Raw genomic sequence first — 230,505 nt, forward strand, 5'->3', positions numbered from 1 at the left:
TGTTACCTACCTCAATTCAACTCTTTAAAGTCAGGAACATAAAAACATTAAAATCAGATTAAGATAATTCTCCCCTCTATTCTATGTTCTTAAAATTAATTATATCATCTTCATAGTTTAATACAGAAGCTAAAGTAAGAGTCTAGTTAATTCATCTAAGAAGTTATCTTTAAACTATATATTTACAAATAAGATAAAGATACTAAATGTGTCCAGAATATAATTCTATCCTGATATTCATAAGCACAAGGCACTCACTGGTGAAAAAGATTGCTATCATTATTCTTATTCACATATAATCACAGATAATTACCAAAATCCCTTGGCAATTTTGGAGGAATTCTTGAAAGGTGACTTTCTATATCATTTTAATATTAATGAAATATTGTAAATGGTTTTTACATCTTGATTTTTTAGCTCTTTCCCACCTCTAAAGCCTAATATTAAATCAAAGTAATCTTAAAAAAAAAATAGAGCCCAAGGAATAGACTCCACGTAGTCAACAAATCTAGTTTTTAATTCTTGCTGTTTGTTGCCTCTGAAATATATTTAAACGTCAATTTAAAATACCGTTAATGTGAGTTAAAGGAATAACACCAATTGAAATACCTCACATACATATAAAATTACTAGATGATTCAAAATGGCACATTAAAAATGTATAGCCTTTCATTGTGAAAAATGCCTAATTTTATAACAGCACCAGAGTCTGTATTCCTTTTATGAGAATTTTGTTACCATTTTTCATACACCATGATCATTAAGGATCCTTGGTAGTAGATAGACTTAAGGTAAGAAGATAATTAAATGACACACTTTCCCAGGTTCCTACTAGCTTTAAATTCTGTGATAGGAAAGAAATACTAGATATAAGCTGCCCCCAATCATTCTTATTCCATCCTAATTCTGTATGATTTCATTATCATGAGCTGCCTAAATTTTTTTACTTAACTCCTTTCTCCAGTCACCTATACTTAAAGGTGTATGTTTTCTTTTAGGGTCTCACTGTTCTACACTGAATGGACCCATTGCCACAATGAAGAAAATGCCGTCACACTCTTAAATGAACATATACTCTAGTCAGTACTGGCTCTGGCTACTGTAGTTCTGAATTCTAAGTAGCTAAGAAAACCATTTATAGCTTAGCAGTTCTATGAAACAATGTAATGAAGAACATGATAACCACATTTTCCTGGTATAAAACGTGTCGATGTTGAAAGATAGCATCTGTAACCACAACTTCACTGCAGTTTTGTCTTCTCTGTTATAACATGCTGTGTCCCTTCACCCTTCCATCCAGACCTATCTGTGTGGCTGCTGAAAGATCCATGGCTTCTCCTGTTTCTTCTTCTTTTGTTTCAGCTGCTTCACTGACTTTCTCACTCTCCATCTCTGTTTCAACTGTTTCTCCTGTCTCACCTGGAAAATTAACCAAAGGGGATATTAAGAGACTTATTTAGCATTAACAACCAAGTGCCTCATACCTGGTTTCCAACAGGGGCAGCTCTTGCTCTTTAAGTCTAAATAGTAGGTTTCTCTAGGGATGTCAAGAAAGGCAATCACCCTGGGTCTCTGAGATCCTCAGAGGGCCGATGTCACCATTTCTGAGTCTTGGCACTCTCTTATATAAAATCAGGATGCAGAATTACCCAGGAAGTGATGGCAGAACATATTACAAATAGAAAGTTCAAAATATGGTTTAGGGGTGTCCAGAAACCTGTCTTGTTTGGTCATTCTGGTGTTTAAAGAAAACAATCATCAAACTTTTACAGAGCTGAAACATTTAAAAGTCCAGGTATTGCAAATACAAACATTTCCCTAAGAAATCAGTTTGGCACATGAAAAGATGCTCAACATCACTCATTATCAGAGAAATGCAAATCAAAACCACAATGAGGTACCACTTCACACCAGTCAGAATGGCTGCGATCCAAAAATCTGCAAGCAATAAATGCTGGAGAGGGTGTGGAGAAAAGGGAACCCTCCTACACTGTTGGTGGGAATGCAAACTAGTACAGCCACTATGGAGAACAGTGTGGAGATTCCTTAAAAAATTGCAAATAGAACTACCTTATGACCCAGCAATCCCACTGCTGGGCATACACACCGAGGAAACCAGAATTGAAAGAGACACATGTACCCCAATGTTCATCGCAGCACTGTTTATAATAGCCAGGACATGGAAACAACCTAGATGTCCATCAGCAGAGGAATATATAAGAAAGCTGTGGTACATATACACAATGGAGTATTACTCAGCCGTTAAAAAGAATTCATTTGAATCAGTTCTGATGAGATGGATGAAACTGGAGCCGATTATACAGAGTGAAGTAAGCCAGAAAGAAAAACACCAATACAGTATATTAACACATATATATGGAATTTAGAAAGATGGCAATGACGACCCTGTATGCAAGACAGGAAAAAAGACACAGCTGTGTATAATGGACTTTTGGACTCAGAGGGAGAGGGAGAGGGTGGGATGATTTTGGAGAATGGCATTCTATCATGTATACTATCATGTAAGAATTGAATCGCCAGTCCATGTCTGACGCAGGATACAGCTTACTTGGGTTGGTGCATGGGGATGACCCACTGAGATGTTATGGGGAGGGAGGGGAGGGGGGTTCATGTTTGGGAACACATGTAAGAATTAAAGATTTTAAAATTTAAAAAAAATTAAAAAATTAATAAAAAACAACAACAACAACAAAAAGAAATCAGTTTGGGCAACACTGGCCCCTATGTTTTGAATGGAGCCAAGAAGCAGCTGCCTCTTTTGATAGGATTGTGCTCCTGTTCACCAAGGTCCCTGGGGCTCCCCACAACATTACATGTGCCCCTCAATTCACCCACTGCCATCATCCTAGGCCCCAAAGACTTGAGTGTGCCAAGCCTGTACAACAAATATAAGCTTTTACTTGCTTCTGCATTCTGATTTCCAGAGCACTTTTATACACCTTCATTAAAGCACTTACCTCAACAGATCGTGGTATTTTGTTTAAATTCTGCCTTTTCCCCACTAGACTGTGAGACCCTTGAGGACAGGGACTATCCCTTACTCCTGCACTGGGCACCAAGCAAATGATCAGACACTCAAAAACTGCTGCATTAATGAGTGAAAAAATTAAGAAATAGACTGATGAATGTTTCACTTAATCCTACTGTAAGATGAAGTTAAAATTTAACAAAATGTAAATCCTGCCCCAGAAGAATTTTTTAATTTTAACTCCAATAAAGAACAGTATAGATTCCATTTTCTTTATACAGGTAATGTACATGTTTAAAAAATACCATTTGCTAAGACATAGTACATTTCTCTAGTCTTCACATAGAGAAGGAGGACAAGGGGAGATTGACAGTAATTTCTAAAGATAAGATTGCAAAGATGAAAATGACACTCTAAGAGGCATTATTCGTGTGTTCTTTCATTAAAAAGTCAGTTCCTGGGCTTCCCTAGTGGTTCAGTGGTTAGGAGTCCCCCTTGCAATACAGGGAACACTGGTTTGATCCCCAATCTGGGAAGATATCACATGCCATGGAGCAACTACGCCCACGGGCCATAGCACTGAACCCAACTCACCTAGAGTCTGTGCTCCGCAACAAGGGAAGCCACTACAGTGAGAGAAGCCTGCGTGCTGCAAGTATAGAGAGTAGCCTCCACTTGACCGCAACTAGAGAAAGCCCACACACAACAAAGACCCAGCGCAACCAAAAATAAATAAATAAATAAAATTATATATTTTTAAAAAGTCAGTTCCTCCACTGACCATCTTTACTTTGGATCCTCATACTATACATGGGGCCTGATGAAGAGTGAACTTGGAAAATTTCAGAAATTTTAACATTCCTTCAGTATCCCATTTCATTTAACAATGAAACTAGGTTAAAAATCTAGATACTTTTCTAAAGACTATGCTTTAGAAAACTTTTGCTGGAAAGCCAAGTGCCTGTTGTTCAAGTCTGGAAGCTTTTTTAGTTTGGGTCATGGGAACTTCAACCACTGAGAGACTCCGGGGTAGGGGAGCTGTGTGTCAGCCTCCCCCACGCCCCAGAGATGATCTCTTACGGAGCACATCTAAACAACCTGATCTGACAGCATGACTTTTACCTTCAATGTGTTGGTCCTCTTCGTTAGTGTGAATTTTCCTGGCCATTTCCACCAGATGTTCCATGCTTTCAACTGTTCTTTCAGGTTGGAGCTTCTGCATGTTCCCAGGACCTTCCGCAGTTTTATGGAGTGAATCAGCCTTTACAGCTGTCTCCACACACCGACTTGAGCCCAACACTTCCGGTCCGCCATGCTCTCTGGGAATCGCCTCTCGAAGCTGGGGCCGCTCATCTTTCCCCAGCGTTTCCTGAGGTTGCTTCTCTTCCTCGGCTCCCACAGACTGACTTCCGTCTGACACTTCCGGTCCGCCATGCTCTCTGGGAATCGTCTCTCGAAGCTGGGGCTGCTCATCTTTCCCCAGCGTCTCCTGAAGTTGCTTTTTTCTCTCGGCTCCCACAGACTGACTTCCGTCCGACACTTCCAGAGATGCATTCTCTTTGGGAACTGTTTCTACAAGTTGGGACTGCTCATCTTCTCCAGCTGTTTCTTGAAGGTGCTGCGTCTCAGCTGTTTCCACAGGCTGACTGACTTCCAACATCTCCGGAGATTCTGTCTCCTTGGGAACTGTCTCTGGGAGTTGGGACCGTTCACCCTTTCCTCCAGCTTCTTGAGATCCTGGCTCTCTGGCTGTTTCCAGAGGAACTCTCTCAGCTGTTCCTAGAGGCGTCATCTCTCCGGCAGCTTGTGGATCCTCAGTACCTTCCACTGCTCCAGGAGAGTCCCTCTCTCCCGCTGTTATCAAAGGGTGATTCTCGGCTTCCGCTCCTAAAGGTTCAGTCTCAGCACTTCCTTTCAAAGGCGGAGCCTCTGTCACCGCTTCCGCATCCTCCTCCTTTCCTTCTGCTCCTGGAGCACCATCTTTGCCACCTGGCTGAGGTGGCTCAGACCCCTTCAGTCCCTGCAGAGGCTGAGTTTCCTCTGTGGCTCCTGGTGGGTCTGCAGTCTCCTTTGCCAGGGGCTGTTCAGGGAGGGACTGAACACCATTAGCTGTGGACGCGGCTGAGATCTTGAGCTTGTCTAATGGAGGAAGGCTTTCCTTTTGTACTTTGCCACACAAAGTAGATTCTCTTCCCAGTGCACGTGGTTTTGGCTGGGCAAAGCAGGACTCACTTTCTTCTGTGGCTGAAAAATAGATATTTGAAGTTACTTTTTATTATTCATTTGAAAATAAAAATACAAATTATTATTCAGTTTCTATCCTGAGAACGGAGAAGGCAATGGCACACCACTCCAGTACTCCTGCCTGGACAATCCCATGGATGGAGGAGCTTGGTAGGCTGCAGTCCATGGGGTCGCGAAGAGTCAGGCATGACTGAACGACTTCACTTTCACTTTTCACTTTCACGCATTGGAGAAGGAAATGGTAACCCACTCCAATGTTCTTGCCTGGAGAATCCCAGGGACGGGGAGCCTGGTGGGCTGCTGTCTATTGGGTTGCACAAAGTCGGACACGACTGAAGCAACTTGGCGGCAGCAGCATCCTGAGAAAGTGTATTGCTATGAAGAAGCAGGTTTAACAGTTCAAGAAAGTCTCGGGTAGAATCGAATACAGAGAGGCTATACTATGCCCTTAACACACCACAAGTCAAGTCTCTCTATTGTTTTCAGCTCAAATACCTCATCTTAAACATGAAATCCTTCAAAATCACATTCTTTTTCCCTGTTTGTTCCTTGTGCACCTGCTTGTGGCTCCTGTCCCATATTCTAATTTAGTATATTTTGTTTCCTCACACTCTTTCCTCTGTCCTGCCCTTTCTCTTCCTTAGGCTAAGATTTCACAGCCTAAGTAGCGGCCCTTGGGCTGCTAGAGAGGTCTTATCTTCCGCTTAAAGTAGAAGGACCATCCAAGACAGAATATTAAAAAGCAGAGACGTTACTTTGCCAACAAAGGTCTGTCTAGTCAAAGCTATGGTTTTTCTAGCAGTCATATATGGATGTGAGAGTTGGACTATAAAGAAGGCTGAGAGCTAAAGAATTGATGATTTTGAACCATGGTGTTGGAGAAGATTCTTAAGAGTCCCTTGGACTGCAAGGAGATCCAACCAGTCAATCCTAAAGGAAATCATACCTGAATACTCATTGGAAGGACTAATGCTGAAGCTAAAACTCCCAATACTTTGGCCACCTGATGTGAAGAACCGACTTATTGGAAAAGACCCTGATGCTGGGAAGGATTGAAGGCGGGAGGAGAAAGGAACGACAGAGGATGAGATGATTGGATGGCGTCACCGACGCAATGGACATGAGTTTGAGTAGGCTCCAGGAGTTGGTGATGGACAGGGAAGCCTGGTGTGCTGCAGTCCAGGGGTCACAAAGAGTCAGACACGACTGAGCAACTGAACTGAACTGAACTGAACTGAAAGCAGAATGGCCCTCAATGAATGGAAAAGGCCCCATGCCAGAGAAGCTCTACTATATAAAGACTGAGATGTCTGGGAGAGAAAGTAGCAGGCACGGTTCATTTGGGGGGAGGGGCAATCGGGAGAGAGCTCAAGAGAGAGCTGGGTAGAATGCATTTTTTTCCCCCCCTGCATTTCTGGCTCTTCCTCCAGTTGTGTAACCTTGGGAACTTGGTTCCCAGTAATCATGTCTGTAAAATGGCAGTGAATCTGTTTCTCCCACCTGTGTCATAGTTGCATGAGGCATCATATGACATTAAACAATGAAGGCAGAAACAGTCTAAGAAAGCAGCATGGCAACATGCTTACACCCTTTGACCCAGTGATCCTGCTTCTGGAAATTCATCCTAAAAACAAAAATATCAGTACTATGCTTTGGGGAAAGTGTATCAGCCCAGTATTCTTTCAAAATACTGGGGAAACAATTTAAAAGTCTAATAATTTAGGAGAAAGACCAATAATCCATTAGGTAGAATATTATTGTACCATGAAAAAAGGTGATTATGCTGACCATATGCTAAAATAAGATAATGATTATATAATAAGCTAAAAATCAGCACTTCTAGCTGGATTATCAGATAAAATAATGCATAGAAAATGTGTACTACCACAAGGCCTGTTTTGCAATTAAATGTTCAATAAGTTAGCTATCAATTTTATATCTAGTACAATTACAACAGTGTTGATCATTGGAAGGGATAAACAAGAAAAATAGAAAGGGAGATATTTGAAGAAAATAAGCCAGCATGTTAAAATGGGCCTCTAGATGATATATTTCCTCTTCTTTTTTCCCCCCAAAATATTTTTTCTTCTTTTCTTTCCTAGGTTACCCCTGACCTAAGTTATACAGGTACATAGTTTAAAGAGTTATCTGCTTATCTAATGTAAGTTAAGATATACAGCTAAGACTCAGGTCTCCTCTCCCATTTCCCCTTCTCTAGGGTTAAATATTTTCATTCTTTTAGCTGTTTTTGGAGGGATTTTCCCCCCTATATTTCTAAGAGAATTGCTACTTCTTTGCTTTTTAGTTTGGCTATTTCAATTAATTCCCACTATGAAAAAGATTTTTTCCCCTCGCCTCCATTCAGAAATTGCACATTAGTATTGATATAAAATAGTAATCATGTTGTAATTTAGATTATATCGATATTCAGTTATATGTACATATAATAAATATGTCTGCAATGAAGAATTGAGCTAGGTAGTCAGCTATTCAATTTTTTGTTTTTCCCTGAGTTAGTAACTGTCATGGTTCTTTACTTCCTTAGTTTATGTATTCTCATGAGTTCAACTCACTGCCAATTGTTTCTCTCTTTAATACATTTACTCACCTCAAACAGTCTCCCAGCCTATCGCTGAGAATGTTGTGGATTCCCCCCATGGAGAGGGATTAGACATGAAGCTGGAAAAGCACAGTCTAGGGAGGATTTTGTGAGACATGGGGCACAGACTGTGGGCCTGGGGGTCCATGGGACAAAGCTGGGAGGAGGGCTATCCTTCACTCCCCCTACTCTGGCCTCATCATGCATGGAGCCTTCAAATTAACAGCAGAGAAGGCAATTTAACAAAAGTGATTTCTCAGGTCTATAAAGAAATTCATCATGACGAGACAATTCATTTAGATGCCACACAAAGGATGTTTTAGTGATGGTTGCCTTAGGGAACTGACAAGGAAATGTACTATTATACTAATCACAAATGTCTTCCAAATTTTATTTTCTGGGAAAACAGTTATTACAGTGATCAGCACTGTCAGTTAAATGAGACAAATGACTTTCAGCCAGCAGTGCCAGCTGTGGGTGCACTCTAATGTCATCATTTTTCTAGAACAGAAAGCTGTGGGGAAAATAATGTGTTGACACACCCAAATCATAGCCACTCAACTTCATGTTTTGAAACATATATTGTGCTATCAGGATTGTTGTTGTTCAGTCGCTAAGTCATGTGATTCTTTGTGACACCATGGACTGCAGCACACGAGGCTTCCCTGTCCCTCACTATCTCCCAGAGTTTACCCAAATTCATGTCCACTGAGCAGCACCAGACAGCCAACTCACTGGAAAAGACCCCGGTGTGGGGAAAGATTGAAGGCAAAAGGAGAAGAGGGAGGCAGAGGATGGGATGGTTGGAGGGCATCACTGATTCAATGGATATGAACTTGGGCTATCAGGATAAGTCAAGGTTTTTTTTCTCAAAAAACAAAATGCTTTGTGAAAATTTATTTATCCACATATGGTGTCTTAAGTGTCCAAGGGATCTATCAATTTCTTCCATAATTAGAACATTTATGCCCATGGTCACAGTATGACTTTTCATTCTTATGTACTTTTCCTAATCTTACTGGCAGACCTGAAGTAGGAAAATGTCCTTGACATATAATATTCTTATGTAGCAACCTGAAAATAGTCAACCGAGCTGAAAAATATTACAAAAGAAGTCACTGTCTCTAATACTTTGGGGGCTTGCCCCCAAAAGCTAAAACATTTTCAAAGTGATCACCGAAAACTAGAGAAAATGCTGAATGTGTAGTGACTCACTCATTTGGTGATTCCTGTTGATTAACTTGCACCCTGAATTTTGAAATAAATGTATTTTGGAGGTAATGATCTCTCACTAATCACTCAATAGTTTTTTTTCCTACGTGATAGAAGAGAATAAGCTCCTCTAAAGGGAGGACAGATACCTTATGACCCTGAAAATGACACCTCTTAATGTCTGAATCCTGGTTCTTCCACTTACTAGCTTTGCTCAGCCTCTTTGCGCCTCAGTTTCATCACCTGTAGAGTGGGAAGAGGGGCAGCTGAACTGTTGTGCGGATTACACGAGTTAACACCTGGAAAGCCGCTAGCAGAGTGACTGGTGCCCCCTGAGCATCAGTCAAGTCAGCCATCGTGAGCGTTACACTTCACGTGACAGCCCCAGCACAGAAGAGGTCCTGGCGGACACAAAGAAAGGGAAGGTCATTACATTCATCCTAATCCTACTGCCTTTCTCTGAGCCTATTCAGAAAGGACAGAAGATCAGAGTAGATAAGTGAAAGGGGTTGGAAAACAAATGCTTGTTTCAAACCAACTCTCAGAGAACGCCACAAAAAAGACAATGTTGACCACCGCACTCCCTTTCTTATCCTTAGGAAGGTTTTTATCCCCAGCTGCTGATGACAGACACTTTTGGATCTAATCATCCTCCTTCCTCTTCAGCTGGAGCCGGGGGTTCCAGACTGTTCTGCTGTTGAGTGTGATCCTGACCCATCATTTACTTAACCATGCAATTCAAACTCTCCGGACCTCAGTTTCCTTATGTGATCTTTGCCTTTCAGGACTGTCAGGATAATTGATAATTCTGAGGGGTTATATGTGTCATTACCCAATGTGGTATGAGACATGAGAAGGTACTCAGTAAACAAGGGATGAAGCAAATGGCTCTGCAGGTTTCTCACTGCATGGGGGTGTCCTGCTGAAGGGGCAAGGGAGGCCTGAACCCCAGCCATGTGCACTGGCAAGGGTGCAGACCTCAGGGGTGGGAAGGGCAGCTTTTTCTAATTTCATAAAGGTCCTCTGTGGGCTACTGATGGCACTGTCAATCAATTAAAGATAATTCTGCAACAGAAAGAATGAACTGCAACATTAAAGAGCTCGGATAAACAATCCCCTAAACACTATAAAGCTGTCACTGTTGACCTATAAAATTCTGTTGTTACCATGATAAGTTTTAAATCAGATTGTTGACAGATAATGGAGTAGTATTTGCGTCAGCCATGATTTGACTGGAGTTGACTGGTATCAATAAAAGCCAATGTTAGCTTTTATATAAATGTGTCTGTGCTTAGTCGCTCAGTTGTGTCTGACTCTTTGAGACCCCATGGACTATACAGTCCATGGAATTCTCCAGGCCAGAATACTGGAGTGGGTAGCCTTTCCCTTCTCCAGGGGATCTTCCTTACCCAGGGGTCAAACCCAGGTCTCCTGCATTGCAGGCAGATTCTTTACCAGCTGAACCGCAAGGAAGCCCAAGAATACTGGAGTGTGTAGCCTATCCCTTCTCCACCAGATCTTCCCGACCCAGGAATTGAACCGGGGTCTCCTGCATTGCAGGTGGATTCTTTACCAACTGAGCTATATAAATAAATATGCTTCATTCTGTTTGCTGGCTTTGATTTCATTTATTGAAGTGCCTACTATATGCCAGCTCTGGGCTAAGCACAAGGGTTACAGCAGTTAACAAGGAAGACCTGGTCCTTGTCATCCTAGACTTCCTTGTCTGCAGGGAAATTCAAATAATATCCATTCCCTTATTAAACACAACTTGGTACCTAGGCACAATCTCTTATATAAGGATCTCCATGCTCCATCCACACGGTTTTGTGACTGAGCTACTTCACTTTGACTTTTCACTTTCATGCATTGGAGAAGGAAATGGCAACCCACTCCAGTAATCTTGCCTGGAGAATCCCAGGGACGGGAGCCTGGCTGGTTTCTGTCTATGGGGTCGCACAGAGTCGGACACGACTGAAGCGACTTAGCAGCAGCAGCAGCAATATACCTCCTGTAGGTAGAAGGTTCTACATCTTTTGTTCACAAACAGGAGACATTCTATGCCTAATCTGTATTATTATGTAATAAATATTGTGGACAGATGCATTGTTTCCACATCCAAAGTTGTTTAAGGATATGTCTGTTTTCTGAACCCTACATTTTATCAAATCATACACTGCTCTGGGCGTAATTCTTTGGTGCTCATTATCTCTCTTGATTCTGTTGTAAGTTGATCCATGCACAAATTTGTTGTGACAGCTGAACTAACAGAACCCTTGTTGCAAGCACCGTTGTGATAGGCACACAAAGAAATTAAATACTAGGCAACATTACAGAAGGGATTAGAACCAGAGCTAACATACCTGAAATTCACATTATGGTGGAAGCTTTTCTACTCCGTTCATTACTCTAATCAAAAATGAAGTTTCTACCCAGCAAAGAGAAAAACTTGAGGTCAATATTTCCTATTCCATGGCTAGAACATATCAACCATCCCAAAGATCTCACTGGATGTTCTGCTGAGTTTTCTAGAGAATTAGTGAACAGCAGGATCCTCATATTTTCCCTTGCTGTCACCATTTCTAGGTTATGGTAGCTTCTGAGTTTTGGGAACCAGGGACGCAGCATGAATCCACTCTAAAGGAAGAGTCCAACTCAACTTCTTTCTTTGCTTTCTCCTCAATTCCATTCCATCATTTCTCCATCCATCCGACAAATTCTTCTGGAGCTAACAGTGGGGCTATACTCCATGTTTCTGCCCTTTTCCCTCAGCAAAGTATGTAAAGATACTGACCCTGTGTGCCATGGCACAAATGCTAATCCCCAAGGGTGTGTTCTATCAGTCAATAGATATTTAAAAAGGCATTCATTTTGGGACTTCCCTGGTGGTCCGGTGGCTAAGACTCAGAGCTCCCACTGCAGGGGGCCTAGGTTCCATCCCTGGTCAGGGAACTAGATCCCACATGCCACAACTAAGAGTTTACATGCAGAAACTAAAGATCCCACACGCGGTAACTAAAGATCCTGCATGCGGCAATGAAGATTGAAGATCCCGTGGGCCACAACTAAGATCCAGCACAGACAATACATAGATAAATTAAAATTTTTTAAAAACGCACTCATTTTGAAGAGTTACATCCCATGTAACTGGAGTATGAAACCATTAGCAAAAAAAACCCTACAGAGGGCAAATAAAAGTCAGACAAACCACTCTTCATTTTTCAGTAGCACTACCTGAACTGACGTATCTAAAACTAGTTTTGACATCACGAGGTAAATGCGTTAAAGTCTGAAGGTAAATCTAATTTTGAAATTTAAGTACAGAGAAACAAGAACATGCAGTTGGAAAGATATTACTGGAATATTTGATAAGTACACATGGAGATGGGGCGAGGGGCTTCCACCTAGGGGAGAGGCTGACATTTAAGAGCTGCAGAGCCAGTCCTCAAGCCATGACGAATAGTCTCCTCCTTCAGGTACGACTTTCCAGTTTCATTGTCTTTGGTTTCCTCTAGACTCCTATAAGATGAACTCATTTCAAAAAAGGTGTTGCATTAAACATCACATTAAAAAAATATCAGCAGTAGTTGCACTTAAAAAGGCAAGTTTCATTGATCGACAGTCATTACTGGCACATGGCGATCCAATGTTTGGGCAGAAATGCAGTCTAAAAAATCAAAGACGTCTCAATGAACAAGGAAGAAGAGAGACAAAATGAAGATTATTTCTCTGATATTCACACACCATGACCCCTCAGCAAGCTAAGTGGGTCACACCCATGATGCTTCACTAGGAACCAGAGTGGCTAACATTTACTGAGGCACGGTGCCTGGAGCTTTACAGGGATCCTCTCATTCAACCTTCCCAACAACTCCACAAAGTAAGTCATTATTATCTCCATTATACAGCAGAGGAAATATGACACTGAGAGACTCAGAACCTTTATCTAGGAAAAGCACCCAGTTAGAGGCGGCAGAGTCTCAGATGTGAGCCCAAGGAAGTGGGACTCTACCTTGAAGATTTACGTGCTTTCAGGCAAACCGCGGCCCCAGAACCTGTACCATCAGTGTTTCATGGGAGGTTCTGGGGTTTTGTTTCAGTGCTGATTCACAGGCCCGACCCCAGATCCACTGGCATTGCTGCCCAGCTTCAGACATCAGGCCTGGTCTCTGTCCTCACGCTAGCGTGTCATGGGCAGCACAGAAGATGAGGTGAGCAAGCTGATTCAACAGTGAAGCAAGGGTCAGAGCTGGTCTAAGAGAGCTCCACACCGGGGAGTAAGACTTCTCTCACGCTTCCTCACACCACAGAACTGGGCGGGTTTGCTAAGCCTCCATCTCAGCTAGGTCAGGACCAAGAGGTCTTCTAATTTCCCGTCTGAAATGAAGGTTTACACTTGCTGTGCCTTGCCCTCTAAGGGCAGTGACCAAGGGGCTCCACTGATGCTCACAGTGGTGGCCGTACCCCCAGCTCAGCCACTGAGTCCATGTCTGACTCCATCAGGGTGTCAACCTGTGATGTACAAAGGCATCAGCAGCCAAGAGCAGGGGTCTGCACTCGAGAAGGAAGTATTCAGTTAGTGAGTCCGTGGCTGGGATGGAAACTTAAATTTTGCAACAGAGCAGTCAATTACCTCAGACATCTGGACCTCAAGTCTTGGTGGTTAGCACACCCTGAGAGTGTCCAGTTCTAGAAAGAGCAGTGGGCAGACCAAGCAGGACTGGGAGCCCAGGCCTTTCAGCTGACTACTGTTACTCGTCTCTTGGGTTAGGGATCTCAGGCTAGGGATCCATATGCAATTCAGATGACTTTGCTGCCACAGTCAGTACTGATCATATTAAGGGAACTGAGGGGCTTTGTTTCCCGGAATGAAAAGTCACTTGTAACAAAGCAGAAGTCTTCCTCTTCCCAGCCTAGGCACTTTGAGGCCAGCACTGGGCTTCTGGCCCAGACACTTGAAACCTAAATTGAATGAGCTTCTCTTTTTAAGCAGAGCATTGAAAAGGCTTGGACCCAGGAAGAAGCAGGTTGAAACAAGAATCATAGAAACAATTAAACTGGAAGATTTCAATAAGACTAGAGTATAAAACAAACATCTACTCTCCACCTCTTCAAGGCTCAGAGTCCCCAAAAAGAGTATCAGAGAAATTTAGGAGCCAGTGGTTAGTCATGTTGAGAACACATACCCCTGATACGATGTGATGAGAAGGGTCCTATACCTCTGCTCTTTCCCTCCCCCAAACCCATAATCCCAGTTTATCACAAGAAAAACATCAGACAAGTATCAACTGAGGGACAGTCTACAAAGTAGCTGACCAGACCTCCTCAAAATTGTCAAGGTCATCAAAACGCCTGAGACAATGTCACAGTCAAGAGGAGTGTGAGAAGACATGACCGTGACAACCGAAAGCAACGCAGGTGATGGAACCCAGAAGAGAAATAGGACATGCGAGAAGGACTAAGGAAATCTAAAAGCATGCGTGCGTGCTCGTTCACTCAGTCATGTCCGACTCTCTGTGACACACTGACTGTAGCCCGCCAGGCTCCGGTGTCCATGGGATTTCCCAGGCAAGAATACTGGAGTGGGTAGCCATTCCCTTCTCCAGGGATCTTCTCGACCCAAGGACTGAACTCGGGTCTCCTGCATTGCAGGTGGATTCTTTACTGTCTGAACCTCCTGGAAAGCCCAAATAAAGTGTAGACTTTGGTTAATAATAATGTATCAAGCTTGGTTCATTGTTTGTGACAAAGCCACCCTACTAATATAAGATGGGAATAATAGGGTGACGTAGATGTGGGACTTTCTATACTATCTCCATAATTTTCCTGTAAATCTAAAACTATTCTAAAATCATCTATTTTTTAAAAATTGTAGTAGCAAAACACAAAAGCAAGTAAAATAAGTTCTAGGAGCCTTAGAAAAACTGTTTCATGAAACTTTAGCCATCTGGATAACCATTTTTATGATTTTTGAATATTTTGGTACCATTAATGCTATTACTAACAGTATTTGTGACACTTTCCTTTAACAAATTTACCAGAAAGGAAAAAAAATTCAGGAACTCAAAACATTTAGAGATCTAGAACTTGATCTTGAGGGGGAAAAAAAAATCAAATTGTTGTCTAGGAAAAGCAATAAAGAAAAATTGAGATTTACTAAAATTGATATCAATGAGAGATCATCTTTATTAAGGACTTATTAGATGATATTCCAAGCCAGGGGCCAGAATTTTTTTTCTATAAAGGGACAGAGAGCAAATATTTTCCACTTTGCCAGGTATGGGGTCATTATTTGCATGTGTGTATGCTAAGTCACTTCAGTTGTGTCCAACTCTTTGAGACCCTATGGACTGTAGCCCAGCAGGCTCCTCTGTCCATGGGTTTCTCCAGGCAAGAATATTGGAGTGGGTTGCCATGCCCTCTTTCAGGGGATATTCCCCTAGCAGGGATCAAACCCAAGTCTCCGGCAGCTCCTGCATTGCAGGCAGATTCTTTACCACTGAGCCACAAGGGTCATTATTGCAACTACTCAACTCTATCACCTGTCATCACAGTGAGAAAGCAGTCTTAGATGATATGTAAATGAATGGGCACGTCTGTGTTCCAAAAAAACTTTATTTACCAAAAAAAAGGTCGTGGGGGAACTTCCCTCTTGGTCCAGTGGCTAAGACTCTGCACTCCCAATGTAGGAGGCCTAGGTTTGGTCCCTGTTTTGGGGACTAGATCCCACATGCTGCAACTAAGACCTGGTGCAGCTTAATAAATTTTTAAACATTGGTATTAAAATAAGAACAGATAGTGGGTGAGTTTGGCCAACAGGCCACTTTGCCAACCCCCTGCTACAGGCAATACTTAGACTACATTCCAGGTACATTATACATATTAACTCATTTATTCCTCAGAACAAATGAGGAAATAGGAGCTAATTGTTAATCTCATTTTACAGATGACATCACTGAGGCATAAAGAGGTTGAGTGGCCCAGTGTCATACAACTAATAAATGACCCTCTGATACTCTGAACCAGATTTGAACCCAGTCTCACTTCAGACCCACATTTTAAATTGGAACTCTATACTCTTAGCATGCCGAAATTTTCCCTCTCACGTGTGCCCTCCACTCTAAACCTCTTTCACACACACACACACACACACACACACACACACACACACACTCTAAGTTGCTCAGTCGCATTCGACTCTGCGACCCCATGGGTATAGTCCGTGGAATTCTCTAGGCCAGAATACTGGAGTGGGTAGCCTTTCCCATCTTCAGGGGATCTTCCCAACCTGGGGATCAAACCCAGGTCTCCCACATTGCCAGTGGATTCTTTGCCAGCTGAGCCACAAGGGAAGCCCAAGAATCCTGGAGTGGGTGGCCTATCCCTTCTCCAGGGTATCTTCCCCACCTAGGAATCAAACGGGCTATCAGGGAAGCCCCTAAAGGTGATCACAGCCTCTCATAAGTATCTAGTCTGTAGGGACTACTCCAGAGCAAACAAAGGAAAAGGAAATTAGCCAAAAGAAATTATGTGGTTCCTATCAGTTTTAGGGAAATGAAAAAGGTGAGAATAAGTAGGGGGGAAAACGTTCCTTATCATTACCAATGACAGTGAGAAGGAAGCGAGGAGAGCAACTGGGGAGGACATTGCAACAGAGGTCCTCACCGGGACAGTGAAGGCAGGAGCTCTCTCTCGGGAAGGAAAACTATGAGCGAAATTGACAGAGCAGTTGAATGCCTAGCCCAGGGCTTCCCATCTCTTTGATGTCACGGCACACACGGAATATGGTATTTGTGCCACACACAGAGCAGTAGACGAAGCTACCCTGAGAGGGTTCGGGCCATCTGGACCCTGCCCTGCGGCCCGAGAGGCCGGGAGGAAGGCTGGCACACTGGATCCCACGCTCACAGGCTGGGAAGCACACACACAACACAGGGGACAAAGATGTATTTCAATCACCAAAGAGAGACCAGAGAAGCATTAGCCAGGCAAGGCTGAGAAGGCAAATGAAGCAAGGTGGTCTGCGAAGATTGGAACTCTCTCATCCTGCAGGGCCCTTTAGGACTACATTTGAAAGAAAAGCTGCTTGTTGGGGAGAGCAGAAAGGGCTTTTTCACTGAGTATGAAGACAAATACATTACAGGCTTGTAAAAGTATGTCCTTGAAATGAGTATCCTGGTGAAGGGAGCAGAAAATTAATTGATAGACAAAAATAAATAAATACTTGATTTGATGGTACATCCTTATGCCTGTAAGGGAAGGAAGCAGATAGCCTCTCTTTCAGTGGACAGGAGGCAGTTCTATCACTGATATCCCAGGGGCCTGGCATGGGGGGACCTGGAACAGCCACAACGGAGCTGGCCGAGGCAGAGAGCTCTGGTCATAGAAGAGGCTTGTTGAGCAGTCTCTTGACCGGGAGTCACCTTAGCCTATGAAGTCAAGTTTATTTTGTACTTATCTGTCTTAGATGATGATAACTGGTGCTATCCTGATGTCCACTCTGAATTATACTGGCATGGCCTTAGAGTAAATAGTATGTAAATGAAATTTGACTTCTGGTGACCTGGAAAGTAGATAGATAGGGCAGACGTGTCATGATGCTTCTTGCATCTTTTTATATCTTGACTTTCCTACTTAATGCTCATTTGGACATGTCTCTTATCTAAATAGTCATGTATGGATGTGTTAGTTGGACCATAAAGAAAGCTGCTGAAGAATTGATGATTTTGAACTGTGGTGCTGGAGAAGACTCTTGAGAGTCCCTTGGACTGCAAGGAGATCCAACCAGTCCATCCTAAAGGAGATCAGTCCTGAATATTCATTGGAAGGACCTATGCTGAAGCTGAAACTCCAATACTTTGGCCACCTGATGTGAAGAACTAACTCATTTGAAAAGACCCTGATGCTGGGAAAGATTGAAGGTGGGAGGAGAAAGCGGACAACAGAGGATGAGATGGTTGGATGGCATCACTGACTCAATGGACATGAGTTTGGGTAAACTCCGGGAGTTGATAATGGACAGGGAGGCCTGGCGTGCTGCAGTCCATGGGGTCACAAAGTGTTGGACACAACTGAGCGACTGAACTGAATTTATCTAAACAGACATAATACAATCTGATGGTCTCATGGCAAGTAAAATCATACAGATTTGAAAGTCAAGAAGTATTTGGTATGAATAAAGAGCATGTTATCAGGCCTCAGGCAGGGTCTTTTGTCTTATTTGAAAAACCAGGCTGGAGGAGGGGCTTCAAGGACGGTCGAGTGGGACATCTAAGAAAAAAGGGTCATCCCTCTCGGGTTGTCAGCATGCACTCAGCACCTCACCAGAGCCCGGCCCGGTTACCCCGAGGACCCCAGAACCCCGTGGGCCCTTCCATGGGGAAAAAAATGGTGTCAGCTGAACCTGACCCCATGGCACTGACTGCCCTTTTCTCTATCTCCCATGAACCCCCTTGTTTCTGAACATGCTAGCATTGCCTGGCTTATTTCACCCACTTTCATGAAGTGTAATGCCCATGGCATTTTAGCTATTTAAAATGATGTGAGGTTTTTTGATTTGGGTTTTTGGGGGGCTTCCCTCCCAATCTTCATCCTTAAAGGACACAGCTCTGACACCCCAGAATATACACAAAAGAATCAAGTTTAGGGCCAGAGGGCAATTCCCAAGGAAGGGTTTAAGGAATGTGAACAACAGTAACAGCTCCGGGGAAGTAAGGAAGCTACTGAAGTCTCATGGTACTTTCCTGACATTAATACTCAATTGGAGAGTTACATTCAGATATTTAGCTTTAAAAAAACAAAATCATTACCTGGGCTATCTACATTTATATACACTGGCCAAGTTCAATGTTTTATTTATCAGTTTTGGTGAGCCTTTCAAGTACTAAGTTTTTATTTTAAACTTGTTATAAAACATTAACACAAAAGTGAAAGTGTACAGGTGAGCTGGGACATGTGGCAACCTTGCAGAAGCATGATTTCAGAGAACACAAGAAAGCTTTGTTTTGCTGTGTTGGTCTTTTTCTGCATGACCTAGGAGTCTCTTCACAACCCGACCCTGTCTTCTCAAGTCCAGCTGGACCAATGTTACCTTCCAGTCTTTGCTATTCTGCGGGGCCTGATGCCTACCATCCCTCTGCTTTTCTCAGGAGCACTCTCATCTCCCTGAATCCCCATCTCTGTCAGTCCATCCATTTACCCAGCCACCCCCTTGATGTGGATTGCATGTCTTCTATGTTGACAGCTACACGATGAGTTCTAACAGAACCGGGCCTGGACCCAGATGGGACTGGAGTTTGTGAAAAGAACAAGATCCATCATTCTCTAGCTCTGAGACCTTGGGCAAGTTACTTTTCCCCTCTAGGCTGCAATTATCTAGCTGAATTCAGTGAAACTAAGGTTCTTATGAGGATTACATGAGAATACAGGCTCAAGTATCTGGAACCAAGTGGGTGCTCCTACCTCGTCTCCTGATTTCTGCTCCATGGCATGTTTTGATGCAACTGTACTAAACATCAAAAGACTTCAATTTTAGAAAAAGATGTGTTGGTGATGAGAGTGTCATTTGGTATAACCCTTATGAAGGCATTGAGGTCGTTAGTCTCAAAATTATAAATGTGCATGCCCTTTGACCTAGTAATGCCACTTTTTGGGAAATGGCCTTACAGTTACGCTGGTGCACTTTCAAAATGATGTATGTGTAAAGGAATTCACTGCAGCCTCATTTGCTGGAAACAAATCAAATGTCCCTCACTGGGGGTTTGGTTAAATAAATTACACAGTGGATTCTTAACCAAGGGTAAAAAAAAAGAGAAAGAAGTTCTCTGTATTACAGAGAGATTATAGAAAGAGCTCCATATTTTTAGGTGAAAGAAATTAAGTGAAGAATAATAGTGGGTATAAACACCACATTTTATGAATAAAGATGGGAGAGGGAAATAATATTTGAAATCCATAAAGAAACTTTGGATGAATATATTTTTTAAAAAAAATCTAATAAAAATTTTTATCCATAGATGTGATTTTACTGAGCAGATGGTGAGGCTGGGGTGGGAGGTGGACTTTTCACTGTGTGCGTTTTTCAAATGTTTTCAGTTTTATGACTATTCCATTACAATTAGCTGTATGTAATCAGGCCCACCCAAAGACTTACCAAGCATGCTATGTCAAGCTCTAGAGGCAACACAAAGACATACAACTCAGTCCAGAGACTCTGCACTTGAACCAAAGAAATCCCATTTATATAATACTCTATGCAAGAAAAGCCTCTAACACTTACTTTAACATTAATGATTTTCATTCTTCAATTACAAAGGAGAAGTATTCAGGACTGAAATATCACTGTGTGAAAATACTGGTTGATAACTAAAGGTATTTCTGCTACACAAAGGTCAATTCACATAACAGTGAAATTCAAGCCTCATCCTATTTATTATCTAGGCAGTGGACTCCAAGCAGCTAGTGAGAGTTCAGATAAGAACAAACACACAATTACAGCTGTCAGTGGAAATGTACACATGAACCTAGCAATGAATTCGTCAATAATTACCATCTATTTACTCTGTCCACATTGCTGTTTTGGAGAAGGAAATGGCAACCCACTCCAGTGTTCTTGCTTGGAGAATCCCAGGGATGGAGGAGCCTGGTGGGCTGCCATCTATGGGGTCGCACAGAGTTGGACACAACTGAAGTGACTTAGCAGCAGCAGAAGCAGCATTGGTGTTTAAGCTATAAAACCTCTGGAAGAAGTCTGCAAGAAATGGGTGGCATTTTTATCAGGAAAGAGTGGGGACAGTAATTACACTGAGAAGCAGAGGGCTAGCAGCATGGGGAGGAAGGTTCAATGCCAAAGGCCTGGAAACTTTTGAGTTCCATTAACGCCTGTAAAGTCATCAAAATCTGTGTTCAGATTCATAAGCTCCCGGGGCACTGAAGAGAACAAAAATTGTTCTAATATGTAGAACATGCTTCCATGAACATGAGAAATTCCAAACTCAATCTGTCTAGTTGTCCTTTTGGAAAGAAAGTCCTCTTTCCTCACCCATTTCAGGGCATTCAGTAAAAATCTATGTGTGATGACTACCACGTAAGTAGTAGTAGTGTTCTGCACTTTGAGTAGCAGTGGGTAATTATTTACATCAGAGCCAGTCTCCACACTGCCCCTCCAACCCTCTCCCCTCTCCCCCAACCATCTCTTTTCCTAGTGAGTCATCTTTGAGGGTGATGAAAAGCAGCTCAGGGGGATTTGTTATCTCATGCATCACAGCAAACATCTCCATGTGATCAACAGAATGGGTTATTCCTATTCAGCCTAACAGCTACCTAACCAGCAGTAACTATCTGATTCATTGGAGCCCAGAAAATAAGTGCCTCCATATTTTAGTGTTACAGAATTATCGAGCTGTAAGTGATCTCAGAGGTAATCTAGTCCAACCCATTATTTTATTATTCTTCTGCTTCCAGGTTAATACTATTTATATATAATAGTTCTTAAACCAGTTACAGAAAATTGTTAAGCAGAACTATCCAAACACAGATACAGTCTGCAGCTGATTTGATATATTTAAGCTTTAACTCCGGAGAAGGCAATGGCATCCCACTCCAGTACTCTTGCCTGGAAAATCCCATGGATGGAGGAGCCTGGTGGGCTGCAGTCCATGAGGTCTCAAAGAGTTGGACACAACTGAGCGACTTCACTTTCACTTTTCACTTTCATGCATTGGAGAAGGAAATGGCAACCCACTCCAGTGTTCTTGCCTGGAGAATTCCAGGGACGGGGGAGCCTGGTGGGCTGCCGTCTATGGGGTCACACTGAGTCGGACGCGACTGAAGCAACTTAGCAGCAGCAGCAGCAGCTTTAACTCATGGTAGCTTCCCTGGTGGCTCAGACAATAAAGAATGTGCTGCAACGTAGGAGACCCAGGTTCAGTCCCTGGGTTAGGAAGATTGCCTTGAGAAGGGAATGGCTACCCACTCCAGTATTCTTGCCTGGCAAATTTCATGGACAGAGGAGCCTGGTGGGCTACAGTCCATGGGGTCGCAAAGAGTTGGACATGACTGAGAATCTAACACACCCACACAGCTTTAACTCATGATATTGTGAATTTTAAAAGAATCTCTTATGATATGAAGATTGTCTGTATCCTTATGGGAGGCCACTGGAGACTTCTCTATATCAATGTTGAAAATACCTCTAAAGCTACATGTCCTCCAAATATTCCTAGTTTAAACTTGAAAGCAAATATAACTTCATATTTCACTGATTCTTATTTAGGGATAAATAAATATTTTACTCATGCTAGTAGGCTAGGTGAATATTATATTTATTACATATTTCATTTAGGGATTATAATAAACTCTTAGAATGTTAAATTTACATAGTAGATACTTGATTATACTTTCGTGTGTTTCTTTTGTTGTTTGCACAGTGAATGACCATACACCTAATGGGGATCCAGGATAATGTAAGACAAAAAGAGGTTTAAATCAAGTTGTCACAAACAGATTTAAGGAGGAAAAGAACAGATAAGAAGTCAAATTATGGAATCAGAGTACTTGAGTTCAAAGCTCAGCTCTGACTCTCAAGGAGCCCCAGAAGCTGGGCAAATTACTCTTCTCTGTAAAATGGGAACAATCATAAAACTTAGCTAAAGCATTGTTATAAAGATTAAACATAATCATTCAACAATCATGTGCCAAGCATTGTTAAGCACTGGGGGTACAGTGAGTAAATGCACGTGCCAGACATTTAATAAATGTACTATTTTAATCTAAAAGCACATACACACAGGCTTTGGGTTGTATACAGAATTTAAAGAAGTTTAGAGCTACAGAAACAGGAATGAATTATTTATGGGGCCTCCAAGTCCATGGGGTTGAAAAGTTGATGAACATACAATAGTATCCAATTACAAGGGAATACTGTCTGAGGATCAGATGCAAAATACACCTGTTGATTGATTCAATATGTGCATCAAGCAATTTATTAATTAATTTTCTATGCACAAAAGCTGGTTGTCAGTTGTTTTAACATTTCTTTCAGAACAACATCCGTGAAAACTTCGAACTGCAATGAAAGCATGAATAAAAAAAATGAAACAGTGTGACTCATGTGGATAGTTATTTATATTGGTGATAAAATGTTTATTAAAATAAGGCTATTCATTATTTTCTAAGAGGATTAAAAAGCCCTTCCAGCCACTGAACATTTTGCTCCTCCCCAAGAGTAACATTCCCTACAAGTTTTTATCAGTTAAACAAATCTACAATGATGATTTAGTGCTCTGCTTTTTAAATTCCTAGGATATCTGGGGGCGTGGCTGGGGGATAAGAGAAACCAAAGTATATCTTCCTGAAGCATCAATTTTTCATACTGAAACCACCAAGGACTGATCATGGAATGGAATGCAAAAAACAGAATCCATCTGATTTCATAAAACATCAAAGAAATTATTCCCTGCTCTGGCCTCCAGAGAGCAGGTTTTGAGGACAGAAGTGTTCATCATTTTTAGGAGAAAGGTTAGCAAGCCCTGTACATTAGAAATGAATTTTTTCTATCTCTTCACATTGTTGTCAGTTCACCAAGGGTTTGGAATCACTTTTATACAGGGCTTTAAATATTTGGCCTATTTCCACATTTCTATTGCTTTCTGTTGTCTATGAAATTAAAAATAAATTATCACACACCACAAAAATGACTGTAACAATGCCTATTTCTGACTAGACACAGTGTCTGAGCTTTGAAAGAGCATTCTTGAAAAGCCTGAGCGCTCCCTACTACAAAATCAGAAAGACATGTTATTGGACTAACACAAGGTGCTAAAAGAAAACTTGTGAAAAGGAATTAACCGTTGTGTAGAATTTCTCATAAAGTTAGCTTTGAAGACGACTGTAAATTAACCTGAAGGAATGTGCTTAACCTTCAGAGCTTTGTTCAAAGCAACAGCCACTCAAAATCTAAGACGTGAAGCTGCTATAAAACCCAGACATTCTCTGGTTCATTCATCTTTCATTCTTTTCACAGCACTTATCACTGTCAGAAACTATGGCAATCACCTGTTCAACTTGTTTGATGTCCGTCTTCCTCCCCACTCCCATCCCAGACCCCAGGAGTAGGGTCTTTGCATCTTCAGCACCTAGCCAAGCACCTGGCTATTGTATAGAGACAGTCAGAAGCGTGTGGTATATTTTTACGTAAGTTTCAGTGAGGACCACTTTTCATCACACTCGTATTCATCGAGAAATACTTAATCCAAGGATGGTGGCCAGTGCATCTGACCTCTTTAAAAATTCAGGAACCTGTGCGCTGAGTAAATGCCCACCTGCACAGTAATCTGAAATCCTGTACACTGAAGGACACGAAATTCTGCATCTGTTTAACAGAGCGCGGTGGCTGACCGCGTTAGGGACTTAAGACCAACTCCCCGCGCTGCCACGGGCAGCAGGGTCTCCCCACGCCGTGGCTCCCTCCCGCGTGGGGCACCGTGGGCGGCGAAGCGCACGCATCCTGGGCCACGGCAGCACCGCTCCGGGTATCACTCGCATCCTTAGAGAGAGAGCCGCCCCCTGCCCGGCGGGGTGGGCACGAGTCACACCCGTCGGACCCCGGGGGAGCAAACCCACCCAAGCTCTAGGGCGCGGGCGGGTTGGCGCTGGGGCCGGGTCCCCTGCTCACCGTTGCGAAGCCTGTTGCCGTCGCCGGCCTTGTTGAGGGCGCTGCTGGAGCAGCCCATCGCGGGCAGGAGGGCGCCCGGAGGGCGAGCGCGGCGACCGCGCGGGCTGGGGAGTCTGAGCCGGGATCCCGCGCGAAACGCTCACGCGGCACAAATTCCTTCAACTCCGAGCGGCTGGCTCCTGCGCTGCAGAGCGCAAGCGCGCCGCGGAGCGCTGGGTGGGGGCGCGCACCTGGAGAGGGAGGCGAGCCGCTCGTGGGCAGAAGGTGCCAGGGAGGGGACAGCGGGGACGCAGAAGAGGACAGAGACAAGAAAGGAGCCAGGTAGGGCGAAGGTGGAGAAGGTGGTAAAGGCGGAGAGGAAAGTTGCCTCAGAAGCAGGGATAAAGATGCGGAGTTTTGGGAGAGGGAGCGAAGGGCTTGGGAGGGCTCACGTCTGTCATCCCTAAATAGCTGGGGAAGGGAGGAGGCGATGGTGGCCAGTGGCTATTGATTGGTGACTGGATTTGTGATGACAGGCTTCTTACATAACTTCAGGACTGTTACCACGGGGAAGTTTAACGTTGAGAAGATACTACTTAATCCACTCATTCAACTGTGGTCAAGTGTCCAACCCAGGACTTCGTTGTTCAGTCGCTCAGTCCTGTCGGACTCTTTGCGACCCCATGGACTGCGAACTAAAGCAAACTAGTTTTTCAGTCTTTGTCTTTCGTGACCTTGATTTTTTTTTCCCAGAAAATAAGCCATTTATTTTGTAGGTGTCTCACTTCCAGCTTGTCTGATGTTTCCTCATGATTGTTTTCAGTTTATGCAGTTTGGCTGGAATACTGTTGTCTGTGGATTCGTATCAACAGGCCCATAATATCAATTTGCCCTATTGGTGATGTTAACTTTGATCAGTTAGTTAAGGTAGTGTCTGCCAGGTTTCTCCACTGAAATGTTACTATTTTACACTTAGTACCACCTGACCTGCCTCTTTAGAAACCTGTATGCAGATCAGGAAGCAACAGTTAAAACTGGGCATGGAACAACAGACTGGTTCCAAACAGGAAAAGAAGTACATCAAGGCTGTATATTGTCACCCTGCTTATTTAACTTATATGCAGAGTACATCATGAGAAACCCTGGGCTGAAGGAAGCACAAGCTGGAATCAAGATTGCTGGGAGAAATATCAATAACCTCAGATATGCAGATGACACCACCCTTATGGCAGAAAGTGAAGAAGAACTAAAGAGCCTCTTGATGAAAGTGAAAGAGGAGAGCGAAAAAGTTGGCTTAAAGCTCAACATTCAGAAAACAAAGATCATGGCATCTGGTCCCATCACGTCATGGCAAATAGATGGGGAAACAGTGGAAACAGTGGCTGACTTTATTTTTTTGGGCTCCAAAATCACTGCAGATGGTGATCGCAGCCATGAAATTAAAAGACGCTTACTCCTTGGAAGGAAAGTTATGACCAACCTAGATAGCATATTCAAAAGCAGAGACATTACTTTGCCAACAAAGGTCTGTCTAGTCAAGGCCATGGTTTTTCCCGTGGTTGTGTATGGATGTGAGGTTTGGACTAGAAAGAAAGCTGAGCGCCAAAGAATTGATGCTTTTGTACTGTGGTGTTGGAGAAGACTCTTGAGAGTCCCTTGGACTGCAGGGAGATCCAACCAGTCCATCCTAGAGATCAGTCCTAGGTGTTCATTGGAAGGACTGATGTTGAAGCTGAAACTCCAATACTTTTGCCATCTGATGTGAAAAGCCGACTCATTTGAAAAGGCCCTGATGCTGGGAAAGATTGAGGGCAGGAGGAGAAGGGGACGACAGAGGATGAGATGGTTGGATGGTATCACCGACTCAATGGACATGGGTTTGGGTGGACTCCGGGAGTTGATGATGGACAGGGAGGCCTGGCGTGCTGCAGTTCATGGGGTCACAAAGAGTCAGACACAACTGAGCGACTGAACTGAACTGAACTGAATATATGGGAAGAGAGTTTAACACTAAGTATCCTTTATCTCATCAAACTTTTATCTGCTACTTTTAGCATGCATTAATAGTCTTGCTTGGATCAATTACAACTATGATTATTAAATGGTGATTTTTGTAATTTCCTAATTTCTCATTATGCTACTCTAAGGAAGCACTTTCCCTTTCCCTCCACTTATTATTCATTTATTTATAGCAATAAATAAATAAATATTTATTTTTACATTATTCAGTGAGCTATGTTACCATCTGTGTTAATTTGCTACGGCTGCCTTAACAAAGTACCAGATTGTGTGCCTTAAACAACAGAAATCTGTTTCCTCCCAGTTCTGAGGCTGGAAGTCTGAAATAAAGGCATCAGCAGGGTTGGTTTCTTCTGAAGGCCTGTGTCCTTGGCTTGTCGATGGCAGTACCTTCACATGGTCTTCCTGCCATTTGTTTCTGTGTCCCAGTAACCTTATAAAGACACCAGTCATATTGAATTGACATCATTTTACCTTACTTATCTCTTTAAAGACAGTAGCTCCAAATATTGCCACATTACAAGGTATAGGAGGGTAGGGCTTAAACATATGAACTGGGAGGAGGCCATGATTCGGCCCATAACATCATCTTTACTTATCTGATGCACTAATTGCCTGAAATGTGTCGTGTTTCCCTATATGGGTCATAGGATACATAGCCATGGTCTTTAGCATATGTTTAGAGGTGTCTTCCTCCTCCCTCCCTTCATTCCCATCCTCCCTTCTCCTGGTCCCTCTCTCTTTTCTCTTTCTCCATCTTCATCTCTGTCGCCCTTCTGCAGTGCAAGTCTCATTGACACCTTGACCACCTAACAATCAGCTCACAAATCCCTTCAAGGGAAGAAGAGACTGGGTATCTATGAAGAAATACATTTGACAATATTACAAATGTAGATTGTGATTCTTCTCCTTCCTTCTGTCCCATGGGCACAGTAACCCCAGACAGAGGAAGGAGAAGAATCACAATCTATATTTGTAATGTTGTCAAATGTATTTCTTCATAGATACCCAGTCTCTTCTTCCCTTGAAGGGATTTGTGAGCTGATTGTTAAGAAGATAATTACAGGATTGGTACCAGGAAGTTTAGCAGAGAGGAATGTGGAATAGGCCTAGATTTAGGAAATATTTGTGTGCTATATAATGTTATCAGGCCCTGTACTAGATTGGGCTGCCATAACAAAACACCATAAACTGGGTGGTTTAAAAAAATACTTATTTCTCACATGTCTGGAACCTAGGAAGTCTAAGACCAAGATCCTGGCCTGTTCGATTTCTTTCCACCTTGTGCATTGCAGCCTTCTCACTGTGTGTTCATAAGAGGGGTTAGGGGATAGATCTTCCTCTTCTCATTAAGTTAGATCAGATTAGGGTCCCAACCTTATGACCCCATTTAACCTTAATTAACTCCTGAAAACCCTAACTCCAGATTGAGTCACAGTGTGGGTTAGGTTGAAATAAGACTTTGGCATAGGGGTACAAGTCAGGTCATAGCTGACTTCAGATGATTCTTCCCACTTCAGATGATTCTTTTTTTTTTTTAAGTCACATTTAATTTTATTTAGATAGTGAAAAATTTCAAAACTCCACTGTCACAAAAAGAGGTGCAAGAGACTTCCCTGCTGGTCCAGTAGTTAAGACTCCAAACTTACACTGCAGAGGGTATGAGTTCAGTCCCTGGTCAGGGAACTAACATCTCATATGCCCTGCAGCCAAAGAAATTAAAAAAAGAGAGAGAGAGAGATGCAATAACTCACAGATTAAACATAAATACATAACTTGAGTATTAATGCTTTCATGCTAAACCAGGGTTTCAGTTCAGTTCAGTTGCTCAGTTGTATTCGACTCTACCACCCCATGGACCGCAGCACGCCAGGCCTCCCTGTCCATCACCAACTCCCAGAGTTTACCTAAACTCATGTCCATTGAGTCGGCGATGCCATCCAACCATCTCATCCTCTGTCGTCCCCTTCTCCTCCTGCCTTCAATCTTTCCCAGCATCAGGGGATTTTCAAATGACTCAACTCTTCGCATTAGGTGGCCAAAGTATTGGAGTAACCAGGGCTTACTGAGCCTATTAAGTATCTTTTTAGGAGTAGACTTGGGTATCCTACTTTTCCTCAGAGATAATTTGTTAGTCAAACCATTTCCTTCAGAGGAAGCATTTTATAATCAAGTGAACAATAATCTGAGCCACCAAGTGCCTTGTGTATGTTAGGAAGTCTTTCTCATGGGCCATCCTCATGCCTGCTCAGTGGGCTCAGGGATAAAATGACAGGGATAGAAACCATGTCTGGGCTCAGACCACTTACCATGGTTTACCTGACTGAGTGCCTAATTCAGCAGCAGCAAGAGTGACCAGCTGTAAGCCTCTGAAATGCTATGCTTCCTGTTTAAGATCTTCTTCATGGAAGAGTGACTCGACCTCTTTGGGGACAGTGGAGAATCATTATTGTAATAGATACTGGATTAGGTTTGCATTTTCTGCTCATCATGCCTCTAACAGCATCATCAATTTAGGGACATCACACATCCATCAAGACACTATTTAGTATCATATCTTTTCAAAAACTCACTTTACCACGAGACAAGTAAGGTAATAGGTTAATTTCTATGTGATTTACTGGTCTTTCATTATATTTCATCACCCAGAAGAAGGTAAACCTGTAGAATGATGGGATGGCCCTCGGTTATAGTCAAAATAAAGGACTTTTGAAGGGGTGCTTTCCTGTGGTTTGCTCTGAATTAATGACTAATCAATAGTGTGGCTTCCTCATAACCAGTATTCCTAGATGGGGTCTTGTTCATTTGGTAGACTACAAAACACATTTCTGCTTAACTGAGCTAACTTGTTTTTATTGCTTACAAATAAGTATCTAGTCTGAGATACAATGCCTGCTACCTTCCCTCTCACAGACCACACTCATTCTTATTCCTTTAGTCTTTTCTTGATAATACTGAATCATAACTGATACTGTGATTTTAAAGGTGTTATATCTTGGAGGTATAGTTCATGAATCTTCTTACCTTCAAGGACTCCTTTTACCATTTTTCTTAGACATACTCATGTTTTGATGTTGTCACAAAATTGCATTTGTTCTCTTTTACTCCATTAAGTAATCAGTGACATTTTCTGATCAGCCTGACGTGGTGTTACAGAATTAAGTTAAGTTCTAGTTAAAAGCAAAACAACAAAAAAAATGTCTTAGTCTATACATTACAGGTTTATTAAGGATAACAGTACATGGCAGACTTTTCTTTTTTAAATCTAAGAAAAAAATTATTTTTTTTTTTTGGCTGAGCAATTCAGCACTTGGGATCTTAGTCCCCTAACCAGGGATCTTAGTTCTCCAGCAATGGAATCATGGAATTTTAACCACTGGACAACCCACCCCCCTCCAAGGAGGTCCCAAATGGCAGACTTTTCAAATTATTAAAAATAAAATGTAAAGTGTCATACTTTTGTGAACATTTAGACAGGAATTCCATTTCTACTAAAATTTCAACAACTGATTCTAAGAAATACAAGTGAAGTGAAGTCACTCAGTCGTGTCCGACTCTTTGCAACCCCTGGACTGTAGCCCACCAGGCTCCTCCATCCACGGGATTCTCCAGGCAAGAATACTGGAGTGGGTTGCCATTTCCTTCTCCAAGTAAGCCTTTATAGACACCAATCTACTTTCCAAAAGTGTCACTCTTCCACAGTAAAATAATGAATAAAGTGCTCTGACTTCTTTGTATCCAAGAGTACAAAAAGCATATGCTTTTTAAGAAATGGACAAGTGATTCTTAAGAAAATAGGAGAAAGTGTTTCTCTGGCCTATTTTTAATCCAGTGCAGTCTGGAGTATTCCCAGTCTGAATGGGAATGGGTATAGAAGAAATTATTTTGGATTCTTCATGATTGTGGAAGCAGAAATGGTAGAGAGGAATATGTAAGGATTCATTCCTTCTTGTCCCCTGTAGGTTCAGAATTCATGTATCAGTGTATATGTGTTTAGTTAGTTGAAAGGCCGTCAACATTCACAGAGTTTACGGGGTCTTTTCACTTGAATTCACTGTCCCTTCCTCTCCCTGCTATATTTCTAAGCATTTTTAACACCTACGGTGACTGAAGAATATGAAGGTTGAGTTAGACAAGTAGAATTCCAAGTAACCAACCAGCTCCTTCCTAATCTGGACAATGAATAAGTAATAGTTGATGGTAATGAACATGATAGGTTTAACTGCTTCACAATAAGGGGATGGGCCAGTGTACTGAACCAGTGAATATCAAATGAACTTGTTAGTATTTGCTCTAACAGGGAATGCAGGCTGTCACTTTTCATTCTCACACCAAGTGAAAACCAGAAGCACAATAACACAGGTGCCTGGAGAATTGTCAGAAACTTGGAGCAGCGATTTTGGTGAAGGAGAACTAGAGAGCCTGTCCTGTCACGTTGACCTGTTGGTATTCCTTCTAAATCACTCTGAAATGCTTCAGACTAGCATCCAGGAACAATAAAATAAAGTCTGGATGGCAAAGTCCTTTATTTTTTTGAATTTATTTTTATTTATTGATTTTTGGCTGTACCAGGTCTTCGTTGCTTTTTCTCATGGGTTTTCTCTAGTTGCTATGTGAGGGCTCCTCACTGCAGTGACTTCTCTTAGGGAGTTATGGAGCACAGGCTGTAGGCATGCTGGCTTCAGTAGTTGTGAACACATGGGCTTAGTTGCTCCGAAGCATGTGGAATCTTCCCAGTCCAGGGATCGAATCCATGTCCCCTACGTTGGCAAGTAGATTTCCGTCCACTGTCCCTACCACCAGGGAAGTCCACAAAGTCCTTTCTTGAAACATACACATTCCTCGACTTTTGGGTATGAAGATTTTCAAACTCACAAATGGTTGAATAGTTTGATGAATACCTGTATACCTCAAACCCATTTCCTGCAGTGCAAGGCAGATCTTAACCACTGGACCACCTGGGAAGCCCTCATTCCTTTTTATTAGTCAGCCATATTTCAGTTGAACACATGGTTTCTTTGGCAATGCAGTGGAGCTGTTAAACTTCTGACCAGTGAGCTTCAGTGACCACTCTCAAAACTCTTTGCGATGCATGCATTGCACGCATTAGAGAAGTGAAAATCAAAACTACAATGAGATATCACCTCACACCAGTCAGAATAGCCAGCATCAAAAAGTCTACAAACAATAAATGTTGGAGAGGGTGTGGCGAAAAGGGCGTGGAGAAAAGGGTGCCCTGTTGGTGGGAATGTAAATTGATACAGCCACTGTGGAAGGCGGTTCGGAGATTTCTTAAAAACTAGGAATAAAACCACCATATGACCCAGCAATCCCACTCTTAGGCATATACTCTGAGGAAACCAAAATTGAAAAAGACACATGCATCCCAATGTTCACAGCAGCACTATTTACAATAGCTAGAACATGGAAGCAACCTGAATGTCCATTGACAGATGAATAGATAAAGAAGTTGTGGTACATATACACAATGGAATATTATTCAGCCATAAAAGCCATAAAAGGAAAGCCTTTGAGTCAGTTCTAATGAGGTGGATGAAACTAGAACCTATTATACAGAGTGGTAATTCAGATAAAGATAAATATTGTATTCTAATGCATATATACAGAATCTAGAAAAATGGTACTGAAGAATTTATTTACAGAGCAGCAATGGAGAAACAGAACTAGAAACTAGACTTACGGACATGGGGAGAGGGGAGGAGGGGATGAGGTGTATGAAAAGAATAACATAGAAACTTGCACTGCTGCTGCTGCTAAGTTGCTTCAGTCGTGCCGACTCTGTGACCCCCATAGACGGCAGCCCACCAGGCTCCCCCATCCCTGGGATTCTCCAGGCAAGAACACTGGAGTGGGTTGCCATTTCCTTTTCCAATGCATGAAAGTGAAAAGTGAAAGTGAAGTCACTCAGTCATGTCCGACTCTTTGAAACCCCATGGACTGCAGCCTACCAGGCTCCTCTGTCCAGGGGATTTTCCAGGCAAGAGTACTGGAGTGGGATGCCATTGTCTTCTCTGAGAAACTTGCATTACCATATGTAAAATAGATAGCCAACGGGAATTTGCTGTAGGGCTCAGCCTCAATCAGGGTCTCTGTATCAACCTACAGGGGCGGGATGGGGCAGGAGATGGGAGGGAGGTTCAAAAAGGAGGGGATATATGTATACCTATGGCTGATTCATGTTGAGGTTTGACAGAAAACAACAAAATTCTGTAAAGCAATTATCCTTCAATTTAAAAAAATAAATAAAACACATGCATGTGTGCTAAGTTGTTTCAGTTGTGTCTGACTCTTTGCGATGCTATGGACTGTAGCCCACCAGGTCCTGTGGATTACCATGCTTCTCCAGGGGATCTTCCCAATCCAGGGATGGAACCCGCGTCTCATACATCTACCTGCATTGGCAGGCGGGTTCTTTACCACTAGTGCCACCTGGGAAGCCCATCTCTATAGTAATCTGAAATTATAACCCTGAATATTTAAATGTCATTATTGCAAAATGAGATGTGATGTAAGTGTAAAAGATACACTGTATTTTTACTTCTTGGTATGAAGATTTTCAAACTCACAAAAAGTTGAATAGTATAATGAATACTCATTTATCTTCCACTTTAAATTCAACAATTATTAACTCTTTGCTGCATTTGGGCTTTCATGTGGCTCAGTTGGTAAAGAATCTGCCTGCAATGCAGGAGACCTGGGTTCGATCCCCGGGTTGGGAAGATCCCCTGGAGAAGGGAAAGGCTACCCACTCCAGTATTCTGGCCTGGAGAATTCCACAGACTGTACAGTCCATGGGGTCGCAGAGTCAGACACGACTGAGTGATTTTCACTTGCTGCATTTACTCCATCTATTTATCTACATTTATTTTAGGATTTTATTTACATTTATTCAGCAATTTGAAAGTTGCAGGGACTTCCCTGGTGGTCCAGCGGTTAAGACTCTGGGCTTCCACTGCAGGGGGCACCATAAAATACTTCAACATTTATCTCTTTAGAAAAGGGATGACTTAAAGTAGCTATTTTAAATAAAAGTAATCTTCCAACACAGGGGTCAACAAACTATGGCGTGCAGGCCAAATCCTGACTTTGTAAAGGATTTATTGGAACACAGCCATGCTCATCCATTTACATACTGTGTCTAACTGCTCTTGTGCTGCATCAGCAGAGTTGAGTAGTTGCCACGGAGACCATACAGCCCGGGTCTAAAATCTTTATTATTATTTGGCTCTTTACAGAGAAAGCTTGCCGACTCCAGCACTAATAAATACAAGTGTGGAAATAGTTTTGAAATCTTCACAAGCCGAAGGATTTGGCTGTCATTCTTGCATGGCAAGTGTTTCTTCCACAAGTGTTTGGGTTTCGCAATGCAGTGAATGACTTTGGGTGTGTGTGAGTGGTTGTGGTGGGGAGGTTGGGGAGACAAGAGTGGGACTGAGGAAGAAAGCTAACATCCACTGTACATGGCCCTGTGCTGGGCGATTCATACACCGTTACGTTTACTGTGATCCTCACACCACCACGAGGTAGAGATTATCATTCTAGCTTTTTGATAAAGAAACTGAAGCTTAGAAGTTAGACAGTTTGACCCAAGTCTTGCAGGTATTAAACAGAAGCAGCAAGAACCTAAACCTATCTCCAAAGAGATATAACAAGATCAGTTAGGATTCTGTAGGTAAAATTCTCAAACATTTTGTGGTCATGATTCATATATAACAGTGTATGAATTAATGAGTGCTTTAGACATCCCTGGCTTCCAGTACAAAACCATGGTAAGATCCCTGTGAGAAAGCAACTAAGATCTTCCTTTAAAATATAGTAAGGACATTACACACCAAAAAAGTATTGTTAGGACATATATTAAGGACCAGAAACTTGGTATGATCAAATGAAAAGCATCAGAAAAGTCACCTCAAGTGTTTTAATCATCTACTTTCTAAAATGGGGGTAATATTTATGCTGATTACTGTGAGGAAAAGTAGATATTAAAAAACATTCAAAGTACAGAGCTCGTTATAAAAGTGTAAGGCACCATTAGTGTCTTTATCTAAGCATGCACTCCTCAAAACCAACTGGGCTATTTCATTCTTACTTCTCAAATTTCAGTATTTCTAAGAACCATGGAGGGATTTCCTTGGTGGCCCAGTGGTTAAGAATCCACCTTGCAGTGCAGGGGATGCGTGTTTGATCCCTGGTAGGGAAACTAAGATCCCACATGCCACAGGGCAACTAACCCCGAGCCACAGCTAGAGTCCAGGCACCCCAATGAAAGATACCACGTGCCACAACTAAGACCCAATGCAGCCAAATAAATACATAAAACAGAAACAATCAAAGAGGTTGCTTATTAAGCTCAGATTTCTAGGCCCCACATCCAAGGATTTCTTCACACACCTGGGAATCAAAGTGATTCTGAATCTGGTCATCTGGAAGCCATACTTTGAAAATTACTGCTTTAAGAAATAAGTGAAGTTTCATAAGATTTATTTAAATCAACCACTATTTTATTAAAAATGAGCTCTTTACATAACAATGAATGCTTAAATAATTCAAACAATGCTGAGACATATAAAGTACAATTAAATGTTCTTTTTTCACCACCTACTCTGCTCATCTCTCATCCAAAGATATGTTTCAATGATTAACTTTCCAGACCTGAATTTTCCTTTTTTTGGCTATTCAGCATGTGGACTTAGTCCTCTGACTAGGGATGAAACCTGTGTCCCTGCAGTGGAAGCGTAGAGTCCTAACTACTGGACCACCAGGCAATTCCCAAGATTTGGATTTTCTTTCTTTTTTTTTTTTTTAAGATTATTTTATTTATTTTGTTGTCCTAGACTGTGTCTTCCTTTCACTGTTCAGGCTCTCTAGTTGTGGTGCCTGGGCTTAGTTGCCCTGTGGCAGGTGGGATCCCAGTTTTCCCAACCAGGGATCCAACCAGTGTCCCCTGCACTGCAGGGTGGATTCTTAACCACTGGACTACCAGGGAAGTCCCATGACTTTTCTGCACATGCAAACACATATATTTGTTAAGAATAATGAACATCTGATGTTTCCATTTTTGTTTTGCTATTTAAACTAATGCTGAAACAAATAGCCCTATTCTCATATGTCTTTGGGCACGAGTGACTGCCTGTTTAGGACAGACTCCTAAAAGTTGACACATGATGACAGCTTACTTATTTGTCTGATTTTTACCTTTTTTTTTTTTTTTTTTGCTTGCATGTGTGGTGGTGAGACTTCCTGTGCCTAATATTCTGAGTGATTCGTCACTGGATTTTTTTTTTTTAATCAATATCCAACGTTCACAACAAAAATATTTTTAGTTAGACCTGTTCTATTGCTGTCTCCGAAAATTCGGCTTACACGCTACAGAAGAGGTGAGTTCAAGGGAGCCAGCGGCAGAGGATAGTCCCAGGAGCTCAGGCGCACCTGGGTCCTCCCCGCGTCTCCTAAGAGCAGGGGCTTCGGGCAGAGGTGCGCTCTGTGGCACTGAGGCCGAGGTCCAGACGCCGCCTGTTCCCAGTGCCCCTTCCCCTTCACTCTCAGTCGGCTTCTCTAACTCCCGTCCTGCTGCACTTCCCTGAGTTCCGCAGCGCTCCGCTTCAGAGCAGCCAGGGGAGACTTCAGACCACTCGGCTGCAAAACCTGGTGGCTCCAGCGGCTAAAAAAAAAAAAATCTGCCTGTAATGCAGATTTGGGTTCGACTTCTGAGTCAGAAGAGCCCCTGCAGAAGGAAATGGCAACCCACGCCAGTATTCTTGCTTGGAGAATCTCCACGGAGAGGAGCCTGACGGGCTACAGTCGCAAAAAGCCGAACACGAGTGAGCAGCCAGAGTAACCAGCACGGGCCCGCCTCTTCGTGTCCCGCCTCTTCCGCTGGACATTTGCTTCCGCTTCCGGTCTCGGCGTGACGGCGCCCCGCCCCGCCGTGAAGAGCTTGGCATTGTGGGAATTCTCTCCTTTCTCACTCCCCGGCCATCTTGGCGGCTGCTCTTGGTGAGTGGGCTCCTCCGGGCCGAGGTTTTGGCAGCGCGCGGTGCCCAGGGAGTTGCCGGTTTGGAACTTCAGATCGTAAACTTCCTGTCCTGTCCTCTGTGTTCTAGGTTGGGGGCGTCCCGCATCTAAGGCAGGAAGATGGTGGCCGCAAAGAAGACGGTGAGTGAAGCAGGCCAGGGCCGGAAGCCTATTTCACGTGGAGAGATGAGTCTTGGCCGGGGCGGGCAGTTTTGAGCTCTCTGGGCGGACAGCGTTCCCGCTGGCCTTGGAGGCTTCCAGAAAGAATCCGAGAGACCTTCTCAGTGCTTTGGAACCCTCTACTTCGGAGATTTATTAAGGGGCTCTGGTTCCAGGAAACTGGATCCACTGTGGTTTTTTTTGGCCGAGGCTTGCGAGATCTTAGTGCCCTTTCTAGGGATGGAACCCGTGCTCCCTGCTTGGAAGCGGGGGAGACAACCATTGGACTACCAGGGAAGTCCCTGGATCCAGTTTTGAGTGGTTACAAACAAGGCCTTCAAGTTGGTATTAAATGTTTGCTTTGTAGAAAAAGTCACTGGAGTCGATCAACTCTAGGCTTCAGCTGGTTATGAAAAGTGGAAAGTACGTGCTGGGGTACAAACAGACTCTGAAGATGATCAGACAAGGCAAAGCGAAACTGGTCATCCTCGCCAACAACTGCCCAGCCTTGAGGTAATTGAAAGAACCTGGGGGTGTGTGTCTTCCACTGTAAGTTCGTCCTGAGTGGAATATCCAGGAGAGTGAGCTTGCATCTGGGTAGCATGAACTGGATGTCAGGTAGAATTTGTATTACAGGGACACATTTGCAGGATAGATTAAGGGTTTCTGTTGTGTTTGGCTCTTGATTTTTCTCCCCTTCATAGTCTTTCCTATGTGGTTCTCGTTAGGAGAAATGTGTGACAGAAATCAAAGAAGGGCAAAGTTTGAGGGTAGTGCAGAAACGTAAGTGGCTTTTCCTTATGTCCTGCCTTTTTTTGCTTGTTCTTTCTACTTTGAGGTGTTTTAAAGGGACTTCATTTTCTCAATTACTTGTAGTGTAGAGAAGCTAAGATAGAAGAGTTCAGGCTGGCTTGTGGATCTACACGCTCCCAGTTCACCTAGTTTTTGCCTGATTCACTGTTTTGAAACTGATCTTATGAGGTGTACATAAGTTCAAGTTGGACCATGCAGAGTATCAACCATATTTTCAGCCCTGTGCTTGTTGATTTTCTGTGGTAATGCATAACCTCTGAGCATTTCATACAGGGTGTCTGTACCAAATGGGCAAAGACTGGAGAGCTCTCTTGCATCTCATCCCAAAACTTTGGTCTTACTTCAAACAGTTCACACTTACCTATTAGAGCAGTGCCTTTCAGCATGAATGTACATACAGTCTCAAGTAATTTGGTTTAAATGCAAGTTCAGATTTAATGGATCTGGATTGGGGCCTGATGCATTTTTAACAAGCTTCTTGATGGCTCTCTACCTACTTGGTGGTCACAAAAAATGTTAATTGGGCAAGTGCAAGGCTATGGCATGCCTGTTATTTTATTGCATTTAGCTTTTCTTCACTTCATAGTTGCTCTTTGTTTTTAATACAAATTGAAGGTTTGTGGCAACCTTGCATTGTATAAGTCTGTAGGTGCCGACTTTTTCTTTGTTGTTATAATTTGTGATGTTTGATGTTACTGCTACAATTCCCTGAAGGTTCAGGTGATGGTTGGGGTTTTTTTTTGTTTGTTTGCAATAAAATATTTTAATTTATGTATGTACATTGGGGTTCTTTTTTAGACATAATGCTGTTGAACACTTAGAGGCTACATATAGGTTAAACAACTTTCATATGCACTTGGAAATTAACAAATTCCTGTGGCTAGCTTTATTGCAATATTTGATTTATTGCAATCGTCTGGAAGGAGTCTGCAGTATCTGAGGTGTACCTGTTCTATTACTCTCCATCTAGGACTCAGAGCACCAGAGGGTGATAGAAATGGCTTAGACATTGTCGTGGGAATTCTATAAAGTGTCTGGCAGGTAGTAAATGCTTAGCAAACGATGATTTTATTCTGTACCCTCTTTTTCCATGAGCACAGATATATACTGTAGAGGATCCAAAGGATGGTTGGTGTTGGATAATGAATATATTTTTAAGAAGAATAAATGGCTTACTGTTTGAAGGTCTTACAACATTGGAACTAATGAGAGAAGTAACATTTAATCTGTGTCAGTTGGTATGGTATTTATTTGCCTTTTTTTTTTTTTAATTCCCAAAGGAAATCTGAAATAGAGTATTACGCCATGTTGGCCAAAACTGGTGTCCATCACTACAGTGGCAATAATATTGAATTGGGCACAGCATGTGGAAAATACTACAGAGTATGCACACTGGCTATCATTGATCCAGGTATGCTTTTTCAGTCATAAAATAAGTCTTTTTCCTTTATGATGTAATACAAGGATTTCTTCCTATACAAATGTCTTTGGTTCCTACGTTCAGTTACTGAGAATTTGCATATAGCAAGGGACATCCTGCAGGCTTATGTCATGGAGAGTTAGTAGTGAATGTCAATACATAATTATCTTTGTTATAAATGAAATTCTTTTTACTTTGAGATCATGAGTTTAATTTCATACTGCACCTAAGAAATTACATCTTAGGGCCTTGGTAAAAGGTGAAATGATAAAGGGGGAGAATAATCAGGTGAAACAGTAGAAGAAAGCAGTCAGTCCTTACTGGCTGCCTGAGAATAGATGGATAAAATTAGATTGAGGGGGAAAAAAGGGCCTACAAATACACATCGTGTTTTGAACTTAAGAATTTCTAATTCATGAAGCTACTGCGAATATTCTCGCTGTTCTGATTTTTTTAATAATCAGGGCAGGCTAAACATTCGCTATATTAAGACCATGCATGTGTCCCCAGACCTAGTTCTTTGCCTGGGTCTGGTTTTATAAATGCTGGTGATATACCAAGTCTGATTTACATGACACATCTTGTGTGGGAAATGTCTATGACTCTAGGTATCTGATCAACCTTGAGAAATGGTAGCACAGCTAGTGTGATAACTTTTGAAGATAACCATTGCTAGTTTGATGATTACCAGTTGCCACTAAATAAGTTGTAAAAATTACTGTGTTTTATTTTTTAGGTGATTCTGATATTATTAGAAGCATGCCAGAACAGACTGGTGAAAAGTAAATCATGTACAATTTTTCTTTAATAAAACTGGCCAGAGCTTGTTTTAAAAACACTGTATTCGTTGCAGTTATTTATTTACTTTTATTTCTTCTTGTCCCAGTATACTTGGCTGAAGCTAGATTAGTGAGAATGGGGCATCAAGATACAGTGGTAAAACTTGTGGGTTAAGAGCCCAGTATCCCAGTTTTCACTTTCCCTGTTTTTATAAAGGGAGTGCACTGAATTCCTTTCCAGTACTTGATTTTTAAAACTTAGTTTTCATAATTTCAGTCCCAGGATATTGCTGTCATTTTTTAAAATGTTTATTTGGCTGCGTTGGGTCTTAGTGGCGGTTAGGCACACAGACTTAATTGCAGCATGTCGAATCTTAGTTCCACGACCAGGGATCAAACCTGTGTCCCTTGCGTTGCCAGGCAAATTCCTCACCACTGGATCACTAGAGAAGTCTCTGGTATCGTCATTTTGTTGAGTATGTCAGAGGCAACAAGGGTCAATACCCAGAATCTAACCAGCACTGCAGTTTTACAGTCCACCTTAAATCCACTGAATCTGAGTAGCAAAGAGGATTAAGTGAAATATGTTCCTTCCACCTCCAGATTTTCACAGGGTGAGAAGTTCTATTGAACTTTAATGAAGCAAGGTCTGTCTGAAGGGTTTGTAGTAGTACGGTTCAGTTCAGTCACTCAGTCGTATCCGACTGTTTGCGACCCCACGGACTACAGCACGCCAGGCTTCCCTGTCCGTCACCAACTCCCGGAGCTTACTCAAACTCATGTCCACCTTATCCTCTTGTCGTCCCCTTCTCCTACCTTCAATCTTTCCCAGCATCAGGGTCTTTTCCAGTGAGTCAGTTCTTCACATCAGGTATTGGAGTTTCAGCATCAGTCCTTCCAATGAATATTTAGGCCTGACTTCCTTTAGGATTGACTGGCTTGATCTTGCAGTCCAAGGGACTCTCAAGAGTCTTCTCTAGCACCACAGTTCAAAAGCATCAGTTCCTCACCCCTCAGCTTTCTAAATGGTCCAATTTTCATAACCATACATGACTATTGGAAAAACACCTTTGACTAGACGGACCTTTGTTGGCAAAGTAATGTCCCTGCTTTTTTGTATACTTCTTAAGGTTGTTCATAGCTTTTCTTCCAAGGATCAACTGTCTTAATTTTCATGACTGCAGTCACCACCTGCAATAATTTTAGAGTTGAATAAGTCTGTCACTGGGAAGCCTTTGTAGGAAAAATATACTTGGGACAACTTCAGAATATTCTCAGATCTAAAGTGTTTCACAGTTTCGCAAAGTGTGTTTTATATATTTTCAGTCCTAAAAGATGTACTGTGAAGTAGGTTTGACGTTCAGATTGGGGGGATACCACATACTACATCTCCCAAGTATGTCCTGTGTAACCCTTTTCTCACATCTAATACCCTTTGAAACACTGAAAGGAATTAGGGGAAAATGGTGACTTAGATTTATAGAGTTGAATATTGCTGATGGGGTATACTCAGGACGTGTTGGGTTCTAAGTTTGCAGAAGTGTTAGAAATGTTTTTTTGACTTTAGAGTCAGTCAACGTGTGAAGGCAGTTTTTGATGATAAAGGAATTGAGACACAGGAGATGTGAATGCCTTCAATACACTATCCAAAAAGTCGAGTATTTGCTGAACTTAAAGTCAGCATATTGGTATCTTAGTTTTGTCTCTTTGTGACCCCATGTACTGTAGCCCACCGGGCTTTGCTGTCCATGGAATTCTCCAGGTGAGAATACTGCAGTGGGTAGCTAGCTGTTCTTTTCCAGGGGATCTTCCTGACCCAGGGATCAAACTCAGGTCTCCCACATTGCAAGCGTCTGAGCCAACCAGGGAAGCCCCGATTGACTATAGGTAGGTAGGTTTATTTGGGGACTCTGTATTCTGTTCCATTGTGGTATCAGTTGTTACTTCTTTTTCATTTCTTCCTTTGTTTTTATTATTTTTGACTTTGGTTACACTGGATCTTTATCGCCGGGCACTGGCTTTGTCTAGTTGCAGGAGAGCAAGGGCTACTCCAGTTGCGGTTTGGGGCCTCACTGCCGCAACTTTGTTGGGGAGCACAGGCTCTCGGTCCATTGGCTTCAGCAGTTGTTACACACAGGCATAGTTGCTCTGGCTTATGCTGTCTCCCCTGTCCAAGGATCCAACTCATATCCCCTGCATTGACAGGTGGATTCTTACCCACTGTACCAGCAGGGAAGGCCTCGTTCTCTTGTTGGGTTTTCTGTTTTTTGGTGAGCATGACTAGAGATTTGTCCATGTTTACCCTTCCAAGGGCTTCCCAGGTGGCGCAGTGGTAAAGAAGCTGCCTGCAGTGCGGGAGACCTGGGTTTGATCCCTGGGTTGGGAGGATCTGCTGGAGGAGTGAATGGCAACCCACTCCAGTACTCTTGCCTGGGAAATCCCATGGACAGGGGAGACTGGCAGGCTGCAGTCCATGGGCCCACAGAGTTGGGTGCGACTGAGCACCCTTTCAATAAACCAGCTCTTGGCTTTATTGATTTTTTCAATTTTTTAAAAATCTTATTTGTCTCCTCTCTGATCTTCATTATTTTTTTCCTTCTGCTGTCTTTAGATTTTGTTCTTTTTCAGATTCTTTTAGGTGATAGGTAAGATTGAGATTTTTCTCTTTTTCGAGGAAGGCCTGTATCACTATGTACTTCCCTCTAACAACTGCCTTTGCTGTATTCCATAAATTTTGTATGGGTGTGTTTTCATTGTCATTTGTCTCAAGGTATTTTTTAGTTTCTTTGATTTCATCTTTGACTCATTGGTTTTCTGACAGCATGTTGTTTTAGTCTCCGTGTAACCATTTTTTTCCCTCATTTCTTTTTCTGCAGTTGATTTCTAGTTTCATGTCATTGTGGTCAGAAAAAATACTTGAAGGGCTCTTTGCTTCCTGTACCTGGATATCTGTTTCTTTCCTTAGGTTTGGGAGGTTGTTGGCCATAATTTCTTAGAATACATTTTTTTTTAAAACCTCCTTTTCGCTTTCTTTTCCTTCTGGAATTCCTATGTATGTGTAGATTGGCACATTTTTATATTATCCTGCCGGTCTGATTGGTAGGACTGACGTTGAAGCTGAAACTCCAATACTTGAACCACCTGATGCAAAGAGCTGACTCATTGGAAAAGACCCTGATGCTGGGAAAGATTGAGGGCAGGAGGAGAAGGGGACGACAGAGGATGAGATGGTTGGATGGCATCACTGACTCAATGGACATGGGTTTGGGTGGACTCCTGGAGTTGGTGATGGACAGGGAGGCTTGGCGTGCTGCAGTTCATGGGGTCCCTAACAGTCGGACCCGACTGAGTGACTGAACTGAACTGAACCAGTCTCATAATGCTTTCATTTTTTTTCCCCTCCTATCTGGCTTTTTGTCTGATGTTCTAATTGGGTGATTTCTATGCAATCTACCAGGTCACTTATTTGTTCTGCAGTATTCAATCTGCTCTTCATTGCCTTTTAGTTTAGCTTTCATCTTGGCAAATGAGTTTTCTGATTTTTCTTGGCTCCTCTTTATAGTTTGTAGTTCTTTTTTTTTTTTTACAGTAATCTGCATTTCTATTCATAGACTTTCCTAATTCCTTCAGTATTTTCATTATCTCCTTTTTGAAACTTGGTGTCTGTCAGACTGAAGAGATCTGTTTCATTGTTCTTTCAGGGGAGTACTCTTGATTTTTTAATTGCGAGTGGTCCTGGTTCATTTTACTTGTATTTCTCTTACTCTGAGTTTAGGAGAAACAGTTATTTACTGTGATCTTGGAGGGATGTGTGGGACTGTTCCTGTGTAGTCTGCATGGATTTAATATTTTTGATGTGAGGCCTGTGTTTAGTATGAATGCCTGCTGCCTCTCCTTGGTGTGTCTTGGCCTTAATATTCCTTTGGTGAGGAGTCTGACTGATGTGATGACCAGTCTGTAGTGGATGTCGAGTGGGGCCTCCTCTTTGCTCTGTGGTTGCCACAGCCCTGTTGGGGACAGAGTCTGTTCCCTGGTTATTGGAGTAGAGGCCCCCAGATCCATTTCTGAGTCATCTGTCTTAGCTGTGGTGTGAGGTAGGCAGAATTGGAGCGCTTCCACCAGGAGAAGAGCCACTGAGTATTCCTCTACCAGAGCTGTCCGCCGGGAGAGTGCTCTGCACTGTCACCAGTGTGCGGGCTCACGAGGCCACCCGCACAGATCCACTCTAGTCAGGTCCCAGGAGCGCAGAGTCATGCACCTGGACCGTCGGGGAGCGACGGAGGCAGCCCAGACCTTGTCCCAGCCTAGCCCCCCAGGGACGCACTCAGGAAGCCCACAGCTGCCAAGAGTAGCTCCATCTCAGCCACGGAAGCACCTGTTTTCCACCTGGATGTCGCACAGTGCTGAGTTTACAAAGCAGGCAGTGCATGTGTAGAGTCAGACACAACTGGGTGACTGAGCCACATCCTGCAGCTTAGTTTACAAGGCTGGCAGTGCGGGTGTCCGTCTGCGTCTGGCACAGCCACAGGGAGAGACCTGAGCTCTGCTTCCTATGTTGAGCAACCCTCTGGCACCTGATTCCGGAGCCTGCCGGGAAGGCGGCTGGTGCAGGGAGGAAAGAGGCTGCTCCGGCAGGCCCTCACCCCCCACCTAACAATGGCACTTGGCTTCTCCGAGCCGCTAAGCCCCAGCCCTCTCCCCAGCTCTGTGCTCTAAACCCAGGTTTCAGCACCTGGCCCCAGCTGGGCCCGCAGACGTGCGTCTCGGGCTGGGCAGCGCAGGCAGGCGCACAGACTGCAGCTCTGTCTCTTTCTCTGTCACACACTGGTTGTGACACACCTCTGAAGCTCCCTCTCTGTCCTGGCGACTCTTACAGCTCCCTCCTTGGGGCGCAGGTTCCCTCCTGCTTTTTCTTTCTCTTTCGTCCCACCCGGGGTTGTGTGGAGGTCTTTTCCTCTCAGGTGTCTGAGGTCTTCTGCTAGTGTTCAGTAGGTCTTCTGTGAGAACTGTTGCGTATGTCAGTGTGTTTTTGATGTATTTGTGGGAAGAGATGATTTCCACATCCTTATACTCCACCGTCTTGATTAGTGCCCTGAGTTACTACTATTAGATGAGGGATGGTCACACAAATAGTGAAAGTGGAAAGCAAAACCTTTGTACCTGAGACATACAGAGAGCAGACGAGAAATGGAGAACTGTTTTTTTTTCTCTTTTTGGTCGCACTAGGTTTTCATTGCTGTGCGCGGGCTTTCTCCAATTGCAGTGAATGTTGGCTAGTCTTCTTGCCGCATTGCAGTGGCTTCTCCTGGGGAACACAGGCTCTAGCGCACGGGCTTCACTTGCTCCACGGCATGCGGAATCTTCCCGGTTCAGGGATCGAACCGGTGTCCCGTGCACTGGCAGGCGGATTCTTACCCACTGTACCACCAGGGAAGTCCGGAACTAGTTTAAATTTTAGACAATTCTCAAGTTAAATATCTTGGGTTAGTATGTGAATTTAACGGATTAGTTGGAGGTTTTGTCTCCCACGAAGGCACCTTCCTTCCCAAGTTGGAGAAAGTTGAAAACGGTACAGTGAAATGTCCTAAACAGCTAAAGCGTACGTGGGGGAGGGCAGGGGCAGCGGCCGCGTGTGTTGGTGTGCACGCCGTCCAGAGTCGCTAGGGGGAGCCAGGACTCAACGCAAAGCAGGCTGGAGACAGCTGGAAGCAAGGGCTAAACTGGGATCACGTCTCAAAACGCAGCGCCAACCCAGATCCACACTTGGGGTGAAAACCCGTTTTCAGGATCGCATGATCGCATGGAGGACTAAAATATACATATAGACTGAAGGTTTAATACCTCGAGTCACAACTTTTATACTTGGAAAGAATTAGATGGTTCCAGATAAGATTGAGGCCTAGGAGATGGTCTTTCTACTCTGCTACACCGCCCTTTGGGAGGACTTTTTTTTTTTTTTAATTTATTTATTATTATGGTGGTTTTTTGGCTGCGCTGGGTCTTCGGTGCTGGGGATGGGCTTTCTGTAATCGCAGTGCTCGGGCTTCTCTGCAGCGGCTTCTCTTGCGGAGCACGGGCTCTCGGCGCTTGGGGTTCAGCAGTTGCCGCATGTGGTCCCCGTCATTGGAGCTCTGTGGCTCTAGACCACGGGAAAGCCAGTAGCTGTGGCACGTGGGCTTAGTTGTTCTGAGACATGTGGGATCTTCCCGGACCAGGGGTTGAACCCATGTCCCCTGCACTGGCAGGCAGATTCTTCACCACTGGATCACCAGGAAAGTCCCATTGGCTTTTAAAATTTATCTTTGTTTTCAAGTTTTACCATGTACATGTAGATTGAGTACATTCTTTTAAACGTCGCATAGTATTTCTGAGTTAGGGACTGTACCACAATTTATCTGTTCCCCCTCTGGTGATGATTAGGTTATTTGTAATTTGTTACTTTTACAAACTCTAGTAACAGTCTCATACAGGCCTCCTTGTATGTTTGTGTTAAAATCATCTAGTTACATACCTGTAAGTGCAGTTGCTAGAGTACAGGGTGGGGCTGCATTTTTAGTTTTACTAGGTAGGGACGGATTATTCCTCAGAGACTGCCCGTTTGTGTTCTCACTAGCGGTGTGTGGGAGCCCCATGTTTCCTCAGCCTTACCAACACTGTCGTCAAGACACAGTAACTTTTGCCAAGCTGATTGCTTTGACCTGCATTTTCCTGATTATCAGTGAGCTTCAACGTTTTTCATACCTATCTTAGCCATTTCTCATGTATACATATCTTGCATTTAAGATTAAGAATTTTACACAGAATACTGTTCTCTGAAGTGAATTTTAATATTGTATAAAAAATCCAACTTCTTATACAAGTACATATGTTCTATGATTTTATGCATACATCCATATACATATATCAAGGTAAAGTCTGATAAAAAAAAATAGCTTTCCCATGGCCAGTGTTTTACGGGAGTTAAGTCTGTAAAACCGTGCAGATTTTATTTTGTTGTCAAATGACACTGTAACACTAAGGCAGAACAAGACCAAAGCAAATGGTGTCCACGGTATGTTACAGGGTATCTTGCATAGCTTATTTGTTCTCACTTGATAAAACTCATTTTAGGATTCTGACAGGTGTTTTTTTTTTTTTTCAGTGAATTCATACAAGTTAGTATGAATTGCCTTTGTTCTATAGCAAACCAGCTTTCTCAACTCCTGTTATGTTTTACTTTACAACCTTACAGAATCAATGATAGCCTGAGCTTTGAGGGCTCTGAACTGTTTTCACTGTAATCCTTGATACAATGACGTACAAATACGTAGAGCATTTTGAATCTTCATCTGTATCGCAGGCGATTTTCCAGGGCTTCCATTCTCTGTGTCATTTCTTCTAGTAAATCTCAAATTAAGGAAGAGGAATCTGAATGGCGTATTTACATTCAAATACAACTTGATTTATCTACAAACTAATTTGTGTCCTGCAAAATACAGGGCTTTTGTTTTTTCCATTTCTGTAATTCTGACATAAGTTTATAGTAACCCATTAGTACATACGATTAAGACTATAGATCTATGTTGCGTTAAATACCTTTTTTTAAAAAATATTAAGTCCAGATAGCTCAGTTCACATTTTTCTTTTTAAAAATTTGAATTCTACTCACTCCCCTGTTGCTTATAAATTAATTTACCATAGCACACCTCTGGGAGTTGAACTGATAATGCTGGGAATGAGGAGAGGAGAAAAAAAGGATTCGGTCTTGGAAAGTAAGATATGACATCAGAAGAGAAGAAAGTGGGGAGTTTTCACCTATGAGGCCGGATGAGACCATAGGGTAGCAGCCTTGAGGACGTCTGACACATACAACTTCCTTAGTACCTTGTGCAGTAAACCCTAGGAGGCGGGCCGGGAGAAGGCAGAGCAAAGGCACATTAGGGTGTCCCTGGTGGCGCAGCGGTAAAGAATCCTCCTGCCCATGCAGGAGACAGGAGTTTGATCCTTGAGTTGGGAAGATGCCCTGGAGAAGGAAATGGCAAGCCACTCCAGTATTCTTGCCTGGGAAATCCCATGGATGGAGGAGCCTAGCAGGCTACAGTCCATGGGTCGCAAGGAGTTGGACACAACTGAGCAACTAAACAGTAAGAGCAGCATTAGAATAAACATTTGCCTTCCTTCCTGAAGCTGCTTAGTACCCTCCACCTGCCCCCTGCATGGCAGCATGAGAGCCTGGATTCATCGTCTAGATTAACCATGGGCAGATTATTTTGCTTTCCTTTAGGAAGCATATTTCCAGTTTTCAGGAAGAAAATGGCTATAAGCTGATTTTTATAAACCCACTGGCACAGAAATAGTTCAGAATTAAACCATTTCCCTTTAGTTGATAGGTGTTGAGCTAGATATCGGGCAGTTTTAGTAAGCTTACTACAGTTTTAAGTTCAGAACAGTTGGCAGAGTGTTCAGTGCATAAAAGCACTGAATCTCATTTCTCCACCATCCCAAAGCATTTCTTTTATTTGTAATTCTATTTTAATGGATCATTGGATCCTGCTGTTCCCTCGGTAGAATGTTTCATCTTTGAGTGCTGATATAAAATCTGTCTGCTGCCAAATGGAAAAATCCCAACCCCAGTCCTCTAGAAACTACACACTGACCAAATGTGGCTGCAGGGTGGCTTGGGGTGAAAGGAGAGGTTTGGAGTTTAGGTAGAATTTGAAACCTCTTCATTCTACAGCATTCTTTGCCTACCGGTACTGTATCTCTGATGCACTTCAGATCTGTATCTGTATCTTTGCCTACAGGTACTGTATCTTTGATGCACTTCAGTTTTATCTTTCATTTCCTCCCAGCAAAGAGGGAATTAAGGAAACATGTTTTTTCTTTACTTTATTGCATACTGACTGGCTAACTGGCCTTACTGCTCAACCTCCTAGAACCAACCACAGATAGCTTGACCCGTGTCAGCAGTTTGGCTTGCCCTCGGTTCTCAAGCACCTGTCAGACTGCTTAAGAAATAGCTTTTCCTGGAGTTCACTATTCTTGACTTTATAGAAGTGACTTCATTTGAAATATACCCATATATAGAAGTGTTTGAGGTTGTGATAGTATTCTTTGCATTCCATACAGCGGCATAACATTAGAAAAGGATATAGCGCTGCGTTAATTTTCTTACTTCTTCATTTGCAAGGTTCTGGAACATTAAAAGGTTTTCACATTTGCATTGATCCTGTTTTTCTTCCAAAGGACTTCCTAAGAAAGCAGATGGAAAGTGTTCACCTCTATAACCCACCAGACTTCCCAGACACACTGTGATAGGACTGAATCAGCACATGGAGGAAACCATAATGAAAGCAATGTTCAACTTCTTCCATGTGGCAAGATCCAGTAGATATCAGAGCTGTATATGCGTCCACTGCTGCAGTGCCCTTTATTGTGGACTGCGGGAAGGATGCTGCAGTTTCTTCTTGTTTATTTTTTTAGTTCTCCTTTTTCTTAAGTTCTTCTCTTCCCCACCCCACCTACCGCCTACTTGCTCCTTTCTTGTCCTCCCTTAAGCTGAGTTTGTTGGCAAGTTGATAGCAAGCTACCTTATAGTAATATTTTACTTGGAATTACCTGAGGATTTTGTTGAATGGAAAACTTTTTGTGTAGACCGTGCAAGATTATCTTCTTCAAACAGATATCTGTGTTGCACTGCAAAATTAGAACAGGAAAGTAGGTCTCGGATATTTATGGTGACTGGCTCAGATTCTGTAAAGAGAAAGAAAACTGAAGTCAAACCTGTTTAACATGGTTGTGGTTATAAAACAGCCATCAGCTGTCAGAGTAGGGTACTTGTTATTCCTAGAATGAGGTACATAGCTTTACTTTAGGACATACGATGGCAGAAAGACCATCAGCAGAGAGGCTTTTAGCAACTATGGCTAAAAAAGGGTAGAGTAAATGTTTCCTATGTGATGGAGGGGGAAAAGCCATAGTTAATGTGATTCAAATCTTTCTTACTTACACTTCATTTGTCTGAGGGGAAACCATGGTGGAAGCAGCCACCGAAGATTCTAAAAATGTTGCTTTTAAAAAACATACCTGTTGGCTGGTGGACCCTGTTTGGCAGTCCCCCTGCTGGGGAGTCCTGTCTTCCATCAAAGTCTTCCAGAGCTGAGAGGTAAAAGGCAACCAGAAGAGTGATAGTTGTCCACATGGGTGCATATGTTCTTAGGAAACTGGTCCCAGACCTACTGTTTACCTGCCTGCCCCTACCCAGGATGTTCTGGTCTGATTCGGTAGCACCACCAATTCAGAAAAGCAGTCGGTTACCCCAATAACCCAAGACCTTGCAGAGGCATTCTCTCCTGTAAGAGAAGCCTGGACCCTTTAAATGCATCTTCTTACTTAAGAATGTCCCCCTAAATATTATGTCTAGAAAGTAGGGTGGGAAAAAAGTTTGTCCAGTTATTAAGGTGCATTGGCAGCAGCTCCACTTAAATAAAAGAGCTTAGAGGCTAAACATCAAGTTGCATTAGAAATCCGAGAGGCCTTCCCTTCCTGGCCCCCTTCATCCCAGTGCTCTTTGCTAGGGAGGAATAAGACACATCACTTTGACCGGGATTTTACTGGCCACTGAACCTGGGACGGGAATAAAAGGGAAAATGGGCAGAACTGCTTTTCCGGTCTCCCTGCATTATACACAGAGTCAGACAAACCTGGGAGAGCTGCTCTCTATAAGCACATCGGCACCATAGTGAACCGGAGGAAAGCACAAAGGGCTCCTATACATAAGAACATCTAAGTTCCAAAGGGCAGCCTAATGTTCTGTAAACTGAAGCAGTCCATGCAAGAGGCATTCTTTACATTTTTATCAGTGGGCTTGGAAGGACTACCATCCCTTCTACTCTAATTACAGGTGTATCCCGAAATTGTGCATCAGCTTTCCTGATTTACATAACTGTTGGTTGTAGTTACATGATCATCTCCATAGGGTTTTTGTGAGGATTAAGTATGCCATGTGTTAAAACACTGACTACACTGTTCAACACAGAGCAAATGCTCAAGCAATTTATTAGCATTATTATTAACTATTAACAATAGCTAATAAGTATAGTATCTTCAGAGTCCCTTGGACAGCAAGGAGATCAAACCAGTCAACCCCAAAGGAAATAATCCTGAATATTCATTGGAAGGACTGATGCTGAAGCTGAAGCTCCAATACTTTGGCCACCTGCTGCAAAGAGTCGATTCATTGGAAAAGACTCTAATGCTGGGAAAGATGAAGGCGGGAGGAGAAGGGGATGACAGAGCGTGAGATGGTTGGATGGCATCACCAGCTCAATGGACATGAGTTTGAGCAAACTCCAGGAGATGGTGAAGGACAAGGAAGCCTGGCGTGCTGCCGTCCATGGGGCCGCAAAGAGTCGGACACGACTGAGTGACTAATACTTTCATTTTCAATGTGGGCTATTACTGTCTTCTCTCTCCCCTATTCTACGTTTTGTGCTTACTGTATCCAGACAGCACTGGGCCCTGCCCACAAGGGAGGCACTTTTCTGAGCACTTTGAAGGAACGGATTGAGAATTTCTCATTCAAGGGTTCGTGCTGCTGTTTGCTAAGGTCTCTCCTAGACGTAACCTGCAGTACCTTCACAGATGCCTTTCTGCAGTTTATCGCTTATCTCTCCCATTGTGCTGAAGTCTTCCGCATAGAAGAGATGCTTTTCTGTGGGCTCAGAGGCGATCTCTTGTAGCTCTTCCTCAATGGCTTTCCCTACCCCCACAGCATACATAGTTATACCTAAGGTACAAAGCAAATGAAGAACAGGGTAGTTACACGGACAGAAAACAAACGTAGGGTTACCAAAGGGGAAGGGCTAACCTAGACGCTTGGGTATATAACAGATATACACTACTATACATCTTGTATAATGGGGAAGAATCTGAAGATACTGAACATAGTTCCTTGTGCTATACGGTAGGACCTTATTGTCTACTTTCTATATACATATATATATAATATGTATGTATTATCTGAATCACTTTGCTGTACACCTGAAACTAATACGTGTTGTAAGCCAACTTAAAAAAAAACACACAGTAGTGAGAGTTGTGTTCCCAGCATCTGGAAGTTGTATGTTCTGCCCTCAGAGCCGGCTGGATATTAATAACTGGTGTGATGTGAGGCATCCATGTCAGCCTCCCTTGCTTTTTCCACCATTTTTATTTTGGCCTTGTGAGCAAAAGACAGTGATCCCAGAGAGGAGGAGGGGGCACTGAGGAGAGGTTGGGGAACCTGACCACCGACCTGCTCAGCTCCGGACAAGGTCATTCGCAAATCTTCAACTTTCCCCTGAATTAGTCTTGTGGATAAAGTCAAAAAGAACACTATCTCATGGCTTACTAAATAAGACTCTCCTCTGGGAGAATTCTTAAGAAACAGGTCAGTTTATGACCTTGTAACCTAGTTTCTACTTGTCAAAGGTACAGATAGTAACCTTAAGTGACCTGCAGCCAAATGAACCTATTCTGCCCACCCCGCTTGGGAGGATAAAGCCTTGTAAGAAGGTGCTAAGCTGAAAAGGAGAATCTACAGACCACTGGAAATCTTCTAAGTAAAAAAAAAAAAAAAAGAACAAACACAAGTATCAACTTTAGATTTCAACAGGCATGTGAGATTGTTCCAAAAGCTTTTATAAACAAAATTAATCATTAGATTCTCTTCTCCAATATCCTCTTCATTTGAAAATTAAACATTAATAAGAACTTAAGTTCTGCTTGATTTTCAACATTTCTCAGCAGATATCATATTCTGGCTAATTCATTAAACTAGATTTTTTAAAAAAAAATAGACAATAAAATGGCCCTTTAAGTCAAAGGGCAAGAATTGTGCCTCATTCTAAAGTCTATGTAAGGTCAACAGCCAAGTTCAGCATATTTGTTTGAGAGCCCAGTGACTTTACACACAGTCTCCTAAAAAGGATAACTACTATTTTAAGATTGTGTTCATTATACATAGGAGTAATTAAATTAATCAGAGGAAGTCACTTTAGATAAGTCTTGTTGATTTAAGAACCAGGCATATATCTGTTTCTCCCACCACCCGCCTTTGGAGGATTTGTGGAAATTTGAGTGGGGGAGAGAGTAAGGTAGGTTGGCTTCCATAAGATAGATTAAAGGACTAACCACTGTCTTTGGAGACAAGGTGTTGCCCCAGTACATTCTAAGAATGCAGGCTAGAGGGGTTGGTGGGTTTGACATGAGCTCAGCTAAGCTAGTCCAGAAGCAAGGAAACCAGGTGTGAGCAGCCAGTTTTACAATCTACCCGGCTGATTCAGGCAGGACACTTTTGGGGGCTCCTGTGCTTTGGGGGCTCAGAAAAAAAGAATAAAGAGTGAAATAAGCAGTATCAGTACAATGGCCCCCTTCACAAAGACGGTGACTGAAGGTTGATGTGAACCAGCCTTGCTGTGAGCAGGAACGGAGCTCACCAGCGGCACTTTAGCACTTTGACCCTTTGTTCCTTCACTCAGCAAGGATTAATCACACAAGTATTATGTTCCAGGCCTGACCGAGGCACTGACTCCATAAAGTTGGTGCACACACTTTCCCCCTCATAGGAACTGCTGAAGCAATGTGCTCTCAACAAGTTCTTAAAGAAAGCAGCGTTCAAGCAAACTGCTTCACGACCCTCAGGTCTTCCCGCCTTCCCAAGGAATCCAGACACTTTCCCTCAGGCTGTCTACCCACCATCCTAGCTTCAGGGTTTCCTTTTGCCAAGAGCCATATTCCTCTGCCACATTTGACATCTATAGTCACACCTCAAAAGCAACATAGTCAAACATCTAAAGCAACCTCAAGTCCCCCCTGCATTATACGTGGAGTCAGACAAACCTCAAAGAGGTTAAGCTTTACTGAGCAACAGAGTTTAGAGTCATGATCTCATCTGACATTTTGATTTTCTCAAAAGCTCACTTTTGCCTCCTGCAAACACAAGACTACTCACTGTCTTAAGGCTACTGCACTCCCAGTATGTTCACTGGTAGTGTTGCTTAAAAAAAAGGTATATTACTCCAATAAAAATTTTAAAAATTAAAAAAATGTTGGTAAGAGCTCCTCCTACTAGGAATCTATTTTTAACCAGTTCTTCAGGTGATTCTAAAACAACCAGACCAGTGTCTGGGAAGCATTGTTTATTTTTCTGGTTAAACAGCACATGTAGGGTTGATTCTCTGCTCTGGAGGTCACAGCCTGGCTGGTAAATCGTCACAGGAGATGATTACTCAGGTGTGACCTGTGTGCAGACCCCCTTACAGTCCACAAGACTTTGGCATCCCTGTGGGGTCCCTTTAAGGCCACTAGGTGGCAGTTTAGTAAAGGTGTGTAACTGCAGTGACAGGAAGCCATTCTGTCCCCTCAAGGAATCTCACTCCCATGCTCCCCCACCCCAATGTGACCACCAAGCGAGTTTAAGAAACCTGAACCCTGAGTGGGGCAAAACACACCCCCATCCCATATTACCACTGGTCTGGGCTTTACTGGCCCACTCGGAGACGTCGTCCTGAGCCCGTCCGTCCGTGAAGACGATGGCCACTCTGGGCACCCGTGCAGAGAGAGGCCGGGCCCCTTCTACTTGGGTAAAACTTCTCTCAAACATATGCTTCAGGGCCAGCCCGGTCATAGAGCCCTTGCCCATGTATTTCATGTGGGCCACGGCTTTTTTCATGTCTTTGGCCGAGCTGAAGTTTCTCAGGGTAAACTCTGTGCGGACCAGCGTGGAATACTGGAGCAGCCCTACTCGAGCAGCTTTGGGAGAAATCGCCAAGGAATCTATAATTCCAGTGACAAACTGCTTCACAATCTCAAAATTATCTTCTCCAAGGCTCTTGGACCCATCGATCACAAAAACCAAGTCAACTGGGCCTTCAGTGCATCCTACAGGAATAAAAGGAAAGTTGTAATGGTTAAATGATTAAAAAAAAATTATGCACAAGAAGAGAAGGAAATTACACTTCCACTGGAGGCATAACTATTTTGGAGAGCTACTTTTATTCTTTAGATAGTAACATGAGATAGACACAAAGTGTTGGAAAAGTCACAAACAACCATAATGTTCACAACTGCCTTTATGTGTGGCAATTTTAAACAATTGTCAAATTGTTAAAAATAGCATTTTGCACAAGCAAAAACACATGGCAGATACACAAATTGGAAACCAGACCCACACTGTACCCCGGATCACCAGCAGTCAGGACTGTGTGTAGAGTACCTTCAGGGCCTGATAGCACCCCCAAAAGATTCCAAAAACTTTACTCCAGGAGAGTGACATCACCCCAGTGCTGGCATCTGACACGCAACAGACTTGGAGATTCTTCCAGTTCAGCTCAGTCACCTCGATCTTCTAGGGAGCTTTCCTCGTAGCCCAGCTTGTGTTCGTCACTCTCTGTGTAGCCCTCACACTACTAACCTGGTCAACAAAAATCGTTTATTGAGCTCCTGCTTTGTGTAAGGCAGTCAGTGCGGCAGGATCGCAAGTGACCAAGGCAGAGTCCCACACCGTGTTGTCCATAGTGCAGCGTGCAGCGTGCCACACTGCACAACAGCCGGCTAGCTGAGTGTCAGCTTCTTCCTCTAGTGCACCAGTTCCTGCTCAGCAGGAGCCATTTCTCATTAATTTCTGCACTTCCAGTACCTGGCACACAATAGTTGTTCAAAAAACGCTTGTTGACAAAATACACGAAGGAGGTGGTATCCATTCGGCAGTACAACCACTAGGCACCCTCTTCACCATTTTTTTTTTTTTTTGGCTCTGTTGCACAGCCTGTGGGATCCTACCTACCCGACCAGTGACCAAACCCAGGCCCTTGGCAGTGACAGCTGGAGTCCCAACCCCTGGACCGCCAGGGCCCCATCACTGACCTTTTGAAGTTTTAAAATGAATTGTCAGTGTGAATTCCTTACCTACATGGACGTTTTCCAGGCACTTCAGATGGCTGACAATAAAAGCTTTATGCAAATATGTTAGCAAGCTGGGTATAGAGAGATTTTTTTGCTATTTAGGGCTGCGTAAGAAAAATTTACAGATCCCAGATGGATGATCTCATATCAAGCAGTCCACAGTATGCAATATAACATTCTCTTTTACATATCAAGGCAGCTGTCTAATACTTGAAAGTGAAGCACAGCAAAATTAGGAAGTAGAGACACACACATGCAAAAATATTTCTATTCTTGGCTCGACTAACATGCTAAAATAATTGTGTATGTGTGTTGGAAGAATTGGGTTCCCATCTTTCCCCTTTTAAGCGCTTGTCCTCATTACTCAACCTATTGACTTCTTGTTAGTGAAAGAGGATATGGCCAATTCAGAACTTCATTTACATTCATAGGCTGAATCTCAGGCAGCGTGCACCTGGCTCTCTAGCAGATTTCATAAATAGTGGAATAATTTTTCAGCAGCGAAGCTATTTTCTCTTTTCCCTCATATATTATTTTCTTAGAGAATAAAACGAACACCTGCAGCCTCCCTGCAGGGAACAGAGCAGACGACTTCAGCAGGAGACAAGAATCCTAGATGGAGCGGAATAGCACCAGGCTGGGAGGTGCCGTTTTCTCACTTTAATGACAGCCCGGCTTGCTGGCTACCTATCTGCAGGAAGGTCACTCAGCTTTCCTTGAATGTTTTCTTTGGGTAGTTGAGTCAGTGAGACTGGAGCAGAGCTGTGATTTGCTTTCTGAGCTTAATTTTCACAGAGATTCAGAAGTTCGGGTTTGGACAAGCCCTTTAAAGGTCACTGGTCCAGCCCCCTTTAAAGGTCACTGGTCCAGCCCCGCTGTTGCTCATATCTTTACTGCAACTCTATAGCCATTCACTCAGCCTGGGCCTGAACAGCTCTTCTGATAAGGAACTCACCGCCTTACCACGGAAGCCCCGTCTGCTCACAGCTCTGCGGTGAGGATGACAGTAGCTATCATTTCTCAGGCACCGAGATGGTGCCAGCACTGGGCTAAACACCTGTAAACACACAATGCCATGTATTTCTCACGACGATTCTGTAAGGTGTTATCCTAATATCATAGGAAGAAATTGAGACTCAAGAGCAGTTAAATAATTTCCCCAAGGTCACACAAATGTAGGAATAGTGGGTTCAAATTCATGAAAATCCGTAAGATCAAAGCTCATGATCTTAACTAATTAATCACACAGTTTCTCTGAGACAAAGTGTCTTTGTCCCTGTACTGAGCTGTAGCTTTTCTCCAATGTCCTTTCTTTCCCCAGGGTTTGGGGGATGCCCTATAAATAATGGATGAGGTGACTGTCACTTTGGTATTTGAAAGGTACCTCAAGTCTTTTTTTTTTCTGCATAGATCCCCAGTTTCTTCCTTTATTTTTCACTTGACATCATACTGAACTTCTTCACCATGATGCTTTCTAGATTTTGTCTCTATCCTTTATCTTTCTTTTTTTTTTCTAAAAAATATTACATGCACATGGAACAAAGTTCAAACACTACGAAGGTTATCTATATCTAAATCTATCTACGTCCTCCTCTATATCGATACCTATCTTGAGAGAGAGAGTATGTTAGAAGAAGCCTTTTGCAAAATACATCAATGGTAGCACTATAAAAAACCACTCGATACCATGCTTTTTTCATTTAAAATATCTTGAGGATATATTTAGAGCTGCTTCATTCCCTTTTTTCATATTTATTTATTTATTCTTGGCTGTACTGGGTCTTTGTTGCGGCTAGTTGGAGCTATTCTTTGCTGCAGTGCTTCGGGTGTCTCAGTGGCTTCTCTTATTGCTGAGCACAGCCTCTAGGTGCTTGGGCTTCAGTAGTTGCAGCAAGTGGGCTCAGCAGTTGCGATGCAGGGCTTGGTTGCCCCGCAGCATGTAGAGTCCTCCTGGACCAGGGATCAAACCCATGAACCCTGCATTGGCAGGTGGATTCTTACCCGTCGGACCACCAGGGAAGTTTTGCTTCGTTCCTTTTACCAGCCGTATAGTATTCTAATGTATAGATGCACCATGATTTATTTAATCAGCATCTTATGAATAGGCACTTATTTCCCATTTTTGCTCTACAAATAACACTGCACAAAATATTCCCTCATATGTGGACACATGTACTTCTCTGTGGCATAAACTCCTAGAACTGCAACTGCATTCCTTTATTTATTTTCTTGTGAGTTTGTTTTTATTTTTATTGGGCTCTAGGGAATGGCTGGGAAATAACTCTGCAAGTTATGCCCCACTAGGGAAATGTCCATTCTGTTTTTCCTGGAATAGTTTTCAGAGCGTTTTCTTTCTCTTGGAGCCACTGCTCTTGCTGGTAGCAGCGTCTTCAGGTCCACTGCAGAGTGGCTTCCCCTTGGAAAAGAATTCTTCCTCTTTTTCTCGGGGACCCTCTTGTTTCCTGACTCTTTCGGGTCACTAACTGGTTCCTCTTTGGGGAAAGATTTCTTCCTCTTGGAAAGACTTCCACTGCTGGCTGTCTCTTCATGATCACTACTAACCAGCTCCTTCTTGGAAAAAGGTTTCTTTTTCTTGGGTTTGCAGAAGGAGGCAGACGGGTCTTCCATCCCATCCTCCTGAGGAGCCTGCTGGGGCTTTGGATTCTCTTTGGGTCTTTCACTTGTCTCCTCACACTCCTCACACTGCTTTTTTCTGGCGATGCCAGGGCAATGGCAGCCAGTCTTTTCCTTCTTCAAGCGTTTCTTCTCCTGTTTCTCCAGCTTTCTAGGAATCTCATCAGCTGCTTCCTCTGCCTGAACCACTGTCTCCTCCACGACATCCAGATTCTTTTGTGGAATCTCTCCCGTCTCAGAGAAGGACAGCCACTCCCCAACTTGTTCTCGAAACTCCTCCCCAAATACACTGGGGCCAGGGGTTACCTCAGAGAAGCAACCAGTTCCTGAGGCAGTCCCGCATTTGTTTGCCAGGTATCAGGAGCTGCAGCCTTTGTTTTTTGGCAGCTGCTTGGCCAATGAAGCTAGAGTGGAAAATGAGGCCATACTTTGGGGTGTTACTCCCTGTCTTCAGAGCTCTGGAAACGTGGTCCCTTTGCTGGGCCAGGGAATCACTCAGACACCAGGACTGGGCAGGAAAAATATTTGCCAAACTGCCCTCCTAAAAGTTGTACCAATTCAGACACCTAGTGATAAATTTACAATTGCCTATTACAACATATGTTTGCCAATGTAAGGAATCATTAAACTTACTGAACTCCGATAACCAAAAGGTAGAAAATGTATTGTAGCTTTAATCTCTCATTATACATTTTCCTTTTTCTTTTATGTCATGTTTAGAAAATTCTCTACTCTGAGATTATAAAATAACTCTCTCAAGGCTTTTTCTGCCACTTTAGAGATACTATTTTTTAAGTTTAAAAGCACAAGTCTTACCTCCCTCATTCCTGATATTCTTATTCAGCTAGGATCACTCTAGCCTCTTAGCTGATAGTGAACTTCCTGTCAACTGAAACCAAAAGTGTTTTCACAGGTGCAGTTAAGCTCTCTTCCCCATTCAGTCTCTATGCATACACATTTATATCTATGGTAGAAGCAGAGGTGAGGGATTTACCTCCTGCACATACTCCAAAAAGCAATTGCTCCCAAACCAAATTAAAGCAAAAAAACCCCAGTTCAGATCACTTACTTTTGCACCGTCTTCCATCCTCAGCTAGAATAAATCCCTTTGAGCATTTGCAGATGTAGGAATTGCCACGGTTAACACAAATGTGTTCACAGCCATGGTGGGTCGATTTGCAAACATCCTTCCCTGAGGGTAACATAGGAAGTGAAGCAACCCCATCAGTGTAGAAATGAGCTGGATTGAACAGTCATGTCAGGACAGATCATGCAAATAAACCATTAAAAGCTCCATTCAAACCTCCTCTATAACATCCCCCCTTTCAGTCTAATACTCAGGAGAGGGCATGGTAAAGGAAATCTCCTCTTCGAAAGCTCGAGTTTCCATGAAACTGAATGGTAAGCTGGGTGATCAGGTGTCCTGGATTTAATAATTTTTAAAATTGTTCAATGTACTTTGAGGTTTGATTTTCCCACTCTACTGATTTTTCCCCATAGACATCCCAGTTTCAATTGTCTAAAGTACAGTTCTCATGTGTGAGGCACTTCAGACTCTTCAAAGTAGTGACAGCTCTTTAATCCTCACAGCATCCTGTGGAGAGAGGAGGGCAGGGATAGTCACGCCCAATGGATACATGAAGAAACGAAGTTTGACAGTGCGGCCCAAGGTCACACAGCCACTCGGCGACACGTCTGAAGTCAGGAAGCGTCCTGAATGGTCCTCCTCCACAGTATGAAAGCCTTCTGTTCTCTGCTTCCTTCCTGTCATTAGCTCCCTGAGAAGCTTCCTACAAAACTGCAATCAGTCACTACAGATCCCTCTGGAAGGATGTGATTTAGCAATCAAATTTCAGAGGAAGAAGTTGAGCCTTGGGTACAAGTTGTACAAGCTCAACCTACTGAGCAAAAAGCATGTTGAGTGTAGAAATGATGCACACGTGCGTTCCATTCTTACAAAAGCAGAAGCATGAACGAACGGCTCAGGAAGACATAATGGGCAGAACTGCAGCCGTGGTCCCCGCAGAAGGACACCGCCGTGTGAAGGCAAACATAGCCTCGCGTAGGGTGCCCCGCAGAGCCAGGCCCTGGACCCACGGGCATCCCAGGAATCGGTCTTGCAAACAGAACTTCCTGCTAAAGGCAGAAAAGCTCCTCCTCCTGGAGGAATAATGAGGAGTGAGTTCTCCTTTATCCCCGTGGAAGCCCCAAGTTATCTCAGGAATCTGTGATGTTCAGTTCAGTTCAGTTCAGTTGCTCAGTCGTGTCCGACTCTGTGACCCCATGAACCACAGCACGCAAGGCCTCCCTGTCCATCACCAACTCCCGGAGTCCACCCAAACCCGTGTCCATTGAGTCAATGATGCCATCCAACCATCTCATCCTCTGTCGTCCCCTTCTCCTCCTGCCCTCAATCTTTCCCAGCATCAGGGTCTTTTCAAATGAGTCAGCTCTTTGCACCAGGTGGCCAAAGAATTGGAGTTTCAGCTTCAACATCAGTCCTTCCAATGAACACCCAGCACTGATCTTTAGGATGGACTGGTTGGATCTCCTTGCAGTCCAAGGGACTCTCAAGAGTCTTCTCCAACACCACAGTTCAAAAGCATCAATTCCCTCAAATCAACCTGTTCCGCAGATGAGGTGTTTTTTTTTTTCCTTTTTTAAAACTAATGAAGGGCCATCCTGCCCACTGGAGCAGAGTATCACAAAAAAAAGTATACCATGTCAAGACCCCCCGAAAATAGGGGTTAACACCTCAGAATCTCACAGAGGGTGGAAATCCTGACCCCGTGCTCATCTCCTGCCCACTTCACTGAGCTCATGTGTCCCCGTCTCTCCCTCTCGGGGCTGTGATGGTTCATTTTATGAGCCACTTTGGCTAGGTTATGGCACCTGGTTGTTGCATAAAACACTGGTCTAAATGTTGCTGTGAAGGTACTTCTTTAGATGAGATAATATTTAAATCACGAGCCTTTAAGTAAAGCAGAATATCCTCCATAATATGGGCGGGCCCTATTTTGAAGACCTTTAGAGAGAAAAAGACTGAATTTCCCCCAGAGAAGAGGAAATTCTGCTTCCAGACTGCCTTCAGATTGGAGCTGCAGTATCAGCTCTTCCCTGGGCCACCAACCCACCCGGCAGATTCCTTATCTATCTATTGATCTATCATCTATCCACAAACACACATATACACACACACACACTTTTTATTGGTTCTCTGGAGAACCCTGAGCAATATACCTTCTAAGAAAACTCTCGTAATCTGTTCTGAGTGACCCACAGAAGTAAATGTTAATGGATAATCCAGATCCCCGCCCTCTCCCCCCAAAAAACACCCTTCATTCCTTCTCTCACCCTCTGCCCTTACTTACAAGGTTTTCCAAGAAGAAAAAGCGCTACAACTATGCTTTGACCCTCACCGCGATTGCTGACCCAGATTCTAATCCCTTCCAATGACTAGCCAGGCACTCTGCTAGGCTCTGCGCATCCACACAACTCCTGTGGAAAGGGGCTACAACTGAGAGAAGTGAAAGCAGCGAAGAGCCTGACAACTCAGGACCCTGGGTGAGAAATTCCTGAAGCACTGAGGGTCCAGTGTACTGATCACGAGCACAGAGTTTCAGAGCATCCAAGGCAGGAACTTACAATAGTGACACTGATTATAACAGAAAACTTCCAACGTTAAAAGAAGCTCCCTGACTGTCCTGAGCTGAAGCGACTTACTTCGGCAGCGTTTCCCGTCCTCGGCCAGCCGGAATCCCTCCATGCACTTGCAGACGTACGACTCCCCAGTGCTCACACAAGCGTGCTCACAGCCATGGTCCACTGCTTGGCAGACATCTTTCCCTGAGGACAGCAAGGTTAAAAATTTCACTAACGTCAGTTTCCCCTGAGGCTTTACCTGGGAGGATGCATCCTTCTCAGCCCCTGGACTCCAGGCCCATCTGAGCTCAGCAGGTCTACCTCGGGTTCACTCTCCGAGCTTCCTCACTGTCACAGCCACCGCCATCCACCAGCACCTACTTCAGTGTCTTGTAAAAACGCAGTCCATCACGGGCCTTCCGCAGGCGCTGGTATGATTACTTAGGACATTAAACCTCAACTTGGACTGGTGATGCTGAAATCTAGTTTTGAGTTTTTCCCTGACAACGTGACTTTGGAGAATCACTTAACCTCTTGCAGGCTTCCCTTTCCTTTATGAAAAATGAGAGTAATACTTCCAGGTACCCATCTTTTCTTTAAATGCATCAATATGAGTTTCTCTTAGTAAAGAGAGCTTTGAGAAGCTTGAGAAGATGACTGACAAGGGCAGGAATCATTTGCTCAGGGTTACCCACTCCCCTTTGACTTGATGGAGACGTGTCTTTGCCCTGTGGAAGAGGCCTTGCTTTCCGAGATGTAAGAATGGGCTCATCAAAAGGGGGTCTCTAAGAGGGATCTGTGCCACCAGAAACAATAGCAACAATATTGTTAAAGATAAAGGAGCAGAGACTCAGAGAAGTTACGCTGCTTGCCTAGCTAATAAATGGCAGCGCTGGAAGCTGAGAGCCTGGGCTTCGGGCTGGCCATCCTTCCAGTAGAGCACACTGTTTCTTGTCACGGGGCGTGTCACCTTCAGCTGTGGCTCTGGCTTTGACTTTTGTCACTTGTCCATTTGTTTGTTTTCTTTTTAATAGGCTCTCTCTTTTTTTTTAGGACAGTTCTAGATCTACGGAAAATTGAGAAGACAGTACACAGATTCCCAAAAAACCGCATGCCCAGATTCCCCTAGTATCAACATCTTACATTAGTGTGATATGCTTGTTATGATGAATGGACCAATACTGATACAGTAATATCAAACAAAGCCCATAGTTAATTTACATTTCCTTAGTTTTCAACCTGATGTCAGGTTTTTTTCTGATCTAGGATCCCACATTACACTTACTGGTCTTGTGGCAATGGTTTTAGAGAGTAACTGATTTATACAGAGATCAGGCTGGTGGATTTCAGGCAGAGATCAGACATAATAATGGGAACCCACTCCAATAGGAACTTACTTCTGCAGGTCTTCCCATCTTCACGGAGTATATACCCTTCAAAGCATCGGCACACGAAAGAGTCTCCACTGCTTACACATGAATGCTCACAACCATGCTTGCCCAAAGCACAAGCGTCCAGTTCTGAGAAGCCAGGTGGAAACAGAGAAACAAAAGAAGGAAATGATTCATACATCAGTGACTTCTTTCATCTCTTAAGATATTTCAGACACCTTAAATGAAAGCAGTACTTTATCCTAGAGGGTACATTTCAAAATAGAAAGCATGTCTATGAGCAAAATGTCCTAATATATAAAAAGCACATAAAATAAAATAATACTGTCATCTCTGCAGGAAAAATGATCAAAAGACACGGAAAGACAAGTTATAAAAGGAGAGATAGAAATGGCCTATAAATATTAGAAAATAAGTTCCACATCATTGATTATCATGTAACCATAACGTCAGATTATCAGATAACCATCATTATCTGCGTATCTGCTTATGTGTGCATGTATGCGTCCTACTTCGGTCATCCCTCCCTCCATCCATTCAGTCATTCATTTGTTCACTGATCTGTGGAATATTTTGTGAGTTCCGTCTCTCTGAGTCAGGCACTCTTCCAGTCTCTGGGGACGTAACAATGAGTAACACCAAGTTTCTGCTTTTGTGAAGCTTACATGTAGTGGCAGGGGCGGAAGGAAAGAGGGGCAAGACAGACAGACAAATGTATATGTCAGGAAAAGGTGCTCCAGAGAAAAGCAGGATGGAGAGGGCCTGCTGATTTGGAGGGTGCGGAGGGCTTATTCTTTTCCATGCCATGTCAGAGAAGGTGACACTGAGCAGAGCCCTGGAGAAAGAGACGAGTGAATGCACGGTGCTTTAAAAGAATGACACCCGAGGAAGTACAGCATCTGCAAACAGTGGCAGGAGCTGGTTTCAGGAAAGGCAAGGAGATCAGGGGACCAGGCAGGCGATGAGCCAGGACAGACCTCGTGGGAGTCACACGCGGTGGTTGCATCTAAGTCAGAAGGGGTCACACGCGGTGGTTGCATCTAAGTCAGAAGGGGTCACTGGAGGGTTCTGAGCAGTGGAGTGACATGAACTGACTTTTTCCTTAAAGGACCACCGTGCACAGAACGGGCCATGGGTAAGGCTGGAGCAGGGAGAGTGGGAAGAGAGCCACTGCTCTGGTGGCCCAGACAGGCGGGTGAGAGGGTCAGACTGCGGCTGGACTTTGAAGGCAGAGCCTGCAAGCTTTGCTGATGGGTTAGTATAAAGAGTCCATCTTCGCATGGATATGACAGAAGAGTCATGGGTGACCCTGAGGTCCTAGGGCTGAGCAACTGAAGAATGGCATCACCATAGACGGGGCTGGGGCAGCTTCTGTGACAGCAGGCTGTAAAATCCAGGCTGATATGTTAAAGCCTGATACTGAGGACAGATGGAAAGGGACTTTTTCTAAGAACCAAACATAATTCTGAGAGTCAATGCCATCATTTCAGATGGACCAGAATTTCTACGGTGGCTTTGAAGTGAGGTTTTAAAATGAATGCTCCAAAGCGCATAATCACTTTTATAGCCAGGCACAGACCATACACTTTTTTCTAAGGCATTTTTGCAGTATTTTTATTGGAGGGGAGTCTTGAGAACTACCCTATGGGTTAATTAAAGCAGCTGTTGTTTTTCTCATTTACCAGCCAGGGAAACTATGCTTTGGGAAGATTAATGGCTTGCCAACATCAGTTGCTAATAAGTGACAGCACCAGATTAAAAATGTAATCTTCTGATAATAAATACCATGTTTTCCTCAGCTACACTGCGTTGCTATACTCTAAAGTAAGCTTCCAAACATGAAGGGAATTTTGTCTTCATTTGGGCAGAAGGGCCGCCAAAATCTGAACAGTGGGAAAGCGTTGTATCAACTGAAATTATAACTGCAGACGAGAGTCAAAGCAGAGCTGGCCCTTGCTCTTTGCTCGGAACATGACTTACTTCTCCGGGCACAATCTAGACTCATTATTGATGCAGAACATTTCTCGATGGCTTGGGGTAATCCCTCACGTAGTGTTGAGTGGAAATACAATTGAGTGATCCATAATACAGACAGCTGGCTGGCTGTGGAGGTGAGCGTTTTTTTTCTCTTCACCATGAATTTATATTAAGAATACTCCATTTTCCAATGCAATAAAATAGCTATAACTCTTTCAGGCCAGCCTTGTCAAGCCATAACGCAGATAGGCCCCCCTGAGCACGCCCCTTCTTTCTGGAGCATCCCCCATGCCCTGTCCTGTCTCTGTAGCCTCATCTCAGGCTGCAGCTTTGAAGAGTGATTGAGTCTTCCCACAAGGATCCTGAAAGGTCATTGGCCCCCCCAGGCTCTTGCAGGACAAGTCTGTACTTGGCAGAGGGGCACTGCTTTCCTCTCTCGGGAGCCTGCTGAGCCTGAAAGCACTGTTCTCAGGGGGCATCCTCACCATCGGCTGCAGACGATCCTGGGAGTTCCCAGCCCAGCCTCTGAGCTCTCCTGGGCTTTTGTACTAATAGCTGCTTGGAAATTTTGCTGTGTGCATGCTTTAAAAGCATGTAAGAATTTGAGTTTTTAAACTTTTCCCTTCTTACCCGCTCAGGGCATCTGATCAAGAGACTAGAGCATTGGTTCTCCATCTCAGAGGAACACCAGTCACCTGCAGAGATTATTTGAAAGGCAAAACGGGCCCATGATTCAAAATTCAAACATACTAAGGGGAGACGTCCCCTTTGGAGGGGGTATCTGGCGGTATCTGCCTAAAGTACAAAAGGTACCTTTGACCTGGCAGCTTCACTTCTGGGATCCTCTCCTGCAGATACCCTGGCACCATATGAAGAGATATACTTTCAAGTCATTCACAGCAGCATCGCTTGTAATAATGAAAAGTGGGAAACAATCCAGATGTCCACGACTACTCAGGAGACAAGCTGAACAAATATTCTACACAATGAGATGCTGTGCTTAGTCACTCAGTCGTGTTTGACTCTTTGTGACCCCATGGACTGCAGCCTGCCAGCTTCCTCTGTCCATGGGGATTCTCCAGGCAAGAATATTGGAGTGGGTTGCCATGCCCCTCCTCCAGGGGATCTTCCCAACCCAGGGATCAAACCCAGGTCTCCTGCAGTGCAGGCAGATTCTTTACCAATTGAGCCACCAGGAAAGCCCAAGAATACTGGAGTGGGTAGCCTATCCCTTCTCCAAGGGACCTTCTTGACCCAGGAACTGAGCCAGGGTCTCCTGCATTGCAGGCAGATTCTTTACCAGCTGAGCCACCAGGGAAACCCAAGAATACTGGAGTGGGTAGCCTATCCCTTCTCCAAGGGATCTTCTTGACCCAGGAACTGAACCAGGATCTCCTGCATTGCAAGCAGATTCTTTACCAGCTGAGCTACCAGGGAAATCCCAATGAGACGCTAAGCAGCTGTAAATAAAATAAGGAAGTTGTTTATGTAATGGTTTGAAGAAATCTCCAATAAATATCATTGACTGAAGAAAAAAAGGCATAGAATGTGGTACATAGTGCACCATTTTGTGTGTGCCTAAGGAAATGGGAAAAATATAAACAGATATTTGTATTGGCTTTTATTCATATAAAGAAAAGTGAAAGTGAAAATCGCTCAGTTGTGTCCGACCCTTTGTGATCCCATGGACTATACAGTCCATGAAATTCTCCAGCCCAGAATACTGGAGTGAGTAGCCGTTCCTTTCTCCAAGAGATCCTTCCAAACCAGGGGTCGAACCCAGGTCTCCGGCATTGCAGGTGGATTCTTTACCAGCTGAGCCACCAGGGAAGCCCCAAAGAAACAGGAACAGAATGGAAATAAAATGGAATGTTAGCTATCCATTGTGGAGAAGGCAATGGCACCCCACTCCAGTACTCTTGCCTGGCAAGTCCCATGGACAGAGAAGCCTGGTGGGCTGCACTTCATGGGGTTGCTAGGAGTCGGACATAACTGAGCGACTTCACTTTCACTTTTCACTTTCATGCATTGGAGAAGGAAATAGCAACCCACTCCAGTGTTCTTGCCTGGAGAATCCCAGGGATGGGGGAGCCTGGTGGGCTGCCATCTCTGGGGTCGCACAGAGTCGGACACGACTGAAGCGACTTAGCAGCAGCAGCAGCAGCTATCCGTTGCTGTGAATCAAGGTATGCCAACACTTAGCAGCTTAAGGCAACATGTGTGATGTCACACAGTTTCTGAGGGCCTGGAAGCCAGCCGTGGCTCAGCTGGGAGGTTCTGGCTCAGAGTGTCTTGTGAGGCTGCAGTCAAGCTGGTCCCCTGGGGGCTGCATTGATCCCAAGGCTCCACTGGAGCTGGAGGATCTGCTTCTGAGCTCAGTGGTGTGTGCACTGGCCTCAGTTCCTCCCTGGCGGTTGACCGAAGGCTTCAGTCCCTCAACATGTGGGCCTCTCCACAGGGCTGCTCCCAACACAGCTTCCCTTAGAGTGAAGCCAACACGACTTCAAGAAGCCAGAGAGAGCTCCCAGAAAGCAGCCACAGTGTCTGATAACTTCACTGGAGACGTGACACAGCACCGCTATTTCCATATGCTGTCAGTCATGCAGGCGGACAGTGAAGGAGGGAAGGAACACACGTGTGTGAATCCAGGAGGGGCTGCCCTGGATGGAGGCTGCCCACCGCCTGTTACCTGGGAACCAGAGGGAGGCAAGGGGATGGAAGGGTGGGCAAGAGTGGGAGCCAAACTCCTTAATGCACGTCTTTTCGTATTGTTTTGATTTTTAAACTATGTATACCTTTTACCATTCTACAAATAAAATCAGATTTAAACAGACAAAAAAATCTTATACAAGTACCCTTCTCTCTCACCTTTGACACCCTACGTCATTATTTTTTAAAGGCAGCACTGTGATTCATTTAACCAGTTACTTATTGGAAGCGCACCGAGGTGGTTCCTAGGCTTTGCAGTTACAATTGTTACTGCAGGGGATACTCGTGTGCCTGTAGTTTTGCATACAATGGGAAAGCAAGTCCGAAAGATAAACACCTAGAAGTAGGATTGCCTCACTACAGGGTAGGAACATTTACCCCCGGATAAATATTCTTCAAATTGTCCTGCAAGGAGGTTGCATCAATCAACGTAAGATAATCTCTATTTCGGGAGGTCCAGGGTGCTGCCTGGACTTTCGGACGTTTTATAAAGCCCCACGGATGACACCAACAAACTGCCAGTAGTAAGATGCCAGCGTGGGACCCAGAACGTAGGTTCAGAGACCTTCCCAAGTGTCCAGAGGGGTGATGCCACTCCTCCATCATCATGAACCACCTGCCATCATCCTTCTCCTGGGCTGTTACTCTACCTACCAACTAGGTCTTCACAGACCTCCTTCACCCCCTCCAGCCCACTCTCCTGGACTCAGCCAGAGTGCTCTTCTAAAGCGTGCTTGCAGACATCCCTCCCTCCGTCTGCCTGACACCCTTTAGTGCCTCCTGAGAGTCTGGCCAGGACTCACTGGTGAGGTTCGCAGGACCTGCCTGCTGCCTCATCTCAGCCACACTCCCCCCACCTCTGAGTACTTTCAGTATCTCAGGACCAAGCCAGAAAGTGAAAGTAGCTCAGTCGTGTCCGACTCTTTGCAACCTCCATGGACTATACAGTCCATGGAATTCTCCAGGTCAGAATACTGGAGTGGGAAGCTTTTCCCTTCCTCCAGGGGATCTTCCCAACCCAGGGACCAAACCCTCAGGTCTCCGGCATCACAGGCAGATTCTTTACCAGCTGAGACACTAGCAAAGCCCAAGAATACTGGAGTGGGCAGCCTATCCCTTCTCCAGTGGATCTTCCTGACCCAGGAATCCAACCGGGGTCTCCTGCACTGCAGAGGGATTCTTTACTAGCTGAGCCACCAGGGAAGCCCGCCAAGCCCGAAGCCCTGCCCCTACAGCATCGCCCAGCCGGTGATCTGCTGCCTCCACCCCCTCTAGGTGTCTTCTGGGACCTCCCTGCACAGAGCCGCACAGCCCCAGGCCCCTGGTCCCTCTGGTAGTGTCACAGCTAGCAGCAGTAGCATTAGTCACTCAGTCATGTCTGACTCTTTGCGACCCCGTGGACTGTAGCCCACCAGGCTCCTCTACCCATGGGATTCTCCAGACAAGAATACTTGAGTGGGTTGCCATTCCCTTCTCCAGGGGATCTTCCTGACCCAGGGAACCAAACCTAGGTCTCCTGCACTGCAGGCAGATTCTTTACCATCTGAGCTATAGGAAAGCCCAGCATCACAGCTATCACCAAACACTTACTGGTTGCTCTGGACCTATGCCCGCCTCCTCACTGGACGACGCTTACACGGACTCTGACCTCCAGGGGGACCACGGGCTGCACCTGCCCTCCTCTGCTGTGTCTCTCAGCTCCTACCTTAATGCCTGGCCTCCACAGCAGGTCCTCAGCAAACGCCTGCTGAGTTAAAGAAAACATTTCCTCAGCTTTCTACTCTGAAAACCAAGGGTCATGAGAGTTTTAAATGAGAACCCACGCCGTGTGGATGGTGGCGGTCAGCAGGGCTCCCCTTTCTCTCCCTCCTTCCAGCCTTGCAGAGTGCGATTCGCATTTGTTCAGCAAAACGTCCAGTTTCTGCACATCAGGGACATTCCTGTCACTCATAATTAAAGAACCACACATGGTAAATTAGAGAAGGCCAACGTTGTACTCTAGCTAACTCCCCGACCACAGGCTTTCAGCTGCCCTTCAGTTACCAAGTCTGGAAACCAGCTTGGAGTCAGCATCTCTCTGGAGCTAAGGGTACTCCCTGCTGGGAAAGCATGTCAGTGGTTCCCTAACAGGCAAAGAGAGCCAACATCCCTGACTCACGATTATGGGGGGCCTTCAGCCTGGGGAGAATGGTGGGCACTCCGACAAGAGTTCATGCATTCAGTGTGTGTTTATGGAGCCCTTACCCTGCCAGCCTCTACCCTCATTCTCAGGCTGGAAAGGACCTTGAGGATGAACTGATCCAACACCTTCCTTTAAAGTCACAGAAACTGAAGGACACAGAGCGGGCGTGACTTTCCCAAGGCCCCTTGCCCTGCAGAGATGATTAGTCTCAGCCGTGCTGGGGGCAGAGGTGTGATTAGATCACAGGTCTGTCACCTCCGTGGTCCAGGGGTCATCCTCACCCAGCAGACTCAGCAGAGGCTGCTCAGATAGGCTGATAGATTCTCAAAAGGCAAACTAAAACAGTTTTCTCAAGGGAAGTTGAACCTCCAAATAGCATAATGTAACTCTAAATGCTGCAGTGGTCTGTCTCAGTGGCTCCTCCAGGCTCACATCTCTCCAGTCTCCCTCTCAACTCAGCACTCGGTACTTACTACTCAGTACTCAATACTTAGTCCTCAGTACTTAGTACTCAGTACCCTCAGCTTCTTTCAGTTCACTCTCTGGACCCTGGCTGACATATTCTATTTCCTGTGCCTAGGAAGACCACCCCCTCCGTTTTAGCCCTTTGGGGCTGCTCTAACAAAACACTTCAGACTGAGTAGCTAGCTTATAAACAACAGAAATGTGTTGTTCACAGTTCTGGAGGCTGGAAGTCTGAGGTCAGGATGCAAGCAAGGGTGGGTGAGAGCCCTTTTCTAGGTCACAGACTTCTTGTATCCTCACATGGCAGAAGGGACTGGAGAGCTCTGTGGGCAGGGATCTCCTTCACACGGGCTCCATCCTCATGACCTAATCACTTCCTAACGGCCTTGCCTCCTAATACCATCACCTTCCATGGTTAGACTTTCAACATATGAATTTGAGGGTGGGGGCACAAATATTCAGTCCATAACCCCCTCCATCTCTGCATAGCTCCCTCCATCAGTCTCTAAAGGTCAGATCAAACACCTCTTTCTCAGGAAGACTTCCTCTGGACCAGGTGAGGGTCCCCCTGCCAGATGTCCCGTGACACCTCTCCTTCCCCCATTATGACTCTCATCACACAGAATGGAAGATCCATCCTTAATATCCTTCTTCCTTGAGAAATTTTAAACTCTCTCAGGGCAGAAACTGAACCTGCATCAACCCCACGGTGGCCCAGGGTCAGCACAAGATGACCAGTACAACACAGGTCCACAGGAAGTGCTCGTGGAAACTGAGCATCAGTGAACCAGAAGTACCTAGACTCGAATCCAGAGACGAGAGTGAGGACAGACAGAACCTCCACTTCATGTGACGTGGATGTAAGGACTGAGCAGAGATCTCAGGATGCAGGAATGAAACATCTTCCCTTTAGAGAAGGATCCTCTTTTTAAAAAAAAAAAAAACATGTCAGACGGCAGGTCTACATATTAATTAAAACCTTATCATGAAGGGGGTCTGCATGACTTGTGATCAAGCCGAGCAGATGCTTCAGGACGTAGCACAGGTTTTAGGGCCTGAGTCTCACAGCCCCACACACTGATACAGTCTGTTCCTCACATCTGGATTCCACATCTGGTGACTCACGCACGGGCTGTGGTGCAGCAATCATGGGGTAATGTGTTCCGAGGACTCGCACCTCTGTGGTGATGACAGACAGCAATTCTGTGTCTGGGGCTCCACGTAGGAGGTTAATAAAACCAACCCCAACCCCAGAGGGAGAAAGCCACAGTGGCCGCCTGCCAAGAGGGTGACCAAGGCTGAGAGACAGAATTACACCATTTGCTGGCATTTAAAAAAATAATAAATCTAGCAGCAGCCATTCATTTGCTAACTCTGTGTAGGTTTTTTTTTTTTTCTCAGACAAACCAGAAGCAGCTCAACTGAGACATATTTTTAGAGGTCACCCCGGGTAAGAGATTCTGAAGTCAGGGGACACCAGTCTTAGCCCCGACTCTGTTGTCGACCCCCAGGGTCAGCCTGGGCAGCATCAGTTTTCTCCCCATGCCACAAAAGAAAGAAAAGATCTCCAAGTTTCCTTCTGTTCCTTTCAACCTCTAATGTAAATACATGAGGATAAAGTGGTCTTTTCTCTCCAGTCTCTGTGATGGACTGAATTGTGTTCTCCTCAAAATCCGAGTTGAAGCCCAAACCCTCAATGTGCTGGTATTTGGAGGTGGGGCCTTTGGGAGGTGACTAGGGTTAGATGAGGTTATGAGCATGGGACCCCCACGATGGGATTAGTGCCCTTCTAAAAACAGACAACAAGAGAGCGTATTCTCTATGTGTGTGTCTGTGTATGATGGGAGGGCACAGCAGGAAGGCAGACATCTGCAAGCTCAGAGGAGGGTTCTCACCAGAGCTGACCACACTGGCATCTTGATCTTGGACGTCCAGCCTCCAGAACTACAGATAATTGCATTTTGGCTGTTAAGTCACCAAGCATGCAGTTTTTGATACTGCCTAAATACAGTAACACACTGCTCTTGTCTTGCTCAGGGTTGCTTCGGTCCTTCAAAGTCAGGAGGCATCAGGTAGGAAAAAGCCTTTGCACACCCGCCTCTGGTGGCCAGTGTAGGAGTATCCCCAGCTGAAATGCCCAGTGCTCTATGCTTGTCACTCAGATCTGTATCAGCACCAGCCACTTGCTAGAGGAAGGTAGCGCCTGGGCTCTTGAGTCTGACTCCTCCCAGCTAGTCACCACATGGAGGGCAGGCCAGGCCTACCAGGAGTGGGTTTCCAGGCTACCTTAGCCCTCTCCTAGTGTGGGGCCGTCTAACAGTGGGAAGTAAGATTTCAACAAGAGTACCTTCAGGTTTATGGCAATTTACAAGTTTCCCAAGCACTTCAGTGAACGTCTTTCCCTGTGCCACAAAGTGACCCTGAGAAGGAGGCATAAATGATCATTTCCAGTTTATAGGTGAACAGTCAGATGCAGGCAAGAGACCTAAGAAATGTGGGTTTGGTCCCTGGGTCAGGAAGATCCCCTGGAGGAGGGCATGGCAATCCACTCCAGTATTCTTGCCTGGAAAATCCCATAGACAGAGGAGCCTGGCAGGTTATGACCCAGAGGGTCACAGAGTCAGACACGACTTTAGAAACTTAGCATGCATGCAGTCAGATCCAGAGAGGTCAGTTCCCTCCCAAGATTTAAGCTCAATCTTCGGGCTCTTAGTTCAGTGTTCTTTCTGCTCTGCCATGCTGATTCTAGATCTGTGCACAGATGGCCACAGGGAAGGGTCCTGATGGGGTCTCACTGCAGCAGGTGGAGCAGAGCTGCTCCCAGCAGGCCAGGAGGGCAGGAAGTTCCCCATGGAGGTGATGCTGGCCCTGGGCTGGGTTTCTGCCAGCAGAGGTGGGATATGGAAGTTGTCCTAAGTGGAGACAGGCTGGGCTGGAGGTTCAGGCCCTGCTCAGAGAAGAGGGGAGCTGCCTCCTTTGAAGAACCAGAGGGAACAGGGAAGAAGACCCGGGTGGGGCTCAGGAGGTGGAGGAAGGTGCTCTCTGCCACCTGCCAAGTCAAGGTCCACTGAAGGGTCTGGAACAGAAGATGGACCCTGTGCCAGGTGCCACAGGATGAAAACACAGGTGGTCTCTGCCCATTCACTCAACATTCGTTGAACTTTATGGAGTATTTCCTGTGGGTAAGGCCTGGAACTCAGTCTCTGAGTAAGGGTCTCTAACCTCCAGAAGCTCGCAGGCCTGTGGGCTGTGTGCTCCACGCACATCTAGACTAGCGAGTCTTTCCTGATGCTGAGATGGGCTTGCAGTAGGTTTATTTCAGAAATTTCCAGGAGGTAGAGATGGGAGGAGTCTTCTCAGCTGCAGCTTGCAGGAGAGACCCCCTGATTTCCCTCCCCACTTCAACCCCGTTAAGGGTTGTGGAACAACCCTCCAAGGGGTGATCGCAGCTTTGGGGTCAGGGGACCAAGAGGAAGGGAGGGTGGGGTCACTCCAGAGGCCAGAGAGCCCAAGGTGCCCGCAGGGCTGTGAGAATAACAGGGTCCATTCCTTCCAGGGCCCTGGGAAACTGCGCCTGCTCACCATGCTTCCAAGAACCTTCCAGAAAGTGAGCGGAGTATTCTTCAGGCCACCTGCTATCAAGGCGGTAAGTGGAGGCTGCCTTTATGAAGGGCCAAGGATACCCGTATCTGCTGAGCAGGCCTGGCTGAACTCCAACGGGCTCCCCACCCACAGCCCAGCATGATTTCCAAAAAGATGCAGTCATGGTGTCAGGCTCTTTGTGATTTGGGACAGAGCTGGGAAACACACATTCCCAACCCCAGTTTACTGTGGCCACACTGAAAACACAGCCCATTATTACAGAACAGGGCAGCTAGACAGAATCAACCCGGGGCAGACACAGGCTTCAAATAGGGGACAAGCTCAACAGATATGTGTCAGAACGCGGGTCAAATGCATCTCTTACAAATACCACCATTGTCTGTGTGTGTGCTCAGTCATGTCTGACTCTGCAACTCCATGGACTACAGCCCTCCAGGCTCCTCTGTCCATGGGATTTCCCAGGCAAGAATGTTAGAGTGGGTTACCATTTCCTTTTCCAACTGAGCTATCAAGGGGCCCTGACTTCTCTGGTGGCTCAGACGGTAAAGTGTCTGCCTACAATGCAGGAGACCCAGGTTTGATCCCCAGGCTGGGAAGATCCCCTGGAGAAGGAAATGGCAACACACTCCAGTACCCTTGCCTAGAAAATCCCATGGACGGAGGAGCCTGGTAGGCTACAGTCCATGGGTTTGCAAAGAGTTGGATATGACTGAGTGACTCACTTTCTTTCACCATTTCCTACTCCAACCATTGCCTGCTGCTGTTGCTGCTGCTAAGTCGCTTCAGTCGTGTCTGACTCTGTATGACCCCAGAGACGGCAGCCCACCAGGCTCCCCTGTCCCTGGGATTCTCCAGGCAAGAACACTGGAGTGGGTTGCCATTTCCTTCTCCAATGCATGAAAGTGAAAAGTGAAAGTGAAGTCGCTCAGTCGTGTCCGACTCTTAGCGACCCCATGGACTGCAGCTTACCAGGCACCTCCGTCCATTGGATTTTCCAGGCAAGAGCACTGGAGTTGGTTGCCACTGCCTTCTCCAACCATTGCCCAAGGATAGGATAATTCTAACTCATCTGACCATCTCATGTAGACACACCATATATAATAAACAAATACATATCAAAATTCACTTCTAATGGTATTGTTGCACATTTACTCAAATGGATGATATCACTGTATCATTAGTTACAAGCCCTATAAATGAGAAAACGGATATTTGAAAGTGTCAGTGGCCATAACAGATGTGGCTGGAACGAGGGAGTGGGACACGCAATTGTAAGGAAGAGGGGCAGCATTTGTTTGGAAGGATCATGAAAATTTCTTAGATATCCTGCAATTATCTTATAGTCAGGTCTTGGTTATCACAGCAATGGGGAGGTCCAAACAAATGCATGGATAATCTAAGATGATGAGAATTAAAATAAGTCAGCTAAAAAGCAGGCTTCTGGCTTTGGCATGCAGTCAAATGTACATGCAATTCCACACACCCACTCTCTTTCTGCACCCTGATGTCCAGCTCCTCCCTGTGCTGGCCGTGCTGGCCAGGACAGCCGGGCAGGCAGCCACAAGCAAGCCATAAAACTCAAGACTCCATCCCAAATGGGGGAAACCTTTTCTCACAGCCGGCGGAGTTAGAGAGGCACACCCAGCTATGCAATCAGGGCACCTGCCCAAGTGAACAGATGACATAAAAAAGTGGACATGTTAGGTTGTGACCACAGTTCTATCAGTGGTCAGGGAACCTGGTCCTATAACTGGAAAGACTAGCAGGACCCGCAAGGTACATGGCAATCCTGTTCCTCCAGTTTTGACCCCTTCTCTCAAAATGACTATTTTGAAGTCTTTATCTTTGTCCACTTGGAAACAGGACTGCAGGGCAGAAAACATAGCATCCTTCAGTGAAGAGGAGGCCATCAGGGAGCTTTTTTTTTTTAGGTAATGGAGACAGGAATTGGGACCAGCGGCCGGGAAATATGTCCCCAGGGAACATCACTGCCAACCTCACTGCCCCCCCATCTGCTGCCAAATTATCCGGATTGGGGGAGGGGACGGGGTTCTCAGGAGCCTCCCCTTCTCGCAGAACTGACTTTGGAGTCACAAGAGTCCAGAGTCTGAACCCATCCCGTAACAGCTGGTCACTTTAGGCTTTTCACTTGGTCTGAAGGTAAGGATTCTGCTGAGGTTGAGACCCAGAGAAAGCACGCGCTCAGCGGGCAGCGCAGCCGAAAGTCCGCAGTCAGGAAGGCATCTACTTCACTATAACTCATACCTGCTCCGAAATGACCACGGGCCGGGAAGGAAGAGGCAGAAGCCGTCTTGGGGCAGGAAAGCGGCAGCCACCGGGGCTGACATCGCTGGGAGGGGGCTTTCGCACACGTTCAGCCATGAACCCGCGGTGGGGGGGGGGCAGACCCACCCGTGGTCACTGTCCTCGGCGCCCCCTGCCCACGATCGCCCGTGCCGGGTCCCCCTCGTCCGACGTCACAACACTCACTGGCACAGGTCTTGCCGTCACTGCGGAGCATGTGTCCCTCGGGACACTCGCAGACGAAGGATCTGTCCGTGTTGACGCAGGAGTACTCGCAACCGTGGTGGCTGAGCAAGCAGTAATCCACTCCTGCAAAATCCCACAGCCAGGGAATCAGATCACGGACCTGCGTGCCCCCCTAACCCTCCTCCTCCTGCCCCGGGAAGGCGCGCGGTCCCCAGGGGACAGCCCCACCATCTCCCCCGGAGCAACGAGCAGAGGACAGAGGGGGGCCCGCCGTCCCCTACGGCCGTCACGTTCTCCACGCTGGTGGCAAAGCTCTTCCCTGTAAGAGAAGCACGAAGGGCACTCACGCGAGCAGGTCTTGAGGTCGTCGTTGATGAGGAAGCCTTCCGAACACTGGCACACGAACGAGTCCTCCGTGTTGAGACACAGCTGCTCACAGCCGTGGTCCTGCTCGGCGCAGTGATCCACCCCTGCGGGCGACCACACAGGGAAAACCCCTGAAGTAAGCCAGGAGGGCATCAGAGAACAAAACCACCTCCCCAGGGAGCGGCTGCCCGGCAGTTTCACTCCGTTGATGCCCCAAAGAGAGAGGTGTATGGTTTCCTTCCACCCTGTGCCACCGGCCTGGTTTTATTTCGTATTTCTTTGAGGAGTAAGGTGCATGGGACTCCAGCCAAGGCGGTAAGGACAGCAGCCCTCTGCACCTGGGCCAGGTCTGGGCATCACCTGCAATCCCCGGGGGCACCGCTGGGAGAAGGTGCCTTCCCCATGGCACAGAGAGGAGAACCAGGTTTGGGAAGGTGGAGCCGCGGACCCCACCGGCTCCCTGAGGCTAACAGCCGTGTCTCAGGATTGGGGAGGGCTCCACGCCACACTATTTGGGCTTAAATCCCACCTCCCCGTACCAGCTTCCCAGCTGTGAGATGCTTGCTGGGCGGTCATTTGGCCTCTCTGCCAGCATCTCATGACTTGAGAAATGGGGTTGAGGCTCGCTTTTTTCTAGGAACATGGTGGGAAGAGTGGATTCACCTAAAACCCTCAGAACAGTGGCTGGCATGCATAATCACTTTGTGAATGCCTGTCATTACAAAGTATACGGCTGGGGGAGAAAGAACTGTATAGTTCCTTTGTATCTGAAAGAGAAAAAGTGCTGTTATCCCCCATAACCAGGACATCCAGATTCAGAAAACAACCCAACGCCAAGGCCTTGCGTGTGTGGCCAGTCCTGGCACCCGAGCCCTGCACAGCTGGCCCAGCTAGGATAACAGACACACAGCTGCGGTGAACTGGTTCCCACCAGACAGCCCTGCAGGCTGCCTCCCAGATTTCCTTGATGGAGAAAACGCGCACCCGGAGACTGGAGAGACACTGGAGGCCTTGTGCAGGGCCATGGGGTGGACCTCTTTGACTCCCACAGGGCCTGGGACTATGCCTTCTGGAACATTCCACCTGTGGCTGTGCCTACTGTAAACATTCACAAAATCTCAAGAGCCAGAGACTTCTATTCACATCTCAGTTCACCATTTACCCGTCATGTGATCCTGGGAAACGTAACTTAATCTCCTTGCGCTTGTTTCCCCGACTTTAAATGGGGGTAAGAATATTGATGCCTCACTGGGATCTGGTGCAGATAAAGTGAGTGAGCACTTGGGAAGTGATCCCGGCCACGCCTACACGGAGCAAGCACCTCATAAGGGCTTCCTATCGTGATGGTTTGTGGGCTCCCTGAGCCCCCATGGAGAATAGGATTTACAGGCTATCTCTGGGGACCCCTAGGAAGAAATAGCTTAGTTTATACTTTTTTGAAGCCAACTAGATGGTCCTTCTTACTAGATTCCAGAAAGAAAAGATGGCTCAATCTCTTCTGCTCCAAGGCGTGCAGGGAGGGGGAGGCAGGTCACGGGCCCTGGGGCTCTACGTGGGCTCGTCCAGGTCACGCCTAGCCTGCCCTGGGATGCCTGTCAGAGCTGTCAGCTGGCAGGCCCCACGCTCCTGGAAGAGAAGGCAGGCAGGCTGTACACAGATCCATCTTCACCGGGGCGTCTCCTCGTCAAGCGGAAGGACCCTTGTTCACCACTGGCTTTTCACAAGGACTCAGAGACTTCCAGAGGCAAGTGCAGAGCAGTGCCAACTCTCTGGTTCAAAAATGCTTTGACTTCCGAGATTGATGCTTCTAAAGCCCAGTCGAGGACTCTTGTTTCCTCTGAAGACCGAAAGGGGCACGAGGTTTCCCGAGGACTGCTCTGCACCAAATACTTCATCTGTGAAACTTCCCCTCCTGGCGGTGGAGGGTCCAAATACTGAGCAGCTGTACTGTTCTCACTCACAATCTATCTCTGTCCCCAAAGCTGGAGCAGATGTGCAGCTCGCTGGGTGGAAAGCTACACAAAGGGCCCCTTCTGTGCCAGCCGTGTCACCAAGCCCCTCGCTGGCACCCCCCAGGGTCAGGGCGTCCCCCGCTGTGTCACGCGCCCCACCCCTGCTGGCTTGGACCAGTGGAGACTGTGCCTCGTAAAAAAGAGATGGAACCATCCAGCTGGCACATCCTGCAAGTTTCCACGTTGACATCACCAGACCGAGTTGTGTTTCGCCTCTTACACAAGAAAATGAAGACAATGCTTCATAAAAAGTCCCATGTTTCTCAGCTTGCCCTCAGATGAGGTCTGCAGTGGCCCAAGGGCCTTCTGAGGTCTGTCTCTTTTCTGGTTCCTGTTCCAGGCTCTGTGGCAACAAAGAGCTCTTATTTTTAATTGTATGTTTTCCTTGTGTCAAGCATTGTGCTAAGAGGTTGAAATAGTCCTCATAATTCCCCTTAACAACTCCAGAAAATCAATGCTGTTATCATCTTCCCTTTTTTTAAATGGATGGGAAAGTCAAAGCTTGGAGAACTTTAATACCTTACCTGGGGTCACATGTCTAGTAATGAGGCAGAGTCTGGATGAAATCAGGCTGGTCTGACTTAATCAAGGCTCTCAAGAGCAAATGGTAATATTAGCTAATATTTGTGTGTGTGTTAGTTGCTCAGTCATGTCCAACTCTTTGGGACCCCATGGACTGTAGCCTGCCAGGCTCCTCTGTCCATGGAATTCTCCAGGCAAGAATACGGGAGTGGGTAATCATTCCCTTCTCCAGGGGATCTTCCTGATTCAGAGCTCAAACCCAGGACTCCTGCATTGCAGGCAGATTCCTTACCATCTGTGCCACCAGGGAAGCCTAGTTAACATTTACTGGGCTTTTATTATGTGTCTAGCAGCTTTTTTCTAAGTGTTTTCTACATGCTGATTCTTTCACTCTTCACAATCCAGTCTCTGAGGTAAGCAGCATGAGTAGTCCCATTTTACAGACGATGAAACTGAGGCCAGGAAAGTTAAGGCTGCTAGACCATCAGGCTCATAGGAAACCCGGGAGCTTCAGAAGTGACTGACTGCTAGTGAGCCCCGGGGCCTGTGTGTGAACCTGGCCCTCCCATGAGCCCCTGACCCGGGTACACTCACGGCTGCAGGTCTTGCCGTTGGGGTCCAGGGTGTAGCCCCGGCGGCAGCGGCAGTAGTAGCCCTCCTCCGTGTTGATGCATTCGTGCTCACAGCCCGGCTTGTTCAGTGCGCAGTAGTTGATCCCTGAAGGGAGAAAGGGCAAACATTCCTTCAGGCTTGGGGCTTCTCCCAGGGCTGAGGTTGGCCTCTCCCAGTAAATATTCAGTAAGGAAGGTGCTCCACAGGACACAGATGGCAGCTCCAGTTCTGTACGAGCTTGTTTGGGAGAACCTGGCACCTGGGGTATGTCCCTCTGCACTCTCCAGCAGGGGTCTCCTCCTCAATAGATGGCCAAAACGCTGGTGAAATGGTTAGGGGAAGCACACTGATTGAAACTGCCCACCCTGACCAGGCACCATAGTAACCATTTGCATGAGTTGTTTTATGACAGGAGATCCTTATAAGGAATACAGAACTAATAAGCCACCACCAACCGGAAGAGTTCGGGAAAGGTCGAAAGGAGACACCACGTGTTCATCCACTTCCCAGAGTCCCTCTTGCTAGCACCCATCTTGGCTGAGCGATGTGTGCGCCACCAGGAAAGACTAAATTAGAATGATTGGCCAAAGACCACCTGGAAACTAATCCCATTACCATAAAACCCGAGACTGCGAGCCACGCAGCGGAGCAGTTCTCCTGGGTTCCCTTACCCTACTGCTCTCCACCCGGGTGCCCTTTCCCAGTAAAATCTCTTGCTTTGTCAGCACATGTGTCTCCTCGGATAATTCATTTCCAAGTGTTAGACAAGAGCCCAGTTTCAGGCCTTGGAAGGGGTCCCCCTTCCTGCAACAAAATGGGTTGAGCACCACGGTTCCCAGCCCATCTCCTCCCAAGAATGATGGAAACGCTGGGAAAATTCAATCTCTTCTGCCAGTTAACCTGATTACTAGGGCTCAAAGCATGTATGGAGCTGCTGCCGGCAGTGACATCTGACAACGACATGGGACGGCACAAGGCAGAATAAACAGCAGCTGATCTTGCAAGATACCCAGCGATTTTGGACAGGCAGGAAAAAGCAGTTACATTAAGAAGGGTCCAAAGCCCCACTGGGTTCTGGGTGACAGCATGACACCATCCATAATCAAGAAACTGGAGAAGACGCATCTCTGATGCTGGCACAGGTTGTTACAGCTCTGCCCTATTCACCCCCATCCAAGCTGCATTTCTGCCGGCAGACATCGGCAGCATCACCACCAGCAGTCAATTAGCAGTTTCATTTTCTGGTAGAAAATGCTGAAACCACAAGCTGGATCATCCCCACCCCCTCCCCCACAGAGAAGGTAATGGAAGAGACGAATAACTATAAAGGGAAATAAAAAGAGCTTGTGGAAGGCCTCTGTGAGACTGGTCACCAACCTCAGGGGCTGAGCTGGAGCCATTTAGCTGCATTGTTCTTTTTCCCGGGGATGTGGCAGACACTGTTGGTTGCCTTGCCAACAAGCATTACCCTGTCTTCCTGAAACCAGAACCCTGACCCCCCAAGGCATGAGTCATGAGTAGGATAAGCCAGCCTGGCAAGCATGTTCTCCTTTGCCAGGAATTGGTCTAGAGGTGGGAAGATGCCTAGTTCTCGCCAACAAGACAGAAGAATTTATTGCAGCCCCTAGGAAATATGTCTCTTCCTGAGAAGACAAAGATGTATGAAAAGAAATGAAATGAAACCCATACTCAAAGGACCTCAGAGCATCCCGTAAAGGGTCCATGCTGTGCCCTCCCACATGACTGGTGGGTGGAACTTTCCATGCGCAGAGAAGAAGTGGCTGCAGACTGCATACAGAGAGGACTCCCACGACCCGCAGGGGCTGGCCTGAGAGAAGAGACGCCGCCACGAGCCGCAGGCCCTGGGCACACTCTCTGTGCTTCACCTCTTCTGCACGAGGAGAGGCAGACTGTTGTTCACTGTGTGCAGCTATCAGTTCACCAACAGCCTCACTTGTGTGAAACGGACGCGAACGTCAGAAAACAAGGAGTGAGATTCTGTGAAGAAAAACAGACCTAGCAATAAAACACCGGCCACGGGCAAAGGGACAAAGAGCCAAGTAAAGAGGCACAGAACACAAAGGGCCCCACAGACTGGGCCACGAAGTGCAGGACCTGCAGGAATGTCTCCATCACACCATCAGAGAAAAGTAAAGTTATCTTCAGTAAGGGCTGTTCTAAAAAGCCAGCATTCAGCCACTATGGAAAACAGTATGGAGGTTCCTCAAAAAAAAAAAATTAAACCTAGAATTACACGTGATCCAGCAATTCCACTTCTGGGTTTATTCCCAAGAGAACAGAAAGCAGGGCCTTGAACATATCTATGTTCGCAGCATCTTTATTCACAATGACCCAAAGGTGGAAGCAACCCACGTGTCTACTGAATGGATCAGCAAAATGTGGCAAATACAGAACGTGGGATATTATTCAGCCTCAAAAAAGAAGGAAATTCTGACGTGGAATGAGCCTTATGGTAAGTGAAACGAGCCAGTCACAGAAGGACAAATCTTGTAAGATTCCACTTATATGCGGTACCTAGAGTAGGCAGTCATAGAGATGGAAAATAGAATGGTGATTGCTGGGACTCAGGGAGAGAGGAGTGGGAAGTTACTGTTTAATCGGTGCAGAGTTTCAGTCTGGGGAGATTAAGTTCTGGAGCTGGATGGTGAGGATGGTTGTGTAACAACAAAAATGTACTTAATGCCACTGAAGTGAAGTGATGCGAAGTGAAAGTCGCTCAGTCGTGTCCGACTCTTTGCAACCTCATGGACTATACAGTCCATGGCATTCTCCACGCCAGAATACTGGAGTGGATAGCTGATCCCTTCTCCAGGGGATCTTCCCAACCCAGGGATCCAACCCAGGTCTCCGGCATTGCAGGCAGATTCTTTACCAGTTGAGCCACAAGGGAAGCCCAAGAATACTGGAGTGGGTAGCCTATCCCTTCTCCAGAGGATCTTCCCGACCCAGGAATTGAACTGGGTTCTCCTACATTGCAGGCGGATTCTTCACCAACTGAGCTATCAGGGAAGCCCAAACTGTGCACTTAAAAATGGCTACAGTGGTAAATTTTGTTCTGTAGGCAGTCACTTGAGTCGTGTCCAACTCTTTGTGACCCTGTGGACTGTAGCCTGCCTGGCTCCTCCATCCATGGGATTCTCCAAGCAAGAATACTGGAGTTGAGTTGCCATGCCCTCCTCCAGGGGATCTTCCCAACCTAGGGATCAAACCCACATCTCTTGCATTGCAGCCACATTCTTTATCACTGAGTGACCCAGGAAGCCCCTTATTCTGTATATTTTATGGCAACTTTTAAAGGGCCAACACTGTCTTTAAGAAAGATTTACATACTCTAATTAAATTCAAAAACATGAAGATTCTTGGGGCTTCCCTGGTGAATCAGTGGTAAAGAGTCCTTCCCCCTGCCAAGGCAGGGGACATGGGTTCAATTCTTGGTCCGCAAGGATCCCACGTGCCATGGAGCAACTAAGCCCGTGGGCCACAACTACTGAGCCTGTGCTCTAGAGCCTGGGAGCCGCAACTACTGAGCCCACCACGTCCCACAGCCACTGAAGCCCACAAGCTCTAGAGCCTGTGCTCTGCAACAAGAGAGGCCACCTCAATGGGAAGCTCGAGCACCACCGCTAGAGAGTAGCCCCGGCTGGCCACAACCGGAGAAAGCCCCCCATAACAAAAAAAGACACAGCACAGTCAAAAATAGACAAATAAATAATTTTAAAACATGGCGATTCTTAAAAAGGTTAGCACTCAGCTATCTGGCAAACCGCAGTTCCCAAATGCCTCTTCTCCGATGGCTCCTTGCCACAGAGGTTGACCTGTAGAGAGCTCTGTCTTCTTTATGTGCTTGAATCACAGTTCTTCACATGTATGTAAGTTACTCATTCATTCGCTCAGTATTCACTGGGTACCCACTATGCCCCCTACCTCTGGTGCAGTCTGCTCATTAACTGTGATGAGCTACACGTAGGCCAGGCTTGGATGTGGGTTTATCTGGCAAAGCCCGGAGTGTCCAGTAACCCTGCGAGATGAGACGGCTGGGCTGTCAGCAGCTAAACGGCACGTATGAGCACCAGCTCAAAAAGGAGCTGGAGACCTCATTGAGAAGGTAAGACATAAAAACACGAGAGATCAGAGATAGGTCACTGCAGGCTGTCATGCCAACTGAGTGGCACAGAGAGTAAGTTTTAGAAAGATGGGACAGGCTACAAAATGTGAAAGCAGAAAGTCATGCTCCTTCAGTTTAGGAAATGGAGGTTCGGAGAAGCAAAAGCAGTCTGTCCAAGGTCACATGGCCAGGATGGGTGACACTGCCAAGACTTGCCCCCCTTACTCAGCTCAACCTGTGCACCCTGTACCCTGCTGCTTAGAGTGTGATGCCTTCAGTAGGGGCAGGGGGCCAGGCTCAGTGCCAGCATGAGCAATCCTGGGGTCCCACCCACCTCTGACTCCACCCTGGGGTCCCCACCTTGACAGTCCATCCTGGGCTCTATGTTCTGCATCCTTGCCTCAATAATTTATGCTTTAAGTCGATGACAGCACTTTCCAGAAAAAGAAATTATGCCTGGATGAGGAGAAAGAACAAATCCAGGCCAAGAGTGTTTTCTTCAGTAGGAAATCCTTCAGTAGGATTGTGCCTTGAATTCCCACCCCCCACCCCCCGGTTTAATTGGATGACATCAAATTCCTTTGAAAAATAGATTTCTTATTAGATTTGCAAACAGCCCACATCCATCAACTGCCCACTAAATGTAAATGGCTGTACTCTGAGCTCGAGATGGTTAACGCTCTGAAGATCCTCAGGCTCCTAACAACCAAGCCCTGATTTTAAACCCCATTTCTCTGCTTCCTGATCCCACGGAATGCTCCAGAGAGCCACTGCGCGCTCACTTTCCGTTAGCAGCTGTCTGCCATAATCGCCAGCGTGCACACATCAGGGCAGGAGTGGCTCTCAGAGGGATCTCTGCAGTGGAGGGCTGGGTTTGCAGCAAAGACAATGGAAAAAGTAACGACGAGGCAGGATGTTGGGAGAAGGGCTGATGAGGACATTGGGTTTTAAGAAACAAATTCCATTTTTCTTGGATGAAAAACTAGGGCACCTGGCTGAAGAGGAAATGGAGCTATCCCTGAATATATATACATGAGTGTTAAGGACTCTGGGCTGGAGACAGGCCTGTCTCCAGGCTAATTTGTAGTGGTCACACTGCTTCCAAATGGTCACTTCCTCTCCACTTATCCTTCTGTTCTTGGCCTCTCTCCTCCCTTGATAACGATGCAAGCACTGCCTTGGACCCTTCTTTTATTCCAAGTGCCTCTCCAGGCAGGATGTGGAGGGCGGGACAGAGGGCAAGGGAATCTCAGATGACTGTAAGTGATGTGGAACTTCAAGCCAGTTCCCCTCCACCAATGGCCACGTGCCCAGCTCACTTCCTCCTCCCTCCACTAGCAACACACAGTGAAGCCTGCAACTCCAGCGACTGACTTGGAGCAGATCTAATTTTCCCCCATGGAAGAGGTCTAGGTCCACAGCTGAGTCCCACTGGTGAGTGATTTTTCCCTGGGGGTAGCCAGCCGCTGACACACTCGCCCCGAGAAAAAGGTGTACATAGCACAGGCAGGAGCGGCCGGGCTGGCCTCTCCCACGGACTGCAGGCATGTGTGGTCTGATGGAAAATAGTCTATCTAATTGTTTTCACATTCTGAACCTCCCAGTTAAAATTCCCATCTGATGCCTGAACGTCGCCAGAGTTTGCATCCAGGCAAGGTGGTGGGAATTTTCTTTTGTAAGAGAGGCTCAGTTGCAAAATATGGGCTCTGCCACCTTTAACCACCCAAAGTCTCATATGTAGTAGAATGAGCACATGAGTCCACATGTGCTGTGGGCAGGCTGTGGCTTATGGATTCAGCTCAGTAGCCCACGGTGCTTTTCAAAAAACGATGTGTGGTCAGCCTTTAAAAAATCCAGTCCTGTGGTGCAGAACACTGCTGCACCCACCACTAGGAAGCAGGGGATGAGGGATATGTGCCTCAGTGGGAGTTCCAGAGAGTTCTGTGAATCAACAGTCGGGAGAATGGGGCCAGTTCAGTGTGCATATGTGTGGCCTAACTTTGGGAATGCTTTTTGATAAAAAATCGCAACTTATGTGCCTTACAAAGGCCACCTTTCTAACAAGATTAATTCGGGTGACAGTTGCTATTTCTCCAGGATGATAAACCTCAGAGATCCATGTACTCTTTCATTCATTCACTAAATATTGTGTCACACCAGCATGTGCTGAATACTTGAGGTGTTGAGGATTCATAAGTGAGAAAAAGAAAAGAATCCCTGTCCTTGTAGACCTTCCATTCCAGGGGGTCTCTCAGGGACAGGTCACTTAAAGAGATCCCACTGGAGGTTCATGCTCTAGACTCCCCATAAAGCCCTCTGAGGTGCCAGAGGACACCATCTGAGCCACTCAGCACATCCTTAATATCACCTTGCTGACACCAGGCACCTCTCCAATGCTGCGAGGTTGCCCCAGAGTCTCCTATTTTTTTTCTTCCTTTATATCAAGGAAAGATGCAATGCCCCCCTTCTTAGCGACCCTCAAGTGTCTCATCTTGAGACTTCCCTGGTGGTCCAGAGGCTAAGACTCTGAGCTCCCAATGCAGGGAGCCTGGGTTCCATCCTGGGTAAGGGTACTAGATGCGATATGCCACAACTCAAGATCCCGCATGCTGCAACAAAGATCAAAAATCCGGCGTGCTGCAACTAAGACCCTGCACACTCAAATAAATAAAAGTAAACATTAAATTTAAAAAGTGTTTCGTCAGGTAGGACCGGAAGAAACCAGCTCCTTTTCCCTCCAACTCCGGACCCAGCCTTTTCTTTCTTAAAGTCCCAAATACGTGTTGTGAGGGTAAGGAGGTGGGGACATGCGTCCTCATTTCAGATAGGCGAGAGATTCAGCTGGTGCCTCGACTTCACTAAAGGAAACCAGTGGGCAAACCCAGTCTATGCACTGGCTAAAAATCACCCCATCACAGGATCAGGCAAGACAAAAGGTAAAATAAGGGGCAGAATGATGTCAGCGAGCACAAATGCTGAGACCAAGCACATGTGCTGGAGATCTGCGAGAAAACGGAAAGCCAACGGGGCCATCTGTGGAACAAGTCCCTCTTCCACACGCAGTGCAACTTACTTCTGCAGGTCTTCTGATCGGGATTCAGGGTAAAGCCTTTCAGGCAGCGGCAGGCATAGGAATCATCTGTGTTAACACACTCGTGCTGGCATCCATGGTTAGGTGAGGCACAGTAGTCTATCTCTGCAAAGAAAGAAAAATCGTAATGATGAACCAAACTAGAAATCTAGCATAGGAAAACCAAAGGACTCGCAATCTTAACTTTCCCTAAACAGATACATTCCTATGACCTCAAACACTCAAAACACTCAGGCCATCGAGGGATCTCTCAAAGAAGCTATTTCTGTGTTTAGGGATACGGCCTCCCAGGAAGAGGACTTTCTTGACATATTACAAGATGTTTATGCCTTGTGAAGAGGCTTTCCTTGTCCTGGTTCATGTCAGAGCCACCAAAACGTAAGCGTTGTTTGTTGTGTCGCAGGCTGGGAAGAGGGAGCCTGGCTGAATGTTTTACAGAAGGCATGCAACTGAAACAATGACTTCAAACCACTTAACTGAGTGAAACACTTAGCCAAGCAGTATACGAAATCAAATCCTGGAAAAAAGAAGGCCTGACAGTGAAAGGCATCCTTTGAGGCAAAACCCTCCCTGTTACATTATTGGCCTCATCTGCACTTAAATCATATCAAGATTTCACATCTGTAGGTATACAGTGTGGTTGTTTTAGTCACTAAGTCATGTCCGACTCTTTGGTAACCTCATGGACTATAGCCCACGAGGTCCTCTGTCCATGGGATTATCCAGGCAAGAATACTGGAGTGGGTTGCCGTTTTCTCCTCCAGGGGATCTTTCTGACCTAGGGATCAAACCCAGGCAAGGAGATTCTTTACCACTGAGCCACCAGCAAAGCCCAAGTACACATTCATTTAAATCAAAATAGAAAAAAGGTCACATGGAATTTTGTAGATATGGAATGGGACTCTTCTACTGATGGGTCTGAAACTTGAATGCATTGTCTAAAATTGCTTGAAATAAGTGGCCACTAATGGGGTCTTAAGAGAAGTCTTTTTGTTTCAATGAGGCTTTTCATTGTTTCAAGGAACATATGAGCTACATATATTATTTTCATAATGAAGCATTTGGTATAAATGAGTTTTCCCAGCCCATACCAAAGGAAACAGAATGAGTGAGAGAAAAGTGCACAGTATTCTCAAAAAGAAAAATATTGAGAGGATGCCAACTCTTCCCAATTTAAAGTCATGGAAAATTTTAAACATTAAAAAAAAAAAGAACAGTATAATAAATCCACATGTATATCACTTGACTTCAAGAGAATCAGTCTACAGCAAACCTTGTTTCCTGTATACTCCCATATCCCATGCGAAGATGCCATATAACTTGAAGCTAAACTCCAGATGTTATATCATTTTGTCCATAAATATTTCATAATGTATCCTTAAAAGACTGGAACTCTTTAAACATATAACTGTAATACACAATCATCTATAAAGTATTTTTTTTTAAACTTTCTTATTTGGAAATGATTTTAAATTTATAAAAGTTTCAAACATAAAAATACAAGCAGACAGGGAAAAGAAGCACCTATAGACTCTCTATCCAGACTCATCTATTGTTCATATTTACCCCATTTGCTTTATTATTTGTTCATCTCTGAATTATCTGAGAGTAAGCTATACACTTGTTGTTTAATAGTTCAGTTGTGCCCAACTCTTTGCGACCCTGTGGACTGTAGCCCGCCAGGGTCCTCTGTCCATGGAATTTTCCAGACAAGAATACTGGAGTGGGTTGCTGTTTCCTTCTCCAAAGCTATACATATTGCCACCTTTTTTCCTTAAACACAGAGTACTTCCTAAGAGTAGGTATCAGTTCAGTTCAGTCACTCAGTCGTGTCCGACTCTGTGACCCCATGAACTGCAGCACGCCAGGCCTCCCTGTCCATCACCAACTCCCGGAGTCCACCCAAACCCATGTCCATTGAGTCGGTGATGCCATCCAACCATCTCATCCTCTGTCGTCCCCTTCTCCTCCTGCCCTCAATCTTTCCCAGCATCAGGGTCTTTTCCAATGAGTCAGCTCTTCGCATCAGGTGGCCAAAGCACTGGAGTTTCAGCTTCAACATCAGTCTTTCCAATGAACACCCAGCACTGATCTCCTTTAGGATGGACTGGTTGGATCTCCTTGCAGTCCAAGGGACTCTCAAGAGTCTTCTCCAACACCACAGTTTAAAAGCGTCAATTCTTCGGCGCTCAGCTTTCTTCACAGTCCAACTCTCACATCCATACATGACTACTGGAAAAACCATAGCCTTAACTAGATGGACCTTTGTTGGCAAAGTAATGTCTCTGCTTTTGAATATGCTATCTAGGTTGGTCATAACTTTCCTTCCAAGGAGTAAGCGTCTTTTCATTTTATGGCTGCAATCACCATCTGCAGTGATTTTGGAGCCCAGAAAAATAAAGTCTGACACTGTTTCCACTGTTTCCCCATCTATTCAGTGATATAACCACAGTGTAGCCATAACTTCATAAATTTACATTTATACAAGACTTTTATTTAATCTAATAATATTCTTTGTAGTATTTTTTTACCCTCTAGTATAGAGTATAGTAAAGGGTTGGAGATTATATTTAATTTCATGTATGCTTAGCCTCCTTTAATCTGGAAACCATGTTGTCTGTTGTGGCCATTTAAATTAAAATGGAATGGAAACAGCCTAAATGCCCATTGACAGATGAATGGATAAAGAAGGGGTGGCGTATACAGGTATATAAATAATGGAATATTATTCATCCATAAAAAAGAATGAAATAATGCCATTTGCAGCAACATGGATGAACCTAGAGATTATTGTATTAAATGAAGTAAGTCAGCAAGAGAAAGACAAATACCATAGGACAGTATTTATATGTGGAATCTAAAACACAACAGAAATGATCAGATCTATGAAACAGAGACACACTCACAGGCATGGCAAACAGACCTGTGGGTGCCAGGGGAGAGGGGAGGTGTGGAGGGAAGGATTGGGAGTTTGGGATTAGCAGATGCAAACTAGTATGTGTAGGATGGATAAACAACAGGTGCAGAGCACAGGGGACTATATTCAATATCCTGTGATAAACCATAGTGGAAAAGAATATGAAGGGCATATACACATATAGCTGAATCACTTGCTATACAGCAGAAATTAAACATAATATTGTAAATCAACTATACTTCAATAAATTTTTTTAAAAAATTTTAAACATTTGATTTTACATTTGGGTTTATTTTCCATTATACTGAAAATATAGGTACAACGGGACATTAACATTACATATACTTATCATTTCATACATTTATATGTGTATATGTATAATTTCAAAGTAAGAATAACAATTCTATTAATGCTAGGACTGCTGGAAACAGTTAAAGCTCTTTTGTTTTTTGGATGTCTGCCACTTGGAATGTAACGTCAATATATTCCATGCCCCTCACTTAAAATAATTCTCTTGGTGATTATGCCAACAACTTGATTTACAGTTAGGCTCATTTGCTTCAATTTGTGTTTTGTAGGCAATTCTCCAACACCAATTTAGAGCCCTGTAATTTAATTCAGTTCTGACACTAACTACCTATAGTTAACATCCAGTCTCACAAGGTAAAGGGTAAGGTCCCCAACAAGACTGCCCTTACTTCAGACAACCAGTTTTCAGGGGTTGCCCAGCCTATCTTCACTTCTGCACAGCCACCTACAATCCTGGGGGTACCCACAACTAGTTCCTCTCAGTAGAACTCAGGAAAGTGCTCTACTTACAGTTACCATAATCAAGATGGTTTTAACTCTTCCTTTCCAATCTAGATTTCATTTCTTCCTTTCTCTTTTACTTCCTTATTACAATGGTTAGAACCTTAGTTGCTCAGTTGTACCTAACTCTTTGTGACCCCATGGACTATACAGTCCATGGAATTCTCCAGGCCAGAATACTGGCAAGGGTAGCCTTTCCCTTCTCCAGGGGATCTTCCCAACCCAGGAATCCAACCCAGGTCTCTGGCACTGCAGGCAGATTCTTTACCAGCTGAGCCACAAAGGAAGCCCTCAGAACCTTACAGGCTGTGCTAAATAGAAGTGGTGAGAGTGGGTTTCCTGTTTTACTCCTCATCTAATAAGGAAATCAATCTTTCACCAGTCAGCATGATGTTAGCGGATAATTTTTTCGCTGATGCACTTTATCAGACTGAGGCAGTTCTTTCCAATCCTAGTTTGCTGCGAGTCTTTCTGTTTCTTTTAATCACAAATGAGTGTCAGATCTTGTCTAGTGCTCTTTCTGTATATACTGAATTGGATCATACAGTTTCTGCTTTTTGTATGTTGATATTTTAAATTTCATTAATCAAGCTTTGAATGTTAAATCATCCTTGAATTCCTGGGATAAATACTTCCTCAGGAAGTATTATCCTCTTCATACATTGTGGAATTTGCTAAAAACAAAGATCGTTTGCATGTATTTCATGAAGGATATTTGTGTCATTTTCTTTTCTTATAATGTCCCTTTCTGGGTTTGGTATCATGCAGGCCTTAGAGAATAAGTTGAAGAATGACCCTTTCTCTCCCATTTTCTGGAAGAATTTGTATAAAACTGGCATTAGCTCTTCCTCAAATGGGTATAAATTGGTAGAACTTACCAGTTAAGTCAGCTAGCCCTGGAATTTTCTTTGTAGGAAGGTTTATAAGTTCAATTTCTTTTACTAGAGAGAGGCCTATTCAGATGACCTATTTCTTCCTGAGTTCACTTTAGAAGTTTGTGAATCCAACAACATGTAAAAAAGATTATACACCATGACCGAGTTGGATTCATCTCAGAGTCACAAGGATGGCTCAGCACACACAAACCAATCAATACGATACACCACATCAACAAAAGAAAAGCAAAAAATCACATGATCATCTCCGCAGATGCAGAAAAAGCATTTGATGAAATTCAACATTCATTCACGATTAAAAACTCTTACCAAAGTGATTACAGAGGCTATTTATGACAAACCTGCAGCTGACATAATACTCAATGGTGAGAAGCTGAAAACCTTCCCACTAATATCTGGAACTAGACAAGGATGCCCATTTTCACCACTTCTATTGAACATAATACTGGAAGTCCTAGCCACAGCTACCAGAAAAGAAAAAGAAATGAAAAGTATCCAAATTGGAAGGGAAGAGGCAAAATTGTCCTTATATGCAGATAACATAATACTATATATTTAAAAACCTAAAAACTCCACACAAAAACTAACGGAACTGGTAAATTCAGCAAGGTAGGAGGATACAAGATTAACATACAGAAACTGGTTTTATTTCTTTACAGTAACAATGAAATGACAGAAAGGGAAAGGAAAAAGGCAATTCCTTTTAAAAAGTTGTCTTCTGGCCTCCACAGCTTTTGATGATAAGTCACCAATCATTAAAATTGCTTTTATCACACACACAGAAAAAAACCAAAAGCCTCCAGAAAGGAAGGCAGACATCTTTATTTTAGCCTGGTGAGACTATGTTCTACTTCTGACCTATAGAACTATAAGATAATAAATTTGTGCTATTCTAAGATGCAAAAAAAAAAAAAAAAAGGAATTACATCAAAAAAAGATAAAATACTTAGAATAAACCTGACCAAGGAGGTGGAAGATTCATATGCTGAGAACTATAAAACACTGTTACAGGAAACTGAAGATGACTTAAAGAAATGAAAAAATATCCCATTTCTATTGGATCAGAAGAATTAATATTGTTAAGATAGCCATACTACTAAAAGCAATTTACAGATTTAATATGATCCCCACCAAATTACTCATGATATTTTTCACAGAACTAGAACAAATAAACCTAAAATTTATATGGAAGCATAAAGATTCCTAAGCAATCCTGAGGAAAAAGAACAAAGCAGAAGACATAAGACTTCAGAAAACAACTATAAAGCTACTGTAATCAAAACAGCATGGGGAACTCTCCTGGCGGTCAAGTGGTTAAGACCCTGCGCTCCCAATGCATGGGGCTTGGGTTCAATCCCTGGTCAGGGAACTAGATCCCACATGCCTCAACTAAAGATCACATGCTGCAACTAAAGATCCTGCATGCTACAATTAAAGATCCCATACACCGTAACAAAGATTGAAGATCCCATGTGTTACAACTAAGACCCAGCATAGCCAAATAAATAAATTAATTAAAATAAAATATTTCCAAAAATCAGCATGGTATTAGCACAAAAACAGACATATGGGTCAATGGAACAGAATAGATGGCTCAGAAATAAACACGCATGCCTACGGACAAAAGAGGTAAGAATTATACAATGGGAAAAAGACAGTCTCTTCAGCAAGTAGTGTTGGGAACATTGGACAGTCACACATTCATCAGTGAAGTTAGAACATATCCTTACATGATACACAATAGTAACCTCAAAAATAGCTTCAAGACTTAAATACAAGACAAGACACCATAAAAGTTCTAGAAGACAACATAGGCAAAACATTCTCTGACATAAATCATATCAATGTCAGTCTCCCAAGGCAACAGAAATGAAAGCAAATATGAACAAATGGGATCTAATCAAACTTATAAACTTTTGTACAGCAAAGGAACCATAAACAAAATTAGAAGAAAACCTATGGACTGGGAGAAAAAAATATTTGCAAATGATGCGACCAACAAGGGCTTAATTTCCAAAATATACAAACAGCTCACACAACTCAATAACAAAAAACAAACAACCCAATAAAAAAATTGGCAGAAGAACCAAATAGACATCAGGGGCTTCCTGGGTGGTGCTAGTGGTAAAGAACTCGCCTGCCAATGTAGGAGACATAAGAGATGTAGGTTTGATCCCTAGGTCAGAAAGATTCTCTGGAAGAGGGACGGCCACCAACTCCGGTATTCTTGCCTGGAGAATCCCATGGACAAGAGTCGGACACTACTGAAGCAACTTAGCATGGATACATGCAGATAGACATTTCTCCAAAGAAGACATACAGATGATCAACATCATTAATTGTTAGACAAGTGGAAATCAAAGCTACAATGCAGTACCAGCTCACACTGGCCAGAATGGCCACGGTTAAAAAGCCTACAAATAGCAGATGCTGGAGAGGGTGTGGAGAAAAGGAAATCCTCTTACACTGTTGGTGAGAATGTAAACTGATGTGGCCACTATGGAAAACAATATGAAGGTTCCTCAAAAAAACTAAAATTAAAGTTGCCATAGGATCCAGCAATCCCACTCCTGGACACACATCCAAATGAAATTATATTTCAAAGAGATACATGCACTCCAAAGTTCATAGCCAAGACATGGAAACAATCTACATGTCCATCAACAGATGAATGAATAAAGATACAGTATATATATATATACACACACAGTGGAATATTACTTGGCCATAAAAAAGAGTGAAATAATGCCATTTGCAGTTACATAGATGGATCTACAGACTATCATACTAAGAAGAGCCAGAAAGAGAAAGACAAAAACCATGTATCACTTTATACGTGGAATTTTAAGTATGACAAGCGGAACCTATCTGTGAAAAAAAAGACTCACAGACACAGAGAACAGACTTGTTGCCAAGGGGGAGGGAGAGCAGGGGAGGATGCCTTGGAAGTTTGGGGTTAGCAGATGCAAACTATTGTCTATAGACAGGACACACAACAGGCCCTACTGTATGGCACAGGGAACTATATTCAGTATCCTATAATAAACCACAATGGAAAAGAAAAAATGAGCAGTTTGGGTCTTTCAAGGAATTTGTCTATTTAGTGTAAGTTGCTGAAGTTACTGGCATAAATTTGTTCACTAATTTCTCTTATTATCCTTTCAGTGTTTATAGGATCTATAGTGATGTCCACTCTCTCATTCCCGATGCTGGAAATCTGTGTCTTCTCTCTGTCCTGCCCCCTGACCAGTCTGGCTACAGATTAATCAATTTTACTAAATCTGAAAAAACCACTTTTTGATTTTACTAGTTTTCTCTGTTGGTTACCCATCATCTATTTCTTTAATTTCAGCTCAGGTATTTATTTCCTTTCTTTTGCACATCAATTAATTTATGTGAAAAAGTGTTAACCTCACTATTCATTAACTCATTCACTTATTCATTTAATAAATATTCTCTGAACATCTACCATAGGTCAGGCACTGGAATCAGCAGTGGGCAAAAAGGTACAGTCCTTTTCCTCATAGAGCTAATAGGAGTCACTTATAATTTCTTATGATGGAACAGATTATTCATTAATCAAATGACACCAATGAATAAACATTTATAAATTGAACATACATAGTTTTATGAAGCAATGATAACTAAAGACTTAATAAATAAAGTGATGAGAACTAGTAAGTCAGCAAAAAAATTTTACAGGCAATTTTATGGTATAGCATAAAAATTGGTACAAGGGTTTTGGAAAATAATTTTGTAATATACATCAAAAGCCTTAAAAGTGTTAATAGCCTTTGACTCAATACATTTCCTTTCATGCTTTGTTCCTAAGAAAATGAACAGAAATGCAAAGATTTATAGTCAAGAACATTTATCACAATACAATTTGAATAGTTAAAAAAGTGCTGTATAAACTGTGAAACATACATATGATATTATACAGACATTAAAATGGTTTTGATAAAGTTTAAATGACACAGGAAAATGCTCGTGATTTTATGTTACACTGTGCTTAGTTGCTCAGTCGTGTCTGACTCTTCGCGACCCCATGGACTGTAGCCCACCAGGCTCTTCTGTCCACGGGGATTCTTCAGGCAAGAATACTCGAGTGGGTTGCCACACCCTTCTCTAGGGGATCTTCCCAACCCAGGGATCGAACCCAGGTCTCTTGCATTGTGGGCAGATTCTTTACCATCTAAGCCACCAGGGAAGCCCTTTATGTTATACTATATGATCTCAACTCTATAAAAATATGTACATATGCATTAAAAAGAAAGACCAGGAGAAATGTAGCAAATCAATATTAAACCATGGTTATTGGTGGGTGACAAGAGTACAGATCATTTCATTTCATGCACTTTCATTTCTATACTATTCAGTTTTCTACAATGAGTCTATATTACTTTTGCAATTAGAAAAAGGTTAAAAATAAATATATACATACATAATCATGAAGTAGTTGCTATGGATAATGGCAGAAGTAAAATAGAATAAAGAACAATATGAGAGGTGCTCAGTGTTTGGAGAAGAAAATAATCAGAGAACCTGGTGGGAACAATATGTGTTGCTTTTGATGTCTATATCAGACAGACAAGACACAGGCAAGCAAAGCCAGTTTGTTTGGGAAGTGACTATGAGCTTCCAGGTAGTGCAGGAATTTGGGGAGATGGGAAGCAAATGGATAACTGTGAAGAGGGCAAGCTATATGCTCCATGGACCACACCATCTGCCTCACCATCTCTCACTCTGTTCGAGTCACGTGGACTTCCTTGCTGTTCCTGAACACTGCCTGGCATCAGTTTCGGCCTCAGGACCCTTGCAGCGGTGCTGTGTTTCCTCTGCTTCAAAAGGCTCCTCCTTCTCTCAGCTCCTTCAAGTCTTTGATCAAATGGGACTTTCTTGTTGCGATCTGTAATCCTCTGTCACTCTGCCCCAATAGAATGTATGCTGCATAAGAACAGGAGGTCCTTGGTCTGTTATATTCACTGCATTCCCAGTGTCTACAAAACTATCTGGGATATAGTAGGTGAACAATAGGTATTTGTTGAATAAATAAATGGTTATTGGTATTACTCTTAATGAAGTGCTTTCTGAAAGTTTAGATGTGTAAACATTGCCCACTGAGAACTAACAAGGAGTCACTAAGAGTAGAAGACAGCTCATGGACCCTCCTTGGTGCTTCTTCCTGCCAGGCCGTTTAAGCACATCCCCCCAGGAGGATCTCAGTTGAGACATTCAGCCAGTTACAAACTCAACCAATGATTCTTCCAGCACACATTTCTCCATCTGGTCTACAGGGCACAGGGATCTCTTTAGGAAACCCACAGACTGTCTATTAGAGTCTAGATAGTGGCTCCCACGTTTTCTATGCCTGGCTAGTCTACCAAATGAAATAAAATTATTCTGCTACGACTCATTCTTAGTGACCAAGAAAATGTGAGATGCTTAATTTCATCTGTTGGTCTCTAAGTACAAGAAAGTGGTGATCAGCTCAATGTAAGGACTCACTTTCTAAGAGGCAGAGCTGTACAAAGTGGAACGCACTACAAGGGGTGTAGTGAGTGTCCTGTCACTAGGGGTATTCAAGTGGAGGCTGGATGATGACATGGTGAGGATATTGTAGGATGGGTGGTTGGGCTAGAAGTAGGTTGAACCTGAAGGCCTCTTCCGATTGGGTTATTTTTTTAAAAATCATTTATTTTCTTTTCCATTATAGTTTAACACAGGATATTAAATAGAGTTCCCTGTGCTATACACAAGAACTTTGCTGTGTATCCGTTCTATATATAATAGTTTGCATCTGCTAGTCACAGACTCACAACACACCCCTCCACAGCCCTCCCTCCCCCTTGGCAATCATAACTCTGTTCTCTGTATCTGTGAGCCTGTTTCTGCAGATAAGGTCATCTGTGTCATGTTTCAGATTCCACATATAACTGCTCTCATGTGGTATGTATCTTTCCATTTCTGACTTACTGCCCTAGGTCCACCCATCTTGCTGCGAGTGGCATTCTTTCATTCTCTCTTATGGCTGAGAAATACTCCATCGTACACATGCACCTCATCTTCTTTATCCTTTCATCTGTCGATGGACAGTTAGGTTGTGTCAACATCCTGGCTATTGTGAATACATGAACATAGGAGTGCATGTATCTTTAAAAATTATAGTTATGTTTGGATATATGCCCAGGAGTGGGATTGCTAGATCATACGGCAACTCTATTTCTACCAAGAGTCTTTGATTCATGCACAGAGGTCTCACGTTGTAGACGGTAGGAAGTGGCACGTTGCAGACTCTAAGTGGCACGTTTCAGACTCTAAGTGGCACGTTGCAGACGGCAGGAAGATACTGGGGCTCAGCAGGTTAATGAAAAGCTGTCCAGGAAACTCAAAGACTGATCTCTTCTATTTCATTGACCGTATGATGTGCCTGTGTGCTCATTTGTGTCCGCTTCTTTGTGATCCTGTGGACTCTAGTCTGCCAGACTCCCAGGAAGATTCCACGTGGCATGGAGCAGCTAAGCCCGTGGGCCACAACTATTGAGCCTCTGCTCTAGAGCCTGGGAGACACAGCTACTGAAGCCTGCAAGCCTAGAGCCTCTGCTCTGCAACGAGAGAGGCCACTGCAATGAGAAGCCCTCGTATCGCAACTGGAGAGGAACTCCTGCTCTCTGCAACTAGAGAAAGGTCCACACAGCAACGAAGACCCAGCACAGGGTCTTCTATGCAAATATTTATGTATTTTAAAACACATAAGGAGTTTTTTTTAAGTGATTGCCAGGGGCAGGGGATGGGGAAAGTGGAGGAGGGGAAAATTACTGTTTAATGGAAACAGAGTTTCAGTTTAGGGAGATGAAAAGTTCTGGAGCTGAATGGTGGTAATTGTTGTAGGAATGCATTTGATGCCACTGAACTGCACACTTAAAAATGGTTACAATGATAAATCTCATATTATGTATATTTTATCACAATAAAAAAAAGTCTTGCAAATATTTTGCAAATTGATGGCACCTGCATATTTATAGCCTTCTCCCATCTAGAAAATATTCAGATAGATTTGTATGGGATGCTTTAGGGTAAGGAAGGTGGTGCTTTTTTGAACGCTACTTACATATTTTAATTATATGATTTGTTCAGGAACATAAAGCTCTATTATGTACATTCTGGCTTCATCATAAATTAATCATGCTTGGTATATTATTAGATTGACTAGTCTACTTTTTTTAGACAGTAATTGCACACTTACTAATTGGGTTAGCTTTCAAATATATTTCTGATTAAAAATAGAGACTCAAAATTAAAGAACTAGGTTTTTCTTTTATTTCACTTTTTGCAAGTTAATGAGGAGTGGAAAGCGATTGTTTTAAATCTCTCAACATCACAGCAGCGGCCAGGCTCTGGCTTGGCTGGATGGCAACGCGACACCTCATGAATCACTAACAGGACCCCTGCCTTGATGTCTGAGCTCCCACCTCCATCCTGTGTCTGTCCTCTTAACCATTCCTGTTTCTCGGCTTGTGTTCCTGTTTTTCTCACAGATCTGGAACATTCCCAGGTGTCTCGGTTCTTACAATTGAACTGCCTGTCGCCCACGCTCACAGCCCCCCGTGTCCTCTGGGGGCCTCTGCTCCCATGCCAGTCCCCTCCCCAGGTCGGGCTCCCTGCCCCGCCCCAAGCACAGCAAGAAAGGGACCCTTCTAGGGGCCATTCTACCACAGGCTGACTGCCTAGCTACTCTTCTCGGCCCACACACGTGGGTGGTCCCCTTCTGGGTCTTGACTCCAACAAGGCCGAGAGACAGCTGACCTGCCGGCCTCTGCGCCTAGCCGGTGAGACCTCCCAGCCGGACAGTCCCTGCCACCCTCCCCGCTGCACCTAACTTTCAGCCGAACGCCTCTCCCAGGCTCCCTGCACTGTGCTGTCTACTTCTGGGGCCTCCTTGTTTCTGCTCCCCTGGGGCCTGTCATTCTCCACATCCTGGGAGATTCTGGGCTACAGAACATGCTGATGGTGAGGCTCTGGGACCAGGGGCTGGGGTGAGGTCAGGCGAGCCTGGCCCAGGAAGGCGTTCTGTAGGGGCAGGAAGGAGCCTGGATGGCATCCGTGCCTTTCTCTGGGCCTCATCCCAGGGTGGCAGCAGTGTCCCCACCTCTTCTAATCCAGCTGGCCTCCTCCTTCCCTTAACTCCTGCTGAGAGTCTTGTGTGCATCACCCTGGGAGCTTTCAGTCATGTAACACCTTGCCGGTGACTGAGCTGCTTGTGTTCCCAACCAACCTCCAGTGGAAGTCTTGAATTTTGAATTTTTTATGCCCTATTAAACTCAGCCCAGGCATGTGGTATATGCTCGGTTCAGTTCAGTCACTCAGTCGTATCTGACTCATTGCGACCCCATGGGCTGCAGCACGCCAGGCCTCCCTGTCCATCACCAACTCCCAGAGCTTGCTCAAACTCATGTCCATCGAGTCGGTGATGCCATCCAACCATCTCATCCTCTGTCATCCCCTTCTCCTTCTGCCTTCAATCTTTCCCAGCATCAGGGTCTTTTCCAATGAGACGATTCTTCGAATCAGGGGGCCAAAGTATTGGAGTTTCAGCGTCAGCATCAGTCCTTCCAATGAATATTCAAGTATATGCTCAGTAAGTCCCGATTTAAAGTCTTTGAAGTCAGTATCATGCCTTAAAAGAATTGCTTGGCACCAGGCCACGAGCTAAATGGTTTAGATGAATTCTCTCATTTAGTTTTCAAGACAACACTGCGAAATAGGTGGTAACTGAGGCATCAACGACTTGCCCAAGATCACCCAGCAAAAACAGATGATTTGGGGTTGGAAGTGCCCTTGGTGCCAATGGCCTCCACTTTGATGGACAGAACTGACTCATCAGCCCAGCAACCACAACTCCCTGAATGCTACCGTGGCTTAGGCTGCTAGCTCATAGCTTCACAAAGGATGGGAGACTAGGGACAGCCCAGTCCATTCACACAGTCATTGATTCTTTCAATAAGCAACTGTAAGCCAGTCAGGTGCCAGGCGTGGCACTGAATCTGTCTGGCTGATATTTTTGCACATCTTACCTCCTCCCAGCCACCTCCACCTCACTCCTCTTCACCTGGTGAAGGATGGCTCTGCCTTCAAGACTCAGCCAAGATATCTTCTCTAGGAAGGACCTGGCCTTCTTCATTGCTACCAGCATGTGGTTTGGGCTCCAGAAATTCATGCTTTGACTTCCTCTGTCCCTTATAGTTCCATCCTCCACCCCTGATGCCAGCTCTGATGTTTGTTTGAGATGTAGGGATTGAAGGGCCACCAGTCTTCTCAAGGGGCTCAGTGGTAAAGAATCAACCTGCTAATGCAGGAGACTCAGGTTCGATTCCTGGGTCAGGAAGAGCCCCTAAAGAAGAAAATGGCAACCCACTCCAGAGGAGTGGAGCCTGGCAGGCTACAGTCCATGGGGCTGCAAAATAGTCGGACATGATTGTGAGACTGAGCGCGTGACAGGCACGGGGGCTGAGCAAGGTGATGGTCCAGGAGTTTGGGAGGATGCTTTTTCAAACTGTGCAGGCACATCCTGCTTTACATAATACATGTTTTTAGAATGGTGGTCAGTACATGACCTTTTCATGAATTGAAATTTTGTTTTCCAATTGATGTATGCTTCAGAGGTGACATTCTAAATTGCTGTTAAACTTCACTTTTAAAAAATACTGGGTCCTAGTACATTAAAAACAAACTTCTCTCAAGTGAACTTTTTTATAGCATGATGATTATCTATATACAATCCCTTGAATGTTCTGACATAGCTTCACATTCAAAAACATTCTTTTGGAATCCTTTGGCAAAATGAGTGACGACCCTCCGTTTATAAATTGGTCCCATATGGGGAGGTCAAATTAATTGTGATGTGGATGCATATGCTTGCATGCTCAGTTGCTTCAGCTCTCTCCAATGCTGCGATACCATGGATTGTAGCCCACCAGGCTCCTCTGTCCATGGGATTTTCCAGGCAAGAGTACTGGAGTGGGGTGCCATTGCCTTCTCCAGTGGATGTGTATTGTTGGAATCAAATAGAACTAAAGAGCTTAAACAAAGACTGAGCAGCTTCACTGCAAAATGCCCTCCACCTACCCCTCCCCCACCCAGGGGCAACCACAATCAACTCCTTCTGGCTCGGAGATTTTCCTCTACTTGTGTGAAGTCCGAGCTAAAGCCCACAAGCCACAGAGCCTCAGTGAAAGAATTTCTTAAGGCCTGTTAATACTGGTGGGTACAGCCAGGCTGAGCCAGCATGAAGTAATAACGATCTGATCGCCAGCATCCTCTGCAAATGCCGGAGGGGCGCTCCCACATGTGGCCTCTGATAACAGATACATACCATTGTCAGATGCTGGGAAGGGTGACATTGAGCTCGAGTGGGCTGTGGTCTTAGGACAAGTGAAGAAAGGCTTGACAGAGGAGGAACAGGGGCAGAAGGCGTAAGGTCCCCCAACTCCAGCACATAATCCTATGCTACTCTTTGCCTGGAAGATTTCCACGGCTGGGCTGCCTAGCAACAGCAATCAAAATGTGCATGTAACTTACTTGCGCACGTTTTCTTATCTGGGTTAAGAGCAAATCCTTTCGGGCACCGGCAAAGGTAGGAGCCGTCGGCATTTACACACTCGTGTTCACATCCGTGGTTTTCTGAGGCGCAGTAGTCCACAGCTGTAAAGATGAAAACACAGAGTTTAGGCAGAAACACAAACAGAGGTAAAGGGCATGGTAGATTGGAAGCATACCTGCAACAAATATAAGCAAGGATTAATACCGTTGCCCCCAAAAGAGGATGGATAAATAAACATGAAACTAAAACATCCCCCTTGAGAGAAAAATCAGGAGTCAGGATCAGACAATTCACACCAGAAAGTACTAAAGAACATAAGAACAATTGAAAGCACCAAGTCCTAACCACTGGACTGCCAGGGAATTCCCTGCTGCTGCTGCTAAGTCACTTCGGTCGTGTCCGACTCTGTGCGACCCCGTAGATGCCAGCCCACCAGGCTCCCTCGTCCCTGGGATTCTCCAGGCAAGAACACTGGAGTGGGGCACCATTGCCTTCTCCTAGGGAATTCCCTAACAATTGCATTTAAAAGGTAAAGAAATGCAAAGCAAAATAATCACAAGGCAAACTTAGTAAACTGCAAAAGTAAAGACAAGATAAAATCCAGTGGTGGCGAGGCAGCAGGGAAACAGAGTCAGACTTATTTAAAGTGGGTGGCATCATAAACCGATAAAAACTCTTCTGGAAGGACATTTGACAATATTCACTCTGGAACTGTGACCCCAAAACATAATTGAAAAAAAGGGGTAAATTGATAATATGAAATAAGCTATTTATAGCAGTATCATTCACAAGTGACCAAAAAATTCTGAAAAATAAGACGAACACTTAATAAGGATAAACGGTTTAGTAGTTTATGAGAAAATACACCAGCCTCTTTACTCATTAATCCTGCAAATATTCACTTTATTCGTAACAAAACAGACGAAAACTCCAGTCCTTGAGAAGCTTACATTTGGGTGCTGGTGGTAGATAAAAAAGAAAATAAGTAAGTAAAGAACACAGCCTCTGAGAAGGTAGAGAGTGTTTTGGAGAAAAGTAAAATGGTGAAAAGGAAAAGAGGCTGTCTGGGGGTAAGAGAAAGGGTGTGATGTAACAGCAGTGGTGAGGAAAGGCTCACCAGGAAGGCGGCAGTTGGTAGAGCCAGGAGGATGACTGGGAGGGAGCACTAACTGGGAGGGAGCACCCCGGGCAAAGGGAACGACAGCAGGGGCAAAGCCCCAGAGATGGCAATCTGCCTGTGAGCTGGAGAATGAGCGAGGAGGCCAGCGTCTCTGGAGCAGAGAGACTGCAGGTCAGGAGGGCCCGTAGGGCCGTTGCCAGGACTTTGGCTTTTACTCTAAGTGAGCAGGGGGTAAACCCCCCAGGGGGAGGGTTCTGAGCAAAGAAATTGAGAAGCGCCGATAGCATCAGGTGGGACTAGAACACCAGCTAGGGGGCTTCCCTGGTGGTCCAGTGGTTAAGAATTTGCCTTCCAGTGCAGGAGATGCGGGTTCATCTCTGGGGGGACGACTAACATCCCACATGTGTGTGAGTGCTAAGTCACTTCAGTCGTGTCTGACTCTCTGTGACCCCACGGACTGTAGTCCGCCAGGTCCCTCTGTCCATAGGATTCTGGACCAGATTCAGGCAAGAATACTGGAGTGGGTTGCCATGCCCTCCTCCAGGGGAATCTTCCCAACCCAGGGATCGAACCCACATCTCTTACGTCTCCTGCATTGGCAGGCGGGATCTTTACCACTGGCGCCACCTGGGAAGCCTAAGATCCCACATGCCAGAGGGTGACTAAGCCCGCACACGAAACAAAGACCTAGCACAGCCAGAAGAAAAAACAGAAAGAAAACCAGTTAAGGAGGTTACTATAATAACCCCAGTGAGGAAAGGGTTGGAGAGACTTAAGCTGGCACAGCGTGGGAAGGAGGTGGGAGGAGAGAAAGGCGTGGTGCTCTGGGTGCTTCTCATGGACTTGCGTGTCTCCACCCTCTGCACACAGTTATGGTGAAGTCCTGAGCCGGGGTACCTGTGAATGTGATCTTATTTGGAAACTGGCGTCTCTGCAAATACAATCAAGTTAAGATGAGGTCATCCGTCTGGGGCCTAATCCAGGGTGAGTGAGTGAAAGTCACTCAGTCGTGTCCGACTCTTTGCGACCCCATGGACTATACAGTCCATGGAATTCTCCAGGCCAGAATACTGGAGTGGGTCTCCTTGTCTTTCTCCAAATTCAGGGTGACTGGCGTCCTTATAGGAAGAGAAGAATGCAGCATGAAGACAGACGAGAGCAAGCAGCTGCAGCTCAGGAGTGCTGAGGACCAACAGCCACCATCAGAAGCAAGGAAGGAGTCTCCCGCATGGGTTTCCGAGGCTCGTGGCCCTGCCAGCAGCCTGTCAGACTTCTGCCTCCCAGAGCTAGGCGACAATGCAGTTCCCTGGTTAGCAGTCACCTGTGTGGTTCTCTGTTCTGGCAACCCTAGGGGACAGTGCACCAGGTTGAAAGGGGGCCAGTCAGATTCCTTTCATATTAGAGGTGAAGGGAGAAAGAAAGGGATTCAGGCTGGCTCGGGGATGGGGAAGGTGCAAGTGGGGTGGGTTTTGTAGGGAATACTCAGGAGTTCCATTTGAGGCAGTAGGTAGTTATTAGCAGCATAACATAAACGTAAATAGGAAAACAAAATTTGGTGAAAAAAGTAGATTTGAAAGTTGTATATTTACAGTGATTAGATCCACTTTCAATAGAGCTCTAAGGCAAAACCTGAAAATTAAAAATAAAAATGCTTTGCTTCCTGTGTTAAGGTGGTAGGATTATGGATTTTTTTTTTCCTCCTTAAAAATGCTTCCCTTTAAATAATGACTTAGGCTATCTGAATACCAAAAAATTTGTAAATAATAACAAGGAAATTGAATCTGCAAATTAATGCGCATGTACAGTTTTAAAAAGCAAAACCAGGCATTGAGAAAATAATGACATACAAACACAGTAATCAAAAGGCACAAAGGGAAAAGCTAAAGATTTTTAAAGGTTGATAACGTGTGTTGCGTTTATTCTTTTGCTCCTAGGCTTCATTAAGTTACTGTTAAGGTGTTGTTTTTTCTAATGTCCCTCCCTAAAGAGTTCTAATAAGGCCTGTTACTTGTGGCTTTAACACACAAGCCGTTTTGGTGGGAACAGTGCGTTCACAGTCTCAGGATCTGAAAGTCATGGACGTCAGCCAGCTGCTGGAGTTGAGTCACAACATAAATCCTGAGCTAGCACCAGATCTTTCTAAAAGTTAATGTATCAGCTTTCAAGAACTAATATATCATTAAATGAATAGCTGGGGACACTCAGGGCACAGAGGTGAAGGACACCAAGCCCTGGCACGTGCTCCAGGCTGCAAGTCACAGGATGGGCCTTGCTGTAGCCCACACTAGCCTGTATTAACAGGAGACAGTCCCCACCTCCAACCTCCTCACCCTGAGCCTGAACTGCTGTCTTGAAAATCTCCTAACCCTGGATATGGTTGTCTGCTATTGGCTGGGCCCACTTTGGGTCACCCACTTGTCAGTAATTGAGTGATAGTAATGAGTATAATTGGAGAAGGCAACGGCAACCCACTCCAGTACTCTTGCCTGGAAAATCCCATGGACAGGGGAGCCTGGTGGGCTGCTGTCTATGGGGTCGCACAGAGTCGGACATGACTGAAGCGACTTAGCAGCAGCAGCAGCAGCAGCAGCAGCGGTAATGAGTGTAATTGCACTCATCTCTCATGCTAGTCAGGTCATGCTTAAAATGCTAGGCTTCAGCATTATGTGAACCAAGAACTTCTAGATGTCCAAGCTGGGTTTAGAAAAGGAAGAGGAACCAAAGATAAAATTGCCAACATTCACTAGATTATAGAGAAAGCAAAGGAATTTCAGAAAAACATCTATCTTTGTTTCATTGACTACACTAAAGCCTTTGACTATGAGGGTCATGACAAACTGTGAAGAGCTCTTAGCAAGATGGGAAAACCAGACCATCTTACCTGTCTCCTGAGGAACCTGTATGCAGGTCAAGAAGCAACAGTTAGAACCCTGTATGGAACAACTGACTGGTTCAGGATTGAGAAAGGAGTGCCACCCGGCTGTCTGCTGTTACCCTGTTTGTTTAACCTATATGCTGAGCACATCATGAGAAATGCCGGGCTGGATGAGTTACAAGCTGGAATCAAGACAGGAAGGAGAAACATCAACAACCTCAGATATGCGATGATACCACTCTAATGACAGCAAGTGAAGAGGAACTAAAGAGCCTCTTAATGAGGATGAAGGAGGAGAGTGAAAGAGCCAGCGTAAGACTAAAGATTTTTTAAACTAAGGTCATGGCATCTGGCCCCAGTACTTCAAGGCAAACAGAAGGGGAAAAGGTGGAAGTAGTGACAGATATCCTCTTCTTAGACTCTAAAGTCACTGCAGATGGTGACTGCAGCCATGAGATCAGAAGTCGATTACTTCTTGGCAGGAAAGTGATGACAAACCTAGACAGTGTGTTGAAAAGCAGAGACATTACTCTGCTGACAAAGGTCAGTACAGTCAAAGCTATGGTCTTCCCAGTGGTCACATACAGTTGCAAGAGCTAGACCGTAAAGAAGGCAGGATGCCAAAGAACTGATGTCTTTGAACTGTGGTGCTGGAGAAGACTCCTGAGAATCTCTTGGACAGCAGGGAGATCAACCAGCCAATCTTAAGGGAAATCAACCCTGAATATTCACTAGAAGGACTGAGACTGAAGCTGAAGCTCCAGTATTTTGGTCATCTGGTGTGAACAGACGACTCATTGGAAAAGTCCCTGATGCTGGGAAAGATTGAGGGCAGGAGGAGAAGAGGGCATCAGAGGATGAGATGGCTGGACGGCATCACCGATGCAAGGAACATGAACTTGGCAAACTCCAGGAGATGGGGAGGCCCGGCGTGCTGCAGTCCATGGGGTCGCAAAGAGTCGGACACGACTGGGCGACTGAACAACACCAACTCCCCACCTCCAGCCTCCTCACCCTGAGCCCCAGCTGCTGTCTTGAAAATCTCCCAACCCTGGATATGGCTGTCTGCTGTCAGCTAGCTGGGCCGACTTGTTAGTGTTGCTGCCGTGAAAAGGAAAAAAAAGAGGAATAAGGTTTTTTTCTTTCCCTTTCCTGAGAATAAAGAAGATAAAGAGAACAGTGAGCCAGCCTGAACATTCCTAGTTGTTTTTTTTTTAACTTTAACTGCTCCAAACTCTGCATGTCTCTAAGTTTGCTTTTCTGCCCCCTAATTCTGCAGGAATTACACACTTCACACCTATTTTCCTTTGATTCTAAGCAAATACATCCTGGATCTGGTGCTTACCCTTACAACACCCTTTGCCTTGTAGTTATACATCAGAAAGAAGGCTGCAGAGCCCCCGAACCACCAGACTCAACCACAGGGCTACTGACGCCAGTCTTTGCAACAATAGGAGAGGAAGAAATCGAGATCCTATCACCTTACTTCCTCACCACTGACTCCTGACTGCGAGCCCTCATCTTATATAAGGCCCTAGACTCTTCATGGAGGGGGGACACAGTTCTTGAGGCATCAGCCGACTGTGTCTCCTTCTCCGCTAGCTTAAAGCCACCTTTCTATTTCCTCCAAATTCTGTCTCTGTAATTGTTATTTGGCTTCAGTGGGCAGAGAAAGCCAAGATTTCGCCAGCAACAGTGTCCCTTCCACAGAAATAGCTGCTGATCTATCTGACGTCCATGTTCCAGGCCACTGACAGTACCACAGTGATGAGTGGGCAGGTCACTGTACCTAAAAGCCTAAAACTGAGATACTACCCCTCTCTGGAATTTCTGAGCCCAATCATCTCTGTTCTTCAGAGAGACACCTGGGTGTGCTGGTCCCGTATTAGACTGGGGAGAGACCAGAAGCTTTGCTTGGGCCTAAAGTCTAAGCCACATACTCCAATCTCACCTTTTTCATCTCCCAGAATGTTCTAGAACAGGGTATCCAATGTTGAATCAGGTGTTAATAAAGTTGCACAGAAGAAGCTCTTTTAATTGACCAACACTTAACCAACTTCTGATCAATCATTGCTTTTCATTACCTCTGAAAAATATGGGACCTGACGCCCAGAACGTGCTAAATGCTCGAAGCTGTTGGAATAGCTATGTTTTCGAATATCTGTGCACATCTCTCATTGGCTGGGCTGCATGCTTATAAAGCAGCCTCGGAGGAACACATGCCCCAGAGCACCTGTGTTCTTTTTCCTACTGACTCGCTGCACGCTTATTCAGTTCTCCAAATGTGGTGGTGACCTAGCTCCAACAATCCTCCCTTGAGAACTTGTCGTTTTTCAGTCGCTCAGTCGTGTCTGACTCTTTGTGACTCCATGGACTGCAGCACACCAGGCATCCCTGTCCTTCACTATCTCCCAGAGCTCGCTCAAACTCATGTTCATTGAGTCAGTGATGTCATCCAACCATCTCATCCTCTGTTGTCCCCTTCTCCTCCTGCCCTCAGTCTTTCCCAGCATCAGGGTCTTTTCCAATGAGTTGGCTCTTTATATCAGGTGGCCAAATATTGGAGCTTCAGCTTCAGCATCAGTCCAAAGAACAATCAGGGTTGATTTCCTTTGTGATTGACTGGTTGGATCTCCTTGCAGTCCAAGGGACTCTTAAGAGTTTTCAGCACCACAGTGCGAAAGCGTCAGTTCTTCAGCACTCAGCCTTCTTTATGGTCCAACTCTCACATCCATATATATCTATCAGAAAAACCATAGCTTTGACTATATGGACTTTGGGCGGCAAAGTGATACTTCTGCTTTTTATTATGCAATCTAGATTTGTCATAGCTTTTCTTTCAAGGAGCAAGCATCTTTTAATTTCATGGCTGCAGTCACCATCCATAGTGATTTTGGAGCCCAAGAAAATAAAATCTGTCACTGTTTCTACTTTTTGCCCATCCATTTGCTGTGAAGTGATGGGATTTCATGGCACACGGGATTAAGTGCCATGATCTTAGTTTTTTGAAAGTTGAATTTTAAGCTAGCTTTTCCACTTTCCTCTTTCACCTTCATCAAGACACTCTTTAGTTCCTCTTAACTTTCTGCCTCTAAAGTGGGTATCATCTGCATATCTGAGGTTGTTGATATTTCTCCCAGCAATCTTGATTCCAGCTTGTGAGTCATCCAGCCCAGTATTTTGCATGATGTACCCCAGAATCCCAGGGACAGGGGAGCCTGGTGGGCTGCCGTCTATGGGGTCACACAGAGTTGGACACGACTGAAGTGACTTAGCAGCAGTAGCAGCAGCAGCACTCTGCATTTAAGTTAAATAAGCAAGTGACAATAGACAGCCTTGATGTAGTCCTTTCCCAATTTTGAATCAGTCTGTTTTTCCATGTCCAGTTCCAACTGTTGATTCTTGTCCTGCATATAGGTTTTTCAGGAGACAGATAAGATGGTCTGGCCATCTCTTTAAGAATATTCCACAGTTTGCTGTGTTCCACAGAAAGACTTTAGCGTAGTCAATGAAGCAGAAGAAATATTTGGAATTCCCTTGCTTTTTCTATGACCCAATGGATGTTGGCAATTTGATCTCTGGTTCCTCTGCCTTTTCTAAATCCAACTTGTACATCTGGAATTTCTCAGTTCATGTACTGCTGAAGCCCAGCTTGAAGGATTTTGAGCATAATCTAGCTAACGTGTGAAATGAGTGCAATTGTATGGTAATTTGAACATTCTTTGGCATTGCCTTTCTTTGGGATTGGAATGAAAACTGACCTTTTCCAGTCCTGTGGCCACTGCTGAGAACTTGTTAGGAATGCAAATTCTCAGGCCCGACTCCAGACATACTAAATCAGAAACTCTGTGTATGGGGCCCAGGAATATATGCTTTAGTAAGTTCTCTAGGTGACACTGATGCATGTGAAAATTTTAAAATCATTGTTAAAATGAGTCAAAGTTATTTTTATTTCCAAACCTCTATGTGCTATTTGTACACCTTTTTGTAATTAATTGAAATACTATAAAAACTAATTAAATATATAAGCAAGCACTAGAACAGATAGATTTTTTTTTAAATAAAAACCAAGTGGAAAGCTTTTGGCACTTAAATGCAACCTGCTAACTAAAATTGCTCTAGAACCAGGCATAGATGAAACATGTAAAAGACTAGGGAAATTTTCATAAAAATTTTACAGATTCTGCCCTTAGATTGCTTTATAGAAGTCTTCAAATTCTTGCTCCAACTTAAAGAAATCAAAGTTGAAAACCACAGACAACATATTATGGGTATGTTTATCCAAGAAAGATGTTTTTAAATCATATTTTCTAAATGAACTTAAAATTAGTAATTTTTGGAGGTGTAATCAAAAGAAGTTTTATTAAAAGCATATGTATGTGTTCTGAAGAAAATGTAAACACTTCAGGTAGGTTTGGATATGCACTTTTCATGATTCTGCTCTTTAGCTGATCTCACATGACAAGAAGGTTTCTTCTGGACTCCAATTTTCCTGCTGGTTTTGTTTTTTGTGTGCACAGCCCTCTGGGGGAACCGAAGGGGAGAGGAGAGACTGGCAAGGCAGGACTCAAGCATTCCTGGGTCCAAGATCCTGGCCCGCAAAACCTAAAGGTGTCAAAATCCCACTTTGACTTGAGGGCCACCTACTGCTCTCTGCCAGGTCTCTGAGGACAGCAGATGAGGCGATTGCAAGACGTGGAGGAGCCCACGTGAACCAAAAGCTTCCTAAGGTTGAGAGAGTTCCAGTCCATTCAACTCTGTCATCCTTCGCTGCACGTTTTAGGTTCTTTGCACAACTTCCTTAGTTGCAAAACTGTACTTATAAAAAGACGCCAAGTTTAGAGGGAGGATGTATGGAGGTGATCGGTGTGTGTAACTCAAGAGATCCTCTGTTGTTCCAAGTCCTCTCCTACTTCAACAAAATCCTTCCTTGGTCTTTCTGCCTGAGACAAGCAAAAGAGTAAGTTTCTTGCTGCAGTCCTTTGCCCACCCTGGATCACAGAGTGCTAAGATCTCAGGGTTGGAAGCCAGTCTTGCTGTGTTCAATCTCTGCCTAACACGTTAGAAAGCACTCAGCGGTTTCCAAGGATAAACCATATTTGGTGCAAGGTTCAAGAAAATTAGAGATATCAAGAGAACATTTCATGCAAAGATGGGCTTGATAAAGGACAGAAATGGTATGGACCTAACAGAAGCAGAAGATATTAAGAACAGGTGGCAAGAATACACAGAAGAACTATACAAAAAAGATCTTCACAACCAAGATAATCACGATGCTGTGATCACTCACCTAGAGTCAGACATCCTGGAATGTGAAGTCAAGTGGGCCTTAGAAAACATCACTACGAACAGAGGTGATGGAATTCCACTAGAGCTATTTCAAATCCTGAAAGATGATGCTGTCAAAGTGCTGCACTCAATATGCCAGCAAATTTGGAAAACTCAGCAGTGGCCACAGGACTGGAAAAGGTCAGTTTTCATTCCAATCCCAAAGAAAGGCAATGCCAAAGAATGCTCAATTGCACTCATCTCACATGCTAGTAAAGGAATGCTCAAAATTCTCCAAGCCAGGCTTCAGCAATACGTGAACTGTGAACTTCCAGATGTTTAAGCTGGTTTTAGAAAAGGCAGAGGAACCAGAGATCAAATTGCCAACATCTGCTGGATCATGGAAAAAGCAAGAGAGTTCCAGAAAAACATCTATTTCTGCTTTATTGACTATGCCAAAGCCTTTGACTGTGTGGATCGCAATAAACTGTGGAAGATTCTGAGAGAGATGGGAATACCAGACCACCTGACCTGCCTCTTGAGAAACCTGTATGCAGGTCAGGAAGCAACAGTTAGAACTGAACATGGAACAGACTGGTTCCAAATAGGAAAAGGACTACGTCAAGGCTGTATATTGTCACCCTGCTTATTTAACTTATATGCAGAGTACATCATGAGAAACGCTGGGCTGGAGGAAGCACAAGCTGGAATCAAGATTGCCGGGAGAAATATCAATAACCTCAAATATGCAGATGACACCACCCTTATGGCAGAAAGTGAAGAGGAACTAAAAAGCCTCTTGATGAAAGTGAAAGAGGAGAGTGAAACAGTTGGCTTAAAGCTCAACATTCAGAAAATGAAGATCATGGCATCTGGTCCCATCACTTCATGGGAAATAGATGGGGAAACAGTGGAAACAGTGTCAGACTTTATTTTTTTGGCTCCAAAATCACTGCAGATGGTGACTGCAGCCATGAAATTAAAAAAGACGCTTACTCCTTGGAAGGAAAGTTATGACCAACCTAGATAGCATTATGAAAAGCAGAGACATTACTTTGCCAACAAAGGTCCGTCTAGTCAAGGCCATGGTTTTTCCTGTGGTCATGTATGGATGTGAGAGTTGGACTGTGAAGAAAGCTGAGTGCCAAAGAATTGATGCTTTTGAACCGTGGTGTTGGAGAAAACTCTTGAGAGTCCCTTGGACTGCAAGGAGATCCAACCAGTCCATTCTGAAGGAGATCAGCCCTGGGTGTTCTTTGGAAGGAATGATGCTAAAGCTGAAACTCCAGTACTTTGGCCACCTCATGAGTAGAGTTGACTCATTGGAAAAGACTCTGATGCTGGGAGGGATTGGGGGCAGGAGGAGAAGGGGACGACAGAGGATGAGATGGCTGGTTGGCATCACAGACTTGATGGATGTGAGTCTGAGTGGACTCCAGGAGTTGGTGATGGACAGGGAGGCCTGGCGTGCTGCAATTCATGGGGTCACAAAGAGTCAGACACGATTGAGCAACTGAACTGAACTGAACTGAATAAAGCCTAAGATTGACAGTCTCTGGTTTGTAATCTAGTTGAATTCCAAGGTCTCCTCAGCAGGGATTAGTCTGCAAAGAGGATGGCCTTACTAGAAACAGGATATTTTAAAGAGTAGCATTTGGGTTTGTTAGCTTGTTGATGACAGAGTAAGAAAAACCAAGTATGTCATTTAGAGAAATTGTAGAACCAATTTACTTGCTGAGTATATATAAGATACACGCACAGTCAGCTTCACAAACCTCTTTCCCAGGGCATGACTGGATTCCTATATGTAGGAGTTTAAAACTCAGAGAAAATTTCCTATTGATTTTGATAACAATAGGGAAATGTTCCAGGCTGAATGTCCCATCCTAAATTCATTTGCTGAAGTTCTAAATCCCCAGTTGGTCAGTCGGTGACTGCATTTGGAGAAAGGACCTTTAAAGAGGTAATTAAGTTAAAATGCGGCCATTAAGGTGGGTGCTAATCCAATCTGACTGGTGTCCTCAGGAGAAATGGAAATTTAGACACACACACAGAGGCACCAAGGATGCCTGGGCATTGAGCAAAGACCACATGCAGAAGCGGCAAGCCAAGGAGAGAGACCTCAAAACAAGTCAAGCCTGCTGACACGAGGACTTTGCACTTCTAACCCCAGAACTGGGAAAATAAACTTCTGTTGCCACTCACTCTGTGGTAGTTTGTTAAGGCAGCCCTCGCAAACTAAGGCATGGAGAAATCTTTGCATTCATGGGAGATCAAGCTTTAAGCATGAGGAGTAAGCTGATGAAGTAAAAATTTGACTTTCAGTACAAAGATTGATCCTCCCATCCCTAATCACCAACTTAAATATCAGCCATCAGGTGGCGCTAGTGGTAAAGAACCTGCCTGCCAGTGCAGGAGGCGTAAGAGACGCAGGTTCCATCCCTGGGTTGGGAAGATGCCCTCCGGGAGGAGGGCATGGTAACCCACTCCAGGATTCTTGTCTGGAGAATCCCATGGATAGAGAAGCCTGGTGAGCTACAGTCCATAGGGTTGCGTAGAGTTAGACACGACTGAAGCAACTTAGCATTCCCTTCTCATTGAAGGTGACTGGTATAGAAGAATATAGAAGGAAAGTTTTGAAGGCAGCAGTAGCAGCAGGCTAAATACCAAGTGCTAAGTGCCACCAGCATTCGGGGTATGGATCTCAATGTTTTTTCATACGTACCCCATGTTTGATGCATTATTATATGCAAGCATTCATGAGAAGATAAAAATTCATAAAAGATGCAAATTCAACTAATGTGTATCAGTTGCCCATGTATAGTACAGTTCCAAGTGCTTGCCATATACATAAAATTTTTAATTGGAGTGCAGCTGACTGAAAATGTGTTAGTTTCAGGTGTACAGCAAAGTGAATCAGTTATACTCATATCCACTCTTTTTTAGATTCTTTTCCTATATAGGTCTCTACAGAGTCAGTGAGGCTTTCCATGTATTAACTCATCTCACCCTCACAACAACCCCTGGAGGTAAGTATTGTTATCCTCAATTTACAGATGAAGTCTGTGAAACAGACAGGTGAAGAGACCTATAAAATATGCGTGACCACAGTACCTATGTCAAAGGATGGCCTTAGTTATATATAAAATGTTTCACACAGGTCCTGGAATTTAGTAACATTAAAGGAGTATAAATTATTTTTTATCACATTGCCTGCCTAATAAAATAAGGAATTTGGGAGTAAAGAGATATCTTAATACCATTCAGTTGTTCCATGACCATTTACTGAACAGTTACTGTGTGTCAGGCATTGTGCTAAACTCTGGATGTAATGACCAGCAAAGAACACCATAAGGTAGTAAGTCATCTTTGAGGAAAAGCAGGAAGGAGAGGCCAAGCTTTCAGTGGTGATTATCTCCATGGAGTGAAATTAAGGAGGAATGTCTTTCAGGTTTTGATTTCATATAAATCTGAGCTTTATATGTGGGCTTCCCACATAGCTCAGTTGGTAAAGAATCCGCCTGCAATGCAGGAGACCCTGGTTCAATTCCTGGGTCAGGAAGATCCCCTAGAGAAGGGATAGGCTACCCACTCCAGTATTCTTGGGATTCCCTTGTGGCTCAGCTAGTAAACAATCTGCCTGCAATGCAGGAGACCTGGGTTCAATGTAAACAATCTGCCTGAAAGGCAGGAGACCTGGGTTCAATGTAAACAATCTGCCTGAAAGGCAGGAGACCTGGGTTCAATTCTTGGGTCGGGAAGATGCCCTGGGGAAGGGAAAGGCTACCCACTCCAGTATTCTGGCCTGGAGAATTCCATGGACTGGACAGTCCATGGGGTCAGCAGAGTTGGACACGACTGAGCGACTTTCACTTTCACATCTGTATGTACTCTGATTTTTTTAAATAAACAAAAATTGATTTGTAATTTAGAAATCAATCAAGGAGAAAAGCTTTTTTTAGAAAAATGAATGCTTGAGATTGTGATTAGTCAATCTTAGTTAATGATTCAAGAAAAACATTTTACAAGTCATCTTTCTGTGAAAGATGAAAATTAAAGGAATTGGCTTCTGCACCTTCTTCACCCCAAGGGTTTACAATCTGCTTGGGCAGGTAAGATGCAAACAGGACCCAGGTTACCCCAAAAGACAAGGCAGTAAGTAAACATCAGGAGAGCAAGTACAGCAAAAAACTCACTCTCAAAGACAGAGCTTAATTAAGGCAATTTGCTAACCAAAATTACTCTAGAACCAGGCATGGATGAAAAATGTAAAGGACCAGGAAATTTTTCTTAAAAATGTACAGACTCTGCCCTTAAACTGCTTTACAGAAGCCTAAGGGTGTTTGAAAAATGTACAGTTTTGGATGGAAATTAATACAGCTTTAGTGGAAGCTGCTGGGTTACAAATACCAAGACTCCACCAAAGCAAAATGAGGACTTTCTGTAGTGAGTAATCCACCCTTGATCACCTGAATGTTGAAACAAATTCAGTTCTATCCAGAGTTAAATGAGCAGTTAGAAAAAATGGAACTCTAGCCCTTGAAGTTACGGTTCCACTAACTCAGAAAGTGTGGAAATGTTGGCTCAAAGGTCCTGCTCCTGGCTCAGAACTGACTTCTCATGCAGCCACCGTCATAATTCTGGGATGAGTCAAAGTACTCCCGTGGGGTCCACTCACAGTAGCTGGCCATGGTGAATTTCTAGCAAATCTCCTCCAGTGAGGTCAGATTTGCTATCCCCACTTTCTCACCCCCTCGCCACTCCCCCCTTGAAATCTGCCCTTTACCTCACCCCTCTTGATCATTAGCAATGGCCTCCTGGTCATTTTTGGGTCCCTAACGCCTAGCAGAGTGCCTGGCAGAGAGTCTGGAAATGTTGGCTGAGATGAATTACCAGTGACTCAACTCGGTGGCTTTTTCTCTACGTTCTGTTCCATTTGGCCTCGCTGGGGCGTGACCCTGATATTGACCTGGCCTAGAAATTCTCTTTCGCATCCTAGTGCATGACTTCTGGTTCTCCCGCCCATCTCTCCTCAACTCCTCCGTCCCCACCTTAGGCGGTTTCTTCGCAGATATCCTCCCTGCCTCCATGTCCCCCGCCTGCTCCCTGCATGTTGTGACTGAGCCCAAGGCTCAGGCTTCACTGTCTCCTAACTCCATACTTCATGGCATCCAGCAAACAATGATGGTGATCACATGTGTTGTAATAACAATAACAGCAACAGTTGCCCAAGTGAATTAGGAACTGTACTCAATATCTAATTTAATCCCACCAACTCTGTGATGTAGGTATTACTACTCTGTGTTACAGATGAGAAAAACCAAGGCTCGGAAATAAAAGACAGATGACTAGCAAGTAGCAGAACTAGGATTTGAGCCCAAGTCTTACTGTGTTGAAGGTCCAGACACTTTCAAAACAAACACAGACGTGAACGCTGGAAATGGAAATTCAGAAGGAACCAGCTGCGCTGCCTCCTGCCTGCTCCACTCGTCCGACCCTCCCCTCCTGGCGTTGGTGCGGCCTCTGTTCCCTCTCCTCGTGTCCCTGCAGGTGTCCCATCTCAGCTTGAAACCCACCGGATCCTTATTATCTTCTCTAAGAAATCTGTTCCCAGGACTCACCTGGTGGTTCAGGGGTTAGAAATCTGCCTTCCAATACTGGGGTTCAGGTTTGATCCCCGGATGGAGAACTAAGATCTCATATTTCGCGGGGCAACTGCTGAGTCTGTGTGACACAACTAGAGGGTCCATCAATAAAGAGCCCGCATGCAGCAACTCAGACCTGACACAGCCCGAAATGAAAACATTAAAAAACAAAATCTGTTTCCATCACTCTCACCATCACTCTCAGAATCATGGCAGCTCAAACCCGGAATTCGATCGTGACTTTTCCTCTTCCTCTTTATTCATCATGCCTTCTTTCATTCCTGCACCTCCTTTCATTTCTCAACCCCTTCCTTTTCTCTGCATTTCTACAGTCGCTACTCAAACCTGGCCCTGGTCACCCTCCACCAGAGGACTATCATAGTCTCCTAATCGGTCTTTCCAGCCCTCTTTCTTCTTCCTGGAATCCATCCTGCCCTGCACCATGAGACTGAGTTTTCTAAAATGAGGTGTTGCCTTTATCCGTCCCAGTCAGAAACCCTTTAGTGTCTTTTTATCAGAGATGAAGTTCAGACTCTTCAGCCTGGTGTTCAAAGCCTTGAATATTCTGGTTCCAGCTGATGTCTTCAACTCCATCTCCTGCTTTGCACCTGCAGGAATTCTTAGCTTCAGCAGAGCTAGCCTTTTCAGCTATTTGAGTCAGGCTGGCCTTAACTAGGGTGACCTTATAATCTCTCATTCAGAATGGAATCCCTTTCAAAGTGAGAGAGAGAGTGCTATCGAGAACTGAGCCAACCGCCATAAACTGGGATCCCTCTGGATGAACTGGGATTAATGTCCTGCGGTCGTATCGTTCTCTGCCCATCCACGTCCAGACCACCTAGAGCAGGGGCTAAAGGAAGGCTCCCAGGGTCCCTGCAGCCTCTGCTTCTCCTCTGAATTCCCTGCTGTAATGATACCTGGCCGTGCCATCTTTAACAAGTCCCTTCATACTGGTGTCTTCAGGTTATAGCCTTCAACCTGGCGTTCTCGCGGTGACAGTCTCTCTCTTATCTACTAGATCTCTGTCTGCCGCCCTCCCACACCCCCACCGCGCCCCGACTCACAGGTGGTCTCAGTCCTCAAGCCTCGAGAGCACGGCCTCCTCTACACGACCGCTGCCCTTCATGTCTCCCGTCGCCTTGGACGTCTATCCAATCGCTACCCGTCCTTCCCCACGCTGGCCACGAGGATTCCCTCCTCTCTGACCTCCTGGAGCCTCTGTTATTAATATCTCCATCATTTGCTCTGTACTGAGCACAGCCTCACAGAACAGCAATTGATACTTTGGCATTGTTTTCAGTCTCCCTAACCAAAGTAACTGGCAACAGAGGTCCACGGCCACTCAGTCTTTGCACAATCAGCTTCCAACAGGTCAAATATTTGGTTGACGAGGAAGAGGATAACATCTGATGGATGAGGCTGGAGTCACGTATAGTCTCTCCCGTTCTCCCCTTCTTCGGTTTGACCCCGGCTCCAAGGAGGGCGGACATTCTTACATGCTGACGGCGGCAGCGAGAGCAAAGCACGTTCTAACAAACACGGCCCATGACAGCTTCCAGGCAACCACAGCTTCCCCTCTCATGCTTGACGCTCTTCAGTAAATGTCAAACTCCAGAAGTCTCAGCAAAAGCCTTAGAGACTCAAAGGCTCTCCACTACAGGGCACCCTTAGACAATTATTTGGCAACATCCAGAGAACTGGGCTTCTCACTGCCTTCCAGTTTCTCAAGGGCCACGGCAGGTCCCCTGCCCCAGCCCTGGCTCCAGCTGCCCCTGACCCTTGTCACGCCCACAAGCTCTGGGCCTGCCCTGCTCCTTCCCTCACCCTAAGTTCCCAGACGCCCTGGCCTTGTTTCCTGAAGCTCATCTCCTGGCCTCACTTCCAATGGTGGAATTTCCTTCTGACCCAACAGCACCCAAAGTTTCTACCCATTTAACAACCGGTAAGGGTTGCGAAGGGGCTTCCCCGGTGGGTCAGAGGTTAAAGCATCTGCCTGGAATGCGGGAAACCCGTGTTCGATCCCTGGGTCGGGAAGATCCCCTGGAGAAGAAAGTGGCAACCCGGTCCAGTACTCTTGCCTGGAGAATCCCATGGAGGGAGGAGCCTGGTAGGCTACTAGTCCATGGGGTTGCAAAGAGTTGGACACGACTGAGTGACTTCACTTCAAGGGTCGCAAAGAGTTGACTCATTGGAAAAGACTTGATGCTGGGAGGGATTGGGGGCAGGAGGAGAAGGGGACGACCAAGGATGAGATGGCTGGATGGCATCACTGACTCGATGGATGCGAGTCTGAGTGAACTCTGGGGGTTGGTGCTGGACAGGGAGGCCTGGCGTGCTACGATTCATGGGCTCGCAAAGAGTGACTGAACTGAAGTGAAGGGAAAAATCGGGCTTCCCTGATGGCTCAGTGGGTAAAGAATCCGCCTGCCATGCAGGAGACCTGGGCTCAATCCCTGGGTCAGGAAGATCCCCTGGAGGACAAAATGGCACCCCACCCCACTATTCTTGCCTGGAGAATCCCTTGGACAGAAGAGTGTGGTGGGCTACAGTCCATGGGGTTGCCAAGAGTCAGACATTACTAAGTGACGAGGCACACAAGGCAAAAGTATGTGAAACAAGATAGAGCATATGACCTCATTCTGTTAAGCATTAAAAACATGTCTAGAAGTAGATATTTCTGTGGGTCTAGGCACCCCACTCTGGTACTCTTGCCTGGAAAATCCCATGGACGGAGGAGCCTGGTGGGCTACAGTCCATGGGGTCGCAAAGAGTCGGACACGACTGAGTGACTTCACTTTCACTTTTCACTTTCATGCATTGGAGAAGGAAATGGCAACCCACTCCAGTGTTCTTGCCTGGAGAATCCCAGGGATGGGGGAACCTGGTGGGCTGCTGTCTGTGGGTTCGCACAGAGTTGGACACGACTGAAGCGACTTAGCAGCAGCAGCAGCAGAAAATACAAGCTATAATAGTGATTTTTCTCGTCTAACTTCCTCAATGAAATTAGGTACTTGCATAATAAAAATTAATGTAGTGAAAAAAAAAGGGCTGGTGTTTCCAGATTGACTTCTTGTTTTGCCAGTGTTAATGGATGTGGTACCCTGCTACCTATCATGGTCACCACAGACAGAATAAGGGGGAGAAAACAACTCTAAGGCTTAGGAGACCAGTTCCACTGTGGACTTCTGATGCGGCTGGTTTTTCGTCTCCATCAGTGTGTAAAAGCAAGCGAACAAACCCGTTTTATTCTCATCATCACCTGCAAAGACTAGGCCACCACCTTTACTTTTTTTTTGTTTTGTTGCTTTTTCCTTCCACATTCCCAGCTAAGAATCACAGTGTGCTGGAAAGTGTAAGTTCCATGTGCAAAAACAAATCATCATTTACTGTTTGCGGGAAGCAAGACAGAACAGGTCCTCTGAAACCAACGGAACAGGGAACAAGAAATGGAGGATTTAGACTTGGAAAAGGAAGGCTCCAGTTCTGATGCCAATCAAGTCCTTTTCTTTCCTTTCCCTATGGATTGTCTGCCTCATAAGTACCCTGCTCAGCTTATTGAACACCTACTATGCCAGGCACTGTTTGCTGGTAGAAAGACTAATGAGTCTGTGCGAGTTTAAAGGGCTTTGCAGACAAGCTGGAAGGTGCCACATGCATATTAGGAATTCACTCGTCTGCCCTACAGGTGCCGAGGAAAACGATTACCTGTCACTGAAGAAATGAGATGCCACCCCCGCCTTCTCACGGCTCCTGAAATGTGGAGTCGCCTGAGTGGGAAGCCACTCAGCTGACTGCAAGCGGTGCCTGTGGTTCCAAGCATTGCCCTTGAGACTTCTTAGCTGCGGCCAGTGTTGGAGGCTGCTGTTTGTTGTCTGGTCTTCCCTGTAGCTCAAATGGTAAAGAATCTGCCTGCAATGCAGGAGACCCGAGTTCGATCCCTGGGTCAGGAAGATCCTCTGGAGAAAGGCATGGCAACCTACAAGAGTGTTCTTGCCTGGAGAGTCCCATGGACAGAGGAGCCTGGTGGGCTACAGTCCGTGGGATCTCAAAGAGTCAGACATGACTGAGCGACTAACACTACCACTACCCACAGCTGGCCTCTCACAGCTGGCGGTCCCTGGGACCGTCTCTGAACTGCAGATCCATGCTTAGAAGGAAGGCTGCCCACCTCTTTGGGGTGCCACTCAGCAATGTCACCCATCACCACCTGACCTCGCATATAACACCTGAGCCCTACTGAAGGCAGACCAGCCCAGACACCCGCTCCAAACTGAACGCAAATCCGCCCAGTCCTTGCCAAGGGAAGCAGTAATGGATTGATCTATTAACCTAGATTATCATAAATATGCCTTTTGCTGAGGACCCAGACTGGGAAAATGCTAAGCTCAGCCACAAACGAAGTCTTTAAAATTCAAATGGTGACTAACAACTAGGACAGAGAACTGGGAGCACTTGGTTGAAACTCAAAGGAGAGCAACTGGCTGCGTGGCCTCCCCTCTCTCTTCCCTCCTGGTGTTTCCCCATCAGGCAAGGCTGGACGGGACACTCACGCTCACACCGTTTTCCATCCCCGGCCAGGGCGTAGCCACTGTAGCACTGGCAGACGAAGGAGCCCAGCAGGTTCACGCAGAGCTGCTCACAGCCGTGGTCGTCCGCTGCACACAGATCCTGGACTGGGGCAAAGCGGCATCATTAGAACTTGGCTCAGAAGGAGGTGACTCTTGGCACAGGGCCGTCAATGAGCAACTCTACAGAGCTTGGCAAAATAACTCTTGACTGAAAGCGATATAAGAAATTTTGGAACATTTTGGAAATTTTGGAAAAAAAAAAAAAAAAAAGAAAAGAAAATTCAACTGTAATCTCCCCACCTGCAGTCCTACCATCCAGAGACCACCTCTGTTAATAGCTGGGTGAGTTTCTATGTATGTAAGGGCCTCCCAGGTAGTGCAGTGGTAAAGACTCCATCTGCCAAGGCAGCAGACGCAAAAGACAGGGGTTCGATCCCTGGCTTGGGAAAATCCCCTGGAGCAGGAAATGGAGTAGGAACCACTCCAGTATTCTTGCCTGGAAAATCCCACGTCTAGAGGAGCCTGGTGGGCCATAGTCCATGGGGTCACAGAGAGACAGATGTGAGTGAGCACACACAGCCACTTATGTATATGTAAAAGCACACTTTTCAAAGTTGGAATTTTTCTTCTCTATTAAATGCATTAGAAAATTTTAAATTAACATCAATATGTATTTTTCTAATGTCAAGGAGAATTATGGATGGTTCTTGAGGATTGAAGTTATCATGAGCAGGCCTTTGTGCTTGTCCGAATCAAGTACCATTCGTATTCTCTGAGAACCTAAAGGCTTTGTAATCAGTCTCGCCAATGTACCCACCTATGTACACAGTCTCAACAAGATCATTTGGTGCTGTCTTTGACATTTTGCAGAAGCTGGGAGAGAGCGCGGTGAAAAGACCTGCTACTCCACCAAAACCACAGCAGGTCTGGAAGAGTCCCTTATTTTCAAGTCTGGTCTCTTTGGACATACTTTCCCTCATTCCATTTCTCTATCAGAAGGATGTTTGAAAATCCTCTTTGTGTTCCATTTACGCATCCCAGTAATAAGGAAAATGGGAAGCCAGAAGAATTTGGGTAGAGATAACAAAGATAGGGAGAAATCAATATATGGTCTGAAGTGAAGTGAAGAGAAAGTTATGCCATCACATCCGACTCTTTGTGACCCCGTAGGATTGTAGCCCAGCAGGCTCCTCTATGGTGATTAACAATGCTATTCCAGTCAAATATTTATTATGTGTCCACAAGGTGCTGAGCTCTGGCTCTTTATTCAAATGCAATGTAAGAATACATTCACAGTAGTGCATTTACTGCCACAGAATTAAGAATATATCAGAGGATAAAAAGTTTAAAGGCATTTTTAATCCTTCATCGACTCAGTCTCCCCTTTGAAGAAATTGGCTGACGTTATGACATTATTTCTCAGCAAGGATAATGACTTGGTTTCATAACTAGCTCTTTCAGTGACTTTACCATTAAACTTGGAGAAAATCAGAGAGCATTAAAGGGATTGAATACATTAAAAATCTTTTCTTCCTCTGGTTAAAAGTTATCACTATGACAGCTATGGTAAAAACTTAATTCACTAGAAAGTTTGATTAATCCCTGAATCCAGTGACTACACTTTAATGTAACCTCCTAGGTCTTTGAGTTTTATAGTTTATTATACTTTTTGATAAATGTAAAATATCAAATGATAAAAAGATAAAAGCTGACATATTTAGCACCTCTATCAAATGCATTAATTTTTAAAAAAATAGAAGCTACATCATAAGATTAAAAAATATTTAGGTCTAAAATTCCACAAAGAAGGATTCTGGTTTTAAAATGCCTAAAGAATTATTTTCACTCCTAAATCAATGAAGTAGATGAAAAAATTATAGATGCAAATTCCTTTCTTTACCTATCTTATTTCTATCTTATATTTCCAATTGGGAACTCCAATTGATATTTCCCATGGATCCAGATATAGGGAAAATAACAATAATTAGAAGAAACTTCAGCTCATGCAAAAATCTTAGTGAATAATTGAAGAATGACAAAATTTACAGTTAGTTACAAGCCTAAGCCAGAGATACAAGAAAAATCGGAACCATCAAATACTTTTCATTTATTGAATCAACAAAGCACCTACTCTGTCCCAGGCACTGGGGATGTAGTGTGAACCAACAAAGGGGTTCCTGCCATCATGCAGCTTGTATTCTAAGAGTTAGGAAGGTGAAGTTCTAAGAAGAGCATTTCTGATAAAACCCAGAAGTGGAATTTATCCAAAGAAAACAAAAACAGTAATTCAAAAAGATATATGCACCCCTATGTTCATTGCAACATTATTTACAATAGCCAAGATATGGCAGCAACCTAAGTGCCCATCAACAGATGAATGGATAAAGACGTGCTACATATAGTCAATGAAATGTTACTCAGCCATAGGAAAGAATGAAATTTTGCCATTTATTACAACATGGATGAACCCTGAGGGTATTAGGCCAAGTGAAATAAATCAGACAAAGACAAATACTGCATGATCTCATTCATATGTGGAACCTATAAAACAAATGAAGTAACATAACAAAACAGAAACAGATTCATGGATACAGAGAACAAACTGGTGGTTGCCAGAAGGTACAGGTTGGGGATATGGATCAGTGAAGGGGATTAAGAGGTACACATTTCCAGCTGTAAAATAAATAAGCCACTGGGATATAATGTACACATAGGAAATATAATAGGCAATATTGTAACAACTTAATATGGTGACAAATCGCAACTGAATTTATTGTGGTGATTATTTCATAATATATGCAGTGGAAATGTAAAATACTGAGTCACTATATTGCATACCTGAAACTAAACTAGTATATATATGTGTGTGTGTGTGTGTGTGTGTATGTATGTGTGTGTGTGTGTATATATGTGTGTGTGTGTGTGTGTATATATATATATGTATAGGCTTCCCTTGTGGCTCAGCAATAAAGAATCTGCTTGCAATGCAGGAGACTGCCTGGATTGCAGGAGACACCGGTTCCATCCCTGGGTCAGGAAGATCCCTTGGAGAGGGAATTGGAAACCTATTCCAGTATTCTTGCCTGGGAAATCCCACGGCCAGAGGAGCCTGGCGGACTACAATCCATGGGGTCACAAGAGTCAGACGCAACTTAGTGACTAAACCACCACCTCCACCATATATGTGTGTGAGTCTTTCTGACGGAAAGAACAGTGGATGCAAAAGGCATTCATGTGGAAAAAACTAGCCCTGTTTGAGGATTAGGAGAGCCAGAGTAGCTATCAGATGCACCCTAAATAACTAAAATGCAAAACAGAGCATGCTAGGAACCCGCAAGAGAGGCGCTGCTGATACAATGGGAGTTCAGAACGGGGATGGGTTACGGCCAGCCCAAGCTGGATCAGTCAGAAGAGGCTGGCAGGCCAGCAAGAGACGCAGAGGCAAGCAAGAGACACGGAGGCAAGCAAGAGACACGGAGGCAAGCAAGAGACGCGGAGAAAAGGAAGAGACACGGAGAAAAGGAAGAGACGCGGACGCCAGCAAGAGACGCGGAGGCCAGCAAGAGACGCGGAGAAAAGGAAGAGACACGGAGAAAAGGAAGAGGATCCACCTGGAGCTGAGGGGACAGTAAACGTGCAGAAGTGGAGGAAAAAGCAGGACGGATAGGGGAGCTGACCCCCGTTCCGGGAATTCCAAGGGAACCAGCAGGAGGGGGCGTCGGAAGGACAACTGACACCGGACGGCAGAGGGCCTGGGAGCAGGCTGCCTGGTCTCAACCCTGCTCATCGGGGGACCTCTCAGAAAGGGAGACGGGCCGTTTCCCTGACTTGTGCTGTGAGAGTAACTTTGGCGACATCACAGTCTATTTTAGCTCTGGGAGATGGAAAGGATTTAGTGTACGGATAAATGAAAGCCACCTCTTTGGGAACAAAGTGGTAGCTCTCTGACTTCCATGCCAAAGTAGCTTTGGTTTGCGCCTGTGCGGAAGGGAAAATCAACTTCTTGACACGAGGACCTTCCACTGTCCGTCAGAGCTGTTGGCCACACCCACCGGCTGTCAGCGCATGTCTGTGCACCTCTGACTTTTCCCTCCTGGCGTGTGTGCGTGCGTGCGTGCTCAGTCATGCAGTTGTGTCCGACTCTTTGTGACCCCATGGACTGAATCCCGCCAGGTTCCTCTGTCCCTGGAATTTTCCAGGCAAGAATGTTGGAGTGGGATGCTACTTCCTACCCCAGGGGATCTTCCCGACCCGGGGTGGGAACCCATGGCTTCTGCATCGGCAGGTGGATTCTTCATCACTGAACCACCTGGGAAGCCCTTCCTGGCATGTATCACCATGTTAATGCCATAGGCATTTATATACTGACGTATATACCGTGTCTCCCTTGCCAGGCTCCCTAACTAGGAGGGGATCGTCCCTGCACAGACTCCTGATGGCTGAACAGTGACACCCCAGGACACTGGAACAGCCAGTCCCCAAGCCTCAAGCCCATCTCTGAAGGTGGGGTGGGAACTCCTCCACCTGGGTCCCCCTGCTCAGCTCCCACAGTTGCTTTGCCTCCTCTCTTTGTCCAGCAGGAACCCTGCCTAACAGTGGTTACCAAGGAGCGGTGAGAGTTTCATTTTTTTCTGTTATTTATAATTACCTGCTTTTGAATTTTCTAACAAGAGTTTATACCAAGAGCTCTTGTAATAATGAAAAAAAAATCAATGTTACAAAAGAACCTCTTTGAAAGAAGCATTTTAAAAGCAGTGAACCCTGCCAGTGCAGAAGATGAAAGCGACCCGGGTTTGATCCCTGGGTCGGGAAGATCCCCTGGAGAAGGAAATGGCAACCCACTCCAGTATTCTTGCCTGGGAAATCCCATGGACAGAGGAGCCTGATGGGCTATGGTTCACGGGGTCACAAAGAGTCAGACAAGACTGAAGCAACTTAGCGCACATAGTACCCTGAACTACATCTATCCCTCTCGGCCCAGTTCCCATCTCCATTTGAAATAGATTGAAAAATGTAGATTGTATGAAAGCAGTGAACCAAGATCTTGAAGCAATAATTATCTGTCTTTGAATTTTCTAACAAGAGTTTATACCAAGAATTTTTATAATAATGAAAAAAAATCAAGGGCTGTCTCACCTGACTTGTGCTGTGGAAGAGTAACTTTGGTGGCATCACAGTTTACTTTAGCTCTGGGAAATTGAAAGGATTTAGTGTATGGATAAATGAATAAAGTGTCTCCCTTACCAAGCTCCCTAATCAGGAGAGGAGCGTCTCTGCACGAACTCCTGATGGCTGGACAATGACATCCCAGGACACTGGTACAACCAACCCCCAAGTCCCAAGCTTGCAGCCAATTCCCAATCCCAATTGAAATAGATTGAAAAATGTGGATGAAAGCAGTGAACCAAGATCTTGAAGCAATAACCATTTCTCCCCCAAGACTCCCCACCACAGGGTAGGCAGAGAGGTCACGAGGTGCTCCTTCCTTCTGGGACAGGACAGCCCTGAAGCCCTGCAGGGTCCCATCTGTCAGAGCAGCGTGCACCCCCTCAGCGGCCCATCAGAACCGTCTAGGGGCCTTCAGCAAATATGCCTGGCTTGAATCAGGCAGCAAGGGCCGGGGTGCAGGCAGCAGTGTTCCCGAAGCTCCCAGATAACCCAAGTGTGCAGACAGGCTGAGTCATTGAAACTCCCAGGTAAAAAGTCCTCATATTCATCCAGGGAAAGACACAAGAGTCAGCCTTTGTCTACTGTCTCCAGGCTCAGATTCTTTTAAACAAATCTCGATTTTCTTTTTTTTCTTTTTTTGCTGTCCTTGGACCTCTCTCCAAGTGTCTGAAAGACCCTGGACGCTACGTGAGGGTGCAGAGTGTGGTAGGAACAGGAGGATCATGGCTTGCATTCCAGAAGAACATCCCACAAACAGCAGGCCTGCCAGTTGGCCTCGGGCCTTTCATATTGTTTTTAGAACATTGGGGATTTATGGCCACTAGTGATCTGTACTGTCCCAAAGGAAACCATTGAGGGATTAATTTAATTAAACAAAGACAAAGGAATAAATACAGACTAGGTTCTGACAAAACAACTTTGTTGTTTTTCTGGCAGTGGTCGCTTTCATTGCAAACAAATACAGATGTTTTTGGATGATTCTTTATTCTTTAGAAAAACAGCACTTCTTTTTCTCACAGCCTGGGAGGATTTCAGTGAAGGATGATAAAACTGTGGGGGGTGGGAAAAGCTCTAAATTCAGAGCTCCCATTACCCTTTCAAGCCTTCTCTACCCCATGACTCCCACTCATGACTACTGACTTCAATCTGATGTCACCTCCTCCAGGAAGCCTTCTCCAGGTTGGCGGGGCTTCGCGTTTTCTTCCCCTGGGCTCCTTGAGCTCTCTACACATGGCTCTACTAGAGCACTTAGGCATTTATCCCACAGTATTATCCCACAGTAGGCACTTTGAACTCACAAACCAAAACTTAGTAACAGTATTTATCCCACAGTATTAGAAGAACCCGATCACAAGTCTGATGGCCTCACGGGAAAGTGAGCTGATGTGACTCAGTTTGATTCCCCAGTGCCCTAGTGCATGGAGTTGGTGTCCCATAAGTGTTCATTTGCTGAAAGAACAGTGACAGAGTCCCAACCCCCCGCCTCCCAACGGGGATGTCCTAGAGTCCTACAATATCTCCTCCACTAGATATGGGGTCCTGGGTCCTCGGAAGATGAGTGAGATGGAAACAAAACTCTTCCCGAGTCTCTGTACCTCTCCTCGTCCCCAGCAAGAGATAGTCCTCTCCCAGCAGAGGACAGTGACATCAGGGAGCTGGTCTCCAGCTGCAGACACTGGAATGCTCACAACAGCTAAGGATCCAGCTGTCTTGCTGTCTCCAGCATCCCTGGTGCCTACCACACTGCCTGGCACATGACAGGGGCTCATCAAGTGCTTGGGAATGGGTGAATGGACCCAGCACCTGAAACACAGGGTTGTCAGGCTTTCCTCGCTCATCCTTCTTACCCAGGCTGTAAGCTCTGAGGGGCACAGGGTAAGCCTTGGTGGTTCTCAGGGTACCCCTGATACCCACATGCTTCACACAGCTGGTGCTTAGTAGACGTGTGTTGAACTGACTCGAGAGTAGCCAGCCTGGAGTACTCCGCGGTGGAGGGCTCTTATCTGACCATTCCCTGTTAGAGGTCAAGTTCCTGGTCATGGTTTCCCTTACCACAGTTACAAGGTAGCACTTAATTTGCAATTGATAATTTAATGTCTACTTCCCCCGCCGTTTGAAGCCAGAGCTTGTTCTGTTCAGCCCTCCAGCTCAACTTGCATGGTGTTTGGCATGTGGTCAATTTTTTAAAATATATTTAAATGACTGAATGCAATCATTCATCAAATTGTTCAAACTGCTGGGAAAACAACAGTGAACGAAATAATTGATCCCTTGATTTTAAAACAATCAATGATCCCTCTTGCCATGGAGTTGATATTCAAGTGGGAAGCCAGCTCCTATTGACTCACATTGACGGACCATGCCCACCTCTTCCCAACTCTGCATTCAGCAAGGCCAAGTGGGTAGCGTGAAATCAGCCATGGTGGCAGTATTGACACCACAGGAATTGGTGAACATTACAAACTGGGTATTTTCCCCCTGGAGATCTGGTTGTTGAACATTTACTAGCATACCATGGACAGCGGCCAGATGTAACATGAACTGCTTAAACCATATATTACTTAGAAGTACTGTGGAACAAAAGCAGGACAGAGCAATAGGAGTGTGGAGGGAAGGGAGCTTCTGTTTTACACAGTGTGGTCAGAAGGCCAGCTCACAGAAAAGATTACTGTATACCAGGACCTGAGGCAGGTCATATGAAAAAACAGGGGTCAGGAGGACTGAATCTTGGAGGAGGAGATAAGGGGCAGTTATGTTTCTTCTTCTTTTTTAAAGAAAATATTTATTTATTTGACTACACCAGGTCTTTAGTTGTGGCATGAGGGAGCTAGTCCCCTCAACCAGGATCAAACCTGGGCCGCCTGGGAAGTCCCATGAGTGATTGGGAGTGCAGAGTCTTAGCCACTGGACCACCAGGGAAGTCCCATGTTTCTTTGCATAGGGTACAAGGGAGGCGATCAGATAGGATGAAAAGAATGTTGCCTTTGGAGTCACACCTGGCTTCAGCAAGGTGACCTGTGTGACTTCGCAAAAGTGATTTCCGTGAGACTGAATTTTCACAGAGGTTAAATAATTAAGTCAAGAAAACATCTTATTGCAGGGTTACATGAGATAATATAGATGATAAAGTACTTGAGAGATAGTAGGTACTCAGCAAATATAAGCTTCCTTTTTTCTTGTATTTGGTCGTGTCCAACTCTTTGCAGCTCCATGGACTGCAGGCCCTGGGCTACTCTCACCATGGGATTTCCCAGGCAAGAATACTGAAGTAGATTGCCATTTCCTATGCTAGGGGATCTTCCCAATCCAGGGATCGAACCTGCATTTCTTGCATCTCCTGCATTGGTGGGCTGGTTCTTTACCACTAGTGCCAAATGTCTTAGGAGTGCAGGCCTAGTTAAGCTTGGAGAAGAGGTGACCCCCAACCAGATTTTGCCTACATCACAATTTTAATACAACATCACTTTATTGGGTGCCTATGAAACCCCCCAGAGAAGGCAATGGCATCCCACTCCAGTATTCTTGCCTGGAAACTCCCATGGACGGAGGAGCCTGGTAGGCTGCAGTCCATGGGGTCGCTGAGTCAGACACGACTGAGCGACTTCACTTTCACTTTTCACTTTCATGCACTGGAGAAGGAAATGACAACCCACTTCAGTGTTCTTGCCTGGATAAACCCAGGGATGGCGGAGCCCAATGGGCTGCCGTCTGTGGGGTCACACAGAGTCGGACACGACTGAAGCGACTTAGCAGCAGCAGCAGCATGAAACCCCCACATGTGGACACTAGATTCAGATCACTTTAAACAACATCAGTGCATCTGGCTAAGTTTTAGTTTGTGAGTTCTAGGCTGACTTGATCTGATACCACAAAGTAGGCAATTTTGAATTTTACAGCAAAAGATCTCATCAAACTCAAACAATGCCTTGCCAGAGGGCATGTGTTAGTACATGGCTGACAGTCAGCAAAATCTGCTTGCTTCTCTTCCTGGAGAGTTTTAGGAGGGATGTAAACTGCATCTGCTCGGTCTCCCCGATGAAATAAATCAGGGAGGATTTAATAACTAAGAGCCCCAGGGCTGTGCTCATATCCATCCCTGGTGTTTCCCCTGAGGCTCACAGGCATTCTAGATTTAAGGGCCTTCCTCCATGTGTGATCTTGAAAGCCTGGCACAGTGCCTCAGCCCAGAGACTTGGAAAACTTTCATCTGGTTACCCCGGACAAGAAAGAAGCACGGGACAAAGACTGTGGCAGTTGCAGCTGACATCATCCTAGATGAAATAAAAGGGTTTTTACTGACTTTTCAGAATTTTATACAAGCCACATGGCATGCTATTGATACCAGTGACAATCTAATCTCTCCTTTAGAGTTAAAGCGAAATGAACACCTTTAAAGATATGCTCCACTTTCGTGGTAGAGAACCTGCCTGCAAACAGGAGATGTAAGGGACAAGGGTTCGATCTCTGGGTTGGGAAGATCCCCTGGAGGAGAGCATGGCAACCCACTGCAGTATTCTTGCCTGGAGAATCCCATGACAGAGGAGCCTGGCAGTCTAGGTCTATGGGTCACACAGAGTCGGACACGAATGAAACAACTTAGTACACACACATGCTGCTATTGAGCCTGAGATGGAGAAATCAGAAATTATTTATCACAGGAAGAGAGAAGAGAAATGTATTATTAGAGCTGCTATTTCTCTCTGCTGGGAAACAATGGGATCTCTGCCTGCTCCAACCCGAAATCTCACTTGGAGCTAAGGCTCCGCAAAAGCCTGAGAAACCCAAGCCTGCATTTTTAGGGACTATCCCCCTTCTTTCATTATGTCTGAAAGCCCTAATCGTATTTTGACAGCTGCTGTTTGAATTTAAAGACTTTCAGCAGTTAATGTGAGTCATCAGCCTTGTGCTTCCACGCTGGAAGAAACAAAAGCAAGCCAATGTCACCCACAAAAACAAACCTGTCCTTTCAGGCAAACTCCAGCTGTGCCTTGCTCGCATCCCTCCTCCCCCAAAGCTTCATGCTTTTTCAATCAGTTATCCTATTCATGAACTGAGATTTTAGTTTCCGTTTGAGAGGGGAAAAAGAGGAGGAGCCCCAAAAACAAAGCCTGAAAACATAAGTATATCTGACCGAATGAGGTTGATCGAAATCAGAAATACGCGTGAACGAATAAGGCCCTAATCTTGCTGAGCGCTTTGCAATTTCTAAACGGCTGTCAATCACAGCATCCCTTTCTCATTATGAACTCCCTACGGAGCTGCAGTCTCTCAGGGAGTGATCTAGCTTAAAATAGCTGGGCCGGGCCAGTGGTTTTCAAACTCGAGTTTAAGATCAGAACTCCCAGGAGGGCTTGTTAAAACACATCCTCCTGGGCCACACCCCTAGAGTCCCTGATTCAGTAGGTCTGGGATAGCTATCGCGCGGGAATTTGCATTCCTAACAAGCCCCCGCTCCCGCCCCCACAAAGCCGCCTGCTTGTGTGCGCATGCGCAGTCTTCTCCTTCTTGCACTTGGTCTGAGCTCTGTGGGCTGCCCCAAGCTGAGACCCTGAACACCTCTTTCCGCACTCCCTCTCTCCCTCCAAGATTCCATGCATTTTCAGGGGCAATGACCACCCCAAGCATATGCAGCCAGGCATTTTCCTTGAACTCTAACCCCCATCTCCTGCTGCACCCAACCACTTGAGTGGGCTCTTGCCCAGACTCGCTCTTGCTTTCCCCAGCAAAACCAGGATTCCTCTCTGATAACTGAAGTTATCAAACACCCCTCACCCACTATTCCCCATCTTAGGTCATAAACTCTTCCCCTGGGTGGGGATTATTGCTATGATCTAATTAATTCCACGGGCATAAGAAACATAAGCACTGAATTGATTGAACTGATTTGAATTGTAAACTGATTACATCGTCCACCTTCTGCTCCGCACGTGCAGAGCACCAGGGAAGCCAAGATCTGAGTATTCCTTGGATCTCCAACATATGAGAGACAGGCTTATTTCTCTCCCACACCCCACCAGAGTGTCTGGCCCATAGAGGGGAATGAATAAGTGCTGAATGAATAAAGGAACCAGTGAGGGGATAGGTAGATGGTATTTCTGCACTCATTCTCTACCTAAATCTAATACTATATTATGTATTACTGCCAGGGTCAATGTACTAAAACGTGGTTTTCTCTCTGACACCCTGTATTCAGCCCCTCTATCCACCAAACACCGCAGCTGGAAGTCAGCTTGAGAAATCAAATCACCCCATAATTTGTTCCAGCTTAAATTCCTTTTCTCATCCCCCACTAATGCCCCAAACATGCTCTTCCAAACAAGCAGTCTGTTCTAGTTAGCATCCTCCAAAGACCACAAGCACTGCAGTTCTTTCCTCTTCTTTGACTTGCTAGAAAATCCCTTCCTCCCCAAGCCCTGATTGTTCCATGACTCTCTAATCTCTTCTCTTGAAGCCTTCTCAGTACCACTTACCTTCCCAAACCACATTGTTCTGTGTGTATGTGTGTGTCTATATAAACTATACCATAAACTACACATGTTTCGTGTATACAATCTGATACATTTGACATAGCAACATATCATCACCATAATCAAGATAACATACCCATCACCTCCAGATCCCCAGTTTCCTAGTTGCCATTGGTAGTCCCTCCACCTGCCCCATCCCTCCCCCTGGTCCCAGGCAGCCACTCATCTGCTGATCTGTATCACACAGATAAGTTACCATTCCCTAACATTTCATATAAATGGAACCCTACAGTATGTGCTCTTTTTCTGGTCTTGTTTCTTTCATTCACCAGGGCTGCCTTGACGTTCATCCAGCCTGCTGCATGTCAGTGTGCTGTGCTCACTCGCTCAGTCATGTCTGACTCTGCGGCGACCCCATGGCCTGTAGCCTGCCAGGCTCCTCTGTCCATGGAATTTTCCAGGCAAGAACACTGGAGTGGCTTGCCATTTCCTTCTCCAACATGTGTCAATAGTTCATTCTTTTCATTGCCCAGTAGTATTACACTGTATGCATGTCTCACAGTTTGTTATCAGTTCACCTGTTGATGATTTGAGTTGTTTTGATTTGATTTGAGTTGTTTCCAGTTTTGGCTTATTACAAGTAAACATCTGCTCAAATCCTGGTTTGAACATAAACTTTAATTTCTTTTGAGTAAATACCTAAAAGTGGAATGGTTCGATATCATGGAAGTACATATTTAATTTTGTAAGAAACTTCTAATCTGTCTTCCAAAGTGGTTGAACCATTTTGTCTTCCTGCCAGGAAAAATGATGACTCTGTTTCCAACTTTGCCATTACTTGACATGGTCAACATTTTAAAATGTATTCAATCTAGTGGAAGTAGAGTGGGGGTATCCTTTTATGGCTTTAATTTGTATTTTCTTTTTGACTAATGAGGTTGAGCATCTCTTCTTTGTATATTTTCTTTCGTTTAGTGTCTATTCAAATCTTTTGCCCATTTTGACTGGGCTGTTTATTTTCCTATTATAAAGTTATAAGAATTCTTTATAAATTCTAAGGTCCTTTGTTGGATATATTTAATTTCAGTCTGTGATTTGCCTTTTCAGTTTAATAGCAGTGTATTTTGCAAGCAAATATTTTAATTTTAATGATGTTCAATTTACTGAGTTTCTCTTTTGTGTTCTGTGCCCTATTTAAAAAATCCTTGCCAAACCCAGGGTCATCAATTTTTTCCCTACATTTTTATCTAGACATTTATATGTTTCTCCTTTATATTAACATTTAAAATCAGTTTCAAATAAATTTTTGTATATGGTATGAGGTAAGGGTCAAGGTCCATTTTTTTTTTACACATGGCAATCCAATTGTTGTAACACCATTAGTTGATGACATTATTCTTTTCCAATGAATTTCCTTGGCATTTTTGTCAAAAATCATTTCACCAAAATGTGTGGGTCTGCTTCTGGACTCTATTCTGTGCCAGTGATGTCCACTGTTACATGACTACCACACTGCTTTGATTACCATTGCTTTATAGTCAGTCTTAAGATAATTTGATCCCTCCAACTTTATTTTTCTCAAAGTTTTACTTGATTCTCATTATTTGCAGATTCCAGACTTGCCAATTGACCTACTTTATAAAAGGTACTGGGAACCTAGTATCGATACTTGGGCATTTTCGTGGTCATTCATGGATCTGTGCAGAGTGGTGAAACTATTGAGCCACTGCACTTTCCTAGTGAAAGTCAAACAGTGCTCTGCCTTCTTGTTTTGGCACTCATGCTATAAACAAGTATCTTTTTTGTGCTCCCCTTAAAGCCATAATTTTAGAATTTGTGTGCTGTCTGTTGGTCACTTCACTGTTTAAAACGGCCCCTCCGAGTAGTGTTGAAGTGCTGTCTGGTGTCCCTAAGGCAAGAAGGCCATGCTCTGCCTTAGGGAGGAAGAATGTTAGATGAGCTTCATTCAGGCATGAGTAACGGTGCTGTTGGCTGTAAGTTCAATGTCAATAAATCAACAATGTATACTCGATCAAAGTAGTGTCATGAAGTCACTCAGTCGTGTCTGACTCTTTGTGACCCCATGGACTGTAGCCCACCAGGCTCCTCCATCCATGGAATTTTCTAGGCAAGAGTACTGGAGTGGGCTGCCATTTCCTTCTCCAAGGGACCTTCCCAACCGAGGGATCCAACCCAAGTCTCCCACATTGCGGGCAGACGCTTTACTGTCTGAGCCACCAGGGAATCACTAAGGTGTCTTTAAACAGAAACACCCCTAAAATAAGGTTCTGTATTGATTTGTGAAATATTGTGGCCAGATACTCACAGAAATCTAGTCAATCTAATCACACTAGGACCACAGCCTTGTCTAACTCAATGAAACTAAGCCATGCCCACGGGGCAACCCAAGTCGGGTGGGTCATGGTGGAGAGGTCTGACACATTGTGGTCCACTGGAGAAGGGAATGGCAAACCACTCAGTATTCTTGCCTTGAGAACCCCATGAACAGTATGAAAAGGCAAAATGATAGGATACTGAAAGACGTACTCCCCAGGTCAGTAGGTGCCCAATATGCTACTGGAGTTCAGTGGAGAAATAACTCCAGAAAGAATGAAGGGTTGGAGCCAAAGCAAAAACAATACCCAGCTGTGGATGTGACTGGTGATAGAAGCAAGGTCTGATGTTGTAAAGAGCAATATTGCATAGGAACCTGGAATGTCAGATCCATGAATCAAGGCAAATTGGAAGTGGTCAAACAGGAGATGGCAAGAGTGAACGTCGACATTCTAGGAATCAGCGAACTAAAATGGACTGGAATGGGTGAATTTAACTCAGATGACCATTATATCTACTACTGCAGGCAAGAATCCCTCAGAAGAAATGGAGTAGCCATCAGGGTCAACAAAAGAGTCCGAAATGCAGTACTTGGATGCAATCTCAAAAATGACAGACTGATCTCTGTTCATTTCCAAGGCAAACCATTCAATATCACAGTGATCCAAGTCTATGCCCCAACCAGTAACGCTGAAGAAGCTGAAGTTGAACAGTTCTATGAAGACCTACAAGACTTTTTAGAACTAACACCCAAAAAAGATGTCCTTTTCATTATAGGGGACTGGAATGCAAAAGTAGGAAGTCAAGAAACACCTGGAGTAACAGGCAAATTTGCCCTTGGAATGAGGAATGAACCAGGGCAAAGACTAATAGAGTTTTGCCAAGAAAATGCACTGGTCATAGCAAACACCCTCTTCCAACAACACAAGAGAAGACTCTACACATGGACATCACCAGATGGTCAACACCGAAATCAGATTGATTATATTCTCTGCAGCAAAAGATGGAGAAGCTCTATACAGTCAACAAAAACAAGACCAGGAGCTGACTGTGGCTCAGATCATGAACTCCTTATTACCAAATTCAGACTTAAATTGAAGAAAACAGGGAAAACCCCTGACCATTCAGGTATGACCTAAATCAAATCCCTTATGATTATACAGTGGAAGTGAGAAATAGATTTAAGGGCCTAGACCTGATAGATAGAGTGCCTGATGAACTATGGAATGAGGTTCATGACATTGTACAGGAGACAGGGATCAAGACCATCCCCATGGAAAAGAAATGCAAAAAAGCAAAATGGCTGTCTGGAGAAGCCTTACAAATAGCTGTGAAAAGAAGAGAAGTGAAAAGCCAAGGAGAAAAGGAAAGATATAAGCATCTGAATGCAGAGTTTCAAAGAATAGCAAGAAGAGATAAGAAAGCCTTCTTCAGCAATCAATGCAAAGAAATAGAGGAAAAGAACAGAATGGGAAAGACTAGAGATCTCTTCAAGAAAATTAGAGATACCAAGAGAACATTTCATGCAAAGATGGGCTCGATAAAGGACAGAAATGGTATGGACCTAACAGAAGCAGATGATATTAAGAAGAGATGGCAAGAATACACAGAAGAACTGTACAAAAAGGATCTTCATGACCTGGATAATCACGATGGTGTGATCACTCATCTAGAGCCAGACATCCTGGAATGTGAAGTCAAGTGGGCCTTAGAAAGCATCACTATGAACAAAGCTAGTAGAGGTGATGGAATTCCAGTGGAGCTATTTCAAATCCTGAAAGATGATGCTGTCAAAGTGCTGCACTCAATATGCCAGCAAATTTGGAAAACTCAGCAGTGGCCACAGGACTGGAAAAGGTCAGTTTTCATTCCAATCCCAAAGAAAGGCAATGCCAAAGAATGCTCAAACTACCACACAATTGCAGTCATCTCACACGCTAGTAAAGGAATGCTCAAAATTCTCCAAGCCAGGCTTCAGCAATACATTAACCGTGAACTTCCTGATGTTCAAGCTGGATTTAGAAAAGGCAGAGGAACCAGAGATCAAATTGCCAACATCCGCTGGATCATGGAAAAAGCAAGAGAGTTCCAGAAAAACATCTATTTCTGCTTTATTGACTATGCCAAAGCCTTTGACTGTGTGGATCACAATAAACTGTGGAAAATTCTGAAAGAAATGGGAATACCAGACCACCTAACCTGCCTCTTGAGAAATCTGTATGCAGGTCAGGAAGCAACAGTTAGAACTGAACATGGAACAACAGACTGGTTCCAAATAGGAAAAGGAGTACATCAAGGCTGTATATTGTCACCCTGCTTATTTAACTTATATGCAGAGTACATCATGAGAAATGCTGGACTGGAAGAAACACAAGCTGGAATCAAGATTGCCAGGAGAAATATCAATAACCTCAGATATGCAGATAACACCACCCTTATGGCAGAAAGTGAAGAGGAACTAAAAAGCCTCTTGATGAAAGTAAAAGAGGAGAGTGAAAAAGTTGGCTTAAAGCTCAACATTCAGAAAACGAAGATCATGGCATCTGGTCCCATCACTTCATGGGAAATAGATGGGGAAACAGTGGAAACAGTGTCAGACTTTATTTTGGGGGACTCCAAAATCACTGCAGATGGTGACTGCAGCCATGAAATTAAAAGACGCTTGCTCCTTGGAAGAAAAGTGATGACCAACCTAGATAGCATATTCAAAAGCAGAGACATTACTTTGCCGACTAAGGTCCATCTAGTCAAGGCTATGGTTTTTCCAGTAGTCATGTATGGATGTGAGAGTTGGACTGTGAAGAAGGCTGAGCACCAAAGAATTGATGCTTTTGAACTGTGTGTTGGAGAAGACTCTTGAGGGTCCCTTGGACTGCAAGGAGATCCAACCAGTCCATTCTGAAGGAGATCAACCCTGGGATTTCTTTGGAAGGAATGATGCTAAAGCTGAAACTCCAGTACTTTGGCCACCTCATGGGAAGAGTTGACTCACTGGAGAAGACTTTGATGCTGGGAGGGATTGGGGGCAGGAGGAGAAGGGGAAAACAGAGGATGAGATGGCTGGAGGGCATCACTGACTCGATGGACATGAGTCTGAGTGAACTCCGGGAGTTAATGATGGACTGGGAGGCCTGGTGTGCTGCGATTCATGGGGTTGCAAAGAGTTGGACACGACTGAGCAACTGTACTGAACTGAACTGTGGCCAGAGACTTGCAGGAAACTAACTCTATATTTCCCCTAGGAACCATAATCCAGTAACCACTAGTTTAATGTTCACAGAGACTTATAAACTATAACTATTGTGAGTAATAAGCATTGATTTTATTTGAGTATTCAATTGTTTTTTTTTTTAATTTTCATCTATATTTTAGAATCAGGTCATCAGTTTCTACTCAAAAATGTCTGCTAGGATTTTGATAGGGATTGCTTTAAATCTATAGATCATTTTAGAAAGGATTCACATCTAAGCAATAGTAAGTCTTCTATTTGATGATTTGCTGATCTTTCCATTTCTTTCAGTCTTCTTTAATTCCTGCAGACATCCTTTGTATTTGTCAATGTATAGATCATGCCGCGTTTTGCTAATTTATCTCTAATTTCTATATTTCTTATACTATTGTAAAACTTTTAAAATGTCTATTTCAGATTTTTGTTGCAGTATATAATAATGAGAGAATAGCACTGAAACATGTATATTATCATACATGAAACAGATCGCCAGTCCAGGTTCGATGCATGAGACAAGGTGCTCAGGGCTGCGCACTGGGATTACCCTGAGGGATGGGATGGGGAGGGAGGTGGGAGTGGGGCTCAGGATGGGGAACACATGTACACCCATGGCTGATTCATGTCAGTGTATGGCGAAAACCACTATAATATTGTAAAGTAATTAGCCTCCAATTAAAATAAATAAATAAATACAATCAAACAATTTTGTATATTGACCTTTTATCTTGCAACCTTGCTGAATTCATTAATAAATTTTGGAGATTTTTTGAAGATTCTATTAGCTTTTCTACATATGCAGTCAAATAGTCTGTAAGGACAGTTTTACTTTTTCCTTTCCAATCTGTATTCATTTCTAACTTCTTTTTATTTCATATAATTATTATAATTATATGATTTATTGTATCAGTTAAGACATCCAGTCCAACACTGAATGGAAGTATGGCAAAGGACATACTTTTTTGTTCCTTATCTTAAATGGAAAGCACTTAGTCTTTTACTCTTGGGTATGATGTTAACTCCTGTTGTTCAGTCACTCAGTCATGTCTGACTCTTTTGACCGCATGGACCGTAGCATGCCAGGCTTCCCTGTCCTTCACTATCTCCTTGAGTTTGCTCAGACTCATGTCCATTGAGTTGATGATGCCATCCAACCATCTCTTCCTCTGTTGCCCCCTTCTCCTCCTGCCCTCAATCTTTTCCAGCGTCATGATATTTTCCAAGATGTTAACTCTAGGTCTTTTCATATATGTTTTTTTATCAGGTTGAGGAATTTCCCTTTTATTTCTAGTTTATTGGAGAGTGTTTTATCATGAATGAACATTGGGTGTTGGCCAATGCTTTTTGGACATCTGTTAAAATGATCTTATGATTTTACATTTTTTTAGGCTATTAATATGGTAAATTAAATTATATTAATTTTTATTGAAGTATAATCAATATTGTGTAAGTATAGTTAATATGTGCAAGTATACAATATAGGGATTCACAATTTTTAAAGTTATAAAATATTGGTTATATTCCCCGTGTTGTACAATATATCCTTGCAGTTTATTTTATACACAATAGTTTGTATCCCTTAATCTCCTATCCCTATTTACCCCTCCCCTTCCCCTCACCCCATGGGTAACCACTAATTGGTTCTTTATACCCGTGAGTCTGTTTCTTTTCTTATTATAGTCACTAGTTTGTTGTACATTTTTAGATTCCGCATATCAGTGATATCATCCAGTATTTGTCTTTCTGTCTGGCTTATTTCACTTAACATAAAAGTCTCCAGGTCCATTCATGTTGTTGCAAATGATAAGATTTAATCCTTTTTAAGGCTGAGAAGTATTCCATTGTGTGTGTATACCACATTTTCTTTATTCATTCATCTGCTGATGGACACTTAGGTTGCCTCCATACCTTGGCAACTGTAAATAATGCTGCTATGAAAAACAGAGTGCATACATCTTTTTGAATTAGTGTTTTTGTCTCTTTACAATGTACACCCAGGAGTGGAATTGCTCGATCATATATAGTTCTGTTTTTAGTTTTTTGAGAACCCTCTATACTGTTTTCCACAGTGGCTACACTAACAGGATTCCTTTTCCCTTACATCCTCACCAGTGTTTATTATTTGTGGGGTTTTTTTCTTTTTCTTTTTTGATGATAGACATTCTGACAGATACAAGGTGATATCTCATTGTGAATTTGACTTACAATTCCCTAATGACTAGCAATGTTGGGCATCTTTACATGAGCCTGTTTGCCATCTGCCTGTCCTCTTTGGAAAAATGGCTATTCAGGTCTGCCCATTTTTTTTCTTTTTTCACTTCAGTTGTTTGTTTGTTTTGATGTTGAGTTGCATGAGCTGTTTATGTATTTTAGATAGTAACTCCTTATCAGTCATATCATTTGCAAATATTTACTCCCATTCTGAAGGTTGTCTTTTTGTTTTGTCTTTTCTTTAACTGTACAAAACTTTTAAGTTTAATTAGATCCCATTTGTTTATTTTTGCTTTTATTTTCTTAACTTTAGGAGACAGATTCAAAAAAAAATTGCTATGATTTATGTTCTGTCTATGTTTTCCTCTAGGAGTGGTTCTGTGGTTCTGATCTAACATTTAGGTCTTTAATCCATTTTGCATTTATTTTTGTATGGTGTGTTAGAGAATGTTTTAATTTCATTCTTTTACATGTAGATGTCCAGTTTTCCCAGCACCACTTATAAGAAACTCTTTTTTCTCCACTGTATATTCTTATCTCTTCTGTCATAGATTAACTGACCATAAGTACATGGGTTTATTTCTGGACTACCTATTCTGTTCCATCAGTCTGTGAGGTTTGTGTGTGTGTGTGTGAGATAGAGAGAGAGGAGAGAGAGAGATTACATATTGTTTTAATTACTACAGCTTTTTAACATAGTCTTAAACCAGGGAGTATAATTCCTCTAGTTCTTGTCTTCTTTTTTAAGATTGTTTGACCATTGATGGTCTTTGTGTTTCTATACAAATTTTAAAATTATTTGTTTTAGTTCAAAAAAAAAAGCCATTGGTATTTTAATAGGAATTGCATTGAGTCTGTAGATTGCCTTGAACAACCAAAGTTGTTAATGGGTTCTAGCAGTTTTCTGGTGGCACGCTTACAATTTTTCTATGTAAAATATCAGTCATATATTAATTCATTTTTTAAAAAGCTTCACTTATTTGCCTTTGGCTGTACTGGACCTTTTCTCTACTTGTGGTGAGTGGGACAGCTCTGTAGCTGCGGTGCTCGGGCTTCTCCTTGCAGTGGCTTCTCTTGTTGCATAACATGGGCGCTAGGGCACGCCAGCTTCAGTAGCTTCAGTATGTGGGCCCAGAAGTTGCACCTCTTGGGCTCTAGAGCACAGGGTCAGCAGTCGTGGCGCACAGGCTTAGTTGCTCTGTGGTACATGGGATCTTCCCAGATCAGGGATGGAACCCACGTCTCCTGCACTGGCAGGTGGATTCTTTACCACTTACCAGCCAGGGAAGCCTTAATTATTGATTTTTAATTATTGATGTTAAACCAATGCTTGTACTAAATCCTACTTGGTACAGATTCTATTTGAGAAGTTTTTAAGAATTTTTTTCATTCACATTCATGAGAAATGTTGCTTATTGCTTTATTTTCTGTTTTTAATAATGTGGCTGTTTCTCTGTCACATCAAAGGGATCATGTCCTTTGATTAAACTGTAATATAAAAGCTATTAAGTTGCTTATATAACTTGGGAAAATAATCTCAGGAACATATCTGAACAATAAAACTGTAAAATGCATTTGATATGTTTCTTGAGAAAAAATGAGAGAGCTGGACAAGAAAGTTTACATTTTCTTGCCAAGTAAAGTTTTCTAAGTGTTGCATTTTCATTATTCTTCCAGACAGATTAAATATTCCAGAAGGGAGACAAAAAGGGAAAATTCCTTATTTTTTTAAAATAAGATAAAGTTTGTTCTTGTTAATGAGAAAAGAATTCAAGGGTAGGGGAATGGTGGAGGAAAAGAGATAAATGAAGACAGGCGCATTTCATGAGGATTCCAACTCCCCCTCACATTTTTAAATGGGGAAAGAGAAGAACATAAACTTCTATTGAGCCCATATGGGTTATGCACTTGGTAATGCTTTTATGTATATCTTATGGCTTTGGATGGGGAAGACTCTTTGGAGACCGAAGAATCTTACAGTGTTGCCTCCAGTACATTCCAAATAGCTCATATGGTATGGACAAAATGTTAAAGGTAAAATTATTTAATGTACTTGATCTTGTCTTTAAATAAAGGGGCATATTTTGAGACTCTGACTAACTGATGTCCAAAAAAGGGTTGTTTGGACAATGAAGAGACCCAAATCCAGGTCACCTAAAGATGTGTTCATGCCTCCCCTGAAAAAGAGAAAATTAAATGAGGTGGGGCGATTACATTCTTCAGTAATCAAAGGGCTTCTCTTTTTAGCTGGAAAAGGAAATAAACTTTTTAGTATATGGCTTCAGTTGGCCATACACTTCAGTATATGATCCTTCAGAAATAGGATCAAAGGTGGGAATTACAAAGAGTAGGATTTCAGCTCAACCACTGACCCAAGCTACCTTGGAGGTGGGATACGGGTGCTTTGTAATGATCTGCGTTCCAGATGGGTGATGATGGATGGATAGGCACCATCACTCTGGGACACCAGGGAGAAACAGAATTCCTGGGCTAAGGGGGAGAGGACGCTAACAGTCTGATAGACAAGGTCTGTTTCCACTTGAAGAACCTATGACTCAGCAATGTCTGCCTCCTATCTCCACACAGGCAGGGTATGACTAGAAAATGGCAACTATAGCGTGTGTGTATGTGTGTGTTTGAAGGCCATCGCCTCTCACAATCATCCTGTACATGACAGAATCACAGGAGTTAGTAGTGAACTTGTGGGAATGACAATCATTTGAATGTCAGACCTGGTGAACTGGTTCTGAGTCTCCTGAGATAAGTGAGTGCTTTGAACTTGCCTGTCCTCTTGTGCTTGGAGGAGTGTCTCTGGCTGCAGGACTGCTTGCCACCTCAAGGATCATGGGACAAGCGACGCTGGCAAGCATCGAATGATGGGCAAAAGCCAGGACCATGCAGTCACACCTAATGGAACAGGGTTCTGGCTTGGTCTCATTACTAGCCCTATGACCTCAAGTAAATTGTCTAACCTTTCTGGCATTCATTTTCCTTATCTGTAAAATAAAATGCTAAACCTACTTTAAGAGCTTGATGTCAGAATTAATGAGATAACAAATATAGAACACTCAGGAGAGCTCCTGGCACACGGTATAAACACTTAGTAAGTGATTATAGTTAGTCCTGACCTTGTGTGTAGCATACTGGGCTAAGCAGGGGCTGCAATCACTTTGGGCTGCAGTTATCTTGGTCATTTATTTGACTTCTATGCAAGAATGTAACTTTAAGAGAGCAGGAATATTGATGTTTTAGGTACTATTTCATTTCTAGAAGGTTTTTTTTTTTTCACCCCCCTCCCCCTCCGGCTTTTTTCATGCTGAATAGCTTGCAGGATCTTAGTTCCCTGACCAGGGATCAAACCATGTCCACTGAAGAGGAAGTGTAGAGTCTTAACCACTGGACTGCCAGGACCTCCCAGGGCCTGGCACATCTTAAAGGCTCAAAGCTGGAAAGGGCTGTGTCTCATTCCTCTCCAGGTCCAGAGAGTTCCTCTCCGTGTTGGCAGAGAGCAGCCCAGAAACAGAGGTCAGAGTCTGGCCCAGACTCCCCTCGGCACAACTTTGAACTGTCCACCAGACCAAACTCAGGGGCTGACAAGGATCAGTTGATGGTTTGTCACCACCCTTCCCATCTTGTGGGTGAGGAAGCTGAGTCAAGGAGTTAAATCACCAGCTCAGGGTGACATACAGCTAGAATGTCACGGTTGAAACTGAGAGGGTTGAATGTCAGGGTCCGCAGACTCTGAAGGCCTTCATCCTTCCACAAGGCCCGCTGGTGTACAATTTCAGGTGGGCAAACAAGAGTCATTATTATGATCTTTTCCTGGGAGAGAGAGAAAATGCTCTTTTTGACTGGACATATTAAGGTAAGTCTGGCGCCGACAATGAAGGTAGTTCCTCTGCTTCCAGGTGACCGGAGGGCGGAATCAGCTAGGATGGGGGCGGGGTCAGTTTGGACGAGGGGCGGGGTCAGCTGGGACAAGGGGGCGGGGTCACTTGGGACGGGGGGTGGAGTCACTTGGGACAGCTGAGCCCTACTCCCCTCCTACCCTGCTCCATTCCCTCCCAACTGCCTTGGCTGGCTGAAGCTAGGGAATCTCAAACCATGGCAGCAGCAACCTAGGTCAGAAGTTCACAACAGTCTGCAGCCATACCACCCTGAATGCGCCCAATCTCGTCTGATCTCGGAAGCTAAGCAGGGTCGGGCCTGGTTAGTACTTGGATGGGAGAAGTTCATAGCAAATGCAGATGCCAAGGTCCCACCCAGACCTGCTGACTATCAATCTGGGGGCGCCGGGAGGTGGGCGGGGTCAGGGGTCAGCTTCCTGGGTGTCTCTTCCCCCGGTACTGAAGCTTGAGAACCACCGCCTGGGCTCAGGCCCCTCCGAGCTGGGCCTCCCCGCCCCTCCACCTGGTCAGTATGTCAGAAGCCCAGACAGTTTCTGCCTCATGCCGTGTGATGCACCCACAGCCCCAGAACTGGAGAGAACCCAGGCCCCAGACCCGGGAGAGCTTGGGGCCTCAGAACTTGAGGGCCAGGCAAGGGGTCTGGCAAACCTGGTGTGTGGGGAAGGCCTGCTCATGACATCAGGGGGAGAACTTTTTATGTTTCATTTGCTGATCTCAAGATATCTCTGGATTGACTAAGCCAGAGCATGGAAAACGGATCCTGGCACATGCCGGGATCCCAGCAGATCAAGGGAGCAGGAGACAAAGGCAAGAATTTCCTGAGAGCCCATTGGACTGCAAGGAGATCCAACCAGTCCATCCTAAAGGAAATCAGTCCTAAATATTCATTGGAAGGACTGATGCTGAAGCTGAAACTCCAATACTTTGGGCACCTGATGCGAAGAACTGACTCATTGGAAAAGACCCTGATGCTGGGAAAGATTGAAGGCAGGAGGAGAAGGGGACAACAGAGGATGAGATGGCTGGATGGTATCACTGATGTGATGGACATGAGTTTGAGTAAGCTCCGGGAGTTGGTGATGAACATGGAGGCCTGGAGTGCTGTAGTCCAATGGGGTCGCAAAGAGTCAGACATGACTGAGCAACTGAACTGAACTGAAAGAAGGGAAGCGCAGGACAGGAGTTAGCAAAGTGCTCTGCAGAGAAACCCTGCTGGGGTGGGAGGGGGAGAGTGGGGGGAGGCTCCTGGAGAGGACAGGGCATGTCTGAGATGTTTAGCTTGTTTGCTGAGCAGTGTGTGAGGTGACTCTGCCTGAGCTCCCTCAGTCCTCCAGTAAATTCTATTCAACCCATGAGCATATGGTATAAGTGATTTTCGTTGTGAAAACCAAAGAAGGGTCAGGGATTCAAGCGGAAGACCAGGATGATTCAGGCTCCACTCAACAAGCAACCTGGGATCCTGGGTTCTGGGAGCAGCTGGAGAACACAGGGACCCCTCCCCTGGGGGGGCTCACAGAGTCTGGGTGCTTTTTGCTTCTACAGGCCACCAACCGGAGGAGTCGAGCAGATGTTCCCTAATCTTGCGGGGGCAGGGAGGCCCCTAGCCAACCACTCTCAACCCACTGAAAAGTGAGAAGACAAAAGGAAAATGTGGTTTGGCTCCATAAACGTGATACTAATTACAGCCATTTGTGCAAACTGCTTTCCATTAGGGCTTAATTACTTACCATGCAGTATAATCACAATTACGCATTACATGACCTACATGTCAGATTTGCTGAGTTTTATTTGCCTCCACGTGGGCTGGTCTCCTTCATGTCCTGAGGAAGTCTGGTTGTTTTCTAGGCTATTAATGTCTTTATTTATAACTTGAAAAAAAAAGTATAGGCACAACACTCAACGTATGTGTAATTCTCTCCTCTAAGAGGCGGATTACCTCATGCGGCTCTAATGTCAGTATATTGTCCAGTATGGGGGTTTGGCCAAAAAAAGAGAATGTGAATTCTATTAACACTTTATATCTGTTTGCCCTTTTTTATTTAGGAGACCTATAAAGCGTCCCTCACCAGACCAATTAGATTCCTGCACTCTTCTAAAACAGAACTTGAATAATCATTCCCAGCCAACATTAATAACTCACCCTAAATCCATGCTTCAAGGAAGATTAAAAAAAAAAATACAGAAACAACTCCTCAGGGTGAAACAGAGCAGGACCCTATGGTCTTTGCCCCCTCCCTCCACCACCCCATGTCCTCTGCCTGCCTTTTCTCTGTAGAAAACTTTGGTCAACGAATAAGTTCAATCAGAGAAATGAGAAATACAGAAACAAAAGAGAACAGTCAAAGGAGACCAAATAATACTATAGTCGTTAAGTATAGTCAAGGACCTTTAGTTCCTTCTCAAGGACTACAGATAATATTCTGAGCCATATCCTGTGAGCTGTCTTATAAATACTAACACACCAGGGTGAAGAAGTTAACTACATGATGATCAGACTGTACCCATGACATACACTGTCACAATTCCAAGAACTGACCTCAAAGAAATGGGAACAAATGGACCCTGGAACTGAAGATTCAGTTCAGTTCAGTTCAGTCGCTCAGTCATGTCCGACTCTGCGACCCCATGAAACGCAGCACGCCAGGCCTCCTTGTCCATCACCAACTCCCAGAGTTCACTCAGACTCATGTCCATCGAGTCAGTGATACCATCCAGCCATCTTATCCTCTGTCGTCCCCTTCTCTTCCTGCCCTCACTTCCTCCCAGCATCAGAGTCTTTTCCAATGAGTCAACTCTTCCCATAAGGCGGCCAAAGTACTGGAGTTTCAGCTGTAGCATCAGTCCTTCCAAAGAACACCCAGGACTGATCTCCCCTAGAATGGACTGGTTGGATCTCCCTGCAGTCCAAGGGCCTCTCAAGAGTCTTCTCCAACACCACAGTTCAAAAGCATCAATTCTTTGGTCCTCAGCCTTCTTCACAGTCCAACTCTCGCATACATACATGACCACTGGAAAAACCATAGCCTTGACTAGACAGACCTTTGTTGCCAAAGTAATGTCTCTGCTTTTGAATATGCTATCTAGGTTGGTCATAACTTTCCTTCCAAGGAGTAAGCGTCTTTAAATTTCATGGCTGCAGTCACCATCTGCAGTGATTTTGGAGCCCCAAAATAAAGTCTGTCACTGTTTCCACTGTTTCCCTATCTATTTCCCACGAAGTGATGGGACCATGATGACGCTACCACCCTGACCGATTTGAAGCTGACTGTCAGAGCCGATTGTGCTGTTTCTGTGCATAGCCCCCTCCTTCCATCTGTACAAGCTCCTGCCCCACTGGTTGCCCCTGGAGGGGCTGGCCTTTGGACAGATGTTGCCAGCATTTGCCCCCCACCATTTGCCAGCATTTGAAATAAAGCAAACTTTCCTTTCCACCAGCCTGGCCTGTTTATTGGCTTTTGGGTGGTGAGCAGCCAGACCCCCTTTAGGTGACAAGGGCACAGTTCATAAAGACCACGGATGAAAAGGCTCTTCAGCGGATCCCCCTAAAGAACAGCTTGGAAGTCAAGGATAGTAGCTCAAGAATCCAAGGAAGCTATTTCTGAGAAGGAGCCTCCAGCGAGCTTCCAAACCCTTCCTGATGGCCTACTGTGTGCCCGGCTCTAGCCTTAGTGCTGTGAAGGCTGAGTGGGGGGCAGGACAAAATATGCGTCTTAGACAACCTTGTTTCTGTTCTTCAGGGAAATGATGACTCGGTTGGGTGGGGGTCACAGGTGAGTTAAATGGGCCCAGATAAAAGAAGAAAGCACGAGAAAGCCGAGGAGGACAGAACGGACACATCAGCAAAGCAATCTTACTTCTGCAGGTCTTCTCATCCGAGTTGAGGATGTAGCCTTGCTTGCACCTGCAGACGTACGAGCCCGGCGTGTTGATGCAGAAGTGGGCGCAGTTATGCTCCAGGATGCTGCACACGTGGACCGCTGAAAGGGAAGAGGTGGGACGTTAGGGCAACAATGCCTTCTCTAACTTCATCCTCCAGCAAACAGTCATCCAGAAGCTACACAGTGAAGGAGCAAGCACGACCCAAAGAGAAACAAGCTGCAGGCCCTGCCCTCAGGGGGGGTTTACAGCCTTTGGTTGGACAAGACAGTTCTACATAAATGCCATCATCAATAAATTAAGAGACTGGGATTGACATTTCTACACTACCATGTGTAAAATAGATCGCTAGTGGGAACCAGCTATAAAGCGCAGGAAGCTCAGCTCTGTGCTCTGTGATGACCTTGATGGGTGGGTTGGGAGGGGGTTCAGAGAGAGGGCCAAAAGGGAGGGAATATATGTATACATATGGGGCTTCCCAGGCAATACTAGGGGAAAAGCACCTGCCTGCCAGTGGAGGAGAGGTACAAGACTCAGGTTCAATCCCTGGGTTGGGAAGATCCCCTGGAGGAGGGCATGGCAACCCACTCAGTACTCTTGCCTGGAGAGCCCCATGGTCAGAGGAGCCCGGCAGACTATACTCTACAGGGTTGTAAAGAGTTGGACATGACTGAAGTGACTTAGCACTTCACATATGGCTGATTCACTTCTTTGTACAGCAGAAACTAGCACCACATTGTAAAGCAATTATACTCCAATAAAAAAAAAATATGTATAGCTAGAGGGCCATGGAGGGTCAAAGGGAAATGAAGTTAGGCTGAGTCATATGAAATTGCTGATACCCAACTAAAAATAGGGGCTTCCCAACTGGCTCAGGGGTAAAGAATCTGCCTGCCAACACAGGAGACGCAAGTTCGATTCCTGAGTGGGGAAGATCCCCTGGAGAAGGAAATGGCAACCCACTCCAGTATTCTTGCCTGGAAAATCCCATGGACAGGGAAGCCTAGCGGGCTATAGTCTATGGAGTTGCAAAAGAGTCGGACACAACTTAGCAACTAAACAATACAACAACAACTAAAAACAGGTCAAAAGTGACCATAGGTCACTGTCATAAGACAGACATTTCACAGTGCAATTAATAACATCCAATTGGTGAGCAGAGGGTTTACTGATACCAGAAAGGGCTTTGGTTAGTGTATGGATTTTTCGCAGAAATGGGCTTGGAGGAAAATTTATTAGTTAAATGAGGATGTAATAAAGACCACCAGAGTCTCAGGCTCAGCAATCCAAAGAATAATGTAATTTTTTTAATAGGCAAAAATGTTATAAAATTTTTGGAGTAAAAAAATGCATTCATATGTTTCCATAATCTTTATGTCTCAATTTATAAATATATCCACATTTAGTTTCTGAAGTACCTCAGCTTTCAGATTCATCAATTCTTGCAGAAGTCTGTCCAGAGCTCACAAAAATTCTTATTGTTTTTTACACCTTAAATTTATTACTTGGCTTCATACAATTCAACCTGAACATATTTAAAATTAACAAGTATCAGTATAAACAGAGTACAAGTTATGCAAATGTTCTCATAAACAAAAAGGACGTCCATGCATAGAAATTTATTTTTATAAAGCCAAAACAGAAGAGACTTTCAAAAGCTAAGAACAGTCTTCTTAACCCTGTGTTGGAAAACTCAGCTTCTGATGAAATCAATGGCATATCCTAAGTATATGTCCCTTTACTTCAAAGTAAGAAACATGGTGGGCAGTAAATGAAGGTAAAACTTTTTTATTTCCTAAGATTACAATTTAGAATGATTGTGATTGCTCTGAGTTTACAATTGTCTGTGTTTTAATTCCTAAGATATAAATAACACTGAATGCATGCTAAGTCGCTTCAGTCTTGTCTGACTCTCTGGGACCCTATGGACTGTAGCCCGCCAGGCTCCTCTGTCCATGGGATTCTTCAGGCAAAAATACTGGAGTGGGGAGCCATGCCCTCCTCCAGGGGATCTCCCCGACCCAGAGATTGAACTGGTATCTCTTATGTCTCCTGCATACCGGGTGGGTTCTTTACCACTCGTGCCCCTTGGTAAGCCCATAAATAACGTTAGGAAAGCTTCTAGATTAAAATCAGTCATTTTTACTTCAGTGTGAAAGAAATAGCCTGGGATTTTTTTTGTTTATTTTTTAATGTTTTTGGCTGTGCCAGGTCTTAGTTGTGGCACATGGGATCTCGCATGGCATGTGAACTCTCAGCTGTGCACGTGGGATCTGGTTTCCTGACTAGAATGGAACCCAGGCCCCCTGCACTGGGAGCGTGATGCTCCTGCATTGGACCACCCCAGAAGTCCTGAAATATCTGTTTTTGTGACCATGAGCAATATTCTTAACTTTTAAAATATTAAATGGGAGTAAAAATAGTACTAATTTCATAAGGGCCTTGTAAGGGATAAAGTAATTAAGATGGTGAAGCTTAAATTTAAGCTTAAAATTAAGCTTAGAACACTCCCCAGCAGAATGTTTGATATGCATTAACTGTATGTAGCAAAGGAGAAGTGTGGTGGGCTTTTATTTTACATGTTTGGGTTCATCCTATATATATTCATCTTCAACTTGGCTTTTCACTCAACATCAATAACAGATTCTATCTCTACTGATATATACTCTCTTTCATGGAATCTAAGATCCGTCCAGTTTCTGGAGATGTTCAAATGTGAGGACACAGACAGTTGATCCTAATTATTCACGGATTCCATATTTGCAAATTCGCCTACTTACAAGAACTTATTTGTAACCCTAAAATCAGTATTCACAGTGTTTTCAACATCATTTAAGGACACGTGCAGAGCGATGGAAAATGCAAGTTGCCTGATGCTTTCACTCCCACCTGCAGCTGCACAGGCGATGCCCTGCCCTCTTGTTTCTGCTCTCAGGCTGGGAACAAGTGTCCTTTTCAAGGCCTATTAGGTGCCACACCTTTTGTGTTTCTGTGCTTTTTGTTGGTGATTTTGCTGTTTAGGATGGCCCCAAGCGTAGTGCTGAAGTGCTGGTGTTTGCTGAAGTGAAGTGTGTCTGGTGTTCCTAAGTGCGAGAAGGCTGTGAGGTGCGTTTCAGAGAAAATGTGTGTTTAATAAACTTCATCCAGGCATGAGTGATAGTGCTGTTGGCTGTGAGTTCAATGTTAATGAATCCACAATATATAAATAAGTGAAAGTCACTCAGTCATGTCTGACTCTTTGCGACCCCATGGGCTATACACTCCATGGAATTCTCCAGGCCAGAATACTGGAGTGGGTAGCCTTTTCCTTCTCCAAGGGATCTTCCCAATCCAGGGACTGAACCCAGGTCTCCTGCATTGCAGGCAGATTCTTTACCAGGTAAGCCACAGGGGAAGTCCTTATGGTGTCTTTAAACAGAAACATACATAAAACAAGATAATGTATTGATCAGTTGACAATAATGCTGGACCAGAGGCTCAGAGGACCCTAACCCTGTATTTCCTCTAGGAGCAGTGGTCCATACTTAGTAATTCAGTATTCACCAGGACTTTACAGAACATTATTACCAAGAATAATGAGAATCAACTATACATCTTAGATTTGCTCAAGTACATTGCTGCTAAGTCGCCTTCAGTCATGTCCGACTCTTTGCGACCCTATGGACTGTAGCCCTCCAGGCTCCTCTGTCCATGGGATTTCCCAGGCAAGAATACTGGAGTGGGGCACCCTTTCCCTTCTCCAGGGGATCTTCCCAACCCAGGGATCAAACCTGCATCTCCTGCACGTTAGTGCCACCTGGGAAGCAGGTGATCAAGTACATTAGGTCTGGTTTATTCCTTTGAATTGCTTTATCCATTGGTCATTGACTACGCCTCATTTTATTTAGCCATTTCCCCAACCAGTCCACATTTTCACTTTCCCAGTGCTGTGATAAGCATTCTCAAACACATCTCCTTGAGCACATGTGCAACTGTTTCTCTAGGACTGGGTCCTGCTTTAAACAGATATCACCTGATTGCCTTGTAAGGTAGCTCATACCAGCAATGCATGAGAGTAATGATTCCCACTTCCTCCAAACTTTAGCTCTCAGGATTAGCAAACATTAAGTTTTGACAGGGAAAAATCATTATCCTGTGTTTAATTTGCATTTGCTTTGCACCCTGGAAATCTCTCTTCTTTTCCAGGCTGCTGGCATCACATTACCCACGGACACAGAGGGGGTTCTTGTGCAACTCTCAGCGTGTCATGATTCTCCTCTGTAATGAAGGAAATCTGAAGTCTAGGCAACCAGCAACACAGCCGCTATCCACTGGTGCGAGGCCCAAGTGATGAGCCCGCTGCCTGACTTCTCACGGAGACCCTGACAGGATTACTTAGACAGGAGATGCGAGGCAGAGAAAATAACTGCTCAGCTGCAGACAGCATAGCGGACGACTTCTGGGAACAGACTAAAGCCAAGCTTCACCAGGACCTTGCATGAATTCCTTAATTTCCCTGAGCTCTGCTTTCTTCACTTGTCAAATAGGGAAATTAAAAGCACCACTGCATAAGGTTTGGAGTGACAGCTTGTTACTAAGGCTTGTTTTGGCTATGTACTATAAAAGAAATTGGAACCAGGAATTTGGTGTAATGGAAAGAGCACTGGATTAGAAGCCAGAAGACCTCTGCTCCAGTTTCCCTTTGCCTAGAACAAGTGAGGGACGTTCAGGTAAGTTGGGGAGCTGTCTCTAACTTATTTCTTCACCTGTAGAACAAAGGCATGTCTGGTGTCTAGGGGCCTTCAGTACAGACACTTCCTTTTTTCAGAAGCTGTCCTTCCTTCTCATTCTAAATGTGTGATGACAGGGGGAACTATGTGTTGGTGTGAGGCAGTCCCACTCCTGGCCACTGTTGAGTGTACAGCGTTTGTCAATTGGAGTCTTTTCTTGGCATTTAGGCACAAGAATTGAGGAAGGGGGCGCTTACACCAAGGGCAAGAATATCTGAGGGCTGACAGGGTACATGCTGTCTGCCCAGGGAACCAGATAAATCCAAGGGGAAGCAGAGAGTGGAGATGGAAGCTAAGCTGGACTATCATTCACTACCCTTCTTATTTCCATGATTAATATAACACAATCCCCTCTCTTCTAAAGCTAGCTCAAGCTGAACGTCTATTACTTTCAATCAAAAGAACCCCAAACGTTTTTACTAAGGTCGTATAAAAATTTCCGTCTCTGAAATTCTATAGGTAGGAATGAGTGATCCTAACAGCATCTGACCCTAGCGCCTTCCTCTCCCGGGGGATGAGCCTTTGTGATGTGACCGAAGGGAGGGGGATTGTCCTGCCTCCTACACTGGCCTGCAGGGGTCTCACACCTCGAAGGCCTTGTAGGTTGAAGCTGGAACAAGGCTTTGAGTTCAGGAGAAAGAATCACTAATAAGCACACTAAGTCATTGGCAGGATTGGATTTTGGATTTTTTTAACTAGTAAGTCTGAACATTCATAAATGCTTATTAATGGATGTGTGATTGACCAATGAATGATCAAAGCAGGGGTGGGCTGATTGGGGGTCTTGAACTATTACTGGGCATGGAAAGTCAGGGTATGTGGAAGTTGATTTGGCCTCCCACCGAGTGACAGGGCCTTGAAGGGCTGCAGTAAGTGTGGGCTTTATCCAGGCGGGTTGATGGGAAATGTGTCTTAGGAACACTATCGAGTGACTGAGTACTCTGTCGTGTCCGACTCTTTGTGATGCCGTGGACTGTAGCCCACCAGACTCCTCTGTCCATGGAATTTTCCAGGCAAGACTACTGGAGTGAGTTGCCATTTCCTACTCTGAGGGATCAAAACTGTGTCTCTGGCGTCTCCTGCACTGGCAGGCAGATTCTTTACCACTGCGCCACCAGAGAAGCCCAGGAACACCATTAGGGCCTTCGATGGTGCCTGGGTAAGGTGGGGCTCTTAGCGTAGGAACGACCAACCTCCAGGCTTTAAATACCAGGCTAAGCTGATAAAGCCGATGCCAAGAGGTTAATTAAAAGCAGCCCTAGGAATTCCCTGGTGGCCCAGGGGTTGGGACTCTGTGCTATCACTGCTGAGGGCCCGGCTGCAGTCCTGGGTCGGGGAACTAAGATCTTGCGAGTGGCTTGGTGCAGCCAAAAGCAAAAAAAAAAAAAAAGGAAAGAAAACTGACAGCCCTACCCAGGTTACAAGCTGTCAGAAGGCTCAGGATAGACACGCATTTTTCAGCCTTTAAATTCAGTGTCCTCTCTCACTGGGTGGCAAAAACGTTGGGCCTCAGCACGGGTAGGTTTTGGTCACCTTGCAGACAGGGCCTCATTCACAGGGCACCAGGCCTCTAAGTTTCTCTTGGCAGCCTGAGAATGCAACCTCAGGAGGCCCCCGCTGCCCCTGCCCTCAGCTGTGGCTGGTATAGGGATTCACTACCAGTGGGTACAAGGCCACCGCTGTGCCCGAGTTCATGTCCACACCAGTGAGCGCCAGAGCCAGGACTCCCAGTCAAGGTCAGACCTTCTAATTGCACAATAAAAGTGTCTGTTTTCATCATACCTGAAGACACCTTGTCTCTCTCCCAATCCACAGATCCAGCCGTGCTTTTCACTTCCGCCCAAAGCACACCAGCTTTAGCCCATCTTCCCTCTGAAACCTCTTCTCCATGTCTATTGACCTCTGTGTCCCTGCCGAGCCTGTTGTTTAGCACTTCTCAAGTTGTGGGTTGTGTCTCCTTAGAAGTCATGAAATTACCAGAGACTCTGGACTCGTTTTTTGTTGTTGTTTTTGTTTTTAAATGAAAGAGAAAAAAACTATTAAAAATATCATTCTTTTCCTTGCAATCCCCCTTCCTACACATTCTATCCAATAAACTGCCATTCAACTTTCACATCCATGTAGCACATCGTGGTTAAAATGTAGGTTCTGAGCCAGGATGCCTGGGTTCACACCTCAGCTCTACCATCGAATGCTGTGTGACCTTGGTCAAGTTACTGAATGTCTCTGGGTCGCTGTCTCTTCTGTAAAATGAGAATTATGGGAGCACTCACTTCACAGGTTTGTTGTGAGAATAAAAGCTATCATCATTATGATCTCCTCTTTAAAGTTCTCCTGACTCCCTAGGCAGAACCAGGCATTCTGTGATCAGAGGTCCCCCAGTGCCAGGTGACTTCCCAAGGTCTCTGAAGTGTACACTTTATACAGCAAACGTCCTGTTTATCTGTGATAAGAGCATTTTCCCACCATCCTGAAACCCTTGGGCCTGGCAGGTGGAGGGTAAGTACTCTGGAACCAGAGAGACTCCAACTCTGCCACTTGAAGCTGCTTATCCTTTCTAAGCCTCAGTTTCTACTTCTATAAAATGGGGTAATAATAGTACCTGCTTCACAGGGCTGTTATAAGTGTTCAGTCAAATAATGTATGGAAGGTATCTAGCCTAGGACAAAATTAGCTGTAATTATACTATCAGAGTGTAGCTCAATAAACATTTAAGGAACAAACGAGATTTCCAAAACCCCAGAGAACTGCTGTCTGAAACACGGAAGTCACTCATTGCTGTTGTCTGAGGATTGGAGGGCAGGTCAAACCCAAGGCCATCTGCCTACCCTGCTGGTCCTCTGTGTGTCTGACTGTAGTCACACACACCACGGTGCACATGGAATAGGACTCTACAGCTTATAATGCCATCTGTTCATGCATCTACGCTCTGCGGGTAAAACCCCCATTTTACAGATGTGCTCAGCATCTGCACAGTTGGCAGGGGGGGTCATTGAGACAGCTCCCCCTGCTACAAAGGCTTCCCATCCAACTCCAAGGTGAATGTCGACCTCAGAGCTGGTGGACCTAGCGTGGCTGGACTGTGCAGATGCTGCTCGCAGAAAACTGTTTACCTTAAAAGAGGAATGTCTACCTCCCAATGCGAAGAGAGGTGAAACGAGCAAGAGGTCTGGAAGCAGAATACCCACCGCCCCCCATCTCTTGGCTGCTTGTTCTTGGGGAATCCACTTGACAAGTTTACAGTCCTATAAAAGGGAGGGATAGTACCATGCCTCCTCCCCAGATTTTTGTGAGGATCAAGTGTGAAAACACAAGAGAAGGAACTTTGTAAATGTTAGTTATTGAGATCTTTACTGCACAGTTGACAAAGAGGCCCCGGGGCCCCCTTAACTTTTTGAGACAGTTGACAGCTCTGCTCAGTGGAGCCCTGTGATGCGGAGATTCAGGAGCTGGCCTCCTGCAGGATGGGAAGAGGGATTCAGTCTCTGGGCCCTGGGGAATGAATGAATGGCATAATACTGATGTTCTCTTAGAGCTCTTAAAGAAATGAGGTGGGTAGCCAAGCTGTCTTTTACTTTTGCTGCCTGGTCAAACAGCAGAGAGAAGGTTCTTCTACGAGCAAGTTCACAACCTCACCCTCGTCGTATTACCTTTCCCTTCCCTGCTCAATTCAGAGCGTTTAGAGAAGAGCTCCTCCATTAACATTTTTCCGAGACAAATGAATAAACCTGTCAAAACTGTTACAGGACCAATTTCTTTCTTTTTTAAAATATTTCCAGGAAAGGGGGAGCGTAAATTCTGCAGAAGTCATTTAAAGTCATAAACCTTAAAAATGTTTGCAGCGCATTCTACTAGGTGAAGTGTTCCAAGTGACTCAGGCCACGGCACACTGTAGCAGCCCAGACCCTCTGTGGCGCCAGGGAAATGGCACTTCTGAATATTTTCCAAGTGACATTGCACAGCGAAAGGTTCTTTTTCCTTCATGGCATTGATTTTTCAAGTAAACCTTTTGATTTTGGAGTAAAAAATCAACGGGCTCTCTGCTTTTTGAAGTCAGTTTCAGTAGAGAACTTTAAAGACACATCAAAAGCACACTGTTCTTCCTTCCTGAGGCTTTGATGGGGTGGGGCAGGGGAGAGGTGATGGAGGGACTTTTTCACATTCTGAGAAGTGATCCAAAGGTTCCTGCTCCTGGGGAGTTGGAGATGAATCTGGTCCATAAGGTCAATCTCCACTCAGACTCCAGGGAAATACTAGTCATCTCAGAATAGACACTTCCTTTTGTTTTCCCATCAAAGAAGCAAGGCAGTTGGAGGGGACAGAGGCCACGGGGGTGGGCAAGGCAGGACTGAACACTGTTTTACCAGGTCAGGAGGCCTGTCCCATTTCCAGGGACCAGCGCAGAGCCTGCGTTGGCACCCTGGGCCCCTGCCCTTCTGGAGGAAGAAAGGACGAGAAGACAGTGGCAGAAGCTGGAGACTGAGACGAGGACAGGCTGGCCTTCAGGAGAGCGGAAACAGGAGCTCAGCCTGGAGGCTCCTGGGAGGAGTCTGGCAAGGAAGGGAGAGCAGGGCTGGAAAGCAAGAAGGGGGAGAAGACCTCTAACGCAGAATAAGGCAGCTCAAGGACTTGGGGAGGCATGACCTTGCAGAAGAAGTTGGGAGGCACCTGCCATCCTGTCCAGTGAGGGGGCACCAGGAGCACGTCTTCACCCCCGATACACTAGGCTTCTCTCTGGGTTGAGGAAACATCCCCAGCTAGCACCACTGTCGAGCAAAAATGCCTAGTATTCCACGCCATCCAAGGAGAAGTTACATTTTCCCCATTTTCATGCTTACTCCAACTCATGAATTCCAACCTAGGTAATGCCAGGCCAATCCAAGGTGCTGGAGGAAAACTTCCCCTCCCTACTCTGACTCATTAAGCAGCTTGAGTATAAATGTCCTTTCCCCAGGGAAATCTCCCTGAGCCCCTGGCCTAGGTCAGGTCCTGCCCTGAATTCTTCCCCTGTTACACTTAAAACTACAGTTAATTACTTATTTGTAAATTGCATCCTTAATGAGCGTCCTTGGCCAGAGTGTGAGCCCAAGGGAACACTGTGTCTTATCTCGACCTTTGCTAAAGACCCCTTGCCAGCACAGTACCTGGGACCAGGTAGCACAGAATGAACACGGGAAGGTGAATGACCTCATCCTAACAATGCCCCCAGAAGGGCCACAGAGGAGCAGGACTTACTGCACAACTTCTTCTGGAACACTGAGGTCAGCGTCTCAATCTGGCTGAAGTTGGCCACCAGGAAGACGTGGTCCTCGTGGGGCTCGCTCCCGATGGCCTTCAGCGTGTTGAAGTCCACCTGGCCCACACCGATGGCAAAGATCAGGATGCCTGTGTCCCGGGCCTTTGCAGCCACCTCGGCCACCGAGTCCTGGGGCCTCCCATCGGTCACGATCATTATGACCCGAGGCACGTTCTCCCTCAGGGGCCGGGCCCCCTCTGCTTCCGAGAAGGCGATGTTCAGGGCGTACTGGATGGCCAGCCCCGTCATGGTGCCCGTGGACAGATGCCGCATCCTCTTGACGGCGCGCTCCACCTCAGACTTCCTCTTGAAGGTCTTGAGGGAGAACTCATTCTTTACCGTGCTGCCATACTGGAGCAGGCCTACACGGGTGACATCAGGGCCAATGTCCAAGAACTGCAAGATGTCCACAATGAACTCCTTGACCTTGGCGTAGTCGTGGGTGTTGACGCTGCGCGAGCTGTCAATGATAAAGACCACGTCCGCTCGCTTGTTCTCACAGGTGCTCCCTGGGGAAAAGGGAGAGGGCAAACATATCATAAGAGTATTACGCATAAATATCTGACTATATATAAGTTATCCAGGAGATCAAACCAGTCCATCCTAAAGGAAATCAGTCCTGAATATTCACTGGAAGGACTGATGCTAAAGTTGAAGCTCCAATACTTTGGCCACCTGATGCAAAGAGCCAACTCATTAGAAAAGACCCTGATGCTGGGAAGATTGAAGGCAGGAGAAGAAGGGGACGACAGAGGATGAGATGGTTGGATGGCATCACTGACTCAATGGACATGAGTTTGAGCAAGTTCTGGGAGATGGTGAAGGACAGGGAAGCCTGGCGTGCTGCCGTCCATGTGGCCTGCAAAGAGCTCGACACGACCGAGTGACTGAACAACAACAATGAATTAGCAACAGATAGCCAACAAAGGCCTCCTGTATACCACAGGGAACTGTTTTCAATATTTTGTAATAACTTATAAGGAAAGAGAATCTGGAGAAGTTATATATATCTGCATAACTGAATTGCTGAGCTATATACCTGAAACTAACATGATATCACAAATCGAATATACTTCAATTAAAAATAAATAAAATAAGATTGTTAAGGACTCAAGGTAGGTTGGAAATCCTAGGGCCAGGGGTCACCTTTCAAATCTTCATCATTTCCTTCACTCAGGAAGGTTGTAAGGATGTATATGTGTTTGACTGGGTGATCATGAATATTGGCAGCAAACAAGACACTATTTCTTTTTACAAAAGAAGTGAACTTCAGCTTCTAGAAAGTTGTCAGTGTAGTTTTTAGGTGGGCAAACATCTGAGCAGCGTCAAAATTACTTTGTTATTTACTGCACAGCACATTAGCTCGGCTGGATACTGCAGGAAGTATAGAAGACGCTTACGGTGGGGACCCAAGGAGTTTACAGTCTACCTGGGGAGACTTAACAGAAAAAGGAAAGAATAATAAGTATGACACTGTTTGGTGCAGATGATAAGTGTTCAGGGAACTGGGCTGGGGTCAAGGAGATGGGACACAGACTGGCTTTACAGATGTATAGTGTCTGGACTGTGAGAAGGAACGTGTGGAGAGGAGCCCATGAACAAAAGCCCAAGATGGCATGAATATAGCAGACAATAGAATGAGCGTTGAAGGCACTGCTAAGAGTTATGGATAGCAATGAAGTTGGAGGGGTAGCTTGAAGTCAGTTACAAAAAGACTTTCAATTCAGATTGAAATTTGTACTGATACCACAGCTGATGGGCATAATATGATTAGCATTATATTATGTAACTTATCTCTTCCGCAGGGAAGTTATGGAATAAAAGGTTAATTGAATGGGCCAGAAGTTTGTGGAGAGGATACGGACAAAGGAACCCTCATACACGGTGGGTGGGAACGTAAATCGGTGCAGGCACTGTGGAAAACACTATGGAGATTGCTCAAAAAACTAGGAATAGAACTACCATATGACCCAGCAATTCTATTCCCACATATTTATCTGAAAAAAAAAAACCCCAAAAATACTAATTCAAAAAGATATAGGCACCGCAATGTTCATAGCAGCATTATTTCTAACTGCCAAGATAAGGAAGCAACCTAAGTGTCCATGAACAGATGAATGGATTAAGAAGACGTGCTAAATATAATCAATGAAATATTACTCAGCCATAAAAAAGAATGAAATTTTGCCATTTGTGACCACATGAATGGACCTCGAGGGTATTATGCTAAGTGAAACAAGTCAGACAGAGAAAAACAAACTGCTATCATTTATATGTGAAACCTAAAAAATAAGGCTAGTGAATAAAACAAAAAAGAAACAGTCCTCTATAGAGAACAAACTAGCAGTTTGCAGTGGGGACAGGGAAGGGGTGGGGCAATACACCAGTTAGGGATTAAGAGGTACAAACTTCTGTGCATAAAATAAGCTACAGGGATATATCGTACAATGGAGGGAATATAGTCAATGTTTCCTTTTATTTATTTCTGCCTTGCAACGAAACCTTCAGAATCCTAGTTCCCTGACCAGGGATTAAACCTGTGCTCTCGGCAGTGAAAGCAGAGTTCCAACTGCTAGACTGCCAGGGAATTCCCCAATACTTTCTAATGACTATAAATGGAGGTTAACCTTTAAAACCTGCGAATCACTATGTTGCTGTAACTTATATAATATTGTACATCAACTATACCTCAGTTTCTTTAAAAAAAAAAAGAATAAAAAGGTCAGTTGAGTCGGGTAGGGGTGCGCAGTGTGGACAGTCCAGACCATTGTTGCACTAATCTGGTTGAGAAGGAAACAATATCAACCAGGGTAGGGGGCTGGCAGGTGGGGGCAGCAGTGGAGATGGAGACGGTACCTGGCCAAGAAACATTTCCACAAAGGGCAGAGTTAAGCTGGAAAAAAGGCAAGTATCAGAGTCTCTCCGTTACCAGCACAACTGTGAGGCTTACTCCTCCAGTGCTGAAGCAAGAAGGCATTCTGGAAAGAGAATGAGATGAGAGGCCTTCTGCCCCAGAGGGTGGAGGTGGAGGCTGGGTGTTCCTCCTGGAATTTCTCCAATGTTCTAAGCGACGGCCTCCGGCCTCTCTCCCCTTCCTCCCTCCCTTTCCCAGACTTCCCACTGGTAAATCCCAATTTGACAGAGATTAGAAGAGGGATCTCAAATGCCTGCCCTAAATCCCAATCAGCGCAGCTGCAAAAAAGAGGGAAAAAGCCAAAAATGAAGCAGTGCGCCCAGTCATTGAAATGACAAGTGGGAAAGGCCAGTGAGGTCACCCTGTCCAGGCCAGCCTGCCAGGCCCTGCCTCTCCCCTGAGCGCCTGCTCACATACAGCTCGTGCACAGCAGCCTCACACGCCTAACAATTTTAGGGGCAGAAGCACATAACCCCCACCCCTCAGACCAGCATCATGGCAGAAAGCCGACCTTTGGTGGCACCCACACATAACACTGGGGGCTGGGTGAATTTAAGGTGAGTTTCTCAAACCAGAGCCTGCAGAAACTGCCTTTGAGGACCCAGGGATAAGATCAATATCAACCGTGACATTTTAACATCTTGACTCCAGACAGCTTTCATCACTATGGTCTCCTGTGGTTTCCAGAAGAAGCTCTGAAGAGCAAGGGAACCATATCCATTGGATAGATGAGAGCATGAAGGTGTTGAGAGTTTGAAAATCTCTTATAATTTAGGAACAGAAAAACTCTGTGGAGGACAACACCTCACCGAGGCTCTGAGGATTAGCTGTGGGTAAAGAGCTGAGTCTTGGGCCCAGCAGGCGGGACCCCCCACAATATGTGGGAGCTTCACAGGCAGGCTCTGCTCCACCCACAATACCCCCGACCCCTCTCCTTTCTCAGTCCTCCCTGTGCCAGGCTCCGGCTGGGGAGGGGCAGGGTGGCCGCGGACAGCTGTGTACCTGCCCGAGGAAGTGTGAGGGCCTGAAATCCACCCCATTCCTGAGCCCCAGGGGCTGTGTCCACTTGGGAGGCCCCTGGAGGGAGTGCCATTCTCTAATTTCCATGAGAAGTGTCTGTGGTCTAGCGTGTGGCCCTGGGTCCTGGCAACACATGATAAACCTCCCACGACTGAGGCTGGACACACACCCCCTGCTCTACCAGCTTCAGTCTGAACTGACTACAGGGAGAACAGGACCCAGTGATCTCCACCTGCTCAGAAGGACTGGAACCAGCCTGGACCCAGCCATGTGGGAGGATATTAACAAAAGGCTCCTTGGAAGGGAGGGTGGCATGGAGACGGCACACTGGCTCCCTAAGAACGCTCTTCCTCTGGAAGCAGGGGTCCCGCCGGGACTGGGATTCTTTCTGTGGGTCTGGGTTCCCGTGCATCCTGGCAAGCACCACAATCAATTTAAAGGGGAGTCTGGAAGTTGCACAAAGAATGATGTGCTCTGCTGGACTCCTTCTCATCAAAACAAATGAGGAGTTTTTCACAATGCCTGGCATTCACAAAACCACCTCAGAGGTTAGAAACGGTGTTGGAGGGACCCTCCAGGGAGCTGTGGCCGAGAGTTGAAAACAACAGGTTCTGGTAGCCCAAGTGACTGACTTTCTCCTGGACGTCTCCTCAGGTCCCTTGAGAGCTCAGAGACATAGCTTTTGCAGCCTGTCCTGGAAAGGGCTAGTTCAGTAGTCCTCAGACTCCAGGTGTCTCCCAATTCCCTGAAGAACTTGTTAAAAATTAAGGTCTCTGGGCCTCAATTCCAGAGTTTCTGATTCTGTTGATATCGGCTGGCACCTGAAAATAAGCATTTCCAGCAAGTTCCTGTGTGAAGTCGATGTCACTGGTCCAAGGACCACACTCTGCGAAACCATGAGTGTAGGACCTAGAGAGATTTCTGGAGAAAGGAAGTTTTAGTAAGTCTTGACCTCATATCTTACTGTGGATTACCCAATGTGGGAAACTGGTCATCTCTGCAGCCATGCAGTGGGGATACAGTTTAAGTCTTGAGTCAACGTTTGTAGAATTAAGCGGAATTCCGGGTGATGGAGCAAGGCTTCTGGTGGAAGGGACTGAGTCAGAACTGGTAGTTCAAGGAGATGGATTCAAATCAGAGTCAAAAAGTGCTAGAGCAGGTCTCAGTTCAGTCAGTTCAGTCACTCAGTTGTGTCCGACTCTTTGCAACCCCATGCATCACAGCAAGCCAGGCCTCCTTGTCCATCACCAACTCCTGGAGCTTACTCAAATTCATGTCCATTGAGTCAGTGATGCCATCCAACCATCTCATCCTCTGTCGTCCCCTTCTCCTCAGGTCTAGGTCCTGCTGAGTCCAGGACTCAAATCTTTGCCACTTTATGAGGGAACACAGTCACTTTCTAACTTTTGGTCCAGGAACTCACAGACTAATAAAGTCTCAGAGCTGGAAGGATCTAAATGGAGTCCAAGTTATTCACCTTACAGAAGGGAAAACTGAGGCTCAGAGAGGTGACTCCACCTCCACGAGACCCCAGGGCTCACTAGGGTCAGGCCTGGGACCATCCGGGTCCCTGGGAAAAGTCTCGATACCACTGGCATTGCAATACGAGCTTTGTAAACACTCTAGGACATTCTGAAATATTTGCCTTCACAGTTTCTCCACCTGGGAACTGCTGAGAGATGTTTCTAGAAACATCTCCTCTGTATGTGTTCCTCTCACATATCAGTTCTGATAAACAGCATCCCTGTCTAATTAGCCCAAGAGAGGAACACACATACTCTTCCATCTTGCCTTTCACTGTAGACTTTCTGCAGCAGTTGGAAGAGTGTATCTGGGCACATCATAAAACACCATGCTGCTGCTGCTGCTGCTAAGTCACTTCAGTCGTGTCCAACTCTTCCCCATCCCTGGGATTCTCCAGGCAAGAATACTGGAGTGGGTTGCCATTTCCTTCTCCAATGCATGAAAGGAAAAAAGTGAAAGTGAAGTTGCTCAGTCGTGTCTGACTCTTAGTGACCCCATGGACTGCAGCCTACCAGGCTCCTCCATCCATGGATTTTCCAGGCAAGAGTACTGGAGTGGGGTGCCTCTGCCTTCTCCGATAAAACATCATACCCCAAACCAAAAAGTGACAGTCTAAGCCTTGTGCACAGTACTTCCAGTTCTGTCAGCTCGACTCCACAGCCTACTCACTGGGCAAACAAGTGTCTCTTCCCTCTGCAGAGAAGGTGAACCTGAGCCAGAACAATTTTAAGCCACATTCCCACCCCAGCATGATTACAATGTGCAGCCTTGGAACCATCTCCTTCCTCTCAGGATTGTAGATTTGTTGCTAATCAGTCTCCCTTGCTGCGGCTAAATTCAATTATAGCCATGTAATTGTACAGCAAATATTTGGTACCATCTGCCCAGAGAGGTCAGGGCATGTTTGGAGAAGGAAGGTATGTGAATCTCCATGATGAGGGTAAAATAATTTCATCCAGACACTGAAAGGGACTCTGTGAAACAGCATTTCTCTAATGTTGGAGAAATTGGCCATGAGCCAAGAACTAAAACTGTTCTTGTTACTAGGACCAACCAGAGGGGTTTCTTTAATTCCCAAGAGTGACCAGGAACACTATGGAACATGATTCAAAGGTCACAAATGCTTAGTGAAACAAGCAAACACAGGCTTGGCCTGTGACCTCAGGGCAAGCCCAGCCAATGCCATTTACCATCCATGCGGCCTATCGCCTCCCCTTCACCTTTTTGGCCCTCAGGCTCTTCTTCTGTGAAACGAGGATAATACCTCACAGGGCTATCGTGAGACTCAAAGAGAATATAACAGTAATTTATAGCTACTGTTTATTGGGTACCTAAAAGTACTTGACTTGTTCTGAGTACTTTCCCAGAGTGACTGATTTATTCTTCACACTCAACTTAGCAGGTAGGTACTATTCCCATTTTACAGATGCGAACAGTGAGTCTAGAAAGGTTAGATGCCTAGATTAGGGTCTCATACTTAGAAAGTAGGGGGGCCAGGATCTGAACCCAGCTCCATAGCCCATGCTCTTAACCACCAGGCAATGCTCAGAAAAGATTCGGTCCTTTTAGACCTGCCCTTCCCAGCACACTCAAGATGCACCAGAACAGCACTGGCTCTCTGAGGTCAGTTCTTTCCTTCCCTGGAATCAGGGCCTGAAGCTATGACTCGAACTTGCCTGCCTCCTGCCAAGTGCTTTCCCCCTGCTAAATGCCTATTTGTAATTTTTTTTAAATTTAATAAAATGATGAAAACAGATGCTTGCCTCCCTGAAGAGCAGCTTCTCAGTAAATGAAGCTGCTGGTTATTCACATTCTCCTGTGCTTGACAAGTGCCTCCTGTGAGATCAGGAGAAGCAGGGCCCTGGGGGAGATAGAAAGTCAAGGTCACTGGCCTTTGATGGGCTGTGGGGAACAGGAGAAGCATGACCTGGACCACAGGCAAATGCCCAAGGTGGGGTGGAGAAGGGAGACAGATTTCAGGAAGTGGGAGCTTCCTAACAATTCCTAGCAAGGTTCCCACAAGTAGGCGGTGTGCGGGCACTTGAAAAAAGAACTGTGGGGACGTCCCTGGTGATCCAGTGTGGGAGAGTCGGGCTTGCAATGCAGGGGACTCAGGTTCCATCCCTGGTCGGAGCTGGCTCCCACACATCACAGAGCTACTAAGCCCACGTGCTGCAGCGACTGAAGACCGAGCCACAGAGAGGCTGTGCACCGCAGCGAAAAACACTGCACGAGGCAACGACGGTCCCGAGAGCCGCAACCGAGCTCTGACGCAGCCAAACAAATGAATATTAAAAAAAAAAAAAAGAACTTTAAAAAAGGAATGATATAAGGGGGGATATGGAGTAATTTCTAGGACAGCGCAAGAGTGGATGGACAAGGGCACCGGAATAGGATTTCCAGGAGGCATTAAAGGCCAACTTGAGGGTAGCGAGCATGAACCGGAAGGGACACTGATAGCATGGTTGTGTGCTTTGCGCCGGCTTCACTTGGCTACACGGGTACAGGAGGAAAGCAGGAGGAAGTTGATATAACCAGAGTTCTCGTGCAGCCAAGAGTTGGTGGATCAGGAAAGCAACAAAGGTAGGTGGCAGAGCCACTATAAGGTTTCCCATGAAATTAAGCTGGGGGAATATGAAGTCGAAGATAGGAAGGGTTGAAGGGCAGAGAAAAAGCAGTGGGGCCAATGGATTGAAAGTCTAGATACGGTCAAAGGACTGTTGAAGTTGGAATCCTAGAAGGGGCGAGCTGAGGGAAAATAGGAGGTTTAAATGGAGATTACGAAGGAACTGCAGTTATCATAATCACAGGGGCAGGAGTATGATAAGAGAGGTCACTGGCTGAGATATGGTGGGGGACAAGAATACTCCAGGAACGATCCCGCGAAGAAGGGAGCATTCATGTGGATATTGAAGTCACCAAGAATTTTAAGAGTAATGTTGGAGACAGTGGCAGTGAGCCAAGAGCTAAAGCTCTTCTTATTATTAGGACTTTAACTCCCAAGAGTAACCAGAAACACCGTGAAACATGATTCAAAGGTCACAGTGGGACAGAGGAAAAACTAGCTCACCAAGAGTTTCAAAGGGAGAAAAGCAGTTTTATGATTAGAGAAAGCGGGGGCGGGGGCCTGAGGGGGAGGGAGAACTTGATGCTTATGAACCAGGAGATTGAGAAGGGGGAAAAATGCACAATTTATGTTTTTATTCCTAGATGGGATAGATCAGGAGAATCAGAGGAGATTTATAGTTTGGATCTCAACGAGGCAATTAATTGACTCCAGTGAGAAAGAAGGGGCTTCCCTGGTGGCTCAGAGGTAAAGAATTCACCTGCCAATGCAGGAGACGCAGGTTGAGTCCCTGGGTAAGGAAGATTCCCTGGAGAAGGAAATGGCAACCCACTCCAGTATTCTTGCTGGGATAATCCCATGGACAGAGGAGCCTGGTGGGCTACAGTCTGTGGGGTCACACAGAGTCAGACACGACTGAAGCAACTGAGTGTGCGCGTGCGCATGTGCGCACATACACACACGCACAGTGGGGAAGAAATGCAGATTCCACATATCCAGACCAGTTAGGTAGAACACTTAAGTAGAGCCAATCTTTGAACAAATATTTAGTGAGGACCTATTGTGTGTCAGGCTCTGGGAATAGAATGAAGGGAAGACTCCCAATTGTGAATAGCAGGCACAGAGACAAATAATGATAAAGAATTGAATAAACTAGGCAGACGGAAAAGATAAACAGAGGGCTCAGAGTGAGAGGGAGAGCGTGACTGCCGTCTTTGGTGTGGGTACCCAGGCTCTAAGGCAGGCTCAGCAAGGCCCCCTTTTCCTCCCTTGTCCCTAGCAGACATTACTAATCAATTCCTGTCCTCTTCCACTCAGCCTGGACTCAGCCTCAGGATACCATCAACACTGCCCTGCAAATAATGGAATCATTTTGCCAACCTGGTTCCAGAGTCCGGGGGCCTCTGCAACAAAGGCTAAAGTGCTCAATTTTATTCACTTCTAAGAAACTGAATAAAGGTAAGTTAGCTAACCGTACTTTTGAGACATTATCTGATAATTAGTGCTAACTTACTACTTTCCAATGAGAAATAAAAAGGGTGGCCATGTAGACGATGTGCACACAAACTTCTACATAAAGACACACTTGGGATGGAGGGCTGCTGTAGGCATGGGGTCAGGGCAAAGGAAATAGAAAAGTCCTAAGAAACGGTCTCCCCAGGCTATACAAGTGGTATGTATTCTCCATTACAAGAATATAAAATAGCACGTTGGAATTCAGGAAATGGCATCCCATAAGCATTTAGTCTGTGTGTATTGAACTAGATGGGCGTAACAAAGACAGACAGACTGAGAAAAGACTACCTTGTAACACCCACCATTACACTCAATGAGCGCCTGCTTGCGGACGCCTGAGGTGTGGCCCCTGTGGCTGCCTCAGTGTTCTGTCCCTATGCGCCTGCAAACTGTGACCAGCCCTGAGGTTTGCAGGTGATTTTATGGATATTTCAGAGGCAGTTTGGAGCACCGTTGCTTTTTGCTCCCAGTGAGACTTAGCTTGCAACTGCGCTGTACTTAGGGCACTTGACTGGGGCACAGTGGTCCTTGGCCAAGGCTGAAAGGACTACATTTCAATTCTTCCCTTCCCTTATTCCCTTATTAGTCAGTCAGCAGCTGCTGAGTTACCTCACGCCAGCCATTTTACAGTGCCGTTGATGAGCCATGGCTTTCTCCGAATCAATCACACTCCACTCACATCTCCCTAAAGAACCCCTGGGGAGTGATCTGAAAAGTTGATTATATTATATTAGGGAGACACCCTGGACTTCTTAATGGGATTGAAGACATATCGTAGACACATTAGCAAGTCACTCCCCACTTGGTAACGTTTTCCACACCGTTTTCCAAATTCTGGGGGCATTTGTGGTTCTCTGTACACCACTACACACAATGTTGGAAGGAATCGGTAAAAAGCTGAATAACAGAGTCAGGGCCAGAAAGGATTTCTGAGGGCTGGAATAATGAGTCAAAACTAACAGGAGGAAATCTAAGTGGTATAAATGTCAAATCCTGCACATAAAGTTCAAAAAATCAACTGTATAAACCACAGAAAGGAGACAGCCGGATTGACAGCCAGTCTCATGATAAAATCTCCAGCCAGGAGAGCAAATCCCAAGCCTTGCACATGGACCCCAAGAATCCCAGCCCCCTCCCCTTGCACTAACCCATTCCAGCCTCAGAACTGAAGCTCAGCCGCAGGAGTCCTCTCAGCACAACATCCCTCACCCCCTTCGCACCACCCAGTGCCTGGAGTAGGGGGCCGGGGGGCTTACAAAGACGAAACCAATTTGCCCAGCCAGCCATTTTTTCCGCTCACTCCCATTAGATCCCTTTCCAGACCTTAAGGCCCCATCATCTCAGCAATGGCTTTCCTGACCTGGGAGATAAGAGAGACTCTCCCAACAAATGGACGTTACTCTTCCCCTCTTTATAGCAGAACTTTCCTCTGAATAAATATTTGGTGAGTTTCATCAGTCACAGTAGCTCAATTTGGCAGTTGTGAGTTCTCAGTATAAACCAGGCCAGGATGCTGTCTCCTCAAAGCAATTTCTCCAACAGCCACTCTCCTAAAGGTCACTGACAGCAACGTCATGGGAGAGTGAACTAATGAACTCTTGAGCCTCCTAGACCCGCCCACCTTGCCTTGCCCTATACCTTAAACCCCAGCAATCTAATGGTCTGTATTGGGTTGGCCAAAAAAGTTTGTTCGGGCTTTTCCATAAGACGGTATGGAAAACTAACAAACTTTTTTGGCCAACTCAGTAGTTCTTTATACACCATGCTCCTTCAAATACCTCCTCAACCAAGACTCAGCCCTGTGGTCACCTACGTCTTAAGCATTCTCCTCCCAGCATCTCGTGTATGGAGACAGTGGCCACGTGCAGTGTCTTCTATAAATCCCTAGTACCCAGCAGAGTGCAACGCACATAGATGCTCAGTTTGCCCTGGCTTCTTTCTGTCAATGTGCATATGTGGGGGGAGGTGTGGGAGAGCGAAAAGAGAAGTTGCCGACTCTCTTCTGCACAGTGGGCTGTGGCAGCTGGTCAGTGCAGGTGCAATAAACACAGCCCACAGTGGGGACCCTCAATGTCCTGATCACATCAGAAGCACCTGGGGGTGCTTATTTAAAATGCTGAATCCTGGGCAGCACCTTAGACCCAGCGAATTAGAGTCTTTGAGGCTGAGGCCCAGGAATCTGCACTTAGACAATTGTTCCTGGTGATTCTTAGGTGCAGCGAATAAGATTCTACCCCAAGGGGCACGTGCGCCTAACAGACCATCAGAGAGGCCAGGGAGCAAGAATCTAGAAGAACCCCCTTCTTATGCCCCAGCACCCTCCTCCCTCCCCAAGGCCAGGAGCAACCTGGTAAATATGGAAACCTTACATCCTATATTCTCTCGTGGGTTCCTTTATTTTTAAAAAAATAATGTATTTAAATGGGAGGATAATTACTTTACAATATTGTGGAGATATTTGCCATACATCGACATGAATCAATCATGGGTGCACATGTGTTCCCCGATCCTGAGCCCCCCTCCTACCTCTCGTGTGTTCTGATCCATTGTCAGATCATGCACAGGGCAGTTGTTTCCTGGCTTTTGATTAGACTCAGTAAAAGCAAAATAGGCACAATTATTTCCTTTAACTTACAGTTGAGGGCGCTGAGCCTTAGAGAGGCTAAACGACAAGTCTGCTGGCATGAGGAGAATGAATGGGGGGGAGAAGAGATTTCACACCCTAGCCAGTCTGAGTCCGGTGCCTGCATTTTTAGCCACTGTTTCTCAGCAGGTGACCTAGCATGAAGTGTCTCTTCTGAACAGAAAAATGTCCCAGAGAAGAGCCTAATGAAGTTATCCTCCCAGTCACCAGTTAACACATTGATAGTGAAAGTGTCTGACTCTACAACCCCATGGACTGTAACCCACCATGGTCCTCTGTCCATGGGATTCTCCAGGCAAGAATACTGGAATGTACTCAAACTGTGGGGGCACTATTTTATAAAGGGAATAAAAAAGTGAATGAAACCAAAAAAAAAAAAAAAAAGAATACTGGAATGGGTTTTCATTTTCTTCTCCAGGGGATCTTCCTGACCCAGGGATTGAACCCAGGTCTCCCTCATTGCAGGCAGATTCTTTACCATTCCTAAGATCATGGCATCTGATCCCATCACTCATGGCAAATAGATGGGGAAACAGTGAAAACAGTGACAGACTTTATTTTCTTGGGCTCCAAAATCACTGCAGATGGTGACTGCAGCCATGAAATTAAAAGACATTTGCTCCCTGGAAGAAAACCTAGACAGCTTATTAAAAAGCAGAGACATTACTTTGCTGACTAAGGTGTATCTAGTCAAAGCTATGGTTTTTCCAGTAGCCATGTATGGATGTGAGAATTGGACTGTAAAGAAAGCTGAACACTGAAGAACTCATGCTTTTTAACTGTGGTGTTGGAGAAGACTCTTGAGAGTCCCTCGGACCACAAGGAGATCAAACCAGTCAATCCTAAAGGAAATCAATCCTGAATATTCATTGGAAGGACTGATGCTGAAGTTGAAGCCCCAATACTTTGGCCACCTGATTCGGAGAACTGACTCACTGGAAAAGACCCCAATGTTGGGAAAGATTGAAGGCAGGAGGAGAAGGGGATGACAGAGAATGAGATGGTTGGATGGCATCACCGACTCAATGGACATGAGTTTGAGCAAGCTCCAGGAGTTGGTGATGGATAGAGAAGCCTGGCATGCTGCAGTCCATGGGGTCACAAACAGTCGTACACGACTGAGCGACTGAACTGAACTAAATATATGGGAGGGCCAATGGCAAAGACTCGAATGAGACTCAGGAGTTAAAGCTCAACTCAAGACATACTCTCCTAAGTGCAAAGTCCTCTTCACATAAGAGATGTGGGTTCGATCCCTTGTTTGATGCAGGGTTGTCAAAAAAACACAGTATCTGTGAAGCACGATAAAGCAAAGCCCAATAAAACAAGATCTGTCTGTACAGTGCTGGTGCTGTGTGGCTGCTGACACATAGACAGTGAAGTCCTTGGCCTTACAGGGCCACAGTCCAGCAGTCAGTGGCACACACATACAGATGACTGCAGGATGAGGCAGGGAAAATGAATTATTATTCGGTAAGCATAACATATGCTTAGCCAGAACAGCTGAACCTTCAACCACAAAGAACAGTCAGTAGACACTGTACTTATGAACACGGAGGCATGAATCCAGCAAAGACACAGAGCAAATACATTTCTATGTCTTGGCCCATTCCTGAGGATGAAAGGAACCGTGTACATCCACGGAGGTGGTTTCTGTGGTCTTCTGCCCACACAGACCTGCTTTGAATGCCAGTTGATAGCATTCACGCGCTTCCCTCAAGCACTGAGATATGGTCTGAATGTCAACTTTCATTCCATCACCTTCTTTCCAACACCTACGAGCAGCACCAAAGTTCTGTGGCAATGGTGAAACTCATTGCCAGATTTGATCTGTGTACACTTTAACCCAAACCAAGAAGAGCCCCTGCAGGAAGGATTCTGTCTGCCTTTAGAGATCCACACTGGGAAGTTTTTATGTAAAATGTACTTGCCAATGTCATGATGTGTTTGTTTTTGTTTAAAAGAAGGTCCTTGTGGATGAGCCTGCATCTCTGGCTAGCAATGGTGCTCCATAAACCAGAGACATGGGCCAGTAGTACCCTGAGGGATCCTAGGCTGACACCAGCTCAAATTTCTATTCTCCCTGCAGACTGTCATAAATTCCTTTAGGAACACAGCTTTCTAAAGTCCTCAGGGAGTGTGCACCAACGAGCCAGTGAAATGGAAAAGAAAAAAAAAAAAAAAACGAAGAAAAAAAAACATGCCACATCACACCAGTCTCCTCTCGTAACTGTTACATGAGCTGAAAGAAAAGGGCCATCGTATAAAGTTCAACAACTGTGGTTTCCAGAACCCTGGACAATTTTCTTTGCAAGGGAGCCAGAAAGAAAGCTGCCCCAGTTTAGCCCTGGAGAAAAAAACAATTTCCAATGAATTGAATTTCCTTGCAAGGTAAAGCAGTTTGCTTAAGTTGTGCTAAAAAACCACAAAAACAAACAAAAAACACCCCTCACACCTCCTCTCAGTGTCTTACAAATATAAGCTTTCTTCTAATTGAGAAAAGAAGTATAAAGAAGTTTTGAAATAGACAACGGTTTTAAAATTCCTTGAGCTGACTGAATAGACACAGAATTGATTTGGTATTCTCTAGCAAAACCCTTCTCACCAGGTTTCCCCCTTGCTCAAACTGAGAAACGATTCATCACTTAAAACTGTTATTTACACACACACAGTGCCCATCCCCCAATACAAAACAGTACAAGAAAGCACAGGGAAACAGGTGATCTCGCCTCTCTTAGAAGTGAAAAAAGAGCTTTAAAACTGGTATTCAGACCATAGGAGCATTTTAACTTAGTACATTGAGCAATGGCCTCATCAGCTTTCTGAGAGTCCAGATGGAAGTCGGGCACAGGGCAGAGACATGTGAATAATAACAAAGCCGGGTCAGGCTGGGGGTGATGAGGACCACAGGAAGGGGCCTTGCTAAATGCAGTCTTGTAGTTCTTCCCTGGAAGGAGAGGGGTGCAGGCACACAGAGGCAGGGGTGGAAGCTTCCATAGCCCTGCACCAGTCAAGGAAAAATTCATCATTTTCGTTTACTTGGGTTATGCACACACCGTAGGACACCCCTCTCTGTGCTAGGCACTAGGGACACAGCACAAGAACGATCTCAGCCTGGGAGACGCTTACAACCTTGTAGAGAAGACAGCTTCATAAGACTCACAAAAAGCACGTGCAGCTGGAGCCTGGAGGAGAGCTTGATCCCAAGAGGGTGGGTGGGAAGATTCCTAAAGAAGCTGATGGGTACCGTATTATATTATATCTTACAATCTTATTCCACTATCAAAGGCTGAACAGGTACTGGTCAGGCAGAGTTGGGGTGGGCATTTCAGGCAAAGGGTCAGCATGAGCAAAGGGCTGGGAGCCAGAACAAGCAGGGTACCATGTGCTCAGGTGATGCAGGTGGGGTGCCCTGGGTGTGTCTTAAAGGATGGGAGGAGCACACGTGCCTGCTACCGAGAAGTTTGGATTCCATTCAGGAGACACAGAAGGCTTTTAAATGTGTCCATCCTCTTTTAGGGCACATTCTAAGGGCTCCTGACTTAGCCCAGGCTTCAGTCTTTTCCATCCCTAGATAACCCAAAGGCCCTCCTGCCAGAGTTCCCAGCCAGGTCTCAGGTGTAAATAGATGCCCCCTATGTATACACTATAGAGAAAGCACTAGGGAGAATTTAAAGACAACTCCTTTGTCTTTTTTTTTTAATTAATTATTATTTTTTTAATTGAAGCATACTTGCTTTACAGAATTTTGTTGTTTTCTGTCAAACCTCAACATGAATCAGCCATAGGTATACACATACCCCCCCCCCCCACCGCTTTTGAACCTCCCTTTCATCTCCCTCCCCATCCCACCCCTCCAGGCTGACACAGAGTCCCTATTTGAGTTTCCTGAGCCATACAGCAAATTCCGGCTCGCTATCTATTTTACATATGGTAATGTGAGTTTCCATGTTACTCTCTCCATACATCTCACCCCCTCCTCCCCTCTCCCCATGTCCGTAAGTCTAGTTTCTAGTTCTGTTTCTCCATTGCTGCCCTGTAAATAAATTCTTCAGTACCATTTTTCTAGATTCCATATACATGCGTTAGAATACAATATTTATCTTCCTTTTTCTGACTTACTTCACTCTGTATAATAGGTTCTAGGTTCATCCACCTCATTAGAACTGACTCAAAGACATTTCTTTTTATGGCTGAGTAATATTCCATTGTGTATATGTACCACAACTTCTTTATCCATTCATCTATCGATGGACATCCAGGTTGCTTCCATGTTCTAGCTATTGTAAATAGTGCAGAAATGAACAATGAGATACATGTGTCTTTTTCAATTTTGGTTTCCTCAGGGTATATGCCTAGGAGTGGGATTGCTGGGTTCTATGGTGATTTTATTTCTAGTTTTTTAAGGAATCTCCATACCATCTTCCATAGTGGCTATATCAATCTACATTCCCACCAACAGTGCAAGAGTGTTCCCTTTTCTTCACACCCTCTCCAGCATTTATTGTTTGTAGACTTTTTGATAATGGCCATTCTGACTGGTGTGAGGTGATATCTCATTGTAGTTCTGATTTGCATTTCTCTAATAATGAGTGATGTTGAGCATCTTTTCATGTGTTTCTTAGCCATCTGTATGTTAAAGACAACTCCTTTGTGTTCAGGAGTTGAGTTTCTGCCCCTTTGTTACCTAATCCTGGATTGAGCGAAGGCCTTTCAGCTGGTGGAGCAGAAAACTTAGGTCAGCATTTGGGCCCTTCCGACTCATCCCTCTTGGGTGTCCAACACCTCTTCCTCTATTTCTTTCCCGAGTTAATTCAATGTGTCAAGGAAATGACTATTGATTGAATGACAAGTGGCACTCCACATGAACTCCTCTTTTTATGAGTCCTCTATACTGCAGAGGCTTCCCTGGTGGCTCGGAGGTTAAAGCGTCTGCCTCCAATGTGGGAGACCCGGGTTTGATCCCTGGGTCAGGAAGATCCCCTGGAGAAGGAAATGGCAACCCACTCCAGTATTCTTGCCTGGAGAACCCCATGGACAGAGGAGCCTGGCAGGCTAGAGTCCACGGGGTCGCAAAGAGTCGGACACGACTGAGCGACTTCACTTCACTTCTATACTGCAGAAGCTAAAAACACAGGGAACACATTTCCCTGACTCCCTTGCAGCTAGGGTTCTGGGTGAGAATTAGGTAACATCAACTAGATAACACTCACAAAGGAGGAAGGGAGGTGGAGCCTGTTTCTGCTGGCAAGTAAGGTTGTAGGAACATAGACTCCATGTTCTAGTGTCAGCCCAGCAGCTTCACAGATGCAGCTACAGCAGCAACAACATCCCAATTCCAGCAATGGTTCTTAGGTGGTGGCCCTGAACTTCCACTCATCTAACCTTTCCAAAATTACACAAGCACCTAGTTCTCTGTATGAAATCCCTTTCTGCTTAATATACCAAGAGAGCTTTGCTTCCTGCATTGGCCCCGGCTGTCCCCTCAGCTCCTCAGTATATCTGCCTTCTTGATGCCTCCTTCATCCACAGTGGGTACCTGATGAAAACTCCAAATATACTGGAACAAAAAAAAAAAAACATAACAGGACATGCTCAGTCCTCTTCTCGAAGCTCACCTGAAGGCCCAGTCCATCCAAGCTTTGCGGAAGTGGGGCTAACTCTCCTCCCCTCCCCTCCCCTGAAGCCTCTGTATGCCTACCCCACCTCTTCTCTGCAGTGACTTCCTCAGGCAGCTGAACTGTTCTCATCACTATTTCATTTGGAAACTTGTCTTCTCGCTCCACTCTGAGATGCTGCTCCACTTCCTCCATTCTTACTTAGCTTGGCTTGGGTTTCCCTAAGTACACTGAGACAGTCGACACAAAAGGAAATCTACTGAGCCAGAGACTTGTTTCCTCATCACTCGGGTGCTGCAGCGAATGCTGGGCTCCAGCTGCTGCAGTTGACTCCATTAAGCTATCCACCCAATGTTAGGGTTGCCATGGAAACCCGAAATAACATTTCAGGAATCCCTCACTGACTGGGTGATTTTGGTTTCTAGGCAGTTTCACAAATAGTTCTTTCTTCCAGCTGATAATTAAGATGAAGAGCACTTAATAAGACAGCAAATTTAATGAACTGAAACAGTATTTCTTGCAGAATTAATCATCACAAAGCACTGAGGATATGCAAATTCTAAAGCTGAAAGGGACTTGAAAGACTGGGTTCAGTTTCCTTATTTTACAAATGGAAAAGATCATGTAGGGTAAATGCTGGAGCAGCCTCTGACCCCTTGTCAGCCCATACCACACACATTCTCCTTCCTGGTCAAGGTCCTTGCTTTCTCTGACCTTCAGTTTCCTCTTCTGCAAGACAGAGACAATGACTGTACCTATCTCAGAGGGGTGCCATGAAGATTAAATAAGTGAGCATGTATAAAGTGCTTACAATGGTGCCTGGCATGAAGTGAAAGTCAAATGATTATTTCCGTTATTATTATTATTTCTACCTGGTATTGTGTTGAGGGCTGCATGGAAGCAACATGGCAAGGCAATGAAAGCATTGCTGTGGACTGGGAGCCCAGAGACGCATGTTCTGGTCTCCACTCTGCCACCTGCTAGACGACAGTGGCCACAAAACCTTCTTCTTTTCTGGAGGGAGGGTGGCTATGTTACTCTGATCTCTAGGGTTGGACTAAATAATTTCTCAGTTCCTTTCCAGCTCTTGCATGCTATGGTTTTAAGAAAAATGAATTAAATAGAGATATACCTTGACTTTTACAAGTGACTAGATACATATATAACGATAGCTAATATTAATTCAGTTCAGTTCAGTCACTCAGTCGTGTCCGACTCTTTGCCCGACTCTTTGCGACCCCATGAATTGCAGCACGCCAGGCCTCCCTGTCCATCACCAACTCCCAAAGTTCACTCAAACTCAGGTCCATCGAGTTGGTGATGCCATCCAGCCATCTCATCCTCTGTCGTCCCCTTCCCCTTCTGCCCCTAATCCCTCCCAGCATCAGAGTCTTTTCCAATGAGTCAGCTCTTCGCATGAGGTGGCCAAAGTACTGGAGTTTCAGCTTTAGCATCATTCCTTCCAAAGAACACCCAGGACTGATCTCCTTTAGAATGGACCATGGTACTCCCCTGAGCCACACTACCCTGGCATTGCTGTTTCTAAATGCTCCAGGTGAGCCTGGAAAATCCTGGATTCAGAAGCTATATCCTTGCCACCTTCAAGAAAATGGCTTAACACAGTAGAGTGGATCACACTAATAGATGCCTTCTTAAACTTCATTTCTTCCCCATTCCCTTCCTGCTCCCTTGCTAAGATTCCAAGGAACAAAGAAGCGACCATCATCTCTGTGAGGAGAGATCTCATCCCCTGCCAGGAATGACTCCTTAGAGGACATGGTTATTCCAGTCTCCAGATGAGGTAGTTGGATAGGCAGGCAATGCAGTTTTCGCTAGTGGGGAGGAAAGGAAAGGGTACTGAAGATTTTGGTCTCTGATAAAAGGAGTAAGTAAAGGGATGAAAAAATCTTTCCTTCACCCCTATTCTCTTCCTGCCTTGACCATGGCCGTGGAAGGATGTGATGTTTGGAGCTGCAGCAGCCATCTTGTGACTATAAAGGCTGAGGCCTAAGAAAGGAAAGTCAATATCCCAGGATGAGGCAGCTTAAAGTTGGAAAGAACCCTGGTCGCAGTGATGAAGCTGAGCCACTGCCACGAACCGGGAATCACTGACCTCCAGACTTTCTGTAAGATATTCAAATATCTTTTAATAAAAACACTGTTAGCTTATGCCAACTGCACCCTAACTAATATCCAGATATTTCACTACTTTTAAATTTTATTTTTAAAATTAATTTATTTTTTAATTGAAAGATAATTGCTTTACAGATTTTTGTTGTTTTCTGTCAAACCTCAACATGAATCAGTCATAGGTATACACAGGTATACTTAGGTATACACAGGCATACATATCCCCTCCCTTTTGAACCTCCCTCCCCATCCCACCTGTCTAGGTTGATACAGAGCCCCTGTTTGAGTTTCCTGAGTCATACAGCAAATTCCCATTGGCTATCTATTTAACATACGGTAATGTAAGTTTCCACTTTATTTATTTTTAATTGGAGGATAATTGCTTTACAATACTGTGTTGGTTTCTGCCATATATCAACATGACAGAGATTTCACTACTGATACCAGTCTTGCTGTGGAGTAGTTACTCAACAGAAATGTGTTCTATGAATGAATGGATGAATTTCATGGTACACCTTCTGACATTTTAAGAATAAAATTTAATTGAACTCTTTGGTTAATTACACGTATTTTCTGAAATGCTCATGTAACCAGTTTTTTAGACATTCTTCTCTAAGATCAATATCTGATTTAAAGTTGAAAAAAAAAAACTGGTATTTTATATTTAAAGAAGTAGATGCTCAAATAAAGGTAACAGTACTAATAATATTAATAAATGTCACCTCTCATTCATTTCTTCACATTTATTGTGAGGCTACTACACCAGATGCTTTATACCCAGAGATGAAAAGACCTAGCTCCTAGTTTTAAAGATCTCACAGTAGAGTGGGAGCTGTTAACACCAATTTGCAATGTACAAAATGTTTTTTTTAAATAAACTTTAAAATGTGACAATAACAGCAATAAGCAGGTATTGAAAGCTAACTCCGTACCAGGCTTTGTGCAAAGCCCTTTATCTGCAGGATCTCATCCCATCCTCACTCCCACTTAGGAGGAGGTGTGACTATCATCCCCGTTTCACAGACGAGACAACTGGGGTTAGAATGGCTCTGCTTACTTACCCATGGTCACATGGTGGAAAGCTAGAATTTATACTTGTTGAAAGTAGGTGGTGGTTTAGACTCTTCAGTCATGTTCGACTCTTTATGACCCCATGGACTGTAGCCCACCAGGCTCCTCTGTCCATGGAATTCTCCAGGCAAGAATATTGGAGTGAATTGCCATTTCCTTCTCCAGGAGATCTTCCCAACTCAGGGACTGAACCCAGTTGCCAACTCAAGGAGTGAACCCAGGTCTCCTGCATTGCAGGCAGATTCTTTACCAACTGAGCTTAGCTATGGTTATTTATAAAACCAAGCTGACAAGTGTGGTGGCAGGTGTGGAAAGGTTCAGGAGCCGTGGTTGATTGGAAGGTCAGTAAGAAAATGAGGCCATGAGACTGAGGCCATCTTAAGCTGTCTCTGCAGAACTAGAGGCTCCTGGTCTGAAAAAAAACAGGTCAGGACACCATTCTGTATTGAAAGGAATCATGGGCAGGGTTATTTCTCCCTCTTGAACTTTGACCCGGAAACCAAACTGTCAGTTGAGCATCTCCAAGCGATGTCCCTTTGGGTGCCCCTGAGACACTCCAACTGAATATGGTGTTTGATTTCACTACAAGGCACTCAATGTTTGTTGAACAAATAAAGATATAGCTGCCGTGGTTGCATGTGGCAGTTTTACGTCGCAGTGGTTTGCAGACAGGGATTCTGTCTGTCTCGTCTGCGTCTGGGGCTGGCCTCAGCTTCAGTGACTGGCTGGTTGATGGCTTTGTTCCAGCCCTGACTCAGTCTGACCACTGGCTGAGGCAAATGTCTACATGAGAACAGCCCATGTGTTAGGAGGGGAAAGTGCTCCCCTGAGCCCTAGACAACTTGGTGTGAAGCCCAAGGCTGCTGCTGGTCAATTACTTCACCTTGAGCAAGGAACAGTATTTCTGGACTCTGGCTCCCTCACTTAACCCTTATTTGTACCAGGGACTTCCACGGCAGTCTAGTTTAAGCCCATGATGCTTTCTCAGAATACAGCTGTTAAAAGTCCAAAATGAAATCCAACACTCATGAGAATGGCTATCAGGAAAAAAAATAAAGGAGAATAACAAGTGTTCGTGAGGATGTGGAAATATTGGAACCTTGGTGCACTGTTGGTGGGAATGCAAAATGGTGCAAAGTGTACCACTGTGGTACAGTCTGGCATTTCTTCAGAAAAGTTAAACACAGAATGACTACGTTTCCCAGCGAGTCCATCCTTGGTACATATGCCCCCCAAAATGAAAGCAGAGACTCAAACAGATACCTATAGGCCAATGTTCATAGCAACATTATTCAAGTAGCCCAAAGGTGGAAACGACCCAAGTGTCCATCAGCAGGGGAATGCACAACCAAAACGTGGTATAGACACACACTGGAATATTCCTCAGCCATGAAACAATGTCGTTCAGACACATGCTACAACACGCGTGAACCTCAGAAACGTGACACTAAGCGAGAAAAGTCAGACCAAAGAACAAACACGGCTTCATTCTACTTACACAAGGTGTCTAGAATAGGCAACATAGGGACAGACAGTAGGAAAGAAACTCTTGAGGGATGGAGAGGGAGGGCTGGGGGTTATTTCTTAATGGATAGAAAATTCCTGCTTGGGAATAATGGAAATGTTCAAAACGTTCTGGAAATAGACAGTGACGATAGTTGCAAAACAATGTAAATGTACTTAAAGCCACTGAACGGTACACTTTAAAATGACTCATATATTAGCACAATAAATACAAATGTTTTAATGCCTAGGATGAAAAAGGAGGTCAATTATTTGAACTACAGTGAATCAAGATATTTAAAAGAAAAAAAAACTGGGAACAGAGTAACAGATGGACTTTTAAAAACGACATTAAATAGCAAGGTAGAAAGGCAAGTACCTGACGAGCGTTAAGTCTGAAGTAGGGAGCAGTGTAAGCACTATTTTGAGTTATCTCTGACGACTGTAACGTACCATGAACAGGTCTGTGATCTCTATCGCTGAGAAAGCACTGCTGCTGCTCTTGTGGTTTGTGGTTTACGATTATAATAGAAGGAAATGCTAAATTGCCGTTAGAGGTCAGTGGGAAAGGATGTTATTTTTTTCCCCATCCAGATTATGGACCGACTGAAGTCTCTCCAAGGGACCTTTGGAGGCCCATGGACCCCAGGTTAGAAACTTTTTAACAAGATGATCTCTAAACTCTCTTCTAATTAAAATGGTGTGATCTAGGAGTGATTTCTGGCTTTATCTGAATATCACAGAAAAATTAACATCTCTGATTGGATTGTTTTCTTATCTGTAGCTGGGGATTATTACAAAATCTATCTCTCAAGGGCTTTGTGAGGAAAAGGAAGTAAGGAAAGCATTGTGTGTGTGTGTGTGTATGTGTGTGTGTGTGTGTGTGTGTGTGAGTCACTCATTAGGAGCTTTGTAAAACTGTAAAGCTCTCTTGCAAATACCACATAGTATCAGGGAAACCTGAGTACATGAAGATACCTTCCCTATCGTCTGCACACCTGTCCCCCAGGGCTCAGCATTCCTTCAGAATTTTTGCTCAGAGCTCTGTGGACTACCGGGGATAAAATGCTGGGCACTCTTTGTTAAAGAATAGCATGTCCTGGGACTTCCCTGAGGTCCATGGTTAAGAATCTGAACGCCAATGCAAGGGACATGGGCTCAATCCCTGGGTGAGGAACGGGGATTCCCACATGCCGCGAGACAGCTAGGCCCATTCAATCAACTAGAGAAAGCCCGCATGCTGCAATGCAGAGCCCAAGAACCTCAACAAAAACCCCAAAAAAGAGAAAATCAAAGAATAGAATGTATGCCACATGTTAACATATAGTGTTGTGAACTACTCTATGCCAGCAGATTCAAAAATACAGACAAATAATACAAATATTTCACTTGTATTCAAAAATACAAAAATCAGACCATTTTTAAGGAAAATACCAATTATCAAATAGATTCAAGAAAAAATAGAGAACCTGAACAGACTAACGACTCTTCAAGAAATTGAATGAGTTGTCAAATGTATCCTCTCTACAGAGGGCATCAAGCCCAGATGGTTCTATGACTAAGTTTTACTGGCTCTTGAGGGCATCTTCCCTCACTGATTCTATTTCCCCCCAAAGACCCATGCTGCCAGAAAACTGTGGAATGTGTACCAGACCCTAAAGCCTGAGTGAGACAGCTGTGACCAGGCCTGACCCTGCAGTATCACTGGCATCTAAACAGTGCCTTGCCAGGATACTCAATGTGTGTTCCTTGAATTAATGAATAAATGAAAAAACCAAGACAAATCATTAAATGAAGATCATGTATCAGAACTAGATTATTTTGGTACAGGAAAAACAGCTGGTAAAACGGATGGTCTGCCTATTCCTCTTCACTTTGGCAACAAAGTCAGGTTTGATTGGAAGAGAGGAGACAAATTCAAGTTGGATTGGAAGAGGGGAGTGAAGGAGCCGGCTACCTTCACTGGTTGGGACAACCAGCCAGGACAGCCACAGGACACTGGTGAACGGGATCCTGAGGAGAAGGGGGTACCTCCCTGGCTGTCCCATTAACACGTCCCAGAGATGTAGGAATTCTTCATTTTGCACCAGGCTTAGCACAGTGCTTGGAAGGTGGGGGCTCTCAGAACATGTTTATTCAATGAATGGATGGAGTAGGCTAGGGGAAGGCCCAGGGTGAGGGCTGGGGAATGAAGAGCTGGAGATGGGAAGCAGCCTCTCATAGATTTGGCCAGATCTGAGCCCTTTGGACCGGATTCCTCTGCAGTTTACTTCATGGTCTAGCCTGACTTGAAAGGCCTCTGGAGCTCATCCTCCCAGGGTTTCTCAAGGCCAAATGTCGCTCACTGCACATACTGCATCATGCCTTTCCAAAGGCCCCTCCTGGCTCCCAGCCCAAGTGGTCAGATCCCTCCGGTTTCTCCCCCAGCCCTGTCCCCTGCATCAGCTCTTTGTGTATCTGGCCGTCCAGCTTCCTCTTTGATGTTCTTACTCATTGGCTGGCTGCGGGCTTACGAAAACGTCTCCCTCCTCCTCCTCTCCCGGCCTCACCGTCCTCCAAGGAGCCAAAATACACACACTACCCTCCTTTCATCCTTGCCTATAAATCAGCCTTCTCTGGATATACTGAAAGGAAGCTTTTCTGAGTTAGTGGTTTTAATTCCTGGCTTTTGAAAGATCTTACTTGGACCTGGTTTCACATCCTGGCCAGATGGTACTGGTTTCCCATCTGCAGCCCGAAGATGTTGGCTGCCCAACCCATCGGGCTTGTCCGATCTGCTTTCAAGACTCAGGAACGCACAATGGTAAACTAATAAGTACCACACCGCTGGAGTCTCTCAACATGTCAGGAACAGTTACATCACCCTGAAACGGGAAGGTGAGGTGAATCAGAAAGGGAAAAGAGGCTACTTAGGAACATGTCAGAGAAGACATACTGTCTTCCACAAACTGGGAAATTCGTAAGTTGAAGTCTAGTATCTCCAAATATGACTGTATCTGGAGATGAGGTCTTTCAAGAGGTGACAAATGTTAGGGCCAACTCTAATCCAATGTGACTGGTGTCCTTATAAGAGGAGGCAATGTGGTTGCAGTCGGGGACAGAGGGAAGCCCACGTGAGTTCACAGGGAGCCGGCAGTCATCTGCAAACCCAGAGGAGAGGCCTCACTTAACTGAGCAGGACTCCACAGAGACAGACCCTTCCCGCATATCCCCCAGCTCCTCTTTGAAGCTCCCAGAGAAGGGGATCTCTTGCATATTTCCTGAGTTTTTCAGATGCTAAAAACCACCAAATGGAAGAAATTAACTACCTGATGGTCATGAGCAAGCAGCCCCCAGACTTCCTGGCACCTAAGGATTGACGCTGTTAACCATGCTGCTACTTCACCATCAGCCAATAAGAGAATTCTGCATGAGCTGACCTCAGACCCTGGGATGCCCTTCCTCACCTGGCCTTTAAAAGCACTTTGCTGAAACCCTTCAGGGAGTTCAGGTGTTTCTTGGGCATGAGCTACCTGGTCTCCTTGTTCAGTCTTGCGATAAACTTTTCTCAGCTTCAGACTCCAACAGTTTTGGGTTTGGGGCCTCACACTGCCTCAGGCACATGAATTTGCATTTGATAACACCACCAAGAATCCAATCCTTGATCTGGGACTTCTAGCCTCCGGAGTCACGAGAAAATAAATTTCTGTCGTTCAGGTCTGTGTCACATTGTTATGGCAGCCCTAGAAACTAATATACAGCTCGAGTCTCCATAATATTTCCTCTTAAGAATACATGAAACGTTTATGGGTTGCTTATTTAGGCAATTTTGGAACTAGCTCTCCTTGTATTTTCAGTATCTAAGAGTTATTAAATATTTAGACATCAATTTTGAAGTAAAGATGATCATTCTTTATAATAATTTCAAAAGAATATAAAATATCAATATCTTTTCATATTTTCAGTAGGGACTTGGAAAAAGATACAGAAAATATTTCATCAAATTTGGAAATGATTTGAACTTGCTAAGGAGGAAAAGCGTATTCGTTGAGAATGATGAACCTAAACAAAGAAGGTAAAATTTAATACAAAAAATTTTAAAGTATTCCACTTAAGCTAAAAAAAAAAAAAAAGTCTGCTATCTGATACTAAGCATCTGTAATAAAGGCTTAGTGATTTTTGTTGACTGCAAGGTCTACACTGAATTAACTAAAAAAGCTAAGGCAATTTACCTGTAATCATTCTTTCATTCATTCACTTAACATTGCCGGAAGAGAAACCCAGGAATTCGACAAATTATACGTTGCCAGTCACTGAAAAAGTCCTAGTTTCTCCCTTGCTTAAAAAACATTATTTCAAAGGTTCCTAAGGCAGATTTTTCTTGGAAAGCAAATATTTAGCTTTTTTTTTTTTTTTTTTAGTAGAGGAGAAGGTCCTTATCTTTGGGTTCATTTCTTAATTCTGCAGGCACCTCCCTAGAATCCTGGAATGTGGCGGTTTACAGATGAGATGTTTATTTAACCCCCTGCACAAAGGCCTTTGATATCCCTGAAGCCTGAGGAGGCAATTCATTCCCTGTGCTAATCTGGTGGTGACAAAGTTTCACCTGGGAAAAAAAAATCTGTTTCCTTAAAAACTCAGGTAATTGGGTCTTCATTTCCTCTTTAAGGTCTGATGGTCTTAATAACAAGTCTAAACTCTGCCATAACACAGCCTTCAGAGCCCTTCATGTTTTTTTATTTTTATTTTTTCAAACTAAACATCCCCAGATCTTTCAACTTTTTTCCACATGCCTTGGCTTCAGGAACACCCCCAGTCCAGTGGCTCCTCTCTGGAGACTCTTCCTCTTTGCTCACTGGTTCATTTGCTCCTTCTCTTGGTGTTCGCTGTGTCTGTGTGTACCTCGCACATTATCAGCATCGCTGATACAATGCAGACAGCGATGCTGGCAATCACTGTCCAGGCTGAAAAGCTGGGGCAGACAGCCTGCTGCAGGGGTGTGTTGTTGGGGCATTATTAATAAATCCCGACTGAGAAATTAGGGCCATTTCCATGGACACTCGAAAGATGAGTCCAATTCGGTTGGCTGGAACAGAGGAGAAGGGTTGCAGAAAAGAATCTGAGCCAAAGGAAATGTAATGCTGGCTTCTCCAACCCCACCTCTGCTGCTCAGTGGTTGCACGATCTTGAGCAAAACATTTAACCTCTCTAAGCCTCAGTTTCTTCATCTGTATAATGGGGACAATAATATTAATACCACGTAGAGGGAAGGGTGAGCTGCCTAGCACATAGTAGATGCTCTCTCAAAAGGGGTAGCCATCATTAATGTTGTTATTATTATCATCTGGTAGGGAAACCTGGCACTTGATTGGCTCTGGAAGGGTAAGGCAGTATGCTCTGCCCCCCAAGAGCAGCGGCCATCAAAGAGGAGAAAAGAAAAAGTGGCTATGTCCCCCACTGAAAGGACACGCACGCATACACACTGCAGGTGCCAAACACACGGGCAAGCTGAGGATCAGACATCCTGGAACTGAGAAGGAAACGAGGGAGGGATGGAAGTGGAGAAGCAGAGATAAAAGAGGTACAGAAAAGGAAGCGGACAGAGTTTACTAGAGAAGGTGAGAGACTCTGTAGAAGAGAGAAAGTCAAGTTACGTATTCATTGGCTAGGAACGTTCTTAACTCTGTGGCTTAAGTCAGATACTATTCTTTTTGGAGCTTCTCAGTATTAATCACAAGATAGGAATGAAGAATTCACTTCATATAGTTTATAACAACTGAATAATAACAGAGATGTTGCTTTATATATAAAACAGGCAGAGAGCGAGGAGACGAGATATACTTTCTGAGCAGCCGCCACGACAGTCCCTCCGTCAGGTCCGTAATTGGGCCCTGACTACGTCACAGAGGATGCACAGAGGGAGACTGACAAAGGGGGTGTGATCTCACTTCAAAGGGTTTATTTTTTTTTAAGCCTTTGCTATACTTAAAAACAATTCGATCAGCTCTATGCATCAACCTTCATTTTTATAACCAGTTCTGATGATAAAGATGCACGTCGGCCACTGGCTTTTTTAGATGTGTGCTGTAAGAGGCTTGAGGCTCCCCCCACTTTGCTAACTCCCCCTGGGTAGGAAAATGCTTGCAGCCTATTCAAAGCCACAGAAAGTCGACCCAGCTGACAGTTCGCTTATACTCTGCAGCTGCAATTTTCTCAGCAAATGTTATTCATCCCGCACTGTCTCTCTGGTTCATGCTTAGCATCTGTTACTAAGATCCTTTCCTCCTGCCCATCCCCAACCCAACTCCTAGATTTCTTCTCTGCAAAGATTCTCAAACTGAGGTCTCCAGAAATGGCAACTTCCCAAGCCCCAACCCAGGCCTACTGAATCAAGCACTCTGATCCTGGGAACCAGCGGTCTGTGTGTAATGAGTCTTTCAGAGCTTCTGAGAGACAATTAGGCGTGAGGACCAGTGTTCAGTCTCCCAGATCTTACTGTGCACCCTACCCGCTACCAACCCCCTGCCTGATTCTACTGCCCCATCCCTTCTGTCTTAAAATTTCTCCCTGTCATCCGGAGAGAAGGAAAGAAAGCCAAAGATCACATCAGGGATGGCAGCGAGAGGAGGTTCACTACCGGGAGCCAGAGAAGGGACAATGAGAAGGCGGGAATAGGTGATGTTACCATGCCCCAGATGAGACATGAAAGATCCCTGACTCCAGCCACCTCCCTTTATAGGTGAATACACTGGACAAGAAAAAGCAGCTTTCCTGGAGTCACGTGCTAAGAGACTGCAACCACGGACAGGAGGATGAAATCAGCCATCTGTATGCCTCATCCTCTCTGTGGTCCAACACCCACGGAGCTTCCACTGTGCGGGGGAACAAAGAGGGGGCTTGAAGTCAGCGACCCCAGTGTGACCTGCAGTAGCAGCAAGACCTCCAAAGACTGATGGGCACAGAGTGGTCTGCTCAGTATTTCTTTGCTCAAACATACAACTCCTTAGCCATGCATCCTCTGGTGGAGTGGGGTGGGGTTGGGAGGGACAACTTTTCATTCTGGGTTTTCAGAAGTCTGTAGCTCAGCTGGTAAAGAATCCACCTGCCAATGCAGGAGACCCGGTTCGATTCTTCCGTAGGGAAGATCCGCTGGAGAAGGGAATGGCTACCCACTGTGGTATCTTGGGCTTCCCTGGTGGCTCAGACGATAAAGAATCTGCCTGCAATGCAGGAGACCTGGGTTCCATCCCTGGGTTGGGAAGATCCCCTGGAGAAGGGAATGGCTACCCACCCCAGTATTCTGGCCTGGAGAATCCCATGGACAGAGAGCCTGGCGGGCTACAGTCTACAGGGTTGCAAAGAGTCAGACACGACTGAGCAACTTTAACTTTCAGAAGCCTTAACAAATTTACCAAATCGCTTTACTTCTCTTCCCCTGGGCTTCCTTGTCCGAAAATGAGATAAACCTATAACCACCTTGCAGTGTTTTGTCTTTTTTACATAAATCCAGTGAGTGGGCCTGTCCCTATCCACAGCAAGGTCTCAGTAAGTGATTGTACCTCCAGAGGTGTCATGAGACATGAAAAACGGTCCCCTCCTTCAAGGGTTTGCAATCTGATGCTAAAAACAAGGCAAGTACAAAAATAACCAGAATAGGAATCCTTGGCAGGTGCCATTATTACCCCTCAGAATATAAAGCAAAGTGAGTTGACATATTGGCAGAGGATCTGAGTGCTTGTGGCCCATCCCGGGATGGGAGGGTCCTGCCTGGCTGGCAGGGGGAGGAGGTGGCATTTAACCTGCCCTTGGCTGACAATAGTGAAAGGGAAAGTGCAGTCACTCAGTTGAATCCGACTCTTTGTGACCCCATGGCCTCTAGCCCACCAGGCTCCTCCGTCCACGGGATTTTCCAGGCAAGAGTACTGGAGTGGGTTGCCATTTCCTTCTCCAAGGCTGATAATAAGCCTTACCTAAAGAAAAGAGCCGACTCATTAGAAAAGGCCCTGAGGATGGGACAGATTGAGAGCAGGAGGAGAAGGGGACAACAGAGGATGAGATGTTGGATGGCATCATCGACTCAATGGACATGAGTTTGAGCGAACTCTGGAGATGGTGAAGGACAGGGAAGCCTGGTGTGCCGCAGTCCATGGGGTCATAAAGAGTCAGACACAACTGAGCGACTGAACAACAGCAACAAAGGGAAAATACTCCAGGTAGAAGAGGCTGAACAAAGCCCCAGAAAGCTCGGAGAAGGAGACAAAAGTTGTATCCGTGACAGAGCGGCTTCAGGGCATGTTAAGACTGGTGGCCTCAATGGGTCTGTCCTTCCAGAAGCCAAAAGTTCAGAAGGCTTCTGGCATCTGCTTTTCTTCCCTCACTGAGGGTGCCAACAAATGTCAATGAAGGGGATTGTTTCAGGATGTGGAAATTCATTTACTGGCAGCCAATGCTTGAAAATGTTAATAATTATCAGCCTAGGCAAGAACCTCCATTGGCAACACAGAGTAGGGCATTCTTACACTTAATTCCCTAGGCCAGCCAATTCCTTCAGTCACATTGCTAATTTAGGCTTCAGCTCCTTGTTTGAAGCATTTCATTTTTTTCTGATGTTCTGAGATCAGGTTTAATTAGAGACGTATGCAAAATTGGAAATAAATGCCTAGTAATGTACCATGCCAGAGAAGGCAATGGCACCCCACTCCAGTACTCTTGCCTGGAAAATCCCATGGATGGAGGACCCTGGTTGGCTGCAGTCCATGGGGTCGCTAAGAGTCGGACACAACTAAGACACTTCACTTTCACTTTTCACTTTCATGCATTGGAGAAGGAAATGGCAACCCACTCCAGTGTTCTTGCCTGGAAAATCCCAGGGACGGGGGAGCCTGGTGGGCTGCCGTCTACGAGGTCGCACAGGGTCGGACATGACTGAAGCGACTTAGCAGCAACGTACTATGCCTTCCCAGGAACAGAATCTGGGCCTGTATACTGTGAGTTCTTTGATTGTCTTCATTAGCTTATTTTTAAGTAGTGAATTAACTGTTTGGAAGACATTTTACTAAATTCCATGACCTTTACCCCCTGAACACCTCTGGAATTTTTCCTAGCAGAGTTGAGGGGATGGGAAGTCAGCTCCCACCATCCCCTTTCCAACACACTTTGGGGCACCACCTCCCACTTCTCGACCCTACTGTTCTGTTGTCACAAAGTGCTCTTTTAAATCACAAACACGAATTCTTTGCAGGTGCCATCGATCTGAAAGGGGAGTCTATTGCAGGGAAAGGAAAAGCTTTCAAGGTTAGTTAGTAGAAATAAAATGAGTGCGCTTGGTAAATTTAGAAAAGACAGCACATGTCAACAGGACCTCGTAAAAGACAAATAAAACAGGGGAGCCAGGAAGTAGAAGCGCACAGACGGTTTGCATGTACTCTCATTCCAAGGGTGAGGGGCATCGCCGATACAGTGGGACTTTAGGCAAGGAGGGTTAAGGTTTCCAAAAAGGCTGATATGCCCCCACTGGTGGCCCTGGTGACAGCTCCATCCCCACATGATTGTAATACAATAAAGAGAAAAGTGTGCAGACGCAGAGCAGGTGGTAATTAGGAGTGGGAGCAACATTACTTCCAGCTAGCACCACTCTGAAGGGAACTTAGGAGGGAGTCTGGGAGGGGACAGGTGCCGCTGAGGCAGGAGAGGTACAGAGGGAAGAATCTAACAGCTTCCATGAGCTTAGCTTTGCATACAGCCCATCCTGGGTGTCCCTGGTGGCTCAGGCGGTAAAGAGTCTATTTGCAATGTGGGAGACCCAGGTTTGATCCCTGGGTTGGGAAGATCCCCTAGAGAAGGAAATGGCAACCCACTCCAGTATTCTTGCCTGCAGAATTCCATGGAGCCTGGTGGGCTACAATCCATTGGGTTGCAAAGGGCCGGACACACACACACACACACACAGCACACCCTGTTTGGGCTGTCCAGGTGGCACAGTGGGTAGAAGGGGAATCAGCAGTGAGCACCACTGTTGCCAGTTTCAAGTCTTCCGGGGCTGCCACCTCTGCAGCACAAAGCCCAGACATTTTGTTGGTGCCCCCAAGGTCCTAAGTTACCTGGTTCCTACCTCCTCTGGGCTTGTCTCCAGCCCAGACCCCTTGCCTTACAGACATGGCAGTCCTGATGGCCTCACCAGCCCCCACCTCCATGCTCCATCCTCATTCCTTTCCTGGCCCCTCATCTCCCAGCTTCACACAGTCTCAACTTTCCCTGGAATGCTCCCCTAAACCAGCCACTTTCAACATGTGGTTTGGAGACCCCCACCAGAGGGTCCATGAAATCAAAACTATTTTTGTAACAACGCTAATGTTTGCCTTTTATACTCTCTCTTACGTGTGTATATACTTCAAAATGTATACTGAGGTGGTTTTAGAGTCCACACTACTATTAATCTTGAAGCAACTATCATTTGTCAAGTTTTGGTGTCATGTCAAAGAAGAATATCCATACTCATTTAAATGGCTATTATGATTAAGTTCTTCCTTTTTCTGACTACATATCTGTGTGAGGCCATATTTTCTTCAAGTAACACAACCCAAACAGTATTTCATGACAGACTGAATGGATGAGAAATGAGAATCCAGGTGTCTTTAATTAAGCTAGACATGAAGCAGAGTTGCAAAAATGTAAAATCCTCTATTCTCATAATATTTTTATTTTGAAAGTATTATTATACAAATATTTTTATTTGCATTATGCATCAGGTTTTGTGTTTATTGAAGTGAAGTGAAAGTCGCTCAGTCATGTCCGATTCTTTGCGACTCCATGGACTATATGGAATTCTCCAGGCCAGAATACTGGAATGGGTAGCCTTTCCTTTCTCCAAGGGATCTTCCCAGCCCAGGAATTGAACCCAGGTCTGCCGCATTGTAGGCAGATTCTTTACCAGCTGAGCCACCAGGGAAACTGTGTGTGTTTATTACTGTTATTTTAAAATTAATTAATATTTTTATAGTTTTCCTTTTCAATTTCTCTTTTAAACTTTATTATTTTTGGCTGCACTGGGTCTTCACTGCAGTGCATGGGCATCTCACTGTGGTGGCTTCTCTGTTGCAGTGTGTTGGCTCACTAGTTGTGGCTACCAGGCTCTGGAGTTCAGGCTCAGTAGTTAAGGCACATGTTGCTCCATGACACGTGGACTCTTCCGAGACCAGGGATTGAACCTCTATCCCCTGCATTGGCAGGTGGATTCTCTTGTTGATCTTGCAAAGAGTTGGACACAACTGAGTGCTCACCCATGCATCCACACCACTCTCTAAGTTGTGTCTGACTCTTTTGCGAGACCTCATGGACTGTAGCCCACCAGGCTCCTCTGTCCATGGAATTCTCCAGGCAAGAATACTAGAGTGGGTCGCCATTTCCTTCTCCAGGGGATCCTTCTGACCCAGGGATTGAACCCGAGTCTCCTGCCTTGAGGCACTGGCAGGCATATTCTTTACTGCTGAGCCACGAGGGAAGCCTAGCAGGTGAATTCTTAACCACTGACCCACCAAGGAAGTCCCTCCATTTCAATTTCTGATCCAGTAAACCTCAGTAGACTTAACCCACAAAAACAAAAGCTCTTTGGGATCCTCGATAATTTTTGAGTGTACAAAGGTCCTGAGATCCAAAAGTTTGAGAACCACTTTCTTAAACTGAGCCAACAGCAAGCAGAGTAGAGCTGTAACTTAGCTATGTCTCTACTATCGCACACACATTCCACCAACTTAATGACCTTTTCACACGTCTGTCTTCCCCACTGCATGTGTACTTCTTGGTTGCACTTTAACTCCCTCAAGTCTGGCACAGAGCAGAAATTCCAGATAAATGAATGAAGTAGAAGGTAAGCCCTCCTGGACACACGTCACGGACTACCACCTGAGTGACATGCAAACATCTATAGGAAGGTAGAAAAATATCTGCATCATTTTTTTAATAGGCTTGAGTTGTTACCCAGCCTCTCACTTGAATTTAGATATAAATTTGAAAAAAAATCAGAAAATTCAAATGAAAAATTAGCCTAAGAAACAAGTCTGCTTCTACTCTGTTAAACATTCAGAGACAGTCATGCAAGCAAGTAATTGGTGAAATACACCATGCAGTGGATATCACAGATCCAGCCATCAAAAAAGCGGTCAGGGCAAGGACTCCAAGGAGCACAGCTTCTCCATCTTTGTTCGCCATCAAAGGTAGACTGAAAGCAGATGGCACTAGAGAATCCAGGCCAGCACGGTGGCGTTTGCCTTCAGTTTCATGGTTCGCACTCACTCCCCACGTTCCCAAGTCAGGCTGCCCTCCCGCACATCAGGGAGTGGCCACGCCATTCCTTGGAGGGCAGAAGGGTGTCATATCCTACCCCCTCTTTGTCCCTGACACATTCTCCTGCAAAATCAGAAAAGCAGAGGGGGAGGATGCTAGGGGTTGATGCCCTTAGCAAAACAGGATCTCTTACGTGTGAAGACCAGGAGGTTTCTATTTCAGAGCCCGAGAGAGCAGTGAATGCTGACCACTAGGGGAGGCCCAGTGTCTGTGTGTGGGGGGAGGTGAGAGTGTGTGAGTGTGTGTGCCTATGTGCATATGTGTGTATCAGAAAGTATGTGTGGGGGGGAGAGAGAGAGGCAGGGAGTAGGCACAGAGATAGCTAATACCAAGAGGTGCCTGTATGCTCTTCTGGCCAAGTGTGGGGTGGTTCATTCCAAAAACAGCCCCATTGGAAACCCGACTGTATAATCACTGCTGCTGATCTAGGAATCAGGCATTTCGAGCTCTCTCTCTCTCCCTCTCACACACTCACACACCTATGTCACCTCTCTTTATAGATAGATGGATGATAGATAGGTATGTTTATCATATGGTGATGTATGTTTATCATCTTGAAACATTTTTAAAAAGCCCTTTAATCAGTATACTAAACATCCCCCAGTCCGGTCCACATTTGCAGAAATCATATGTTTATGTCACTATGGAAACAGATTCTCAGGAGATTAAAGACACGGAGGGCCAGCATCCTTGGGGTCATTGCTTATAGCACCGTAAAGATGCTGACCTCTCAGAACAGAGCTTCTGGTTCCTCCGGTCTCCTGTCATTTCAGATGCTGAGGCAACCAGACACATAGCAGTTCTCTCAGTGGCCGTCGGAGGGGGTCAGATTTTTAGGGGCTGGCCAAGAAGATACCAACATGAAACACAGTTCTGGAGGGACTTCTCTGGAGGTCCAGTGGTTAAGACTTCTTATTTCACTACATAGGCACAGATTTGATCTCTGGTTGGGGAACTAAGATCCTGCATGCCATGTAGCAAAAAAAAAAACCAAAAAACAAAACTCCACAGTTTTGGAGAACAACTTCATGGAATGACGTTTGTGGGAAAGCTTTCATTCATTGCATACCTATAATTCACATATATTCATTACCAGGGCTTCTTCTCACAAAGATCAGTGTTAGCATTCCCATTTTATGGATGAGGAGACTGAACCTCAGAGAGGTTACGTGGCCCAAGTGTACCCACTTGGTCAGCACCAGGGCCAGGTTTACGAAGCCAGGTCTGTGCCAAAACCACCATCTTGCCACTGGCCAGCCTTCCTGTTCCCCCCGAATCCTTGGCCTTCCAGAGCCCACGTTCAGAACCAGGCCCATTCCTCTATATCTTATGTGTTTCCTTTCTCTTGGAGAAAGAAAAAAATTCGCCTGAAGGAAACACATTCACTAGGAGAGAAATACAGACCTCTGGCATCTTCTATTTCTAATTTCCTGATTCCATCTCTCTTTCATGCCAGCTTCCACCTTCCACAAACCTGCTCTTCTTCCCAAGGTGCCAGGTAGGGAAGCATCATCAATACAGATCAGCAGACAGACCCAAGAAAACATTTTTACAACACCCTTGTCCAGGTAAGTCCAACCAGGACCTTTTCAGATGAAAACCCATTCCCTTGCTTATTGGAGAAAAGTCAGGAGCTTCAGATTAAATGGAAAGTTTTGCAATAGAAGAGGTTTTCACTTGAAAACCAATGTACAACCACATCCTCAACGCAGGATGACTCCCTGCCAACGAGATGCCCTGTCCCCCAGCACACCCAAAGTGGGCACCCAGGGCGGGGCCCCACCCCCATCGGAGGCCCCCATCGGAGGCCCGCCCTCGACCACCTCGGCCTGTTTCTGGGGCGGAGCCCCGCCCACCCGTCACTCACCCAGGAGGGCCGTCTGAGGGTGGGTCCGAGCCTGTCTCCCTCTGGAGATGGACCTGGGAGGAGGCCGCCGCTCCCTGGCCTCAGCGGGGAGGAGGAGGAGGGTCGGTCCGAAGAGCAGCAGAAAGCAGCCCACCAGCATCTTCTCCATCTTCAATAAGAGGCAGAGGGGCTAGGCTGTGACAAACACAACGGGAGAAGAGGGCTGGGTGAGGTTTCCGGGTCTCCCTGAACCCGACAAGCCGTGGACCCCCGCCCCCTCCCCACCTGACTTTCCCCAATCAGACGTGCCGCTGGTACTTAAAATGCCGTTTGTGTGTGTGACCCTCAGACCCCACTGGTAGGTTCTTGAATGGTCTGAGCAGGGCGTGCATAGTTGGAATTTTTCACCACTTTGGTCACCATTAAGACTGAACGGAAAACTTAGGGGGGAAAAAATCTACCCTGAAGTTTCTTTTCAATCAAGTTTATTTTCAGTTATTCGTAGTCACATTCTATATCCTGGATTTGAAAAAGGAGAATCTCCACCCGAGGAGTCCAAGTAACAATATTTTCTTAGTCTAATAATGGTGGATGGCAGGAATTAATCTGTATGTTTCCCAAGGAATTCACATACAGTTGCAATAAGTTAACATGACTTAGCCTCCCAGCCTCCCTGCCTCCCACATGCGTCTATTAAGAGGGAGCGTGGTTCAGTGGTTAAAGGCTTGAACTCTGGCACCAGACTCCTGGGCTCTGGATTCTCGCTCTGACACTTGCTAACTGTGTGCGACCTTGGGCATGCCATGTGGGAATATGGGATAATATTAGTTAATTGAGTGACTTAATTTGTGTAACTGATGCATTCAGGATAGAGTCTGGCACACATGGGGAGGTAGGGACAAGCAAGCAAGCAAAAGTGTTAGGAGACCAGAGAAGAACAGGATCTATTGCAATGTTGAGCAAGAAGCTCTCAGATGCAGAAAGAATTTTAGCCCTGAGTTGAGTTTCAGATATCCACAGAGGCGAGGGAGTTTCAATTGGAGTAGCACACTCTTGACCAGACTTGAACCGTTTTCTGTGCTGGTGCTGCAGAGTAGCCACTGTTGAAGGCTCTGGAGACAAGATTCTGAGCAAGGAAGTGACATGATCAGATCCAGGCTTTCCCAGGCTGGCCAGTGTCAGTGCCTCACGTGGGATGAGAAAGGCACTTGCCACATGATGAATGATATGGACTTTTCTGCCTGGCAAACCCGCATGGAGAAGGCAGTGTCCTGGGACTAGGTTTAAATTGTTTTTCTTCTAGTTTCAGTCACCACGATGGATGTCATAAGCAATTTATTAATTGACACAAATTAGTGGGGAGGAGGGAATATTTAAGGAGGAACAACATTTAAGGAAGATCATCTGCCTGTAAAGTTTCTTTACTAAGTCCTCATCTTGTACTCTTGCCTGGAAAATCCCATGGATGGAGGAGCCTGGTAGGCTGCAGTCCATGGGGTCGCTGAGAGTTGGACACGACTCAGTGACTTCACTTTCACTTTTCACTTTCATGCATTGGAGAAGGACATGGCAACCCACTCCAGTGTTCTTGCCTGGAGAATCCCAGGGACGGCGGAGCCTGGTGGGCTGCCATCTATGGGGTCGCATAGAGTCGGACACGACTGAAGCGACTTAGCAGCAGCAGCAGCAGCAGCATCTTGTGCTTGGCCTTTCATCCAATTGATTTCACCTAATCCTCATACCAATCAGAATTACTGTTTCTACTTTTTAGAGATGAGGAAACTGAGGCTCAGAGAAGTTTAGTAACTTGACTGAGCTCACCCAGCTAAAATAAGTAGCAAAGAAGGGATTCAAACCCAGGGTAAACGGCTAATTTACCAATTCACCAATTAACAGAAAACTTGGCTAGCTGCAAGTCAAGTCCCCAGAAGTCAGTTCATGAAAAGCCATAGCTGTTTCACCGTCAGAGGTGGGATCAGGGCAGGACAAGGGCAGGGATCACTTCCCAAAATGTGGCGGGTGGAGGGGGGAACACCTTAGTAATTCAGTGAACTGTTTGTTCGGCAAGCTGCTTTCAGGAACTGACCTGGAGATGAACCTAGGCCTGTCGGCCTTCAAAGACCACAGTTTTTCACACTTGCTGTTGCACTAGCTCACTTTTCACTCTGCCTTAAGGTGCCATTAAAAATACCAGATGTTTACTCAGCTTACTATGTGCCAGGCATTGAGCCAAGTGTTTTAAATGTATTAAGCCATTTAATTCTTACAGTAAGTAGTTAAATAATTTACCTAAGATTATGCAGGTGATAAAGGGGTGAAGCTCCAGAGCATTGCTAGTTCATTATGGATAACTATGCCCACCCCTTATAACAAAATAAAACTCTTTACTAACTGGTCCCTTTTCATAGCTTAACCTGTGAGGTTCCATTTTAGAAAAGGAAGAAAAAAGATTTTCGCTCTTTCTCTGATCCTAAATCTACTGTTTATTTCAAGTGTCCTTGGTTTTTTTATCAATTCTAAGTGTATTATGTCATTTATATGCGATTTATTATTTTAGTGATGGTCTCCTTCTTCCCATATGCGCAACATCCACATTTATTTCTTTCAAAATATATACAACGTGCTCTCAAGGGTCCACGTCCATCCCGACACATCTGGAATTAAAATCCAAACATTTAGAACACGTTGTGGTGGATAATGATCATTTTCAAAAAATAAACACCATTTCATGTGGCTTGGGTTTACTGTGGATTTTTACTGTGTTTGCATTTTCGAGTTGCCATTGCTAACCAGAAGGCCCTGGAGATACATGAGCGATAGGGAGTTGAGAATAAACAGAACTGGACTTCCCTGGTGGTCCAGTGGTTAAGAATCTGCCTGCCAATTCAGGAGACATGGGTTCGATCCCTGCTGTGGAAGATTCCCCTTACCGAGGGACGACTAAGCCTGAAAGCTGAGCAACTACGGAAGCCCAAGCGTCCTGGAGCCTGCGCTCTGCAACAAAAGAAGCCACCGCACAGGGAAAGCAGAAGCCTGTGCCCCAAAACCAAAGGGTGCAACTGGAAACAGCTCGCCCCAACTAGAGGAAGCCCGCGAGCAGCAGCGAAGACCCAATGCAGCCGTAGTGAATACATTTTAAAAAAAGAATGAACAGAACTAAACATTTCTAGTTGTCTAACCCAGAGCAAGTTACTTTACCTCTCTCTGCCGCAGTTTCCTCACCTTTAAACTGGGGATAATAAAGACACCTGGTTGTTGTATGAATTAAATAAGCTCCAGTGGAAACAATGTCAGACTTTATTTTGGGGGGCTCCAAAATCACTGCAGATGGTGACTGCAGCCATGAAATGAAAAGACGCTTCCTCTTTGGAAGGAAAGTTATGACCAACCTAGATAGCATATTCAAAAGCAGAGACATTACTTTGCCAACAAAGGTCCGTCTGGTCAAGGCTATGGTTTTTCCTGTGGTCATGTATGGATGTGAGAGTTGGACTGTGAAGAAAGCTGAGCATTGAAGAATTGATGCTTTTGAACTGTGGTGTTGGAGAAGGCTCTTGAGAGTCCCTTGGACTACAAGGAGATCCAACCAGTCCATTCTAAAGGAGATCAGCCCTGGGTGTTCTTTGGAAGGAATGATGCTAAAGCTGAAACTCCAGTACTTTGGCCACCTCACACGAAGAGTTGACTCATTGGAAAAAACTCTGATGCTGGGAGGGATTGGGGGCAGGAGGAGAAGGGGACGACCCAGGATGAGATAGCTGGATGGCATCACCAACTCCATGGATGTAAGTTTGAGTGAACTCTGGAGTTGGTGATGGACAGGGAGGCCTGGCGTGCTGCAGTTCCTGGGGTCGCAGAGTGGGACACGACTGAGCGACTGAACTGGACTGGACTGATGTAAAGCACAGAGAACGAGGTGGCAGGTGGGAGGGAGGTTCAAGAGAACGGGGACATATGGCAGATTCATGTTGATACATGGCAGAAACCAACACAATATTGCAAGGCAATTATCCTCCAATTAAAATGAAATAAAAAAATAAAGCACACAGAATACTGCCTGGTACATAGTAAGTGTCCAAAAAGTGACAGCTACTTTTTATTATTATTATCATTATGCCATCAAACCAATTAATATGAAGTGCTCACTGTTAATTTTGTCATACTGAGCCATTTAATGAACCTTATATTAACTTTGATGCTGATTTATGACTACTGTAATAAAACAATGACACACAAATCCATAATTTAAAAATACAAGTTAGTATCTTAAAGTATTTAAAACTTCCTTTCTACAGAGTGAAATAATGCCACTTACAGCAACACGGCTGGACCTGGAGATCGTCATACTGAGGTGAAGTCAGAAAGAGAAAGACAATATCATATGATACCACTCATACATGGAATTCAAGATATAATACAGGGAACGTATCTATGAAACAAATAGACCCACAGAAGAGAGAACACACTTGTGGTTGCCAACGGGGAGAGGAGTGGGTGAGTTTAGGGTCAGCAGGTGCAAACCAGTCCATTCTGAAGGAGATCAGCCCTGGGATTTCTTTGAAAGGAATGATGCTAAAGCTGAAGCTCCAGTACTTTGGCCACCTCATGTGAAGAGTTGACTCATTGGAAAAGACTCTGATGCTGGGAGAGATTGGGGGCAGGAGGAGAAGGGGATGACCGAGGATGAGATGGCTGGATGGCATCACGGACTCGATGGATGTGAGTCTGAGTGAACTCTGGAGTTGGTGATGGACAGGGAGGCCTGGTGTGCTGTGATTCATGGAGTCGCAAAGAGTCGGACACGACTGAGTGACTGAACTGAACTGAAATGAACTGAGATGCAAACTACTACGTATAGACTCGGTAAGCAACAAGGCCCCACTGTACTGCACGGGGAACTACGGTCAACGTCCTGTGATAAACTATGATGGAAAAAAATATGAAAAAGAATGCATGTATAACTGAGTCACTTTGTGTAGAGCAGAAATTAGCACACCGTTGTAAATCAATTATGCTTCAATAAAATAAATTTTAAAAATTCCTTTTTCAAAATGCAGTGGTACAGCGAGTCACAGTCTGGTAGAAAAGATTTCCAAGACATATATCCTTATATGTCTGTGTATCTATATATCATTTATATTCCACACATACATTTCTATAACAACACAAAAACAAACGATCCACTTGAAAACGTGCAAAATATTTGAACACTCACATCACCAAAGAAGATGTTCAGATAACACATAAACATATGAGAAAATGTTCAACGTTCTCAGTCATTAGAAAAATGCAAATTAATAATCACAATGACAGGGACTTCCTCGGGGGTCCAGTGGCTGAGACTCTGCACTCTCAATGCAGGGGGCCTGGGTTCAATCTCCGCTCAGGAAACCAGATCTCAAATTCCACAGCTAAAGATCCTGAGTGCCACAATGAAGACCGAAGATCCCTCAAGCTAAAACTAACATTCCAAGCAGCCAAAATAAATAAACATTTAAAAAAATTAAAAATCACAATGACCTTCCATGACAAACTCACCAGAATACCTAAAACTTAAAAGACCGATATAACCAAGCATTGACAAAAATGTAAAAAACTGGAATTCTAATATGTTGCTGGTAAGAATGCAAAATGATACAGTCATTTAGAGAAACAAGATAGCAGTTGCTCATACAGTTCAACATACATTTCCCAAATGAGACAACACAAGGTGACCAACTGGCCTGGTTTGCCTAGAATTGCCTGTGTTTTAGCACTGAAAGCCTTTCATCCCAGAAAGCTCAGTCCTGGGCAAACTGGGCCAAGCAGAAACCTACATATTTATCCAAAAGATATAAAAACACATCTACACAAAGACATACTCAGATGCTCATAGAAGCTTTCTTTGTAAAAGCTAAAAACTGGGAACACAAATGTCCATATATTAATGAACAGGTAAATAAATAGTGGTAAATCCATAAAATGTACTAACCAATTAATGGAATGATATACTGGATGAATTTCAAAAGTGAAAGTACCCAGACACAAAAAGAACACATAGTGAACAATTCCACTTATGTGACATCCAACAAAGGGCAACACTCCACGACAGAAAGGGAGATCAATGGTTCTGATTTGATCTCAGGAGATTGGATGGGAAAAGAGGGTCAGCTACATCTACTTCTGCCTCACTGACTACACTAAAGGCTTTGACTGTGTGGGTCACAGCAAACCGTGGAAAATTCTTAAAGAGATGGGAATACCAGACCACCTGGCCTGCCTCTTGAGAAATTTTGCAGGTCAAGTAGCAACAGTTAGAACCAGACATGGAAAAACAGACTGGTTCAACATTGGGAAAGGAGTACATCAAGGCTGTATATTGTCACCCTGCTTATTTAACTTATATGAAGAGTACATCATGCAAAATGCAGGACTGGATGAAGCACAAACTGGAAACAAGAGTGCCAGGAGAAATATCAATATCAACCTCAAATATGCAGATGACACCACCCTTATGACAGAAAGAGAAGAGGAACTAAAGAGCTTCTTGATGAAGGTGAAAGAGGAGAATGAAAAAGCTGGTTTAAAACAACATTCAAAAATGAAGATCATACATCTGGTCCCATCACTTCATGGCAAATAGATGGGGAAACAATGGAAACAGTGAGAGACTTTATTTTCTTGGGCTCCAAAATCACTGCAGATGGTGACTGAAGCCATGAAATTAAAAGATGCTTGCTCCTTGGAAGAAAAGCTATGACAAACCTAGACAGCATATTAAAAAAGCATGAGACATTACCTTGCCAACAAGGTCCGTCTAGTCAAAGGTATGATTCTTCCAGTAGTCATGTATGAATGTGAGAGTTGGACCTTAAAGAAGGCTGAGTGCTGAAGCACTGATGCTTTTGAGCTGTGGTGTTGGAGAAGAGTCTTGAGAGTCCTTTGGACTGCAAGGAGATCCAACCAGTCCATCCTAAAGGAGATCAATCCTGAATTTTCATTAGAAGAACTGATGCTGAAGCTGAAGCTCTAATACTTTGGCCACTTGATGTGAAGAGCTGACTCATTGGAAAAGACCCTGATTCTGGGAAAGACTGAAGGCAGGAGGAGAAGGGGACGATAGAGGAAGAGATGGTTGGATGGCATCACTGACTCAATGGACATGAGTTTGAGCAAACTCCGGGAGTTGGTGATGGACAGGGAAGCCTGGCGTGCTGCAGTCCATGGTGTCACAAAGAGTCAGACACAACTGAGTGACTGAACAACAACACAGAGGCAGGAGGGAAATTTGGGGGGTGACGTAAGTATTCACCATGATTGTGGTAGAGGTTACATGGCTCTATACATTTGTCAGAGCCCATCAAATTATACGCTTAAAACTGAAGATTTTTTTTTTTCTTTTTAAAAAATATTTATTTTTGGCTTCATCAGGTGTTAGTTGCCCCATGGCATGTGGGGTCTTAGTTCCCTGACCAGGGATCGAACCTGTGTCCCTTGCATGGCAAGGCAGATTCCTAACCACTGGACCAACAGGGAAAATCCCAAAGTGGAGAATTTTATTGTTCAAGTTCAACTTCAAAACAGCTGTTTAAAAAAAAAAAACTAAAGAAATAGGGGAAAGGATACTGTATACAAGTCAACATAAAACCAGTATGGCACTATTAATATCTGACAAGATAGACCTTTTTAAACAATTCAATGGCAGTGGAACAAGAAAAAATAAGTCAGTACATGTAGCCCACATTAATCATTGTTTCTCAGTGTGGCATTTATAACTGCTAGCATTTGAAGAACAGAAGCCAGAGCCAATCCTCACCAGAAAATGGAATGATATTTGAGAAACAGTTCTTTTCATAGATGGGCATATGAGAAGAATTGTTGTACTGAGAAATAGAGGTTAATTCAATCAGAACAGATTCCTTGAAGCATTTGGGGGCATGGAAAGAATATTAAAAAAAACACACACACACAACAGTTTTGACTTTGGTTCTAGCAATTTTTCTCCTCTCCATGAGACAATGAGTCTTTTCATTTAGCTCTACCAAGAGGGTGGAGGAGAGAGAGAGAGGAGATTGTTCTGACCATCTTAGCTATAACTTCTAAGCATCACTGTTCCAAGTCAACTGACAGGCGCCTAGAATCTCACGGGAGCCAACACCACATGCCGGGGCCTTGAGAGGAGAGGCCTGGCTCTGTCTCCACACGCCTTGTGACCTCAGTTAGGTGATTTAACTTTCTGGGCTTTAACCAGTCAGCTATAAAATGAGAGGCGTGACCTGGAAGCCACGTTTCCCAGCCTAAACCAGATCACAGGCCGGTACGACGCTGCTCTCCTGAGGAAGCCTGGGCCTGACACCCTCCCAGGCCGTAAACCCTGCCCCTGGATGAGACAGGGGCTAAGGTTCTAGTATTTCCCAAGTGCCTACGATGGGCCAGGCAGTGAGCAGGGCACTTGTGTATTATTATCTCATCTGGTCCCACAACCGTTCTGTGAGGTGGACTAGTTCCCAATTCCTTGGGTGGGACACCAAGAGCTACAGATGGAAAGATGCTCCCCCAGGGCCTCAGAGCTAGTTAAGTGACAAAGCCCAGATTCTACCCCCGCCATCTCTCAGGCATCCAGCCTACTTGCTAAAAAAAGAGATTTTGAGTCCCCTCCTCTGAGCCGAAAGTTCTTAGACATCAGCTACAATAGTTTTGTCCCTCGCAAGCTGCTGCTCCATGGGCACACCTTGGGTCCACACTAACCGCTACAGTGTCCACCAGGAATCTATCACACAGGACGGCCCCAAAGGCCTTCCTGCCGGTCCCCCACCTTAGACCGGAACCCCCAGCTCCCGCAGGGCTGGCAAGTGGAGCCCAGCTTCTGCTGGGACGGACTCAAGGTCATGGTGCTCGGGACGCTCTCAGTATTCGACGCTGAGATGTTGACCTGATGCTGACTGTGATTTTCGCCCCATGGTCTAGGCCTGCTTGCCAGCCCAGCCTTTCCAGGCACAGACTCGAGTTCTTTCATGGAAGGGTAACTCCACGGTCAAGGGTAACAGGCGACTTGGCCTCAGCTCCCGTGTCTTCCTCAAGTCACTATCATATCCACGGGTGGACACTTTCTCGCATCTGCTGGCTCCCTGCTCCAGACCTCCCAGCACGTCCTGCCACTGCAGCAATGCTGGAGGTTCTCGATTTCTCACCCAGACTCCTCCAGAAGCTTTGGAACTGCTCCTACCACCTGGGGTCCTGCCCCTTCCCTGCTAGGCTTCCAACTGTGGCCTGCTTACCATCCACGCTTAAGGCCCACCGGCCGCCCTCCAACCCCACACGCACCCCAGCCCCTTGACTGCTGCCAGAGGAACTCAGATTCCTGTCCTAGCTGGGTGCCTTCACTCATGCTGGTCCCTCGGTCCAGTCTACATTCATCAAAACTGCCTTGGAGGACCTCCCTGGCAGCCCAGTGTTTAGGGCTCCATGCTTTCCCTTGCCAGGGGCCCAGGTTCGGTCCCTGGTAGGGGAACTAAGATCCCGCACGCTATGCGGTACAGCTAAAAGAAAAAAAAAAAAATGAAACAAAACTGCATTCATTTCTCAAGTTTTAGCTCAGACGTTCAGCCCCTCTCCAGAATGTTCTCTGATTTTCCCAGCGAGGATTGATGTTCCTACACCCTTAGCAATGGGTCGGCTGTCCGCTCTGGCCCTGGGTTTCTTTTTCTTGCTTCCATATCTGCCTCCCTGACTAGACTCTGAGCAGTTCCATGAAACCACGCCTTGTCATCTCTGTATCCCAGGTGCTGAATTTTGTAAATGAACTTTTAAAAAATAGGTAAATGCTGAATAAACACATTTATTGATCAGCAAAAGATCAATAAATGTTGAATCAAATTGGCCTTAGTTCTGCACCCACCATCTTGACAAGGCCAAGCAGGTCTTCATCTATGTATGATGTTTGCCAGGATGGCGGCGACCCCAAAGGCTCTGCCTTGTGATGGGAGGAAACTCTCCCCCAGATTTCTTGGCCATGTTGAACACATAATTGTTAAATGGTATCGATGAAGTACACAGATGAAGTACACAGATGAAGACCTGCTTGGCCTTGTCAAGATGGGGTGCAGAACTAAGGCCAATTTGATTCAACATTTATTGATCTTTTGCTGATCAATAAATTATTGGAGAAGGAAATGGCAGCCCACTCCAGTGTTCTTGCCTGGAGAATCCCAGGGACAGGGGAGCCTGGGGGCTGCCGTCTATGGGGTCACACAGAGTCAGACACGACTGAAGTGACTTAGCAGTAGCAGTAGTTGTAATAATTAAAGTATCCATTTCATCATACATGCATATTCAAAACATTTCAAATTGCAAAATATGGATTAGTTTAGCAATAATGCTTTATTCATTAAAAATGTTTCATATAAAAAGTGTTTTCATAAAACAGTGTTTTTTTCTCACTTCATAAAACAGTTTTCAAATGCTTGCCTTTCCAACATCAGTATTTCATCAAACTAAAGATGTTTTTTGAGTCTTCTGCCACCTTCGCTTCTGTTTAAGTTGTGTGAGATACAGTACTTTCTGAATCAATATATGATGCTGTCACTGGAAATTTTATCTCAGGCCACCAGTCCCCACTTATGTAATATGAGGACAGTTGGGTTTTTTAATGTCCTGGAAACATAAATTCACCACCTCTGCAACTTATTCATCGTGTTGCTCTTAAGGTATTATATCCAGAGTCATCCAACACTTATAATTGTGAAATTGTGTCCAGAAGAATAATGACTAAATTTGAATTGATTTTTCTTTTACTGTTTTGGTCAGTTGAATTCTACGTGTATTATCCAAAATTAGTACATTGATTGAGGACATTTCAAGCGAACGTTCCATCCCAAATATGTTCAATATATTTGACAGAGCTCCCCCTACTTTGAGAGTTTCTGCAAGAACTCAAATATAGAGCAAATTCCTCTTTTCCAACAAATCATTTTCTGGGGGAAAATATCCTCACCTCATATTTTGGTACACAGGGCATTTCTACCATATCTTTTCTCCCTTCCAGACAAGCAAGCACCACATTCTACCATGTGATGTCTCTCATGCCTTCTCCCCTTTCCACCCATACCAAGGTCACAGCCCTAGACCTGGCCCTTATTCACACTGGAGAGACTACAAAGGTCTTGGCAGACATTGCTAGTTGTCCTCCAATATTTTCTCCTCCTTCTTTAGCAACAGAATCCTCCCTTATTCACTGAACATGTGTGGGAATTAAGACCAAATGCTCAGTCTTTTCCCTACCGGGTGACTATACATGGGTTGGGGGGATAGAAGTCAACGCTGCGTGTACAACTTCAGAGAAGTGTCCTTAAAGGACAGGAGCTGAGGGCCGATTGTGGAGTGCTAGAAATGTTCTTCGGATTACTCAGCGCTGACTCATTAATGAAATTAATGATTACTCAATTAATGAAAAATAATCCAGCTACATCCCTGATTAGTGCACTTTCTTATATGTGTGCTTCAGTAAAATGTTTTCTTAAAAAACAGGTAATGCTAAGTTAGCAGTTACCTTTGGGGGAGGTGATAATTAACCGGGGGTACAAGGGAGGCTTCTGGGGTGTGGATCTGAGAGGCGGTCACATGAGAGTGTTCATTTTCAAAAGGTCCATTGAACTGCTCCCTTATGGTTGTTTTGCCTCGTTTTCTATGTGCTTCTGATTCTAAGTTTACTTGACAAATCAAGTGTGTGTAGTACTACTCCTGCCCGCCTTGCTCCCAGATCATTCCATGGACAAAGGGATTCAGGGAGAGATGTGAGCTGCAGCAGAGATTTTGGAGGAAGTTTAATGGGTGTTCTCTCTTGAATGGACTACTGTGCACACACTGGAAGGGGTGTTAATAAGAATAAAGCTGTACTGGTGGTCCTGACCTGGAACTCCTTAAGCCCTGGGATGTGCAAAATAATGTCCCTCCAAAGATGTCCATGTCCTAATCCCCAGAATTTGTGGATATCTTACATTACACAGCAAAAGGGAATTACGGTTGCTAATCAGCTGACTTTAAAAATGGGGAGCTACTGTATAGCAACTATATCTCAATTTAAAAAATAGAAGGAAAAAAAAAAAAACAACAGGGAGAGTATCCTGAATTATCCAGGTGAGCCCAATGCAGTCGTCAAGGTCCTTAAAAACGTAAGAGGGAAGCAGCGTGAGGAGTACTCAGCCTGACGCTGCTGGCTTTGCAGATGGCAAGAGGCGGTAGGCCAAGCAATGATGAGGGAGTCTAGAAGCTGGAGGAGGCAAGGAGATGCATTCTTCCCTAAAGCCTCCCGAAGGAACGATAACACCCAGCAAGAGCTGTTTCAGACCTGTGACTTCCAGAAACAGAAGATAAGAGACTTTTTAAAATTGAAAGACAGTTAGTTTACCATGTTGTGTCAGTTTCAAGTGAATAGCAGAGTGATTCAGTTATACATACAGGTATATTTACACACACACACATATGTATGTATATATATTCTCTTTCAGATTTTTCCATTATGTTATCATGAAATATTGAGTACTGACCCCTGTGCTATACAGCAGATCCTTGGCATTCACCTAGTTAATATTTAGTAGTGTGTGTGTTATTCCTAATTTACCTCTCCCCACTCACCCATTATCCTCTTTGGTAACCGTAAGTTTATTTCCTGTCTCTGAATCTATGTCTGTTTTGTATCATTCGTATCATGTTTTGAGATTCCACATAGAAGTGATATCATATGATATTTGTCCTCTGTCTGACTTACTTCACTTAGCGTGATAGCCTCTAGGTCCATCCATGATGCTGAAATTGGCATTATTTCATTCTTTTTTACAGCTGAGTAATTCAGCTCGATATACCACATCTTCTTTATCCATTCACCTGTCAGTGGACATATAGGTTGCATAAACTTGTTTTATGTCACTGAGTCTGTGGTAAATTACTACAGCATCAATGGAAAACTAATACAGACCTTGTCTAGGGAATCTCAGAAAGGTGATGGTATTCTCAGAGGAGATCTCGGGGGATGGGGGCATTCTTTATGTTTCACTGAAATGGAGAAGGAAAGGAATTAGAAAAATCAGAAGACACTGTTGATGGAGAAAAGGAGACCATTCTGAGGGGCCAGTGTTAAGGTTTGTCACGGAAAGGGAGAAACTGAAAGCAGCAACTTGAGAATTGCTTTTGAAGAAACCCAGGGCTCGCAAAAAATTTGACCCTTAGCCTTGACCCCTGTGGTCTTGAGCATCTCATCTTTTAGACAAGTGAAAACAAACTCACCTAACTGGGAAGGTGCCGGGATACGCCCTAAACAGAAATGAGATAAAATCCTTTGATCGACATCATTTTCTCTAATAGTAACTGTTTATTAGAATAATGCCCCCAAAGATGTCTATGACCTAATCATCCCAGAATCTGTGAATATGTTGTTGCCTTTTGTGGCAAAAGTAGCCTGGATTATCCAAGTTGGCCCAAAGTAAGCACAAGGGTCTTTATAAGAGAGAGACGTGGGGAGGGAGAGGAGGGGGAGAGAAGGGGGAAGGAAGGGGAGAACTGGAAGCTGCTATGCTTCGAAGATGGAACAAAAGTCCAGGAGCCAAGAAACACAGGCAGCTTTCAGAAGCCAGAAAAGGCAAGAGAACAGATTTCCCCCGGAGCCTCCAGAAAGAACACAGCCTTGCCGACACCTTGATGTGAGCCCAGTGAGACCCATTTCAGACTTCTGACCTGCAGAACTGAAGGACAATAAATCTGTGCTGCTCTAAGCACTAAGTTTGTAGTAATATGTTACAGCAGCAATAAGAAACTGGTACAGTAACCTGAAATAGCAGTGGGGTCTTCCAGTGGGGAGTGAGCCACGGCCCCCAGTGGTAAAGTTTTCTCTGACAAGACTCTTAAACGAACTTTTGAAAAATGGTAGCTAGTTCGTCTGCTCAACCACTGCTTTTACATGCAGAGAGTTTGGTATAAATCTTATTTTCAATCAGTTCACTCTGAGCATTATTACATACTACCCACTGGCAGATTAATTCACAGTTAATTAACTCATTTAACTGTTATGACAACACTATGACGCAGATGGCATCATCCCATTTGATGGATGACATAACTGAGGCTCAGATAACAATAATCATAGGTAATTAATATTGAGCACTGACTCTGAGCTAGGTATTACACGAAGCATTTTTATTTGTGTTAACTAATTTAATTCTCCCAACAGTCCTATTCCCATTTACAGATGAGGAAACTGAAGCAGGGAGTCTCAGTAACTTTTCACAATCCTTGCAAGTAATGAGTGGCAGGTCTGAGACTGGAACCTCAGTCTCTCAGGCGCCAAGATCAGTGTCACACCCACAACCTCTCATCACTGTCTGCATCATTACCACCAACAACCAAGGCCTCTGGGATGGAGCGCAGACCTGCCCTTCTCTCTCTCTGAGTCCCCTTCAGGGTCCTGCCAGGTAAGGCAGCGGTGGCTGTCTGCCGAGCCACATGGCAGGTTCAAAGATGACCTCACGGCTGGAGCTCCAAGTGGCAACCAGTCCTTTGGAAGGGCCTCCCTGGCCCTGTTTACTAGCAACAGCGAGGATAGCCTCCAATCTCTCGTTGGCACTTCCGCGCCCTCTTTTTCTGACCCTCCTGACTTATTCCTACATGTTACAAACAGAGGAGCCCTCCAGAGTTTCCCTAAAAACAGGGAGTCCCAGGAAAGGACTCTCTCAAACGCACATGCTAAAAACCTAAAAACCAGAGGCCGCTAGTCCCGTCCCAGTGAAAGCATCAGAAACTCTGGTGCCCTCGGCTGCTCTCAAACAGTGACTCAGCCCTGAGCCCCAGTGTGTCCCCCTCACCACCTGCCCAGTGCCCCTGCAGGCCAGCGTTGACCCTGGCGCTTCCTCACCGCCTGTCTCTGCCCCTCCTTCATCGCCCCCCCTCCTCACCCCTTGCCTCTCTTAAGCCCCCGCCAGAGCTGATTCTAGGAAAAATGGGGGATTTCTTTCTAGAACCTTCAATGATCCTCTTCTTCCTTCTCTATCTTTCAAGAAGCAACCTTCGGGGCTTCCCTGGTGGCTCAGTGGTAACGAATCTGCCTGCCGATGCAGGCGGCGCGGGCACGGGTTCGATCCCTGATCTGGGAAGATCCCACATGTCGCGGAGCAAGGAAGCCCATGGGCCACAACTACTGAGCCTGGGCCCCAGAGCAAGGGAGCTGCAGCTACTGAAGCCCGAATGCCTAGAGCCCACGCTCCACAAGAGAAGCCAGCAATGAGAAGTTCGTGAACAGCAACTAGAGAGTAGGCCCTGCCCTCCCCAACTAGAAAAAGTCCTTGCAGCTACAAAGACCCAGCACAGCCAAAAATAAATAAATTTCAAAAAGAAGAAGAAGCAATCTTCGATTCCCTCTTCTTTAAGTCTTCAGCCTCATTTCAACTACCTCTTGCTGAACAGAGATACGTGGAGATGGTGGAGCTCAGAGCATGGCAGCCATCTGAGGGGATCTCCGAGGTGGACTCTGTACCTCTGGTCAGGGAGCTCCGGCCTCAGTGCCTCCAGGGGCACTGGACTCTAGAGCCAGAGACCCTGGATTTGTAGAGAAGAGCGGCCTGCCTGAATTCTATTGGCAGCAAAAAAAAAAAAAAGAAAAAGTTAGGGCAGATGGGGAAACAGAGGTGAAGAACCACAGATATCTATCTGCAGTCTCAACAGGGAATTTCAAGGAATCAAACTTCCAAGTTTGAAAGGAAACTTCCCAGACCATAAACTCATCTTGGAACAGCAATATGATTTTCTGAGGCTGTCCTGCTGGAAGCAGGCAGGGAGAACTGTGCAGGCGCACTCCTGAGTGCAAAACTCCAGTTTAATACACGTGGATCATCTGCCAGCCTCAGGTATCCACTCAGAGCCTAGCTTCCTGAGTTGGAGAGGAGGTGACTGTGTTCCTAGAAAGAAATGCCTTGCTCTTCTGGAGAATCAGGTCATGGAACTAGTCTTAAGATGCCTGGAACGGTTGTAAGCACTTGAATTTAATCCTCACCGCCCTGTAGGTATGATCATCCCATTAGACAGATGAAGAAAGTGAGGCACAGAGTAGTTGGGTAACTCCAAGGTTACCAACCTGTAAGCTCCGCTTACAGCCAGGGTCTGAACCTCAGCAGGCCAACCCAGAGTCTCTGGTCTTGACCATGCCCCCACCCCCACCCGCCTGCAGCCTCTTGCTGGTCTCTTGGCTGCCCCGCTGCTGGAAGCCAATTAAATGCACTTAGTGCAGACACGGCCCAGCTCCCTGATTTATGACGATCAGGAACTCGGTCAGTTGGGTTTGCTCAGGGCCAGGAGTGTGTTCCCGAGGAGCTATCTTCCTGTGAGTCTAGTCCCGGAGACCTTAACGGGAGGGGTGGGGGGTTTCCCTCATTTTTTCTCTCCTCTCTCCTTACTCTCCTGGGGGTTTGTAGCAACGACCACAAATGCCCTCACCTTTCTTTCCTTTCCACACCACGTAAGGAAGCGGGAGCTTTAGCTCCATAGAAAACCAAGAACAAAATGCTGATGACACGGGCATGAAAAGACCAAGCCCGCCGAGGCGGGGAGTCGGAATCGATCCGCTCGCCAGCCGAACAGGAATCACCGCAGATCCGCGCTCCTCGAGTCTGCCTTTCCCGGGGTTCAGTGAGTCCGGATCCGGGCGTCCCCGCGGCGAGGCACAGCGCCCCCACGGGACCCCGGGATGGTTGCTGCGCTGGGCGCCCGGCGATGCGGGGAGCGCGCGCGGAACTCACCCGGCCGCGGCGGCCCGACTGCCCCAGCCTGGGGTCCCGCAGCGCCGCCGTCCCTCTCGGGCTCTGCCTGCCCCGAGGGGTCGGGAGCCACGGGCCTGGGCAAGAGGTGGTGGTCTGGGGGCGCCTGGCGGCGGGGGCCGCGCGGAGCGGCGCAGGCCGGGCGCCAGCCTGGGGGCAGCGCCGGCGTGCGTGGGTGCCCAAGCCCTGCCTATCTGTTCGTCTGTCGGTCGGTAGGCGTCGGTCGGTCGTCCGCGCCTCGGGGCCGCGGGGCCAGGCAGGGGCCCCGGGGAGAGCGCTCCCTGCTCACCTGCAGCCGCCGCTGCCGCCGCCGCCGGCGCCTGGGAAGCGAGACAGGGGCGCAGCCGCCCGGGTCTTCCTCGCTGGCCTCGTCGCCGCTCCAAGAGCCACGGCTCTCCTCGGGGAGACCGCTCGTGGGAGCCGGGGAAGAAGCCCGAGGCGCTGCCGCTGTCTCCTTGGCCGCTTCCTCCAAGTCCCATCCCAGAGCGCTCCCCTCGCTCGCTGGCTGCCGGGGCGGCTCGGGGCCAGCGCGGGCGGGCGGGCGGGCGCGGGAGGCGGCGCCGCGGAGGGTGGGGAGCCGGCCGGCGGGAGGAGGGGTGTCCTCTTTGGGGACGGGGCGGGCGCGGAGAGGGAGCGGCGCGAGGACCGCCCCACTCCGAAGGCAGCCCCGGGAACCGGGCGCCCTGGCCGCGCGTCCTGCCTGCTGCCACCTCGCTCTGCGCGAGCTCAGGGGAGGATCTGACTCCCGGGGTCGGGAGCCGCGGGCTCGGGAACAACTAGGAGCTTTGGGGGCTTGGCGTGGGGGCTGGGGCGATGCGATGGAGAGCATCTTCTGGAGGAAGGCAGACGTGATAGGGTCCCGGGTCCTGAACCAAGGGGCATGATCGGTCGTTCGACGATGACGATGAAGAAGAAAGTGGCGAGAATTGGGGTAATTGGTGACAAGTGCCAGGAGCTGCCCAGAGCACCGCTGCCAGTTCCTATTAACAGAGCGTCCACTGGCCAGAGACCAGGCCTCCGGGTGGGGAGGGGAGTCAGGATGCCAGGAGAGAAGGGAAACAGGGTTCCCACCCTGAAGGAGCAGAGAAGGTCTGGTGCAGGCCAGACTTTTGAAATTATGGGCAAAGATGTTTGCAGTTTGGTAAAGTGAGGGGAACATGACCTTAGAGGTCCCCTGGGGGATTTTGGAGGGATGCAGGAAACAGGGCTGGTCAGTGGCAGGGAAAGGGCCTGGCACTGCCAGCCTGCCAGCTCTCCCTGCTTCTGGCCAGCTGGGGTGAGTGGGGGTCTGTACAACAGACTAGTGTGTTAGTTGTCCCGACTCTTTGCGACCCCGTGGACTGTAGCCTGTCAGGCCCCTCTGTCCATGGAATTCTCCAGGCAAGCATACTGGAGTGGGTTGCCATTTCCTTCTCCAGGGGATCTGCCCAACTCAGGGATCGAACCTGGGTCTCCCAACTTGCAGGCAGTCTTTACTGTCTGAGCCACCAGGGAAGCCAACAGGCTAGGACATCTTCTAATAATCACGCCAAAATTATAACCCCAAACCACTAACCCAGCCACTCAGTTCAGGTTTTAACAAGCTATGGGGGAGAGGCAGTAGAATTAATGAGTTTCGAAACGTCTGGTGCCAGCGTCTGATCATTTAAGCACTCTTAGCTGCCTGACACTGAACCATCACTCTTATTTGATGATTTGGTTTCTGGAATATGAATAAAAAAACATGTACAAAAGTGATTCTTCAGGAAAGCTTCAGATTGGTAATTAAAATTCTAGCCATAAGGCAAGGGGTCAACATACTCAAGCCATCAAGGCAGCTCAGTGGTGTCATGAAGCCAAGCAAGAATACTGGATTCCTGTTCCCTTACCCTGTACCTTAGGCACACTGGGCACTCTTGGCTGCCTGCACTGATCAGAAATAGTTTCTTTGTATGTCTTTGGGAGGAGGTAGGTGGAGGTCGGAAAGCAGAGGAAAGCCTTCAGGAAATGTTTGGTCTCTGAAGTCTTGGATCCCACGAATGAAAATTTCTTCCTAAGTCTGAGCCAGTGAAAATCCCTTAGGAGCTGGGGAAGTTGAGTTACAGTTTATGGAAACTTACAGTTTAAATGCATTGCCTTATTCCAAGACACCAGTATGATCCAGTAATTTACCGGGAAAACAATAGCAATTCCGAAATCCTTCCAAATGTTAACGAATTGTAATTTAGTAAAAGACTTCTGTGATTCTGGTGTATGCCAACTAAGATGGATGTTTTGCCCCAGGGAGTTCTATCAGAATTCCCCAGAAGAAGTCTCTCTATACAAAGTATGTCTAGGGCCAAGTCAAATAGGTCAGTGAGCTGTTCTACCTTGTGAAATGATCTTCAGGTCTGCCAGAAAAAGGAAAAAAAAAAAAAAAAGGAGAAGCAAAAGTGAGTTCAGTATCCTGAAATATCGTCAGAATAAAACAATGGCATTCATTTCCCAGTTACCTTTGGGGGTGAATGCAATTTGATAATAATAAAGGCTGCTAGGCAAAGTCCAAACTTGCCTTTTCTACCAAAGGCTCTACTACTGGCTTAGTGTAGAGAACCTTATTCATAAAAAGTATGGGGCTATGATTCTAGTTCTTACCTGGACACTCACACAAGCAGACAAGAACGGTGGTGTGTAGGATCTCAGGTCTCTTGAGTTAGTTAGAATCTGTAACTGTTGAAACGACTTACCCCTTGATAGCTATACTGGGTTCAACTCACTTCTCTGTCTCTGGCAGGGGGGTCTATTGTGGAGCAAGGATGGGGGTGGGAGGGCAGTCGTTTGACCCAGACCTCACGTTCATGAAGAGCCTCAAATGCAGACTTTGCCCGTTTCATTTGTTCCTTGTAAACAGTAGAACTTTTTGTTTTGTGTTGCATTAGAATCCTTCCTAGAGGGCAGATTAAAATGAGGCTACCAAACAGAAGAGGACCAGCATATAAGCAAAACAAAGAGCAGACAGGTTGGCTCACAGAACTCGAAGCCTAAAATAAATCTTGTACTGATTTTTTTTCCTTATTGATAATAGAAACATCGGTTTTGTTGACAAGGTAGAGCCATACCAGGCAAGCTCTGCAGAACACGAAGAGGAACCTAGAGCTGCGAGGTCACCTCACTCGCCCTGTGTTTCTCTAAGAGACTGCTGATGGGTGTGTGTGCTCAGCTGTGTCGAACTCTTCGCGACCCCATGGACTGTAGCACGCCAGGCTCCTCTGTCCATGCAGTCTTCCAGAATGCTGGAGTGCTTTGCCAATCCCTCCTCCAACAGACGACGTTTTGTCAGAACTCTCCACTATGACACATCCGTCTTGGGTGGTCCTGCATGGCATGGCTCATAGCTTCATTGAGTTATGCAAGCCCCTTTGCCATGACAAAGTTGGGATCCACGAAGGGGCCTGACGTGTGAGTCCCATGTGAACTGTTGGAGCTCGTCCCCATCCCGCTCAAGTAGAAGGGCAGGGCATCTCACCTGGGAGAGGAGCCTTCCCTCCTTTGGGCCACCTGCCAACTGGTCAGAGCAGGAGAGAAGGGAGAGAGCAGAGCGCTGCAGACACAGTGGCTGGGTTTCCACTCCAGCCTTGGGAGAGGCACCCTCACACCTGGCGGGGCGGGGGGAGGGGCTTCCTTCCAGATGCCCCTCAACGTGGACAGCAGGTTCCATGTCAGAGGGTCCCCTTGAGGACAGGCTGGCTAATTGCACCATCACCCCAAGTGAAATGATTTCTAAATAAACATATCCCACCTTGGAAAGCGGACTCCAATGTGTTGCTGTGACCTTGAACTTGGACCAGGGGTTCCGGAAGGCAGGGACCAGGCCCTCTTTAGCTTGTTTACCATCTTCCCTAGGCCATGCTGTGGAAGAGACTGGGCTGCTATGGCTTTAACTTGGAATTTAGAGTAGTCTTTTGTGAAGTCGGGCTGATAAGGCTGCTTATCAAAAATGAGATAGGAAGATGGACTGGGGATCCTTAAAACTTGGGCAAGATCGAGTGGAAATCTGACTTGTGTTCTTGGATATTGACATGGCTGAAACGTTGCCTGTCTCCCTGGAGACTAGTTTCCACTTTTGAAGTGGAGGATGGACCTGCTGTGCGTGGAAGCATCGCTCAGCAACACAGATTGCTGCCTCTTTCCTCCTGAAGCCCAGGAATTGGCACAAAGCAGTCTGCTGTTAGAAGCCAATAACCTCGTGTCTGTGACACTCAGCTAACTGCCTTCTCACCTTTTGCCACTGCTGAGTCTCTGTCTGCATTGGTTGCCTGGTGTTAAATCAGACTGCAGGAGACTTGGGCAATTGGTCTGTGTATCTGTCCTATAAAATCCTCTAGCATGCTGGCAGAACTCAATAAACTCAAGAATAACAAAAATATCAGAAGTCAGAACTTTTCTACGTTCTGTCTTGCTGGAGAAAATAACTGGGACACAGTTATTACCAGCGTCCAACAGAGGGGGAAACACTGCAGATGGTCCAGTGGAAAGAATAAGGAATAAGGCAGTGAACTCCTGAGAGCCACAATAAATCATATGATGGAGAAAAATGAGATGTAATGCAATAAAGTGAACAATTTTTTTGTTGGTAGAGCACACTCTGAAAAGAAGCAATGGAAATGTCTTGTCTCATTTAAAGCAAGAATTGACAAAGCAATTTCCAAGTACAGAAAGTGCCAGAACATTACTGGCTACATGAATACTATCTGTGAACAAAAAGATGCTGAAAAGAAGATGCAATAACCAAAGTGAAAGAACTGAAATTTTCTCTTAGTTAAAGCAAAAGTTCTAAGACAGCTCAGCATCCTGGCCAGGCCTAATGAGAGGGCACGGACCAACACTGCTTCACCACTAACTCCAGACTATCACAGAGCAAAGAATATGTCAGAAAAATTTCTGAAAATCAGTCAGTGTACTACACCACAGCAACAGAATAAAAGACCAAAACCACATGATCTCAGTAGATGCTGGGAAAGTATTTGATAGAATTCAACACTCCTTCATGATAGAAACACCCAACAAACTAGAAGTATAAAGAGACTTCTTTGATCTAGTAAAGAACATCTGCAAAAAATCCACAACTAACATACTGAAAGTTTTTCCTCTGGGATCAGAAACAAGACAAGGACGTGCTCTCTCACCACTTCTGTTCAGCACTGGGCTAGATGTTCTAGCCAAGGCAAGAGAATGCAATAAAAGGTACCCAGCCTGGAAGGAAAAAAGAAAGACTATATTTGCAGGAGACATGATCTGGTAGGTGGTGGTGGCTTAGTTGCTCAGTTGTGTCCGACTCTTATGTGACTTCACTCATTGTAGCCCACCAGGCTCCTCTGTCCATGGAATTCTCCAGGCAAGAATACTGGAGTGGGTTGCCATTTCCTCTCCAGGGGCTCTTCCCAACCCAGGAACTGAACCTGTGTCTCCTGCATTGGTGGGTGGATTCTTTACCAATGAGCCACCAGGGAAGCCCAATCTGGTAGGTAGAACTCCGAAAGAATCTACTAAAAAAGTATTAGAGCTAAGGAAGTAGTTCAGCAAGGTTTCAGGATACAAGATCAATAGACAAAAATCAATTATATTTCTATGCAATCTGAAAATGAAATGAAAACAATTCCATTGAAAATAGCGTCAAAAAGAATAAGTCACTTAGAAAAGGATTTAACAAAAGAAGTACAAAACCTATACTCTGAAAATTACAAAATATTGTTGAAAGAAATGAAAGGATATTAAACAGATGGGAAGACATCCCATATTCATAGATTGAGAGGTTTGGTATTGTTTAGATGGAATACTCCCTTAACTGATCTATAGAATCAACACAATCCTTATCAAAAATCCCAGCTGGTTTCTTTACAGAAATTAATGAGCTGATGCCAAAGTTCATATGGAAATTCAAGGGACCCAGAGTCACTAAAATACTCTTGAAAGAGAACAAAGTAGGAGCGTCCACAATCCCTAATTTCAAAACTCACTTCAAAGCTGCAGTAATCAAAGTAACACAGTACTTACATAAAACAGACATAAAATCGACTGAACTAGAATTGAGAGTTTAAAAATAAGCCTTCACATTCACAGGTCATTGATTTTTGACAAAGGTGCCAAGACCATTTAATGGGGGAAAGAATTTCAGCTGGTGCTGGAACAACTGGATAGACACATGGATAAGAATTAACTTGGACCCTGACCTCATACCACATACAAATATTAATTCAAAGTGGATCAAAGACGTAATAGCTAAAGCTATTAACCTCTTGGAAGAAAACACTGAAGTAAATCCTCATGACTTTGTATTAGGCAATGGTTTCTTGGATATGACTTTGAAAGCACAAATGACGGAAGGAAAATAGTTAAATTGGTGTTGATCAGAATTAAAAATTTTGTACCTCAATGGACACTGTCAAGAAAAGACTGGGGGAAACTTTTTGAAAAGAATGAGGGAAATTTTTTGTTAATCATAGACTGATAAGAGACTTGTATATAGAATATTAAAGGACTCTAAATTAAATTCAACAACTTACATTAAGAAATAGACAAGGTTTCTGAATAAACATTTCTACAAAGAAGATATTCAGATAACTAGTAAGCAAGTGAAAAGATGCTTAACAATATTTGCCATCACAGAAATGCAAATGAAAACCACAAGAGACATCAAAAGAAAACAAACGACCCAATCAAAAAACGGGTGAAAGACCTAAATAGACATTTCTCCAAAGATGACATAAAAGTGAAAGTGAAGTCGCTCAGTCGTATCCGACTCTTTGCAACCCGTGGACTGTAGCCCACCAAGCTCCTCTGTCCCTGGGATTCTCCAGGCAAGAATACTGGAGTGGGTTGCCATTTCCTTCTCCAGTGATGACATACAGATGGCCAAAAAGCACATGAAAAGATGCTCAACATCATTAATTACTAGAGAAATACAAATCAAAACTACAATGAAGTGTCACCTCACACTAGTCAGAATGAAAGCGAAAGCAAAAGTCACTTAGTCGTGTCCGACTCTTTGCGACCCCATGGAATAGTCCATGGAATTCTCCAAGCCAGAATACTGGAGTAGGTAGCCATTCCCTTCTCCAGGGGATCGTTCCAACCCAGGGATCGAACCCAGGTCTCCAGCATTGCAGGTGGATTCTGTACCAGCTGAGGCACCAGGGGACCACTGGATTGCCAGAGAAGCCCCTAGATTTGTTTTCATCAGTCAGAATGGCCATCATCAAAAAATCCACAACCAATAAATGCTGAGAGAGTGTGGAGAAGAAAGAACCCTCTTCCACTGTTGGTGGGAATGTAAATGGATACAGCCACTATGGAGAACAGTGTGGAGTTTCCTTAAAAAACTAAAAATAGAACTACCATACAAGCCAGCAATCCTGCTACTGGGCATATACCCTGAAAAAAAGCATAATTCAAAAATACACATGCACCCCAATGTTCATTGAAGCACTATTTACAATAGCCAGGACATGGAAGCAACCTAAATGTCTATCAACAGATGAATGGATAAAAAAGACGTGGTGCATATATATAATGGAATATTCAGTTCAGTTCAGTCGCTTGGTCGTGTCCAACTCTTTGTGCCCCCATGAATCGCAGCACGCCAGGCCTCCCTGTCCATCACCATCTCCCGGAGTTCATTCAGACTCACGTCCAAATATTACTTAGCCATAAAAAGGGATGAAACTGGGTCATCTGTAGTGATGTAGATGGACCTAGAGTCTGTCACACAGAGTGAATTAAGTCAGGAAAGCAAATATTGTATATTAATGCGTACATGTGAAATCTAGAAAAATGAAGCAGACGAACCTACGCGCGGTGCAGGGATAGAGACGTGGACGTAGAGAACAAACGTACGGATGCAGGAGGGGAGGACAAATGGGGAGGTTAGGACTGACATATATGCCCTCCTGCTGCTGCTGCGAAGTAGCCTCAGCCGTGTCCGACTCCGTGCGACCCCATAGACGGCAGCCCGCCAGGCTCCACTGTCCCTGGGATTCTCCAGGCAAGAACACTGGAGTGGGGTGCCATTGCCTTCTCCCATATATACCCTACCATGTGTAAAACAGCTAGTGGGAAGCCTCCACATAGCACAGCGAGCTCAACTCAGTGCTCTGTGATGACCGAGAGGGGCGGGAGGGACGCTGCAGGAGGGGATGCCTGTATACACGCATACACGTGATCCCCCTTGCTGTGCAGCAGAAACTAACACAACACTGTAAAGCAATCATACTCTAATTAAAAGAAAGAAACACGAAGGATTTCCCTAACGACCCAGTGGTGAAGACGGCACTTCCACTGCAGGGGGCGCAGGTTCAATGCCTGGCCTGGGAACTAAGATCTCAAATGCCACACGGTGCAGTCAAAAAACAACAGCGAAAAACCAAACTACAAGACATCACTTCACACCCTCTAGGATGACTGTAAAAAACAAAAAAGAGAGAGAGAAATGAGCAAAAACAAGTGTTGGCAAGGATGCGGACAAACTGGTACCCTAGTAACATTGCTGGTAAAAACATGAAATGGAGCAAGCACCATGGGAAACAATTTGGCAGCTTCTCAAAAAATTAAGCATATAGTTACCGTAAGATCCAGCAACTCTACCCCTAGGTATGTAGGAGAGAGAAATAAAAGCACGTCTATACAGAATCTCGTACACAAATGTTCCTAGCAGCATTATTCATAATAGCTAAAAAGTGAGAATAACCTTCATGTGCACCAACTGATGAATGGATAACAAAAATGGAACACTATTTGGCAATAAACAGGACTGAAATGCTGATATGTGCTACCACGATGGATACACCTAAAAAACAGCATAGCTAAGTGAGAGCTAGATTACCCAAAACTGCACGCTGTATGATTCCACGTCCAGAACAGGGAAAATCCATCAAGACAGAAAGTAAATTAGTGGTTGCCTTGAGGTGAGAAGTTTTGGGGAAGAAGGGGGAGTGACTCTTTATACATGAGAAGTTTCTTTGAAGGGTAATGGGAATGTTCTAAAATTGATTGTAGTGATGGTGGCATGACTGGATAATATTAAGAAACCATTAAGTCGTGCAATTCTATGGCATGTGAACTGCATCTTAATAAAGTGTGGGTTTATGGGAAGATGGTAGGTTTTAATTCTGGGTCCTCACGCAAACACGTTCTCATCTCTTTCTGAAACAGACCGCACCTCCTCCACGTTTGCACACCCCTCTCGGAATGCTCTCCCTCTTGGAAGCAGGCTTGTCGCACACGGGCAGGAAGGGCTTCTTGCCCCGTTCCTCAGCTCCCATTCCTGTGTTCTCACACACCGGTCCTGGAGTTTGTACTCCTCCTCTGATCACTGTCTTCCACCATAGGACTTGCCAGCTGGTGGGGACTTCTGGGCTAGTGTTTGTGGTCCCCGCCACAGGGAAATGCACAAGGCTTTCCTGATAGAATCTTGAGATTACTCTTGTAAAGGCTGAAAGACAAACATGCTCTACCACACATAGGCTTTCAGAGGTTTTATTTAAGTCTGAAGTGCCCAGGAAGTAGAACGTATAGCTGGACTTGACTTGCAAGTTGGCTGTTCGGAATTTTCCCTCATGTCCCCAAGTCCTCAGAGTTCCAGAGCGTCTCAGACTTGGTTATCGATTGTTCTAACAACACACTAATCTACGAGGAAAGGGAAAGGAGCAAGTTCAAGGGAGCCACACATCTACGGATGTAATGGTTCATTCAGAGCCCTCCTGCATTAAATTCACACAAAAGAGCTCGATCACAAGCATAGAGCTAAGAATGCCATTTCCCCTTTGAATGCGAACTGCAGCAGGGTGTCATCTATCCCCTCATCTCAGCTGTCCTTTAATCCTTCTTGAGAGATCAGGCCTTCTATTTCTGCATTGCTGAGTTTTACCCATCACCTTTACGACTTCTAGAGGTTGAGACACCACCCCACCCCCAACCCACAGTAAACACACTGGTAGGGTCTGTGAAGAGACCTCTCTTTGTTCCCTCATTCTGTCTACAGGAATGAGGTCTTTTTATTCCCAAAGGGGTCTTTTCTGGAAAATAGTTTCTGTGGAGTTTGCTGCTGCTAAGTTGCTTCAGTCGTGTCCGACCCTGTGCGACCCCATAGACGGCAGCCCACCAGGCTCCCCCGTCCCTGGGACTCTCCAGGCAAGAACACTGGAGTGGGTTGCCATTTCCTTTTCCAAGGCATGAAAGTGAAAAGTGAAAGTGAAGTCGCTCAGTCGTGTCTGACTCTTATCGACCCCATGGACGGCAGCCCACCAGGCTCCTCCGTCCATAGGATTTTCCAGGCGGAGCTTGAGTCCCCCTGAATTGTTGAGAATTTGTCGCACTCACCATGGGTGGGGTTACAGATGGTTTTAATTCCTCTCCTATGTTTATTCTATTCTTATTCTAGTGACTACGTTTGAGCTTCTTCTATCTGCCAAACAAATGCCAGGCGCGGGGGACGGAACACTAAGGAACATAGACACAGCCTCGGTCTGAGTTTCTAATGTACTGGGAGAGGACAGGTGAGAAAGGCGGCAGGAATCAGAATGTAAGGTGCGCCTTGACTGGGATGCTATGGTATGTTATGCTATGAACGTGAAAGTCCCTCAGCCGTGTCTGACTCTTGGCGACCCCATGGACTATACAGTCCATGGAATTCTCCAGGCCAGAATACTGGAGTGGGTAGCCTTTCCCTTTTCCAGGGGATCTTCCCAACCCAGGGATCGAACCCAGGTCTCCAACATTGCAGGCAATTCTTTACCAGCTGAGTCACCAGGGAAGCCCAAGAATACTGGAGTGGGTAGCTTACCCTTCTCCAGTGGGTCTTCCCAGCCCAGGAATTGAACCGGGGTCTCCTGCATTGCACGCGGTTTCTTTACCAACGGAGCTATTAGGGATGCCCATGTTATGCTATGGCAGAACAGAAAACGAACCCCTCCCAGACTAGAGGGTCACATAAGGCTTCCAGAAGGCAGTGACATTCAGGATGAGAGCCAAAGGATAAATTATTGGTTTTATTTTCTATTTTTTCTTGCAATATGTTACTTATGCAATTTTATTTGTGCCTTGTGGGATCTTCCATGAGCTGGGCCACTGCAGTGAAAGTGCTAAATCCTAACCACTGGACCACCGGGAAATTCCCTTATGTAATTTTATTTTTAAATGCACAAGTTTACTGATGTCAGAGTCAGACCTGAATTCACTCCTAAGATGTTCAAGGAAGCTGGTTCTCAGGGACACAGATGAGCTAGTGTATTAACCTCACAGGGCAGAAGAAAGCCTACAGCTTCATGGGAGAGGGCTGTATTCTGCCTCTGTTTGGGAAATGTGGAAACAGACCCTGTGAGATAGGCTTTCTGGGGCAGGCAGGGAGGGAAAGAGAGTTGGGTCTCAAGGCCCCAGTTTTTCCTCCAAGATAATGTAAACACATTACATCACTAATCTACTCACTTATGCTTGGAACCTTACTGCACACAGTCTTCTTAAAAGGGAAATCAGTCCAGGAGCGTCCCTGGTGGTCCAGTGGTTAAGAATTCACCTGCCAGTGCTCGCTCCGGCAGCACAGACTAAAATTGGAACGATACAGAGATTAGCAAATTCATGATGCGTTCCATATTTTTAATAGATCACCAATGGGAATTTTCTGGCTCAGGAAACTCAAACAGGCTCTGTATCAACCTAGAGGGGCGGGATAGGGAGGGAGGTGGAAGGGAGGTTCAAAAGGGAGGGGGAATATGTATACCGATGACTGATTCATGTTGACGGACGGGGCTTTAATGTCCGTCACTCCAAATCTTTGTTGTGACGAGACAAAGGATCGAGGAACATACCCTCTCGTGACAAAAGAATGGAATTAAAAAAAAAAAACATGTCAATGAGTTGGGGCTCAAAGTTAGTGTCCCCTATCATCCAAATTGATTGCAAATTTCATCTGTAAGTGCTGATCTGTAATGAAATATTACATATTGCTTCTTTTTCTGTTGAGGTGTGGTTGATGTACAGTATTATGTTTCAGGTGTATGATACAGTGATTCAGTTCTAAAGGTAACATTTCATTTAGTTATTGTAAAATATTAGCTATATTCCCTGTGTTGTACATAGTGATTCTTTGCAAATATTTTTCAATACAGATAAAGGTTGTTAATTGATATTAATCCACAATTTATTATTTTAATTGAGCTTATTTATTCTTATATGAAGAAGGAAATGGCAACCCACCACTCCAGTATTCTTGCCTAGAGAATTCCGTGGACAGAGGAGCCTGGTGGGCTGCTGATGGGGTCGCACAGAGTCAGACACAACTGAAGCGACTTAGCAGCAGATTCATGTTGAGGTTTGATAGAAAACAACAAAATTCTGTAAAGCAATTATCCTTAAATAAAAAAGAAAGAAAAGAATTCATCTGCCAATGCAGGGGACATGGGTTAGATCCCTGGTCCCGGTAGACCCCACATGCTGAGAAGCAACTAAGCCAGACACAGCTACTGAAGACTGTGCTCCTAGAGCCTGTAGGAGGGGCCACCACAATGTGAGCCAGTGTGAAGCTCTGCAATAGAGAAAGCCCATGCACGGCAACGAAGACCCAGCACAGCCAAAAAAAAACAAAAAAAGTTAAAAAAAAAAAAGATAAACTAGTGCATTTTAAAGTGTCTAATATTCTCAAAAGAAAATTGCTCACTTAAAACAATTAACTGCTCCAAAAGGCCCACCTCAGTTGATCGTTCTTCCTAGCTGAATACTTTCCTTATAATAAGAATTAAAAGCTGATATTCACAGAACATGCGTAAGCCTGATTAAATAGCAAATTGACAGCTTTACTTGTGTAATACAAACCTCAAGTAAAAAAATCCACCCCAAGTTTACAAACTTCATATGGCTTTACACGACTTGCCTTCCTTCTCGTAGTGTCTTCATTCCAGTTAGCAGCAATCAACCTTCTTAGTAAGAACTGAGAGGTTTGGTACAGAATTCTGAGATTCTTGATGTCTCAAAGATATGAAATTGATGCTTAGATGGACTCAACCAGCAACAAAATACTGGCTCTGCCATGTACTGTGGAAACTTGGGATCAGTTATTTTCTTTTATTTATTTTTATTTTTATTTTTTTAGTTATTTTCCTTTAAAAGTCTGTTTCTCCATCTGTAAGACGAGGATAAAGAGTTAATAAGTGTAAAGTGCTTAGCAGCAAGGCTGGCACATAGAAAGTCAACGTCATTCTACCAGATAGCAAGGTAGAAGCCACAAGTCTGGGGGCTGATTAGAGAGAAAGGGACAGGCAAAGAGGCCCCGTGATCTCAAGTTGGGGGTGACAGGAATGATGGGGAGACCACTAGCAGATACAGGGGTCAACATGAGCAGATCTGGGGGAAGAGGAAACAATGCTCCATCTCAGGCACAGTGAGTATTTAATGTCGGGATGTCATCAAGAGAAGACTGGGATCATTGATAAAAGCAGGGTTTTGACGTCATCAAGAGAAGGCTGGACGTGTTGATAAAAGCAGGGTTAGAGCTGCCATTATTATTTATTGCAGGGGACTGTATGCAGGAATGCAGAAGACCCAGGTTCGATTCCTGAGTTGGGAAGATCCTCTAGAGCAGAGAATGGCCATCTACTCTTGTATGGAGAATCCCAAGGACAAAGGAGCCTGGTGGGCTATAGTCCACAGGGTCACAAAGAGTCGGACATGACTGAGAGACTAACACTAATCTACAGGAAAGATTTAAAAGACATATCATGACTGCAGCAACAAAAGATGCTTGCTTCTTGGAAGAAAGACAAACCTAGACAGTGTTGTATTAAGCAGAGACGTCACTTTGCTGATGAAGGTCCATATAGTCGAACCTACTGGTTTTTCCAGTGGCCATGTATGGATGTTAGAGTTGGACCATAAAGGCTGAGCGCTGAAGAACTGATGTTTTTCAACAGTGGTGCTGAAAAAGACTCTTGAGAGTCACTTGGACAGCAAAGATATCAAACCAGTCCATCCTAAAGGAAATCAACCCTGAATATTCATTGGAAGGACTGGATGCTGAAGCTGAAGCTTCAGTACTTTGGCCACATGACCTGAAGACCTGACTCACTGGAAAAGACCTTGATGCTGGGAAAGATTAAAGGCAAAAGGAGAAGGGGACGACCGAGGACAAGATGGCTGGCTGGCATCCCTGACTCAATAGACATGAGTTTGAGCCAACTCCAGGAGATAGTGAAGGACAGGGAAGCCTGGCATGCTGCAGTCCATGAGGTTGCAAAGAGCTGGACACAACTCAGCGACTGAACAGACGTTTAAAAGAATTAAAGAAATTATCTTGAGAAAGTAAAATAGTTAAATAAGGATACATTTGTTTAGCTAAAATGAATACTGGGGGAAACGTGACATCACACGAAGGCCCCCCCACACACACAAGGCACACTGTCCTTTGTGCTGGTGGGTCACACAGAGAGCAGACCCAGTGTTCCCAGTCTTCCCAGAGCCGGGGGTTTCTCAGGTGGAGACCACAGACGGGAGCCTCATCAGCTCTCTAGGTCTAGACTGGAAGCTCCAAACTTAGGGTCCCAGGAATCCAGCACCTGTTGTTGGTTATCTTTTTTCACAGTAGGACTCGATATGCCAGAGAACTGAACCGTGACTAGCAGCAGACAATCTGATGGTACATCCGCTGCCAGACTCTTCTAAGAGAAATGAGGCCCCCATTGCTGCTAATTACGCCCAATCTACCCACCGTCACACAGTTCCTCTCCAAACTCTCTACTGCAACAATATACCCTGGACAACTTGACCAGCACCAAGGAATATATATGTTCTATTTGCTCAGCTGAAGATCCCATGATAATAAATTTTACTTAGTAAGCAAAAACTTGTTTATCTTGTTTGTTGTTAATGGCTTAAAAAATTTTTTTTTTATTGAGGAATAATTGCTTTACAGAATTTTGTTTTTCTGTCAAACCTCAACATGAATCAGTCTGCTAATGGTTTTTTTAAAAGCATGTGTTTTTTAAAAAAAAGTATGTTAGGTTTTAGATGGGATAAAATAAATAAAACTTTAGTCCATCATGCTGTTTTGAGCCAAACTCCTCATTCTGAAGCAGCAGCCCTTTCCTCTACTTAGGGTTGTATCGATGCGGGTAGACAGCTAAGACTTTTGCTCTGCTGTCACTTCTCCAGGGTTGGCCAGGCGATAGTTTCTCTTCTGCTTCTGTACACGACTCAGCAGCAGGCATGCACGGGCTTCTCAGCAGAACGTTGCAGACCTGGCTGGCTTCCACACACCAGTCCTTTGGCAGAAAACTTGGCCAGCAGGCAAAACACTTGAAGTTAATTTCATGGGTGTGGAGACATCTATGCAAGGCCTCCTTTCTCCTTCCCTTTTAGAATATGCATGTGAGCTGCCCAAAACCCATTTTACACAGAAGTGGGTGCTACTTCTGGTATTGAAATGTCTCACTTTACACTGGCTGTCCTTTGGCGTTACACCTCACCTGCCCTCTCCCTGCCAGAACGTAGAATTTTGTCTACGTGACCAGCGGCAATATTAAATCACAATATTTAGGTCGTTTTCCAGATTGGCTGCAAAAGCTATCATCATCTTTTCAAGTGGAAATAGTGTTTTTATAAAAGACCCATTTGTATAGCAGGATTTTTTCCTCCAGTGATGACTCCAATGATTCACATATAATACATCCCCTCCGCGGAGAAAACTTGAATGCTGTGTCTCTCAAAATAGTCTCTTGAGAATATTACTGAGCACTGCTGATTAATGAACTAAAGTGAAGGTGAAAAGACAAATGCAATAAGGTGTGGTTCGGCTACGCAGTCGAACTAAACAAATTTTGGGACCATTAGAGTTTAAAAAAAATAGGGGGAGAAAGGATGGAGAGAACCTGTCTGGCATTCTGCAGACCAGGATAGGGACAAGGAATCTGGGGGAGATGCTGCTCATGTGTTTACGTAGAAAGAAGGTACAGGAAGGGGAGGAGTTAGTCAACTGGCCCTTTCACGTGACGCAAGATTCTGGAAACCCGACTGGCTCGTTCGAGGGAAGCTGGATTTCTAGTGTGGGCAGACCCCATCTAAGCCCAAAGATGTGGTTTTCTCTTCCCTCTGTCCAGCAAACAGACTCCAACCCCTTCCACAGGCTGCTTATCAGTGGGCCCATTTGCACATCTATTGGTGCTGGGCTGAATATCCATGACCTTAAAATGGGGTCTGGGGGTTTCAAGATGAAAAAACCCACAGATCTCTCATCGGTTTTCATCAGTCAAGTGACCAGAAAGTATATAAGCATGAGAGCAACTGAGGTAATGACTGTTCTTGTTCTCTGCAGACAGCAAAACAGAAGAACAGAGCTAGACATTAAAGTGGGGCTTCAAATACGTTTAAAAGCTATGTATGCATATCAGTGATGAGACAGGGACACAGCGAACTGCTGAGTATGCTCTGGAGGGTCACTTTAATCCAAGCATCACCTCTCCACAGTGGAGACATGAAGACAATTCCTTACTTTGCAGAGGTAAGGATGGGGGCAGCTTTGGGAGTCAGCTTGAGTTGTCATGTCAGGAAGGCCCAGCAGCAGCACCACCTGAGGGGTCTGAGTATGACGTGACATCCTGTGGTCGGTGGCACTGAGTGTCATGTGAATGGGATCCCCTCTGAGGACCCTACGAAGGGAGTCTCAAAACCAGCATTTTTCTCCACTTGATCCCATGTCATTTTTCATAGGATAAAACATGATTAAGCAAAGTGCCGGAAAATCACAGGGAGTGACATGCAAATGACTGTGTCTTCCCACGTGCCTTCCAAGGGATCAGTGAAACGATCTGATAGGCCTTTTCCATCCATGACAACCCTGCATGTGTTTAACTGGGTGGGAATCTCCTGGGAACAAGGCTTCAAGGAACAGAATTTCTGAGGTTGCGTGTATATGGAATACTAACATGATGCACCAAAAGAAATGAGGCTGATTCTCAGGGATAAAAACCACCCCCGCTTCACCTCTTATTTTTTTACATTTCCAAATGATCTGAAACACCTATCCGGAAACAAGCCAAAATCCCTCCTATTTTAACCTCCCTTGGAACACAGGAGAATCTAAACAGCTTGTTACAACTGCACTGCGGACAGAAAGCAATCAGATTCAAAGCAGCTGAGTTGGCAGAGCTTGGCAGAGGCGGGGTTAGGAATGCTCCAAGTTCATGTCTGTCCTCTCCATTTCTCTTGGCCCAAGATGCTCTGATTTTATCAGCATGAAGATATTAAAAAACACCTATGTGTGAGGCAAGCCACAGAGCCTCCTCCTCTGGCCAAATTCTGTGTCCAACACAGTCCCAAGTGGGCAAGAAGTGTTTCCAGGCACAATCACCAGAGTCAAAGGTGGTCTTCTTGAATGTGGGAAAAATTTCACTTTAATTGCAAATGCCTTCATTTATAAGCACATCCAATAATGAACAAAAT

At 45.0% G+C, this 230,505-nt stretch overlaps 3 protein-coding genes and 1 non-coding gene across 6 annotated transcripts; 2 read left to right on the top strand and 2 right to left on the bottom strand.

Annotated features, from left to right (window-relative positions):
- Nucleotides 1–1,264: 1,264 nt before the first annotated feature.
- ERICH5 (glutamate rich 5) lies at nucleotides 1,265–24,587 on the bottom strand. The gene is made up of 3 exons (XM_068983438.1): nucleotides 24,464–24,587; nucleotides 4,112–5,233; nucleotides 1,265–1,419 (listed from the first exon to the last, which is right to left on the bottom strand). Exons 1-3 carry the CDS (start codon nucleotides 24,585–24,587, stop codon nucleotides 1,265–1,267), a joined length of 1,401 nt encoding a protein of 466 aa, XP_068839539.1.
- Nucleotides 24,588–36,662: 12,075 nt separating this feature from the next.
- Nucleotides 36,663–39,978, top strand: RPL30 (ribosomal protein L30). 2 transcript variants are annotated; one of them, XM_068983751.1, is made up of 5 exons: nucleotides 36,663–36,732; nucleotides 36,840–36,891; nucleotides 37,277–37,422; nucleotides 39,003–39,133; nucleotides 39,879–39,978. In XM_068983751.1, the coding sequence occupies exons 2-5, from the start codon at nucleotides 36,871–36,873 to the stop codon at nucleotides 39,926–39,928; spliced, it is 348 nt and encodes a 115-aa protein (XP_068839852.1). In that variant the 5' UTR covers nucleotides 36,663–36,732; nucleotides 36,840–36,870; the 3' UTR covers nucleotides 39,929–39,978. The 2 variants fall into 2 exon arrangements, with proteins under 2 accessions (XP_068839852.1, XP_068839851.1); XM_068983750.1 differs by lacking the exon at nucleotides 36,663–36,732 and having other exon boundaries at nucleotides 36,745–36,891.
- LOC138088852 (small nucleolar RNA SNORA72) lies at nucleotides 39,567–39,699 on the top strand. The gene has a single exon (XR_011145759.1). It is a non-coding gene; the product is annotated as a small nucleolar RNA SNORA72 (small nucleolar RNA).
- A 6,871-nt stretch (nucleotides 39,979–46,849) lies between the features above and the next one.
- MATN2 (matrilin 2) lies at nucleotides 46,850–196,463 on the bottom strand. 2 transcript variants are annotated; one of them, XM_068983540.1, is made up of 18 exons: nucleotides 196,316–196,463; nucleotides 159,562–160,131; nucleotides 149,536–149,658; nucleotides 122,349–122,471; nucleotides 102,869–102,991; nucleotides 87,650–87,772; nucleotides 80,433–80,555; nucleotides 77,286–77,408; nucleotides 76,939–77,061; nucleotides 63,519–63,641; nucleotides 62,203–62,325; nucleotides 59,549–59,671; nucleotides 54,409–54,822; nucleotides 51,536–51,688; nucleotides 49,987–50,058; nucleotides 49,519–49,596; nucleotides 49,054–49,152; nucleotides 46,850–47,301 (listed from the first exon to the last, which is right to left on the bottom strand). In XM_068983540.1, the coding sequence occupies exons 1-18, from the start codon at nucleotides 196,461–196,463 to the stop codon at nucleotides 47,246–47,248; spliced, it is 2,820 nt and encodes a 939-aa protein (XP_068839641.1). In that variant the 3' UTR covers nucleotides 46,850–47,245. The 2 variants fall into 2 exon arrangements, with proteins under 2 accessions (XP_068839641.1, XP_068839640.1); XM_068983539.1 differs by having other exon boundaries at nucleotides 49,519–49,653.
- Nucleotides 196,464–230,505: the final 34,042 nt, after the last annotated feature.

This window comes from Capricornis sumatraensis, chromosome 11 (genome assembly GCF_032405125.1).
Source record: "Capricornis sumatraensis isolate serow.1 chromosome 11, serow.2, whole genome shotgun sequence".
NCBI classification, from domain to species: domain Eukaryota; kingdom Metazoa; phylum Chordata; class Mammalia; order Artiodactyla; family Bovidae; genus Capricornis; species Capricornis sumatraensis.

Coding starts and splice junctions, on each gene's coding strand:
- ERICH5 (XM_068983438.1), bottom strand. CDS start 24,587: ATGCGAGTGATACCCGGAGCGGTGCTGCCGTGGCCCAGGATGCGTGCG. Junction 5,234..24,463: donor TGCCCGTGGCAGCGCGGGGA/GTTGGTCTTAAG, acceptor TCTATTTTTCAG/CCACAGAAGAAAGTGAGTCC. Junction 1,420..4,111: donor AGAGGACCAACACATTGAAG/GTAAAAGTCATG, acceptor TTAATTTTCCAG/GTGAGACAGGAGAAACAGTT.
- MATN2 (XM_068983539.1), bottom strand. CDS start 196,463: ATGGAGAAGATGCTGGTGGGCTGCTTTCTGCTGCTCTTCGGACCGACC. Junction 160,132..196,315: donor CCCTCAGACGGCCCTCCTGG/GTGAGTGACGGG, acceptor CCTTTTCCCCAG/GGAGCACCTGTGAGAACAAG. Junction 149,659..159,561: donor GTTCCAGAAGAAGTTGTGCA/GTAAGTCCTGCT, acceptor CTTCCCTTTCAG/CGGTCCACGTGTGCAGCATC.
- RPL30 (XM_068983751.1), top strand. CDS start 36,871: ATGGTGGCCGCAAAGAAGACG. Junction 37,423..39,002: donor AACAACTGCCCAGCCTTGAG/GTAATTGAAAGA, acceptor TAATTCCCAAAG/GAAATCTGAAATAGAGTATT. Junction 39,134..39,878: donor ACTGGCTATCATTGATCCAG/GTATGCTTTTTC, acceptor TTTATTTTTTAG/GTGATTCTGATATTATTAGA.